The sequence below is a fragment of the Schistocerca americana genome, chromosome X (assembly GCF_021461395.2).
Source record: "Schistocerca americana isolate TAMUIC-IGC-003095 chromosome X, iqSchAmer2.1, whole genome shotgun sequence".
NCBI lineage: Eukaryota > Metazoa > Arthropoda > Insecta > Orthoptera > Acrididae > Schistocerca > Schistocerca americana.
Window position 1 is genome coordinate 848,444,246 of NC_060130.1, and position 226,320 is coordinate 848,670,565.

General features: G+C 40.5%; 2 protein-coding genes across 3 annotated transcripts; one reads left to right on the forward strand and one right to left on the reverse strand.

Moving 5' to 3' along the window:
* Positions 1–551: 551 nt before the first annotated feature.
* Positions 552–82,646, reverse strand: LOC124556713 (ER membrane protein complex subunit 7 homolog). 2 transcript variants are annotated; one of them, XM_047130700.1, is made up of 4 exons: positions 82,354–82,646; positions 62,763–63,021; positions 39,580–39,654; positions 552–868 (listed from the first exon to the last, which is right to left on the reverse strand). In XM_047130700.1, the coding sequence occupies exons 1-4, from the start codon at positions 82,554–82,556 to the stop codon at positions 740–742; spliced, it is 666 nt and encodes a 221-aa protein (XP_046986656.1). In that variant the 5' UTR covers positions 82,557–82,646; the 3' UTR covers positions 552–739. The 2 variants fall into 2 exon arrangements, with proteins under 2 accessions (XP_046986656.1, XP_046986655.1); XM_047130699.1 differs by lacking the exon at positions 552–868 and adding an exon at positions 36,196–39,083 and having other exon boundaries at positions 82,354–82,645.
* A 62-nt stretch (positions 82,647–82,708) lies between these two features.
* On the forward strand, positions 82,709–179,412 carry LOC124556712 (protein unc-50 homolog A). Its single transcript, XM_047130698.1, has 7 exons — positions 82,709–83,225; positions 83,331–83,482; positions 113,742–113,807; positions 120,251–120,371; positions 155,905–156,044; positions 170,223–170,324; positions 179,036–179,412. The coding sequence occupies exons 1-7, from the start codon at positions 83,119–83,121 to the stop codon at positions 179,170–179,172; spliced, it is 825 nt and encodes a 274-aa protein (XP_046986654.1). The 5' UTR covers positions 82,709–83,118; the 3' UTR covers positions 179,173–179,412.
* Positions 179,413–226,320: the final 46,908 nt, after the last annotated feature.

Genomic DNA, 226,320 nt, shown 5'->3' on the forward strand with positions numbered 1-226,320 from the left:
ACACAACAAATAACATTGTCATAGTTCACATTTCTGCATTTATCGCACGCACATTGGAGAGACCCAAATGTACACTAATCTCTTGCCAATATGTTGGTACTTACATTCCCACATCAGAGTCACACTATGTTGCATATATGCCGTAGCAACACCCTCAAATGGGAACTATTTGATTGATACTTAAATCTCAGCAGTGGCAAACTGCCTAAATCAGTGACCTTTTCAAATGACAGAACAAGATTCAGTGGAAAAACAGTAAAAGCACATTTTGTATGTGAATGATGTTGCCTGAAAAACTACTGTTTGATCTGTACATAAGCACATGATATCTTTACAAATTCAGAACATCGGATAGCACATCGCAAAGTCCAAAGATGAGATACAAACTTTGTAACATTTGTTTAACTATTCCAAAAGTGTGTTCAGTAACTGAGAAGAAACAGAGTCTAAGGAAGGTGTGCTACAGAAGGCCCTTCCAAACTTAAGAAGGCCCTTCCAAGCTTACATTTTGTGTATAATATTAGGGCTTAGTCAAATGAAAACAAGACACGTGAAAAACTAAGTAAACTGTTTATTATTTCAAAAGTAATTGCCATAACTGTTAATACATTTATTTCACTGTAAGACAAGATGGTCAATTCCTTCTCGGAAAAATGTTGTGATTGTCGATGGAACTCTGATTTTACCCAGGAGTACACTTCTTTATCCAACACAAAGCGACGGCCATGAATGTGTTTCTTTAGGGCTCCAAAACCATGGAAATCATCTGAGGAGAGATTGGGACTGCACACAAGATGTGTAAGGTTTCCCAATGAAACATCTGCAGCATAGTCGAAACAGCCTTGGCAACATGTCGGGATGCATTGTCCTGCAACAGAATGATGCCGTCTGTCAACATGCTGCTCATTGACTTCCTGGAACATAGTTACAAAATCAAGAGGGACATAGGAGAATACGTATAGTTAGTTTCTCCATATTTCATCTCATAATGGAACTTGAAATTAAGCTACTGACACCACACAAACTCTGCTGCATACATTACTGAGATTTGCATGTTGAAGAATCTGCACAACCTGAGTAAAACCATGATAAACTTATTTATAAGTAATTCTGAAAAGCAATAAATAATTCAGGTCTCTTTTTCCATAAAGTATGTGTAATTATGTCTGTTTCTAGAAACTTCGTCCCATCTAGGGTATTGTGTCTTATCACGTTTGTAACTTCAGGATTTCTTGATAGTTTCTCTCTGAGAATTTAAGTTTAAATAAAGTAAATATTGAAGAATATCTCACTAGAGGCTTCTGATGTTTGAATAATGCACATTCAGTTTACAAAACTAATTTTTATTAATACTTTTGAATGATGTATGTCATCTGCCATAGTGATGCAGTTATGATCACTAGCTGGTGACATGCGAGACACAGGTTCGATTTTCACAACCTCTAATTATTTATCATATAATACTTGTAATTTCTAGAAGGTTCAGGAACTTCCTAAAATTGTATGAGAAGTCAGGATGTCATACACGAAATTCACAAAGTAGTTGAGGAAACAAAGTTCGACATTCTGTGCTTACAGGAACCACACAAAAGGTAGAAAAACCTCTGGACTGCCAGTTGCATCTCAAGCCATCGCATACGGTCCAAAACTGATGACAGCCATTGTCATATTTAATAAGACCATCAAGGTTCTCTACTACAGAGTGACAGCTATGTGAATGACGGTGTGTGAGGAAGAATCCAAGCAACCTGAATGCGATACAGAGGCATCAGTGGTGTTTTTATAGCTGAGATCTTCTTCTTCTCAGCACCTTCCCATTGGAGTGGGTTATGCTTTGTCCATATGATGTCCTCATACCATTGAAGTCTCCATCCTCGCATCTTCTTACTGACTGGAGCACTCCAGTTAGTTGTGGGGTCATTAGAATGCTATCCATCCAAAATCAGAGATACATCACACAATGGTTAGGCCAGTTGGATTATATAGAACAGTGAGTCACCCCATACCTAGATGTATTCAGACTCACTACATGTCATGGAAATGGAAATAATGAGCAAATCATTAGTCATTTCTCCGCTAGACCACATCAACAATACAATGATCCAACAACTAACTGGAGTGCTCCAATCAATGAGAAGATGCAAGGACAGAGACTTCAGTGGTATAAGGACATCATATGGGCAAAGCATGCCTCACTCCAATGAGAAGGTGCTGAGAAGAAGATCTCAGCTATAAAAATAGTGCAATACTATAATGAACACGTGACTTGCGTGGAGGTTCTGGTGGTCATGAGAAGTTTTATTTTTATGTCAATGTATTTCCAGTCCACTGATGTTATAGATCGTTATTTAGAACAATTTAAAGACATTAGTGACTTTGCCCAAAGGAGGCCACTAATCTATACTATGGACATGAATGCTAAATCACCTTTATGGCGAAGTTCAGTGCAGAATGAAAGAGACATAATACTACAGGAAACCATAATGGAATTAAATATGGAAGTGGCAAGCAAGTTGAAATCCACCTACATATGAATGTAGGCCTGGTGTGCAGTCAAATATAGACATTACAACAGTTAATGAAAATGCAGCCGGGACAATCACAACATGGAAAGATGAAAGAGGCCACACCATGAGTGACCACAACATTATCTTTATAGTTGACTACTGTAGAAATGAGCTCAGAGATGATTATACATTAAACACATTAAATACACATTATAACATTAAAAAAGCCAATTGGAACCATTTAAAGGAGCATTTTCCATTGTCCGGGCCTGGTGGAAGTTATGTTGTGGATACAGAAACTCGATGAATTTGTCACTGCATTACAAAAGAACATGAAAGGGGCAATGCCGGTCATTACATCAATGGATTGGAGTTCATAAGTACCAAGGAACAAGGGTCTCCAAAGACTGAGAACAGAAGTCAGAAGGGCTAGAAGATTCTACCAGAGAGACTGCACTGTGGAAGAAAGAGCTCACAGACTGAACAAATAAAGGGGCCTTAATCTGCAATTTAAAGACTACCTGCAGCAGGCAAGAATGGAGAACTGGAACAGATTCATGGCACAGAAACTGCATCTTGACCCACACAAAATCATCTGTCAAAAGATAAAGTCTTTGACAATGTTATCAATTCTCAAATCAGCAGAAGGTAGCATAGCAGAAAACTGGCAACAATCTGCACAATTACTGATGGAAACTCTGTATCCAGACGGCACTGGAGACGACAAATTTGATGATCACATTCAACTGTAGGACAAAAGTGGGGAAGTATATGATGGAGATGGGATAGTTTGTCATTTTCGGAAGAGGTGGCGAGGAAATAAATCCTGAAACTGTGAAGGTATAAATTATCTGGTCCTGATAGCATTCCTGCTGAAGTTTTACATGCACTTCATATGCATATTAGTTGATATCGGTGCCAGTCATATAATGTATGTTTTTTCACGATGAAGAATACCAGATATTTGAAAGAAAGCAAATGAGATTATTTTGGGACAGGCTGGAGACAAAGATCCCTCCGCTCCAAAGTCCTGTAGACTGATTTGCCTTCTCTATACCCTAGGGAAAGTGCTGGAGAAGCTGATATGTGGTAGACTACAGGAAAAAGGACTTTCTCATGGAATGATCTCCCAACAGTATGAATTCAGAAGTGGGAATTTAATAAAAGACACTGTAAATGAAGCAACAAGCCTTGCAAAAAACACTCTGCATAAATATGTTGTAGCCATAATGGTGGACATTGCTGGGGTTTTGATTACTTATTACTTATGGTGGGCACCACCTTTTGACCTCCTGAGGGATTCTGACTGTCCACAAGTATTATACAACAATTTTAAGAACTATTGGCAAAACAAAGAAGCGATTCTGCATGTCCAGGATATACCCTTACAAAAGAAATTTTGAAAGGTTGCCCACAGGGTTCTGTATGTGGCACTGTCTTCTGGGCTCTAGTACTTGATATAGTGTTAGGAAAGCTACAGGATAACAAAGCAGTCATACGTGTAGTGGTATATGCCAACAACCTGATGATCCTTGTAAAGGGAAGCTCCAGAAGCAGCCTGAAAGTTGGATCTAACATAGTCCAATAGTTACTTCAGTGGTACAAAGGAGTTAAAGTATATGTTGCACCTGAAAACACCATGCACATGTTGTTAAAAGGGAACTTTTTGAGAGACTCAATCATGAAATTAAGCAGCTGGTCCGTAAAGAAAAGTCAGTCACCATATATCTAGGCACCTTCTTGGATGAGCAACAAGATTATAAAGTACATATTGAAGAAATGAGCAAGACATGCAGGAACATGACGAACAAAATTAGTAATCTAGCTAGTAATAATTATAAACTACCAATGCTAACAATAAGACCCCATCATAATGCTAGTCTAACTGAGACCATGGGATACTGTGCGAGTTCTTTGGTGCACAGATATCAGCTCGTAACACCAGCACGGGTAATTTACAGGGTACAATGTGGAATACTTCTTTGGTTGCAAGAGCTTTTGGTACTGTGTCAAATGTGGTGTTGCAACTAATACTTTGGATAGAATGAGTTCGAGTCTTGGTCCGGCACACAGTTTTAATCTGCCAGGAAGATTCAATACTTTGGATACTTCCACTAGATTTCCAGGTACGAAGAAAAGTCATGCTGTATTGGCTGAAATAAGAGCATCATCATAAAGTACAGAATTTAATAAGAATACAGATCACAAGTATGCCACAAATTTACAAACACATCTACCTGTGGCACAAATGATGAGATGTTGCTCAAACAGTGAGACACATATGATTTTCTCCCTAAAACAGAGACTGGAAATGAGGCACCTGAACACTTCAAGAGACTTGACTTCTCGACAGGTCATGGGCTACATGCCATCTACTGGCACATAAATGGGAGAAGAAAAACTTCTGAATGTGTCTGTGGTGAAGAAGGTGTGCCAGAACATAGAAGATGTCTGCTGTATGCTGATGTTGCTGACACCGATCATCAGAAACTGAATTGGCGCAAAACACTCAATGTCAAGAAGATACTGCATTGCAAGACAAAATGGAGGATCCTAGAAAATATCACCAACACTATTTCAAGGACAGTTTGGGTAGTGCCCCAATAGTAGAATGAGGTGCAATTCAGTGAAGACAGCCGAGATCAACAGCTGCAGCAGACGAACAACCAACAGTGGATACATTGTGATCACCACCACAGAACCTGAGTGGAACCACAGCTATGGGTCATGTATAATCACCCAAAGAATTAGAGCCTGGGAGTCGTGTATTGACATGTACCTACAAACCGCACTGCCCCACTGGCAACAATGATGCTCCCTTGGAACAACGGAGCCAGCAGACAATGGAAGAGGCAATTCCCACCACAATACCTTCCACAACACCCAAAGAACTGGCAGGTTTGGTCTGTGGACTGAGTAGTGATGGAGTGCATTGTGGAATGTGGCAGACAAAAAAACTATTTGAATTACATATAGCATATACTACTGACAGATAAGACAGAAACAAGTAGTAGGACAATAATAGGGGTACATATAGTTATGTATGATAAAAAGTTTAGTGTTCACTGATAGTGGAAAAAGTTATGGTGATTGGAAGCAGTATTGTGCTAGCTTTAAAAGTGCATTTTGTATCTTTAGATGCTGATGTAAAGGAGGAAAGGGGGGGGGGGATGACTAGTTATAATAATAATTTAAATAGGAAAGAATCCAGCCTTTGTTTAAATTGTAGGTAATAGGCTACATTGTAATAAATAAATACTTCCTTGTGAATGAAATACAGGAATTATACACTCTTTTTGTGTGCACTGCTAAGGCAGGCACTTCATTTCTGTCTTTACTTGTGAACTTAACAAATGTGTTTTCATTGCAAAGTTTTAGTTCTTGTTGAGGTCCCTGGGACTTTATTCTGGATTCTAGAAGGCACCTGGCAACTGCAGATGACAACAACTGTACGATGGATATTGCTATACTTTGGTTGAGGTCCTTTCCAACACAATGCATTCTTACCTGCCACCATACTGAGGTTTCATCCAATTGCCCAGATGCCAAAATACAGATAACTAAATAATGTGGCTGTCTATGGAGATTAAGTTGCCGTCAACAAAAATCCTTTGTGGTCAACAGTTGCCAAGTTGTCAGAAAAATTATGAATCTTCCTAAACTGTCCTGATACTAGCCAATTCTGGAGTGCTGTTTTCTGCTTATAATTGTCAGATGAAGATGATTATATTCTGAGATTCATAGGCTATTGTACTGAAGCTTGCAAGTGGAAAATAAATCTAGCCAACAGCAGGGGCACAACTACAGTCACTTAGCCCCTCTGTGATTGTTGGAAGTCAGCTGACTTCATGCTGCTCTGGAATGTTTACGCTTGTTGACAACCTTAACCTACATAATAGTATTGTGTGCCTTAACAATAAGTAGCCGTATGAATATTATGTTGATCCGTGTGTGCTGTTGTGCATAGTGACTGTTAATACTACTAACAAAAATGAGCAAGAGGCTGTACTTGGTCCTTTTAGTGACTCATCATCAACTTTGGTGTCACTTCTGCAATGCATTAACCCATTACATGTTTATTTCTTTCATAAACTATAAGCTGTCTACTCAGGGAGGAGGAGAGGGGGCTTGTCACAGCAGCCAGTGTGCTATGAGCCGACTGCAAGCTTCTCCTCCCAACAGCCTCTGCTCAGGGGCCAAGTAAAAGTGTGCAATCAGTATGTGAAGTGCAGTCCCCCTTCCTCTTCCTCCTCCTTCTCCTCCAAAATTAAAACTTTTTCAAAGGTAGTCTACCTTTGTCTTTAGCAGCTCCATAACGTGAAAAATAATCTTACCAATATTTCTAGTGTATATCAATATTTGAAGTAACTATTAGTCCCTATATCATATCACATAAAACATACTGTACATTACCAAAGGTGAGTTTTAATGAAATGAAACATTTTTTTGTGAAAACCTGCATTGAAGTAATCAGATAACCTTCTTTACAAGACAATCCTCTTCCATCCAAAACAAAAACATTACAAATTAATTAATTAAAACACAGACTATTGACACAAGAAATTAAATACTATCTAACACAATACTGTAAAACAAAATGTAAATGAAAAGTCGACTGAAAAATGAAATACATAAATATGAATATGTGTGTTAAAATATATGGAAAATTGTCCATTATTTTATGAAAATTAACATTCCATGATCTTTCATAAGTTAGTCATAGTGTTGACAGAGGAGAAAACTGTTCTTGATTCATTGTAGAAAGCAGTACTTTTTGTTACTTTTAGCTTGCAAAAATAACATTCAGGTTTTGCAACAGTCACAGGTGGTGGTGGTGGTGGTGGTTACTTGGGTTGACGGGGTGCTTGACATCATGGTCATCAGCGCCCTGATGAAAAGTCAACATGCAAATCTCACGGGTGGGGACGAAGGCTATCCCCACATGCGGAGCAATTTATAACGTATTAAAGTCTGACGCCCTTCCCCACCAATATAGTCACAAGTAATGTTGAGTAGGACAGCCGATCATAAGTCAAGGGGACTTCATACGTTTTACTATTAACAGGTCTGCTGCATTTTGTGCACCAGGCTGTTTAGATTTTGTATTTTAGATGAAGTTCTCACTACCATAACCTCTCAAGGCAGCAGAGGAGAAATGTCAAGGGAAAATGTCCTCAGTAATGTCATTTTTAACATCTTTGTCACATGTGGTACATAGGGTCTATTGTTTTTACGCATCAGTAACTTGTTTCATTCCATTAAGCCAGATAGAGTACAGGAATGAAGTTGTGCAAGGAGGAAATATTACTCCATATTGCATAGGTTGATACCAATGTGCTTCCCTCAAGAAAAGTGATTTTTGTATCTGTTAGATTACAGAAGTGGTTTGTTGGAATTCGGTTTTCAGTGAGCTGGAACATGCATTACTTATAAAATAGCACTTCACTATTACACAAAAGGCACACTCATTTGGCAGGTGATGCATAACTTTTTGTTGCATGCATATAGGACCAAAAAGATAGAAAATCACGTGAGACTTTATTTGGTATCAAAAAAATAATTTGATTCTGAATTTTGGGATTTAGGTACTTTAGGCTGCAATGTGTGTTACGTTGCAGCTATATTTTTTATATCTCAATAATATTGATCCAATGAAGGCAATGCTGAATTGCATCACAAGGAAAATTTAACACATAATCGTGATATATACAAAAATAGTATGCACTAAAAATGATTGCTAGCCTCTTTACAGATTTACTGTCCTGCAGTGCAAGTATAAATAGTAAAACAATTGAAGAGTTCATTGATGATGCTTTTACTTTTTAATTGTTTAACCCACTGGCATGTACATTCGGCTGCAGGTTTCAAGCCCGTTATTACATTGCAGGCTGTGAGATGGGCTGAGCAGCTACAGCTGCTTCTTGGTGTTTCTTCTTCTCTCTTAACAGATGGCATAAAATGTTACATACCATTGGAAAGCTGAGAAATCGATATATTTAGTGGTGTATAGCAGACTCAATTTCTTTTGATATTTTGTCATATAAGCAGTTGTTTTCAGGTATTGTTAGGATTACAGCCACTGCTGCCGCGGCTAGTGCCAGAACACAAATCCAAACGTCTCTGTTTCAATCCGCAGATTTTTATGTCACTTATCACTTCCTCCACTTTTGGCAATGATTGTTGGTGTGAAAAATGCTGAGTTACACTGATCCAAATTAACATGTAGGTCCCCATATCGTATAAGGGGCTGGGCAAGTCAGTTCAAAGATTGCTCTCCCCCCTTGGCCAGAGCATATCACTTCCAATGGGACCATGCCTAGTCAAGCATTGTAGTGTTTAAACCAATCTTTCAATTGGTAACAACTTTACGTACCCCTTCTTGTACAAGTTCACGTTACCAGCAATTTAGCACATTTCCTCATTTTGCAGTACAATCATCATGGAATGGGAAAAAAGCAAACTGTGGACTTTTGCCATAAAAGTGCCAGGAAGCAAAGCAAAGTATTATGTCTCAGTCATTCAGTCAGAGGATAGTCTACAACAAATTTGAAAAAATAGTCCACAACAAATTTGAAAAAATATTTACTAAAAAAGACTGACCACCCTATGGAAGTTTACTTCTATCAGAGCTGCAACCTCTACCAGTTTCTACATTACCACTACAAGCAGCACTCTTTGTTGCATCCAAGCTATGATAAAAGACCTACCCATAACGGCACTTAACTTTCACAACTATGATATCAAATCTGACATCAAAAATAACTAAGGGTGAGAGAAGGGTCAGCAATGAAATACAACACTTTGGACAGAAAGTTTGTGTACTACAAACACCATTGTACAGCCGGAATAGAACTGATCATCTGGTTGCAGAATGAAGCTACTTATACAGACATTGAATACTGTAGAATACACAAACATAAGACATTTCAAGAACCTTCCAAAAATGGTAAGTACTATGTAACAAATAATTGCTCAAGGTCGGGTTTGAACGTTCGACTTGCAGCAAGCCATCCAGTGACGCTACCCACTGTATACACTACATCTCACAGCATTGTGCGCTCTCTCTCTCTCTCTCTCTCTCTCTCTCTCTCTCTCTCTCTCTGTCTTTCATACAGAGGACACCGATGACATTCCTGCACTTTTGCCTTCTTGATGAAGGATTATAATCCTTAACATCATATTTGATGTCCAAAAAGCAATGACAGACACAATATGGCCCAAAGTAGCACTCGGCTGACTTTTCCTATAGTCCCACTTTCCACACATATGTAAAAATCAATACCAAATCTCCTGAACCATATCTCACTGGCTAGTGCTTGGCATTGCAGAGGTCTACGTCTTTCTCCTGGGTATCCAGAGTCCATATGAATGCCAGCTGCCTTGCTTTATCAGACCCGGTGAGGAGGTGTTTCACATAGTTATCCTGAGTATCGACCAGCTGTAATGCGAACGGCTTATCCAATGTCATTTAAGCCTTGCAACTGTGGAACAGAAAAAAAAGGTTTTGATGTTGTATGCAAATGTCATGACAGGCATCTGTATCCCAATCTTTCTGTTTGACATCAAAGGACAATGAGAAATTATCTGTCAACATCTTTTTAAAGCTTTCTGTTAGGCCATTTGTCTGTGGATGGTAGGCAGTCATCATCCTGTGGAGAAGTTACCTCTGATACTAATCTCAAATGGAAAACTTTTTCAAAAACAAAAATCATCTCAAGTGTTGGTTGTGCTCCAAAATGGGGTCTTCTATAAGGAACTACTTAATTTTTGGAGCTTCAGCAGTTAGCACAGCTTTGGTGACAGCATAGCAGATGTGGTAGTCAGTGTAAGCTATTAGCCATAGATTCCTGTTTGCCTACTATGGGAAGGTCGATTTCAAATTGATGGAATGGCGCTGCTGCAGGTGGGATTGGTACCAGATGCTCTGGAGGCAATAGCAACATGTGATTCCTTTTTTGGCATTCCTTACAGTGGCTCACATGGTGTCTAACAAATCAGTAGAAACCTAGCCAGTGGTACACAATCTGATTCTGTTTAGAGTCTCCACAAATCCGAAGTGACCAAATGTTGTAGAGTTGTGGAAACACTTGAAGACAGCTTGCCACAGATGATGTGGGATTATGGGCAACCATTCCGCCCCATTGGCTCATACACTGAAGAGTCAAAGAAACTGGTACACCTGCCTAATATTGTGTAGGGCACCCGCAAGCATGCAGAAACACTGCAACACGATGCGGCATGGACTCGACTAATGTCCAAAGTACTGCTGGACAGAATCAACAGCACAAATCCTACAGGGCTGTCCATAAATCCTTAAGATTACAAGGGGGTGGAGATCTCTTCTGAGCAGCATGTTTCAAGGCATCACAGATATCCTCAATAATGTTCATGTCTGGGGAATTTGGTGGCCAGCGGAAGTGTTTAAACTCAGAAGAGTGTTCCTGGAGCCACACTCTAGCAATTCTGGATGTGCGGGGTGTCACATTGTCATGCTGCAATTGCCCAAGTCCGTTGAAATGCACAATGGACATGACTGAATGCAGGTGACCAGACAGGATGCTTATGTACGTGTCACCTGTCAGAGTCATATCTAGACTATTCAGGGGTCCCGCATCACTCTAACTGCACACACCGCACACCATTACAGAGCCTCCACCATCTTGAGCAGTCCCCTGCTGACATGCAGGGTCCATGGATTCATGAGGTTGTCTCCATACCTGTACATGTCCATCTGCTAAATACAATTTGAAACAAGACTCATCTGACCAGGCAACATGTTTCCAATCATCAACAATCAAATGTTGGTGTTGACGGGAGCAGGTGAGGCGTAAAGCATAGTCGTGCAGTCATCAAGGGTACATGAGTGGGCCTTCAGCTCCAAAAGCCCATATCGAAGTGTTTCCTTGAATGGTTCGTTCACTGACACTTGTTGATGGCCCAGCATTCAAATCTGCAGCAATTTGCAGAAGGGTTACACTTCTGTCACTCTGAACGACTCTTCAGTCATTGCCGGTCCTGTTCTTGCAGGATTTTTATCTGGCTGCATCAGTATCAGAGCTTTGATGTTTCACCAGATTCCTGACATTCACGGTACACTTGTGAAATGGCCGTACAGGAAAATCCTCACTTCATCACTACCTCGGAGATGCTGTGCCCCATTGCTCGTGTGCTGACTATAACACCACATTCAAACTCAAATCTTGATAACCTGCCATTGTGGCCACAGTAACCAATCTAACAACTGTGCCAGACCCTTGTCTTACACAGGTGTTGCCGACCGCAGTGCCGTATTCTACCTGTTTACATATCTCTGTAATTGAATACAGATGACTATATCAGTTTCTTTGGCACTTTAGTGTAGTTTCTCTTCTGCAATGCTAAATTTATTACTTATTATTCTTTTTGTTCAGTTCCTCCTCATCCAAGGCTTCTACACTTTTCGGCAGTGGTCACAGAAATGTCATTTAATGCAGTGATGACTCTGATTTTATCAACACAGCAGTGTTCTGTCAAAAGATTGCTTGAAAGGCAGTCAGCATCTTAGTGTGTGTGTCTACTTTTGTATACCAAAGTGATGTCCCATTCCTAAAGCCTCAGTGCCCATCCCACCGGTTGACCCAACAGGTCCTACAGGTTTGTCAGCCAGCAGAGGAAATTGTGGTCCATCACAACAGTAATTGGTTTGCTAAATAATTGCAGCCTGAATTTGTTGATGGCCTGAACAACTGCATGGCACTCTTTCTCAGTTCATCTCAGACTACGAGGGTACACTGGAAGAACAAACTAACATCTTTTCAGTGTCTTCCTGAATTTCCACTAGTACCGCCAGTATCCCATAATTCCTAGTGTCAGTGTGAAGGTCTATCTAGGCATTCTTGTCATACAATACTATGATTGGAGATGTTAGCACCTCCTTAAGAACAAGGAAAGACCCTTCTTTCATCTCGTTCTGGGAATATATAATGTCTTCCTTCAGTAGTTCTTGCAAGGGTCATGCAAAGAAAGCCTTTATCAATCATGGCTGGTATATAGGAGTACATTACAAGAAGAAGCACATCACAAATATGCCGAGAGTCAGAAAATGTGTGTCTGCTCGTATTTTCTCTGCATCATGGCAGACTCAACTGCCATTCACAAGATGACCAAAGACTTATCTTGGGCAGTGTAGAGGCACTTATTGGGATTCAGTTGGAGGCCTGCCATATGGACACATTTCCACCCAGTAGTCATGCAACTTAGATGTTCTTCAAATGTGTTTGAAAAACAACACTGTTATCCAGAAAACAAAGAGAAGTTGGACATTTAAGATGTTGAAAAGAATGTCCCATCATACACTCAAACATGGATCAACCATAACGCAGTCACAACAGCATAACTTGAACTCAATAAGACTGTCAGGAGTTATGAAGGCACTCTTTTTCCAGTCAGCCTCAACAACCTTAATTTACCAGTCCCCTGTCTGCATATCCACAGCCGAGACATACATACTTCTTTTCAATCAGTCTAGTATGTCACCAAGTTGTGGCCATGAGTAGAAATCTTTTTTGTGATTTTGTTCAGTAGCTGATGTAGGAACACTATGTGCCATCATCCTGCTTCACAAGGACACTCTGAAGACTCAATGATGTCAACCTGCAGATCATCTCCACTTCCTCCTGTATTATCAGTCATTCAGGTGGTGACACCTTATATGAGTGCTGGCTAATTGGTGGATGATCCCTACTGTTGATTTCCCATGGACCCCTTAGTCTGTCTTCTTCCACTCCTGATTTGAAAGCATCCGAAAAATGACACAGAATGGCTAACTCTCACTGACGTTGTACCTATCTCAGGCCAGATCTACTTGTGATGCCTGCAAGGAGTCCCCTCCAAGCATAATCTTACGACTACAATCTGTCAGAACAACAAACTCGAAGGACTGTGTTCAGTCATTGATAGTTATACCTGCAATACACAATCCTGTCAGTTGGAGTATTTCCTATTTTTTACCTTCAACATGATTGCTGTCATACCAAAGAACTTAGTCTTTAGCTGGTGATGATAAGACTTCATCATCACAGAAGAAGTGGTCCCCGAGTTGACTAGTGCCGGAGAGATTGGCCGTCTATGACGACATGGATGAGATTCCATCATCTTGGTAAATGCCATCCATGGAGGATTTTCGCCTGTGGCGAACTCACCTCCACTGGTCGTTGACTGACTAAGTTTTCCTAAATTCACTGACTAGATGAATGGTTGGTACCTCTGTATTGTGTGTTGGGGAATGACTTTGTCCAGAGTACTGCAATAGCCTTCGCCCCACAAGTTGGCTATAATCGTCTGCAAACGACTAGAGCAAATAGGACTGTGGTGATGGTTGACATCTAGCGGTGTAACAGTCTTATTTCTCTGCAGTCGTGTACAATGTGTCCAGGGTGTCCACAGTGAAAATAGACCACCATCTTGTCCTCAGACTTACAAATGTCTATTCTTCTGTGGGGCATTATACTTGGCAGAGAAGCTGGTTGTGTCTGCATTGGTTTGATGCTGGGTTGTCGTTCGACAGTTGTGGCATTGCCCCAATTGATCCAGGCTCATTATGTCCCTGGTTGACAACAGCCTGTATTGAGAGGATAACTATCAATTATAAACAACAGTCCTTCAAACTTGCCATTTAAACAGAATGAAGACATAATGTTATCACTGAATGTGACTTCTTGCAGGCATCTCGAGCAGACAGACAGTGGAAGACAGGAGCTCCAGGGACATTTATCTACCAATAAAGAGAGATTTTCCCACCATCACTGAGATAACTTCTAGACAACAGTCTTGACACTCAGTTAAAACACTGACTACCAAAAGGCTGCTTTGTTAAACTGTGAAGCTCCAGTCACGTGCAAAAAAAGTCAAAAGCATTCTATAGGCTAGTACATTTGTAGACATCACAAGTGGGCGAGGAGAGCTCTGAATATTCAATTGCCATGAACAGCCACAATTCATATATAGCAGCATGTGCATATGGACAGCTGAACCACTTCAGAAGGGTCATATCACGGTCTTCCATGGAGAATCATGTGATGCTACCACCACACACTACTGATTATCCACTGAGGAATCAATTACCCAGCCACAAATAGAGCCTGGATTCACTAACGAAGGTTGGTGAATGTCATCCATTCTACATCAACTTTTGTGAAACTTATAACCCAGAAAGGAGACAAGGCACGCCAAGTGACCCTATGTGAAACACCATATCAACACTGGGGGTCATCTCTCAATCAGCCTGAAATTATATGAGGAGAGTCTAGCTGAATGACAGACAATTCAGCAGTGGAGAAGATACTGCAAGACATCATCATTCAACTGTCAAAAATCTGTGCTGATTACTGCTGGTTGAACCAAACCATCATAAAAGATTTATACCCATTGCCAAAAACCGATGAAACTTTGGACTGCCTGAAGGGAGCAAAGTATTCTCCACTATGCACCTGCAGACTGACTACTAGCAGATAGAGACTGACACCGCTGACTAGGAAAAAGGCTACTTTCATAACACTTCTGGCCTCTAAGACTATAAAGCTTTGCCATTTGGCCTGTGCAATGCTCTAACCATCTTTCAACGCATGATGATCAACCTCCTTCAATATCTTAAATGAAAGACGTGTCCTTGTTATCTGGATAACATTGTTTCTTCAAAGATACATGGAGAGCATCTAAGCTGCTTCACAACTGTGCTGAAGTGCATCCACGATTCAGGTATTCATCTGAATCCGAGAAAGTGGCTCTTTGTTATCCAAGAACATTGAAGCAACTAGTCATTGAATATGGAGTCAGTCCTGATCTAGAAAAAGTAAGAGATATAATAGATTTTCCAACTTCTCAGTACATTCATCATGTGAGAAGCACCTTCAGAATGTTTTGATCCTAAACACAATTCATACACACGGTCTAGTCACATTAATGTGATCACTGGGAGGGGACACAGAAAACAGTGCACTTGTCATTATTGTGCGAAAATGGAGTGATGTATCTGATGTCCAAAAAAGCATGATCATTGGCTTTCGGGTCAGTGGTGGAAGCATTTCCAAAAGGCTAAGTTTGTAAAACTGTTCATGTGCCACTGTGGTTAAGGTATACCGTGCATGGCAAAATAGCACTATCCAAAATGCTGCTGAGGTAACTGTGGTGCACCATGGGCTACAGATGACAGTGCATGCCAGTACCACAACTGGATGTCCATTGAATGGTGATGGGTGGCCTTTTCAGATGAATCACATTTTATGCTCCATCAGAAAAATGGCTGTAGGCATGTAAAGTATGAAATGTTTGACATCGAACACCCTGCAACAATTGTCAGAAGTGTCCATGCTGCAGGAGAGCTTTATGGTCTGAGGAATGTTTTCATGGCATTCCCCGAGTAATCTCATTATTCTGGAAGGCACAATGGCTAGACACTAGTATGCATCTATCCTTGCGGACCATGCCCACCCCTCTATGCAGTTTGTTTTTCATTGGCACAATGGCTTCTACCAGCATCACAATGCAACAAGTCACACTCCTTGCTATGTACATGGTTTGAAGAGCACCAAAATGAGTTTATCGTACTCCCCTAGCCATCAAACTTCCTGGATTTAAAGAGAATCTGTGAGATCACCTGTATAGGGCTGTACAAGCCATGGATCCTCAACTGAGAAACCTAGAGCAGCTGGCCAGGCACTGGAGTTGGCATGGCTCCATCCCTGTTGGTACCTTCCAGACCCTCAATGACAACCTTCCTGCATATCTCATAGTGGACTGCACCGCAAAAGGTGTTACATAAGTGTGACAGGAGGCAGTGTAGGATTTAAGTTGCAAGGCACAGCCATTACAAATACTGCTGCAGTGGGATGTTTTTGGAGGAAAGATATGTCCGTATCTTTAAGGAGGTGCTGTCATCTTCACTAGTCCTGGAACATTTTGTTGAGAGTGACCAGACAGAACTACACACTTATGCTGCTGGTTATGGGACAGGTGCAGCTCAAGTGTAAATCCAGGAAGCCACAGAAAGATAGATGGTTGGTTGATTGGGTTGGGGGATTAAGGGACTAAATGGCAAGGTCATCTGTTCCTCAATCCAAGCATGATGCATCCAGATGTAGAGTCATAAAATGAGAATGTGACCTGATCTGGTTGGGAGATGCATAATGGTAAAACAGAATGGTAAAACCCAACGGTGAGGTCATCAGCGCCCTTACACTTATAAAAACAAACAAATGTGGAGATGAACTAAAAGTGTTGTACGTGCCTGCACTCAAAATGACCACACAGTCACTCTGTATCACATACACTCTCACATGCACTAAAATCAATTAGGAGGGAAGAGAGCTAATCGAGAAATTAAAACACAAAGAAAAGCAAAACACAGAAGAACTAAAAGAAAAGCACAGGGAAATGTGACTGGCTGACCACTTACAAAAATTTAGGGTGAACCAGCCACCTTTGACACATTATGAACATCTCCCTAAAATCTTGTTAAAGCGTTGAACAATTCACAAAACTTTAAAACCCTAACCACATTCGTTTCATCATTACATAAAATAGATGGCAGATCCACCAACCAATCCACTGCAGTGTGCTGGTTAGCAAATAAAATGCAATCCAATACAATGTGGGGCACTATGATCTGCACGCCACAAGAACCACACATTGGAGGGTCCTCTTGCCGGTGTAACAATCCATCTGTCATTGGGCTGTGGCCTATGAAAAGATGAGTAAGAATGACCTTGTCCCATCGACATGGCTGGAAGGAAGTGCTCCATGGCCGAGTTCTGGGCTTGATGACATGGAGCTTGTTATTGGTCACTGCCAGCCACTCGTCTTCCCATTGACACACAACTTTGTACCTCAGCAGCAAGGTGATAGCATGCAGGGGGATAGCACATCGAAATACCAGAGGATCAAGACATGCCTCCTTGGCTGCTCAATCCACCCTTTCATTCCCTGAAACTCCAATGTGACCAGGTACCCAGCAGAAAGACACCTCCTTCCTCAGTCATCGTAGTGTAGGAAGGCATCCTGAATATTCTGCGTTACTGTATCTGCTGGGTACAAACGTTAGAGAGAGTAAAGGGCACACACAGATTCTGAGCAGATGAGAAACCTAACACTGGGAGAACATCTCATCTGTTCCGGTGCTCGCAAGATTTCATATAATTCTGCGTTGAAGACGGTAAATTCTGGAGGCAGTCTGACCTTGAAGACACGATCTGGGAAAATGATAGAGCAACCAACAGAGTGCCCTTGCTTAGACCCATCCGTGAAAACAGCAACATGGTCGTGGTACTCAGATAAAATATCAGAGAATATCACATTAAAAATGGAAGCAGGAGTGCTATCTCTCCTGTATCACACCAAATCTAAAACCACTCTGGACTTCTCCAGTGACCAGGGTGACAGGCAGTTAAAACCTTGGATTTGAGGACTCCACGCTAAGTGACTCCAGCACATGTTGCACACAAATCCTGAGTGGCATTGTGGTTCGTGGACAGTTGGACGAAAGGCGTTCTAGAGGTGGACGAGCAACAGTATGGTGTGCAGGTGAAGTTGGATCTGCAAGGAACTTACACGCCTAATGCACCATGAGGAGCTGGCGCCGGATGGTAAGTGCTGCTTTCTCTGCCTCAGCACACATGCTAGGCATGGGACTGGTCCGATTAGCACCCGTGAACAGGTGAATCCCCTCATGATGGACAGCATCAATGACACACAACTAAGAGGGTCTCAATGACCCATACACCGTGAAACCATAGTCCGACCGCGAACGCACAAAAGCCTGATAAAATTGAAGGAGACGCACCCTGTCCACTCCCCAAGACCTGTGGCTAAGGCACTTTATGATGTTCAGTGCCTTCAGGGTTCTGGCTTTCAGGGATCGCAGGAGTGGTAACCACGACAATCTGGAGTCAAAAATGAGGCCCACAAACCACACTGTGTCTCTAAAATGTAGGATAGTATCCCCCATATTCAAGGCATGCAAATTAAAAAGACAATGAGAAGGATTAAAATGAACACACACACACTTATCTGCAGAAAACTGAAAACCCATCTTTGCAGCACATTCCTCTAACCACTGCACTGTAAGTTGCAACTGACAGCTTGCTATTGCAACCCTGGAGGAGGAACAGAAAACAGCAAAATCGTATACAAATAAGGAGCACTGTACAGGACTCCTTACTATAGACATGATACTGTTGATGGCTATGGCAAAGAGAGTAACACTTGAAGCACTGCCCTGAGGAACATCATTCTCCTGCTCAATTTGATCAGACAGTGTGTCACCAACTCGGGACCTAAAAGACCGCCGAGACAGGAAAGACCGTATGAAGATGGGGAGGTGGCCTCGAAAACCCCACTGATTCAGTTGTACAAAAATACAGTGTATCCAAGTAGTATTGTATGCCTTACTTGTATTGAAGAATATGCTGATACAGTGATGCTTACGGAGGAAAGCCTGTTGAATAGCTGCCTCTGGGAGACACACATTGTCAACAGTGGACAGAAATCTTCGAAATCCACACTGAGAACGGCTAAGGAATTGCCTGGTCTTTAACAGCCACACCAGATGACAGTTAACCATTCACTCCAGGGTCTTTCCTACACAGCTCTTTAAGGCACTACTCTGATAACTACAGTCCGATAACAGTCTTTTACTGGTTTGAGGAGAGGGATCAGAATTGCCTTTCTCCACGAGTTGGGGAAGTTGCCTGTCTGCCACATTAGATTAAAACATTTGAATAGGATTTCCTTTGATGCTGCTGGCAAATGTCGAAGCAGTACCAGATTTGGTCATGACCGGGTGCAGAGTCACGAATCTCAGTCAATGTCGATTCGAGCTCCCACATGGAGAAAGGAACTGTTGGACCCGAAGTCCAACTTTTCCCTATCCACAGTCGCATGATAGCAACGAAATGCCAGATCCTGGCTTGCATTGGCAGCCAGTGCCTGAGCAATGTCTCTGGGGTTGTTTGGAGGCACCCCTGTTTCAGTATTGCTGCTATTGGTAAATGGCTCTGTTTACCAGAAATCCTCCGGATGGCTTCCCATACTTTTATAGAAGAAATGGAACAATTGATGGAGTCCAGGAATGCTTGCCATAACCTTTTCTTACTCTCCCTAATGATGCATCGAGCCTTCGCCCTTGAGACTCAAAAGGCCCTAAGATTGTCTGCTGTCTGTCGACATTTAAAATTTTGAAAACTCACACGCCTCTCATGGATCGTGGAATGGCACTAATCTGTCCACCAAGGTAGTGGTCGCCACCTAAGATGACGCTAGGACTGTGGGATGGAGAAGTCAGTGGCACGATGGACCACTCTTATGATGTGTTCCAACCATCCTTGGACACTGTCGCAGTGATCAAACACAGCCAGCTGGCTGAGACGCGTCCAGTTAGCCCTGCTGGCCATCCATTTTGAGAGCTTAACTTGAGGTGGTGAGCCTTTTAGTAGGTGAAGACGGATTGGGAAGTGGTCACTGGAATGAAGGTCGTCAGTGACCTCCCACTGAACAGAATCAGCGAGGGTGGGAGAACAGAGAGGTCGATGGCTGAGAATGACCCAGTAGCAGTAGAGAATTGTGTGTGAGGATGCACAGCTCGTGAGATGACATGAGGCCCTCCAAAACCTGACCCTGAGGGCAAGTATTGGTTGAGCCCCACAGGACACGATGCGCATTGAAGTCTCCCAGGAGGAGGGATGGCCATGCGAGTTGTGCAATAAGATCCGTGAGAGCCTCAGAGTCTAGTGCATCTTGCGGAGGTAAATACAGTGAGCAAACAGTGATCCTTCGACACACATGAACTTGAACTACAACTACTTGCAGGTCAGTAGCCAAGGGAAGAGCAGAGGAGTGACGCACAGTAGTGACATACACTGCGACACCTCCCTTGGCCCTTTCCCCTGATAGGTCATCCTTGCGCTATAGCGTATGTGGCTGTAGCACACGGACATCTGTATCTTTAAAATGTGTTTCTTGTAAACAAAAGTACAACGGACATGCCTGTACTAGAAGTTTCAGTTCCTCCACACGAGTCCTGAACACATTCATGTTCCAACTGTAGTATGGAAGCCACGTCATCGGTGCAGTGTTAATTTACCCCTACCTTTGGGCTGGGGAGGTGAAGCACTTTAACGAGGTGAAGGGGCTGCCTGGATCTAAGACATCTAACTCCATGATAGCCTCGTCATCAGTTAGATAGGAAAGAATGACATCTGACGGCACTTGAGGCAGCTTTCGACCCGAACGTTCCTTTGTCCCTTTGAGGATGAGGGCGAAAAGGGGTGTTGAGAGGCACTCTGCTTCACTTGTACCTTCTGGATGCTCCTGCAGAACTGTTATTGGTTGTTACTGGTGCAGCTGCCAAAGTGTCCACCTTGGGAATAGGTTTCAGCAGCATGGAAGAATATGAGTGGCAAAGACAGAGGGTTTCGTCGCCCCCCCCCCCCCCCCCCTTTTTTTTTGGCTTTGGCATAGGGAATCCGCTTGGTCACTCATCTTATGTATTTTGAGTTCTTCAGAAAAATACAGGGCAGTCTCAGCTCCAGACTGGGTGGTTTCCAGAGCAACTGATGCAGATCATCGGAGCTGGGCAGTCAGTCCCAGCACCATGAGCGGCTTTTCCGCAGATTGCTTCACCTCCACAACTCATGGTTGTATGGCCCAAACACTGGCATTCATAGCATCACATAGGGTTTGGAATGAAAGGCGGATCATTAACTCAAAGGAACCCCGCCAGAAGACGTTCAGACAGTGTCAGAGAATTGAATGTGACAGTGAAAGTGGCAGTCTTTTCAGTTGCTTCATCATTCCTGCGTGTTCACTGCTCCACATCGACTATTCCCTGGGATGCCCATTCTTGCTTCAGTTCTGCTAAGTCCATGTCCATGATATCTCAGCACGTGACAACACTCATACTGGAGTTGAGAGAGGTGTGCATTTCAACAGTGATAGCATAGTCACCCAGTTTCTGCGATTTCTTAAGATCTACCTGCTTTGACATGTTAGTTTTGACCAACAATGAGACATTACACAATCATTTTATAGATTTTAATGTTCCAGCAAGGCCTTCCAAACCCTAATGGATATAAAAGGCGGACACTTTTTCAAATGTCCCCTCCTTCCTCTTCATCATCAGAAACACATTGTTATTCACGATTCCATGAGCCCTGTTACTGCAGTCCAAAGTATTCTTATTATCAGCAGGACTAGTCTCTCAGTCTTTTGGATAAATGGGTGTGAATACTCCCAGTCAGTCGGTACACCCTTCCCGTTGGGAGGAGAAGAAGATGGTTTCGAGGGTTCCATCTCGGTCCCACAAGCAGCTAGGGAAATACGGGTCCACTCCGACAGAGCCCTGTGTGCCTGAGTAAGCCTTATACAACAGAGGTGCAGTGGCAGGTAACCCAGAGGTTGCCCGCTAATGACTGTTCCACCTCAACAGCCATGCATCCCATCAGCGTGCAGCACACCTTGAGAGTGAGATTTTTTTTTTTTTTTTTTATATAGAGGTTTATCCCATCCTCATGATCTGGGCGGTCAAGCCAAGATCCACATTCCCTGAGACACACAACATTTCACCGCTGCACCATGTGCTGGTCACTGAAGCATGCACAGATCTTACAGTGATGGGACTGCCGACACTTACCAGTCCCCAGCTCAGGAACTCCGGAGTCGCCAAGCCCATACCCAGAAAATCAATGCTGAGTCCCTGAGGGCAGCAAGATGAAAGAAACAGGAGGGTAATAAGAGCAGCATCCCTGGGGCTCTGTATGTGACACGAAATATCGTACCCACAGCTGTCCCACCCCTGGTCCAAGAGTCACGAGCAGCCACAATTCGACAGTGTGACACACAGAATGGAAAACTGGGCAGAAAGGGGGCAAACCGAATCCAAAAGCAATTGAAACAGAGTAAAAGAGAGATTAAAGAGTTGTCTGACTAATGAGGTAGGGTCGGGAAACCCCTGACCCAGCATAGAGTGGGAGACGCCACAGCGACAGCACCAGACCCAGTGGTAGAATAAAATCATATAAAAACCACTTTATCGGAGAAAACTGGGAATCAGCTCAACGATCCATGAATCGCCTGCCAATAGTAGGGGCAATGAGTACAGAATTCCATATTTAGCAGGGTAAGACTCCACAACCACAATGTGGGTATGGTGCATTAAAAAAAACAACTAAGTGTTAACCTGATATGCTTGATGTAGAAATGACATAGGACTGTGGATTCTTTGTGGGAGAAACTGAAGATAGAGCCCCATGCTGCAGCAGTCTCCTTGGATTGTGTGGAGTTTATTAGATGAGACACTAGCCCACCAGATGTCGTTCAATTTCTGAGTGAGCAAAGATCTTATGTGCTCCCACAAATCTGCACGTGGGATCGTAAAAGCAAATGGAGAGAGAATGAGTGTTCTGCTAGCCAAATGATTGGAAAGTTTATTCCTCAGGATACCCACATGACTTAGGACCCAGAGAAAGACAACTGAGCTGGCAGCATAACAAAGGTCAGTGAGGTGGTCATGGATAGTGGAGACCAAAGGATGGCAAAAACAGACTGCTTGTTGAATCAGTATCTATTAATACATGATTAAGGGAGCCCAGTTTAATAAAATGGAGGGTCCTACCAACGGCTGTCAGCTCTGCTGTCAACATACTACATGTATCTGGCAGTGTATGGTGTTCCATACTGGCAGGAAATGAGTAAGCATATCTTGTATGATCCAAAGTTTTAGAGCTGTCACTGTGTAGCATCCTGGTTGGTTCTAATCCATGGCCAGGGCACCACCCAAGCAGGAGTGTGTGAGAAAACACAGGGAGCACAATACATAGAGGGAACATGAAGATCTTGGTAGAGGGAAGAGAAGCACGTTCCAGCTGGTAATCCCACCTGAGGGTGGGTATCAGGAGGACAACACCCCTTGTATGCAATGCTAATGGGATACATGAGACAAGCAGGGAATTTTCAGACAGAGACTGCAGAGACAAGCAGGGAATTTTCAGACAGAGACTGCAGAGCAGACCAAGGCTGGTACCATCGAATCTGAAGAGGGAAGCTCCCCACTTCAGCAAGGAGACTGTCTACTGGACTTTCCTGGAAGGCACAACTGATGAGAGGCATGTGACGACAATGGACCAGATCTAAGTTTCAAAGCTGAAGGGGTCACTGAGCAATAAACCTGGCATCGTAGTCTGCTCAGGATGAAACCAGGACCTGGTAAAAACAGGTAAGACTAGCACAATCCACACTCCAAAATTTGTGGGCAACGAAGCAAGGAGCATTAAACTTCTACCTTCAGCTAGTCTTCAGTAAATGAATATGGGGCAGCAAAGTCAGCTTTTTATCAAAAAGGAAGCCCATGAAACAGGGCCATGCTACAATGTCCCACTGCTGGGTACCTGAGTATAGTTCAGGGTCAGGATGGAGCACAGTAAGACGACAGGAATGTATGACCTGCATTTTTTGCAGGAGAGAACTGGAAACCATGGGAAAGAGCGATGTAGAGGCCTGACAGATGGCACCTTGGAGCCGGCATTTAACACTGGCTACCAAGTGGGAGATGTACCAAATGAAAAATTGTCAACATGGAACACAGGGGTAACCAGCAGCCCAACAGACGTCATTAGCCCACTAATGGAGATGAGAAAGGGGGTGAATCAAAAACACAGAGTCAAACTCTGAACAACCAGTGGGATATAAACTTATGAATAAAAATCGATAGGGAACCCTGAAAGCCCCAATTATGGATGGTAAGTAAAATGTGATGATGCCAAGTGGTATCGTACAGCTTATGTAGGTCAAAAAAGACTGCAACAAGGTGTCTACATTTAGAAAAAGTCTGCCGGATAGCTGTTTCCAACTTACACAAGTGGTCAGGTGGAGATTGTCCCTCCCAGAAACCACATTGGTAGGTGAACGAAAGGCCCCAAGATATGAGAACCCAGCATAATCTACGGGCAAGCATCCTTTCATGCAGCTTACAGGGTATATTGGTCAGACTAATTGGCTGTTAGCTGTCGAGAGACGTTGCTTTCTTGCCTGGCTTAAGGATTTGGACAACTATGCCATCTTGTCACTGCGAGGGGAAGATACCTCAGAGCCATGTAAAGCTGAAAAACCTGAGTACATGTTGGCTTTGGAGAGCATTCAGGTGTCTGCCTTGAATCATGGCCTGGAGCTGTCTTGTGGGACAACCTAAGAGCATGAAGCAGTTCCCAGTCAGTAACGGGTTCATTATAGGATTCAGCTTGGTGGGGAGTGAAACGGGGATGCATTCAACTTCTGTAGTAGAAAGGTAGCCAGATAGGAAGAGGTGGCCGATGCTGTCACAAAGTGGGTTGCAAGGTGTTCGGCAAGAACCGATGAATTGGTACAAAGATTGCCCCCACAGCACACATCCCAGAACAGCTGTTGATCATTGGTAGCCTAGAAGACAACAGGGCTCGGCCCACACCTGAGATGAAGAGACATATCATTCCCAGCAAGCCTTAGCATGAAATAGCTTTGAAAGTGGTAGGGTTGGTCTGCAATGGATGTCATTCAAATCTTTGCAGGGCTCACCAATGATCCTGAACAGCAACTGCAATCTCTGGTCCACCATGGCACCAGCCGACAGTGGGGGGTAACTGATGCAAGGGGGATAGCAGTAGCATGGATGATCACATCTGAGACGCCTTCCACAACTTCATTAATACAATCCAACAGAGACGGTGAATGTAATGGCAGAGATGTACAAATGCCAGTAGGCTCTGAAGTGCCCAACATAGTAGTCATTCTGTTTAGCGACATCAAGGAAGTGAGAGGACCATCAAAATGTGGTCATTGTCACAAAGGCCATAGTGTAGTGACCACAGTAATGCAACCACAAGATTCAAAGAGAAGAGACCGTTATATTGATGGCTGGAAAGGTGCCATAGATGGCACTGAAGTGCGTAGAACCATCATTGAGGCGGCACAGATCATGGTCTGCAAGGAGCTGGTACCCCTACCATACAAAGTGGAACTCCCCCACAAGGGGTTGTGTCTGTTGAAGTCACCAGGTAGGAGAAAACTGGAAAGTTTTTGGATTAAGGTGGTCAGTTCAACATAAGTAAGTGGCCTGCCTGAGGGTAGGTCCATGTTGCAAATGGTGATCGCTGAGGCCGTTTGCACCTGCACTGCTATTGCTTCCAGTGTGGTACAAGTGGGAATCTATTCGCTGGTGACACCTGTGCAAACCAATGTACAGACCTCTCCAGATGCCCTGTAGGGGCTAGTTTAGTCCCAAAAAACACATGATAACCACGGAGCATTGGAGAACAGTCATCAGTGAAGTCCATTTCTTGGAGAGCAATACAAACCACCGTAGAGCAGGAAATAAGGTGGTGTATTTCCGGCAGGCGGCAGTAATACCCATTATAATTCCACTTCGTGATCACGTGACTGGTGACCATATTACGCATGAGGGAGCCAGGAGGAGCAGTCATGGTACAGGATCACTGCCTGTCACCAGTGGCAATGGAATTACATCCACATACAGCGGCTGAGAATCCGACTGTATAGGAGGGGCTCTGGCGCCTATGGGGGCACTGAAGGAGCCTTGTCCTAATTCTGATTTTCCTCCGTAACCTTTGGTGGGCAAGGTTCATTCAAGGGGCTATCCGCAGTGAGCACGGGGACAGATGAAGAGTACGCAGCCCTATTTGGCAACGGGCCTTCGGTCTGGGGGTTACCAGAAAGAGGTCCTGAAAGTCAGCCTGCCACTGGTAGACACTGAAGAAGGGGAATGCTGCTCCAGCCAGATGCGGGAAGTGGTTCCTGAAGAAGGTACTGTGGGAACCGTAGGAGAGGAGGGTGATGGGAGATCTGGTCTGGGTAAGGTTGAGGTGGGTGGGGCAATTCTTATGATTTTTGTGTAATAGAAAGTCATTCACAGGATGTAGGAATTCATATATCTCCTGTGCTCAGTATACAATAGGCAATCATGAGATTTGTATTCCTGGAACTTCTGTTCTTTCTTAAAAACTTGACAAATTGGCAAACATTGAGCTGACATACAATGGAAGATGTTCACAAGGAGTATCTCCGTGGAGTGATCACCCACAGTTGCCATATTTTGGGTCTGCCATATGCCCAAAGCATAAACATCTGAAGCACTGCATAGGTGGTGGGACGTACGGTTCCACATCACACCTGTACACCATAACCGTAACATTCCCTTCAAAGGTTAAAGTCTAAGCATCTGTGTCCATACAATTATCCTTGGGCCTTTATGTACACATCTAACAGAGGCATCGCCCCTTGAGATTAGCCTGGAATTCTTCATCTGTTTAGAGCATAAGGTCTCCATGGAGGATGTTTCCTTGGACCATGTTCAACATTTTGTGTGGAGTAATAGTCACAGGTATGTCATCTAGTTGATCATATGCATGAGGAGCTGTAGACTGGGCAGCAGAGGAAGTTATAATTAATAACAAACTGTCTCACATTTATCCCAAAGACTCAACTTCACCAAAACTGTCCTCAATTTTTTCAACAAAATATAATGGTTTCGTTGAGTAAAAGTATACCCATCAGTCCCAGTACATACCAAGTACTGGGCGAAGTGTTTCACTCGTAGACATCTGGCTTGTACTTCTTTCCACAGAGTAGCTAGGGAAGGAACCATGGGTTCATCTCTCTCTGAATTATAATAATCTTTCCTATCTAAAGAGCACACTGGGGCCTTGCGGCCACCAGCAGAAGAAAGTCTGAGTTGCTTCATGGTATTCCTGCAAGCAGCTACAGATGGAATGTCCACCCAGACAGCCACAGATATATAGAAGTTTTAACCATCTTCACAATCTGGGCGGCTAAGCCAATATACCCATTTACTGAGAACACAATGTTCCACCACTGTACGTGTGGTGGTTGCTGAAGCATGCCCAGGGCTTATGGTTACAAAGGACTGGTGGCACCCTCCATCCCCCCCCCCCCTCCCCCAGCTCAAGAGATCCAAGTGTCCAAAAACTGAAAACCAAATCTAAGCAGGGTTGACATCAGAAAGACCATCCAATGAAAAGGCAGAGAGGAAAAAAGTAATAGAATGAACTTGCAGTATGGAAACGGAAGTAGTGCTGCAAAGTGCACAGGCTGGGGCCCCATACTAGCTAAACTCGAACTCACGAAAACGAAAGCAATGTGGCGGACCCCCCTCCCCTCCTAGGGCAGGGGTGGGGGTTGCATTTGTGATTGGGGGTGCGGGTGGAGCACAAAGAGTGAGTGCTTATCCCTCCAGAATACACTCTTAAGTCTGAGAAGAGCTACTCTGTGACCAAGAAAGAGTGACTTGCAGTTTTGACAATCAGAAAGTTCTGACCCTACTTATACAGAAGAGTATTCACTGCAGTGACTGAGCAGCATACTTTTGACAGCTGACAAGCCTGAAAAATCTATCTGGACAATTTGCAAGATAAGCATTGGACCTTTATTATGTAAGAGTAGTGGACAGAATTAGCCACAAACACAAGGATGCCAACTGCCTTTTTACTGTAAGAACATTATAATACTGCTGATACCTCACTCACTGCAGCACAAACAAACTGCAGCTGAACCAAGGAATGATCCAGAATTAATGAAGACCAGAGATGTCTCATAGAAAGATGAAACTGTCACATAGGAATTAAGACTAATAGCTGGAACATTATATACAAGGAACTTTAACCCAATGGGACAGCAATGGTTTCTCATCATTCTAGCATCCAGGCAGTCATACTGAAGATTGACACTTTGCCTTCAAATCCTCAAGAATTTGGAAAGACCACTGCTACAATCAGAAACAAGTATCAGTGTCCTTGTGTCTAACAATCTGTCAGACATTATGTAAGCCACTGCAGGGCATGATAGTGATAGAAATAAGTGCCTCAGTTACCCCAGAATGTTGGGTTCCATTTCCTCTCACAGTTGCTCCATTTCACTACATTGAAATCAACCACTTGCATACTTTTTTCGATTTGAGAAATGGATAACAGCATACACAGACTGCCGCACTTGCTAAGCTGTCACCAAGGCTGTTCCCAAAGCCAAAGTTCATTAATGTGCCAGGTTTCTTGTAAAAGATATAATTTTTAAGCACAAAGCATCCGTTGTAATGATTTATAGTTGTGGAAAACACACACACGACGACAACTTCCTACCATTCATGGATGAATAGCCTCGCAGAGCATTTTAATAAGACACTGGCAGATATGCTGTCAATTTATGTTGGTTTTAAACAGAGAGACTGGGATACAATAATGTTGGTCATGACATTTATGCACAACGCAGCAAAGCATGACAGTACAAGTTTTATACCTTTTGATCCTGACCCACAGTCAAGAGGCGGAAATGACAATGGATATTTTATTTCTGTTTCAAAATGATAATACTGAGGGTGATTAGATCAAACAGCTCATCACCACAACTAAAACAACAAGATAGCTGGCATAAATATGTACTTTGGCTGGGCAAGGGTAAGGACCATGAAAGTACAAACGTCAAAAATAAACCCAAAAGCTACAGCTCAGGTGACCTAAGGATTATTATATTTTTTTGTAAGTTCTAACTACTAGGAAACTTATAAGAGCACTACTTTGGCCTACAGTGAATCCTGCATCACTCTTCACATTTTAACTATGATGTCAATTATAATCCTTCACCGAGTGGACAAAAAGTGCAGACACTTCATCTGTGTCCTCTGCACAAGGTTCTAACAGACCTATGGCATGGTTCAATAATACAGCTTTCCAATAAAAGAAACACACAGAACTTCCCAACAACACAATGCCTCACTGGAATTAACTCCATCTCAGTGTCCAGAGACCATAAGCACATGATGATACGACTACAGCATGAGGGTCCAGCATCACCACTATACACTTAGGATCACTGACTAGTTCCATATCCATGAATCTATAGCCCATTCTGAAACAGCAGGTCGGCATATTGTCAGGAGCATGCTGTATGTCACAGTGTAGGAGTTATGGAGGCTAGTTGGTGATGTGACAGTTACAGGTTTGATTTTTTGCAGTTATTTGTAATTTCTGGGACTAATTAATAGTGTGGTTCCAGGTGTTCTGCAGAGTTGTTTCAGAGACGACTACTCAGCAGAACACCTGGAAGCACTCTATTAAACACGCCAAGAAAATCAGAGACTATTTATGGGATATTTGAATTACTTAACATTTTCTGTACATGTGAACAAGAGCACACACTACCAAGGCAGGTAGTTTTTCTCTATACTTTCTTCTGTGTTTAATAAACGCACATTCAGTGTAATGAGTTAAGTTCTTGCTGGCATCCCCCTCTTAACTGGTGCCTGATATTGGATTCTAGGTGCCAAAACGGTCACATATCACATCTTGTGTACCTGATAACAATTCGGATTTTCCGCCAGGCTTAGTATCGATTTGGAATTGGAGACTTTGCAGCTGGCAAGTAGTAACAGTTCCTTGCAAACTGCTACAACATATGCTGTGAGTATAATGGGTGCAACCTCTGGCAGAGTTCTGTGCTTAAATGTGCACAAATGGTCATGTACTGGCAACTGCTTGCTATCAGCTGAAGCCTTCAGAGCACACCATTTGATACAGTGACTAGCTATTGCTTGTTTCACTGCTCTCTCTCTTTTAATTGTCACTCTGGCATGATCTTGCACACCTACAATGACTTTGCTGTGTTTTGGGATACATTTCTAGTTAGGTGTTCATTATGTCAACTTAGTTTTTGGCAACCGTTCAGAACTGTCACTTGTTTTATGAATCACCATGCCAAGTAATACTGAACTTTTGCTAAATACACCAAGCAGGATAATGAATACTGAAGTGAGGATGAGGAAGTAACTAACTGTGCAATCACCGATCCGGAGTTTCGAAGTAGTGACAACAGCCAGTGGAGCTATAACAGCAGCACATGGAACTATAACACTCTCTGTATCTTTGTTACACATGCACAGAAAAAACTTTTTGGTTCACTGTCATTTTGTCCCACAGTGAATGACAGTTCATGAAAATATTTTCGACACATCACTGTCCACAACCCTCAGAAAAGTCAGGCTGGATAAATCATGTACAGACTGTGGCAGCAGAAACCAGTTAAGTCACTGGCCATCCTGTGATGCCAGTTGTTTTGCCTGGGCGTTTTCCACAACCAGAAATGAAAAACACATTGCTACATACCATGCATTTAATTCTCTTGCAGGGCCAAACAACAGTCTCTGCTAAGTATACGAAGGTAGCTAGACAAATAAGATCTTAAGTAGTGAATTTCTGTATGGCAAGTAACATTTTTGGGCTGGCTGTATTCACAGTTTTTTGTTTCTGGGTTGAAGACAAAGTTAACATAGTCTCTCACACAAACTCATTCAAGGAACTTGATTCATTACATATGCAGTACAAACAGCTTTTTGAACCTACCTTATGGCACACTGTGAATCTTGAGATGCCCATTTCATTAAAACTATCAGCAGTATCTAAGTTGTGCAGAGCAAACCTTTTGTAATTTGTTAAGCACATGCAAGTTATGGCAAACGCAGATGGGTGGCAAAGTCAGTGGTTCATTTCATCTGTATCCTCAAATCAATGGCCAGCACCGTCGGTAGTTGTTAATAATCCAAACTTGGCAATCAAATTGTGAGATAATTTCAAAGTTCCAGCAAATGCTCAGTCATATACTGAACTATATCTGGTTGTTAGACCAGAGGACTTGCCAGTCAAATTGACAGGGTGCCATTTGTTTCCAATGAATCCTGGTCATTAAAGACCCTTTTGGCACAGTTTGATGCAACAGAGTTGTAACAACTCTCGCGATTGTTTCAGAAGTATCTCAGACAGTTAATTCTGGGCATACCAAACTCAACAAATTAATTGGATGATATAATCCTAATCTACATCTACATTCTACATTGATACTCCGCAAGCCACCCAACGGTGTGTGGCGGAGGGCACTAATAAGGGCTACAACCAGGGAGCAACATTTACAATACTTGTAGGCATCTTCCGAGCAGCTGTGAGCCCACAGAATTCAATGTTGGCTCGACAAGACTAAGTTTTTTAGAACAAGTGTTAAGTGAGCAAAAAGGGGCTAACTCCCATGCAAGATTACATAGAGGTCATAGATATGTTGCCCATCCTGGAGAACCTGAAAGTGTTGCAGTCGTTCCTTGGCAAAGTAAGTTATTAAGCAAAGTTCATGCCACAAGCAGCCCAGATTTGCACCAACTCAACCAGCTGCATAAGAAAGGGGTGAAATTAGTCTGGTTGAAAGGGTGCCACAAAGCATTTCTGAAAATAAAGAAGTGTCTTTGAACAATTCCCTATCTGGCTACATTTACTGCTGGTAAATGTCTTATTCTGATAATGGACACTTGAGATTATGGTATGTGTCATTTTATCACACAAGAATACTCACGGCACACAACGGCCGACTGAATTTGCTTCCAAAATACTGACGGCAGTGCAACACAATTACTCACAAATCACGAGGTGGTCTTGGGTGATTATTTGTAGAATAAAAAATTTGCAAATTTTTCTCTACAGGATCAAATTGCACCTTATCTCACATCGTACAAAACCCCAGATACCACTGTTTGGTCCACATTCCAAGGTCTTGGTTAAGAGGGCACAGTGGCTGCAATGATGAGATCTGTTTTTAAATAATTATACGTACCAGATTCAATTCAGGGCCCACCAAGCAGCACACCAATGCGGACTCTCTTTCCTGCCTGCTGTGCACGCTGGACACACACACTTCCACAAGCAAGAAGTGTGTTTTATGTTAGACATAAATCAAAGAAACATACTCAGTAAATCTGTGAATAAGGCTTGTGGACTCTTGAGTTAAGCCAACAGCAATCCATTGCTTCACAAGGTCTTGTCAACTGCACAACGGTGCTGGGCAACACATCTTGCAAGAACATGGACTCAGTATTGCAAACTTTTCATTGTAACACACTTCAATATAACACATTGTGTCCTCTCTTAGCTACTGACAAATGTGAATAGCTGCCCTTTTATTTAGACTATGCTCATCTCTGTATTCTTAATCTACTGAGGTACCTGTATATATATGATGATGACATTAGAGCAGGGCTACATTTATTGGCCTCGCACTGATGCCACCATGAAACATATAATCTGGAACTGTCATGTCTGCGGTCACAACCTACTGTCTCCAGCACAGTGTTTAAACCCATGGCCTCACACTTAGTACCCTTCGAAATAGTGCACATTGAATTCATCAAACTGTTCTAGGGAGAAATATGGTTGCTTGTCAGTGCCCTCTCTAACTTCTGGTATGTTGCATGAATGGCTACTACAACAATGTCCACTACCTACTGTGCCTTGTCTACTATTTTTGTCATAGAAGTTGCACCACAAACTGTCATCTCTGATGACTCATTTTAAGGAATCTGAGTTTCTGTATTTTTATCAACACAATGATAGTGAGCATCTTACCACAACTCTGTTTCACCAAGTGTCAAATTCAGAGGCAGATCAGCTGGTCATAACATTCACAATGCAGATGTACAAAACTGTGGTGACTGCTATTTCCAAGGAAGCATTCAACAAGTTATTTGTCAACTGTTGCTTTATTATACTAGCATGGTTACATATTGTCATTTGCTTTTTATCACTTGAGGCCTCCACAGAACGTCCAATCCGACAAAATGTTCAACTACTGCTCATTTTACAGTTTTCTCTCATTTAGTATCCACTTTGGACTGAGCTTGTACATATTCATATGACATTTGTGTGTTTTGGACTATGTTTTTAGCCATCTGTTTACTATGTAAGCTTAGTAGTTACCTACCACTCATAACTGCCATTTGTTCCATCAGTAACCATGCCTGTGAGCTGAGTGATACAGAACTTTTGCTACGTACACCGAGTAGGACAGTAACTAACACATTTCTGGATGCCACCATTATGAGGAGATGGCTATGGCTATTGTAAGAAAATCCATAACTAAGTTCACAGTATGCTGTAGAATCTAACAGATACAAAGTCCCCCCCACAATGTATCAGCATATGGTGGACAGTAGTTGAAAATAGATCCCCATCTATCAATTTATCATGCATCTGGCACAGAATACAAACACAAAACCATCATGCGTGAGAACTCTCCTTCCCCCGCCCCCCCCCCCCCCCCCCCCCCCCGACCCTTCCTCCTGCTACATCAAATAACTTACATGTGGTACTTGCTGAACAGCATGTCAATATCATATAAAATTGCAATTTGTGTTGTTATACAAATATATTTTTGAGAGCAGAATTTAAAACTTCCACTTTCTTTTACTACTTCCAGGCAAGTGAGTAATTTTTGGCAATTGATTAAAGATTTAAATTAATCAAACGAGGTGCCTTTTAAGCGAAGTTCTGTAGGTAGTGAGATGCCAGAATTAGAAGCGTGAGCTTCAATCCATTTTTTTTTAACTCTTCAGAGGTGTTTTTAGTTATTTAACTTTTGTGTATAACTTACCATGGAATATATATAAATTATTTTCAATTTTTTCCTAATGCTGTTATTGAACTATGTTATGTATTTCTAGCACCTTGTTATACTTTGTCCATTTCTTCTCAATACGTACTGAGTGCAATAAAGTGTGCTTAAGTTTAAACACAAAGCATTTAACCACAAAACAATGTTTGTAGAAAACTGTATACGCATTTCTCACTGTTTCACTTTGATTTTCTTGCACTACCAGGAAATATCATTCCAATATTTAATCGAGTTTGGACTCTAAACTGGTTTCATTATGCTGGCACATACATCCCATATCTTTTTCTTATTGTAATGTCTCAGATGCTTATATAAAGGTGGAGTGACTAACAAGAAGCTTTGAGTAGTCCATAGAAACTTAACTCACTTTATGCCCACCGTTTTGCAAGTTACTCCAAATCATCTTTAAGCGATGGGAGTAAATTGTCTTCTTGACCAAATGAATCCTGAACACACTAGTCCTAATACCTACACACTAGTCCTAATACCTTAAACGAAAAATATTCAGTACTTGGCCAACCACATGGTAACATTAATGTGATGTAACAAATTACAAATAATATAAAAGAAGTTACAGAAAATAATGTCAAATTTTAAATTTGCCCTTAACACTGTTTATTATGACTAAATGTAAAATAATTTTACTTAATTCTACAGTATGACAATTTTATGTGTAAGAAGAGCAGTGTGTGCTATAAAATCTTCTGGCCTTGAAATGATTAAACTAAAGCCTATTCACCTAATATAATAAAATCACTAGTGCAAGCAACATTTTTCTCAGAAAGTACAATAATTATCTCATTACAATAATTTCTTGACTGAAAAAATAATTCGGTCACATTCTGTGGAAACATCTTATCTTGTCTACAAAGATACTACGCACACAGCCAACTGCTATAGCACCAGACCTTTAGAAACAATTACAGTATTGTCAGGTCTAATAGATAAAAAATTATCTTCTGAACATGAAAAATCTTTGCAAAACCGATGAGAAATTGCCAAAAACCAGGCTAATCAGCTGATGTTTTGGCAGGAATATAACCTATGCAAGTGCTATTAGTTTCTGGATATCAATGACACACAACCATTTTCATTAGTAATAATTCAATGTGGTACAATGTTTGTAAGAGTGCACTGTTGACAATTGCCAAAGTTTTGAAGGAAATGTGTTGATTGCATTAACAGGATGTTAAACTTATGTGGGCAGAAAAGAACAAATATATATTGTTACATGATTTCCTTTTTTATTCTTGTTCAATAAATGTAACAAACTACTCAGACCATTGTAACAGTGTAAAAGTCATATTGCTTTTTGTTGGTGTTCAGTAGCACATCAGTCAAAGGCTTGAATACTCTATTGTGTATGGCTATGACAATGCTAGATGTGTAAATAAAAAAATAAAATAACTTACTGGATCAAGAGTGAACACTTTACCACTGGGTGAAATACACAGAGTCCCTTACATGTGTTATTAAGTGTAAAAAAAAAAAAAAAAAAAAAAAAAAAAAAAAAAAAACCACAACTGGCAATGTACTGCCTCCACCAAATCAGGTTTGACCCTATTGTAAACAATACGAGTCCTGTTATAACTTTCAGTCCAGCAAAACAAAACTGTTCATATAACTTTCAGTCCAGCAAAACAAAACTGTTCATATAACTTTTATTCCAAAAACTTACAAGCACAAATTTGTGGATACTTAAAAAAATTCTGCAACAGTGGCACTGCTGGTGACAATTTGTGCGGTAACTGCTACTATAAGCAAAAGGAGTGACTGAGTGAAGGTCTTTGTCCTGAAGTTTAATCTTGTGTGTGTGTGTGTGTGTGTGTGTGTGTGTGTGTGTACGCGCATGCAGTGGCGAACGCACGTGCATGTACACATTTACATTTTTTTAAGGGGTGGTGGCACAAAGAGAATAGAGGGTTAGGTTGGGTCAGAGTCAAATTAAAAGGGATTGCTTTGAAAAAATTATGGCTCTCAATTAATGGGGAATATGGTCTAAGGTAACAGTGTATTGACCCGCACTCATTGTTTTTGAGAATTTGTTTTTACAGACAGTATCCAAGAAGAAGCATTTTAATACAAACACAAAATTAGGAAGTATGGTATTGAAACAAAGATCATCTGAAAGTTTCCTCTTCATGCCTCACAATTCTCAAGAAAATGCAATTCTCAAAACTATTTACCCAGTGTAGCAATACATAATTCCTACATACTGCCCTTTTATTTCACAGGCCACAATTTACAATCAAAATTCACACACTATCACTGCACTAAAGACAATATGATATGCATATAACAAAATTGTTTTTATATTAGGAGTACAATAGATTCTACTACTATCAAAATACAATGATTGTAAGATAATGAAATTTTGATGTTTCAATTAGTTGTACCCAAACGAAATGGTCCTCTGGCTTCCCCCCCTCAGTAATCATATTTGTAAAGAATTATTTTGGATTTCATTATTAAAATGTACAATATATAGATCATAAACAAGGAGATGAAATAAGGCACACGTTTGCGTACTATGCAGTACCAGCTGCATATGATGTACTGCATTCACATCTGTTTCTCAAGAATGGTCAACTGTAGTAACAGGAATAGCTAAATGTTTGGGTTTTCCTTGCAGAAGCGTGACTTTGCTAAAACTTAAGACTTCTGCATAGAAAAATTTGTCCACAGCACTCACACGAACACAAATTTTTTTTAGACATTTCTGCTGAAAATTAAATCACTCGCAACATTTTCCATAAGTATAGAATGACTAGGACACACATTCATGTATTCCAGCTATAAATTTTCACTTAATATTTACAAATAAACATCAGCTGACTAACAGACAATAAAATTACTTTTAGTAGACTCAAGTATTAATGACAAATACTCCTAACAATGGCAATGTCTTTTCTCAGACTTCTTACTCAACATATTGTTTCTTTTACAGTCTAACAGTGAATTTTTTCCATTACGAATGTAATTGTCTTATTGTATCAAGAAAAATCTCCTCAGAAAATGAAATGACGTATGCATAAAAAACATATAAAAAACACTAAGATAGTTTGCAGAAAGCAGGGAAGCTGTATTACAAATGAGAGATGCAAGCACAGCCAGAGTGAGACCAAAGATAATGTTAATTCATTAACTGCAAGGTGAGACATTACAGGAAAGTCACTTACAGCACGAATAAAATAAGTTTGCAATTGAGAGATTGCTGTGGTTGTGGGTGAGGTGAGGTGTGTGTGTGTGTGTGTGTGTGTGTGTGTGTGTGATTTTTTTTTGGGGGGGGGGGGGGGGGGAGTTCTGCTAGCCTGCAAGCACGCACACTTGGCAAGACTCTGCAGGTACCTACAAAACAGGCAACACAGCAAATACACTGTGTTCTATAATTGGGTGGCAGCTGGCCCCAATACTTGACATCTATAACAATGTTACTTTAATCTAAGTATAGTGACCCATGAAGTCTAAATCAGACAATCTAGAGGAGAATTAGATTAGGAACAGACACATGGGATGTGGTACATGAGTTTTGATATTTGGACAGAAAAATTACTGCCAATGGCCAAAGTAAAGAGAATATAAAATGCAGGCTGGCAATAGCAAGAAAAGTGTTTCTCAAAAAGAAAAGCTGTTTGACATCAAATACAAATTTAAATGTTATGTTGTCTTTTCTGAAGGGATCTATCTGAATTATAGCCTTGTATGGAAGTGAAACACAGACAAACAATACAAACAGGAAGAAAATAGAAGCTTATGAAATATGGTGCTGCAGAAGAATCCTGATGATTATATGGGAAGAGAAGATAACTAATGAAAAGGTACTAAGCCAAATTGGAGAGTAAAGAAACTGGACTAAAAGAAAGGAACGGTTGGTAGAACTCATTCTGAGGCATTAAGGAACAGTCAGTCTGATAATAAAGGGAAGTGTGATGGTACAAATTTTAGAGGGAAAACAAGAATTGGGCAGAGTTCAAAGGGATGTAAGTTGGAATAGTTATTACAGAGATGAATAGGTTTGCACAGAATAGAAAATCTGCATCAAACCAGTCTTCTGACTGAAGAAAATAACAACAACTATTACTACAACTACTGTGATCCATTCCACTGCATGTGGAAATACATAACATAATAATGAATTTTTTATATAAACTAAAACAATGCTACAGTGGTAGCATAGATAAGCAGACAATAGATAAAACAAAAAGTTTCAGAGCATAACTAAGAGGTTAGAGCATAACTAAGAGAAGTTGTCTTCAGTTTTACCACAATAAGTGATATATCAGAGAAAAACTTTCTAACAGTAATAATTCACACTGAAAGTCAATAACAACCTTGTGCAAAAAGTTACTACCCGATTCCAATGCATGAATGTATCAAAATACTGCCAGCAAGAAGGAAACAAGAGGATTACTTTCCCACACCAGTATATTAGGTTTTTCTTTTTTTTTAGTCTTAAAGCAACAACCATTCATGATTCTTACAGAGCATCCTTTGGGCTGAAAAATAAATTCCAAACGGATCTTGTTCCCATATGTAATATCTATCATGTCTCTCAAAAGCACAAACACAAGCATATGACCCCACACACACACACACACACACACACACACACACACACACACACAAAGCAATTCTGAGCTATTCGTTTTCAGATCACCTTTCATGCATTAACCCTTTAGAGCACATTTTGTAAAATAAAAACTAAATCTTTAACAAACTGATGTTCGAGCCATGATCTATAAACAATTGTGAAAAATTTTCAGTAGTTTGCCAAATACTAATCACTAATAGATTTCCAACTGTGATTAAATCAGTTCACTGTGATGCTGTACTCCAAGATATAAATATCAAATAAAAACATGTAAAGCATGATAGAGTCTTAAATTCTTTATGAAAATGAAAATTTCACATTCCATTTTTATACATCATCTTCTTCTGTTACTGTCTCTTTTTGCTTGGTTTGACTGCTCTGGATTTCTGTTTTTCTCCACCAGCAAAAAATGAAGTCAGTACTTCTGACATTTCTGGCATATCATACTTAGTTAAATTATTGATCTGCTCCATCTCCTGTTACGAAAATATCAGCATATAATTAATATACTACAGAATAAGTGGTAAGAGTAACTAAAGGATGAAAAGAAATTTGGATGAACAATCAAGAGTACATATGCTGAATCTTGGAATGAAATCGATTTCACATATGCACTGATGATACACTGATGCACAACAACTAACACTTCCCTTAACAACGCATTTATTTATTACGAATGACAACCAAATGTTAAGGGATTATCGTACACCTGGCATGTGAAGACAACACAGAAAACGGCAGGAGTAGGGTAATTACGGCGTATGTAATAAATGAACTACATAAATTATGGTAAAAGCTACTGTTATTAATGATTAATGAGGCAACTTGATGTGCTGAGAATGACACACACTTAAAGACCTCTTCTATTAACAAAAATTGCAAAAACACAAAACTGTTATCACTGAATGTAATTTATCTCATTAGTTACTGGAAAAATAAAACAAATTAAAGTATTTAAATTGACAATATTACCTTTCTTGTTTCTGGATCATTCATCATTTTTGGGAGTACCATGATAAGTAACAATGGTAGTACCATCATAAGTACCTGAAATTAGTAAAGGGTGTATTTTAAACTTACCACATTACAGAAAACATTAGAAATTAAAAAGATTATGAACCAAAGAAATTAAACTAATTTGGTTTAGAAAGTCTTACAAAATTACTGCCTGCAGAAGAAATGGTAGTAATTATAACAGTTAAATAACATTTAGCTCTTAAAAGTAACACAAATGAAGACCTATACAGTAAAGAAGGAAATTAGACAATTAAAAGAGTGATAGAACTTTCTCAAAACTTTCGGAGTGACACACACAGGCCAACGATGTCAATAACAGGAAAACCTGGCTGATTTTGGGATGGGATTCGTGGCAGAATTGAAGCAAGGGTATTTATTTTACCTGGAGTAATTTACAATTACTTCAAATCACAAGAACACTGAATCGGCATCTCCAAATGAACCGATATTTAGTACTATATAAGGATGGTTCACATCCCAATGTCGTACGCTGTGTGTTTAAATACTGAACACCCATGTATAATGAATGTATAGATCCCACAAGAAGAGAAGAACCAAGAAAAATAGAAGGGTCAACCACCAGTCTCTGAATAATCTGGCAACAGGGAATGTATAAACAATGAGTGTATGACAACACAATTCATACAGCCTCTACATAAGTAAATTGTAATCTAGCATTAAATTTAAAAATCACCCAATTTTCTAGCTATGGATATATTATACTCCTTGAAATTGTACTTCAAACACTGCTTTATATATGTCTTAATCTCCCTAAAGAAGTCAATGGTGATTCTGGTACAAACAGCAGTTTTAGCACACTTCTAATTCATTTTTATTGAGTCACACAAGCACACCCCTTCTCACTTTGTAACCCTAGAAAAACCAAACATGGCTTTCAGCACACACATTCGGCTCCCTGTGCTCACTTTTCTGGCGTAAATTATTGTAAACAATGATGGTGCACTTTCTGCATAACCTTACAAGAATTTTCCTTCCTTTTCCGTAAATCTTGCAAAAGCACATATTGTTTAATAATAATAATAATAATAATAATAATAATAATAATAATCTTATAATGTACTGCACCTATTAGAGGAAAGTCCTGTCTACAATCACTACCAAATTGAACAAATTGTAGCATAGCCACGTACACCATCTGTATAAGATCTTACTTAGTTTCATATTTGCAATGAGTAATAGCTTCACCACGACAGAGGGTCTGGTGTGAACCAGCTGCAGCTTAAGCCACCACCATCCAAGCAACGAAATATTACTAGCATTATAATAAATTAAATTTGACCTCGGCCATACACCAAATGGAATAAAACTTTCTGTTATGTCAATAGCTAACAACAGTGTTAATTCCAGTGTTGTGTCTACAGTACTTTTAGAGATACACAAAATGCAGAATTTAGGACTTCCATGAGAAATTAACACCCTGTCAAGTCCATATGTATCAGTTAAAAGCAAATGATGTTTAATGACTTATCAAGCCATCCAATAACATAAAAATCACATAATTAGAAAAACAAATCAATTTTACATAATTTTATATTCTAATTACATCATGATTTATGTTAAGTATTGCCAATTTGATTTGTTTTATTGCTTGAGCAGAAAGGAAGGAGTAAGTGTGATATGTGTATGACACGAAAATCTTTCCAACTGTAACTGAGCATATACAAGTGTGGGAACCTGAATGTGACACACTGATTGTTAGCTATGTATGTAGGGGGCGATGTGAATTGTGAAGCAGCCACTTTAAGGTGCTATGGAATAATAATACCTCCTACAGTTCTTCACACAATTGATGAAAAAGTTAATATGATATGTTTTTTGTGGTGCTTATTATTCAATAATTCTGTCTAAAGTAACTTCAGTATGGGATTGGTTCAAGGCAGAGAACATGGGGATTCCATGGATCTAAATATATAAAACTGATTGGCTAAATTCCAACTGAGCCAATCAAAGCAAGACAGTCCATTAGGGCTAGGAGCGAAGTTTGGTGTATGGGTCTGGAGGAGTCAGTGCCCAACTGAGCTGGGTAAAAATGTTTAATTTTGAGTAAATGTTGGATTTAAATGATTGTGGAGTATCAGGAAGTGTTACCTAATGAACTACAATGACGATTGTGTGAATTTTGTATCTTTTATGTATAAACTCTCCAGGTTGTGCAGTTGTAACTGAGAACTTTTAGTTCAAAGTAAACATTCACAAAGTATTGTGTGAGCAGTCGAACTATACAGAAATCCATATGTATTTTCGGTATCAAGTCAGGGTTGAGATCTTAAACTGGCTACTAAGAGTGACTGTGGTAGACGAGTGAAAGTCGAATTGGAAACTGTAACAACTGCGGGCTCGGTAAATTAAAACTGTACAAATTGTGACAATACACTGGAGTTTTCATTCTACAGCTCTCTCATTTTGTCGTTAGCGACCCCTGGAACTTAATTTTTGCTCCTTGTCAACACATTTAGAGTGGCTAGTTCCTATTACAGCTTTTCTAGCTGAGAAACATTATACATCATCATGTCAGGCCAGATGTGTTACAGAAGGTCAGCTAAAGATGGCTGGAGCATTCTTGTATACACACAATGAAATGTGCCACCACAAAATGCTTCAAAAGCAGTTTCAATGGACACTTCCTTCTCACTGACCTGATATCTTGTTGATCAAAAGTTTGTGCAAGGCCCAGAAATCATCCTACTATTCTCATGACAGACTTCTTCAAATATTTTCAGTTATGAATATCATTCAGTCTTGCTTCAACTGTGACTGAAAAATATGAAGACCTACATAAAGCTTCGATAAAATTATTACTGGCAAGTTGTCTGCCTCCCAAGTTTTGCCACTTACATCTTTCTTTATGTTGATTTTTGTAAAGCTAAAATTTCTTCAAAATCTGTAAAAGATATAGAAGTGGATCAGTTCTTTTACCCCTCTTGCATAAAGGAGTCACCTGCACTTTTTCCCAGTTGCTTGGGACATTGCACTGGTCAAGAGATTCATGATAAATTCAAGCAAAGTAAGGGGTCAATCCCATAGAATACTCTTTGTAAATCCTAGCTGGTATTCCATCAGGGCCTGGTGACTTACTTGTTTCACACTCTTTCAGTTTATTCTATATGCCACAGATGCCTGCTGCTATGTTCTCAGTACAGGAATCTGTGCAATGATCATACAACGATGTTTGGTACAATCCTCCTGCATGAACAATTTCTTTAATGTGAAATTTAATACTTCAGCTTTCCTTTTGCTATCTTCCACTGCCACATCAGATTGGTCAATGAGTGTCTGGGTAGAAGCCTCCAACCTGGTTAGCAATTTTACATAAGACCAGAATTTTCTTGGGTTCTCAACTAGATCCTTTGCTAAGGTATGACAGTGGTAGTTGTTTCATGCTTCACGCATTGATGTTTTCAGAGACACACGAATCTCAAAATTAATTTTTTCCTGTTATCATTTGCGCATTCTCTTTTAAGCTGATAGTGTAACAGTACAAGAAGATGAAAACAACTGGACTAAAAAATAACCTAAATATTGGCACCCTTAATATATTAACCCTGCTCTTTCTAGAAAAAATACTCCCCTTATTATAAGGGTGGTTTGAAAAGTTCTCTGAACAGAATAGAAAAAAAGTACTTACATCACTGAAACTTTTTTTTTTTTTTTTCAATTTAGTCTCCTTGTAGATTAATGCACTTGGTCCAACTATGTCCCAGTTCCTTGATCCCATCTCGAAAATGAGTTTTCTCCAGGCCTGCAAGAGTGTTATCAACTCCAGATATCAATTCTTCGTTTGAAGTCAATCTTCATCCACCAAAAAAATTTTTAGTTTCGAGAAGAGATGGAAGTCTGACGGAGGCATATCAGGTGAATAAGGTGGGTGTGGCAACAATTCCAACCACAGTTTGTGTAATTTTGCCATGGCGACAGCACGTGTGTAGGCGCATTGTCTTGATGGAAGATGACTTTCTTCCTTGCTAAACCTGCCTTTTTTCACGTGTATTTTGTTGCAATTTGTCCAGGAGGTTAACATGGTGTTCTCCAGTATTGTTTGCCCAGTGGTGAGATAATCTACAAACATAATTCCCTTCCCATCCTAGAACACTGATGCCATGACCTTTCACACCGAAGGAATTGTCTTTGCTTTCTTTGGTGGTGGAGAATCAGCATGTTTCCACCGTTTTGACTGTTGTTTTGTCTCTGGGTATAGTAGTGCGCCTAAGTTTCATCTATGGTCAAAAAACAGAACAAAAAAATCTTGTTTGTTTCTCCTAAAACGGGCCAAATATTGTTCCGATATGTCCATTCTCATGCGTTTTTGATCCAGCGGCAGGAGTCACAGCACCCATATTGCAGATAATTTTTTCATTTCCAATTTTGCAGTTAAAATGTGATATACCCTTTCAGATGATACCTGGCAAGTGCAAGCAATTTCATGCACTTTCAATCAGCAATCCTCCATGACCATTTTGTGCACTTTTGCAATGATTTCTGGAGTAATAACACATCTTGGCCCACCACTGTGTGGAAAATCACCTAAGTTCTCCTGACCACATTTAAATTCATTTTTCCACTTGGAAAGTTGAATATGAAGGCGCAGAGCCCCCAGTGCATTCCGGAAATCGGCTTTCATACCTTTCTTTATGAAGTACTTGATCATGGCTCAGACCTCTTTTTCCCATCTCCACAAATCACTATGTGGGAACAATAGAGCCACATCACCACCACAGCTCTCTTCCAAGAGTGCTGACATGGCACGTGTTTATAGGCAATAGTCCAATGAATATCATGTGAACAATTCATTGCGCTAAAGCTGACCTCTCGCGGGGATTCCGAGAACTTTTCAAACCACTCTTGTAACTTTTAGTAAACATTGTCACTATAGATACATCTTTATCGCTAATCCCTGTCTCTATACTGACACCACTGATAAGCTGAGGCCTGTTTGTCGCTACAAGGTCTAAAATATTTCCGCTGCATGTGGGCTGTTGAACTAGCTGCTCAAGACAGTTTTCAGAGACCTGTGTTCAAAAGTACTTTGCAAGACTGCCTGTCCATAACTCCAGCACTGAATCCATAGATGTCCCAGTCTGTACTCGGTAGGTTAAAGTTGCCTCCAACTAGTATTGCATAATCTGGGCATTCCTGTGTTACTAAGTGTACACTTACTTTGAATGATGCTCAAACTGTAACAGTGTAATCTGGCAGCCGTTAAAAACATCCAACAAATAACTTCATTTCACCTAGAGCTGTCATATGCATCCAGGTAACTTCACAGTCAAACTCAAATTTTACCTTGATAGAGAGAATATTTTTGTTGACTGCAATGAACACTCCACCCCCTACAGCATCTAATCTGTCTTACTCATATATGTTCCATGACTCGGTAAATATTTTGGAGCTTTCTACTTCAGGTTTCAGCTAGCTCTTGGCCCTGAGAATAACAGGCTGTGTACCAAACCTCATGGAGGGCAATAAATTCGGAAACTCTAATGGGTACTGCGACAATTAACTTATAAAATATCGCCAGTCAAAGTGTCTTTAGTCTGTACCTGGTCTGATTTTGCTGTCTGTGTGTCAACTGCAGAGAGTTTATCAGAGTACCTTAAGCTACCACCTAGCATAAAAAACCTCATTTACCCTCCACGAGTAATCTGCTATCCTAGTTGCGATTTCCTTTGTGTAATGCACTCCTGGCCTATCAACTGACATGCTAGTAGTCTCCATCTGATAATGTAGATCCAGAAATACACAGCCAAGACCATCACAGAGTTGATGAAGTCTTTGCCCAAGACCCTCCACTCAGCTCCAAACCAAAGGACCCCAATCAACTGCGAGCTCTGACTGCACCCCAGAGCACAAGGCCAGCAGCCTTCGCTACTTCTGCCAGCCACCTGTATGAACCGAGAAAGGCCTCAGAACCCAAGCGACAGGCATCATTGGTGCCGATGTGAGCCACAACTTTCGGGCATTTGCACCTTGCATTCTTGATAGCCGAGGCAAGGCCACCTCCACATCTCTGACGAGGCCGCCCATCAGACAGGCTGAGTGCACATTGGCTTTCTTTCTGTCTCTGAGCAGTATTTCCCTGAGAGGTTCCATAACTTGTCTAACATTGGAGCTCCCAATGACAAGCAAATCTGTCCCCCCCCCCCCCCCCCCCCCCCCCATGTGCCTGCTCAGGCCCTGCTGAAGAAGCAGCCACCTGTACACTAATCAGGTGAGTAAGCAAGGCCAGATAGCCAGCCTTCACATTGGTCCTCTGCCTTGGGGTATGTGAATGCGTTACTACCTGCCACTCATCCTGTAATGAGGTCAGATGACCCACTTGGGTTCCACTGGAATATGCATTGGCAGCAGAGCTTCAGAGTGAAACACGTGACAATTGATGTATCCCATGCAATGGGACAAATGTTCCGCCACCACGACACTCTGAGGCAGTAGCCTGAAGACAGCTGACCGTACCCAAAAGCACATTCAGCTGCTTACAAACTGGCCAGGTGCTGCTGTGTCCGCACACAGCACGCACACAACCTATCCATCCCAGCATAATAAGAAAACAGAGGAAGAACTAAATACATAACCTGCTGCTCTGCAGGTGTTTAATAGGTGACAGTCAAAAAGAATTCTTCCTGGTTCTTCAAAACAAACAAGTGAGTAATAACTGCACTAAAGACTGCCTTAATTTACACTTTTAAGTTACAAAATGTGAGATTACACCTCTTAAGTAGAAAAAGACACAACTTATTTAAGAGTTAAACTACTAAGAAAGCACAGAAATAACTAAATACCTAACTTGCTGCCCTACAAGTGTGTGGCAGGTGACAGTTGTAAACTCTCTCATACTCATGTATTGATTGAACCTACTGGTAACAAATTGTGGTAGACCAAGATTAATTGTAATTAGGCCAACTGAATCTTATGACACCATATGTGAAGAACATGATCCAATCTGTGTTATAAATTATGTGAAAGAATTTTTTTTGTAATACTGTGATACCCTGGAGTGTTTTTGAACTATAAATTTTCCATATTTATTTATTAACTTAAAAAACATTTTTGTGAGATATAATCTGAAACATCGCAACTGGAAAAGATAGTAATCCTACTGATTTCACTTTAAAAGTGAATGGAAACATTATTTTGAGGGAAATTTATATCTGTGGGGATGTAATGCGCCTTCATTTCAGTCATAAACAAATGCCACATATACTCACCAAATCTTCAAAATTTTATTTAAGTTGTACCAAACCATAATTTATTATCTCTCAGATAAACAGCCACCATTTTATCATGAAAATACAGTTAACTCCACTAGAAACAAACGCACTTGATACAAAAAACACAATATTTTCAAATGCAAACAACATTTTACACAGAGAATATTTTGGAAGTTTCAGTTTTTAATTCAGGAGAATTTCATATATCATTTATAACTATTTTGATTCTTGGATTTTTCTAATCACGAAGCTGTACTACTTTACCTAAATTTTCACTGTTATTAATACTGCATGTTACCATCATAATGAATCTGAAAAATTTCCAGGACATTTTGGTGCAAAATGTTAAGTTAAAAATGTGTCTCCAAATGTGAACCAAACAAGCTGTTTCATATTTGTACTGACACACATTATGGTTCGCACGCATCTGCAAGTAGTTCATAGTTAGTATGTCTTTTGTCCACCAAAAATGCTCCTTTGCTACAAATACAAACACTGTTGTCAAAGAGTTTTATGGTGTGAACTTCCTGTACTGCTGAGTGAAAACATGAATTTTCCTTTAATGTGACAATTTGTTGGGAAAATTCTTCAATTGCTCAAGTAAATGTGGAGTAGTGCAGACAACATTAATGACTGATGAGGCATAAAAATCAAATACTGAATAAACAATAAAACAGTGTTTTTTCTTGCAATAAAGACCCAAGTGACCTGCTAAACAGCCTAATCAATGAGAACCACGATTCAAGGAAGACCAGCCAACGATGAGTATTTTGATCCACCTGACAATAAAAACACTTCATTAGCAATATATCGGCTAGAAGTGTGTATCTAAATTCTGAACATTATTTGAACTTGTATATTTCAAAAGAGATTGATCAATTTTATGGTGAATGGGTACAGAGGGTAGTTTTAAGTGTTTGGCTCATCTGGATGTTATTTCTCTGATGAGTTTCAAAATCTAGCAGCATACCTCAGAGTTCCTTTGACAAACTCCTTTAATTCGACATGGTTAGGATTCCAAAACACTCTGGGAAGGGTCACTCTTGTCTTCTGTATACAGTCTCCTTTATAAATGAGCTACACTTCCTTAGAATTCTCCCAATGAACCAAAGTCAACTATTCGACTTCCCTATCACGAACCTTAAGTGCATTTTCCATCTCATGTTACTTTGCAGAATTACGCCTACAAATTTAATCGATGCAACTGTAAAGCATCACATGAATAACATTGTACTAGAACATTACATATTTATTTTCCTACTCATCTGCATTTTTGGCCTTTAGAATAAGCTGCCCTTTGATGCACCAAACAAATTTCATCTAAGGCATCCGTATCATCCTACAGTCACTCATCGATGACACTTTCCTGTACGTCATAGCATCTTCTGCAAACAGCTGCAGATTGCTGTTCACCCTATCTGTATTGCTGTTCACTCAACCTGTATTGCTGTTCACCCTATCTGTCGGATCATTTACGCATACAGAGAACGAGTATTCCTGTAACACTTCCAAGGGTCACTCCTGGTGATATCATTGTCTCAGATGATTGCACCAATAGCTCTACTGCAATCCTTCCCTTGTTCCAAGAAAGAACTCTGAATAGTTTCACTACAGCAGCAAGGATACTGTCACACCACCAAAAAATCATCTTTATAAGTCCCACTAGTATATCTCTAGAATGGATATTCAGTTGTAGCAACATGTTACAGAGAATACTGTTAGGGTGAGATTTGAGTTCTCCAGCTGACACAAGACAGGCACTAATTTCTACATGGAGAAGTGGCAGTTCTCTGTGTTAAGCAACTCTAAGCCCAGTCTTCTCACCTATCCAGTCTCCTAATGGTGTCGGAATATGGAATACTACCTGACACGAGATGATACAGTGTCAAATATTCCGTCATCGTCTACATAATAATACATGTTGGAATTGCTGGTCATTACTTACCTTCAGGAAATGAAGTGTATAGTACTGCCAATACACAAACATAAAAGGCTCATACCCCTGTTGCCGGAACGGAACAGTCAATAGGTATCAGAAAGTATTATCATTACCTCTTCTTACTTTCGTTAATCACTCAACAAGTCTATGCCTGCAGCTGACCATAAGGTTGCTAGTTTGTATCACCTAATATGGACCAGAAGTGATATTCATCTATCCTCACTGCCCGAGTGACATTTTTCATTTCACAACATAGCAGGTTGCTTATTATGTTCTGCTAAGTGTTTTCGAATTGATGTGTATGCAGCTTGGGAGAACCAGCCAGTTGTACAACATCCAAACTGCTTTGTTAAGCATCCATAATCACGCCATGTAAATAGACTGCTATCTGAGATGTGCAGGCAACAAATAAGTGGTCATTTGAATGGAGATTGGTACCAACTGCCCATTGGACTGTGTCTATAAGGACACAGAGCAAAAGAAAAAACTGATGGCAGAGAATGATACAGCTAATAAGTTCAAGCACATCAATTCTTTTCTGTTCAAAATACATATATCCTCTGGGTCCCTTAGGACTTAGTCTTCCTTAGGCAATTGAAGTCCTATAATTAACTCTCTGCAGGCCCCTATTAAGAGAGCTGAAATGGTTGGAGGGGCACCAAACACACATAATTGGAACACTTTCACTGAACTTGACACAAGCAACAGTATGAGCCCACTTAGCTTATCCTTATAAACATAACCAAAACAGACATGCTTTGCACAACTGATGCCTACATACATGCAAGTACATCCACAAGTATATTATTCATACTAGTTTTGTATCTGTGTTTATACAACCAACCGATGAAGTCTTGGAACATTTTTCACTTTCTATTTACTTTTCCTTAGTTGTTTGTGATACATACTCTTCGAAATGATGGGCTAAATAACCAACACTGGAACCTACTAAACACAAAAGGTGTGAAAAATTAATCTTCGGTCAGTTACTGAGCATATTATAGAAGAATAATGTCTTTAGCAAAAATAAATGAAAGGAAAAGGAGAGGGTGCTGACAGTTATGAGTGTGTGAAAGTTGAACATACAGATGTATTTTGTGATGCAGCAAAATCAGAAATTATTCACAGTAATTGTGTTGAATTCAGTGATGATTTATAGCTCACACACTAACAGCAATAAAAACTGGGTACGCTATGGAACAAAGAAACAACATTCATTGTCATCCATTTTCCAAACAAGAATGTTTACTTCTTCATCCTACAGCAATAAATCAATATATTTCTTTATGTTACTTTTTACATATGATTTGCTTCAGCTTGTAGCTAAGGAAACAATGCAAACAAAATATTTATCGGCAAAATAATATGGATTGGACTAGAATTTTTTACTGGAAACCTCAAAGCATAAATGAAGTACTTGTCTTGAGCCTTTCAATACACATGAATAATGTAAAACTCATTTGATTAAAAGACTACTGGAAGAAATATTTTCGAAAAATAGAGGAACCTGCATGAACATGAGCAAGGTGTTCATTACGTTTGTTAAAAATCCAGAGCTCAGAAACCATATGGTACAAGCTACAGTCTATCTTACATTATTTCAACAGCAAGATATATTCTTCAGGAAGAGATCTATCTTTACTATACCAATGACTGGCTGGTGAAGAAGACTGTAATTTAGGTGGTGTATATGAAACAAGGCATACCTGACCAAACAGCTGAGTGTGTTACTAGGTCCCTTCTGGGATTCTCAGAGGCAAGTCTACCTGGATTGAATCTGTCTTGCAGACTGACAATGAGGACTGGTGAGCCAGGAAACGTGGATGTAGTTTTTAGGCATCAGAAAGTATTATCATGACCTCCTCTTACTTTCTTTAATATGCCTGCAGCTGACCATAAGGGTGCTTGTTTGCATCACCTAATATGAACTAGAAGTGATATTCATCTCTCCTCAATGCCCGAGTGACATTTTTCATTTCACAACATAGCAGAGAGTTGAAATGGTTGGAGGGACATCCAGCTAGGTAACTACTGTGCTGGTATCTATGTCCCACCTCAGACACACATTAAGCAAACATTTAGAAAACATTCTCACATTTTAACACGACATTTACTCCAGATGCAGACATGGTGTACACAGACTCCATCCTGGGGGTAGTGGTGGTGTCAGCAAGGGCATCCCTCCACTAACTGCATTGACATTGCCAAAACCCACATCATATTGCTAACCCTGAAGAGAAATGGAAGAAGATGAAATGATGAAGAAAATGATGATGAAGAAGAAGATATTAATATGAAACAAAGAGTGTAATAATGCTATCACGATGAACATGAATGATATAAATGAGTGCAAAAGAATGCATGATGAAATGGGGGAGAAGATCATTCTGAAATTGTTGGAGGACAGCTGCATATTGGGCAACATGTTGTTGTTTTCAGTTCCAAGACTGGTTTGATGCAGTTCTCCGTGCCACCCTACCCTGTGCAAGCCTCTTCATTTTCGAATAACTACTGCAACCTACAGTCTTCTGAATCTTTTTAAGAATAGAAATCAGCCAGTCATCAGCTGCACAAATTTTTATTAAGTTAACTTCTCGACTACTTTCAGTAAATTAATTTGCCATCCTTAGAAGATCATACAATTACAGACTGTTGGTGCTAATCATATCATCATATGTCTTATGGTTTTTTAATATTTTACTTATGATGCCAAGTTTTCTTGGTCACCATATCTTCACATTTTTACATTACTTTTTAAACTGCTTGACAGCACTATATAACAAATTTAAACTAAGGGCTCCATCGTCCAGAGTTTGCTTGATAATTGCTTTCCAATGTAAGCTTAATTGTATGATCTTCTGAGGATGGCAAATTAATTTGCCAAAACCAGTCAAGAAATTAATTTAACAAAAATTTGTGCAGATGATGACCGATTATTTCTATTCTTAAAACATGCTTCACAGCTGCTGATTGACAGTCATGAATATAATTTTAAACCTTCTGAATCGGCTTACTGTATTCATCTCTTGGTATCCACTCTATGATTTTTACTCCCCAAACTTGCCTCAAATACTAGACTGATGATCCCTTGATGTCTCAGAATGTATCCTATTAACTGATCCCTTGTTGTCGTCAAGTTGTGTCACAAAATTATTGTCTCCTCGACTATATTCAGTACCTCTCATTAGTTCTGTGGCCTACCCATCTAATCCTCAGCATTCTTCCGTAGCACCACATTTCAAAAGCCTCTATACTCTTCTTGTTTAAACTGTTTATCCTCCTTGTTTCACTTCCATACATGGCTATACTCCATAAAAATATTTCCAAAAAAAGACTTCCTAACACTTAAATCAATTTTCAGTGTTAGCAAATTTCTCTTCTTCAAAAATGCTTTCCTTGTCATTGACAGTCTACATTTTATATCCTCCATAATTTGGCCATTGTCAGTTATTTCAGTGCCCAACTTGCATAACTCACCTACTACTATTAGTATCTTGTTTCCTAATCTAATTCCCTAAACATCAACCGATTTAATTTGACTGTATTCCATTTATCCTCATTTTGTTTTTGCTGTGTCTAACAGAATTACAATGCCATCAGCAAACCTAAAATATTTTATTTTTTCTCCCTGAATTTTAGTTTCTACTCCAAATTTTATTTGGTCTCCTTTACTGCTTGCTCAATGTACACAATGAATAACATCAGGGATAGGCTACAGCCCTGTCTCACTCCCTTCTCAATAAGTGCTTCCCTTTCATGCCCCTTAATTCATATAACTGCTGTATGGTTTCTGTACAAGTTGCATATAGCCTTTTTCTCCCTATATTTCACCACTTCTACAAGATGAATTTCGAAGAAAGTACTCCAGTCAGCATCATCAACAATTTGTTCTAAGTCTACAGATCCTGTAAACATAGGTTTGCCTTTCTTTGATCTCTCTTTTAAGTGAAGCATAAGGTCAGAGATGCCTTGCGTGTCCCAACAATACTCCGGAATCCAAGCTCATCTTCCTTGAGGTTGACTTCTAGTTTTTTTATTCTTCTGTAAGGAATTTGCATTAGTATTTTGGAACTATGACTTATTAAACTGAATAGTAATATTCACATCTGTTGGCATGTGATTTTTTTGGAATTGGAATTACTACATTCTTTTCAAAGGGTGAGGGTATTTTGCTTGCCTCAAATTTTGCACACCAAGCGGAATAGTTTAGTCATGAGTGGTTCTCCAAAGGCTATCAATAGTTCTGATGGAATGCTGTCTACTCCAGATGCCTTGTTTTTACTTAGGTCTTTCAGTGCTCTATCAAATTCTTCTTTCAGTATCATACCTCCCATCATATTTTTATGGTTAGTTATTACTTTAGTGTTGTGACTTTTGAAACTCTTGAATCTGAAAAAGTGTTGTACTGAGACACTACAGTTGAAGAGGAAGAACAGAATAGTAGAAGCTGTATTGGTAAAATTAAAAATATAAACACATAGGAAGCAAATGCAGACAAGGAAAGACCTTTGACCAAAAAATGATTATCTCAGCACCATGCCAGGCATTTCAGAGTAAGCTCGGAAACAAATTCAGAAGCACAAGAGAAAAACTATCAGACTATACTCAATATAAAATTCAACAAAATCTATTTCTCTCATAAAGTAATAGCTAAATATGTACATTTAATTGTAAACATTATGTCACCTGCAGCACAACATGCTAAGCACAAAGCAGAAGTAGGTTGGCTGAAACAGTAAATTAAATGTCTGCATTCCAAGAGGGACATGCTCACCCTTGACCTGTTCAAAATTCATCTTGAACTTGCAAATCATATAAAAATATCAGAAATATCTATTGATATCATGAATAGAGTCAAGAAACACACAAATTCTAATGGAAAGAAAGTGGGGCAAACATCAACAAAAATTACAAACACTTATAGAAACTAACACACCTGCTAACAATAGATAAACAAACCACACATTCCACATATAAATGGTCAATCTCATTGACATACAATTCACAAAACAAAAGCTAAACCTACTAGAATGAGGATCTCCGTACAATGTCAACACACTGGGTACACACAAGGCAATAGGGAACCTAACAACAGAAAGTTAATATAAAATAAAACAAGAGAAGAAGAACAGCTGTAATTTCACAGTGGGGCTAACAGGAGAGCTAACGGCAGAGGAAAACATATGCATAATATAGGAAAACAAAAATGAACACAGACAGCAACCAAAAATGAGGAAGAAAACAGATCCAGAAAAATAAGAAATAAGCTTAGAAGCAATGGAGCTCTATCATCATAAAATTGGACAAGAGCAAAACCATGGTAGCAAGAAAACAGGAGGAAAACAAAACTAAAACCCCAAAATTTACAGAAGAGAATAACATAATGAAACTAACCACTGATCCAATACAAAGATACCAGAAACACACACACACACACACACACACACACACACACACACACACACACACTGATCCAATACAAAGATACCAGAAACACACACACACACACACACACACACACACACACACACACACACACACACACCTCTCTAAAAACATCTCATATATACTCACAGAACAGAAAGTAATATGTCTCAAACAAAAGAACCTCAAGGAGTCCACATCAAACAGCCTAACAAATATCCACAAACTAGAGACACCAATACGCCCACATATAAATTACAGAAGTGCACCCACTTATCACCTAGCCAAAGAAAGGCACACATACTTACAGGAACATTTTACACACACACACACACGCGCACACACACACACACAAAAAAACAACTGAAGTATACACGACACTGAAGAGCTTATAGAAAAGATCAAACATCAACATAGCAACAACAGCCAAACTCACATCATTTGACATCACATCCATGTACACCAATATTCCCACCACAGAAACCATCAACATCATAAAACAAAAATTAGAACAACAAAAACACATTCCAAATCCCACATAAAAGAAATAACAAACATTCTAAAATTAAACACAGAACAAAACTATTTCACATCTGACAAACCACTTCTACTCACAATAGGATGTACTCCCCATGGGATCACCAATCACTGGAATCCTAGCCAACATCTTCCTAAATCACATTGAAAACAAAATATTTGAAACCATAGTGAAACCCAAACAATACAGAATAACATATCGTTATGTGGATGATATTGTATGGTTTCTAGATGAAACATCCGACTGCATACAACTACTCCACAATGAAATAAGTACAGTTCACCCATAGATAAAATTCCCCTTAGAATCAAACAAGGAAAAAAATCTAAATTTCTTAGACATCACAATACACAGACACAATAACTGACAGCAATTTTCAATATTAAGAAAACCCACAAGCACCAGCACAACCACAGATCAACACTCAAACCACCCCATTACCCAAAAGGATGCTGGGTTGCAACACATGGTACACATATAGAATCAAACTGCCCTCAATGGTGGAGGACAACTACAAAAATGAGGTACAAATAATCGAACAAACAGCAGTTGAAAATGGATGCAAAACAAACATGATAGGCGAACTAATCCAAAAAATTAAAACGAAAACAAAAATTGCATCCAACACACAGAAGCAAAGAGATTGACACCAATGCACAACCACAGGCACACAGAACACAAACACACAGAAAAAAAAAAAGCATCCACAAGGACAAATGGCACACACTTACCTACAACAACAGAACAGCTCACAGAATATGCAATATATTCAATAAACAAGGACCGAAAATTGCCTAAAGAACAAACAACTCTATACAAAAGAAACTGAGGGCAACTAACACAACACATCTGGGATCTACCAACTCATGGATCAAAACTGCAACTTAGTTTTACTGGACAAACGAGTAGAAATTTCAACGTCACATACACTGAACAAACAAGGGCACTTACGAGTAACAGCAGTAATTCCACATTAACATGTCACCTCACAGACAAACAGACATAAACATAGACTTAAAAGTTCTTAAATGTGGGAAAATCACTCCACAGAAAATTATAACAATCAAAGACACCCTCCACTCCCCCTTCCCCAGCCCAGTGTCACTGCAAAACTCAAAGTTCCCACCCAGAACAAGTAAACATCACACAAGCAGTGAAACAGTGTTTGTTATGAAGCTCCACTCAAACACCCGGTAGAAGCACGAAAACATTAAAAAAGTAAGTACACACATTTACATACATAGTCTACTCCCTCTCCGCAATCAACTTTTCATGAAGCCAAACAGCATACATTTCAACACATTTTTCAAGAATTAGTACTATAACCTAAAAAATGTTAGTCACGTAGTAAAATAGCAAACCTTCATTTAAGAAACAATATAATGACAGTATTACTCCAGGGAGGAAAAGAATCAACATCATATTAGGCCTAAAATTTTGAGAAATTGGGCAATAAAACATTGATAACCACATATTAATCACAGATGACATACTGGAAGGCAATCATTATAGCTGTGCTGCAAACACCAGAGAGATTTGTGAACACCAATATGTAATAATTAGGTATTTATTTATACTTCATGTTAATATTTCTGTCAATACTTGTACTAATGTAAACACTATAATCTCAAAAATTGGTAACTATCTTAATGCATAAATTCTTTGTATATTGTTCAACAGATAATAAATAAAACCCACTGAATATGGAGGAACACCTCTGAAACTTGTGTGGGTAGTAAAACAAGCAAGATTGTATTTAGAATGAGATTTTCACTCTGCAGCGGAGTGTGCGCTGATATGAAACTTCCTGGCAGATTAAAACTGTGTGCCCGACCGAGACTCGAACTCGGGACCTTTGCCTTTCGCGGGCGAGTGCTCTACCAACTGAGCTACCGAAGCACGACTCACGCCCGGTACTCACAGCTTTACTTCTGCCAGTATCTCATCTCCTACCTTCCAAACTTTACAGAAGTTCTCCTGCGAACCTTGCAGAACTAGCACTCCTGAAAGAAAGGATATAGCGGAGACATGGCTTAGCCACAGCCTGGGGGATGTTTCCAGAATGAGATATTCACTCTGCAGCGGAGTGTGCGCTGATATGAGTTCGAGTCTCGGTCGGGCACACAGTTTTAATCTGCCAGGAAGTTTCATATCAGCGCACACTCCGCTGCAGAGTGAAAATCTCATTCTGGAAACATCCCCCAGGCTGTGGCTAAGCCATGTCTCCGCTATATCCTTTCTTTCAGGAGTACTAGTTCTGCAAGGTTCGCAGGAGAACTTCTGTAAAGTTTGGAAGGTAGGAGACGAGATACTGGCAGAAGTAAAGCTGTGAGTACCGGGCGTGAGTCGTGCTTCGGTAGCTCAGTTGGTAGAGCACTCACCCGCGAAAGGCAAAGGTCCCGAGTTCGAGTCTCGGTCGGGCACACAGTTTTAATCTGCCAGGAAGTTTCAAGATTGTATTTGTTCAAGGCAGAACCACATTTCCTTATTACATAAAGAAAACACTATTTATCAGTATTTGTACGGATTGATTCTTTTTAATTGGAAGGACAGATGAGAGCTTTGTACCATTTCTAAAGATATGTAAATATGTGTCAAATACATGCCATAAAGTAACTTCAAAAACTGTCAATTGACAAATATAATATATTTAAGTCCTGCACTGATAGGTAGCAGATGTAATATCAATATTTATGAGAATGAAGACCATATGTCGGCACAAAAACCGTTTTTTTTTTTTTTGTGTATAAATAACATGCTACCCCTCATTACATCTGCAGTACATAATGGGGAAATAAAATAACACTGAATGAATGCAGCTCAAAGATAATAATTTGTGTGTAAATTGAAGGGGGTTTACTGCTACCAGCTGCAGTGAGACATTAAATGGAATTGGTGGCGATGAGTGGAAATGTCCCTTCAATTTATATATAGTGCTCCACAGCTGCAGGATCAGCATGGTGCTGTTGTTTCAATGGAACAAACACTACACATTCTCACTAAAGGAAAGTCCAAGAAGTATCAGAAAGATATTGAAATGAAAAGCGCTCTCTCTCTCTCTCTCTCTCTCTCTCTCTCTCTCTCTCTCTCTCTCTCTCTCTGTGTGTGTGTGTGTGTGTGTGTGTGTGTGTGTGTGTGTGTGTGTGTTACCCTTACCTGTAGGATGATCTGCCTTTCTCAGTTGGACGTATTGAGCAAAATGTGCCAGAAAACAATAGGTTCAAAAAGCATTTTTGTGCAGCTATAGTCATAAAATGGCAGCCAATCAATGGCAAGCTAAAACCCACACCTGTTCTGGTATCCAACTCCACAGAAGTTAAATGCTCCCCAGAGGAAATGGACCCACATGGTCGTCAGAGGGCACAGTCTCACCACAGTGCTGCACTCACAGCATAAGCATACCACTTGTCCTGCCACATGAATATGCCAGCCAATAGTGCTCCTCACAGCCAATATAAATACAACCACCCAGTGAATGGTCAGTCAGTTCTGTACTATACTAACATCTGGAAACTATCATCACAGCACTACAGGCTATTCAATGACTACCTCACTTGGCACTTGGTCTTTCTCTCTGGTTGCAATTTGGATTGTATTTCTATTTGCTCTTTGTCTGTTGATACTGATGTGGCAGAGGTTTCTGCTTTGCTTTTCATTGTTTACATATGTTGCTTTGGTCTTATCCTTTCCTGTGTCCTGTCCACTGTCAATCGGCTGTGTTTAGCTTAGGTACAGCTTCCTATTGTGTTCTCTTCTGCAGGCAGTCCACCTTGCAGCTTCATGTGTTTCTGTTCTGGGTTCTGAGCATGCACTGATATCCCGCTACTCGCAGATATAGCACCCATGAAGAACTTGGAAGCAAGAATTTTGAGCCCACAGGGGTCCATCAATAATGTCAACTTTGTAGTGACGTTGGAAGTGGAAATTTTAAGCATTGACGGTAAAAACTGTTATTTGAGAAGAAAAAAATTTTAAAATTTAATTTCAGTTTTCTTTTTCACTATAGTCTTAGTTCACACATGCTAATCTACAGTACCTTTTAGAATAAGAGTTCATCCATGCTGTCTGTGCTGCAGCAAAAATTAAAACACACAATGTTTAGATTTAATTATTAATAACATTACAACTTACAGAAACACATGTCGACTATCTCGCCATGCCACAGTGCTGTCATGCAGTATAGCTCATTTTCTAACCAAATAAATGGCAGTATGGTAGTTTTACCATAGCTGATTTAGTAGTCAAGCTTTATCCAGCAAACATCACAGAAAATTTGTCTCTGTAACTTGTCACGGACAATAATTTAAAGTTTTCTTAGTTTTAACTGCTTAGCTGAAACCATTACCTTCAAATGGTTTAATTAGTGGGTGCACAATTTAATGCAACATGTATTAGTTGAGGCAAGTTAGTTGGGGCCACTCCTGTTCCTTATTTCCATAAATGATATGCCCTCTAGTATTATGGGTAACCTTAAAATATTTCTGTTTGCTGATGACACTAGCTCGGTAGTAAAGGATGTTGTGTGCAACATTGGCTTAGTATCAAATAGTGCAGTCCTTGACATAAGTTCATGGCTTATGGAAAAAAGTTCATGGTTTATAGAAAATAAACTAACACTAAATCACAGTAAGACTCAGTTTTTACAGTTCCTAAGACACAATTCAATAAAACCCGATGTTTTAATTTCATAGAACGGGCATATGACTAGTGAAACTGAACAGTTCAAATTTCTAGGTGTTCAGATATACAAGGTGTCCCAAAAAAAAATGACCCGATTTTAACTTATAATAATATTGAGGCAAATGTCACTAGGTAACTGAAACAGTGCTAGATGTAATTGGCACGGTCTAGAGTTTCAGAAAAAATCCGCTAGACGTCGCTACCAGTGCTGATCTGGAGCGTGCAGCCAGTCTCGCACAATACGGCGTTCACGCAACAGAAGGCGTATTATGATATTGAATTTAGTCATACTCAATCATTGATTGCAGTTCAGTGGGGCTTTTCATAATTGATTTTGTGCTGTCGTGCTAGCTAAAAACGTATGTTACTGCGCATGACAGTGTGGCGTGTGTAACAGTGTCGTTTAGGTCTCAAACCATACTGATTACAGCCTCGTACAAGCTCTTCGAGATACTGACAAAGTGAAGCGAGTAGACTTTAGCAATGCTATTCTAGAGGACATGGAAGATGACACTTTTATGTCGCAGTTGATATTCAGTGATGAGGAAACTTTCCACATTAGTGGTAAGGTTCACCGTCATAATGTACGTATATGGGGGCTCGAAAATCCTCATGAAACAATTGAACACGAATGTGATTAGCCAAAAGTGAATTTTTTTTGTGCTGTTTTGCAAAGCAAGGTTTATGGACCTTACTTTTTTGAGGAAGAAACTGTAACACGACAATTATATCTTGCAATGCTACGGAACTGGTTATTCTCACAACTTGACTGACAATTTCATCTAGCAGCAAAATGGAGCACCACCGCACTGTCACAATAACGCACACAGTTCCCTCAATGCCAACGTGCCTCAACGTTGGATAGGGTGTACAGGACCGAGAGACCAGGCTTTGCACTCTTTGCCTTCTAGGTTCCCTGACTTAACACCATCTGATTTCTTCCTGCGGGGATATGTTAAACAATGAGTTTACGTTCCTCCCTTACCTCATGACACTGATGAACTAAAAGCCAGAATATCAGCTGCTGTAGCTTCAGTGACAGAAGACACCTTACACCCAGTTTGGGACAAATTCGGCTATTGGCTAGATGTCGCCCGTGCAGCCAATGGAGGGCATACTGAACATTTATGATGGATTTTTATAAACTTCTGACTTTTCTGAGTAATTTAGTATGCAATTCTTTCTAATAAATAATTCTATTTAAAATCGGGTCACTCTTTTTGGGACACCATGTACAGTAAACTGTCGTGGAAAGCCCACATTCAGGATCTTGTTCAAAGACTTAATGCTGCCATTTTTACTATTCGAACGTTATCTGAAGTAAGTGATTGTTCCACACGAAAACTAGTCTACTTTGCCTATTTTTATTTGCTTTTGTCTTATGGTATTATATTTTGGGGTAACTCTTCCCATTCCAAAAGGATATTTTTGGTTAAGAAATGGGGGGTTCAGCCAATAAGTTGTGTAAGTTCGTGAACCTCTTGTCGACCCCTGTGCGCGCGCGCCCACACACACACACACACACACACACACACACACACACACACACACACACACACACACACACTCTCTCTCTCTCTCTCTCTCTCTCTCTCTCTCTCTCTCTCTCTTCTTTACTGTCATTTCTTAACAATATCAGCTTATTCGCAAGAATAAGCAGTTTTGACTCAGTTAATACTCGGCATAAATCCAACCTGCATTTGGATCAGACTTCCGTAACCCTTGTGCAGAAAGGCGTGTAGTATACTGCTGCATGCATTTTTAATAAGTTACCACAAGAATTTAAAAATCTTTCACGTAATAGACACACTTTCAAATCGAAACTGAAGAGTTTCCTCATGGATCACTCCTTCTATTCTGTTGATGGAGTTCCTTGAAAAATTAAGCTGATTCTTATGTTATATTGTTAACTGTGTTTACTTAAACTTATGGCTTCACTTTTCTCAGTTCATAAACATTTTATTTTTATCTGTTATTACTTTTATGTTTTAATTTATGTACTGACATGTTCCATGACCTTGGAGATTTGCTCCTCAATTCGGTCCTACGGAACTTGACATGTAAAAAAAGTGATTTCCATTAAACATCCTGCTCTTACTGACAAATAATGTGATTCTGTACAAGTTTTTTACCATTTCACAGTAATATAAAACCGCTGAAAAATAGTATTCTTAAAATGTTACGCACAAATTATCATAAGAAATATTTGTGATAAAAATTACACTTATACTTTCAGGAGGAGTATGAAAAGTTTAATCCACGATGCTTCATGAAGTAATTTGCACTTATTTAAACAAATCACCAACCATCGGGAGCTGTAATGTGTTAAAATGCAGTGTATGCCTAGACTAGCTTAAAACACAAGAAACTGAAAAGAAATAATAAATTGCAATTATTTGATATTATAGCACTACAATAATTTCCTATTGATAAAGAATACTGTGTATATTGTTGAGTGTAACATGGAAAGTGCTACACATTTGCTGTCAATCTGGTTCTAAAAATATGGGATGAAAACCAAAACCTACCACATCTCAAAGTAAGTGAAAGCAAACTGTCACATTCATGCAAGTCACATAAGTAACAGAGTTCAAATAAACAGTAAGGCTTTACAGTGATCTACTACATGAAAGGATGGGAAAGTGTATGGAAGAGAGAAACAAAACTTTTTGACAAGTGATTCTTTTTCTTTTCTTTACTACCACAGTGTACTGTCTGCACAACTTTACCACTAAAAACATGAGAATGACTGCTTCAGCTGGAGAGCCAACACTCAGTCAGGAGATTTCACATAAACTACTTGTATAGCAATGGACCAGTGGCTAGTAATGACTGAATTAAATGCAGAAGAACCCATGAAACAATTTAATGTAACGACCTCAGTCAATCAAAGAAAATTTTGTTAGCTAACAGCAGCAAAAATATTTAAATGAAGTTGTAAGAATTAGTTCTAGTAACGTATCTCTCTCTTCATCAGACAGTATGTTGGCAAACTACTAATAAGAAGCAGACGTCTCACTGGTGGCAGAGGAAACAAAGGTTGAGGCCACAGCAGCAGCAGAAAGTTTGATTAATTTATATACCATACAAAAAGCTGTTCAATGAACTATAAGTAACATAAATAAAATTGGATTATGCTAACAAGCACAAAATACTAAAAATCTGTCTTGGACATGTTTAAGTAATTTTACTAAGTTACAGATCAGTTTTCAGACATTACTTTAGTTCCCTCGGGAAGACTACTAAAACTATAGGATCCACAGTGTTTCAACAGTATTTTGCCTCACTGAAATTTTAAGACAATATACAATACTACACAATATATACTCACCATAGGACTGAACAGGAAATCTGTGATTCTCCATTGCTCTCTTGCCTGGAAATACCTTAAGCGAGACAGAGCCTTCAGTTTTAAAGGGTATGTCACTGGTATTACTTGAGATGTCTGTATATAATTTACTTTTCTTGCTCTATATTTGCCTTTAGAATTTATTTCCACTCTCACAGGTTCATAGGCATAATCCGGATTGACTACTTCTAGTACATATGATCCTGAAGGCACATTATGTATGGTGAAAGTACCGTCCTCTCTGTAAAAGTATGCACATAATTTATTTCAGAAACACACACACACACACACACACACACACACACACACACACACACACACACACAAATAATTACTTCATTTATAAATTAAAATCAGATCAAATATATAACTTGAAATTTTCATGTAAAGCTGTAGTCTTTCTCAGTCAAGTACCAAATTTACAACTATTAATCACTCTCATATCCTCAGTCATGCTGCACTTCTTATTTTACAATTTCATTGAAAATGGCTTCCTTATTGCACTTTCTGGGAGACAGTATAACGCTAATGTACAGTATCTTAGTACTTGTCACCAATTAATGAGGTTCTTAAGAAGACTACTGTTTACAAGTTAAGGATAGTAAAGAAATGAGAGCAAATTTTGTGATCAAGGTATTGGGAAGTTTACAGCAAACAACACTTTTAGCATAAAACAGTCTCCACAAAAACAATTACAAATTTCTCAAAATGAAAATATACATTTTAAAAATCAATAACAAAATCAGAAAATCCCGTCCTCAACAAAACAGTTCATAAGCAACATGATTACTTATAGCTGCCTCAATTTTGGCAGCAATGTGGCATGGTTCCTATGAGGTCATCCAAGAAGTTATTGGTATTGGAAAGTTGATTTAGTGGAGTGGTACCTGAAATGCCAAAATTTGTGTACCCAACACAGCCCATGCATGCTCTTACCAGCTCTTGCATTGAATGTCTTCACCTGTGAGAAATTCATCAGTCACCATACCTTGATAAGAAAAGAAGTGAATATCCATGAAGATGTCTGGATAAATGGCCTCTCCGGCAAGTTGCACATGTGGTCGACATATCGCATCACTGTGTATCAAGACGTTAACAGCATCTCTCTCCTCGTCAATGAATATATGAGGCCCCGTACGCCCCTACAACATGCAATCTCCCCACATCAGAAATCCATCACCCCCAAATTGATCTCTTTACATGAGGTTTCTTGACTGTACTAGCTAACTACCACCTCCCCATCAGACATAAGAGCAATAAAAAGTATTTTGAAAAGAGAGGCACGATTTGTGTGTGATAAAACACTTTCCTTGTCCAACTTCAATGTAGTTAACTTCAGAGGAAATCTTTGTGCTCTGATATGATTAACATTGGACAGATTTTTTCCCGGCCTCTAGAAACCATAATCAGCATTTTCAGATTACACTTTGTGGTGTCCAACATTTACAGTCTGTATCTGAACTTCAAGGAATTAAAGCCTACAGTGAAAAACTGGATCAAAATGGAGTCTTCTGTAGCACTGGATGGCAAATTTCACCAACAGTCTACACACTGCTCACAACAAAATGGAAATGCACCAGCACATTATAGTACCACTGCATTTACTTTCATTATCTTCGAATCCTGTGCCCATTTGGCACATGGTGTACTATTTTATCACACAGATAAAACAATTCCAGTTTGTGAGTAAATGTTGATCAGTTACTGAGGTTGTTCACAGCTTCTTTTTTCATTTCACTTTTCTACAACTGGACACTACTGCAGCATGTTGACAGCAGTGCTAATAAAAATTATGACACACATAGATGGTATAAATACAGAAATATCCATAACACAAAGAATGAAACACCAGTATTAGGAGGCATATCGAATTCTGCCAAGAGCACTGACACAACTCAAAAATGCAATACTCTGGAAAACTCCACCTAAAGAATTAATTCTATGAAACATATACTGAAATAGTAAAAGCGCCTTCAAACTAAAAGTAAGTATTGTTGGCACTACTTTTCTTGCTGGAGTGTGACTTGGAGAGTTAAATGCCATCCTTTGCAATTGTATAACAGGACAGTAACAAGGAAAGTGTCTTACCTTTTGTCTCCCATGGTCTAAGAATTTCTGAACATAAACACTGGGAAAAACTGAAAGAGAACAGTGAACTACATCTACAACAGTTGTGTGAAATTAAAATTAAAATATTTTGACATTTCTAACACTGTGCGCCTCAAAAATCACTGATGAAATTACCAACTAAGCAAAGTTGTTTGCACTGAAAGTCTTTAATTATCACCTTAGCAACATTTGGGAAAGTCTACAGATGAAGGGTAAATTGGGTGCTATTGTACACAGAATGAAAAAATCATCCTAAGAAATGATAAGCTTTTGCATGTGCAAGCTAGTGGTATTGTTCACAGGACTGAAAACAAAATAATTCATAAAACAGGTAGTAAAGTAGCTGTACACTTGATGTCCCTCCTAAGAGTTGTCAGGTACATTTTCTATGAGGTTTTGACAGATATTTGCAATTTCATTTTTTCAATGAGTAGCTGCAGTCAGCTAGTCATGTCTTTCACATGATGCCCAGTGTCAATGGAAAGTGTCAGTTTGCTTCCACTTTGATGGAGAAGCACTCCCAAAATAGTTTAGTGCAATATCTGTGTTACTTATATGTGTAAAAAGGGGGAAGTAAAACACAAAGAATAGCCAGTATCGTCCCAGTGACAGAGCAATGCTGCTGTGTGGTAGTAGCAGTCAGCGTGGGCCAGGGTGGTGCTGTTGCTGCTGGTGCACTGGTTATTCTTCACCTTCTATAACTTTTACTGTCTCCATTAACACACATTGTTAAAACAAATATGGCACTTGATTAATGTGGGTCCACTCTATTCAATGGGCAGATAAAATTCATAGCAACTAAGGCATTGGAGTTTCATTTAGGAGCAGTGAGTTTCAGGTTCCAATACAGCAATCCACATTTAGGTTTTCTGTTTCATTAAATCAGTTCAGGTCTTTCCCTATATTTATATCCAACTGGGAACGGGGACCTACAGCTTAACGTGGAATTTGAACCACATTTCATTTATGGTGATGTGCACGTCATTGAGAGATGAATGACAGTTTAAAAGTCAGAGCGAAAAATGAGTGGGTTACACGGAATTTGAGTCTGCAACATTTCAGTTTCCAGGCATGTACTTTACCGGTAGACCACCAGGCCAGAAACAGGTTTAGATTAAGCTTCGCTGCCCTCTCAAGTTGTGGTGGCAGAACTCCTAGATGGCAACGGCATCATATTCACAGTCCAGGAGAATAATTCATCACAGTTCTGCCAATTTCCACAAAATATTTGCAAATGATGTACACAAATCTCAGCCAAAACCGGACCAAATATACAGGCAGAAAGCATGCCATGGGACTTCAATTTATGGATGTACGGAAGATAGAAGATTGATAGATGTAAACAACTCATTTTTCAGATACACTTTTCTTACTGTTTCAGACTATATTTTATATCCTCTCCCGGTCAGCCCTCATCAGTTATTTTGCTCCCAAAATATCAACTTATATACTACTTTTACTGTGTCATTTCCTTATTTAATTCCCTTAGCATAGCCTGATTTAACTTGATAACATTCAATTAACCCTTTTTCCTTGTGTTTTATTAATCTTATATCCTCTTTCCAAGGGGGAGGGAGGGGGAGAGGAGTGCCCCACCAACTCCTTGGTTTCTTTTACTAATTGCGCAATGCAGAGATTGTGTAACATTTAGGATAGACAGACCTCTAAAACATGACATTTAAAGAAAAAGTAAAGCAGGGAAGGCTAGAGGGGAATGTGAAGCTGTACAAGCATGAAGGAAGAGGGGGATGAAAGATGGTGTGCATGGGAAAATTAAACAAACCTTTGGAAGAAAGAGAAGCAGCTAGTGAATAGCACGAGCTCAGATGGTACGCCATTACCATGCAAAGAAGGAAATGCTGAATGGTGGAAGGAATGTACAGAAGGGCTATACAAAGGAAAGAAACATGAAAACAATATTACAAAAAGGAAACTTGACAAGGCACTAAATGGCTTAAGTTGAAACATGGCATATGGAACACATGACATTCTGTGAAAATTACTGAGATCCTTGGGAGGACTAGTCATAAAAACAACACTATTCAATCTAGTATGCAAGATACACAGGATAGGTGAAATAGCATCAGACACCAAGAACAATCTAATAATCCTAATTCCAATGAAAGCATGTGGTAACAGGTAATAAATATTACCGGACCATCAGCTTAATAAGTCATGGTTGGAAAATACTAACAAATTATTTACACAAGAATGGAAAGACTGGTAGAACTCAGCTTCAAAAATTAGTTTGGGCTCCAGAAAAAATGTAGAAACATGTGAAGCAATACTGATCCTGCAACTTGTCTGAGAAGATAGAACAAAGAAAAGAAATCCTGCATTTGTAGACTTAGGGAAAAACATTTGACAATGTTGACTGGAATACACTTTCTGAAATTCTTAAGGTAACAGGGATAAAACACAAGGAGAAAACATTTTCTACAATTTGTACAGAAATCAGACTGCAGCTTAAGAGAAACGAGATAGAAGGGAAGCAGGTGGTGGTGGTGGTGGTGGTGGTGGTGGGGGGGGGGGGGGATGGGGGGAGGGAGGGGGAGAGGGGGCAGGGAGTTGCAACCTATCCCCAAAATTATGCAGCCTATACATTGAGAAAACAGAACTTTCAAAACAAAATTAAAGTTCAGGGAGATAAAGAAAAATTTTGAGGTTTGCTGGTGACATTGTAATTCTGTCACAGACAGCAAAAGAACTTTGAATATAAGCTGAAGAGAATGAATGATGTCTTGGAAAGATGATGATGATGACTGGTTTGTAGGACGCTCAACTGCGTGGTCATCAGCGCTCAAAAAGTCCCAATTTTTTTCCAGTAAATTATTATTATTTTTTTTTTTTCCCCACAGTCCAATCTAGCCACTGTCACAAATGGTGAGGAGGGTGACGAAATGATGAGGACAACACAAACACCCAGTCCCCAAGCAGAGAAAATCTCCAACCCAGCCGGGAATGTCTTGGAAAGAGAATATAAAGTGAATATCAACAAAAGTAAAACAATGATAATGGAACACAGTAGAATTAATTCATGCAATGTGGAGGGAATTATATAAGGAAACGAGACACTAAGGATAGTAGGCGACTTTTGCTATTTGCACAGCAAAATAAGTAATGACGGCCAAAGCAGAGACAATATAAAATTCTGAGCAGCAATAACAATAGAAGAGTTTCTGAGAAAGAGAAGTGAAAATGGCTAGTATGAAACAAATTTAAATGTTAGACAGACTTCTCTGAAGGTATTTGTCTATAGTACAGCTTCATACAGAAGTGGAACGCAGACAAACAGTACAGACAAGAAGAGAATAGAAGAGTGTGGAATATTAAATGCCTTAAACTGGGTGGGGGGTGGCGGGGGGGGGGGGGGGGGGGGAAGTGGGTGGGTAAGTAGGTAGGTTAGAGAGCTTGAAAAAAAGCAACTGAAATGTTGGATTCAGATGTAGGGGTAAGAAGAACGGGACTTCAACATTTGGGTACTGTAGTAATGCAGGAATAGGTTTAACAATGAATAATACGGTAGGGATGTGGGTAAGCTAACTCAAACATTTTATCATACGGACAATAGACATACAGCCAACAACCACCACAGTTGGACAAGTTTTTATGACTATTAGCTACACAGATGATCAAATGATTTAAAGAATACATGATGGAGAAAAGAATTTATTCTGACAGTTAAGGGAGAAAAAAAATTTAATTGTGACTAAAGACTTGAATTTTATAGTAGGAAGAGGAAGAGAAGGAAAAATAATAGGAGAACATGGGCTGCAAGAATGAAATGTCAGGGGAAGCTGCCTGGCAGAATTCTGTACACAACACAATTTAATCATTGTTAACACTTTGTTTAAAAATCATGATAGAAGGTTGTACATGTGACAGAGACCTTGAGACACCAGAAGGTTTGAGACAGATTATATAGAGGTAACACAGAAATTAAAAACATGATTTTATGCAAAACATTTCAGGGGACAGATGTGAACTCTGACCATAATTTATTCTTATGAACAGCAAATATAAAAACTGAATTAATTGTAGAAAGGGAGGAAATATAGATGGAACACAGATAACACACATAGAGAGAGAGAGAGAGAGAGAGAGAGAGAGAGAGAGAGAGAGAGAGAGAGAGAGAGATTCTTGAGGGCTTCAAAGGGAGAATTGTGTAATGGCTGACTGAAACAGAGGAATGGAATACAAAAGAAGATGAATGTGTAGTTTTGAGAGACTGAATAGAAAAAGGCAACAGAGGAACAAAATAGCATAAAGACAAGGCCCCATAGAATCCATCGGATGACACACCAGATATTGAATTTATCAAAGCTGGGCATACTTGTCACTCAGTTACCGGTGATCCGTATTTGTAGAAAACATACTTATTTTCCATCTGCTGAGCACTGTTATTATTATTATTATTATTATTATTAGTATTACAATCTGACCAGTTTCGGACAGTGTTGCCCATCTTCAGATCTGTGAAACGATCTCTATTACTAAATAGCTAACCAGGAATATGGCTCCAGTTGCAGGTTGCCTAACAGCTTCCAGGGCTATAAAAACTATTTTCAATACTTCATAAAGTATTGACCAAATTTAATAATTTAGAATGATGTAATAATCTACTCATTAAGAACCATAATCTTATGTTAATGGTTTAACACAAGTCATGTATTACAGCTGGACACTTTATGCCCTGAGATAGCATAACTCAAAGCATGCAAATTAGCCAGACTGCATACATCCAGTACTTGAGAAAGAATGATTAGTGACTTCCAGCAAACTTTACACACAATTTCAAACCATTTTCCGCTTACATTCTTCATGACAAATATTTGAATGTATTAACTCATTTCTAAAGTAATCAAATATATGAAACTGTTTAATACATAGGAGTTAAATTCCTTAAAGAATCGAGTTTGAGGGGTTTACTGGTATAAGAATAAATAACAATTGTGTTTTAGTACCATGGTTAGAACATTACAGAGCTAGTTTTTTTTATGCCATTAGAATATAAACACTGTATAACATTATTTTCCATAGTTACAGAGTAACCAGTCTTATCAGACCTATCAATTTTACTGTAATATATTAAAGCCAAACTAGTATGCTTTTCGTTTGTATTATGATTTTAAAAGAAATCTGATTGATGTAAAAACCCTGGAGTGTTAATAAGTGCCCTCCATAGTCACTAGCAGCTTTAAAAATACCATCTTGAAATAATTTACAATATAAAATATTCCAAAGCATTAAAAACAAAAACATTATAGTGGATTTCCTAGATTGACAAAAATATTTTATTAAAAAGAAAAAGTTAAACTTTAAAGGATATGCCCCACCTTCTTTTTTGTCAAACTATCATCAGCTGAGCTGCATAAGTGCAAAGCTGAAAGTAGTGCTATGGTAGCGTTTCTCTTCATCATGTCAATCCTGGCACAGGTAGTGTGCTGTGGGCCGCATAGCAGATGGGTTGTAAAGCGTTCCATCATATCCCAATAGGATAGACTGATGAAGGTTAGAACAGGTCTTTAAAAATTTCATAATATTTACAAATGTGCAAAATGACTTTGTTCAATAGTTCTGTTGGAGTTTTTAGCTGGTGGGCATATATCTCAAGTTGTTATAGCACACTTGAATAAAAACTCTTTGAATCTTTGATCAGTATTTTCATCTGTTCCCCTACTGTACAAAGTTCATGTTAACAGGATTTTTGTGTGCCCAAAATGCTGTCCTATTTGTGTTGACAATGTTCTTTATAACAGATCTAAAAAATTCAGCCTATTTATCACACAACATTTATTACATGTTACACATTTGACATTATACACCCCAGAATTATTGTATTGGTTCTTTTTTGCCATGTTGAGTTTATGCCTGAATCTGTGTACAATTTATCCTTCATTCCAATACACTACAGCTAAGTTGTCTGGAAAAAAAATGTAGCAATTCTTTCTGTGATTCATCCTCTGCATCAAAGCGACAAATATTTTCTTAACTTTCACTTTCTTACTTTCAGTATTTCTGTTTGCAATTTCATTTATTTATTTTTAAACATGCACGATATCCTGTCAGCTATATCAATTCTCTGTTGCTACTTGTTTAATAACCCTAATTCTCTTTGCAATTTGTCTTCCATGAATGTCAGTCTGAGGGCTCTGTACCACATAGCATAAAAGTATGCTCTCTTATGTTGAGCTGGGTAGCACAGCACCTCTCTTACAATATTATATAATCATGTATCCTTTCTAAAGAAGTTGGAAATGTGCCTCCTCCTCTTCCCTTTGATGTCCAGCTCTACAAAGTTAATTGTTACATTCTTTTCCAGTTCTAGTATGAAGATTTTCAGATGCTGGTTGTTTTAACATTTCCATCAGTCCTATTACATCATTTTTCTTCCCTTTGCACAACACAGTGGATTCAATGACATACTGTATGCAACAAAATCATCATCTCTCTAATTCCTGGGAAAGGGCCGAAAAAATTATTCTTTAGGCTGTTCCCAAATATTTTTGCCAACATGCCTATTAGGCAATTGTCCATGGCTAAACTACTGGAAATACTACACACAGCTTCAAAGGGTTTTTATCTGAATGTGCTAGAACTTGAGATTTATGCCCAGCAATTAACGACTCTACAAGAACTGTTGAACAAACAAAGTGCTTTTGCACATCATAATTATCATCAAAATTTTAAAGACATGCTTTAGTCTTGATCAATGCATTGTGCTTGAATAGGACGGGATGTTTTAACATGCACCTACTATGGTGGTGATATGCCATGCATTGGCAGCATCAAGTTCGACACCCTGAAGGAAGCCTCCATATGGCACTACTTTCAGCCTAGGATGCTTTAATGGCATAGAATATAGGATAAATATAAGCTTTTTAACTATTTCCCTTTAGTATAATATTGTTGTCACCATAGGAAGACCTCTGTGATGTTTTATGTTTAATGCTCTGGTATAATGTGTGTGTAAATTATTAAAAGATTGTATTTTTAAATCCACTATGTCACAGACATCCTGCATCTTCAGGTGTTCCGTCTTGTGTAACAGTACTGTGGTGCCATATTTCAACAGAAAACTGCTCGTCTACACATGGCACATATCTCTTAGAACTGTCTGCATGATGTTGAGGTACCCTCGTTGCCAGCAAGATCCCCTGATCTTTCCCCGATAGAGCACGTTTGGGACCACTCGGACATCAATACTGTCTCAATGGCAGTATATGGTACACCAAGATACAGTTATAACAGCTGTGATCTAGCTTCCCTCAGGAGACAATACAACACTTTATGACACTCTTCCCAACTGAATTAGTGCACGCATCCAGGCCAGAGCAGATACAATGTCATAGTGAAGCTTGGGTAAGGTTTGTTAATACTTGCTTTACGACTAGTGATTTCATGGTGGGATTTCAAGATTATGTGTGGGGTACTGTCTTTTCAAGAGTAGATATAACTGAAGAGAGAATTGCTGAATCGAGTTAACGTAGTGCAAGAATAGTATTTATGCTCATCTGAAACTTTATAAGGAATTTGGTATCTGAAACTTTGTAGGGAATTTGGTATATCTTAAAGATATGCATTTTGATTCTTGATTTTAATGATGTGGAAGCATCATCATAACCAAACCCAACACAGCTGCAACAAATTAATGAGCAATAAATGAAATATTTGAAAGCATTTTCGAATGGTTCTTCGTAAATGGTCCATCACTTAACTTAGGAGGAAAAAAAGTTCAACTTGCGGCCTCGTTTTGTAAAAAAAGGGTTATTCACTTGAAAGTAAGCAGGATAATTAGGAAAGAATAATTAGCGATTAGAGGGAAAATTATACAATGAATTTCAGTTCGAGATTTCACAGGCAAAAAAAATGTGAAAAACTGACAAATTGATATCAAATAGGACATCATGAGAACTAATTTTGGAAAAAAAAAGTAATACCTTTAAAATAATCATGGCAATAAAGAAAACTTCATTAGTTATTTGAGAGAAAAGTGAAATAGTTCACAAACAGCTGCTATTAGTTACATAAATGAAGTGTCAAAAAGTTCATCTCTTCAAGGTCTAACTAGTTTGCATCTAAAAAGTTACTTTGGTGTGATATTTAACTGTCAAAATGGTTTCTTCGAATAAACTACTAAATTCGGAACATTTTGAGGCCAGAAGACATTAGGAAAGCAAATGAGGTGTCAATAAGATTAATGAACAAAACAAACATTGAATACAACTGGGGCACATAATATTTGAGAAAGTGGTATTTCTTATTCAAGAAACAAATGTAACAATAGTAGACTCAAATATCCACAACTTAATACTACTCTTTCACAGAAAGGACCAAAGTACTTGACAACCTCTCTTGTTATTTAAAGGTGTTGTTAGTTAAAGAAATTGGGATCATTTCTCACTGATAATTCCCTCTGTTCCATAGATGATTTTCTAGGTAGTGTTGATGTGGTTTTGTTGAAGATGAAAAAAAAAAAAAAAAATTCAGTTAAACATATGACCATCATGGAGCCATGTTCTTCAAAGAGTAAATGTATTTATGAACCTACTGACACATTCCACATTATGGTGAGTTTTCATGAATATGAGCCACAGAACATGCAAAAAGAAGTGTGAAACAATCAGTAGCTATGGCAAACCAAAGTGAAATGTATTAAGACAGGTTCCATTTTTAGATTTAAAGTTATTAACTTTTTAAAGAAACCATAATTATTCATATCATTACAGAAAGTACTCTAAGTGAGAACCTGTGGCTTGACTAATAGAATATCATACTGTTTCCACAACAAATGAATAAGTCGTGCAGAACCTTCTGGCCTACACATTATCCAGACTTAAATCATTAGGTCTGTATTTTGTATTTTAGTAGCTCTCTGAAAGGAATTGTTTGTTCAGAGCTCTTGACTGAAACAACCCTACAAGCTCCTTATACTTTCGAAACCTCCAACATTCAATTGGTGTCAGAAAACAAGAATCTAGACACAACGTGTTATATCAAAATGTGCTTGTGCAGCTGAAGGACGGACATCCAAATCAGATGAGGAAGATGGTCGGGCCATAACCATGAAACAAAGAGAAGGAATATAAATTTTAGATATGACCATGATAAACTAGCAATGAGTTGTGTAAATTACTTGCAGACAGAACCATTCAAATGAAGTGTAGAGCAGACACTTTTCAAATTCATGGTAAAACTTTATGGTTGTTGTGTTAATATACCATGATTTTTGACTAGTTCACACACATCATTGTTCATGGAAGACAGATGTTGATGAGTATAACACTTGTCAAAACATTGTTGTACTTATGCGCTGCAACTCTACTGGAAACCCGAAAGCTCTTTATCTACAGTATAGATAGGGAAAAATCAAATGTTCTTACACTCAGCAAATCTTTTACACTCCCAGAAGTAATAAAATTTTTAGCTTTGGATGTTTTCTATTTACCTTTGTCCATGGTCTTCCTATGTTTTATAAATGCTGTCACTTATAGTTTGGAAATGAAGCACATTTCAAACAAGTAGTATTTAGTTTGGTGCTTTGGTTCCACTGGTGCAATAAGTCTTACATATTAAGGATTATTGTATAATGTGCAAACATTTATAGAAGCTAGGAGGACATCGCAGGTTTGGCTCAAGTCTAGATCAGGGCCAGAAGCAGTCACAGCTGCGCTTATCTGCTATTCATTGGTTGGCAATGCGCCAGTTTTGTGTAGCCAGGGGGATGATTCTTTAGCATAACCAATGCGAGGTGAGAACAGAGGCAATGTATTTCTAGTGCTGAAATTGAAACCATTGTCTTGTTTGCTGTTCTTCAGTGTATTAGTTAGTTTTGAGAGAAATATCTTGTGATTATGGCAGTGGGTGCTATAAAGTGGACTGATTTAAGTAATTTAGGTCTGCATGGTGATGCCGTATGTTGGTGCATGTCTTATGGATTAATTGCAGAGACATAAATATATCAAAAGTAGTGGTGAAATTGCTCTTGAAGGTTTGTGTGGATGGATAATCTGGAATTGCGACAAAAGCCACTACTTTGAGTAGTGGATCAATGTGTAGAGCAGACACTTTTCAAATTCATGGTAAAACTTTATGGTTGTTGTGTTAATATACCATGATTTTTGACTAGTTCACACACATCATTGTTCATGGAAGACAGATGTTGATGAGTATAACACTTGTCAAAACATTGTTGTACTTATGCGCTGCAACTCTACTGGATCAATGTTTTTTTTTTTTTAAATTCAATCACAGGAGAAGAAAGGCAGATCAGTGTTATCAATAATAAAGTCACATTTTCAATATATTAATAAACACTGATCCACATACCTTCTTCCATAATTTAATTAAAATAATTGACCAACTTATTTGGTGTGCTCGAGCAGATCAATTGCATAGCAACATAGAACACAGCTATATTTAACTTCTTTTTGAAATATATCACAGATTGAGACACTGTCCTTGGTTTGCAGATACCAGCCCAGTGTACATAGCTGTGATTCAAACAAGGAGCAATTAAATTTATAATCCTCACTTACAGCAATTTTTCACCCTTTCTTCTGAATGTATTATTTCAAAACACGTCATCTGCCTGCTGCTCTCTCATTGGCTGCATAACACAAACAGCTACATCATCTTTTGTTCCCATCATACCGCACAATAAGTGCTGACAACATTCTTGCACGAAACACACAAGTCCACCACTGGCCCTATTCTAGACTTTTACAAGCAGTGTTGGCTCTATCAAAAAGAGAGTTCTGTAATATTGTTTTATGAAATTCACACAAATGTGTACATAAAAAAAATTGCAGTCAAGACCATAATTATAGGTCTAGCATTAATGGAAATTAATTTATATATTTCTGAGACCTCTGGGAGAAGTGTTAACAGTGCCATAACATGATTTTGGGCACAAAAGCTATTAAAGAAAACGTTGGTAATATTTTCTATTGTAATGGAAGAGGGCTCTAACACCACGGAAGAGTCTACTGAAAATATAATAATCACATTTGTGACATTCTGATGGCATGTGAACAGTAAAAATTTTTGTAACATTTCACACATATAATTTGCATATGTATGTAGTATACATTACTTAGGATCTAAATATTGTTACAATATAGTGTATATGGAGGGCGGGGGGGGGGGGGGGGGGGGAGAGGGAGATAAAGCAAATATTACATTACCAGTCAAGTAATCGCCTTCTCTTAATGTAACAGTCCAACTGCAATGGAGGGCAACTTACTGAACAAAAAGTCACAAAGTTCGAAAAACATCGGGCAGTATGAGTGCCTTTAACGTTTTGTCAAGACAGTAAACATACTTTGTAGCACATAAATATCAGCAACATTTAGTAATGCTGTACGTATGTTTTATTTATTTAATCCGAGGATTAAATCACATTGATATACACAAAAATAAAATTGTTTAGCATTATTTTGTCTTGCAAGCTCCTTATCTTGGACATAGAGCAATCACAACTCTTGTTTCGGCACTTAACCCATTCTCAAGTGTGCATTCATTAGTAACCACAAGCGTCATTTTCTAAGCCCATGACTCTGCTCTAGGTATGAAAGTAACTAGTTTTACCATTATACAAAAATGGAGATATACTGTGCTCTAGCAACTACATATCATTTAGCCTACTGCCAATTAAAAACTTACTGAAAACAAATATACATTAGATTTATGTCACATTTTGAAATAAATGACACCATAAATGGTAGATTATTTGGAATCCAGAAAGGAAAATCAAGTTTCAGCATCAATTGCGTGTACAAGTATAACGTCACATATTTTAGATCACAGCCAAAATTCTTTTTATGTACTCTGTGACTTATCAAAAAATTTCGATGTAACTGACCTTGATATTTTATTAAGGAAACACAATCACTATGGGATTTGAAGAACAGCTTTTATTAGCATTAAATTCTACTTATAACTTATAGAGTGCAGCAGTCAGTCATCCTTTTTTCGATTTTTTTTACACAAATCCAGATTTCAGCTAGTGGCTAACCATTCTCAATGCACAATTTTTGCATAAAAAAATCTAAAAAAGGATGACTGATTGCTGCACTCTATAAGTTATAAGCCACATAATAGTTACTGAGAATTTTTACGGGTTGTAGGGCCATGGTCCATGAAACTCTTCAATCCCTGATGTTTCGTCCAAGGCTACGTTGGACATCTTCAGAGGTGCCCCTGGTTGTGCTGAGTTTTGTCAACTCGGCAAGACTCAGCACAACCAGGAGCACCTCCAGAGGTGAGTTCCACAGACCACGGCCATACAACCCAGAAAAATTCTCAGCAGCTGAAACATCCAGTTGTGAAAGCCTTCATTGTATCACATAACAGGTGCTGAGTACACCCAGGTAACTTGATTAAATCCTACATTCAAAAAAGGAAAGAAGCAGTAGAAATACAATTTGAATGAAAGAAACATTATCAGAATTTCAACAAATAAATCATAGTGTAACACAAAGTAGCACATTAGGACCACTATTGTTTCTGCTATACAGGGTGTCTCAGAAATGTTACGACAAACTTTGAGGAGTTATAGAGGGTGTCTTGATGAACAAATCAAGGATAGGAACCCATGTCCACAAACTTCGTCCAACTATACTACTGAGCACTGATGTGGTGGTGCCTACCACTAGGTCATCCCTTTGGCATCAAACATGGCTTTGTATGCTGATGGACTGCAGGCAGAATGTCTTGCAATGTTTGCTATTGATTGTCACAATCGCCAATGGAGAAGCTGAAGCTAGCTGCTGCATAGACAGGCCTTGTCTCCTAGGAACATGATGCTCTGTTGCCTTAATGGATACCAGTTTCAGACATTGGTCTCCATCTGCAATATATTTTTCTCCTGTATACTGAAAAAGACTGGAGATTTTCGAGGATTCGAGAAGAAAACTAAACTTTGGCTGAAAACGTGCCCGAAACTGTCATCCCCCCAAGGCAACAGAGCTTCGAATTCATATGAGACGAGGCTCTCTATAAAGCAGCCAGCTCCACCTTCTCCATTAGTGAATGGAGGCAATCAGTAGAAGTCACTGAGCAACTTTGTGAGACTTTCGAATCGAGCTGTAAGAAGTAACCATCAGTATAATGGCTAATGTAATAAGAAGAAACAGCTGTAGGGCCCTATTCAAAAAACTTAAATTTTAACTTTTCATCCTTTTGTGTGTGCGTGTGTGTGTGTGTGTGGGGGGGGGGGGGGGGTGCACACACAACAAAGCACACAGCTAACCTAGAAAGAAGTACGGCTTATATGGCAATAAAACTCTACAACTTTTTACCATTTCTTATTTTAAAAATTAACTTTAAAGCTAAATTTAAGCAGACAATAAAATTATTGCTTAAAGAAAGTCCTTTCTAGTCAGTCAATGAATATACACCAAATGCAGAATATTTGAAACAGACTTACAGTGTAATGGAATTGAAACCCGTGTAGACAGGTATGCAGGCTAGTAAACCAAAAGATGTTTCTTATGTATGGTAAAATAGAAATAAACTGTGTGTAGATAGACTTCAGTAGATATAAAATGTGTACTTATGTACGACGCTACTGTACGATATTCCTTGATAAGTAGTGTATGTGATCATTATTGTGTCTGACACTGAAAATATGTACTTGGATCTGATCCATGTACGTACATTCAAAGATGCTAAATAGAGGTACACTTTCACATATATGTGACTCATGCTGTGCTAACAAATGAATGATCACTTGGGAAAGGCACGGATGCCAAAACAAGAATAAGACATAGGTTTTTAAATGGCAATGACAAGAAATTCATTTTTATTCAACTGTTTAGTGAAATAGACACTATCAAGAGCACTTAATGTTGTTATGATAAAGATCCAAAGATTGATTTATTATCACAGTACTTTACTAGGATTAACACTACTGGGGGCTGTATGGCAAGCTGTTTACTGCAGATCCACCTTGTGAAATAGCACACTACGAGTATATAGAACAATCTTCACACAAATAGCATCTAATCTTGGCCACGTGACATGGAAAAGAAAGTGTCATATGAAACATCATCACTGGGATTTTTTAAATCCAAGATTTGTGCACATGGCCACCAAATGGTAGAACAGAAAATCCACATCCTTCATTGAAATGGTGCCTCACACCATCAGGCTAGGTTCCCGTATCTAATGGAAACTCGCACATGCATAACATCACTACCAGATTTATTCCCTCCATACTTTCTCCATCTAAGGATCTGAAAACTTCACTTAGGATACCTGAGAATAGTTTTGATGAATAGATTGAAGATTTCAATATTAGATGTAAACTCTGACCCACAATGTAATAATGTTTTGACATCATATGACTAGAAACAGGACATAATGCAAACAATTTTTATTTACTTTATTAACATTGCAGGCGGTGACAGACTGATACATAGTATAGTAAGAAATCCAAGTTAGGTTGGAACTGACTGGCTGTGAGTTATGGGAAGTTGAAGAATGTAAATATGAAACCTTAATTGTGACACATTGATCTGTAGTACATCCTTAAGTAGCAAGGTAACAGTATGGCTGTAAGTTGGTGAAGTATTTTATGAAAACTGGATTTTTATGAGCTTTCTTGTGAATGACGAAACCATTTTTAAAAAAAACTGCCATAGGCTGTCAATCCTATTATGCAAGATGATGTTTATCACATCATGTATGATGATGATGTTTGGTTTGTGGGGCACTCAACTGTGCATGTCATCAGCGCTTGTACAAGGTCCCAATTTTTACACAGCCCAATTTTTTACACAGTTCAATCGAGCCATTGTCACGAGTGACGAGGATGAAATAATGAGGACAACACAAACCCCCAGTCTTCAACCAGGCTGTGAATCGAACCCAGGACCCCATGATCCAGAGACAGCAATGCTAACCACTACACCATTAGCTGCGGACAATGTTGGCAGACAGTGTTACTTTGATTCTAGTTGCATATAAAATTATTTTTAAAGCAGAATTTTACATGCCCATCCAACAGAGTGGTCCCAGATTAGTCTAGTGCAACTTTTGTTTTACCAATGCGTACTAACAGCGAGAGTAAAACATACAAAAACCAGTACTCCAGCAATTACTGAGCAGTGCTGCTGCACTGCAGTAGGAGTCAGTGGAGGAAAGTGTGGTGCTGACGCTGATGAAGTGCTACAGGTGCCTTGTTTCAACTTTTTCAATGCTTTGTCAAGTTGTTCTCATAGTATCACATTTCCCATCTCATCTTTTTCCTCAGCTTTTCATAATATTTTATTCAAGTTTATTTACTTTGTAAACCCCTTCTATATATCTTGCCAGCCTTCACTTCTTTACTTAGTAGTGACTTTCAGTCTGAGCACCTTATGTTCATACAGTTGCCCCAGATTTCTCCAAAGGTTTCTTCAGTTTTCTTAAATGCAGCTTTTACATTCTTCATATATATGCAAGCTTTGCATTTCTCCTCTGGCCATTCCTGCAGAGCAATTCTGCACTTCCTGCCAATCTTTTTTACACATCTGTATTATTTTTGTCTATTTCCTCTTATTTTTTTATTTTCTTTCATAAATTAAATTCAGTGAGTCTGTTATCCAAGAATTCATATTGGACCTTGTTATTTACCTGCAGACTCCACTATTTCATCTCTAAAAGTTACTCATTCATCATCTACGGTAACGCTTCCACTTATTTCAATCAGTTGTTGCCTAATGCCCTCTTTAACAGTCTCACCAAGCTATGGTTGCTTCAAGTTGTTCAAGTGCAACCTTTTTGTAATTTCTTCCACTTTTCCCCATACTTATATATATATATATATATATATATATATATATATATATATATATATATATGTCACTATTTTTAAGCCAAATATTAGCAATAACTGAACTGCATTCCACTCAAAATTCTACTAGGTGACTGCTCCTCTCATTCATTTCTCTCAGCCCATCTCATCCCTTATTCTCTTCATTTTTGTAAGACTGAAATGCAGTCCCCCAGAGGATGTTAGCTTTGTATCTATCATGGCTCCAATGTGTTGGCCTATGTTGTTCATAGCAACTTATCACATTCCTATTGTATTCTTCTTTATTAGAACTAGTGATGCATTATCCCTATTTAATTTTGTGACAAGCCTATTAACTTACAAGACCACAAATTTTATTCTTCCTGCCACCTCACATCACCAGTTCCACTACATCCACACATTTAAATTTTCTCAGCTTTTAATGAATCTAATACTACACACACTGACTTGTCAGATTTGTTTATATACTTCCCCCTAAGTGTTTTCCACTTGGAGACCTGAAAGGACTACTACTTTACCATACTGTACAGCTGCATGTCATCCACCAATATAACAGTTTTAGCTTTAAGCTGTGTAAAGTACCAGCATAGCAGGGCAATGTTGTGTAATGTCATAAGACCAGATCAGTCAAGTCATCCAAAATGTTACACCTTTTTTTTCAATAGCTCAAAACCTTATCATTACCTTCAAACCTAACACAGATATTGCATTACAATGCAAATGAGTGACATCAATGCTTTTTTCTACAGAATGAGTCAAAAGGGTATAACAAATCAACTGGCTACACTATTTCACACATTTTAAACCATATACACTGCCACTTCCATTAGAAAGTGTTGCCAACATTCCTTCTGTCTGGACATATTCAGAGTGTCCTTCGCTTTATCACAATGACTCAACTGCAGCTTCAACACCAAAAGAGCCACAATATATACTTATATGACAATGTAGAATGAATGAGTTGTTTAAGTTGGCTACTCTATGTAAACTGCCGGTTTTCCTCTTCATTTTCAACTATTAAACCATAAAAAATAGAAAATAAAAAACCTCATGTGGGAACATATTGGAAAGTATATCAGCAATGTAGACAACATTTGACTTAAACACTATGTAACTTAGGGAAGTTGCTTCACTATTAAATGTAGTCAAGGTCGGGAAGCAAAGAGATGTGATCCTCAAATGGAAGCCATAAGCCACAGCAGTCCTCAAACATTTCTCACAGGTCATAATGGAAGTTACATTAAGTGTTAACATATAATCATTGTAGCTATCTAATATTTACGTAACAATCGAGCTTTTTGTTAATATCACACTCGCAAGTTATTCCCTGTCATGGTGTGACGGGATCCAACCCTGCGGAAACAAATTAGGATATGACAGATTCTTCTATAGAAGCCTTAACCACTTTGACAAAGACGAAATGGCATATTTTGACGCCAATATTCCACTGTAGTTAACAGCGTAATTGTTTTAAATTTACAAAATAAACACTGATATTTACAGCAGAGCAATTATTGCGACACTGTCAAATGAGGACATTATCACATTCAAAGACGTGAGAGGAGTAGATACTAAGATATACACGAAATTATAATTAAATATAGAATTAATTGTATAACGTTAATTCTACAACCATTAAAAACGATTCTTTCGTTGACCACTTACTTCAAAAAGCCTATAAACTCACCACCATTAACAAGCACTTTAGTTACAACTTGCCAGTTACTCAACACTTGTGCCTCAGGGGGATATATTTTCCCTTCTATATCATACAGTTCTGATAACGAATTCGAATCGGCACTTATGTGTGAAAACGACCTCCCGATCACATTTATTAAAAAAATAAGTACTACTATATCACAATACATTTCGTCAACTCAGCATTCCACACAGCACACACCATAATACCAGACCCTATCGTCTGCAAGATACACTTCTCTCGTGAAGAATAGACACAGACCAAAGATCTTCACATTGTGTCGAAGATGTGTGTAGTTTCAATAAGTAAACAGAAACACAAGTAATGTATTTATAGAACGCGTGATAAATATTTATGTTTATGTTTACAAAACTGTTTCGTTCAAAACGTTTAGCGAGCATATAATGCCACTCCAATAACTGCGACTAAAGTGAAGGTAACAGAGGTAACTATATCGTTTACTTAATGAGAACGCAGAAACAGATGAAGATTGAGGTACGCAATTTGAGTGACGTTTGAGGATGTGTTGATGTTGTGGTGGAATGAGACGTTTGTCTCTTTGGCTGTGGAACGATTTAGCTATTAATGTTCCTTTCCCATATTTCATACACATATTTGAAGAAATTTTACGTTCGTGGTATCCTCATGTCAAAATAAAAACGTAGTTCAAATCACTCCTCTGATGTTCGTCAGTTTGTGTAAATGTAACATCAGAGGTGCAGTTTCATATCATGCCGGGCAATAGATATCAGTCTTCTCCTTTGCCCAGCAGAAGCTCTTCTTCGTTAAGCAATAATATTAGGCCAGGCTCACCATTGCCCGTACCAGTGGGATATAGGTATGTCAACTTCCAGAAGATGTAAAAATGAGCTACAAAGTGTGTTGTGTCTGTTGACACCTATATTGTAAAAACATTTCGACGTTTTTTTTCGCGTTGTTTCAGATTGGACTGTATGAGTGCTGCAGCGAAACGATACAAATACCTAAGGAGACTCGTGAAGTTCCATCAGATGGACTTCGAGTTCGCAGCATGGCAGATGATATACCTATTCGTTTCGCCCCAACGAGTTTATAGGAATTTTCACTACCGAAAACGTAAGTGTCGATATGACTAGTGAACACCTTGTGTCTAAAAATGTGCAAACGGATAGTATATTGTTATTCAGGTCGAGTAGTAAAATTTTGATCGAGGGAAAAATATTTGAAGAGGGACATTTAACAGTGCTATCATTTCTCTGTGAGGTGTGTATGTTAATGGAATTGAAAATATGGCAAATTAGTGTTTCATTAAACTGCAGATTTGTTTTGTATTTCGTTGGTATGTGAACTTTTAGGGCTAATTGATTTTGCTGTTAACTGTTCAGTGTGTGTGGTAAAAGGAAATTATCAGATTGTGTGCACTTGACGAATGTAGCATTCTAGATAGCTACAGTTGGAAGCACCTTTTGTGAAAGATTTTAAATGCACATAATACGTTGGTTTTCCACAAGACCTGCCCATGGCCAATTAGGCGAATGTGGTTCATGTTTTAAGATTTAGTAAGGAGTCAGGGCTGCTTCCCAACATATTGGATGTGCAATTTGTGTATGTTGCAGAGTTGCTTCATCACCTATCATTTCTAAGTAGTCAGCTTGCCACAGTAATCTGGCCCATTGAAAATGCATCTGAACTGGTATTTTATACTTGATTTTATCAAATGATTGTGTTGTGTTTATCTGCATTTATTGGATGGTCTTATGTGTATCTCCCAATGTTATTGTTTGTTAAATTCGATTTTGTTGATACAGTTTTGTTTCAGACTTTGTTACTTTGTAATAGATTTTAACAGCCCTCGTCTCTGTTTCAAGTAAGGGCACTGATTTCATTGTCATTTAATACCATAAAACAGTAATCACGTAACTATTGTGCAACATGGAGTGAAATATTACTTCTTAAACAGAACAAGTGTATAACTGTCTATTCAGTAAGTATACTTCATCAAATTTAAGCAGCTGTTGAATCAAAAACTTTCATTAAAGGTATAAAAGTGTAAAAGACCAAAATGCAATGTCAGCAATTGTGTAACACTTGTACAGTGCCATTTCTAGTTGAAATCAAAAGACTTTATGGAACAGGCTCCAAAACATTTTAGTTCCAGTAGTCTTTTGTGGGTTAGATTTGAAAATATGTTGCATTACGCTTGGCTCTGTTGGTTAAGAGTATCAACAGAATATCTTACTTATGAGGTTCTACAAATAAAGAAAAAATATGGAGTAACTGCAGAACGAAATTTTATCATGAAGTTTGAAATATTATCAAGTTATTAATAACTTCTACTTCAATATAATCATTACGTACTACAAAATGATATTGTTTTTGTGATCTGCATATCAATATACAGAGATGCAGATCGCAAACACTATTATGCCTCAGGCTATGTTACAGATCATCGCAACGGGTAATGTTGCTGTTATGCTCTTCAGTCCAAAGACTAGTTTGATGCAACTTTCCACACTATCTAGGGCAAGCTTTACCTCGGAATAACTACTGCAGCTGACATCCATTTGCACCCGCTGACTGTCCATGACTCCTCGTTTCCCTTTATTTTTATGCCCCACACTTCCCTCCAACACTAAATTGATGATTCCTTGATATCTCATAGTGTGTCCTGTCAACCAGCCCCTTCTTTCCCCCTACGTGTCTAATTCTATTCGGTACTTCCTGGTAAGTCACACGATCTGTCGATCTAATCTTCAGCCTTCTTCTGTAGCACCACATATCAGTTCCTTCTATTCTCTTCTTATCTGAACTGCTCACGGACCATGTTTCACTTCATTACATGGCTACACTCCAGACAAATACCTCCAGAAAGACTTCCTAATGCTTACATTAGATGTTAAAAAATTTCTCTTACTGAGAAATGCTTTTCTTGCAATAGCCACCCTTCATTTTACATCCTCTCTAATTTAGCCATCATCAATTATTTTCCTGCCCAAGTAGCAAAACCTGTGTACTACATTTAGTGTCTCATTCCCTAATATAATTCCCTCATCACCACCTACATACATACTCCACAAGCCACCACATGGTTCAAGGTGGAGGGTACCTTGTATAACTACTAGACATTTCCTTTCTTGTTCTATTCACAAACGAGGGAAAAGTGACTGTCTGAATGCCTCTGTAGGATCCCTAATTTCTGGCATTTCATCTTCGTGGTCCTTAAACAAAGTGTACCTTGGCCTCAGCAGAATTGTTGTGCAGTCTAATTCCAGTGCTGGTTCTCTTAATTTTCTCAATAGTTTTTCATGGGGGAAAAAAAAGTTGTCTTCCCTCCAGGGAATCCCATTTGCATTCATGGAGCATCTCCATAACACTTGCATTTTGATTGAACATACTGGTAACAAATTTGGCAGTGTTCATTTTAATTGTGTTAATGTCTTCCTTTAATCTGACTTGGTGTGTCTCCCAAACATAAAAGCAGTACTGAAGAATCTATTGCATAAATGTTCTGTGTGTGCTCAGCCTCCGTAGATGCGCAACACCTGCCTGAAACTCTTCCAATTAACCAAAATGGACTTTTCGCCTTCCCTACTACCATCCTTACGTGCTCATTCCATTTCATATTGCTTCGGACCGTTACCTCTAGATATTTAATCAATGTGACTGAATCAAACAGCACATTACTAATGCTGTATTCGAACATAATGGGAGTATTTTTTCTACTCATTTGCATTAACTTAAATTTTTTGTACATCTACAGCCATACTCTGCAGACCACCATGAAGTGCCTGGCAAGGGTGTGTCCTGTTGTACCACTTCCTTCCCATTTCATTGACATATGGACTGCAGGAAGAATGATTGAATGCCTCTGTGCATGCTGTAATTATTGGAATCTTGCTGACGATCCTCATATGAGAGATATATAGGGGCTTGTAGTATAGTTCTAGAGCCATCATTTAAATCTGGTTTTTGAAACTTTGTTTGTAGACTTTCTTGCAATAGTTTATGTTTGTCTTCAAGAGTCTACCAGTTTAGTTTCTTCAGCATCTCTGTGACACTCTCTCACCTGTGACAATTTGTTCTGCCCTTCTCTGTATACATTCAATAACCTCCATTAGTCCTATTTGATCAGAGTGCCACACATTTGAGCAATATTCTAGAGTGGGTCGCACAAGTGATTCATAAGCAATCTTATTTGTAGATTGATTGTGTTTCCCAGTATTCTACCAATGAACTCAAGTCTACCACTTACTTTACACGCAACAAGGCCTATGTGATCATTCTGTTTCATATCCCTACAAAGTGGTACAACCAGGTATTTGTATGATTGGCTGATTGCAACTGTGACTCATTGATATTATAGAATAGAATTTTTTGTTAAGTGAACAGTTTTACAGTACTGAACATTTAAAGCAAGTTGGCAACCTTTGCACCACTTTGAAATCTTGTCAAGATTTGATTGAATGTTTAGCATGTTCTTTCATACAGCACTTAGTTATAGATAACTGTATCATCTGCAAGAAGTCAGAAATTAACATTGATATTGTCTGCAAGGCCATTATTTTAGAATGTGAACAGCAGAGGTCCCAACACATTTTCCTGGGACACTTGCAAAGTTACTTCTTCATCTGATGGTGACTCTCCATTCAAGATAACATGCTGTGTCCTCCCTACCAAAATGTCCTCAATCCAGTCACAAATTTCGCTTGATACACCATATAATCGACCTTTTGACAATAAGCGTAGGTGTGGTTCTTAGTCAAATTCATTTCAGAAACCAAAAAATACTGCATCTGCCTGACCTCCTTGATCCATGTGAGAAATGACTGAGTTGGGTTTCACATGATCGATGCTTTTGGAATGTGTGCTGGTTGGCATTGAGGAGGTCATTCTGTTCAAGATACCTCATTATGTCTGAGCTCAGAATGTATTCCAAAATTCTGCAATAAATTGATGTCAGGGACATTAGATAGCAGTTTCATGATCACTTTCACTACCGTTCTTATAGACGGGTGTGACCTGTGCTTTCTTCCAACTACTGGGCACAATATTTTGTTTGAGGTATCTATGATAAATTATAGTTAGAAGAGGGGCTAACTCAGCTGCAAATTGAGTATAGAATTTGATAGGGATTCTATTGGGCCCTGAAGCTTTGTTCAGTTTTAATGATTTCAGCTGTTTCTTGACACTACTGACACTCATACTGATTTCACTCATCTTTTCAGTGGCATAGGGATTAAACGGGGGCAAGTCACCTGGCTTTTCCTTTATAAAGGAACATTTGAAAATGGAGTGAAGCATTTCAGCTTTTACTTCACTACTCTGTTTCAGTTCCTGTCTCATCCGCTAGGGACTGGACAATGACTTTGGTGCCACTAATAGCCTTTACATACTACCAGAATTTCATTGAGTTTTGTGAAATATAATTTGCCAATGTTCTGCTGTGGTAGTTATTAAAGGCTTCACGCATTGGTTTCTTGACAGCCAAATGTGTTGCACTCAGAATCACACTATCTATAGTCCTATGCTTTGTTCACACCTTTGATTTAGTAGTCTCTGTTTCTTCAGAAGTTTCCTTACAGTGGATGCAGTTTAGAAAAACTGGTGTTGGTGGAAAGGATCCAGTTGCCACAGGCTGTGAAATAGTCATGGAAATGAAGAATGTTGTGTTGGGCAGCATGCTTAGCAGTGGGATGTTCCAACTGTGTCTTTGCTACAATTTATCAATGGCCATTCATGCGGACAGACAGCTTCTTCGTTGTTATGCCCACATGGAATGCAGCACAGTGGTTGCAGCTTAGCTTGTAGATAACATGTTTGGTTTAACAGGTAGCCCTGCCTTTGAGCAGGCTGGGGTGGCCGAGCGGTTCTAGGCGCTACAGTCTGGAACCGCGCGACCACCATGGTCGCAGGTTCGAATCCTTCCTCGGGCATGGATGTGTGTGACGTCCTTAGGCTAGTTAGGTTTAAGTAGTTCTAAGTTCTAGGGGACTGATGACCTGAGAAGTTAAGTCCCATAGTGCTCAGAGCCATTTCAACCTGCCTTTGATGGGGTAGATGATGCTTCTGAGCAGACTGGAATAGGTGGTGGTAGGAAGATGTATGGGATAGGTCTTGCATCTGGATCTATTACAGATATATGAGCCATCAAGCAAGGGGTTGGGAGCAAGGGTTGCTTGGGGTTGGGCAAGGAGATTGTGTAGATTCGGTGGGCAGAAGAATACCACTGTAGTATTGGTGGGAAGGATAGTGAGTAGGATACTCTTCATTTCAGGACACGATGAGAGGTGGTTGAAACCCTGGCAGAGAATATGATTCAGTTGCTCCAGTCCTGGGTGGTACTGAGTCACAGGGGAATGCTCCTCTGTGGCCAGACGTCAGGACTTTATGGGGTGGTGGGTGAAAGAAGAGATAAGGTGCAGGATATCTGTTTTTGTGTGAGGTTGGGAGGGTAATTACGGTCTGTGAAGGCCTCAGTGAGACCCTCGGTATATTTTGAGAGGGACCGATTGTCACTACGGATTTGACGGCCACGGGTGCTTAGACTATGTAGAAGGGACTTCTTGGTATGGAATGGGCGAAAAGTTGGAGGGTCAGTACTGCCTCACATGTTCCTACATGTCTCCTCAACTATGAATAATTAAAGTAATAGTTCGACAATTTTCACACCTGTTGGCACCTGATTTCTTTGGAATTGGAATTATTACATGCTTTTTGAAGCCTGTGGATACTTTTCCTGTCTCGTCCATGTTGCACACCAGGTAGAAATTTTTGACATGACTGGCCCCCCCACGGCTATCATTAGTTCTGACTGAATGTTGTCTACTCCAGGGGCACTCTCTTCACTTAGATCTTTCAGTGCTTTGTCAAAGTCTTCTTGCAGTGTTACATCTCCCATCTCATTGTTATATTCCGCTCCCCTTTGTATAATATTGCCTTCAGATTCGTTTCCTTGTCCTTCTATATACCCCTCCACCTCTCAGCTTTCTCTCCTTTGCTTAGTACTGGGTTCCCATCAGAGTTCCTGATATTCACAAAGATCTTACTCTTTTCTTCAAAGGTCTCTTTTAATTTTCCTGTGGGCAGTACCAAAAGAGAGTAGGAAGAAGAGAGTCCTGCTGCTAGGTATTAGCCAAGGGAGGGGTTAGGCCAGACGGTACAGGACAGATTAGGAACAGGGTGCCAGGTCACAAATATTGTGAAGCCAAATGCCTTAGCCAGGTGATAGAGGACAGGGAATTTGTGCAAGGATTTTGGCAAAGAGGATTAGATTTTTGTAATAGGTGGAGCGGAGGACAGCTAAGGACAGTAATAACAGCATTAGGTGTGGCCTGGGTGAAATAGGAGTAGCAACTACTCTCACATGTGTGGGTTTTATGGAGGTCCTTCAGCACCATGACCAGCCCTGGGTTAACATGGCTGTGAGCCATGTGAACACGGAGTTAAGTAAGCTGCTGCTGACTGAAATGAAATCACATGTGGGTGCAGTGCCTGTTCTACAATTGGGAGATGGTGTTATACTAGATATGGCCTATACCTGAATTGGAGAGGGAAAGGCAGGTTGGCTAAGTTTCTTGCAGGTATTGTACAGGGGATCAGTGTCACACAAAGCACGATCCTTTTGATTAGTGGTGTCAGGGAAATATCTTTTTGGATTAGAATCAGGATTCAGGCACCCCGAATTAAAAGTAGTCAAAATAACAGAAGAGCCCCACAAAATGCCTAAGAATACACAGGAAAGCCATAAGGTAGAAGAGCTTCTTGTCTGTTTGAAAAATTTAGAGAGCTCTGAAAAGACAGACATCCTCTACGCATCTGAGTGTCACTTAACCACAGGGTTAGATATTTTACAAATAAAAGATACACTCAAGCAGTTTGTGCAGAACTAATATGGGAAAAGGAGGAGCGTAACAGAACCCAAGTACAAAAACCTTGAGACAAGTAGATTTTGTAATGATCAGCACATAGATGTGTGTACTTGTGAATTAATACTGGAAATTAGTTAGTTGTTAATTGTAACTTTATACAGATCTGTTTGAGCAATCTGGATTCCTTACTTTGCTATCTGTTAGACAGCGGCATGCAGTTGATAATCTGTGGTGACTTCATTGTAGATTTTTTAAAGGATTCTGATAGGAAAAAATGATTTAGTAACCTTATTTGCATCCTACAATTTGATCTCGGTAACTGACTTTCCAATACGGTGGATAAAGGCACTAGGCCCCTAATTGATGATTTCTTTGGTGAAACTCAGAGAAAGAAAATACTGTTTATCCAGTAACACATGCTGTCTCTGATGATGGACAGTTGGGATAAATAACATAATACCTTACAGTTAGGATAAACCTCACTGGAAATCAGTAAGAACAATTAATGACTCCAGGGCTAATGTTTTAAGAATAGTTTACAGGAGATGGTGTGGGTAAAAATTTATAATGGCCCAGACACTAACGTAAAATTTAATATATTCCATGATACATTCTTACTATTATTTAAAGCTAATCAGAAGCTAACCAGAAAGGGCATTAAACAGATATTTAAAAACCAATGGACCACTAGAGGGATTAAAGTGTCTTGTGAAAAGAAGCGGGAAGTGTATCTGTTGGCAAGAACAGTTGCACACAGTGTCAGAAATTAGTAATTCAGACAACAGACGTAGCGCTACATGGAATGTAGTGAAATGTGAGACAGGACAACCAGCCACAGAGCAGGATAACATCACTAGTGAACTAAAATGGAAGGGCTATAAATGATGAGTCAAAGGTAACAAATATATTTGGTAATCATTTCTTAAATATAGTAGAAAGTATAGGGACAAACAGTTCAAGAGTAAATTCACAACAGTATGTTGAAAAAGTAATTTTCATAAAATTCAATCATATGGACGTATCACCGACTTCTCCTTCTGAACATAAGAAAATTATAAATTTGCTCAAAGTAAAAGCTAATATGTTTTGATCATGTTTTCAATTTGTTCCCATATAATAAGCCCAGTCTTATCTGAAATGTATAGTAAATGACTAAAGGCAGTTTTCCAGAAAGGCAGAAATATGCCATTGTCAAACCTGTATTTAAGAAAGGTGATAGGAGAGATGTCAGTAACTACTGACTTGTCTCACTGCTGCTATCATTTTCCATAATTTTTGAGGTCGTAATTTGTTCTAGAGTAGTATCACCTCTAAGCAACAATAACATCCTCAGCAAACCACAGTTTTGATTGGACAAGAGTTGCATTACCAAGAATGCCATTTCCCTATTCGCTCACAAAATATTACAAGCATTAAACAATAAAATAGCCCCAGTTGGTATTTTCTGTGACTTGATGAAGGCATTTGACTGTGTGAACCACAGTATTCTCCAAAGTAAATGGTTTCATCTGTTTCTCAACACCACTGACACTAGTTCTTGTTTCATTCATCTTTTCAGTGGTATGAGGATTAAATTGGGGAAATTCTCCTGGGTTTTCCAGTGTAAAGGAACATTTGAAAATGGAATTACGCATTTCAGCTTTTACTTTGCTACCCTCAGTTTCGGTTCCTGTCTCATTTGCTAGGGTCTGGACACTAACTTTGATGCCGCTACAGCCTTTACGTACTGCCAGAATTTCTTTGGGTTTCGTGAAATATTGTTTGACAATATTCTGATATGGTAGCCATTGAAGGCATCACACATTGTTCTCTTGATGTCCAAACATGTTTCATTCAGCACCTCTCTCTCTATAGCCCTATGCTTGGTTTTACACCTGTTATGCAGTAATCTGTTTTTTTACAAGTTTCTTTTCAGTGACTGTATACCACGGAGCTTCCCTCCCATTATGAACTGCATTATGGGTACATATCTATCCATTAAACTTGAGCAATATTTCTTTTGCATGCTCCTGCTGTGTGCTGAAAGTTTTGAGTTCCCATTGAGATATGACACTACTGAATTTTGTATTTAGTCTACTGTAAGTATGTATCTTTCTGCTTGTTTAATTGTCCTTTGTACTTTGGTAATTATGGTTGCCACAACCGCATCATGTTCACTGATACCAGTTTCAATGTGGATGTCCTCAAAGAGGTCAGGTCTATTTGTTACAATTAGATTCAATATATTTTCTTCATGAGTGGGGTTCCCAACTATATGTTCTAGTTAGTTTTCAGAGAAGGCATTTAGTAATGTCCTATCATAACCACCACTAATAAAACTGTAATTTTCCCAACCAATTGCAGGATGATTAAAGTCTCCAATGGTTGCAGTACAGTTGGAGAAAAGGGAAGATGGAAAAATGGCACATAATGACAAGGAAAATGCCGAAATCATAGCAAAAGCATTTAGTAAACTATTGAATTGTGAAGAACTCCAGGAACTTTTAGCAATTAACACACACACACACACACACACCCATCAAGACTCCACCTGATCTCATGAATTCTCCAACAATCCAAGAGGTGGAAATGGCACTCAGAGAGATGAAAAATATAAGGCATGCGGAGAAGACCAAGTTTTTGCAGAAATGTGGAAATATTCCAGTGATACAGTTCGAACATTCTTACACATAGCCCTAACAAAAATCTGGCTAACAGAAAAGTTTCCCTAACATTGGACCACAGCCATAATCCCACCACTCCACAAAAAAGGAGATAAAAGCAACCCAGATAATTACAGAGGTATCTCTCTCTTAGACTGCACATACCAGAGTTTCTCCAGACTCCTATACAAGAGGATCAAAGAGCAACTAGAGGAAGAATTAGCTGAACACCAAGGAGGCTTCAAACCTTGGAGAAGCTGTGCAGAGCAGATAATCACTTTAAAATTAGCCATAGCATATTACAAGAAACGAAATAAACCTCTTGTAATAACCTCCGTGGACTTTAAAAAAGCATATGACTGTATCCATAGACCTTCAATGTTAAAAATCTTAAGAAATTTTGGGCTCCATACAAAATTAATCAAATTGATAGAACTCACCTTAACCAACACTGTATCAAAAGTCAAGTTCAGGGGGCAACTCTCTGAGTCATTCATCATAAAAACAGGTTTATGACAATGAGGTTGCTTGGCACCCCTGCTGTTCAAATGTGCTTTAGAATACATAATGAGGAAATGGTACAAGACTAACTCAAAGAACATCCAAACTGGAACACGCAAAGACAATATAAGTTTAAATTGTCTAGGATTATCTGATGACCTTGCTCTCTTGTCCAACAGTATTCAGGAAACCAAACAAGAAGTTATCTCACTACAGGAAGCAGCACAGAAAATTGGTCTTGGAATATCCTTTAAAAAAAAAACAGTCATCATGTTAACTGACCCACCACTCATAAACAAAATTGCCATAGGAAACCAAGAAATCAAAATTGTAGATAAATTTAAATATCTGGGAGAAATCGTAACATATAACCTCAATGAAAAGCCAACATGGCCTAAAAGAATAAACAAATTGACTAGAGCACAATGTATCACCAAGAACACCTACAACAAAAAGAGCCTGTCAATAGCAACAAAATTAAAACACTACAAACAGCCACTCAACCAGAAATAACATACGCAAGTGAAACCATCTTCAAAACAACTAACACTGCACAAATAGACAAAAATACTCAAAATAGAGAGAAGAATCGTCAGAACGTGCATCAACAAATCGTACCAGAAAGATGGACACTGGAGAGTAGCTACAAATGAAACAGTCTACAAGGAAATAGAACCGGTAATGAATACAATCAGGAAGAAACAAATTTCATTTTTCAGACATCTAATCAGAATGCCAGGAACATCAGGAGACTAATAGAAAAATTGTAGAATAGTAAGTGCAACATTAAGTGGATTACAGAAATCACGGAAGATATGGATGAGCTAGAGATTACATTGGAAGACCTAAGAAACAAAACTGACAAAATTGGGAAACTCGCAGACAAACAAACCAGACTGCAAACGAGAATCAACAAACAGACAATAGGAAGATTGATTTCCACTGAAGAAAGAAAGATGAGATCCGAGAGAATGAAGAAGTACTGGGCTGACAGGAAACTGAAAAATTCTTTGTATAAAGTTGGCTAGGGTGGTACAATGAAGGCCATAAAATGTAAATAATAACAGTAATAATAATAATTGGAGAACTTAAGTGCAAGTGAACTGAGATTTTCTCTAAAGTTTTCGGTTACATCAGGAGATCAGGCTGGTGGGTGATAGAAGGATCCAATTTTCATTTTATGCCCACCTCTGATACTGAGTCTTGCCCAACCAGTCTCACGTGCAGCTTTAATCTCGGTGGATTAGAGTTTCTTGTCTACTGCGACAAATACACCACTTGCATTTCCCATTTGCCTATCCTTTCGATATACTCACAGATTTTCCACAAAAATCTCACTGCTATCAATTTCAGGTTTCAACCAGTTTTCTGTACCTATCATTAAGTGAGCTTCACTGCTTTTCAGAAGCACTTCAAATTCTGGCACTTTGTTGCAAATGCTTCGGCAGTTAACCATTAGAATTTTAGTACTTTCACATGTGGGAGGCATTTACTTCGATCTTATACTGATACTTGTAGATTTCCTACAGCTATCATTATCTAACTTGAATGGAGAGATGCCTAAAAAAAAAAAAAAAAAAAAAAAAAAAAAAAAAAAAAAAAAAAAAAAAAAAAAAAAACCACCTTGCGTGCACCACACACACTGTCAGCTACCTGAGGCAACCTCTGATGTGTAGTGCACACGTGACCCACTTAGGGGGTCCCTACAGTTCCCAACTCTTATGGTACAAGTGCAGGAAGTTGCAGCCTAGCTTGTCACAGAACCTTCGTAATCTCTGGTTCAGTACTTCCACTCAACTAAGAACCAAAGGGCCATGATGAGTTCTGGGGGCAGTGCTGCAAATCGTAAACTTCATTGAAACTCCATGCACATGGCTGGTCATCTCAACCTCTGCCATTCACTGGAACAACTGAGCCCAGATGACAAGCATCATTTCTTCCAACGTGTGCCACTATCTGCAGTTGATTGCACCCTGTTTCCTCAGTGGATGCTGCAATAGCCTCTTTAACGTGTTGAATGAGAACCCCAGGCATACACACTTAGTGCATCTGGTGTCCTCTCGTGCCCTTTGCTCCATTTCCGAAGGGGTACCATCATTTGTTGTACATTTGAACTGCTGATGGTTAACAGGCCCCTACCATTTTGTGTTTGCCTCCTCTTCATGCTGAACAAAACAGGTTTGCCCAAAACAGGTGAAGTGAGTGCCACTGGCTCAGTTTCATTTTCAGTGATACACAACACCTCAAACTTAGGGGGATTGGTACAACACCCTGGGTCCTCTCTGGTCCCCTTCCACTCTGTGCAGGATGCCTGGATCTACCAATGACACACGCCTCACAGTCAAGTGGACAAGTAATGACAGATTCTGTACTTTTTGCAGAGGAGAAAGGATCCACAGGAGAGGATAGAACAAGATATCTCTGGTACTGGTGTCACAGCTACGCAACTCTCAGGAGCTCTTCCAACATACTGATTTGCACCAGCTGCCAATCGTTTGGCAATAGTCAGGGTGATTTCCAGCTGCTTACGAATGTCAAGCATCTCATCCCATGTTCGAGAACAGCATTTACAGTGGGACTGCATTTTAGCTGATGTGCTGAATTACAGGGCAGTGAACAAATAATTTTAAATTAAGCCTGCTTGATTATCTTTTAATCTATTTAACTAAAAAGTTGCTAATTCCCTATAAGAATTGGAGCAAATACACAAAATGAGATTTTTCTTAAGCCAACACAAAAGCCTGTGGTAAAAATTACTAGCTTCCTAAAATGCTTTGAGGTTAATTACAGTTGTTAGTTAACTCAAAACCAGAGTAAATTGACTATTAATGTAGATACTGTATAGGGCTTCTCCTCTTTAACGGAAAACTAAATGTTACACAATATGTTAGTTAGAATATCTGCTACAGTAATTAAATCACTGCCTATTACTTGTAGATTATGCAAAGGACAGTGGTAGCTTCTGAAAATTCTCAAAAGCGTATGTTTATGTGCGTTCATAGACAATGAAATTCAGGGATGATGTATTCTTTGGCAGCAACTGTGAACCACAAATACTGATTTGCTATGCAAGTAGTTACGTATCAAAAACACTTGTACCAGTAAATTATGAAAATATTGTTTTGTAAGTGTCCAAAAATTCTCAGAAATAAGTAAAAAAATTTTAAAGAGCACAATTAAGCTTAAGCCTACAATTGATGGTAACCGTACTCCCAAATGTTTGAAATTTCACAATATATCGCAGTACGAACAGGTATTGATACAAGCAATGAAAGATTATACAGAAGCAACGCGAACAGTAAAATATTTGAATTTAGGACTTGAAATCGGCATACGAATATTTTATACACAGTCTCACTTAAGGAAAAATTTGGAAGTCATCTTTTATGTATAGATCAACGTTCGTATTGCATGGATTTTTCACTTAGCTATTTCTATACACACTTCTACACCTTCATGCCAAAGAAGAGCACTGCAGCATGAGTTTATCTCTGTCACAATCGCTGAAATATGCAGCACCAGCAAAGCATGTCTTCTGCGTGTTGCAGCTAACAGTGTTCACATTTGTAGGGATATGAGGCTGTATGTACACATAGCCTCACTGACAGGTAAAGATGGTGGCAGATTTTGATTCACTTGTAGAATACTATGGAAATGCAATCACTCTACAAAGGGGACTCGTACAACACAGTTGGGTGACCCATTCTAGAGTACAGCTGAAGTGACTGGAACCTGTACCAAATAGGACTAAAAGGGGATATTGAAGGGATACGAAGAAGGGTGGTAATAATGGTCACAGGTTTGTTTGACCCATGGGAGATGCTGAAAGAACTGAACTGGTTGACACTTTATGATAGATGTAAACTGTGCTATGTGATCAAAAGTATCTGGACACCTGGCTGAAAAAATTTAAAAGTTCATGGTGCCCTCCATCGGTAATGCTGGAATTCTATAAGGTGTTGGTCTACCCTTAGCCTTGATGACAGCTTCCACTCTCGCAGGCATACATTCAGTCATATGCTAGAAGGTTGCATGGGGAATGGCAGCCCATTCTTCACGGAGTGCTGCACTGAGGAGAGATATCGATGTCGCTCGATGAGGCCTCGCGCGAAGTCAGCATTCCAAAACAGCCCAAAGGTGTTCTATAGGATTCAGGTGAGGACTCTGTGCAGGCCAGTCCATTACAGGGATATTATCATCGCGTAATCACTCGGCCAAAGGCTGTGTGTTATGAACAGGTGCTCGATCATGTTGAAAGGTGCAATCGCCATCCTCAAATTTCTCTTAAACAGTGGGAACCAAGAAAGTGCTTAAAACATCAATGTAGGCCTGTGCTGTGATAGTGCCACACAAAACAATAAGGGCTGCAAACCCCCTCCATGAAAAACATGACTATACCATTACACCACAGCCTCCGAAATTTACCCCCTGGGGGTCCAGGGGGTAGAAGAGGCTCAAGGTAATCCTGCCTGTAGTAAGAGGCAACTAAAAGAAGTCTCACAGTTTTCGGCTCTATGAGCTCAGGTCCCATTTTATGGTTTGACCTGCCACTTTCAAAACTGTACAGAAGTGCAGGCCTTATGGGGAAGGATGCCTTACGTGGTGCGCAAGTGCCCTTAGATTTGATTTCCTGAATCTCTTGTCATGGCTTTGCATCTTCACCTGTGATTCAGCTGTTTGGACAAGGATACTTTCCAGGGTATGCCATCTTCTTCCATTGTCTCCTTTCCTCTTTCACCCCTATGACAATATTGAATTTCTCTGCATCCAATATCCAGCACAGTAGCCAGCCCATTGTGGTGGGGCCATCATGTACCCATTTGGTGGTAACCCCTGACAACACAGGGATCTCACTGTTGATGCTGAGTAGATGCTCGTCTTCCTGGGGCATCAGCACTCCCAGCAACAGGCATCATGACAGTTGGCCTTTGCTGTGGCTGGGTGGTGCCTTTGGGGAGAGCCCCTGACCGGGCGGATGACTCACAATGAAACGGACTAAGTCATCCCTTGCTTGTAACCGTACTGTGCCAGCAGTCCCTAAGAAGGGCAAGATAGAGTACAATGCCGACAGGTATGACCCTAAATCGATTACCTCCCTTGCTACATCATGGGAGGAACGTACAGTTACAGAACGGAGAGAGCCATATTAGCCTCAGTTTTTAGTCTGTAGCAGAACCGATGGGAACTCTTTTCTACCGACAAAGCCTCAATTTTTCGTTGAACAGCTTGAGGATAAGTTTGGAGAAGTGATGGCACTGTCCAAGATGCGAAACAGCGCAGTCTTGATTCAGACAGCATCCCCAGTCCAATCCAGAGGTGATATTCCTGTTTCCATCATTCCCCACAAAAGCCTCAACATAGTCCAGGGGATTATTTTCCATTGTGACCTCCTGTTGCAGTCTGACGATGAGCTATGCGCCAATTTAGAACGGATGGGTGTTCGTTTCTTCCGTCGTGTATATAGGGGACCCAAAGACAACAGGGTTGCTACCGGTGCCTTCATCTTGGGCTTTGAGGGTGATTCATTGCCTGAAAAGTCAAGGTGATGGTTTACTGTTGTGACGTTAAACCATACGTCCTGCCCCCTATGCGGTGCTTTAAGTGCTGGAAGTTTGGGCACATTATTCCCACTGCACTTCCAGTGACACATGTCGAGACAGCGGATGTCCACTGCATCAAGATACTCCATGTGCGCCACCTCCCACTTGCATCAGCTGTGGAGACCACCACTCCCCTTGCTCGCCAGACTGCCCAGTACTCCAAAAGGAACGGAAAATTATGGAGCACAAGACCCTGGAGAGGTTGATTTACACAGAAGCTAAACGTAAATTTGAAAGATTACAGCCTATTCGGTTGATGTCGACATACACTGCAGCTACATTACCATCGCCATCTGAAGTGCCAGTGGCTCCCTCACTCTGTGCCACAAACAGTGGACCCTCCAGGCCACCAGAATACATACACCTCCTTGGTGGTAGGGGGCAAATCTTCCTCCGTTGCTCCCAGAGCACGTACTTCGGGAGCAAGGCCCCCCCCCCCCCCCCCCCAAACACATTGGACATCAGTCCCCTCCCCCCTGCTGGACAAGCAACAGCCACCTCCGGCTCCTCTCGTGCGGAAGGGATCCCTTGGGTTCCTCTCTTCCAAGGTATTCACTAATGCCACAGTGGACACTTGCCAGTGGCTCAAGGAGCCAAAAGCTGTTGGACAAAGAGCTTCATGGTCTTCCTCAATGGCTGAAGCTGCTTCGGAGAAATCTTCCCAGCAAGAGAAGCGAGAGAGCAAGCAAACAAAGAAGTCTGCTAAGAAACAGGACCCTCTGGCGGCCCTAACACCACCACCACTCCCTATCAATTCCGTATCTGAGGATGCAGTGGAGATCTTAGCGTCCCGTGCGGACCTGGATCTCACTGATGCCTCATCCACCATAGAAATGCCTACAAATACTCAGTTGGAGGCAGCAGGTGACCCTGAGACCCTGAGACATAACCTGCCTCCTTGTGCCCTTCATGCCTTCCCAGCCTCATGATAAAGTCATCCTCCAGTGGAATTGTGGCGGTTTTTTCCACCACCTGGCTGAGCTACGGCAACTGTTAAGCTTTACACCTGCTTTCTGCGTTGCCCTCTAGGGAACCTAGTTCCTGGCAATGCGGGCTCCTGCCCTCCATGGCTATAAGGGATATTGCAGGAACCATAGCAACTATAATAGTGTGTTAGGTGGAGTTTGCGTCTATGTCCTGAACTCAGTATGCAGTGAACCTGTGCCCCTTCAAACCCCTCTTTAAGCTGTGGCTGTCAGGATAAGGATGATGCAGGAAATAACTGTCTGCAATGTATATCTTCCTCCAGATGGTACAATACCCCTGAACGCATTGGCTGCACTGATCGATCAACTCCCTAAACCATTCCTACTTTTGGGAGATTTTAATGCCCATAACCCCTTGTGGGGTGGCACCGCTCTTGCTGGTCGAGGCAGAGATGTCGAAACATCAGTTCGATCTCTGCCTCTTAAATACTGGGGCTGTCACGCATTTCAGTGTGGCTCATGGTACATATTCAGCCATTGATCTCTCGGTTTGCAATCCTGGCTTTCTCCCACCTGTCCACTGGAGAGCACATGATGGCCTGTGTGGTAGTGACCACTCCTGCATCTTCCTGCCACTGCCCCAGTGTCAGGCCCATGCACACCTGCCCGGATGGGCTGAAAACAAGGCAGACTAGGAAGCTTTCAATTCTGCTGTCACTGTTGATTCTCCCCCACATGGTAACATCAATGTGGTGGTTGAGCAGGTAACTACAACGATCATTTCTGCAGCATAAAACACGGTCCCTCATTCTTTAGGGTGCCCCGGCAAAAGACAGCCCCTTGGTGGTCGCCAGAAGTTGCTGAGGCAATTAAGGAGCATCAGCAAGCTCTACAGTGGCATAAGTGGCACCCTTCCCTGGAGCACCTCATAGCCATTAAACGGCTCCGTGCCTGCATTCGCCAGCTTATCAAAAGATGGAAACAGGAGTGTTGGGAGAGGTACGTGTTGGCCATTGGGTGCCATACGTCATCTTCTCAAGTCTGGGCAAAGATCAAACCCCAAGAGGTGTTCCTGGTGTTAACATAGATGGCGTGTTGTCTACCGATGCACACACTATTGCCGAGCACTTTGCTGAGCACTATGCTTGTGCCTCTGCATCGGAGAATTACCCCCCTGCCTTTTGCCGTCTCAAATGGTGGATGGAAGAGAAAGTCCTCTCATTCACTACACGCCACACTGAGCCTTATAATTCCCCATTTACAGTGTGGGAACTCCTCTGAGCCCTTGCATATTACCCCGACTCAGATCCTGGGGCAGATCGGATCCACAGTTAGATGATTAAACATCTCTCATTTGCCTACAAGCAACATCTCCTCGTCATCTTCAACTGGATCTGGTGCGATGGCATTTTTCCATCGCACTGGTGGGAGAGCACCATCATACCAGTGCTCAAATCCGGTAAAAACCAGCTTGATGTGGATAGCTATCGGCCCATCAGCCTCACCAACATTCTTTGTAAGCTGCTGGAACGTATGGTGTGTCGGTGGTTGGGTTGGGTCCTGGAGTCATGTGGCCTACTGGCTCTGTGTCAGGGCAGCTTCCACCTGGGTCACTCTACCACTGATAATATTGCATCCCTCGAGTCTGCCATCCGAACAGCCTTTTCCAGATGCCAACACCTTGTTGCCATCTTTTGCAGGAGAATGGTGTCCCACAGGGGTCTGTATTGAGTGTATCTCTATTTCTAGTGGCCATTAATGATCTTGCAGCAGCTGTAGGGTCGTCCGTCTCACCCTCTCTGTATGAAGACGACTTTTGCATTTCGTACTGCTTCACCAGTACTGGTGTTGGTGAGCGGCACCTACAGGGAGCCATCGACAATGCACAGTCATGGGCTCTAGCCCATGGCTTTCATCTTTTGGCCGCAAAGTCGTGTATTATGCACTTCTGTTGGCGCCGTACCATTCATCCGAAACCAGAACTTTACCTTATTGATGATCCCCTCACTGTAGTGGAGACGTATTAATTTTTATGACTGGTTTTCGACGCCTGATTGAGTCGGCTTCCTCACCTTTGTCAGCTTAAGCAGAAGTGCTGGCAGCACCTCAGTGCCTTCTGCTGCCTGAGCAACACCAACTGGGGTGCAGATCGCTCTACGCTGCAGCAGCTATACAGAGCCCTTTTTCAATCTCAGGACTATGGGAGTGTGGTTTATGGTTTGGCGGCGCCCTCAGCATTGCGTTTACTCGACCCAGTGTACCACTGTGGCATTCAGCTAGCGACAGGAGCTTTTACGACAAGACTGGCGGCCAGCATCCTTGTGGAGGCTTGAGTTCGTCCATTGCACATCAGGCGTGCACAACTGCTCACCAGTTGTGTTGCACATGTTCGTAGTTCTCCTGTGCATCCAAATTACCGTCTCCTTTTCCCATCCATGGCAGTTCATATCCCACATTGGCGGCCCAGGTCAAAGCTTGCAATTGCAGTTCGCTTCCGATCCCTACTATCTGAAGTGGAGTCATTGCTTTTACCACCTGTATTTGAGGTCCAATCACATACACCTCCATGGTGTACTCCTAGCCCACGGCTTCGCCTGGACCTTTCACATGGCCCAAAGGACTCAGTTCACCCCTATGCTCTCCACTGTCACTTCATCTTGATTCTTGACATGTACTGAGGCCATGAAGTGATTTACACCGAAGACTCGATGGCTGATGGTCATGTCGGCTTCGCATATGTCCATGGAGGACATATTGAACAGCAGTCCTTGCCCGATGGCTGCAGAGTTCTCTCTGCAGAGCTGGTGGCTGTATCTCGTGCTCTTGAGCACATCCGTTCATGCCCTGGGCAGTCGTTTCTTCTGTGTACTGACTCCTTGAGCATCCTACAAACTATCGACCAGTGCTACCCTCGTCATCCTTTGGTAGCGACCAACCAGGAGTTCATCTATGCCCTGGAATGGTCTGGTCATTCAGTGGTGTTTGTGTGGACCCCAGGATATGTCAGAATCCCAGGAAATGAACTTGCCGACAGGCTGGCCAAAAGGGCTACACGGAAACCACTTATGGAGATTGGCATTCCAATAACTGACCTGCATTCGTTTTTACGTCACCAGGTTTTTTGGCTTTGGGAGACAGAGTGGCATAGTCTCAGTACACACAGCAAACTGCGTGCCATTAAGGAGACTACGAATGTGTGGCAGTCCTCCATGCGAGCCTCTCACTGGCACTCTGTGGGTCTCTGCTGGCTCCGCATTGGCCACGCTTGGGTGACCCACGGTTACCTTCTGCACCATGGAGACCCGCCTCAGTGTCGGTGCAGCACCTGGTTGACAGTGGCCCATATTCTGGTGCACTGTCCCACTTTGACTGCCGTGCAACGAAATCTTCGGTTACTGGACTCGTTGCCGCTAATTTTATCTGACAATGCTTCATCAGCTGATTTAGTTTTACGTTTTATTCATGAGGGTGGTTTTTATCATGTCATCTAAATTTCAGCACATGTCCTTTGTCCCTCTGTGTCCTCAACCCTAGTGCTTTTAGGTTGGAGGTTTTAATGTGTTGTAGAGTGGCTGGCTTCTCCTTTTTATTCTCTATGTTCAGCCAGCCATGGTAATCTGTTTTGCCATTTTAATCTCTTGTACCTGTTTCTTGCGTTTCTGTGGTTTTCTTCTCCCCTTTTTTCCATTAAGTGTTTGTTGCCCTTCGGTCGTTCTTGTGGTTTTTCCTTTCTCTCCATTGTGTGTTGTCAGTCTTGCTTGTTTTATTCTCACCCTCGTGGCATTGTTTTATTCGGAACAAGGGACCGATGACCTAGCTGTTTGATCCCTTCCTCCCTATTTTAAACCAACCTACCTACCTACCTACCTCTAAAATTTACTGTTGGCACTACATACGGTGGCTGATGACGTTCACCAGGTATTCGCCATACCCACACCCTGGTATCAGATTGCCACATTGTGTACCATGATTCGTCACTCTACACAACAGTTTTTCCACTGTTCAGTCATCCAATATTTACGCTCCTTACACCTAGCGAGGCGTTGTTTGGCATTTGCTAGTGTGATGTGTGGGTTATGAGCAGCCGCTCGACCATGAAATCCAAGTTTTCTCACCTCCCACCTAACTGTCATAGTACTTGCAGTGGATCCTGATGCAGTTTGGAATTCCTGTGTGATGGTATGGATAGATGTCTGCCTATTACACGTAATGACTCTCTTCAACTGTCGGTGATCTTAGTCAGTCAATAGACAAGGTCGGCCTCTATGCTTCTGTGCTGTATGTGTCCCTTCACATTTCCACTTCACTATCACATCAGAAACAATGGACCTAGGGATGTTTAGGAGTGTGGAAATCTCACATACAGATGTATGAAACAAGTGACACCCAATCACCTGACCATGTTCGAAGTCCGCGAGTTCCACGGAGCTCTCCATTCTGCTCTCTCACAATGTCTAATGACTACTGAGGTCAATGATATGGAATACCTGGCAGTAGGTGGCAGCACAATGCACCTAATATGAAAAATATATGTTTTGGTGGTGTCCGTACACTTTTGATCACATAGTGTGTCTTGTGAAAACATACTTACAAAGAACCCCTTGAGTGCGAGATCCCAATTTCAATCTTTAGTAAGGCTCACTTGAATATGTTGGGTTAACAGCTATGACAGTAAAAGTATTTGCTGCTGATGGCTCACTGTCTGCATCAGGAGAGTGAATGACTGGCAGGTGCAGATATCAACCTTCTGTGGGATGTTATGTATAACATTTCACAAAATGGACATTGTCAACATTCAAGAAATTTTCAAAGCAAACTATTAACTTGCACCATGAGTACTGAATGAGAAATGGTGCGCCTCAGTGATCACAGAGGTTTTTACCATCGAGGTTGAAGACGAACTTCTGAAGAGTTGCAAACCATGCAGGAGGTTCAGCCAGATATCCACTCTTATAGAATACATTCAGAATGTGATGGCATGCAACCAAATGCGGAAGTCTGTCATGGAGCTTATCATGAAACTGACTGCAGATTGTGTGATAATGTTTTATACGCATGGGAAAACAAACATCCAGAGGCTGAATTTGTTGAGTGGTTCAATGACACTTACTTTTCAGGAGGTATGGTTTGCTCTAAAGGAGTATGATTTTTATACACAGACCAAGAATAAAGCAAAAGCAATTTACTCTGACCAGCTGTCACCAAAAGCAGTGCTTGTAACATAGTTGTAATTCTCTCACACCCATTTTCGCACTCTTGTTTACTGCAAAGTAAATATTCCCTACTGCCCTTGCAAGATCACACACATGAAAAGAATTGTAAGGGGGCGCATCACCTCCAACTTCTTGCGGTGCAGTAAATAACTTTCCAGTTAATTTACCATCCAGATTAACAGTCAGCATAATTGTATACAAATGCGTTAATGCATTTATGTTAGGTGATTTTGATGCACCTCTCTTGGTAACTGTAATAACCAGGGTTACCCTCTGCGGGTTCGGGGGTAAGAATAGGCCCGCGGTATTCCTGCCTGTCGTAAGAGGCGACAAAAAGGAGTCTCAAATGTTTCGGCCTTATGTGATGGTCCCCTGTCGGGTTTGACCTCCATATCTCAAAATTTTTTCGAAGAGCGAGCCGATTGGGGAACGGCGCCTTACTTGGTGCATTGTGTCCATCTTACGTTGATAACTTTAGCCAGCTTATTCGTCGTTGCGTTGCAGTCCTGCTCGCTCTACATCTCTTGGGCATGGATACGCTCCTGCGTGCACTTTCTGCCAAGCAATGTGCAGGGCCACTTTCTGCACTGACGGCGACCATGGACCACATGTCACCTAACATCCAGCACGGTAGCCAGTCCGTTGTGGTGGGGCCGCCATGTACCCTGTTGGTTGTAACCCCCTGACAACACAGGGATCACTCTACTGATGCCTGCGCCGTTAACTCCCCACGTATGCCAAGGAGTAGATGCCCATCTCCCTGGGGCATCGGGACTCCCGGCAATGGTCATCCTGCCAGGTGGCCTTTGCTGTGGCTGGGTGGCGCCCATGGGGAGGGCCCTTGGTCGGAGTAGGTGGCATCAGGGTGGATGACACGCAATGAAGCGTGGAACATCTTTTCTTGCTGGTGGCCAGCCACCAGCAGTCTCTAAGTGTTTGAGGGCCCATTTTAAAGGTAACATTTATGACCCCAAATCATTTCTCTCCCTCGCCACACCATGGGAGGAACGAAAGGCTATGAATGAGAGCGACAGGTATTCACCCAGGTATCTCGTCTGTACCAGAGCTGATGGGGAATCGTTTGTGTCTGTGAAGCCTCAGTTCTTTGTTGAACATTTAGAGGACAAGTTCGGGGAGGTGGAGGCCTTGTCCAAGATGCGGTCAGGGTCAGTCTTAATAAAAACAGCATCCTCTGCCCAGTCACGAGCCTTGCTCGCTTGCACGAAGCTGGGGAATGTTTCTGTTACTATCACCCCACATAAAAGCTTAAATATGGTCCAGGGAATTATTTTTCACCGAGATCTCCTTTTACAGTCCAACGACGAGCTGCGCACCAACTTAGAGCGACGAGGGGTCCATTTCGTCCGGCGCGTCCACCGGGGTCCGAGGGATCACCAAGTTGCAACCGGTGCCTTCATCTTGGCCTTCGAGGGTGACACGTTACCTGAGAAGGTCAAGGTGATGGTATACCGTTGTGGTGTCAAGCCCTATATCCCTCCCCCGATGCGGTGCTTCAAGTGTTGGAAGTTCGGCCATATGTCTTCTCGCTGTGCTTCCAGCCTCATTTGTCGTGATTGTGGTCGATCGTCCCATCCTGATACTCCATGTGCTCCGCCTCCCATCTGTGTCAACTGCGGGGAGCACCATCCCCCTTGCTCGCCGGACTGTAAGATTCTCCAGAAGGAGCGGAAAATAATGGAATACAAGACCCTGGATAGGCTGACCTACACTGAGGCTAAGCGTAAGTTTGAACGACTGCATTCAGTACGAATGACGTCCACTTATGCCGCCACTGTCGCTCCTGTTACAGTTCCTATAGCTGCACCACACACCGTTAGCTCTCAGAGCCAGAGAACCACACCTGCCCCCTTGATGGTGGGGGGCACTACACTCCATGTTACTCCTGCTCCATCTACTTCAGGAGCAACGCCCCCCCAACCATCGGGGACATCAGTTCCCCCTTCCCAGCCGGAGAAGTGTAAGACTTCTTTGGCTCCTCTCGCCAGGGAGGGGTCCCTTGGGGACCTCCCTTCGCAAGTTCCGACCGGTACCAAAGCCGACAGCCGCAAGTGGCTCAAACAACCGCCGGTCCCTGGTCGTAGGGACACACGGTCGTCGTCTGTCCCTGAGACTGACCCAGTGACGCCCTCCCAGCCTGAACCACCGAAGGCACAGCGAGAGAAGCAGAAGAAGAAGAAGAAGAAAGTCCCCAAGGGTAACGACATTGCGGTGGCACCCATCCCACCGCTTCCTACAAGCTCTGCATCTGAGGATGAGTGGAGATTCTGGCGTCTGCTGAGGACCTTGATCTCGCCAGTCCCTCCAACGCCATGGAAAGCACTAGCACAGGTGCTCAATCGGAGGCAGCAGGTGACCCAGCGGCATAATCTGCCTTCCCAGTCCTGTCACGCCTTTCTCAGCCATGGCCAATACCATCCTCCAGTGGAACTGCAGCGGTTTCTTCCATCATCTAGCTGAGCTCCGACAACTTATCAGCCTTCACCCTTTGTTCTGCATTGCTCTTCAGGAAACTTGGTTTCCAGCAATGCGAACCCCCGCCCACTGTGGCTATCAGGGGTATTATAAGAACCAAGCAGCTTATGAAAGGGTGTCTGGTGGCGTCTGCATCTATGTCCTTAACTCTCTTCACAGCGAGTCTGTCCCTCTACAAACAGCTTTAGAGGCTGTCGCTGTTAGGGTGTGGACACCACAGGCTATTACCGTCTGCAGTCTTTACCTTCCACCGGATGGTGATGTCGCGCTGCATGTCCTGGCTGCACTGATAGCCCAATTGCTGCCACCTTTCTTGTTTCTGGGCGATTTCAATGCCCACAACCCTCTATGGGGTGGGACTGTCTCCGATGACCGCGGTCATGCCGTGGAGCATGTGTTGGCTCAGCTCAATCTTAGCCTCTTGAATACCGGTGCTCCCACGCATTTCAGTGTGGCCCATGGCTCGTTCTCGGCCATCGATCTGTCTCTTTGCAGCCCCGGACTTGTCCCATCCCTCCACTGGAGAGTGCATCCTGACCTGTGTGGTAGTGACCATTTTCCCATCTATTTGTCACTGCCCCAGTCCCGCTGGGCTCTCCACAGGGCTGACTGGCCGGCTTTTACTTCCGCTGCAACCATTGAGTCTCCCCCACAGGGTGACATTGACAAGGCGGTCCGTGTCTTAACCACGTCAATCATTTCGGCGGCTGAGGCTGCCATCCCCCTCTCTTCTGGACTCCCTCGGAGGAAGACTGTACCCTGGTGGTCGCCGGAGATTGCTGAGGCTATTTGCGACCGTAGGCGGGCTCTCCAGCGTCATAGGCGGCACCCGTCTCTAGGGACCCTCATCGTCTTTAAGAGTCTCCGTGCCTTGGCCCGTCGTCTTATTGCAGGGCGTAAGCAGGAGTGCTGGGAGAGGTATGTCTCATCCTTGGGCTCCCGTGTCTCCCCGTCGCTCGTGTGGTCCCGGATCCGGCGGATTTATGGATACCAGACCCCTATGGGTGTCCCTGGGATTTCCTTGGACGCCGCTGTCTGCACGGACGCTGCCGCGATTGCTGAACACCTTGCCGCGCACTTTGCTAAGAGCTCTGCGACTGCAGCTTACCCCCCCCCCCCCCCCCCCCCCTCCCGCCTTTCGCTCTCTAAAGGAGCGAGCTGAGCAGACGCCGTTATCATTCCACACCCCCACACGCGTCGTTCTGAAAAATACAATGCTCCTTTCAGCGAGAGGGAATTCCTCGCTGCCCTCGCCGATTGCCCTGATACAGCACCAGGACCAGACTGCATCCACGCGCAGATGCTGAAGCATCTCTCCAGGGACTGCCAGAAACACATCCTCATCATCTTTAACCGCATTTGGAGCGAGGGCGTGTTCCCGTCGCAATGGCGAGAGGGTGTTATTGTCCCCATCTTGAAGCCCAGTGCGGACCCACTGGCGGTGGACAGCTATCGTCCCATTACCCTCACCAACGTTTTGTGCAAATTGCTCGAACGTATGGTGGGGCGCGTTTGTGTTGGGTCCTTGAGTCACGCGGTCTCCTCGCTCCATCCTAGGGTGTCTTCCGTTGGGGCCGGTCTGCTGCGGACAATTTGGTGCGGCTGGAATTTGCTATCTGTACGGCCTTTACCCGACGTCAGCATCTCGTTGCTGTATTTTTTGATCTGCGGAAGGCGTACGACACAACATGGAGGCATCACATCCTTGCTACGTTGCGTGGTCGGCTCCCGGCTTTTCTTCAAACCTTTTTATTGCGCCGCTCTTTCTGGGTGCAAGTCGGTGCCGCCTCTAGTTCATCTTATATACAGGAAAATGGGGTCCCGCAGGGCTCGGTGTTGAGCGTCTCCTTATTTCTAGTGGCCATTAATGGTCTGGCTGCAGCCGTGGGGTCGTCGGTGTCTCCTTCTTTGTATGCCGACGACTTCTGCATCTCTTTTACCTCAACGACTACGGGCGTCGCCGAACGCAGGCTGCAAGTCGCTGTTCGCAAGGCAGCATCATGGGCTCTGACTCATGGTTTTCAGTTCTCTGCAGCTAAGACTCGAGTTATGCACTTCTGCAGGTGTCGGATGGTCCACCCTCATCCTGAACTTTACCTCGACGGCCACCTCCTTGAAGTGGTGGACACTAGCTGCTTCTTAGGACTCGTCTTTGATGCCTGGCTCACATGGGTTCCTCATCTTACTCAGCTGAAGCAAAAGTGCTTGCGGCATCTCAACGCCCTCCGCTGCCTGAGCCTCACGTCTTGGGGTGCAGATCGCTGCACGCTGTTGCAATTGTACAGAGCCCTTGTGCGGTCCAGGCTTGATTATGGGAGCCTGGCCTATGGGTCTGCATCACCCTCAGTGTTGACGTTGTTGGACCCTATACACCACTGTGGGGTTCGGCTTGCAACTGGCACTTTCCGTATGAGCCCCGTGGATAGTCTACTGGTGGAGGCCGGGGTTCCCCCGCTGCAGATTCGCCGCCATCGATTGCTCACTGACTATGCTGTCCACGTGCATTGCTCGCCGGGCCATCCCAATCATCGCCTGCTTTTCCCTGCCATGGTCCTCCATCTGCCCGAACGGCGACCTCGGTCTGGGCTTTCCATAGCTGTCCGCGTCCAGTCCCTGCTGTCAGAACTGGGTTCATTCCCTCTTCTGCCTCCCTTCCAGGTCCGTGCACCTACGCCTCCCTGGTGTTTGCCCCGGCCGTCCGTCCATCTGGACCTGGCACAGGGACCCAAGGACTCGGTTCCGCCTGTGACCCTCCGTCGCCGTTTTCTTGCGCTCCTCGCCTCATTTTCGGACTGTGAGACTGTCTACACTGATGGTTCCCTGGTTGATGGTCGCACTGCCTACGCTTTTGCTCATGCTGCAAATGTTGAACAACGCTCCTTGCCGGCTGGCTGCAGTATTTTTACTGCAGAGCTGGTGGCCGTATTGCGTGCTCTTGAGCATAGGCGTTCCTGCTCAGGTACATCCATCGGCATCTGCAGTGACTCCCTGAGCAGCCTCCAGGCCATCGACCACTGCTATCCCTCTTCTCCTCTGGCATCCTCTATTCGGGAGTCTGTTTCCGCCATTACCCACTCTGGTCATTCGGTGGTCTTTGTTTGGATGCCAGGTCATGTTGGCATCCCGGGGAACGAACATGTCGACAGGCTGGCCAAAGGGGCGATTGACGCCCCAGCTTTGGAGATCGGCCTCCCGGCTCGTGATCAGCAGTTGGTGTTGCGCCGTAAGGTGCTTGGGATGTCGGCTGATGAGTGGCGTGGCCTGACATCCCCGAATAAACTGCGGGCTGTTAAGGAGACGACCGATGTGCGGCGGTCCTCCCTGCGGGCTTCTCGCAGGGACTCTGTCATCCTGTGTCGGCTCCGCATCGGCCATACCTACCTGACGCACGGCCATCTTTTGCGTGAGGAGGATCCCCCCCTATGTCGGTGTGGGTCCCGGCTGACGGTCGCCCACATTTTGTTGGAGTGTCCCCGACTGCGCACCCTCCGGCAGTCTTTTAATCTCCCGGGCACTTTGCCTTTGGTTTTATGCGACGATGCCTCCATGGCTGACGACGTTTTAAATTTTATCCGTGATAGTCCTTTTTATGGTTCCATTTAGGGAGGTCCTGCACCTTTCCCTTTCTGTGTCTCTTGTCCTCGAGTCTCTCATATTTGGTTGCAGATTTTAGTGTGTAGTCGGATGGTTGACTCTTTCCCTTTTTTTGTTCTCGTGGTCAGTCAACCAGTCTCTGGCCATCTTCTTTTCTTCTGTTTCTTTCTGTCTGGTGTTCATCTGTACTCTTCTTGTCTGTAGTGTTCGTTGCCGCATTTGTGTTCTTTCAGTGCCTGGGGGGGGGGGGGGGGGAGTCTCCTTCCCCTTGGGGTTTTACCTGCTCCGCAAATTTATGTCTCGCCTGTTTTTGGAATGGGGGACTGATGACCTTAGCTGTTTAGTCCCCCTTAAACATCCCAACAACCACCACCTAACCAGGGTTTCTTTCACATGTGTTTCCTTTTCAAAACCTGACTGGCTGGAGTTGGAAACAAATTTCTTAGAGAGTTATAAGATAGTTTATCTAATTTACAAATTTATGGACTAATTCTGCTGTTTGCTGTGCATCATCAAGTTGACTCCATTGCTTGCCTTGAAAGTATGAAGTTATTTTGTCTACTCATATGAGAAAACTGGACAGTATATGCTAGGGAAGTACAGCCTCTCTCTAAACTTAAAAGCAAGTAGGGTTTTGGTGGGGTGTTTCCTTTCCTGGAAGAATGCTACAGCTTTTGTACAGGATGACAAAGAATCAGTTTCCCTCTAGCAGTGTAGAATAATATGCAGAAACTTGCATAGAATCTGTCCATATGCATTTATTATGTTGGCATTATTAGTAATTCATATCTGTATTCAGTGTAGTGTAAATGCACTTTGTGGAAAATAAACACCCCAGGGCATATCTGTATACTGCATCACCAGTGATTCATAAGGCAAGTTGCGGAAGGCTTGGCGTAACTTTGTGACTTTTGTGATGTAGTGGGTTAGTGTGTGGGGACTCACCTGCTCGCTCTTCAGTTCACAGATCTACAGAGGAGGGTATTGCATGACCACAGCCTTCCCTCATGCATCTACCTTTCAGCCACCACCCTATGCCTCCTCCATCCAACTTGTCACACAGCCAGAATATAGGTTCTCCCTTAATAGGTTCTGATGCACTTAGATGTTTCACACACATTTAGTGTTTGTTTACCTGTTTTACTTATCAATAAACATTAAATTAAACCATTAAAACACTTTTTAATAATCTGCAATTTTCCCATCCCCTGTAATGTGGGAACTATTACTCCTAGAGAAAAAATGAATAGAAACCTTTTTGTGGAAAATTTAATGTACTTTAAATTTGTTATGGGAACATTTTTGCTGGAAGTGCAGATTTTGAGATATTCAAGAAAAACTTATGCTGACCCCCCCCCCCCCCCTGCCGCCCCCCTCTTCCCCCCACACGAATGGTTGTTAGGAATGGTGTCATGACCAGTAAACATGGACTACTGATGAATGATATTGCATTGTGCTCGGCAATGAATATTTTGGTTCTGCACCAACACAGATCACCATGGTTAGCATGTGTGACAGTGACCTGGATAGAGTTCCCATTCTTCCAACATTTTGAAGAGGCACTGCGGTAATACTCCTGGCATCATGGTGTGTGGAGCTGTAGGATATGACTTCAGGTCATGGCTGGTAGTGATTGAGGGAACTGTGACAGCACAGTGATATGTCATGGATATCCTCAGTCCTCGTGTGTTACCTCTGGTGTGACAGTATTGTGGTGACATTTTTCAACAGGATGATGTTCATGCACACAAAGTACATGTCAGTATGAACTGTCTGTGTGCTCTTGAGGTACTCCGTTGGCCAGCGAGATCCTCTGATCTGTCCCCAGTGCAATACATGTGGGACGATGTCCCAGAGCCCGTATCCAGGATATGAAGGACAAATTACAGCAGTTGTTGACCAGATTGCCTCAGATGAGAATTCAACATCTTTGTGACACCCTTTCCAACTCAATCAGTGCATTCATTCAGCCCTGGTGTTGGGGTTGGGGGGGGGGGGGGGGGAGGGGGGGGTTTGCAACATTTTAACATTTTGTACTAAGTGGTCTCATACTGCCAAGTTATTTGTAAATTTGAGTCATTATTCTAGTTGTTGAAATAACATCATATGCCCTTTCAACATATAAGGTTTCACTTTGTTTCTTCTTCCCCCTTTTGGGTGCTTCATGTTTTAATTTGCAGCATTTCCACCAAGAAACAGAATGAAAGTCCAGGTAATTGTGCACAGAGACATAGGCTCAAATCCAATGTGAACTACTTGACCTTTGCTTGCTTCTGATAATGTTATTACTTAATTATTGTTGACATAATCAAAATTTTAGTTCCTGAAAATTTAACAATGTGACTGACTTTTGTGGAATTTGAAGAGTGGCTTCTGATGAAAATGTGAAGCATATTAATTGTTGTGGTGACTTCAATCTTTCTTCTCACTGGTAATCATTATGATGGAAGTGAGAAAATATTTTTGATTTATTTGACTGTTGTGAATATTCTTGGGATCTTTATTACTATTTATTAATTTAGGCATTTATCATTTCAGAAACAAAATCACAGTTTGCAAGGGATGATCCAGCATTTCTTGTTCTCCTGATGTTTTGGTTGTGTGGTATGTACTCTTGAATCTTAAGAAAATCTAATATAACAGAAATATTTTAGAGGTAACATTTTACGCTGAGGTTTTTTCCATGTAAATGCATTATATTTCAGAATGGGTGGCATTCACAACAATCTTGTGTTAATGCAGTTTAATAAATGTAAATGTGTTGTGTGTCCCACAAAGACAGACTGGCAGCTAAATAACAAAATTCGGCTGCTGTGAACGTATCTTTACATATATATGTAGCACGATTCATGTGTCTCACCAAACTCGCTGGACCCTTGCATGATAAGGTGCGTTGGGTAGAATTGTTCTAGGCCTTACTGCCATATGTGAACTCATGGGATGTCAGTATTCTTACCTGGGTGAAAGACTATTGGGCATAGTAAACTTGGACAATGGCTTTAGTCCATAGGCCACACCAGATATTTCTGCACCAGTTTTGGCTAAATGAAGCACTGCATAACCCTTAGACACAAAACTGCTTTTATGACCTCTTATTCAGGGACGACAAATTGTGGAACTTTGGGATCTGAAGATAGGTCGGTGGTGTTGAAAGAAGAGTTACATAGCATCAAATGAGATATGTTAAGGTCATCAGGAAAGCAGTGGTATAATGAAGATGAAATCAAATTAAAAACAGAAAATGTTTTGCTATACTGAGAAACAGAACATGTCTGAAATCCAGAGTTAGTGTTATTTGTAAATGATAAAATAAAAGAAACAGTTTTATTGATATTGAAGGAATCCGAGAGAGAATGGCAAAGCTCTTTTTAAAGTAAATAAGGTATTCCAAGAAAATCATGTCAGTCTATACACCAGCATGCTCAAATTCTTATGAGGGGTCAAGAGTTAAAAAAACTGTTAAACTATGGCAAATCCCAGTAGGAGATAATGGTGGGGGATTTTATCACACATGTAAAACCAAAAAAACTGAAGAATGATTCTTTAATGAGAAACTTTATATGTCATTGCGGAAGTCATTGAGGCCATATATTATTTACATTTATAAAGAAAGATGTCTTTTATTAACACATTGTTCTGGTTGAATACAAATAGTGAAAGCAATTGACAATGATCAAATGGGCAAAACATGAAATTACAGCTTTTTATGTGACAGCAAAGAAATTAATAAAAAACTTAATAATAAAATGTCTGCTGTCTTTAAATAGCATCTTTTAATTGTCATTGTTCACTTTGAGGACCAGGTTCATCTTTAGGGCTTTAGTTGTCTACTGAGGGACCTAAATTGTGATGTCAGTGTGACAGAAACCTGTATTTTCTAAAAGAAATTACCAAAGTTATTGTAGAACATACACAATATTATGGTTGAAAATGAGCAGGTTTTTACTAGAAACATGTAATTTATGTATGAACTGTGAATCTTTCTGTTGCATATAACATCACAGTGAAGTAGCTTCCTCATGGATAAAATTCAAAATCAGTTCCTTGTATTAAAAAAAAAGTGTGTTTGAAATCAACACTTACACAAAGTACAGTTCAAATTAAGTTTTAGGCTCCACAGACTGCTGTATGGACAATCTACTAATATGATTGAAAAAGTGCAAGATATTCGATCAGTTGACAACTAATAATGTGAATAATCTCCAGGAGCTCACACAATAGGAAGGAAAGTGTAGGACAAAGTGAAAACAAAATTTTATCCAGTAGTTAACATCACAGACATTCACATCATCAACCAAGAGTTAGCTTAGCAAAGGCCTCAAACACAATATATAACATTCATCTTCCAAACGAACTGCTCACATGCTTATTACTGATGTAACTGTAATTACTTCTTTTGCTGTATCTGATTAAATTTGTAGCACAATTGCAACACACAAAATTCAGGAAGCAGTTCAGAAAGAAATACAAAAATCACAAGTATCTTTTAACATATTGCAATATGGTATGTGAAGCTGCCTGCAGGAGGGGCAGTGCATCGGGCTCTAAGGCACCTCTGATGTAGTGGTTGCTGTTCAGATTGCCCTTAGTACGTCGGAAGTGGGATCACATGTTGTAGCCAGTGGTACTCCAAACCGCCACATTTGTCATTTGTCAATTATACCACTCAGCAGTGCAGTCTGCCAGATATGTGGCACCATGATAACATCTACACACATGCTACCACCACTGTGGGACAAGTTAAAGTGGAACACATTCGAAAACGCTAAATTTTCGTACTCAACATGCCAGTGATGGCGTTTACATGTGCTTAGCAGACAAATGAATTGGTGGTTTCGGAACATTGGAAGCTAATGCAATGGCATGTGTGTCACCAGTCAAGTCCTCAGCAGAAGGCATTGAACCATAAATGCAGACATGTCGACACCTATTGCAGCACTCCATGTCAAGTCAGTGCTATGGATGAAGCTGTTTCATCAGTTAGCGTCATGTGGACAAGATGGCTGTCGTCCTGAGCTGTAGTCACATTACATGATCGAGTACCCGCTCGTCGCTGAGTTCGACCTTCCTCTGTCCACTGGTTTCACACAAGCATTACTGTCACAGCAACATGCCCTGTGTGAGCCATAATGTCACAGTATGGCAAGCTCATTTCCAGGAGACCAATCATTCTGCCCCGTTTGAACTCTCACACGTGCTCGTATTGCACCCTTTTATATTGATGAGCATACCAGATCTTCCTTGCACACCAGATCTTCCTTGCACATTTCCACTTTGTTGAAAGTTTTATACAAGCTGAGTACGGGGTAACACTGACGTGTCTGGATGTACAAAAGGGGCATTTCTGACCCTACGTGCCACTAGAGTGTAACAATTTTATGTTGACTCTATAAGAAATGGTCTTGTAGTGATGTGAACCCACAAGCATCAGTATTCAGATCACAGCCCACAATTCACAATGCTAACACACTTATTAGACCAATTGTAAATTCACAGGGTGAAGCTGCATTTAAAGTTAGCAAGAAAAGATTAAAAACATCATAGAAAAATCATATGTTTTTTAAAGAAACTCTTTGATTAAGAGCAACATTGAATTAAAAAAGTTCACCCCAGACCCATACCAAGTAACTGCATAGTAGCCTTTTTAGCTATAGGAAACATACTCCAAAATGTAAAGGTGGACCCAAATAATAAAAGATAATCTATACAAACACAAAGTATGTAAATACTGCTGTTTCCAAACTCTTGGATTTATTAAAATTAGTACCAGATCATAATTACCTGAAATTTACTGGTAGAATATAAATAAGCCAATGAATTTGCTGTGGGCAGTAGCTTACCTATCTTCTATAATGGAGGGTGAAGCATTGACGATTACAGCTATTCATGCTGGCAAAATGTCAGAATAATCATCAGATGAATGTTGGCCAAAGAATCCAAGACAGAAACCAACAAACAATTTAATGTACAATAAGCAGTTCACTAACTGTGATGCTATAGAAGAATACTGTAGATTAAAATGGGTAAATTGGACAGCTAATGAAAAGGTCCTGAATTGAATGTTGAGAAAAAGAAAATTTGTTGTACAACTTGACTAAAAATAGATCAGTTGATCGAACACATTCTGGGGCATTGAGAAATAGTCAAATTGTTGATGGAGACCAACTGTTGAGTACAGTTCATAGGGATAAAGTTTGCAGGAATTATGATGGAGCTTACATAGGATAAAATACCGTGGAAAGCTGCATGAAATCAACCAGTCTTCAGACTGAAGATTAAAACTGTGTGCCGGACTAACACCTGAAAGCCCAAGTGAGCTTTCCAGGCACTACTCGTGACTGCTGTCACATCTTTACTTGTGCTATAACCTCTCTTCCCCTTTCCAGACTTCCAGGAGTTCTCTTGCACACCAAGTGGGACTAGAATTTTTTGAAGAGAGGATATTGCAGAGAAATAGCTTAGCCACAGATGAGGGGTCTGTCTTGAGAATCAGTCTTTTACTCTGGAAGAGTGTGTGTGCTGTTTGGAACCTTCCTGGCAGTGGAAAACTGTGTGATAGACTTGGACTCGAATCCAGATGGTTGCCTTTTGCACACAATGCTTTTGCCAACTGTGGTACCAAGGCCTAATGCACAACCCATTCTCATAGCTTCAGTTTTGTCAATAGTGCACATTCTGCTGCTTGGTCAAAATTTCGTTCTAAACTCATGAATTTAAACGGCCAAGAAAATGTGTAGCTGTCAAATTTTTGACCTAATGGCCTCTGCTGTGCATGCCATTGTTATGCAGTTGAGGTAGACTGTATAATATTGAAAATAATGTATCAGTTAAAAGTGGAGTCACAAGAAACAAAGGACAATAACCTAGAAGATATTAAAAAAAAAAAAAACTCATGCAATTTCACAACACTATATTTCCTACATGAATAAGGTTAGAAGCTAGGGGTAGATTTTTGCGTATGCATTGAAACTAAAAGTTTGCTGTGACACCAGTTGTAAGCTTCTGGTTCATGTGGTTGCCAGTAGGGTTCAACCTGGTGCTGATTGCTCACTCCCCTGCTTGCTAATTCATTACCCATTTGCAGTGAGTCAAGATGGCTATAACACAGCAACAAAAGGTGTTTTATATTTTCCGTTTAAAGTGAAGTTCAATTACAACTAAGTGGTGTGATTCTCTTTGAGAGTACAGGCTCAACAGGTGATCAGCTAAAGGCATTACACCAATGGCCTATAAGGTTGCCTGTGGAAGTTACACTTCAGCTGTGTGCTTCCCTTTCAACAACTTTGGGTGAGCTATGATGACCACATAGCAACAGGAGTGAATGCAATAACTCCAGGCATGCTCGAAAAAGTATAAGATTAGTTTGACCATCATTTGAATGAAAAGTTTGATCCCAAATGTAATTTTAAGAAGTTTCCCAATGTTGCATGTGCTTTTACATGTATGTAAAAGATATATCTTTGTAAAATCATATGGTTCTTTTGAAAATAAAAATTATGTATTTCTATGTGTAAATTAAATTTTATTCCAGGTTTCTATCTTCAGCCATGTAGAAGTTGTATTCTTTTCAAATCAGACATTTCTTTTTAAAACACTGTAAATTTCATGAAATCTACTATTGGAGCTTTTAGACACACTGATGAGATTAATTCAGTCTAAACTTGAGTAGATGATGACCCCATGAAGTGTGTATGTTATTAATGTAATAGGATATGCCAGTATGGCAAACCCTGAAAGATGTCTACATTATCTTCTTGATTTTTTGAACATCTCCAAAATGTCCATATGTTTAAAGAAATGAGGACTATTAGCAAGATGATCTGTGACTGTAATAAATATACATAAGACAGTTTGATGAAGTGGGCTGTGCAGTTTTTACACTGTTCTTGCCACATGGGGCATTGTTGTATTATATTAGGCATTGTGAACACTGTGGATGTTGGCATCGTGCAAGGATCTGCTGTGAAACACTAAAATTTAATTTGTATTGTCCAGTTTGCAGTGTTCAATTAGTAATTTTTCCTACCTTTCATACAGTAGGGTTGCAATACATCTTGGCAAATATTGTTTGAAAATGAATACACTGTAATATGTAACATAATTATTCCTCAGATGGAGAGGGAGTTTTGCTTGATTCACATCACCATCACACTATTAAGTAAAGTGGTCATGATTATCGTATACCATATTGTGTTGTTAACAACACACATCTGATGTCCGGTCACTTACAAATCACACCTTCTAAACTAATTACCTGTTAACATACATAGTATTTGTATTGCTGTTGCCAATGTGCAACAAGGCCATCCAACACCTTGATTAAAAGGAACTTTTGCACAGATGGATGTAGCAGGTGTGAATGTTCTTCTGTAGCATCTTACATGTCAAACTGTAGTCACCTGTAGTTGCTTGTGAAACTGTAGTCCTAGGATGTTTTTTATGTAGCAGAAGTTGTTGTTTTGAATTGGAAGGAAACTGATATTTTAAGCAGAACTTATCTTCATAACACTAAGATATTTTCTCGTTGATATTAAATGACATTAAGCCAATGCTGTGACTGCATGAATAAATTTTTACAAGCTTCTAATTGTTAGTCAGTATTGTATAGTTTACTGTCAAATTTGTAACTAACATTGATGCTGTACTGGTGTAGGTGTAAAAACATAACAGTAATATACTTTGCAATATAGAACATTGTTACACATGCTGGATACATTTAAGTATTTCTTCAAGAGAAAACTATATTAGTTTGTTAAGGGCCAAAAATGTGTGTACTGCTTAAAATTATATACTGTGTGAAGAAAGAGATTGACCTGTGGCTATCATAGATGAATAGAAGATGAAATTAGACAGATGAAACTTTGTGCAAGTTGAATGCTGTTTGGTTCAGAGAATAGTTTTATCTGTATTCGGAGTCTGTTGCCAGAAAATGTTTCAGTTATATTGATATTACATACCTGATACACCAGTGTTGAAAGTGTATTCATATATACAATTATTGCTAGTATTTTGGATTCAGCTGTGTAACTTAACATTCTTTATTTCAGCATCATCTGTTGGATTTGCCATTCTTCTGCACTTGTCATTCTGGGAGTATTTCAAATTCCTGCTCTATGTGGTATTTGTAGACTGTATTGGAGTTGGTCTCCTAATAGCTACTTTTCTGTGGTAAGTAGATAAATTTTATATAATCTTTCTGCATATTTTGTATCAGAAAAGCAATTGTTTACAATATTTGTGCACTAGAAAATAGTAACAGTTTTAAGAGTGTAAAATCATAGACAAGATATCATGTGTGGATTGTGGGCTGGTCTTCTGGTGCTGGTGCATGGTCATTGCTTCCACAAGCAAAGTAATGAAGGCTAAAAGTTTTCTTTGTTTAAGAACACATTATAATATCTAATCACTTCATTAATGCCGTTATAAGGAAGGCCTCTGCCACTCTGTCACATTCAAAAGGCTAGTTTCCTTACGTATGGAAGAGATTAATACATGACTGACATAATGATAGCAAACTATGGAAACTCCAGGTAGGAATATCAACAATGTAGAAAAAGTTATATTGCTACTTACTGCAAAGAAGACACATCAAGTTGCAGACAGGCATGCTTAAGACACTTATACAAGGTTTTTGGCCATAGCCTTCAACAGTGAAGGAAACACACACCATTCATGCACACAAGCAAGCACACCTCACGTACACAAGACTGCAAACTCCAGCACCTCTGGTTGGAATGCAAGTATCACATGTGATGCAAGCAGCAATCTGGAGAGGGCATGGAAGTGGAAAGGATAGTAATCTGGAGAGGGCATGGAAGAGGAAAGGATAGTAGTGTATGGGTGGGGAGAGAGAACAGTGTCTGGTGGAGTGTACAGGGACTAGACTGCCAAAAGGTGCAACATCAGGAGGTAGAGGGGCAGGGAGGTGTGGGGAAAAAATGACAAAAAAAGGAGAAGAGTAGCAAAAGATAGGCGGATATGTTGGCAGAGGGCTGAAAATAAACAGGCTGGGAGATGAGAATGGGGAGGATATGAGAGGACAGAGGGGGTGGAAACTTTTGGGTGGTCAATTTGGGGACAGTATATTACCTTAGACTGAGGCCGGGATAATTATGGGAGCAGAGAATGTATTGTAAGGATGAATTCCATTTGCAAAGTTCAGAAAAGCTGGTAGTGGAGGGAAGGATCCAGATGGCTCAGGTAGTGAAGCAGCCATTGAAATAAACTGTCTTATGTTCAACTGCATGTTGAACCACAGTGTGGTCTACTTTGCTCTTGGTCACAGCTTGGCAGTGGGCATTCATCCTGGTGGACAGCTGGTTGGTAGTCATACCAATATAAAAAGCTGAGCAGTAATTGCAGCAGAGCTGGTAAATGACATCGCTCCTTTCACAGGTGTCCTGGCACCTGATGGGGTAGGATAAACCTGTGACAGGACTGGAGGAGGGTGCTGGGTGGGTAGATTGGGGAGGTTTTGTACCTAGGTCTTCCACAGGGATATGATCCTTGTGGCAAGGGGTTGGGTTAGGAGTGAGATAGGGATGGACTAGGATGTTGTGGAGGTTGGGTGGGTAACGGAGAACTGCTTTAGGAGGGGTGGGAAGTATCTCGGGTAAGATGTCCCTCATTTCTGGGCATAACGATAGGTAATCAAAGCTCTGGCGAAGGATGTGGTTCAGTTGTTCCAGCCAGGGCTGGTAGTGGGTGATGAAGGGGACACTTCTTTGTGGCTGGCTCTTGAGCATGGAGGGAGGATTGGGGGTGTGAGGGGGAATGGCACAGGAGATCTGTTTGCTGTTTAGGTCTGGGCATGGTGCCTATCTGTGAGGGCCTTGATGAAACCCTCAGAATACTGTGCAAGGGGGTTTCTGTCACTGCAGATACGCCATCCCTAGGTAGCCAGGCTGTATGGGCAAGATTTGCTGGTGTGAAAGAGATGAGTGCTGTCAAAATGCAGGTACTGTTGGTCATTGGTGGATTTAATGTGAACAGAGGTGTAGATGGAGCCATTAGAGAGGTGGATGTCAACATCTAGGCATGTGGCATGCTGGGTTGAGGAGGACAGCTGTTATCCCTTCACACCAAAATCTCTCCAATACAGCCTGGCCACCTAGGGATGATGTATCTGTAGTGACAAAAACTCCCTTGCTCAGTATGCTGAGGGTTTAATCATGGCCTTCACAGGCAGGCACCATACCCAAACCTAGTCTGCAAACATCTCCTGTGCCATTTCCCCTCACATCCCCAATCCTCCCACCACCTCTAAGAACCAGCCCCAAAGGAGTGTTCCCTTTATCACCCAGTACCACCCCGGACTGGGACGACTGAACCACATTTTTAGCCAGGGCTTTGATTACCTATCATCATGCCCTGAAATGAGGGACATCCTACTCGAAATACTGCCCACCCAACCTCAACAACACCCTAGTCCATCCCTATGCCACTCCCAATCCTAACTTCTTGCCACAAGGATCATATCCCTGTGGAAGACCCAGTTGCAAAATCTGCTCCATCCACCCACCCAGCACTTACTACTCCAGTCCTGTTACAGGTTTATCCTACCCCATTAGGTGCCTGGCCATCTGTGAAAGCAGGCATGTCATTTACCAGCTCTGCTGCAATCACTGCTCAGCTTTTTATATTGGTATGACTACCAACCAGCTGTCCACCAGGATGAATGCCCACTGCCAAGCTGTGGCCAAGAGAAAGTAGACCACACTGTGGCACAACATGAAGTTGAACATAAGACAGTTTATTTCAATGGCTGCTTCACTTCCCGAGCAATCTGGATTCTTTCCTCCACCTCCAGCTTTTCTGAACTGTGCAGATTGGATTCATCCTTACAACACATTCTGTGCTCCTGTAATTATCCTGGCCTCAAACTACAGTAACATACTGTTCGCACACCTTCCCTCCAACAGTTTCCACCCCCTCTGTCCTACCATCTTCTCCCCATTCTTATCTCTCACCCTGTTTATTTGCAGCCCCCTGCCAACACATTCACCTGCCTTTCACTGATCCTCTCCTTTTTTGCTCTCTTTTTTGTTTTTCCCCTCCATCTCCCTGCCCCTTGACCTCATAATGTGCCTGTTGGCAGTCTAGTCCCTGCACACTCCACCAGACAGTGTTCGCCTCTCGCCCCACTTGTACATTACTATCCTTTCCCGTTCCCAGCCCCCCTCCAGATTGCTGGTTGCACCCCCACTTGATGGTTGCAGTCCAACCCAAGATGCTGCAGTCCAACCCAAGATGCTGGAGTTGACTGTGTGTGTGTGTGTGTGTGTGTGTGTGTGTGTGTGTGTGTGTGTGTTTTACTTGTGAAGACACTGGCTGAAACCATTATGAAAGTGTCTTTTAATTGTGCCTGTCTGCAACTTGATGTATCTTCTATATGGTAAGTAGCAATCTGTCTTTTCCTACATTATTGACATAATGATATATAAGAAGTCATGAGTAAATTAATATTCTGATGAAGAAAGGAGAGCTGCAACATTTTAGAATAAGAAAAACAATTTGAGCACAAGAGTAGATCTGGGGTTACATCTTGTTGGCAAGAAACATACATCTTTGTTTTTATGTTTACTGAGTACTATGTTGTCACGATATTCTCATTCTTGGTATCTTGTTAATTATATATTTACATACAGTTTCATACACTTGGTTATATCAGTAGGCCTGTAATAATGCTACTAGTAGTAAGAGTAGAAGAAAGGGTTACAGGAGAATGTGAGCTTGGTACTAGGAATGAGAGAGGAGAAAGACCAATTAGATTCTGCAGTAAAATTCAGATGGTAATAGTCAATGCTCTGTTCATGAATCACAAGAGAAGTAGGTATACTTGGAAAAGACTTGGAGATATGATATGATTTCAGTTATATTAAATCAAGGTGAGGCAGAGATTCTGAAATCAAATATGGGTTTATAAGGCTGGCCCAGGGGCATATATAGACTCAGATCTCAATTTGCTAATGATGAAGAGTAAGCTGAAGTTTAAGAGACTAGTCAGCAATAATTGGTGTGCAAAGAAGTGGGATAAGGAAGTGCTAAGGAATGAAGAGAGATGGTTGAAGTTCTCTGAGGGCTATAGATACTGTGACAATGAATAACAATTGTGATAACGAATAGCTCAATAGGCAGTTCAATTGAAGAGGAATGGGCATCTCTAAAAAGAGCAATCAGAGAAGTTGAAGAGAAAAACATAGGTACAAGAAAGATATTGTGAAGAAACCGTTGGTAACAGAAAAAATACTTCAATTGATTGATGAAAGAAGGAAATACAAAAATTTTCAGGGAAATACAGAAATAAATGTCACTCAGGAATGGAATAAATAGGAAGTGCAAGGAGGCTAAAGTGAAATGGCTACATGAAATATGTGAAGAAATCTAAAAAGAAATGATTATAAGGAGGACTGACTTGGCGTATAAAAAAGTCAAAACAACCTTTAGGGAAGTTAAAATCAAGGGCAGTAACATTAAGAGTGCTATGGGGATTCCACTGTTAAATGCAGAGGAGAGAGCAGTTAGGTGGAGAGAGTACATTGAGGGACTGTATGAGGGGGAGGACTTACCTGATGATGTGACAGAGCAAAAAACAGGAGTCAAGATGGAAGAGGTAGGGGATCCAGTATTAGAATCAGAATTTAGTAGAGCTTTGGAAGACTTAAAATCAAATAAGGCAGAAGGGATGGATACCATTCCATTGGAATTTCTAAAATCATGGGGGGAGTGATCAAAAAGTAGATGAAGGACATAAAAAATAGATTAGAATTGGTAAAACAGCATTCCTGGCCAAGAGAATTCTATTAGTCTCAAAAAAAGGGCTTAATTTGAGGAAGAAATTTCTGTGCATGTACATTTGTAGCACAGTATTGTATGGCAGTGAGGCATGGACTGTGGGGAAACCAGAACACAAGAGAATAGAAGCATTTGAGATGTGTGCTACAGAAGAATGTTGAAAATCAGGTGGACTGAGAAGGTAAGGAATGAGGAGGTGCACCGCAAAATCGCTGAGGAAAGGAATGTATGGAAAACACTGACAAGAAGAAGGGACAGGATGACAGGACATCTCTTAAGACATCGGGGAATGAATATCTTATGGTACTGTAGCTGTGGAGGGTAAAAACTGTAGAGGAAGACAGAGATTGGGATACATCCAGCAAATAGAGGATGTAGGCTGCAAGTGCTTCTCTGAGATGAAAAGGTTGGCACAGGAGAGGAATTCATGGAAGGACCCCATCAAACCGGTCAGAAGATTGGTGACTCAAAAAAACTTAGTAACAATAATGGGTTACCTGAAGCCTTCGGTACTGCCAGTCAGGTTTGACCAGTGACAACATCAAAATGTCAGATGTAGACTCATCGAAATTTAAATGTAGCATACAGAGCGTAACAAGAATTATACTTATTTTCATTAAATGACATTTGTCAATTTAGTCATCTCTCAACCAAACTGTCAATTTTCAATGTAACCTTGATATCAGGCTATGCAAAATATCAGTATTTCACCACAGCCTACATTCCAATAAAATATTACAAACAAAAAGCAAAAATTGTCTTTGTTGTGTTATCTTTCTATTTGTGCACATATGACATCGAAAGCCACATCATTATGTAACAGATCAAAGGTGATGCCTGTTATTGGTAACCCATAATCATTTATTAATCCAGGGATACATTTTTTGCAGTACATAAGATCAGTTTAATATGAGGAAAAACATAATTCACATATACGGACATATAAATGTATGCAGATTAGTTCAACAAGGATAGGACAAAAGATGCCTAGGTTTTATATGATGCTGCAGTAATAGCTGAGAGCAAGAAACAAACTTATAAATATAACATTCCAAATTTTTGTAATTTTCTTGAACCGCTGTGAACAATTAATATATGCTCCAATTTTGTGGATAAAACTTCTTGTCCATTAATGGTATATCAATCAGGCGTTCATATTGAGAAAACAACAAATGCTACAGGCAAATGATTTTAACACTTCTATTAAACCTTTAACTGCTCTGGACGTGTTAACGCGCGCGCCTTTGTACCTGTCCCTGTGTGCTCTGAATGTGTTTATGTGCGCCACCAGTCTACATGTAGGCACATTCAGAGTACCAAGTAGAAGGACTGGTGGCCTGTGTAAACACGTTCAGAGCCCACAGGAACAGGTACAAAGGCACACACGTTAACATGTCCAGAGCAGTTAAAGGGTTAAATGTTTTCATATTCATATGTGAATTAGTGTCAAGTTCACTGTAAAAATCAAATTTTAAGATGCAAGCAACTTTGCAATATGTGGAATTGAGGCTAGATGCTGTTTTTTCTCAGACTTCCTTTATATAGTAAATATTCCCAACACACTATACTTGAAATACTGATACATATTAGGGAAATCAGTGCAGTTCAGTCACTGACAACTCACAAAATTATATTGTGCAGAATAATGTGGCACAGTTGTAAAGACACTAGACTTTTGTTTTTGGCCAAAGCCATGGCGAGTTTCCTTCTCAAAGATTATGCTCTATCTCAGATGACCTCTACGTTGATGGAATGTGAAACTCCAATAAGTGTTTTTCTTTATATGTTCATTATTGTTACCAGTTCATAGAATACTGCTATTGAATGCTCAGCTCTAATGATCTCTTTGTCAACACCGGACCTCAAACATTACACTCCCTTTTAATGTTGCAGGTGGGTGTAAAATTTTAGATCACAATAAGGGACACTGTAATAGTACCCTTCAACACAGATGTATGTGTACTCCACTAAAAAGAATCCTTCCATGTAGTCAAACTCTTAAAATAGTCTTTCAGTTTAGCCAGATGATGTCTTCACAAGCTAGACTTATGATGAAAAATGTGTTCATTCCTTGAGAATCTTATTATCTCCCATATCTACTTCATTTGGTTCTCCACTGCTTACCAAGCCATCTACCTTGATATTTACTGCAATCTCTCAAATGGTTCCTTAAGAATCCCTGACCACATTAAAAGCAACAAAGGTCAACAGTAATTGCTCTTAACAGCTTAACTCTTTCCACACCAAATTATTTATGTCATGTAGTCTAGCTGCACAGGTATTCAGTCACAAGCAGTTCATCTCCAAATATGTAAAATAATATCCCTATCTAGACTATTAAAATATTAGTTGACAATATATGTATCACTAGCAGCCATTGAAAAAGTAGCAGTCTCCTCATCACACATTAATTTTTGAACTCAAACATCCATTTCTTGAACTCTAAACACCTTTTGTAGTGCACTGAAATGATGTATTGCATACTGAAGATTCTAGTTGCAACATGCTCCATAGTGAAATATCAGTGTTACAGTGTACAGTCCAGAAGAGACCCCAGTCGTACTAAATACCTGCAACTCACTGTGGAGAAAATAATGCCTTAAATGAAAATTTAATTGGTTGTGATGGTAACTGTAACACTGAAATACATTAGATGGAAAACTAAAATGGACTGGCACATTATATTACTGAATAAGAAACTGTCACTTCTTTAAAGTACAGAAATCTACCAGTTAGATAGTGGGGAAATGATCATTTTTATTCCCTTGACAGAATCTCAGCCCAATAAGCAATGCATAACTCAAAAATTACAAAAACGAGCATGGTCCACCTTTTTACTTGGGTATCCAAAATGTTTGGATTTATTTGATACACTACAGATGACCTGATTAATTTTGTAGTTTCCTAAGGGTTTTATTTTTTTAATTAATGTCTGTTGGTGGTGCATGCTGTGTTTACGGAAGTTGTCTGCAGCAACAGCTTTTGCTTGCTAACTTCACTCAGTCCACATGCCTGAAGGCTATCTTTCATGATGGAATTTACAGAATACAGTTTTTGAATGAATGAATGCTGGAGAAGATTGGACTTTCACTAATGGTATGCACTTATATCTGTACAACACGAACAATGTTACTATTTCCGTGAGCTGGTTGTTTCTGTGTTCAACGACACTTACAGGTGCATGTTTGCTAAGTCACCTTTCAGAGGGGAGAGGGACTTTGACTTTCGATGCTGTCTCTACTATGTGTGATGTGGCATACATTTCTGAAGTTACTTGTGTGGTGGTTGTTGTTCAAAAATTAGCAAACAAGTGAAATATACTGAATAAAATGTTTCAGGTTTCCAGCTGTGTAAAGTTGTTGGAAAGCCATGACCTTTTGAGCAAGCCATCCGTGGCCATTGTCAAGTAGAATGACTACTGAGGGCTACTGGTATACCCTTATGGACTCTAGCTGCCAGCCATGATACCACTGGTGCTCACAGCATCATTATATATGAGCATATGTTTAATTCGTGTTCAATGTGCCAGCTTCAACATCATAATCACTTATCTTACACCATGATGAACTGCAGGCTGTGTCTATTAAGAGCGTTATCGGTGATTTTTATTGCAGTGGCCTCTTTAATTACATAATAAGCTGTTATCGTGAGCAACAACAGAGGTTTTCATCAAATTTGATTCAGTGACCATTTTCTATACTATGCTCAGGTAAAGCAGATTTTTCATGATAGCTTAATCGATAAAACCTCTTGTGCTCCTTCCTGCGTTCATCTACAGTGCACACTATTTGTCCAGCCTAAGGTTGGCCTCATTCACATGGTATTTTGTAAACTATAGGTGCTCTGAGACCTCTGCATCTTTAACTGATTTCAATAATTGCTAAATTTTTTTGTGAGAATGCTAAGACTGATTTGGTTTTGTGTATTTCAGCAGGTAACTTATCTTGCCCTACACAGAGCCACAGATGGACAAAAAAGCAAGTTTTTTTCCTGCTCTACATCCATGATCTTACTGTGATTCTTGCTTGAGGTCACTTCATTTCTTTGGCGAACATAGTAGCCGTTGTTCTGGGAGACCTTGCATGGGTGACTCAGCTCATGCAGCAGGTTATCAACATCTGGTATCATTCTTACACGATGCACGAATGGTTGAAACACGATGTGCGTCTGTGCCAGTTAGTTGGTGATGACTGATATTGTGCAAGAACAGATCGATGTGCATACATTTTCTGTAAATGCTGTGGCCGAGGCATCCTTTTCATTTGTGGTGGATGAACTTTAGCTCAGCATGCTCTAAAAATGATCAATGGATCAAATTTGATGAAATCTGTGTTGTGGGTCACACTAATTGCTTCTGGGATTGTGTAATTAAAGAAGCTGTGGAAATAAAAATGACTGATAACATCTTTAATAGAGACAGTGGCCAGCAGCTCAGCATGGTGTCGGATATAGCAGTCAGGAGGTTGAAGCAGGTGCAGTGAACACAGAGTCAACGTGCCCTCACACCGAGCACCAGTGATGTGACTGCTAGTAGCTGTAGTTGATAAGGGCATACTAGCATCCCATCAGCAGTTGTTCCACTTAATGACCAAGGATTGCTCGGTCAAAAGCTCATGGAATTTTAACCACTTGATGTGGCTGGAGACCTGAGTACATTTTATTCAATGTTACTGCCACAATACTCTGCATTTTTACAGGTGGCATACACTGTTTGATTTTATAATTAGAACTATTGATGCTACTCATTGATTACAAGGAATAGGTTATAAAATTCATTGAGCATTCAGTGCATCACTCTTTGTTTCTACAGCATCTTTGAGACTAAATGAAATAGAGCAAGTGAGATGGCTTCTGAAACACCACTATGGGCATGGGAGAGATAGACTAACAGTCTCCCAGGGTTTAGAGAAAGCATATAACACTATATCCAGAAGTAGATTTTGGAGTCACTATGAATGAAAATGGGTGAGAAATAGACTGTACTAGTAAGTGTAATTGTGTGAGAATGGGTGGAGAGAGAACAGGGCAGCTGAAGCAGTAAAACTGTCTGAAAGAAGAAAGCACACTATGACTTTTTATGGTGGTGATTGATGACATAACAACACTAATCACAAGAGGGAGAGGAGACTGGTTGAAAGCAATATTGTTTGTTGACAGTTTAATGCTGTTGGGGATCTGCGAGGATGGTGTCCTGAGGAAGGTAGTTGCTTGTGAAAAAGCTATGCTAGGGAATGATCTAAAATTTAATTCAAAGAAATGTGAGTTAGTGCTCACAAAAAGAAAAAAAGCAGATGTTGTAGTAAACATGGCACTGGGTGGAGAACGGCTGAAAATGGAGTAGTACAGCTCACAAAAATGGAAGAAATGGCCGTGAGGTAAGTGAATGTACAAGATAAGCTAATAACTTCATGAGAAGAGCGAAAGGAATAGTGTGAGAAAAGGAGTTCCCCAGAAAGGTAAGAAGGTGATACAAAAACATATTATGTACAAATCTTTTGTATGTTGTAGAAACCTCAGTCTTGAAGGCAAAGAAAAAAAGTAAGTTGCAAGCTGATGGAATAAAGTTGTTGAGAAGTCAAGAGAGGTGTAACAAAATTGGAAAAGATGAGAAATGAAAGTGTCAAGGAGACAACACATGAGAAATGCTTGCAGAAGAAAATGGAAGGGAAAAGATTAAAATGTTTTGGGCATGTGAAGATAATGGATGGAAAAAGGATGCTTAGGAAGACATTAAAGATGACGATGGAAGACAAGAAACCAATGGGAAAACCAAAGACACATTACTAATAAGAGTGTAAGAAAGCATGGGAAGACGGGTTAAGACTGGGTCAGAGTATTGATATAGAGGTAGTACGAAGAACGGAGGAGATGGAGAGGCTCGTGTTCCAAGCATACCCTGCCAGTGGCAGGAAAATTGCACAAGATGAGAATGACAACAGTGGCAATGTCGGCTTACATTGTGATATGACCCCTGAATTTATGCACTCATCTTAGCTCTTGACGCTCTGTTCCATCTTAAACTGGACTAGTAGATCACAAATGCTAGAAGTAATCTGAAGTTCCTGCAGGGCAGGGCAGCCAACCTAGTGCTGTGTGGAGATGGTGCTTACAGCAGCAGAGGTGCTTGTCGGCTGCCAGTGTAAGTGCCTAACCCAGTTGTGATTGCAGAAACATGCAGAACATAATTGCAGCATATAGTGTCTGCAAGAAAGTGATAATGCTGATGAATCAGTGTCTGATGTCATTTATAATAAATGATACTGGGTGGTACTTCAACCAGTGCTGCACCTGTGATCAATTGAGACCACGCAGTCAGTGGGTCATCAAACTTAATTACTATTATTATGTCTTATAGTATGTTGTTTAACCACTGTAATACTTTCTTTACAAGTTCCTCATTGGGAGTGAACTTCTTGAAGTAATGAGTCTGCATAAGACTGTGTGCACTTTGGGTTTTCGTGCATTTGTATAACCGTTTGTGGCTAAGATAGGTAGTGGTATTGTCGGAACAGTGATCTTATTGACACGTTGAGGTTGTAAAAGTATTTGGTGGGCCCCAACACATGCCGGGAGGTCAATCAGTTGCGAAGGTGAATGCAGAAATCTCAAACATTTGAGATGCCGTTTGAGGCAAACCTACTTGTGAAAGCAGCCATATCTCTACTAACTTATTGCAACCAGTGCACAGCATTCTGTGTCAGTATGATGATACACGGACTCAAGTGACGAGTCTGTATCGGTTTTGATAGCTAAGATGACTGCCAGGATGGTTGTGGATTTATGTCAGATCCGTGTTCGAAAGATTTTTTTTATGCAGAAGGTGTCATTGTTGGCAGCTGATACCTGCACCCACAAATAATGGAAGTGTGTCTTATTTGAGTGTGTTTTGTGAAAGAGACATTGACTGTAAATAAATCAAAGTGAGCATTTAAAGTTTTTAGTGTGATTGGCCACTGCCAGCATGATGGAATCCTCACCCTTCCTTTGGGGCAGAGTGTGACTTAGTATTCGTGCTATATCGGTGTGCTATGCATTGTCAGATGAGGAGGAGACTGTGGATGACAGCACTGTGTCAGGTGCTTGCTGCCAGCTGCTGTGCCGTCCCAGGCTATTACAGCCGATGCAAAGTCAGACACCTGGCACTTATGTCACTACTTCTGGTGACTCATTGAATGATCCCATATAGAAGGCAGCTGAGCAGTTTAACATGAAGAGGCCATGCACCACTGCAAGTTTGTCATCAAATGGGAAAACTGATGTAACCAGGATGGCTACCTGCATAGGAACAACAGCAACTGGCTTGGCTAATTAAAACAATAATGCTGAAGAGAAAACGGCGACAATTTGAGAAGCAGCGGATGTGAAACAAGGTATGAAGACTTGATAGTAACGGGTGGCTCATAGTAGAGAGGCAGCCAAAACAGCTCCAGATGCTATCATTGCAGCTGTGCAAACAACACAACAAACTCCTTTGTTCATAAAATCAAGACCAAATGAAGAGGCAAAGGTAGTGCAACAAAAACTAATGATCTTAATAAACTCCACCAAAGAGAAATTGTCCATAAAGATCAAGGAAACTAATAATGTAATTCCCTGGAAACATCTACACAAAGCGATATGGAAAAGACAATGAACAACAAACAGATGAAGAGACACTGATGTGTGAACAGCCTAGGAAAAAAAAAGAGACTTTTGATGAGGTTGTAAAAGAGAACACAGATGCAAAGACGCTAAAACAGACAATATATATGCATAACCTTGAAGATGAACTGACCAAGGAAACCTTCAAAAGTGCCATTACAGTAAAATTTGCGATAGGATCAGTAGGAAGAAAAGTGGTCCACCAAGTTATTGAAGTGAGCTCTGAGGTTAGAACAGCTCTCAAGCAGTGACATAGTATATCTCAGATTTCATTTAGCTTTAGGGAAAGACTACCTAGTAGTGAAGCAGTGCATGCAATGCCAAGACCTTGCTCATGTGGCAAAACATTGTGATAAACAACAAGTAATTTGTGGAAACTGTGGGGGAGGAAGCCATACCAGAAGAGACTGCAGTAAAAGCAGACAATTGGCAGCACATGTGCTATGTAAATATAGGGGTAAAAAGGCACAGGTAGCCAAGATTATTGTTAAGAGTATTAAACCCTGCTAAGCTAGCAGATTTTTAAGAACAGATTATGGGTAGGTGTCTCATACCAATAGAAATCAATGAAGGTTCTAATGACATCATTAAGTGCCATCTAAATAAAAAACCTAAATCACCGTCTGGGAGGGTAAGGATGTTGAAGAGCAAGGAATTTCTGCCAAAAAGTGAACTGTGACTGCCATAGAAAAGATTATGCAACACAAGCCTGGAGTAGAGCTTCATGCACCTATGAAAAAGCAGAAAAGAAGTTTTTGGTAAAAATTCAGAACTTTGCAGTATAACAGAGAAGCAAGGTCATAGATGGAAGCAGGAGTTACATATGATGCAGCTGAGTAGGAGTTGGTGACAGAAATTTGGCAGCTGTACGTAGAATGCAACAGCGCACAGCCAGAGCTGTCACTGCAGGATATAAATCTGCAATTGAAATAGTATGAGACAGAGTCAGTTCTTGTTGGAAACAAGGACTTTTTACAGAGACATAGCCAATAGGACAAAGTCCAGAGCAGATCAACAACAGATTTATAAAGCATAGAGAATGTGATGCAACTCATTAGGCTGGAAGAGCTGACAGCACTTTCTACATTGTTAAGACATCAGGTAAGGAATATGCACCCAGAAGGATAGTATACTACTTCTTTTCCTGTAAATGACGTGTTAGATAGAATCCATCTCAAAGTGAACAATCCGCCATCAGAAGTGGAAAAACTGAAGAATTTATTGAAACAGGTTTCTGCCAAAAGGATTGAATTATTTTTCTTAGAGGCATTACACAAGCACTTTGTGATATGGCATGGTCATGTAGCATGATACAGTCACGAATGGCCAGATTATTTAATATATTTATCAATAATTCCCAATGGAGATAAAAATAGGACAGTTTAATACCATGAGCAGTGTCAGTGTATTACACAAGGCTAGAAAACTGGGAGAAGAGTTGTACTTAGATGTAGTGTCTCTCCAAGAACCATATACTAAGGGAGGAAAGATCCCCAGTACTAGGTGCTCATCCAAGGGCACTGTCCTCTGACAGCAATAATAGGGCAGTGTCCTCTGACAGCAATAATAGGGCAGTGTCCTCTGACAGCAATAATAGCATTTAACAAGGCCATTACAGTGACAAGAATATCACAGTACTGTTCAGAAAATGTAATCTATGTGGAATTGCCAACGGGAAAGTAGAATTGAATCCTGGTCCCCATGTATTTTCATTTTAGTTATAAGATCAAGAGTATCTACCATGGCTAAAATATATTAGAATAATGTGTGTTTTACACTGTAGTCGCATTTTCTACCACTGTTGGCAAGCAGTAGCATGCAGTTGTCATACATGCTTCCCAAGTACATGTGTCAAAGTTGTATGTATATGACACACCTATTTGGGACGCAAGCATGTTGACTCCATGACAGGAACTGGCCTGAAGATGATACTGTGTACGAAAACCGGTTATCAATAGACAAAATTAAAAATTGCAACTATAGATTAAAATATATACTTATCTGATTGTGTTGGTCGCTGTTCCAAATGTTGGAAATATGTAAAGGATATTAGTCACTTAGGACAAATTAAGCCTCTTTTGTACACACCAATGGTGCATCCACGAAGTCAGTATTGTGGTTGATGACTGTAGAAGACAACTAGAAGCAGCCATCATGGAACTCAGCAGACAGGTGTTGAATACAACTTGCAATCCACCAACCAGCAAAGGTAGGGTTGGAGCAACTTCAGACAAATGATACTAATAAATATGCCAGCAGTGCGCCATGTGAAAGCCTGGAAGGTTGAAAGTGGAATGACATCGAGTGATTGCTGTATTGTACACTGTACCATCACTGGAAGGGAAATCAAAGACACTACAGAAAACATGTACATAAGACCAAAATACATATTCAAGGAGGTTAACTGGGAAGAACTGAGAAGGGTGTTCCAGTGTCCGGAAAGTTCATCATTGCATGATGATGTGGATGCTAAAGGACAATGGCCATATATAGGAAAATGAACATGTCTATACCTATGAGGAGAGGTCCTAGAGGGATACCTTGCATCTGGACCACTGTAGAAATTAAGATGTGAAACAAGAAGAGCCAGGAAGCTATACCAGAACAACACGATCCAAAAATAAAGAATCCTAAGGCTGCATAGATACATGCATGTCAAACAAAATTTTAAGCAAGAGTTATGGAAAACAAACATACATGGTGTACATGAAGTCTGGGAACACTTTGAATTATTTATTGCACAAGAACCAAACACTGTACAGACATCATACATATGTCATTTTGAAGAGAAACCTTGAAAGTTTTTTTCATGTATACCGCCACGACATAATTTGGTAATTTGCCGATAGTCAGCGCTAGTCAGAAACATTGCGAGTTCAGATGTGGTGTGAGCTTTCTGTGTGTTGGAGTTCGACAAAAACAAGTGTGCTACAGCTGTGCAACAGATGTGTAGAACCAATTACGGTAAGAAGCCACCAACAAGGAAGGCCATTTACCATGGACACAACGAATTTGTTAGGATGGGTTGCTTGTGTCTGGCAAAGAGAAGTGGACATCCCAGTGTGCGTGAAGTGAGAGAGCACTGTCATTGGCTATTCCTACTTGGACATGTTGTAGCAATGCCTGATGCGTCAAATTCAATCGGACTCTCCGTTCATCTGTCAGCAGGATGGTGTAACTCTACGCTACTGCGCACAATACTTATTAAAGCCTGTACTATGGTAAGTTGACGGGCTTCACCTTATAAGAAAGGATTTTGGTATATATGTTGACCGCGTCTACCTGAATGGAGGCAAAATCAGACTTTCACCCACTCAGTAACAACAATGATACGTCAAACAAGTCTGAACTGCAACTACACGTTAGGACGAACAAGAAACAACACAGCAGATGCTACCAAATTGTTAATAATACGGTCGCCAGCCTAATTAGACATTAACTGAGTTTCTTCCCAGTACAAGTTGATGTACGTTCATACAAAACAACACGTAATGACACTGCATAATATGGTAAATTTTAGAACCTGAAAATCTACTGAACTAATAATTTCACTTTCTGTACTAATATGAACAAGCCATAAATACACAACAATACACTATAATGTTTACTACAAACTTCGTACTGTCTACTGATCTGATTAAAATCGGGCATAGGTTACCCTAGAAATACTTCTTTCGAAATGTACATACAATGTCAATTTTGAAAAAGGTAAAACACTAATAAATTTTGGTTTTATATTGACTTTAGCTTTGCTGGTCAAATCAGTTCAGTACACTTCAGAATTTAAATGAATAGAAAAGAAAAAGGGGGGGGGGGGGACCCTGAAACTGTTATGATCACTGTACTGAAATTTTTGATTATCGAAATCGTTAAGCACTCAAGATTTCCAATATATGAGCTACTACTCTTTTTGTCTTATTTCTTGCTCATTTAACTACCATTATTTTTGTCTCAAATTAACTAAACTTCATTACTAAACCAATTTCAACATTATCTTCCAACTTTGTCAGACCTTTGTTCTTTACTTATTGATTCATTAACAGCAAAGTTCTTTAAACATCATTCTAACATAGATAGGTCTGCAGGTAATTATTATTAACATAAACTTTAAATCTTCATTTCGGGACACTCGGATTGCACAACATGTGGAAAGGACCCTGTCTAGGTTAGTGATGAGGATAATTAAATGATAGGACAGTTCTGGTAAAAGTTAAGTTGTTATTGAACAGTCAGAAACAAAAGTAACACTGGTCCACACGAATACAGTACTAAAAGTTTCAACCTGTTCGTATCGATGCGGCAGTTGGCGGGCGGCGAGATGGCGAGGCGCAGAGCACACATACAATCACAGCTATGGCTCTTGATGTATCAGCACTTTACTTCTTCTTAGCGTCGCAATATTTTTCCATTTAGTGCCTATGGAATATTGCCATGCTGTATAGGCGTCGGAAACGGCACATCCGAGGCTCAACGAAATCACGTTTTCCAGGAGAGCCTCCTCGATCCAGAACATAGTTACTCAGACCAATGCCCAATTCAGACTACTACTGCTGAGCCCATTATGCCGTGCCGCGCCCGTGTGCATTTTCCCGCGCTCGCCTGCCATCCATCTTTTACCGCTCCCCTACAGACAGGGTATTCACCCGAGGTTTTGCATTCTACATATCCTAATACATTGCCTACGTATGGACCACACGCACAATTACAACTTTAACATCTTACAACAGTTTCAACATTTCTTACATTTCCATTTTGTTATAATATTGCTTGCAATTTGACATAAACATTAATATTCACATCAAAAATTGTTTACAGTTTCTTTAACATAATGACATGAAAAGAAAAAAGAAATGAAATCAGAACATTGCTTACACTAATTTATCGAAAATCAGAAGAAAAAATTATTATATGTACAATAGTATAACGTTGTTGTTGTTACAATGGGACTCCACCCCGTTTTCATACTGAAGTTCGTGAGTACCTGAACACAGAGCAGCTACATTGATGGATCAGCTGTGCTACAGAACAGGACAGTTGTTTCATGAAATGGCCTTCCCGGTCACCAGATCTCACTCCGTGTGACTTTTTTCTGTGGGGACACATTAAAGATCTGGTGTATGTACCACCTCTACCACATGACGTAACAGAGCTCCGGGAGAGAATACAGGAAGTGCCTGCTACAGTCAACGATGCCATGTTGGGATCGGTATGGCAGGAATTTGATTACCGCATTGACGTCTGCCAGGTTACTCATGGTTCACATATCGAATCTTTGTAAAAAAAACTTTAGAGTTTTTCTTCAAAATGCAATATGTATGACATCTGTACAATGTTTAGTTCTTGTGCAATAAATGATTGAAAGTGTTCCCAGACTTTACGAACACCTTGTAGAATGACGGAAACAATTCTTGGAGGCTAACTTAGAAACCAATCCCCGGAGAATACCATACAGAGTAGTTTGTGAGAAAATATGATCACCAGTAATCTTATCCACTCTCAAAAGAAATGATGGGACAGTGACAGAAAATTGTAAACAGCCAGCTGACCTGCTAATGGAAACACTGCTTCCTGATGATGATGATGATGATGATGATGATGATGAAGAAGGACAACCAGTACAGAACAGTGTTATAGGAAGACTATGGAAACAATAAGCTTGTGAACTCCTTCAGACAAGATGAAATTAGGCAAGACTTAACAGAAAAAATCTCCAGGACTGGGTAGAAGCCCTACTGAAATAATAAGCCTTATTTGACCACTTGGATGTCTACTTGAATGAACTGTAAGATCATCTCTTCCAGGGAAGGATCCCTTCCTTGTCAAAGAATGGTGATTATTAGTAAAGGGCAAGCCAAGGATTCCCAAATGAGGCAGACCAATTTGTCTTCTTAAATACTGATAAGATATTTGGAAAACTACTATGCAAAAGATTACAAGATCATAGATTGCTTCACAGGATGAGCCCTCACCATTATGAGTTGGGAAAGCAAACCAACATAGTACTCAATTAATAAGGCAATATCACTAGCAACAGACACTCATTTTAGATACATGATAGTGATGATGATTGATGTTACTAGCACTTTTGATACTCTGTGATGACCATCATTCTTTGGTTGCCTTAGAGAATTGGTATGTCAAGAAATGCTGTGCAACTGTCTTGTCTTGGAGCCCATACTACAGAAGTTACATGATAGCAGTAATGTAAGTTAAGTGGTACCATTTGCAGACGACTTGTTGTTTGTCGTAAACGATGTCTCCAGAAGACTTATAGAAGACTTGAAGGAGGTGTTTTAAGTGTTACATCGTCAGTAGCACCCCACAAAACTATCTACCTCTTGCTAAAAGGAACCTAGCAGGAAATCCTAAAATAAAACCAAACAATGTATCTGTTAGAAGCAGCATAGTAATGAGGTATCTGGAGGTATTTCTGGACAAATGTTGTAATTTTGCACATCATTTAGAGGAGGCAGGCAGAACAGGTACAAACATAATGCAGAAATAAGCCACCTTCATCAGCCGTAAGAGTTCAAAGAAAAGTGTTACTAAGATTAATGGGCAGCTACTGCACTGCCCCAAATGATGCATTGTTTATAGTTCTAGCAACACACCCTTTGGACTTAGAAATCAGGAAAAGGGAAGCCCTTTATTGGTTAAAGAAAAGCAATCAAATAGAAGTATGGAGGGTACTTGGAACTTAGGTGAATACTAAAAATCTAAAACAAGATTGCATACCACAACTGTGGCAGAAATTTGGCACTTCAGTCTCAGGTGGAGAACATAAGAATTTCTCCCTAATGTCAGCAAGAGAATAAAAATGAGATTTATTCACCCATTAAGTGGGCTGATACATTCATTACCTGACCAATCATGGCCTGTATGCAAGTATCTGTACAAAATCAAAAGACAGGTGAAGATATTTGTGCCGGTAATAGAGTGGGCACTCCAGAGCACACATTATGTGACTTCGGAGTCTACAAAGGTGCAGCAGCTAATGGTCTAAGGATTCAGGATGTGAAAGCAGCACTGAGAAACAAGTCAGTCTGGCACATCTTGGATGATACTGCAGCCATAGTATTCAAGGAGGCCAAGGAAGAATTTATGAGGCATTCAACTTGTTGAACACAGGTGGTGCGTTGCCTGTTGTCAGTGACTCAGCCCAATCGCAGAAGGATGCAGCGGCATGCATCCCTGCAGCCTGGCGTTGCTGTGAACATCTGTCAGACTCTCGGTGCTCTCACTGAGTGAAGCTTCTCTTAGGCTCAGCCCCAGAAATCTGCATGCCCCTATTGTCAGTTGTCGAGATGGCATGTAGGTGGAAGACCCAGCTGCAACATGAAGGACAGCCTGAATGGCGGTCCCTGTGTACAGCCAGTAAGTTGGTACTTGTACTGCCCTAGTAGCAATGACACAGAGCCCAAGTTGAACAGCTTGCAGATGGGCACATTGGTTCTTCATCCACAGAAGATCACTCTGCCCTCTATACTCAGTCAGTTGCCATTGTGATCAGCAGTACTGCAGCTTACACATCAGAAGTTCCCTCCACGGCCTGACGGTTGTAGATTTGCAGCAGTGGACTCCAAGCTGGTGGCAGCTTGTTGACACTTGTTGAATTCAGTAAAGTGTCCTGCAACTTAAGAGAACTGGTCTACCATCGATGTACTTTGTGCAGATGGAAAGGCCTCACTATGTGAATAATTGTGAGGAGGGCGGAGGCTTTATAGCAGCCAATGACGTGACCAGTGGTGACCAAATGTGCTCGCATTTTCCGAGCCTGTCAGTGCTTTCGGCTGCTCTAGTATTTAACTTTAGGGTTTCAGAGTGTTCCTTTATATGAAGCTTGCATCCTAAAAGGTTTTCTTATGACATCTCTAAGTGAAGTTACTACATTTAGCTTTGTGACAATAGCACATTCTGTCTGTTCACCATTGTTGTCGAAGTGCTGAATCAGTTTCTCCTGGCTTCCCTCTCACAAAGTCTGATGAAATGAGCTCATAGCTTATTTAGCTTATTTGTACTTCAGACCCCCCATGTTGTCATTCAGTTAAAACACCATTGCGTACCCAACAGGTCCGCCCCACATAGTCATCTCCATTCGTTCTTTACAAAGATTTACTCCTGTACTTACTATTCTACTATGCAATTTTGTGAAAATAGAACTTTTTACATTTTTGCAACAGAAGAGAGATTGGTTGATAGAACCTAATGGCAGTTTGTGCATCTGTAACAAGGGATGTCTGTGTAGCCTGCAATAATTTCCACAGTCAGATCTTTGTTAAGAATTTTACGAAAGTAATAGGAAGTTCCAGAGGTATGTAAAGTTGGTGAATGGTTAAAAATCACCCATTGTATCTTTCTCGATTTATTCTGATGTTGAAACTAAAAACAACAGACAGAAAGCTGACATTTAAATTCCATTTTAAAACCATTTTCATATATGACAATACTGTCTTACCAATATTTGACTGCCTTTCTCACATGTGGTTGGCAGTAAAATGAGATTAACAATTAAAACCATTCAAAGTGAACAAAGTACAAGACCCTGGTTGACTTCCTATTAGATATTGTATTGAATACACAGTAGAATTGGCCCTTTTCCTGGCTTGTATTGATCAGAATCCTATTGTGCTGCAAATAGGACTTTCTGGTTGGAAAACAGTACCATTCATTCTTGTGCAAAAAGATGTTTTAAAGAATAGATGCACAGAATTACAGACTATTATCCCTAACATCCTTCTGATGTTGGAGCCAAGAGCATTTTTCTAAACTGAAATATTATGGGAAGGAAAGGATCTTCTCACAAAAAGTTTGCATAAGTTCAGGAAACATACTGTACTTCTTTTGAAAACAGTAAATACAGATGAAAAGGTTGAATCCATCGTCCTACATTTCAGAAAAGCATTATGCAATGTGCTACCTTGTTAAATGATAACCAGATTATAATCATATGAAGTAGCTTTAATAATATGTGAGTGGCTCAAAGACTTTTTGAGTAATTAAACCAGAATCAAGGTGGTAGGAAGTCCGAGTGAACCCACCTACTTTCAGGTTACATTTCCTTACAATCACTGAGCAACAATACTTACCTGTTGACAACTGAACCATCAGTGAACAATTTGGGAGTGCTGCTGACAATCTGATAAATTGTTTGCTTGGGACACAGTCAACATTGCTTTTGTTTCTTTTGAATATTCGCCATCCAGTATAATAAGGCCTTATTATACTGGATGGCGAATATTCAAAAGAAACAAAAGCAATGTTGACTGTGTCCCAAGCAAACAATTTATCAGATTGTCAGCAGCACTCCCAAATTGTTCACTGATGGTTCAGTTGTCAACAGGTAAGTATTGTTGCTCAGTGATTGTAAGGAAATGCAGAATGAGTTTGAGTTGGACAGCATTTCCACTTGTTATCTAGAATTTCAGTTGTCTTTAAATGTGGAAAAATGCAAGATGATTCCAGGAACAGAGGGAAAGAACATGAAACTATCATATGAAAACATTAGTGGTAAACCTCTAAAGCAAGTTGTATGTTCTACAGTATGATCTACAGCTAATACTAAGAAGTGATATGAAATTGAGCACACACATGAATTCAGTAGTAGGGAAGACATATTTAAGATTTTAACTTGTTGGACATTTTTACTTATTTTGTGACACAGATTCAAGCAATTCAGCCTTCTTAAAATGTTCTTTGAGATCCACATCCCATCCTCTGAGTGACAGAAAAATTTTGTCATTACTTGTTTTTGTAGTTATTCTTCTCATGAACAACAAAATTATACCAATTGTTGTCCAAAGCAATGATAAATGGCCTTGTGAGATTTGCCTTTAGTGAAGTTTTGAACTTTTTCTGAAAAATCACTCTATTCATCTCTTCTTGATAATTACTTGTCTTTTTGAATGAAACATTATCAGACAATTTTGCACGAAACCGTCTGATGTACCTGCGTGTGAAACAATAATTCACCCTCCTTTTCCAGAAGGCACTGTCATTATCCCCTCCAGGGTTCCATCACTCCAACTACTACTTAATAAATGACTTCCATTAACCGAAGTATCCTTGGGCTACAAAGAAGTCTTGTGTTCAGTCTACATCATGCCAGTCTTTTTTTAATTTTGTAAGTTTTCAAATATCCTCTGCAGTGTGCCTTGTCACATTAATTGGGTGAAGCAATAGCCAGTTAGCAATTGTAGCACAGAATTGATGACTCAACAGAATTTTGCATCTGAGGTGCATTTCATATTCTCATGTCATCTGTATTTCAACGTAAGGTGCATGAACAGCTTTCTGTAAATGACATAAGTATACCACATACTTCAGTGTATTGGAATTAGAGAGTTGTATTCAGTGGTACCCTTCTGAAATTGATGCTCATGGGGAATCATGTAAACCAGTACTATGATATCCAGTAACCAGCCTGTCTGTTCACATCTTTGACAACAATTGTCCACAATGTAGAATCCTGAACCTGACTCCCCCTCATTGGTTCACAACTCTTTTGTGAGTATATGTCGGCTACCAAGGAGGTAGCATTACTTACTTTCTGTGCAGCATTCCTGTACTTCCTCTATCCCTTTCCCCCCTCTGCCTCTCCATCAGATGGTTTTCTTGACACCGACCCTGCTTGGACGTGGTTTATGATTAGACCTCGAGGTTCCACTTCCGATGTATTCTCCAACTTTTCATTAAATACACACATGGTCCCTATTGTTTGGTTTGACCTGCCACCAGATTTCAAAATTCCCCAGAAGTGCGGGTCGTGCAGGGAAGATCACACAATGCTGTGCATGCTCTGTCTTTGTGCCTTTCCACCTGTGCACCCTTCCCTTTAATATAGTAATACATCCAAAACCCAGCATGGTAGCCATCCCATTGTGGGGGTGGGGGTGTCAAGTACCTGCACAGTGGTTGCCCCCTGACCATGCAGGGATCATACTGTTGGCGCCTGAGCTGAAAATTCCCCATGTATGCCAAGGACTATGTGCCCATTGTGACTGGGGCATGGAGACTTCGAGCAATTGGTTACTGGCCAGGGAGCTGTTGCTGAGGCCCATGGGGAGAACTCCCGTTGGAGTGGGTGATGCTGTGATGGATCAGCTGCACATGAAACTGATGAACGGATCTTCCACTGGTGACCATACGGTTGCAGCAGTCACTATGAATGGACAGTCCTCTTTCAATACAGAGAGATACGGCCCTAAAATGTTTCCTTCCTGCACTATGCCATGGGAGGAATGTGGGGCTAAGCAGCAAGCAGAGCAATATTTGGTTTGTACTAGGACTGCTGGTGATTTCTTCTTGGCCACAAAGCTCATGTTCTTTGTGGAGAACTTAGAAGACAAATTTTGGGAAGTGGCAGTCATCTATAAAATGAAAATTGTGTCAGTTTTGATGAAAACGGCATCTGGTATCTGGTCACGGGCACTGCTCACTTGTAACAAGTTGGGTGACTGTTACTCCCCATAACAGTCTAAATTTAGTTCAGGACATCATTTTCCTGCTCTTACAATCTCATAAGGAGCTACTCACCAACTTGCAGCAGTGGGGTGTACACATTGTCCATCATTTACTTAGGGGCCAAAGGACAATATAGTTGCTATTGGTGTCTTCATCCTGGAATTTGAGAGTAATTCATTGCCTGAAGAGGTCAAGGTGATGGTATACCTATGTGATATGGAACTGTATGCCCCCCTCCACATGCAGTGCTTAGAGTGCTTGAAATTTGGGCATATGTCTTCGCATTGCAACGCTAGCCCCATCTGTAGAGATTGTGGATGAGCGCTACTTCTGAACACCTCCTGCGGAGCTGCCCCCATCTATGTCAACTGTGGAAAGCACCATTCTCCCTGCTGCCCCCCCCCCCCCCCCCCCCCCTCCGTTTGCCACAGTAAATCCGTTTATTATTCAGAAAGGCTTTGATGCAATTGCTCCCCCTGTGAAATCCTGCTCTCATTTACAGAATGGCACTTTGCTTTTGGAGACTAATTCTGATTCTCAAGCACTACAACTGCTTGCCACCTCACTTCATGGCTACCCTGTTTGTGTCGAGGCCCATAGAACTTTGAATTCTTCCGGTGGTGTTATTTACACCAGGCTGCTCAACGGTCTGAGCTCAAAATCCAATCTTACCTCTCTCATCAGGGTGTCATATCTGTCCATTGTGTAATGAAAAAGGTAGATTCCTCCTTAGTGCTCACCCGCACTCTGTCTCTCACCTTTTATAGAGTGGTGCTTATGTCCAAGATCAAAGCAGGCTGTGAAATTATCACAATCCGGCCATACATTCCAAACACGATATTTTGCTACCAGTGTCATAACCACACTGGAAAGTCTTATCCACACCCAACCAAAGGTGTAACCTGTGCTAGGGATGCACACAAGGGCGATTGTCTGCCTCCTCCTCCCCGCTGTATCAACTGCAATGGCAACCATGCCGCCTCCTCTCAGGATTGTCCTGTGTATCTTGATGAGCGGACTGTTAAAGAGATCTGGGTAAAGTAAAAAGTGCCTTACCCAGTTGCTCGCAAGTTATTGGCTATTCACAAACCCTGCATTCTCCCATCTGGCACCTATAGTTCTGTTCTTGTTATCCTTGCTTCATGCAGGACATGGCCACACAGACATGCAACCTCCAATTCAGCTCTGAGGTTATGCAATTGGGTCAGTGTTAAGGTAGCATCGCCATTTCCTGTCCAGCTTTGCAGCAAACCATCAAACTCTTGCCTCAAGTGGCGAAGCCACCAGCTACACAACCAGTAGGCCGGAAAGGACAGGAGGAGTACTGCCGTGAAAACTTCTTATGTCCCTCAAGTCAAACAACACCCGAGTCTCCCTCTAACTGGAAAGGCTCAAAAAAGTCCACCAATGTCAAACGGTCTTCTCCTTTGCCGACTCGAATATCCTCTTCGAAGGTGCAGCCACCTGATATCTTAGCCCGGCCGGCCTCCGTGTCGCCAGTGCACACCACCAACCGTTTTTCAGTGTTGGAGTCCACAGACTGACTGCACAAGCTGATGCTTCTATGGACTGCATGGGCCAAGATCCTCCTGCTTCTGTGCCCTGTAATAGTGACTCTTCATAGGCTGTTACTCGGCAGCTGCCGAAGTGACACCCCTACGTCTCTTCCTCATCGTGACTCTCCTCCAATGGAACATTCATGGCCTTTGATTCCACAAAGAGGATGTAGCATCACAGTATCCCCTTGTACTCTGCCCTCTGGAAACGAAATTGCGCTCTCATGACTGCTGTGAGCTTTCGAATTTCTTATTGATTCATTTTGACCTTCTCCCTGAGGTCAGCATTCCATCTCATGGGGTGGTCATGCTGCTCATACAGGATGACATTCATAGTCAGCCCATCTCCCTGACTACCCATCTTCAAGCTGTTGCAGTTCGCCTTTTCCTTCCTCACCTGACTTTTTCCCTCTGTGCCATTTATGTCCCTCCATCATTCAGTGTCACCAGGGCAGACTCCTTCAGCTTATTGGGCAGCTACCTCCCCCATTTTTTCTACTCGGTGACTTTAAAGTGCATCATCCCCTTTGGGGTTCTCCCAGGACTTGTCAGAGAAGTGCCCTCTTGGCTGACTTTCATAACCTCTTCTGCCTTAACACTTTCCTGTCCGACTCCTCGCACACCTATTCCCATTTGGACCTATCCTTCTGCACTGCCCAGCTTGCCCATCCTCTTTAGTGGTCCGTTCTTTCTGACACCTACTCGAGTGACCATTTCCCGTGTGCTGTCTGTTTGCTGAATCCTACCCCATCCGCGTGCGCACCCAAATGACAGCTTACTAAGGCTGACTGGCATCTTTAGTCCTCCTTGTCGACCTTCGAAGAACAATATTTCCCCAGTTGTGATGACCAGGTGGAATATCTCACAAATGTTATCCTTAAGAACGTTCCATTCCTCGCACTTCCTCTTTACCACATTGTGTCCCAGTCGTGAGGCATGCTGCGACACAATTCATGCACAGAGACTTGCTCTCCGCATTTTTAACAGTCATCGTACGGTGGCAAACTGCATTCATTGTAAATAGTTGCGTGCAAAGTGTTGTCGCGTTCTTCGGGATAGCAAACAAGCTAGCTGTATTTCATTCACTAGTTCTTTTAACAGTTCCACACCTTCCTCTGTCATGTGGGCCAACCTCAGACGGCTCTCTGGGGCCAAGATCCATTCCCCCATTGCCAGTCTCACAGTAGCAGACGATGTTATTACTATCTCCAACATCTTGGGCCACCATTTTCCAGAAGTTTCAAGCTCTTCCCACTATCACTTCCTTCATTGGAAACAAGCGGAGGAGGCTTGGGCGATACTCTTCTCTTCTTTTCCTAATCGTGAGTTCTACAATGCCACCTTTACTAAGAGAGAGGTAGAGCATGCTCTCAGTTCAACCCAATACTCCACCTCAGGGCCAGATGCTATCCACATTCAGATGTTGCAGCACCTTTCTCTTGTGGGCAAGCACTTTGTGCTTAACATGTACAACCGCATCTGAGCAGAGGGCACATTTCCCGGATGATGGCGTGAAGCCATCATCATGCCCATACCTAAGCCCGGTAAGGACAAAAATCTTCCGTCTAGCTACTGCCCCATCTCTCTTACCAGCTGCAGTTACAAGGTGATGGAATGTATGATTCATGCCCGGCTGGTATGGTGGCTCAAAACTCACAGTTTACTGATGAATGAAGAGTGTGAATTTAGAGCGCGGTGTTCTGCAGTTGACCATCTTGTTACTTTGTCCACCCATGTCATGAATGGTTTTCTGCGGAAATCCCAGACTGTGGCTGTGTTTTTGGATTTGGGGAAGGTGTATGACACCTGCTGTAGAACTGGCATCCTCCGTACTCTTTACATGTGGGGCTTCTGTGGGTGCCTGCCCCGTTTCCTTCAGGCATTTTTAAAAGACTGAGTTTTCAAGGTGCATGTGGGTTCTGCCTTGTTGGACACCTTTATCCAGAAAATGCTGTGCTTCAGGGTTCTGTCCTGAGCGTCGTCGTCTTTGCTATCGCCACTAACCTTATAATGGCCTGTCTCCTGCCAGGCATCTCCAGCTCTCTTTTTATTGACAATTTTGCCATCTCTTGCAGTTCTCCACAGACCTGTCTCACTGAGTGGGGTCTTCAGCGATGTCTTTACTCCTGGAGCATCGACAATGGCTTTCACTTTTCCACTGACAAAACAGTCTGTATGAATTTCTGACGATGCAATTGATTTCTCCCACCATCTTTACATCTTGGGCCTGTTGCCATTCCATTAATTGAAAGTACGAAATTCCTGGGCTCATGCTTGATAGGAAACTCTCTTGGTCCTCCCATGTGTCTTACCTGGCAGCCCACTGTACGTGGTTCCTCAATGGTATTTCCTAGGGTGACGATCAAACCACACTCCTCCATTTGTACTGGTCCCTTGTTTGTTCGAAACTCGACTATGGGTGCTTTGTTTCTGTGTCTGCAAGTCCATCCTTCTTATGCCATCTCAACACTATCTACCATTGTGGCATTCATTTGGCCACTGGCATCTTTTACACTAGCCCAGTTGAGAGCTGAACTACCAGTGCCTCCCACCGTGACTTTCTCCTCGGCAGGTATGCATGCCGTTTGTCTGCGATGTGTGGCCACCCATCCTATGCCTCCTTCTTTGATGATTCCTTTGTTTGCCAGTATGGGGCACATCCCTCTTCTCTGTTACCTCCTGGAATCCGCTTTCAGCACTTGCTTCAGCGGCTTAACTTCACACTACCTGCAACTTTCCTGGTTAGTGTGAACCCTTCACCACCTTGGTTTCATGAAGTGGCCCATGTTATCCTTGGCCTTCATTTGCTTCCAAAGGACACTTCTCCAGCCTTGCTTTACTGCCTTCATTTTCACGACCTTCGCATGGAACTTTGCGTTAGTACCTTTGTATACACTGATGGCTCTCAGACTGACCGCGGGGTCGGGTGTGCCTTTGTCATTGGCATTGGCATCTATATCGGCTTCCAGCACACTGCTAATTATTTACAGCTGAGCTCTTCGCCCTGTATCAGGTCATGGAGTAAATCTAGCGACACAACGTTTTCAATTGTGTCCTGTACTCAGACTCATTCAGCACCCTTCAAAATCTATGTGCACTGAACATCACCCATCCCTTAGTGCAGCGGGTTCAGGAGAACTGTCACTTGCTCCCTCTAGGTGGGTCCAGTGTGATGTTTCTGTGGGTTCCTGGTCATATCAGTCTGCCAATAAAGGACGCTGCTGATGCTCAGACCGTGCGTGTGCCTCTGATGATCTCTGTGTCGCCGTCTGTCAGGAGGTGGTGTCCCTTTGGCATCGCCAGTAGTCCTCCCTTCATGGGAATAAGCTCTGGCTAATTAAGCCTCTCCCAGTGGCTTGGACTACCACCTCTCAGCCCTCCCACCAGGAGGAGGGCATTTTAACTAGGCTGCATATTGGGCACTGTCGTTTTAGCCATTGTCATTTGATAAGTGGCATTACCCCAGCACTTTGTACACATTGTGCCCAAGTTTTAACTGTCAGCCACTTCCTGATGGAATGCCCATTTTTTAACTGTTTACGTTCTTGCTTGGGTTTGCTGTCTGAGTTATCAGCTGTTTTAGCAAATGACGCGGGAGGTGTTGACCGTGTTTTACTTTTTATCCTCCAAAGCAATATGGCGAAGGCCATTTCATTTTTAGTATTGGTCCTCCGTTTCTGTATGGTCTCTCTTTTAGCCCTTTTTTCACATGCCTGTTCTTAGCAGCCTTCTGTTATGTCAATAGGGGCTGATGTATAATCATTTTTATCGCCTCTGTGTCTTTGTATTCTATAGTTTTTACTTGGGCGCATATGACCCCAGTTGTTTTTTGTGCCCTAAAGCAAACCAAAACCAAAACCAAAACCAATCCCTGCTGATCAGATTAAACTGTTTTCCAGAGAGGAAGGAAAATACAAGAATACAACGCTCTGGACAACTCGGTTACCAAGAGGCCAAGTAGTAGTTCGAGCAGTTACACCCAGCATGTCAAACAATGTTGTATGCTGCAGCTACGATGACGTCGCCCCATTTGGCAAAGGTATTCCCACCTGTTACACCTCCTGCAGTGGGCCCTCAGGGGTGCTCAACCCTGCCTGCCCCCGTAATGGTTGGGAGCTACCCTCTTACTGCTCCCCCACACCTGCTTTGGGTTCCGTGGCTTCCCACCCACCAGAGACGTTCGTACCCACCTCCCAGCCAGAGAGAAATCACCTTCCTCCAGCTCCTCTCACCAGGAAGGGCTCGATACACTTTCTTCAAAGGTCTCCACCGGCCTACAACCAGGCACAAGCCAGTGGCTGAAGGAGCTACAGACTGCTGCTCGCAGAGCTCCATGATCATCACCTTTACCTGAAACTGATTCAGGGAAGCTCTCGTGATTGTTGAAATCTTCTAAGGAGAGGAAAGACAAGAAGTAGTCCTCCAATAAGGACGACCAACCAATGCCCCCATGCCATCAGATCCCACCTGTACCACTCATGTGGCCGAGTCAGAGATTCCGGCAGCCCCTGAGGCCCCAGTTCGCACCACACAATGGAAGCTGAAACCTATATATATTGATGCCAGAACCCCTCAACCAGTGGTGGCAGGTGACCCAAAGGCATAACCTGCCTCCATGGTCTCTTCATGGCCTCACTGTACATCAACATCATCATTCTCCAGTGGAATTGTAGCAGTTTTTTCTATGATGTGGCTGAGCTAAATCTTCTTTTAAGCACTTCACCTGCCTTCTGTATTGCACTTCTGGAGACATGGTTTCTAATAACGCACATCCCAGCTCTCTATGGATACCAGGGATGTAATAAGGATCATGCTGCCTATGACAGAGTGTCGGGTGGAGTTTGCACGTACAGACAATGTATATAGTGAACTCTTGCCTCTTAATACACTTTTGGAGACTGTGGCTGTTCGGGTTAGGGGATTTCAGGATATTACCATCTGAAATGTTTACCTCCCTCCCGATGGTGAAGTGTCTCAGAACATACTGTTTGCATTCGTTTTTCAGCTCCCCCCACCTTTCCTAATCTAGGGTGATTTCAACACCCATAGCCTTTTTGTGGGGTGGAACCATGGTCACTGGCCATGGTAAAGACCCCGAAAATTTACTGGCAGAACTTGACCTTTGCCTCTTGTGTACTGGTACCCCCACACACTCGGCCACTGACCTTTCCATTTGCAGCCCTTGTCTTCTCCCATCCATCTACTGGAGGGTCCATGCTGAGCTGTGTGGTAGTGACCATTTCCTGATCTTCCTGTCCCTCCCTCAGTGTCACTCCCCTGGTCACGTGCCCAGGTGGGCTCTCAAGACGTGACCTTGGCTCTCCCCCATATGGAGATTTCGATGAGGCAGTCCAGAACACAACTACGGCCATTCTTTTTGCAACTGATTTAGCAATCCCCTGTTCCTCGAGCCTGTCCAAACACAAGACGTGATCTTGGTAGTTCACGGAAATTGCAGAGGCATTAGAGATCATAGGCAGACTTTCCAACACCACAAGTGGTACCCATCGTTGGAGCACCTCATTGCCTTTAAGCGGCTCCATGCCCGGGTTCGCCACTAATAAAAAGATGAAAGCTAGAATGCTATGTTTCAACCATTGGACCACATGCCTCTCCTTTACAGGTTTAGGCTAAGATCAGACGTCTCTGTGGATATCAGACACCTGCAGGTGTACCTGGCATTATCTTGAGTGGCACTGTCTGTACTGGCCCATATGCCATGAACGAAGATTTTGATCTGCACTATACTCAAGCCTCAGCGTCTGAGAATTATCAACCTGCCTTTCATGTTGTAAACCAGTGGGTGGAGCGAAAGCAATTACTTTGTGCTACACACCACCTCGAGCCATATAATGCTCCATTCAATGAGTGGAAATTAGTCAATGTCCTAACCCAGTGGCCTGATACAGCCCCAGAGCCAGACAGCATTCATAACCAAATGACCAAACACCTACTGGTGGATTGTCTGCATCATATCCTTGCCATCTTTAACCGCATACGGAGCGAGGGCGAGTTCCCATTGCAGTCGTGAGAGAGCATCGTTGTCCCAGTACTGAAACCGAGTAAGCACCATCTAGAGATGGACAGTTATTGCCCTATAAGTCTCACCAATGTTCTCTGTAAGTTGTGTGAATGCATGGTGAGCTGGCAGCTGTGTTGGCTCCTTGAGTCTCGGGGACTTCTGGCTCTGTCCCAGGGTGGTTTTCACCAAGGCTGTTCCACTGCTGATAACCCCCTCTCCTCCTCCCCCACCATATCCAAGAGAATGGGTGCCCGCATTGCTCTGTACTGAGTGTGCCTATCTTTCTGGTAGCCATCAGTGGTCTAGCAGCAGCTGCTAGGTCCTCAGTACTGCCCTTCTTTTATGCTGACGACTTTTGCCACTACTATTGCTCCTCTGGTGTGGGTGTCACTGAACGTCGACTGCAAGGCTCTATACAAAACATTCAGTCATGGGGTGTCACCCATGGCTTTAGATTTTCCACTGCCAAGACTCACGTCATGCACTTCTGTCAATGTACAATTCACTTACAACCAGAACTTTACCTCGACGACCAGCTACTCAGTGTGGTGAAGACACACAGCTTTTTAGGACTGGTCTTCAATTTTCAGTTGACATGGATTCCCCATCTTTGCCATCTTAAGCAAAAGTGCTGGCTGCACCTTAATACAATTTGCTGCCTTAGTAACACCAGTTGGGGTGCAAATCACTCTACCCTTCTGCAGCTGTACAAAGCCCTGGTACAATCTCACCTTGATTATGGGTGTCTGGCATACAGTTTGACATCGCCCTCAGCATTGCAGATATTGGATCCAACATTCCACTGTGGGGTTCGACTTGCGGCAGGAACCTTTGGAACTAGATCTGTGAACAGCTTCCTAATGGAAGCTGGGTCCCTCCCATTGCAGATCAGGCATCAACAACAGCTGGCCAGTTACAGTACTCTCATTCACTGCTCCACTAAGCATCTGAATTACTGTCTTCTCTTTCCAAACACTGTAATCAGTCTCCTGCAATGACAGTCTCAATCAGGGATTACAGTTGCACTCTGCATCCAGTTTATCCTCTCTGCACTTCAGTTGTTTCCTCTTTCGCATCTCCTCTAGACCCACTGCCATATACCCCCATGGAGCATCCCTCAGCCATAGCTTCGTCTTGACCTATCACAAGGTCCGAAAGACTTGGTTCATCGCAAGGCCCTGCGCCACCAGTTTTTCTCCGTCCTTGGCACATCCCAAGATCCAGAAGTTGTCTACCCTGATGGCTCGATGGTTGCTGATCATCTAGACTTTGCTTATACTCATGTAGGACATACTGAACTACTCTCCTTGCCAGATGGCTGCAGTGTTGTCACTGCGGAGGTGGTAGCCATCTCTTGTGCTCTTGAACATATCCATTCCTGCACTGGTGTGTCCTTTCTCATCTACAGCGACTTGAACAGTTTGCAAAATCTTGACCAGTGCTACCATCACCATCCCTTGGTCATTGTTATTCAGGATTCCCTGTATGTCTTTGAACAGTGTGGATGCTCAGTGACCTTCATCTGGACCCTGGGCCATGTCAGGATCCCAGGGAATGAACTTGCTGATAGTCTGGCCAAACTGGCTACCAGTAAACTGACTCTTGAGATTGGAATTCTGGAAACAGACCTCCAATTGGTATTACGCTGACAAGTTTTAGGTGCCTGGAATATGGAATGCTCACACTGACTTTACCATACTAACTACAGGTGATAAAGGAGACTACGAATCTGTGGAGTTCCTCCTGCTGGGCTCTCGCAAGGACTCCACTGTCCTTTACCAGCTCTGCATTGGCCATACTTGGCTGCCTCATGGTCATCTCCTCCGTAGTGAGGACCCACCCCACTGTCATGGTTCTTGTTTGACGGAAGTCTGCATTTTGCTGGGCTGTCCCAACCTAGCGACCCTACAGAAGACTCTTAATGTCCCTGATTCCCTACCACTAGTGTTAGGAGATGATGCCCCACAGCTGACTTAGGTTTTTAGGTTTTATTTATGACACGTTCTTTTACCACGCTCTTTAAGGGAGGGCTGCTTAGCCTTATCAGCCCATTGAGGGATTGGCAGAACACTCATATGCGCCTCTTCCCAAACTGGGCTGCAGCCTTCTGGGCTTGATAGTCCATCCTGACCCTCTCATTACCTGCTCTTTTACTCTTCTCCCCCCTCCCCCTCCCCCCTCCCCTTCATGTGGTGTGTTAAGACTTGTTCATCTTTTGTTTCTCCAAGGTAATCTCAGAGTAAAGTACCTCTGTTAAATGGCAGGGGCTGGGGGGTGTATGTCCCCTCATTGCACTCTGCTATCAGGGGCTTCCGGCTGCTCCCTAGATGAGGCACCTTCCTTCCCTTTCTTCCTTTGCCTCCTTGTCTTCTTTTTGTCCTTTACCTCAACTTTGCTGATGTTAGTAAATCTCGGTTTTCTCTTCCCCTGAGTTTTGTGCAGTAGGCTACCTCTGATCTACAGTCATACAGACCTGTTTGTTCGAAGGCAAAGGGACTGGTGACCTAGTAGTTTGGTCCTTTAAACCATCAAGCCAAACAACCAAGCTGAAGCTCTCTGCAATTGCAGAGGGTTCTGAACAAATATGGGACCTACACGCAGAAATAACAGCTAAACGTTACTGTCCCTGGTTCCATAAAAACCATTCTCTTTTTAAAATGATACTATCCAGACATAGCTCCAGCAGATTGAGTAATGAACACTGCTATCCTCCCATGTTCTTATAACATTGGTGCCAGAAGAAGAAGATATGGATACAGCAGTTGTCTGTGATAGTTTAAGCCATGCCATCTTGTATGAGTCATTGGGAACATTCCACTGTGATAGCTCTAAGAGATACCAGTGAGAAATCCTGTGCCGTAAACTGAACAGATTAGTCAGGAAGTAGCAGATATTATGTAATTATAAAATCCACCTTTGGTATCATGATGATAATGAAAGCAGCTAATGATGTATAACGCTGAAAGCTATATTTTATCAGTTTGACCATTTTCCCTTTTCACATATTCAGTTTTGCTAGGGGAAAAAAAGTAATGCAGGACAGGCCCTGTCACCCCAATAACAATTCTGACATGCATGCTGTGGCAATGACTTGACAAGACACATGATCCATGCATTCTCAGTAGCTCTTAGCAGATCAGTTTTTGCAGTCCAAGATGTGAACATTCCAGTTGTTTACAGTAGCATGATGAAAGTATCTGTTTTTTCATATCTCAAACAGGTTGCTGAGGTGGACAATCTGGTTCTCATGCTGTGCCAGCAGATGTCTGTATCATTTCCTTGTGATTGGTAGTAACAAACATATCAGGCATCCCATTCATCCCATGTAAAAATTTCCACCACCACTGGCCTGAACTGTACCAAACTGAAAAGACAGGTGCATCACCATACATATTTTTCAATGCGCTTGTCCCCCGTCATTAACCTGTACTAAGATTTACCACAACTCAAAAGCCAGGTGGTTTGTTTACCTTTTTATAAAATATTCTGTGATGGTTTTTTTGTGATCATGCCAAGCACTGTGGTCTTTTATATATATGTATCAGAGTTATTCAAGTGTGCTGCTGGTTCCTGCAACCCATAACGAGTATAGATTGTTCTAAATTGTATGGCTGCTCACATGCAGCTTCTTACAGCATCGAATTGGCTAATAATCTGCTACACTGTGGCCTGTCATATCTGCAATTAAAATCCAGTACAACAAAAGGCAGTGTATGAAATTTCTACTATTCGTGGTACTTGTAGTGACCATAGACAAGGTAGACTGTGGAAAAATCATTCCCTCCTGGATTTCATAGGTGGCATACCCTGTCATCCATAGCTATTCCACAGCTAGAAACACTGTTTACTGCCAAAACAGTTGTAAGTATCGTGTGCGTATGTCAGATGTACAGTATCACATCTGAGAGACTTGCAAAGGAAAGCAGTGTGTCTAACTGGCTCCTATCATACCACAGGTCTTCTAAATATGGTCTGTTGCTTGCCGATTGGTTGTTCATCTTTTTTGCTTTCAAATGAAAAAGTTAGTGACCAGTGATAGTAATTGTGTTTGTAATTATAAGTTCACATTTCAAACTGTTTGTAGAATTGATCAAATGTTTTAAAAATGTAAATAAACTACATTAAACACATTTTCTTTTTGCAAATGTCTTAGAATGTTGGTTTCAACTTTGTAAATTGTAGGGTAATAGCAGACTGTAAGTACAAAATCGTAATTTCTTTTTTTTAGGTTTGTTACTAACAGATACATGATAAAACCGTCATGTCGAGATCAGGATGTTGAGTGGGGTTATGCATTTGATGTTCATCTCAATGCTTTCTTTCCTGTCCTGATTATTCTACATGTGTTCCAACTGTTTTTCTATAGAGGTAAGTTCACAGGAATTACCTTATTTCTACTATTGATTAGTTACAGCCTACACCGTAGTTTTATCAGGTCCTTTAGCTTAGGCAGTTATGTAGTTTGCCCTGCAATTGTATTGTGTTATCAATTTTCATCTCTTTTTATTTTGTTTATGGATGGCTAACAATCGAGTACATTGTGTACTAACCTATTTATTCATTGATTCTGTTATACGTATCAGTGAATGCTAGAATAAGCTGTTTAACATTGTTGGTATAAGTTTCTAGCTTCATCTGGCATGAATGTCCATGGATCAGTGTATTGTACACGAGGGATATACAACTACCAGCACAATATCTGGCACTTTTTGGCATTTAGTTCATGACTAAGATTGTGATGGTTTTTACATCTCACTAGTATGTGACACAGTGGGATGTTGGTGTAAATAAGTGAAATTCTTAAGTTGAGATGAATTAAAGAGAAACATAACAAATGAAATTAAGGTGTTTTGCAAACAGTAGCTAATAAATGAATTGGAACATAATTGTTCATCAAGGCTTACATTTTTGTCCCAAAGTGTGAACATTCTTGTTCAGTGCCAGATTGCATCTGTGCTCCAGGATGCCACAACTCAAGACTGGTGTGATCATATTATGTTTACTGCTTTATAAATGGGGAAGTATTTTTCACACAAAGCTTTAACTCATACCAGAAAGTTCAAAATTCTTTTCTCTGTAGAAATATTGCAGTGTATGTTGTCCCATTTAATGTAAAGAGATTAAGAACTTGACTTGAAAAGGAATCCCGTCTCTAATGACCTTGTTGTCGACGGGACATTAAACACTAATCTCCTCCTCCTCCTCCTCCTCCTCAAAAAGGAATCCTAAATGGTGAACTACAAAACAGTGTTGCTATGCAGGTGTTTCATAGGCATGAACATATTGTTTGAATGTATCCTGTGTTAACAGTTCACAGGGAGCACCTGGGCTCAAATCAGCAATAACTACTATTCTGATATGTTACAATTCTATGCAGTTTCTGTGGTTTCATGTTCGAAAGGATGTACATCATTGTATTCTGATGACATTTTCAATTAGTTATGTTGATTGTAGTGTGTGTTGACTCTTAACATGAGCTTTTTTGTGTGGGTGTCTCAGAGGTTATATTTAGCAACAACATATGGGTATGGAAAGGTGCCACATAAAGGACAGAATTTCATGCTCATAACTGCTGTGTTTAATATCTCAAGCTGCAAAGCTGCTGGAGTCATTGCTGTGACATCACTCTCAATGTAAATTTTCTCTTGTATCACTTTCTATTGACAGTTACATCATCTTTCCTGGTCTAGAAAAAGACTCAGTTAGTATCACCTTGGTCACATTCTCCTTTAGCCTTTTTTGCCTCATCCACCTGGTTAGCTGAGTGCATTAACAAACTGCTTCTGGGATTCGGGGAAATAAGCCTGATCTGGATCATATTTGCTTCACAGATTAACTGTGAGGTCTGGTGAACTGGCCAGCCTGCACATGATTTTTACCTCTTTTCCCATATCCCAGTGGGTAAATATTGGACTGATACCCACATTCCGCTTCAGATACCTGCTATAAAAACATTTCGAAAATGTTTTCACACTTGCACCTAGGATTAACTGTAGATGCAGACAGATGGGGCACATAGATTCTTCTGGGGCGGGGGAGGGGAGAGGGTAAATAAGAGGCTGGTGATGGTAGAAGTTTAATCTCTTCAGCCCTTAAGCAGCAGCAGCAGCAACAGCCTTTGTTACATCTGCTTCTGTCATGTAAAAAAGATGCAAGTATTACTTCTGTTTTCATCTTTTATAATTACTGATAACACTTCAACTACTGCTTCTATTACAACAGCAAAAAAAGATAAATCCTAGATATTAATAACCATTCTGAGCAATGAATTGTTTTATCACAGTAGTATTGTTATGTACATGCTTTTTGCTATGAAAAGCAAATACATCATTTTTCAGAGATGACAACATTCTATTTGTCTCGCACTAGATCGGCCATACTGCACTTCTTCAGAGGGGCACTTCTTCAGAGGGGCACTTCTTCAGAGGGGTAAAAATGCTTTGCTAGTGGCTACCTGACGTGTGGTCCTGTATTTAACTGCTGTGTAACTCCCGTTACTAGACCTGTTTCCTGAATTGTGTAACACGGTTTATCAGTAAATAAAGGAAATCATACTTTCCTTATATCTTCATACTATACTATTTCCAAGCACTGCAAAATATTCAGTTGTATTTTTGTCATATTTTTTGAAGACCAGGGCTTGAGATTTTTATTTATTACATCGTAGCATGTTACTTAAAATTTAAACACGGCCTGTATTCACTCATTCACATATTATAACTACCAACAGCAATGTTCTCTCTATACTTCAGAAACTAATTATACAATATGTATTATTACATCCAAACAACACTGCTTCTCATTTCCATAGCAATTTCTACTATTGATAAATAAAACCTACACCTACTATCAAATCTGTCTACCACTATTATAACAAAAACAGTGCTTATCTACCACATTCCACAATGCACTCCACTGCTCCCCAGTTCGTAGGCACATCCTGCCGGTTCCTTAGTTGCAGGGAACAGCTTCCCGGTGTGGAGGGAGTTGCCAGTGAGGATTATAGTCACTCCAGATCTGTTTCCTTGGGTGATGAGACACTGCCTACAGGTACACTTACAGTGCAGTGGTGTTGTTCAGATTGCTATCCATGCTATGTTAGCTGTTCATCTGCCACAACTGTTGACCTCAACTGTCTTCACTGTGTTGCTTCTCAATCTTCTGTCACAACCTACTGCAGTGCACTAGATGGGGGTTGATTGGTAATGTAAGATGCTACCCCAGCCTTTCTTGAAATAGCATCAACAGTATTGTCCAGCCTCTGCCTTTCTGCCTCGCAGAGGAGTGTCTTGTTGGCACCAAGTCTTCTGTGCCGGTTCAGCTGCTGCTGATTAGTATCAGCAAAATTGGCATCCTGTGGACATCCCCAGTGAGTATGTTCAGGCATGCCCACTTAACTGCAGGTACATTTAGAAACCTCTAAATGTACCTGCAGTTAAGTGGATAGTAGGTGGCGCAAGGCCCATAACCCATCAAGAAGTGTGTCAAGCCTCTTGAGGGATTCTGGTGCCTCATTCCCTGTGTGTGTGTGTGTGTGTGTGTGTGTGTGTGATTGTTTTATTTTTACATTTGAGACAAAACCATAGATGTGTCACAGGTGGAGGGTCAGATTGTGAATTTGCTGCTTGCTTGCAGCCCGCTTTCCTTATAATTTTGTGATTTATGGTATTTTTGTTTCTTCGGCCAATACATTGCCACTTTCTTCTGTATCTGGAGGTCCGAGTGGACGTATTCGAGGTATTACTTGCAATGCCTCAGTTGACACTGTACGAAAAGCTCTCATCAGCTGAAGTAGTTTTCTGAAATTTGTTCACCAAAGAAGACAAAGTAAACATTCAAAAACTTGAAGTAAGAATAGCTACTGACATGACATGACATGACTAACTGAGAAGCAGATATCCTTGGTGTACTGACGCAGCTTAAATTATTTAATAAAGCCAAGTCTTACAGTCCAGATTGTATAGCAGTTGGGTTCCATTCAGAGTACACTGATGTAATAGCTCCATACTTAGCAATCATATAAAACTGCTTGCTCTATGAAAAATTAGTACCTAAAGGCTAGATAGTTTTGCAGGTCAGACCAATATTCAGGAAAGGAAATAGAAGTATCTGCTGAGCTACAGACCCATATCATTGATGTTGATTTGCAGGAGGATTGTGGAAAATACACTGTTTTCGAACATTATGAATTACCTCAAAGAAAACAATCTATTGACACATAATCAGCGTGGATTCAGAAAATATTGCTCTTATGTAACAAAACTAGTTCTTTATCCTTATGAATTAAGGAGTGCTACCTACAGGGGAACACACGTTGATTCCATATTTATGAATTTACAGAAGACTAATGACACTGCTCCTCACAAGTAGTTTCTAATCAAATTGTGCGACTTTGCACTATTGTCTCAGTTGTGTTACTGGATTTGTGGTTTCTTGTCAGAAAGTCACAATTTATACTAACTGATATCTGAACAGCTGTTTGCAGATGATACTCTCATTTACTGTATAGTAACGTCATCAGAAGATCAAAACCATTTGCAAAATGATTTATACAAGACAGTGTTAAAAATGGCCGACTCTAAATAATGACAAGTATGAGATAATCCACACGAGTTCTCGAAGTAGTCCGTTAAATGTTGGTTACATGGTAAATCACACAAATTTAAAGGTTGTCAGTTCAACTAAATATCTGGAAATTACAATTACAGATAAAAAATTAGAACAATCAAATAGATAATGTTGTAGGGAAGATGAACCAAAGATTTACTTTTATTGGCAAAACACTTAAAAAGATGCAACAGGTCTACCATAGTGACTGCTTACACTAAGCTTTTCCGTCATCTGCTACAGTACTGCTGTATGGTATGGAATCCTTACCAGTCGGGATTGATGGAGGACATCAAAAAATTTCAGAGAATGGCAGCTCATTGTGTTCTATCATGAAATGGATATGATGTACAAGTTGGGATGGCAATCATTAAAACAAAAGTAATTTTCGTTGCAGGAATATCTTTTCACAACATTTCAATCACCAAATTTCTCCTCCAAATGTGAAAATATTCTGTTGACACCCACCTACATAGGGAGAAATGATCGTCGTAATAAAATAAATCAGAGTTTGCGTAGAAAAATTTAAGTGCTCCTTTTTTCCCCATTTGATGTTCAAGGGAACAGTAGAGAAATAGTGTGAAAGAAGATTGAACCCATTGTCAGACATTTATATGTGGAACGCAATGTAGTCATGTAGATGTGGAAGCATTCCATTTTGCACCCTGTTAACTACCTTTGCTGGTGTTAAGAGTAGTAGTCTGTGGACCCAAGAACTTGCACAATATCCAATTATTGCAGTTAGGTTAGCATTACAACATGTTCTTATTGTTTGCAATGGTATTTAAATCATAACTGACTAGACTAATAATTTTGTTCATCATGTTCCTGCATCTGTTGCTCATTTCTTCAATATATGCACTATAATATTGTCACTTGGCTAAGAAATTGCCTACTTATATGGTGACTGCTTTTCTTTTTGTGGACCTGTTGCTTAATTTCATGACTTTGCCTCTTAAAAGTTTCCATTTATCAACACGTACAAGGTCTTTTCAGGCTCAAAAGGCAATTTAACTCCTTGGTAACACTAAGGTAATTGTTGAAGGACTATGTTCCATCAAACTTCCAGGTTGCCTCTGGAACTTCCCTTCACAAGGATCATCAGGTCATTGACATGTACCTGGGTATGGCAGAGTTGTTTCTCTGTTTTGAAAATAGTTCGTAACAGTTGTGTAATGCTTATGGGCAGTCAAAGTCCATCAGGCGCTTATAAAGTGCTGGCCACCATAAGTGATCGAAAGCTTCGGCGATGTTCACCATTACGGCTACAACATATTTATTCTTAGCTTTTTTTTTTGCAGGTCTTTATCACTTCATTTACTTCATCTTCCGTTGATTTCCTGTTTGCATGCTACACACATTGGACCTACACCTGGAGTTATGGTCTGGGGTGCAATTTCGTATGACAGCAGGAGCACTCTCATGGTTATCCCACACGCCCTGACTGCTAAATTGTGTGTGTCCTGTGATTTGACATGTTGTGCTGTCATTCATGAATGGCTTTCCAGTATGGCTTACGGTAATCAGCAGTGCTGCTATTGACAACATCTCTATGGACTCATCGAGTAAATTGTCTAAATATTTTCAATTAAATTATAAGACTAATGAATAAAAAGAAATTGAGAACTAATAAACATAAAATGAATTGCATTAGCACACTGGAGTGATGTACTCAACCCATTTGAAATCAGTGAAAAATTTAATATATTCTGCAAAGTAACTTACAGTTCCTAAGGAAAGAATTCAAAACAAATTTAATAAATTATCATTATCATAAAAAAAAAAATTGTTTTGCAAGTATTCTTGAAGATACCTAAATCAGCTGCAACTGCCAGTAAATGTCGCAGAACTTCTCGACACAGATACGTTGGTAATACTGATTGAAATTTCTTGGCAAATCTCTTGTCTAGGGTTTCAAGGCGAGAAACTGATTATAGGCAGTATCACATTCAATGGATCGCTGCTTGTGTGGGGCCCTTAACAGGTTGCAGAAAAATATTGTGAATGGTGATTTTAGAAGCATTACTTTCAAAGTAAATTTCCATTTATGCAAGATGTGAGATGAATTTCTTAAAACACCCCTATCAAACACTTTGAAGGTCAACCACATAGAAAAATTTTGGACTCTGAAGACCAGCCATTTATGCCATTGTTTAAAATTTGACTGACATATTTGTGTTGTGTTTCTTGTAGCTGTACTGTATGTGTATTAATTTAAACCATTAACTTTTCCTAGTTGTGTGTTTGCGCTACTTAACAGTGATGTTGCTATTGGCTGACTACATCACATGTCCTATGGCCTGAATATCTGCTGTCATTGGCTGGCGAGATCAAATGACATGAGCTATGATTGGCAGACAAAGCACATTGCAATCTGGATTTCAGTGCTTCAGAAGCTACCTAGCTGTATTTAGTGGAATTCATATTTCTATTTTCAAAATATGAAAATGTGCAATGTAAACATTGCCACGTATCAAAGATCTTTCCGAAACACATTTTTTTTTTTTTTTTTTTTTGCTGGGTTTCATTTCCTAAAGTGTTGGAAGTTCTATGCTGGTGTATAAAACCTTTAGCATTCAAAGGACTGATACGCTTTACCCTCCAAGGAAGAGTAGATTGTCATTTAACATGGAAAAAACTTGCTTTCACTCAGGAAAGTGTGTTTTAATCGAGAACTCAGGGAAAAATCCAGGAACTTTTTTTTTTTTGTCCGTGTACGCACCCTGAATAATGTTGAATAGTGAGTGTACTGTGCTAAGAAATTAAGAGGTCAGTGTGCCCATGCAACATAACACCTCCTTGTCCAATAATACCTGGACCACTGAAATGATCATGTTCGACAATGTTCCAGGGTGTATTACATGTTCCCACTCCTCGCCACGTGAGGGTATATCCAACATTGTCAAACAGGATCGTTCTGGTGGTTCAGATGTTGTGGTGTATGGAGGCACAATGTTGCATAGGTGTACCAACATCCTAGTCTGTGAACGCAGCACCCTCACTGGCCAGTGTTATTTTGACACTGTACTCCTTCTCTGCATATATCTTCAAAGGGGTTGCATTCGACTATTTGACTGTGATTTAATTTTTAAGGGTGACAATGCATGACCACATCTACTGGAGGAGCTCTATGAATGAGTGGATATTCAGCAAACAGACTGGTCTGCCAGTCCCTCCCACCCCGAATTAAGTATCATGGAGCACTTGTTGGGAAAGACATTTTGGAGCATGTCCACATGCACCGATGACCATCCAGCAGTTGTAAACTGCACTGTTGGAGGAATGGGATGTCCTATAACAAGAACTCCTTACGAATATTGTTGCCATTGTGAGATCACACACCCTATTAAAAACCATATCCAATTGTTGTGATGCCCAGGGGATCATCATGAATCATCGAGGCTTTAGTTTAATTATTGTCTTTGAATAAAAGTGTCACATCTATTCATCTCATTCCTTATTTCTTTCAGTTACCTTCTGTACTATACTGTAGCAGTTCTTTCAATGTATAATCCAAATTTCATCGAACTGTGTTATGTAGCAGTGACACATCAGGCGGAAGTTACTTTTGTCCATCGGTTTTGCACATCAGTGTACATTCATTAGACCACCAGTAAACCCTCAGAACTGTTGGACATTTTCTGGAATACAATTTGATAGGCTATAGTTTACCTTTTCCACTATCCCTTCATCCAACACATTTTTACTTCTTTTCATGTACATAGTTGTAACTTAAATTGGGTTTCGCTCAACTGTTTTTTGCAGCTTTATTTTCTTTGTATTTTCCCTTCCCTTTCCCTCCCTTCCTTTCAGCCATTTCCTATCTCACATTTTGAGAAGCCCATGTATATCACTTTTATTTTTCAGTTTTTCTACTCCCACCTTTCCATTTTTTATGTATCATTCCCACATATACATTGGCATTATTTCTTTCCAGATGGGATGGGAGTGTACACTGCTCATTATTTAAAAAAAAAAATTAAAATAAAATTGTCTTATTTAGCTAATGTACGGAGGGGGGGGGGGGGGGGGGAGGGGGGGGAGGGACTCTCTCTCTCTCTCTCTCTCTCTCTCTCTGTCTCTCTGTGTGTGTGTGTGTGTGTGTGTGTGTGTGTGTTTTGTTGCCTGTAGCCATTGGCTGTGGTGAATCAGGTCATAGGCAAGGCTAAGCGATTCAGTATTGAATGGTGCTTGTTGTGAGTGAGTCAGTTGCTGTTCAGTAAATATTAGCAGTCATTCTGATGATGACTAATTGTTGCTTTTAGTTGCACTCTCTTTGAGAAAACAAAGAATGTGATCATACCATATTAATAAAAATCTTTGGAAGGAACTATGGTCATGTGAACACAGTTTTCTTAGTTGTTTTCGTATTTCTTGTGAACAATTTGAAATATTACGCAAACTCATTGAACTGGAAATCTTTACTAGCTCCAGTTTTTGCACCATTAATCACCTAGTCAAAAAGTAGATATCTAAGAATAGAATCGTTAGCTCTAAGTTCACACAAGCATATTATAATAGCAATTGAACTATGTCTTGCACAACAATATTCATTTTACAGTATACAATTACAAGTACCAGTATGCATCTGTTTATAAATTTGTTGTTGTTGTTATTGTTGTTATTGTTGCTGCTGTTGTCTTCAGTCCAAAGACTGGTTTAATGCAGCTCTCCATGCTACTCTATCCTGTGCAAGCATCTTCATCCCCGAGTAAGTGCTGCAACCTACATCCTTTTGAATCTGTTTAGTGTATTCATCTCCTGGTCTCCCTCTACAATTTTTGCCCTCCACACTTCCTTCCAATACTGAATTGGTGATCCTTTGATGCATCAGAAAGAACATGTCCTACCAACCGATCCCTTCTTCTAGTCAAGTTGTGCCAAAATTCCTCTTCTCCCCAGTTCTAATCAGTACCTCCTCATTAGTTATGTGATCTACCCATCTAATCTTCAGCATTCTTCTGTAGTGCCACATTTCAAAAGCTTCTATTCTCTTCCTGTCTAAACTATTTATCGTCCATGTTTCACTTCTATGCAAGGCCACACTCCGTACAAATACCTTCAGAAAAGACTTCCTGACACTTAAATCTATACTCGATGATAACAAATTTCTCTTCTTTATAAATGCTTTCCTTGCCATTGTCAGTCTACATTTTATATCCTCTTTGCTTTGACCGTCATCAGTTATTTTGCTTTCCAAATAGCAAAACTCCTTTACTACTTTAAGTGTCTCATTTCCTAATCTAATTCCTTCAGCATCACCCAACTTAATTCGACTACATTCCATTATCCTTGTTTTGCTTTTGTTAATGTTCATTTTATATTCTCGTTTCAAGACACTGTCTATTATATTCAACTGCTCTTCCAAGTCCTTCATTGTCTCTGACAGAATTACAATGTCATCAGCAAAGTCAAGGTTTTTATTTCTTCTCCCTGGATTTTAATTCCTACTCCAAATTTTTCTTTTCTTTCCTTTACTGCTTGCTTAATATTCAGATTGAATGACATTGGTGATAGGCTAAAACCCTGTCTCACTCCCTTCCCAACCACCGCTTTTCTTTCATGCCCATCGACTCTTATAACTGCCATTGGTTTCTTTACAAATTGTAAATAGCCTTTTGCTCTCTGTATTATATCCCTGCCACATTCAGATTTTGAAAGAGAGTATTCCAGTCAACATTGTCAAAAGCTTTCTCTATGTCAACAAATGCTATTAACGTTGGTTTGCCTTTCCTTATACACACGTCAAAAAAAGTTTATCACCCCGGTTCCCAGAACTCCTGAAGATAGATGTTGACTGTGGGGATATTGTATCACAGGCCCAGTCCCTTTGACTGTTCAGAGATGCCACTAAACCTGCCCAAAGATGTAAACAACAATGCATGAGCAGTGCCTATTAGACTAAGGGGGTCCGACAGCCGATCAGTTCCAGTCATTCCATCAGGAAGGAGGTACACGGCTCATGTTGTCTGTAGTTCAACCATGCTTAGACGGTCAGTCCTGCGGTTCAATCGTGTCCGCATTGTTACTTTGTGCCAGGAAGGGCGCTCATCTCCGAGTGAACCAAAGCGATGTTGTTCTGATATGTAGGAGATACAGAGAGATAGGAACTGTCGATGACATGCCTTGCTCAGGCTGCTCAAAGGCTATTGCTGCAGTGGATGACCACTACCTACAGCTTATGGCTCGGAGGAACCCCGAAAGCAATATCGTGTGGAATAATGCTTTTCGTGCAGACACAGGACATCGTGTTATGACTAAAACAGGGCACAATATGCTGCATGATGCGCAACTTCACTCCCGACGTCCATGGCGAGGTCCATCTTTGCAACCATGACACCATGTAGCATAGTACAGATGGGCCCAACAACATGCTGAATGGACCTCTCAGGATTGGCATGATGTTCTCTTCACTGATGAGTGTCGCATATGCCTTCAACCAGACAATCGTCAGACGTGTTTGGAGGCAACCTGATCAGGCTGAATGCCTTAGACACACTGTCCAGCGAGTGCAGCAAGGTGGAGGTTCCCTGCTGTTTTGGGGTGACATTATGTGGGGCTGACTTACTCCACTGGTCAACTAGAGTGTGCAGCATGTTCTCCAGACACGAACCCTATTGAACATGCCTGGGATAGATTGAAAAGGGCTGTTTATGGACAATGTGACCTACCAACCACACTGCGGGATCTACGCTGAATTGCCATCGAGGATTGGGACAATCTGGACCAACTGTGCCTTGATGAACTTGTGGATAGTACGCCATGACAAATACAGGCATGCACCCTTGTAAGAGGACATTCTACTGGGTATTATAGATATTGGTGTGTACAGCAATCTGGACCACCAGCTCTGAAGGTCTCGCTGTATGGTGATACACCATGCAATGTGTGGTTTTCATGAGCAACAAAAAGGGCAGAAATAATGTTTATGGTCATCTGTATTCCAGTTTTCTATACAGGTTCAAGAAATCTTGGAACCAAGGTGATGCAAACCTTTTTTTGATGTGTGTATTCTAAGATAAATCATAGGGTCAGTATTGCCTCGCTTGTTCCTACATTTATACATAATCCAAACTGATCTTCCCCAAGGTCAGCTTCTACCAATTTTTCCATTTGTCTCTAAAGAATTTGTTAGTATTTTGCACCTATGACTTATTAAACTGATAGTTTGGTAATTTTCACACTTGTCAGCGCCTGCTTTCTTTGGAATTGGAATTATAATATTCTTCATGAAGTCTGAGGGTATTTCACCTGCCTCATACATTTTGCTCCAGATGGAAGAGTTTTGCCATGGTTGGCTCTCCCAAGGCTTCCAGTAGTTCTAATGGAATGTTGTCTACTCCCAGGGCCTTGTTTTGACTTAGATCTTTCAGTGTTCTGTCAAATTCTTCATGCTGTATCATGTCTTCCATCTTATCCTCGTCTACATCCTCTTCCATTTCCATAATATTGCCCTAAAGTATATCACCCTTGTATAGATCCTGTGTGTACTCCTTCAACCTTCCTCCTTTCCCGTTTAGGACTGGTTTTCCATCTGAGCTCTTGATATTCGTACAGGATGTTCTCTTTTCTCCAAAGGTCTCTGTAAGTTTCCTTTAGATTCATCTATCTTACCCCCTAGTGATAACATGCTTAAATTACATCCTTACATTTGCCCTCTAGCCATTCCTGCTTAGCCATTTTGCACTTCCCGTCAATCTCATTTTTGATATGTTTGTATTCCTTTTCACCTGTTTCATTTGCTTCGTTTTTATGTTTTCTCATTTCTTTGATTAAATTCAATATCTCTTGTGTTACCCAAGGATTTCTACTAGCCCTAGTCTTTTTATGTTTTATCCTCTGCTGCCTTCACTATTTCATCTCTCAGAGCCACCCATTCTTCTTCTTCTGTATTCCTTTCCCCTTTTCTTGTCGAACATTCCGTAATGCTCCCTCTAAAACTCTCAACAACTGCTAGTTCATTCAGTTCCCACCTCCTTACCGTTTTGCAGTTTCTTCAGTTTTAATCTACAGTTCATAACCATTAAGTTGTGATCAGAGTCCATATCTGGGCCTGGGAATTTGAGACCTAGTTTCTAAATCTCTGTCGTACCATTATATAATCAGACTGAAACCTTCTGGTGTCTCCAGCTCTCTTCCACATATACAGCCTTCTTTCATGATTCTTAAATATATGAAATATATTAATACCTGTTTGATTCAGACTTGGAGCCACTTCCCTCAGTGTTTCCACATTTTTGTCATTGGTATGGCAAGTATCGTACAAAAACATTGCATGCACCAAATCAATTAACCATTTGGGTTCTTATCACATTTCTCCCATTTGCACACTGTAGTCTCTTTAAAAAAAAATCAAGCTGCCTGCTTTGGGCAAGAGCAACACAGCGCAGGTGTCCATCCACTTTCTATTTCACCAAGACAATGTCATAGTGTGTAACATACCACTGTGGGCTGCAGGCACTGCTCGTTCTCTGTTATCACTTGGGACTGCTGTTAGCAATTTGTAATTGTCCTTTCCTACATGCTTGTTCATTGCTCGGCATGTCCTCTATTTGGTAGTGATCTGTCGCCATATGTTTAATTTCCATCCTGCGTTTTCCCTCAGTTTAATAAAAAAAGTTTGGGTTAGAATAAAGTCACGTAAGAGACGCTTAGAACCTGTAATGAACAAGTTAACTCTGTAACTGGATCAAAATAACAAATTGATTCCAACAGGAGAATTTCTGAGCATGGAAAAGGATGATGCTGGTTCAACAGACCCAAGTGTTCAGTATGGCTGCAGCAGCAACAGCTGTGTGTTTCATACCAGATAAGCTGATACGCTGTCTATTAATGTGCATCATTGCCCTTTGCAGTCACAAAATAACCTTTTCACTTTTCTGCATACCTTCACTCTTAGCATGCTACACAGAGCAACAAAATGCTAACTACACAAAAAACCTTGTCACTTTTCCGTGTACCTTCTGTGTTAAGCATGCTACACAGAGCAACAAAATGCGCAATAAAATTGAATCACAACATTTGCATTACTGTTCACAAGCATTGTCTGCTGCTGTTTCTGAAATGAAAACTATGAACAGAAAAGAACACACTACCAAACCATGCTCGGTTTGATTGTTGCTGTGGTAACTGTCCTGTACACTAATAGTTGTCAGTCGCTTTGTTATTGTGATCCAGGAATTAGTGAAAGACTCGCTGTTAGTTATGGTGCTAAACATCACACTCAGTTTAAATACTGGAAGATGTGTGAAGGGCAAGGAAGAGATTGTGAGGCGGAACAGGTCATAAGCCCTAATCCTGGGTGGCAGAAGAAGAAGATTTTTAAAACAAAGAAATGTACATTTCTGTTGGCCATTGTTCCTGACATAGTTACTTTCTACCATGGGAAAGACTGCCCATTCTTTGAACTCGTGTATTTCTAAGCTGAGGAGAAGACTCATACATATCTTATCTGTGATTAATGTAGACTATGTCTCCTGTGTTTTAACTGTTCATGTTTTGTCATGTCTTAATGCAAATAAGAGTAGAAAACCTTCAGACACAACTAAATGTGTATGACAGATCGTCCATCTCTAATATGACTTGTAGATTCTCTATATCTATCAAGGTAATCATCTACATGTTGCACAGTATGAGGAAATTAGTTTGCATAATTACTTTTTAAAAATGTCAGTGACAATTTGATTATACCTAATTCCAATTGAAGACCCTTGATACTTTTTTGCATGTTCAGGAATTTCATTGTGAAAATAAATGAGGGTAGTTAATCATCATACACTGAATCTTTAAAATTTTTGTGAAGCACTGATACATTGTATCGAATGTATTACTTTGTAATAGACTTATTTTCAGAATATTCTCATGAGATGATTTAATAACATTTCTGTGATGGAATACATATATAATATATATATTAAATGCTTGTTGTTTCCTTTCCAGCTTTTCTGTATCAACCCTGGTTCATGGCCAGATTATTTGGAAATACCCTGTGGCTGATTGCCCTTGGCTATTACATCTATATCACATTTTTAGGCTACAGTTGTAAGTATTTGGATATCACTGTCTGTGTGTGTGTGTGTGTGTGTGTGTGTGTGTGTGTGGTTCTTTTTTTAAGGAACAAAAGTACATTAAAAGGTCTTTTGTTTATAATCATTTGTATAAGTGTACATTACATTGGAGTGATGCATTTTATTTATTAATACCAGTTGTTCATGATACGTGTCATAGTTTGTGTGGTCCTCTCCTTCCCCAAATATGACTCCGTAATGCAGATGCTATGAGCATTTTAATGGTACAAGTGTACAGTTTTTATATACTAGAGTCTCTTTTACTGTGAAACTTTTTAAAGTAGAGTAATTCATTGTAGGTACTTGTTAGCAAAAATTTTGTCTTTGCTATCTTGAAATTACATGTTGAGATACATATTTGTAATTGATCAGTTTTTTCTGACAAAAATTGTATTGAATAGTTCAGTGTCAAAGTTAGTTCTTTGATGGTCCATCATTTTAGTAATTTTAGTATAAAGGAAACACAGACCTCAACCTGAATTAACTGACTTAGTCAGTGAGTTATGGAAGGACCTACTGTTTAATATGGATTCAAAAACATGATTTAACTTGGAATTTTTGGATACACTATCTGATAAAATCTATCCAGACATCTATTAGGAGACGTTAATATGCAGTGTGTCCACCTTCATCTTTGACAGCTTGAACCCTACTAGGGAGCCCTTCAATGAGGTGTCTGAATGTCTGTAGAGGCATGGCAGCCCATTCTTCCTCGAGATCCAAAGCCAGAAGAGGTAGTGATTTTTTTACCCCAGGTTCTGGTGTGAAGTTAAAGTTCTAACCTATCCCGAAAGTGTTTCAATGGATTCAACTTGGAACTCTGGGCAGGATTTCCATTTCCGGAACATTTTGTCCACAAACCATCACCTCATTTACACTGCTTTATGACAGGGTGCATTGTCATTCTAGTATGAGTTCTCATCACCAAACTGTTCCTCTACTGTATGCAATACACAATGCTTTAAAATGTATTCATATCCTTTCGCATTTAGCATTTTCTTACGAACAATAAGGGGACCACAACCTAACCATGGAAAACTCTGCCATACCATAAGTTGACCTTTTTTTGTGCTTCACTGTTGGCACTACACATGATGGCATGTAGCATTCTCCAAGCATTCACCAACCCCAAACCCTTCCATCAAATCATCACTGCAAATCACCAGTCAACCACTGTTCAGTTGTGTTGCTTGTTACACCACCTGAAGCATCAATTAACGTTGACTATAGAAATGTGTGGCTTATGAGGACCATTGTACCTCATCCTTTTTAACGCCCTATACACGGTCATTATGCTACCTGGACTGCTGGTAGCATTTTGGAACTCACAAGTGATTCATTTTGCTGACTTCATGTGTTTTTTTTACATGGATGAATTGTACTCTGCTTGGGTACTCTTGATAAATCATAAGCTTACCCATTCATGAGTTTTCTGTGGCAATTATTAATCAAAGTACTGTCTTTTAATAAAGGCTACTGTTTTCATAAGATTAATCCTCCATCATGAAAATAAGGGCCAGTCGTACAAAACTGGGGTCCTGTAACATAAGACGTATTAAGGGGCAAATTTGATTCACTGTTCCCCCTCCCCCCCCCCCCCCCCTCGGCATTTCTGTTCTCCACAGATAGATTTAAATGCGCTAAAATGGCTCAACTGAAGGATGGCAGCTGTACCAGATGAGGCAGCCTTATGATTCTGTAAAGAGTAAGCGAAAGAACTTGCTCCCCTTCTAACAGTAGTTGGGCATATCTTGAAAAGCGACAAACCCTCCCGAGTGGTTTTTTTTATTGTGAGGGTGATTGGGGGGGGGGGGGGGGGGGGGGGTGTTGAACCCACAGGTCATTTCCATTTCCAAGAATTATTTTCGGACTGTAGCATATAAGTACAGGTCTATATTGCTGATTTCACTCTGCTTTATAACTATGGAACATATTTTATGCTTGTTAATCATTACCATTTTGGAGACTGAAAAGCTCCTGTTTAGGATTCAACAGAGATTCATCATACAATTATTTTATGCAACTCTGATCACTTTGTTCATCCAGATAGGTAGTTTAATGTGGAAATATTGTGAGATAGAAAGGTAGCTTTGGGCATACCCTTAGGGAGTGTTGTACATCTGATACTTTTCACAACATATACAAATTGGGTAGTTGGTAAGTTACAAGTGGTGGTTTGTAAATCATACTATTGCATATAGGGATTTTGTAACACACAGGATTATTTCAGAAAGGAGGAAGCCTTCTAGAATATCTACCCTGGGTCCAGGGATTGACAATTGACACTCATCATAAACAAATTTTATTTGTTATGTATAAGTAGGGGGAAACGCCCATTTCTTTAATTACACACATCAAAAAAAGGTTTGCATCACTTCGGTACCGAGAGTTCTGGGACGTGTACAGAAAATTGGAATAGAGATCAACATAAACATCACTTCCACCCTTTTAATTGCTCATGAAAACCACACATTGCATGTTGTACCACATACAGCGAGACCTTCAGAGGTGGTGGTCCAGATTACTATACACACTGGAAACTCTAATACCGAGTAGCACGTCCTCTTACATTGATGCATGCTTGTATTCGTCATGGCATACTATCCACAAGTTCATCAAGATACTGTTGGTACAGATTGTTCCATTCCGTAATGGTGATTCGGCATAGATCCCTCAGAGTGGTTGGTGGGTCACGTTGTCCATAAACAGCCCTTTTTAATCTGTACCAGGTATGTTCGATAGGGTTCATGTCTGGAGAACATGCTGGCCACTCTAGTCGAGCGATGATGTTATCCTGAAGGAAGTCATTCACAAAATGTGCATGTGGGGGCTCGAATTGTTGTCCATGAAGACGAATACCTCACCAATATGCTGCCGATATGGTTGCACTTCCATTTGTAGGATGGCATTCACGTATTGTACAGCCATTACGGCGCATTCCATGACCACCAGTGGCGTATGTCCACCCTAAAACAACAGGTAACCTCCACCTTGCTGCACTCGCTGGACAGTGTGTCTAATGCGTTCAGCCTGATCGGGTTGCCTCCAAACACGTCTCCGACGATTGTCTGGTTGAACGCGTATGCGACACTCATCGGTAAGAGAACGTGATGCGAATCCTGAGCAGTCCATTTGGCATGTTGTTGGACCCAACTTGACTGCACTGCATGGTGTTGTGGTTGCAAAGATGGGCCTTGTAATGGATGTTGGTAATGAAGTTGCACATCATGCAGCCTATTGCACACAGTTTGAGTCCTAACACGACGTCCTGTGGGTGCACAAAAAGCATTATTCAACATGATGGTGTTGCTTTCAGGGTTCCTCCTAGCCATAATCCGTAGGTAGCAGTCATCCACTGCAGTAGTAGCCCTTGCGCAGCCCAAGCAAGACATGTCATCGACAGTTACTGCCTCTGTGTCTCCTCCATATCCAAACAACGTAGCTTTGATTCACTCCGAGACGCCGGGACACTTCCCTTGTTGAGAGCCCTTCCTGGCACAAAGCAACAATGCGAATGCAGTCGAACTGTGGGATTGACCGTCTAAGCATGGTTGAACTACAGACAACATGAGCCGTGTACTACTTCCTAGTGGAATGACCTTGTACTCATCGGCATTCGGACCCCCTCTGTCTAATAGGCACTGCTCATGCAGGTTTGTTTACATCTTTGGGCGGGTTTAGTGACATCTCTGGACAGTCAAAGGGACTGTGTCTGTGATACAATATCCACAGTCACTGTCTATCTTCAGGAGTTCTGGGAACTGGGGTGATGCAAAACTTTTTTTGATGTGTGTATTTATTCATTCATCAGATTCTGTTTGTCCATGCAAGCCAAAGCTACCTGCTTATGGAAAAAGTCAGCACAGAGTTCACAAATTAATGCTAAGAAAACTTATAAACAAAAGAGACAAAAAATTTATAAACACCAAAACATCAGAGAATAAATAATACATTACAGAGAAAAGTTCTCAACTACTGCAAGGAACTAATGTGCAAACCTTTCAGCTTAGATCTGAAGATTTGTCAGTTATACAACTGGCCCTCAATCACTGGGAACAGTTACCAACGGTTAAATATCTAGTCATAGTAAAGAGAAAAGCCTCAGATAGATGCTGATTTAACTCCAATAGCAGACTGTAAAAGAATTGTTGTACTTGATTGACATATTTACTATTGTGTGTACATTCCAAGGAGAGTTAATGCACATAATACCTCCTCCCATGTAACCTAACAAAATGCCTATGATGGTTAGTACCGCATTTTTAAAATGTGACCGCGCCTATTCAGGCTGTTTTAGTTTTATTTCTAGACCATGCCCTCTTAGACAAATTAGATTCAGGTATATCTTCTGAAGAAGGCTCAATTATTTGGGCTGAAACCTTGGTAAAGGTTGGCTTCATTAGTGCAGTCGAGACGGATAGTTTCTTATATATTAGAGAAATTTGAGCTAATTTGGAAGTTTACCAAGGATCATCATTCCTGCACAAGATCTTTAAATGAAACAAGGAAGTTAGGTAAGCTGACATAAAGTTTTACATTCGGGAACTAAACGGGCCAGTTGGCCCAACCAACTGCCGTGTCATCCTCTGCCAATAGTGTTATTGGATGCGGTATTAAGGGGCATGTGGTCAACACACTGCTCTCCCAATCATTGCCAGGTTTCTTGACCTTTGAACCACTACTAATCGGTTGAGTAGTTTCTCAGTTGGCCTCCCGAGGCTAAGTGCACCTCCTACCAGTCCTCTCACCAAGGGAATATCCTTGCCAGTACCAGAAATTGAACCTGGGTCCTCCACATAGCAATAGGCATGCAGACCACCCAGCTTTTGTGTCTTTTCCTGTCTTAATATGCATTTCTTTGCATTTATGTATGTTAAGGATCAGCACCAAGGATTAATTTCCTTCTAATCTTCTTGCATTTTGTAACAGTTTTCTTATGATATGAACTCTCCTTACAAATACGTGTCATCTGCAAACAGTCTCAGATAGTAAGAAGTGTTTCTGGTATATTGTTTATATATCACCAACAATGACAGTTCTATCAAACATCCTTTTTGTACACCGGATGCTACTTTGATTTATTATGTTGCCACCCTGCTATTAGAAAGTAACCTCCCATTCACATATCTGTTACAGTGTACCATAAGTATGTAATTTTGCCTGCTAGATGATGGTACAGAACTGAATTGAAGGTTTCCTGAATTCAAGAAACATGGAATTAATTTGAGCTCCACAACATAGCCCCGGTACCTCTTCAGTCAACGAGACAAACTGAGTTTCACAAAACTGGTGTTTGCCGAGTTCATGTTGTTTCCTACACAATAGTTTTTCAGTTTCCAGAAAAGCTGTGAAACATGAGAATAAAATATGTTCTATTATTTTGAAACAATTTGACATCAATGAGATAGTTCTCTAGTTCTGTGCACCTGTTCTGTGACTCTTCTTGAAGACTGAAATCACATATGCCATTTTCCAAGGGCACTTCATCAATCCAGCCACCAGGATCAGCCAATTCTCATGCATAATTAGCATAAAATCTAATGGTACTGCACTAGGTGCAGTGGGCTTTTCTCTATCAAAAGTATTCATTTATGTTTTATTTCGAATTTGACTCATTTCTGTCTGTCACTTCTGCATCCATGCAGTGGTCACAAATAGGAAATGTATTGTGATCTTCTATGGTAAAGGACTTTCAAAATATAATCTTTTTTTAATCCAACATGGTAAATGAACATCTAAACAGGTAACTTTGATCCATTAAATGGATTTATGGAGGACCTTTTAAGAATTTTTCCAAAATTCCATAGGCTAGATCTTTCTTTTGAATTCAGTGAATCCTTCAGGGTTAACAGACCTTATGTGTATTTTTAGTTTCTTCTGCATTTGTTTCTTGCCAAGGAGCTGGCTGAATTTGAAACAGCTATGTAGCTCTTTGTGCCATCATGGTAACTTTCTAGTATTGTTTTTGAGTGTTGAGTGTCTCCTAGCCCTGACACTCTCTTCCATAGTATAAATGTGCCTAGCACATGGCCTATAATAATTCTGAATTTGGGCAGTAATGTTCTTCTTCATGGAACTGAATGTTTTCTGTTGACTGTTCATGTTGTTTCTCATCATCTTATGGTCACACATTTTAATCAGAAATATCTTCCCACTTTTCTGTTCTTGTTCAGGTCTAGTGATCGGTGATGTTGTAATAACCTTGTGCATGCTTATTCTTGCCTGGCAAGTGGAAAATTAAGCCAAGGGTGAATAAATGGTGCATATGAGAGTGGGGGGATCACACAAGTAGTGACACAGGTGCGTAGTGAGTAAGAGGTGAGGCTGGGTAGGTGAACAGTGCTATCAGAGGCAGAAACTGAACTAGCAGTGTAATAAAATGGCATGTTGAAACAAAGATGTGTGCGAGTAAAGTGCACCGGGATAACCAACCGTAGGCACTGTCACAGGGTAGTGTATAATTGGTCTGCGAAACATCTTAATAGCAAAAAATTGCGAATGTAATTAATACCTTAGAAAAACATTTGTGGATCTTTGGACACTTCTAGAAATGCTAAACCTCAAGCTCAATGAATATTTGAGGGTCCAGAACAAGCTCAAATATAAATAAAAATGCAGTTCTGTTTCTTATTGTTATCAACTTCCTATATTATAACACTGCCAACTGAGGGCATCATTAAGCTTGCAGTAGGCCTACTTGAAAGGTATAATTTTTGTGGTATATAAAGTATGTATATTTAAATTGCAACAGACAGACAATTTTCAAAACAGCAAACACTTGTCCATTGTCTAAATGGGCTACACAATGAGTGAGTACTATGATCAGAATAGAGCAAATCTCCCCCCCCCCCCCCCCCCCCCCGCACCACACACACACACACACACACACACACACACTAGTTTTTAAGTAACAGCAAACATATAGATATTAAATTAATAGCAATTCTTGTCAGAGAACATAATGGCTACTTCTATTTGTGTTTTACTAATTATTCTAAAAGATGTCACTATTGACTTCTGGGGCATAAAATTTATTGGCACTGTCTTTGTGCCACAGTGCAGATATTTTCTGACTTTGTGATTTGTCAATAGACCTGCTCCTACATTTGGACATACAGTTTTACCACATCCTTTGCCATGATGTGCAGGTGTCATTGATATTCTGCCGCAGGTCCACATCTTGCTTCATTCAAGCTCCAACTTGCTGTGTATTTAATGTGTCTGCACTAACTGTATCTTAGCCTTTGAAGTATTTTTCTTCCATTGACTCATTTTTAATAGTTAGCTGAGGATCCTTGGGCTTCTATGTGCAAGACTCATTGTTGGAAATATTGGGAATACTGGTTTTTTGCTTTTTATCTGATTCATAGTAGTAGTAATACTTAGCAGAAAGTGGTTCCCAGTAATCACTTGACTACTATTCTGTGTTCTGTCAACAGAGCTTGTGTAAAAGATGTCTTTAGCCTTCAACAAGTTGAGGACAAGAATGTTTGGCTGCATCTCAATTAACCAGATGTTACTCTGCTTGGTTTTAATCATCTTGTGGTGTTGCAGCTCTTCTTATGTCCATGCTTGATATGAAAATAGGACGAGGAATTCTGCCTTATGTAAGACACCTTTTCAGTTTCGTTTTGCCCAGACATGTTTCAGCACTTTTTGTGCTATCTTCAGTGTTTTATTTTATTTTCTTACTGTAAAATTGTTGTCACATATTAACATTTAGAGAAATTTTTGGTACAAAATATTTACCCAGCCTCTGTCACAGTTGTAAATATTTTGTACCAAAAGTTTCTATAAATTTTAATATGTAACAACAATTTTATAGCAAGAAAATAAGATAACCCACTGAAGATAGTACAAAAAGTGCTGAAACATGTCTGGGTAAAACAAAACTGAAAAGGCATAAGGCAGCATTCCACATCCTATCTGCTTGGTTTTATTTACTTCTTTAACCAGAGTTTAAAAAATGGACTCAGTCATTTGAAATGTAACACTGTCGAAGTATATTTTAAAAAAATACGAATACTGAACGTGATAAGAGTTAGATTTTCACATGGGAAGCAAGAGTAAAATGTGGTGCAGATGTTGACAATTCATATTACACTCTGATTAAAATTACTTTGTGATTGATGTTTCAGTGAGCTGAGTGATAGGGGTCTCGTGCCAGCTAATCGCAATTGGTGTAGTTAAGTGCAAAGTCATCTGGCTGTGGTATGCATTCATTTCAAAAGTTGGACTACAAAGTAAACATTTACCTTTTCTGTAATGCTGAAGGTCATTTGTGAATATTAAATCAGTGCGTTTATATTTCATTTGGGGTCCGAAGGAAATTTTTATCTCCTTGAACAATAAATCACTTAGTACTCTAAAAATGTGCAACTAATTCCACTTACACTTAACTTTGTAATTTCTCTTCGTTACTGGTTGTGTAAATGTAGAGAAACTTTTTATCAAAGTGAGTTGGAAACATTTTTATCTTATTTCTTTACTACATTTTTACAAGTGTAAGAAATTGTTGCTGTGATCAGTGCTGTAATTATCTGTTCATGATTGTCGGTAACTTGGAGACTATAAACTGAGGGTTTTGTGGCTGCAGATAGTCTTACCTGTAGGAACATCTTTTCTTAAATTGTTTCATATTTTTGTATCTCCACCAAAATTTTTCTTCTTCTTTTCCTGTTGCAGGTTTGCAAATTCTGCAGAGAACTCATATACTTCTTTATCCACTGACAGTGTTGCTGGCATTATATGTTATAACATTGATGTCTGGTTGGAATATATCCCAAGATATGATGAACTTTTATGAAAGAAGAGTAACGTAACTGAAGACGTGAATCAGTGAAGTGTTGAATATGTATAACATGTATTATAACAAAGTATCAGAGTGGTAACAAAGGAGATGTTGTAATGTGACAGTATTGTCATAAACAGTGTTCGTGACATTAACTTTTTGTACCCAAGGCAGTGAAAAAAAATAATAATTTGCCTTATTTTCGGTAATGTAAATTAGTTAAATTGTTTCTTTTAATATGTGATTGTAAATATATATTTCAGAGTTTTGATATTTGTTGTTACAGTATAGTGAAAAGTTTTTGCTTTCCCTGAATTAGGTCTTTCACACAAATGTATGCAGTCTTCCAGTTTTGTTACTATCACTTACAGGTAAGTTTATTAGATACATGGTGTTTGAAGTGATCAGATTATCACAAAATGTATAATTACAAGAAGCAATTACATTTTTAACCAGAAATCAAAATAATTTATTGTACAAACATTGCCATGACTTTTTATTGCTAATGAAAACTAGACAAACAGGTAAGAAATAACCTGTAGTAGCAGTAATTAAGATTATCAAACAGGCATGTAATCTTTGAGAGATCTGGAAATGTGTCTCATCATTGGAAACACTTCAGGGGAAAAAAAGGACCTCTGTATGTTGTATCATTGTTGACAAGCTGAAATTTATTAATACATATTTGACAGTAAAAAACACACCTGTGCTTACTGCGTCCTATTGCAGTTCCACGGTAGTGTGTTTCTCATTCTCAAATATTTCTATAACTACTTACCAGCTGTTTAACAGTGACCATTGCCACATTTGAGCCTACATATTGTAATGGTATATCAATTGAAGGCATCTTTCAGTATAAATTATACCTCTTTAACACAGATTGACCATATTATAATAGTATGGAAGATTTTGGCAAAAACCTAAGTCTTAGATTGCTTCAGAAATTACAGTGTCATTTTTACATACAACTCCCCCCCTATAAATACGTATTACTTTATGTGATACTGAAATGTGTTTCCAAAAGTGGACTCAAAAGTAAGATGGAACTTTCAGTATCCTGTAAAAAGCAATGTTTTTATCGTACTGCTATATCCTTGGGACAGCTTTGTACTGGATTATAGAAGATTTGTAGAGATATATGAGAAAACAAATTGTGTTAAATTTGAAGGATTGCCTTTTGAAAGGATTCTATAAAGATTCCTTCAGTCAGAAATACTATTGTTTGATTTCATGTGTAATTTTATTACAGAACGAATTGTTGTTGACAAACCACATACAACTGTTTCAGATGTTTTATCACGTGTATCAAACATTATTTACGTACTCAGGAAACATGGTGTCTCTCTAACTTTTTGTGATTTATAAGCACAGTACAAAGTACCTCAAATAATGCCACTGTGTAGTTTTTAGTGAAAGAGAGGAACTCAAGGTGCCTTTCTTACATCTTTTTATTAATTTGAAATAGCAATTTTAGTTGTAGTTGTACAGTCTTCATTTAAGTGTGGACTACCTTGGAGGGCATTCTACTTTTATTTGCATTTTCACTAATAACATGTATCAATACATGCGAGGTGTTATCAATATGAAGCGTACCTTTATATAAAGTAAATTATTTTATAGCATTATAGCACAATATATATGCATGTTTTTATTAAAAGTTTCTAAAACACCATTATGCCTAAACATGTTTATTCCTTAAGAGACTGCAGTTTTAGTTTTCAGCTTTAGGTAAACTTACAAATAAGCAATGACTTATTTAGTTCTTTGATCTTTCTCTCTGTCTTTTCATTTTATTTGCTAATGAGTTTTTATAACTGAATCTCATCTTGAAGCTGTGCGCCAATGTGTCATTGAAGATAGTCATATTTTTTTTAAAAACTTGACATTACATTTCTATAGTTGGTACTTGGATTTACTTTGTGTGTTATTCTCAATGTCTTCTGTAAAATAAAAATATTGTGTTTTATGTACCTCCCTACCCTACAATAATGCATCATGTGAAAGAAATCCGTGTGAGCAAAATATTCCATCTGTAAGATTTGGTATCGCCTACTTGTATTCAACTTTCATCTTTTTATCTGTTCTTTCTTCCATTTCATATGATAATACTCTAATCATTGTGAATCCTTCCATTGGCATATTTTCAACAGACAATAGATGCCACATTCTCTAAAACATACCAGCTCTCGTCCTCAGGGGCTCAGCATTTGTCTGCTGGGTGTGGGCTTGGTGATGCTGGGGTTCCTGAGCTGGAGACTTGTAAGTGCTGCCAGTATTCTGTCATTGTAAGTTGTAGGCATGCTTCAGGGACCACCGTATGGCACAGCAGTGGTACATTGTGTGTGCTATAGGAAATGGGATCTTGGCTTGACCACCTGGATTGCAAGGATATAAAAATGTTTATGAAAAGTACCCTCAATCTCAAGGTGTGCCGCACACCGATGTGATGAATGGCTGTTTAGGTGCAACAGTTGTTAGTGGGCAACCTCTGGGGAAACTGCTATACCTCTGTTGTATAAGGCTTACTCAGCAAGTGGGCTTTGTCTGAGTGGGCCCTTATTGCCCTAGCTGTTCTTCGAACCAAGATGGATCCCTCGAAATTTTCTCATCCATCTCCCAGTGGAATGGGTGGGCTTCTGGGAGGTAACAACATCCAGTCTCTCAAAAGGTGTCATATGACGAGTCCTCCAGATTCTAGTTCAGGGTAGTTCAGTCTTTTGTAAAAGAACACATGCTGTGGGTCAGAATGTTTTTCTCATAGTTAAACAAAGGAACGAAATGTTTGAGAAAGTTTCCCCTTTCTACATTCAAAAGGGTTTAGAGGGCATAGAAGGTATATTCAAATCCATCAAGTGTGTGCACACTGCAATGTTGTTGGTTGAAATATGTAGTTCCCAACATGCAACAAACCTCAGAATGTGAAACCTCGGGGAATATTCCTTTGAAACTGAGCTACACACCACCATGAATTACAGCAGAGGTGCTGCATCATGCAGGGATCTGGTGGACATTGCCAAAGAACAGAAAACTGAGTGGCCCATAGAAGGCATTGTTGAGATGCTGAACTTGTGAAAAGCGTGAATGCTGATCGGGCCAAATCTGACTTGTTCATTCTCCCTTTCAGTAGCACAAATCTACCAGAGTATGTGAAGGTAGGTTTTCATCATTTAAATATGTGGCCTTATGTCCTGTTTTAAGTGCCAGCACTTTGGGCACACTACTCTTGGGTGTAAGGGAGAAGCTACTTGTGATAAGTGTGTTAACACCACCCGTGAAGGAGTTGTTTGTTCAACTTAGAAATGTGTGAATTGCTCTGGGGATCACCCTGTCTGGAATAGGGACTACAGTGTATATCTTGAAGAATGGAAGATAAAAGAGCTTTAAACTAGGAAGTGCATCCCGTATGGTGAGGCCAAAAAGATGTGTAAGGCCAAGCTGCCACCCTCCCCTCTGCCCCCACATTCACTACCTCCTTTGCTTCACTTTGTAAAAAGCCTTCTGCCCTCCCCTCTGCCTGCACATTCACTCCCTCCTTTGCTTCACTTTGTAAAAAGCCTTTTCAGAAAACTGCTACTGTTACACAAACAGAGGATGTTAGTATCAGCTCTAGTACTTGCATTTATCAATGCATTTGTGCTGCTGCAGTTATTTCAACCCCCCACCCTCCAGAACATCAGGAAAGGCCATGTTTGCTGACAATGCGGAGCTCCCCGCCCTCGAAAGATTCAATCCAGTCCAAAGTCCAGTGCTGCCACTACCAGTGCTGCAGTTGTGGTTCCAAAGCAAAATAAAAGTCAAAGCATCAGTCACTGATGGAAATGGCAGGTAAACAGTCCGATATCGACATCCTTCTATCTGACGCCTTCTGAGCTGATGGAACGTGATGTTGTGCGGGGCCACTCATCGTGCTGCAAGTCAGAGCCTCCACACATTGTGGGCACATCTCCCCAGTGGAGAGACCGAGTGAAAGTGCAACACCCATGATAAATGGCTCCCATACTACACTGGAACATTAATGGGTTCAGAACACGTGAAGGAACTATCTGATGCCCTCATACTATGGGGCTATACCAGCCATTGCAAGGATGACCTGACTGGAGAAAGTACCAGGGGAGGTGTCTCTGTGTTTGTTTATGATGTGCACCACTTCCCTGCTCTCCCCCATGCTACTGACCTGGGAGAAATTGCAGCTGAAAATCGTGTGTCATAGAGGTTCATTGTTTGCTCATTATATTTACCTCCACAAGATGAAATAGACTCTTAAGAATCTCATTGATCTTATAGAACAACTCCCCCAACCATTTCTCCCACTGAGAGACTTCAATGTCCATCATGTATTGTGGGACTCAGCCTCTGCTTGCCTCATGACGTCTCACAAGCTATGCATCCTCAGCACAGGCACTCCCACTCATTTCTGTGCTGCTGCTAGGTCGTCCTCAGGATTTACCTACTGGATGGAGCTCCCTCTTAATAGAAGCAATCACACTGGATGATCAGAAGAGCCAACTGGATGCTGTTCAGCTAGGTGACATGACAGCGTCCAGGGCCATATCACCTGAGTCATCCAGCATCCTTCTGACTTCTCCATCCGAAAGTTCTCATGTTATCTTAGGAGGCGACCTGGCCCTTGGTTGACTGGTGAGTGCCATTTAGTAATCTGGGTCAGGCGTGCAGTTCTGCGACAGTCTAAGTGCCTCCCAGTGGCATAAAACCTTAAGCCCTTCAATAACCAAGGGCCAAGGCTTGACGCATCATCAAGGAGAGCAAGAGAAGGTAATGGCAAGCATTCCTGAACTCACTAAACTGCTTCACTTGTTCTACAACAGTATGGGAAGCCATCAGTAGGATTTTCAGTAAAGGCATTTGGTTACTTACAGTAACATTGAAACAGGTGTCTCCAAACAACACCTGGAGACATTGTGCAGACAGTGGCAGAGCATTTTACACTGACTACTGCCAATGCCAGCCAGAGTCCAGTGTTATGTCATTACCATGAAGAAGGTTGAGTTGGACTTCCACCAATTTGGAATCCTACAATTGTCCGTACTTCATGTGGGAGCTGGATTTATGATGTGGCAAATTAGGTACAACATGCTGCAGCATTTGCAAACAGTGTCATAGGAAATCTTCTTACAGTGTTTTAATTTAGTATGACTGACAGGCCATTTTCCTGACTCATGGTGATATCTCTCTGCAAACCAGGATAGGACCAAATGTGTCCTTATAGTTACCAGTGAATTGCCTTAACGAGCTGTGTAGGGAAGATCCTAGGGTGCTTGATCAACCATTGTCTAGTTTTGATATTAGAGATCAGGCAGCTCCTTAGCTGATTTCAGTGTTGATTTGGGAGGCATCAATCAACTGTTGACAACCTGACCCTGTTAGAGGCGGAAATCCAGCAAGCTGTTGTATGTAAAGAGCATTGCTTAGGGGTATTTTTTGAGATCAGTGAGGCGTATGATACTACTTGTAGGCACAATATTCTTAGACAACTACACCAAAGGGGCTTTTATATCCACCTCCCTATCTTCATTCAGTCCTTCCTCTCTAGATGCCTTTTTAGGTACAGAGTTGGTGATGGTCCGTCACATGGTTTTATGCAGTGGAATGCTGTTCCCTAGGGCAGTGTTCTAAGTGTCACCGTCTTTGCTGTAACTATTAACGGTATAACATGCACAGTAAGGAGTCCTGTCAAACACTCCTTATTTGTGGACGATTTTACAATCTTCTGGTCTTCCTTCAGTATTGCAACAGGGACTTGTCAGTTGCAGTTTATGATGAAGAGGTTGGAGGAGTGGGCCACAAAGACTAGTTTCACATTTTATGCATGTTCATTTTAATCATTGTCTTTTTATGTCACATGAATTGCATATGTGGGGCACCTTTTTCCCTTTTAAAGTCTGTGTGAGGTTTCTGGGCCTCGTTTTTGGCTCCAAACTGCCTCGGTTACCACACTTGAAGGACCTGAAGGTAAGGGTGCAGAAAGCACTGAATGTCTTGAAGTGTCTTAGCCACAGGTTTGGGGAGTGGGCAGGGCGTGTCTGCTCCAGTTTTAGAGAGCCTTTGTGTGATCACGGCTGGACTATAGGTGCACTTTGTACTGGTCAGTGAGGCCTTCTTACTTGCAGATCATTGACACTGTACACCAAGAGGGGATCAGGCTAGCCACGGGCACATACAGGACCAGTCCCATACCTAGTCCTGCACTGCGGCTGGTGAACTGCCACTCACAATCTGGCAGCAACTCTTAATGGTGTGTCAGGTGTGTAAGTTCCTCACTACTCCCCATTCACCATCATACCATAGCGTTGCTCGTCCTGCCATGTAATTCCTCTATACCAATTATCCACAGGCAACTAAGGCATTTGTGATCCAGGAAACAAGGTCATTTGAGATCAGCAGGAAGTGTGTGCTGGAGTCCCTTGGTGTGAATCATGTGATACCTCAAATACAGTGATTTAACTGCCTGCCAGCCTGGTTACTGCAGAGGCCCAGAGTAATTTTGGATTTATGGCATGCTGGGGAAGTCGCACACGTGTTTGTGTGTGTGTGTGTGTGTGTGTGTGTGTTTTCTACTACATTATTTTATGACTTTTAACTGAGTGCCACACCCCTGTAGCATTATTTATGGATGGTTCTAAACATGCAGAATCGGTTGGTTGCTCATTTTCTCCCTGATCGTGTCTTTGAGATCCTACTGGGGCAGATGCGAGATGTTCTGAGTGATCAATTCCTTGTCTGTCCACATTCCCTGTGTGACCTCCTGTGGTGTCACCGCCAGACACCACACTTGCTAGGTGGTAGCTTTAAATCGGCCGCGGTCCATTAGTACATGTCGGACCCGCGTGTCGCCACTGTGTGATCGCAGACCGAGCGCCACCACAAGGCAGGTCTCGAGATACGGACTAGACTCGCCCCAGTTGTATGGACGACGTAGCTAGCGACTATGTGCACGAAGCATTGCTCATTAGCCGAGCCCATAGTTAGAATAGCCTTCAGCTAAGTCAATGGCTACGACCTAGCAAGGCGCCATTAGTAACATTGCATGTATCTAAAGAGTCTCACTTGTATCGCCACAATCTCCAGATGTACCAAAAGGATGGATTGAAGTTAAGTATTCCAGAAGCTACGTACTTTTCTTTATAGCATTCATTACGTATCCTGTTTCAGACCTCACGCCCATCTGCGTGAGCGTAGCGCATGCCTTTCGGCTTCCTCTCATTGTGTCTAGGCTGTCTTGTCTAGTAACAACACCTTCACTCTCTACAATGCTTGTATCCAGGAGATAAAGTAGTCCAGAATATCCAGTATGCCTTCATCCAATCACAAAGGCTGAAGAAGAAGGTGTCTTTCAGCTGGGTATCAGGGCACATGGATATTGTGTGATGCTATCGCTTCTTTGTTGAGGTTCAGAGTTATGCGTAGGTGAGAAGAAGAGTGGCTGACAGTGATAGACAATAAGCAGTGTCTGGTAAAGCCCACAATCTGGGCATGTGGGCATGGTGTACCTTCTTCCAACCAAACAGACAAGATGAAGTTCTTCTCACTTGTCTTTGAGTGGGGCACAGCCCTTTGACGCATGGTTTCTTGCTCCAGTGAGGGGACCCTTTGATGTTGGGTGCTTGTGGCATACAGATTACTGTGTGCCATGTTTTACTAGACTGTTTTATTTTCAGACCATTGGTCAGCAGCATATCTGCTGACAGATCTGCCCTCTATTTTAAGAGACATCCAAACGAATGTGGTTAGTTTTGAGGTTTTATGAAATGTCCAGCTTGTTTCCTAAAATTCTGGGGAGATGTTCTTAACCCCTTAACTTAAAACACTGAGTTATCTCATTTTTATTATTTTGGCAGAAACTTAAAATCCCAAGTATACTCAGGCAACTTAAGAACAGACCGAAAAAATAAAACCCCACTTATAACCATTTCAGCACTGATGGTTAAGTGTTTGGCTGATAGAAAGCATCTGGTAATACATTTGTAGCCTGGTTGACATGTTTTGGTTGAGATGGTTGACTGTAGATGTCGTCTTTACTGTCTGCAGCTTTGGATACTCAGCAACAAAATGTGCACTGCCAGACTCTATCCTGTATTGTTTAGGCAGTGCTTTCAAAAAATGATGGGTATAGTGATCCTGAGTTTGACATTGAATTTGGTGGCTCAGAAAGTGAAGAAAAATGTGATGTTACTTCATTAGGGACTGAAAGTGACGGCAGCTTGTCAGCTGAATAACAAGTGCTCACCAGCGGTAGAAGATTAATACATCCACTGTGCTCCAACCAATTTCTCCAAGATTTATGTTCACAGGGAACCATTATGACTTACATGGTTAGACTTCATAGCTTAAAGTTTCAGGATATTTGATTCAAGTCCAGTGCATGAATATAATCAGGATTATGTTATCTGTAATGTTCAAAATTTTGTAACTCATTATTTTGAGCTTTAAAAGCTATCTAGATTTACTGTCACAGTGTACGAGTATAATGGGATTTTATTATTAGTGATCTTCAAAATTTTGTATCTCATTACTTTGAGCTTTGAAAACTTTAAAAGCTGCTGTTATGTGTGTACAGGTAATGTCCTTCATTATAGGATGTTTTTTTATTAATAAAGAAATATTAATAGAACAAAAAAACAGTCCAAAGTTGCAAATTTCAGTTTTTTTATTCACTTGCTGATTAATTTCAGGCCAGGACACTTTTCAAAACATTGTCACATAGTCAGAAATTATATTTCCAAAAATTCAACTGTTCGTTTGCATGTTTTTGACATGGTTTTTGCATTTTTGGAAATACCATTTTTGACTGTGTTACAAAGGTTTGAAAAGAATCCTGGCCGGAAACTAGTCATCGGGTGAATAAAAAAAAATGAAACTTACAACTGTGGACTGGTAATTTCATGGTACTGATTAACAGAAGTTGCTGACTCACAACTATTCCAGTTAAAAAAATGTGTTAACATGGTGACTGGCTGACCCATCAGCTGGTGACATTTTCCTATGCTGCTGTTTTAGCTCTTCACTCATATTTCTTGTTTTACTTTCAGTTTTCACATCTTTACAGAATGGCTCATCCTTGTTTTTTGTAGGTGTTTAGCCAATTACATTTCCCTGTGATGTTATTTTAGCTCCTCTGTCATTTTACTTATGTTTTAAACCCAGGTATAGCAGCTTTTACCCTTTCTTCACTGTCTCACAACATGTGGGCTAGAGTGACTGCATGGATCAACGCAAATAGGGTGAGAGCGAAGCTCTCCTAATCAGGTATCATCATCTGCATGATTACACACCCAAAATAATTTCTCTGTGAATTCCAATTCCCACATTGATTTTAATTCCACGTCTTAATTTTCATTTAAAATATCTTGGTCTCCATCAAAGATTTTACCAAATTCTTATCGTAACTACCATTTATTTCTTTCCTCTCTGTATCTTTGCTATAATTTGCTGCATGGTGAAAGCATCAGTGTTGTTTGTTTACATCTGAATCCAAACTGAAATAAGTGTTATGAAAGTGTTTACTAAATTTTCTCCCACATTTTTCTTTTTAGAAACCACTATAGTATTTTGAAAACCCAAAAGACCTTAGAGATTCTAAAATTATTCTCCTCTTTGATATCTCTTTGCTATTATACTGCTAGCTATTAAAATTGCAACACCATGAAGACATCATGCGCCCAATATCTAATTGGTAGGAAGATACAGTTACGCAGAATGCTGCTGCTGCTTTTGGAAATTTTTTCTGGAAATAGACAGCATCATGTGTACTATTAATTTGCTGAAATTTCTTCCAGTAGCTCAAGACTAGGTTCTCTATTATTTAAGTTCTCTGAAGAACAAATATTGAGATTTTTAAATCATAAACTCACAAAAACTACTGCAAAATCAGTACTGTAACTGCAAGTATGAGTTTCTGAGGTACTGCTCATGAAATACAAGTTAATATTCAGCTATTAATTCACTCTTCAGTTCATTTGTTTGACACTTACACTAACAGTTGTTATCTATATTGAACCCACAAAATTCTGTTTAGAAATCACGACAAGCTTAGTAAATGAACAGTCTAAATTTCATGTGGTATCTTGTAGTTTGTTCTTGTCAAAATACTACACTGCTTTTTACTTAGTATCTATCTGATATGCCTAAGCAAGATCTGTGTTTGATATGCCATGTAGTGACATGACACTTTGTCAGGAAGACCAAGTTTCAGTTCATCAAAGTAAATTCTTAGAAGCATCATACAAATTGTATGTCACTGCACGTGTCGATTTCATACTATCTGCAGTTGCGTTGTTCCTCAGAAGAAACATTTTTCTACGTGTTTCTAAAATTATCAGAATCGTTACAGACGCATCCTTAGTACACTCCTGGAAATTGAAATAAGAACACCGTGAATTCATTGTCCCAGGAAGGGGAAACTTTATTGACACATTCCTGGGGTCAGATACATCACATGATCACACTGACAGAACCACAGGCACATAGACACAGGCAACAGAGCATGCACAATGTCAGCACTAGTACAGTGTATGTCCACCTTTCGCAGCAATGCAGGCTGCTATTCTCCCATGGAGACGATCGTAGAGATGCTGGATGTAGTCCTGTGGAACGGCTTGCCATGCCATTTCCACCTGGCGCCTCAGTTGGACCAGCGTTCGTGCTGGACGTGCAGACCGGGTGAGACGACGCTTCATCCAGTCCCAAACATGCTCAATGGGGGACAGATCCGGAGATCTTGCTGGCCAGGGTAGTTGACTTACACCTTCTAGAGCACGTTGGGTGGCATGGGATACATGCGGACGTGCATTGTCCTGTTGGAACAGCAAGTTCCCTTGCCGGTCTAGGAATGGTGGAACGATGGGTTCGATGACGGTTTGGATGTACCGTGCACTATTCAGTGTCCCCTCGACGATCACCAGTGGTGTACGGCCAGTGTAGGAGATCGCTCCCCACACCATGATGCCGGGTGTTGGCCCTGTGTGCCTCGGTCGTATGCAGTCCTGATTGTGGCGCTCACCTGCATGGCGCCAAACACGCATACGACCATCATTGGCGCCAAGGCAGAAGCGACTCTCATCGCTGAAGACGACACGTCTCCATTCGTCCCTCCATTCACGCCTGTCGCGACACCACTGAGGCGGGCTGCACGATGTTGGGGTGTGAGTGGAAGACGGCCTAACGGTGTGCGGGACCGTAGCCCAGCTTCATGGAGACAGTTGCGAATGGTCCTCGCCGATACCCCAGGAGCAACAGTGTCCCTAATTTGCTGGGAAGTGGCGGTGCGGTCCCCTACGCCACTGCGTAGGATCCTACGGTCTTGGCGTGCATCCGTGCGTCGCTGCGGTCCGGTCCCAGGTCGACGGGCACGTGCACCTTCTGCCGACCACTGGCGACAACATCGATGTACTGTGGAGACCTCACGCCCCACGTGTTGAGCAATTCGGCGGTACGTCCACCCGGCCTCCCGCATGCCCACTATACGCCCTCGCTCAAAGTCCGTCAACTGCACATACGGTTCACGTCCACGCTGTCGCGGCATGCTACCAGTGTTAAAGACTGCAATGGAGCTCCGTATGCCACGGCAAACTGGCTGACACTGACGGCGGCGGTGCACAAATGCTGCGCAGCTAGCGCCATTCGACGGCCAACACCGCGGTTCCTGGTGTGTCCGCTGTGCCGTGCGTGTGATCATTGCTTGTACAGCCCTCTCGCAGTGTCCGGCGCAAGTATGGTGGGTCTGACACACCGGTGTCAATGTGTTCTTTTTTCCATTTCCAGGAGTGTATCTGATAACTAACCTACAACTCCTGGATACCTTAGGCTATGCAGTGTATCTCCCAGCTCTAGAACATGGGAACACAATCTCCTTGTATTGGCTGATCAATGCTATGGCAAATGAGTGCTGTTTCTCTTGTCATATAACTCTGTATGACCGGTCATAAGCCTTAAATTAAATACAGATCCATTGGCTACATATTGTCTTAAAACTGCCAAATGAACTTTTAACCACAATCTTATTTATTTTTATTTATGTATTTATTTATATACTTGTTCCATAGATCTGTACATGTGAGGAAGTCACTCAGATGTGGAACGTGTCAATGTACATAATAAAATACATAGAACAAAGACATTGTTATAGTATTAATAACAGTGCACAAAAGTCATACTTATTAGCTTAAAAACTAGTCAACATAAATGTGAAGTTAGCAGTTTCATATTTAGGGCATTATTGCATCTATTTTAACCTTGAACAGTAATCAAAACTTCCACTTTGGGTTTAAAAGTGACCCAAAAATGGAAATGAGAAAAACAGGAATTTTTACATTAGGGCATCATTACATTAGTTTAACAGTAAACAGTGTCAAAAAATTTAAAAACATCTTTCCAATCTGGGTTTTACTTATTTCTCTGAAAGAATTCCTCTAGTGAATAAAGTGAGGTCTCAAGTAAATAATTTTTCAAGCTACGTTTAAATACTGATGTACTACTCCTTATACTTTTGATGCTGTTGGGTAGGGAATTGAAAATTTTCGTTCCATCGTACTTTACCCCTTTCTGAATAAGTGTCAAGTTCTTTAACTCACAGTGGAAATCCTCTTTTCTTCTGGTGTTATGTTCATGATGTAGGCAATTCGTTTCATACAGAGTGGGGTTATTTATTATGAAGCACATCAGTGAATATATGTACTGAGATGTTGCTGTCAGTATTTCAAGTCGTTTAAAAAGATTTCGACATGAGGTTCGTGGGGGTACACCAAAAATGATTCTTATTGCTCTTTTTTGTGCTGTGAGGATTTTCTTCGCGGCAGGTGTATTGCCCCAGAAGATGATGCCATAACACATGACTGAATGAAAATAGCCAAAGTAAGCTGACTTTGAGATGGTAATGTCATTGAAGCGTGACAAAATTCGTAAAGCAAATGTTGCCGACGTCAGCCGTTTTAGTGTTTGTAGAACGTGATGTTCCCAGTTCAGCTTACTGTCCACGTATATGCCTAGGAATTTTGATAAGTACACTTGCTTTATCATCTGATCATTCTGTTTGATAACTATTTCTTTTGGGTTTTTGTGGGTTGTCTGGAACTGGATAAAATTGTTTTTTTTTTCAGGTTTATTGAAAGGGAGTTAATACTAAACCAACCCAGAACTTCTTTAAGGATATCATTGACCTCGGATTCTAAGTCAGTAGTTGACACATTATCCACCGCAATGCTCGTATCATCAGCGAACATTGTAAATTTACACTGCTTATTGATGGATAAAGGCAGGTCATTAACATATATGAGGAACAGCAAGGGCCCAAGCACTGATCCCTGTGGCACTCCATGCTGCACAATTCCCCACTCAGAGTCCACTATATATTGTGATACACTATCTGAAACATCTAGAATAATCTTCTGCTTCCTATTTTCGAGGTACGATTTTAACCAGTTCCCTACAGGTCCTGTAATTCCATAATGACAGGCCTTCTTGAAGAGTATCTGGTGATCTGCACAGTCGAACGCCTTTGATTGGTCGCATAAGACACCAATTGGCAGCCTCTTGCTGTTTATAGACTCTAGAACATCATTTGTGAATGAGAAAATTGCGTTATCTATTGAAACTCCCTTTTGATAACCAAACTGCTGACTGTTAATGATGTTCAGGTCACCAAGGTGTGCCACAATCCTGTTGTACAGAGCTTTTTCTAGGACTTTTGAAAATGTTGTTAATAGAGAGATAGGGCAATAGTTTGACACATTTGTAGCATCCCCTGCTTTGTACAGGGGCCTGACAACAGAGTATTTCATTCTGTCTGGAAACACTCCTTGTTACATGGATGTGTTGCAGATGTGAGACAAAACTTCGGTCACTTCACTACAGCAAGCCTTCAACAGCTTGCTTGAAATATCGTCGATACCAGCAAAATGTTTATTTTTCAAAGACTGTATGATTTTTTTTATTTCATTGGCAGTAATGGGAAGCACACTTATTTGACTGAAAGGTTCTGGAAAATTATTTTTCATTATACAGGCAGCTTTATCTACAGAACCATGGCAACCTATTTGTGTTGGGACAGTTAAAAAATGTTGGTTAAAGATTTCAGCAATTTCCTCACTATTAGTTATCTCTGAGTTGTCAACAGTTAAAACAATATTTTTGTCTTTGGTGTAGTTTACAGTCCCTGTTTCTCTCTTTATCACATTCCAGATTGTTTTAATTTTATTTTCAGAATTAGTAATTTCAGATGCTATACACATACTTTTAGAGTTTTTAATTACTTTGGCAAGAATTTTACTGTAGAGTTTATAATGTTTTAGTTGAGCAGGGTTGTTAGAAGTCTTTGATGCTATGTAGAGTTGTCTTTTTCTCTGACAGGAAGCTATGATGCCCTTAGTGAGCCATGGTTTTTTTGCAGACCTAGCAGGTTGGACACTGTATGACTTTTTTGGAAATACACTTTCAAAGGTACCTGCTATCTCATTTGTGAATAAATTGTATTTTGAATTAGCAGTTTCTGCTAGATAAACTCACATGTCTTAAGGACAGGAACAAAGATATTATTTCTCTGATATAAGTAACTGCAGCTTTCACATTATACTTTCCACTCGGTGTACAATTTACAGTCCTTGCACAACATTGCATACACTCAGACGTTCTTAATCCCTCACAAATTCAAAAGTAATTCTTTGTGTGCACTTCTCATTCCCTTCACACGTGTTCTAATCACAGGTAAACAGATTGTTATTTACTACAGAAAACTTTGGACTTCAAAAAATTTTCTGTAGCATATAAACTATTAAATACTTTGAAACAAATTGAAATGTAAACTATTATTGCTTTTTAACACTGTTGTGCACAGTTTTATTAATAATAATCCATTGAAACTGACAGAAGTAGAATCACAGTTTGGTGTATTATTTAGTGTCTCAGGTCATGCTCACAAGCCACATTATGCCAGCTGACACATATATAGAGCATGGGAACAGGCCACATGAGTATGCCTCCGCGGAGCACCTGCACAGGCACTCAGTACTGCATCTGGAGACTGAATACATATTGCATGACTAGCCAAAGTATTAGGATTTTGGTACAATCAGACAAAATAGGTAAGGGTAGCACCGTCTCATTCTGTATGTATGGAAAGATTACATAGGATGTTTCTCATTCAGAAATTGCTTTTGAATGTTGGTTGGTTGTGAGAAGGTCGTGTAGTGCCTCTTGCAAGAAGGATAAATGCCAACCAACATGTGCTGGATTTCATCATCAGCAGGACTTGTGACCTATTGACACTATTGTTTATCATCCAGCAATAGTGCTGCTTGTGTTGGCTGGGATCCCATGACTGTGTTGTAAATATGGAGTCAGTTGGTTTAGGAGGACCATATTTAAAGGATCTACCTGACTAACTCCCAAGAGAATAGTCATTGTCTGCTCAGCCATTCAGGACTGTGTAGGCGTGTCACATATATTGAGTCAGGAAATCAGCTTTTTGCGGCATGATCAGTACAGTGCAACGAAGCCTGGAGCACTGCAGAGGGTCAGCATGGCAATCCTCCTTGCAGCTTCCCTTGACATGAAAGCAGAGAGGGCTTGTGGACAGTTGTACACTCAGTGACAACACTGGACTTAGGAGTTGCACAACATCATGTTTTCAGAGGAGTCCTGGTTCGGCATGCAGCATCGCGATGGAGGTATTGATGTACAGAAGCTCTGAGGAGAACAGACGTCAGATTGCATTTGTTGTCATACGGCTCCAGCACCTGGTGAGGATGGTATGGTGTGCCATTGGGTACACAACACAATCACCTCTGGCAGTTCTTATGTGTTAAGGCTAGTGACTGTCTTTTCCTTTGTGTTAAGGCTAGTGACTGTCTTGTCTTTGAGATTTCCATTACATTACCTTTCAGCAGAATCATGCACCTCAGCATGTTGCCCGTGCTTTCCTGAGCTACCTCAATACAAACAGTTTCTCATGCTTTGAAAACATCTTGTCGTAGGCTGCCAAGAGACTGGCATGCCACCAACCACCAGCGTCTATGATTGATGAACTCCGGCTTAGATTTGAAGAAACAATGAATAACAAATCTGTGTCTCTCATCCCAACCTCACTTTGACTTGATGCCTATCTGGTTTAGAGCCATTGTTGCTGGCAGAGATAGCAGGTCTATGTATATTTGCCATTTCAGTTTAATTAGTTGGAAACACCCATTCTTTAACACTTAGTGAGTTTCCATCAGTTGTATTTTCCATTTGTTTTGTTAAAGTTACCCCATTTATATTTTTAATGATTGCTTTTTTAATGTCAATTGTTCTATTGCTCACTCTTGATTTTCGTATCTTTCAACTCCCCATACTTTAATTATCTCTCTGTTTTTGGACCTGTTGAATTCTCTCTTTCCCAAATTCGTGCTGTCGCACCCACATAATCTCTATTGACCACTTATTTCAATGTAACTGTAATGTACTTAAAATTTTTGGACTGATTTCTTTCACTCTTATACACTGAATTTCAGATTTTTGCCTTTCATCCCAGGTTTCATTTGTACTTCGTTTTGTGTTTGTGTGTGTGTGTGTGGGGGGGGGGGGGGGGGGGGAGTATTTTTCCAATTATTAGATCATCTGTTTTCCAAAATTCCTTGCGTACTTGAGCAATCCACTTAATTCAAGATCAACTAAAACTGTACAAAATGAACTTTCTCATTGTATATCTGTCATTCTTGAAGTCAGCAGACGGTTAAATACTTTTGCTAGGTTGATCATTTATTATTTTATTGTTAACTTGTGCTATTTTTGTATGATGTAGCACAAATTTCCCATTTAATAGTACTTCTCCAGCAGCTAAAAATGTATAAGTTCTCAGGTTACACCCAAACCTTCACAATACCCCATATCCAGATCCATGTTATTGATTATAGAGACTGTGGGAACACATGTTCCAGGAGGCATTTTAAATTTTTTGCCACACGCTTTTTATTCACTCATACATAGTGATGTAGGCCGAGCAAATGCCCAATGGGTAGGACATTTATAAATGGGCATTTGCCCATGAATTTGCGTAAAGCAGTTTTAAATGACCAAAATATGGACATTTATAAGAAAAAGGTGCTTTATAAAGTTTTTACTGCTAGAATGTTTAATTTACCAATTAAAATAAGGGAGTGGAACAATACTCCCATTATAATAAGTTGCTAAATGTTTACACTTGCCTTTCTTTATTAGAAAGAACAAAAGGAAAGAAGAGAGTAGCATGATTTTTTATTAGAATTCCAATGTGCTGTACGAAGGAAGGGTGCTTGTTACTGACATCTGCTTATTATTTATAATGTCCTTTTTATTTTTACCAGTTGTACTCTCTCTCTCTCTCTCTCTCTCTCTCTCTCTCTCTCTCTCTCTCTCTCTCTCTCATACACACACACACACACACACACACACAGTGTTGAATAACTGTAGCGATATGCCGGTATAAAAAACATTGTCCTTAAGTCATCGCTTTATAATGTAACACACTTTATAATTCCTGTCAAATCTCTGAAGAATGATTATTGATAGCAAAATTGTTACTGAAATTTTTTTTTGTTAAACAGCTGTCATATGTTTCTTGATGATAAATGTATTTTTAAATGTTAAACTGTTTTCAGTGAAAAAATAAAAACAAAAAAAATAGTTTGTCAGATGTACTGACATTTGAGACTGACCATAGTTTTCTATTCTGCTCCTTTCTATTTACTTTTGAATGACTGCACATTTGTGAAGACAAAATGAGAACACTGACATAAAAGATTTAATAACAAAGAATCGATTCCCAAGATGCTGGAATAGTTTGATTCCGATTCTAGCCGATACCTAGAGAATCTGATGTTCTTGGAATTGTGGGATTGAAATAAGTATGTGACACATCTGATGTGGTTGGGTAAGATGCAACATAACCTCATTGTTGTGTTATTTACAGTGTTGGAGGCAATAGGCTACTGAGCACATGCAAGATGGTTAAGAAAAAAGGTCCTGAAACTTCCTGGCAGATTAAAACTGTGTGCCGGACTGAGACTCGAACTCAGGACCTTTGCCTTTCGCGGGCAAGTGCTCTACCAACTGAGCTACCCATGCACGACTCACGCCCCGTCCTCACAGCTTAACTTCTGCCAGTACCTCGTCTCCTGTTTGGAACTTACCCAATTTAGAAAGAAAATGAGTATCGTGTAAATATTGTTTTAAGGGATACAAACACACAGTCCAACAAAATGGTAAAGCATATCAAAAAGTGTTTAAAGTGCCCTCAGGATTTGAAAAAAGTGCTTGAATTAGGTACAGTGATTTTTAACATTTTGCAGTAGTGTACTATAATTAAAAATACTACCTACAAGCTAGCTATTTAATATAAACTATACATTATTTCAAAAATTATTTTAAATGTGAGTGGATTTTTTTAAGTTTTGTTTTTCAATTATGTAATACCCCAAGAACTGACCTCATTAAAGAGTTTAAAAGCCATGTTTACAGTCCAATTTATTCCCCTAATAACCCTCCCCTACCTCTCAAGCAGCTTTTTCAGCTTGGTTACCCAACCACAGTGTGCTCCCTGCCGCCGTTGGATAAGCAGCTGAGCAGCAAGTCGTATACTCCTAGCTCACTCATTTGTTACATAGTTTAATTCTTAATTTCTTTGCGTGTTTTTGGTACTTGCATTGTTTAATTCATAAATTTCGAGCGTATTATAGTATTTGAGAGTTGTAGCATCGCGTTTTAGTACCTGAATAGTGTAAATTCGCGTAGTCGTTTGTCTACTGTTTTGTTTTGAACGGCCAGTGTCGGTTGGTCACAGTCAGTGTGCTCCCTGCCGCCGTTGGATAAGCAGCTGCAGCAGCAAGTCGTATACTCCTAGCTCACTCATTTGTTACATAGTTTAATTCTTAATTTCTTTGCGTGTTTTTGGTACTTGCATTGTTTAATTCATAAATTTCGAGCGTATTATAGTATTTGAGAGTTGTAGCATCGCGTTTTAGTACCTGAATAGTGTAAATTCGCGTAGTCGTTTGTCTACTGTTTTGTTTTGAAAGGCCAGTGTCGGTTGGTCGCAGTCAGTGTGCTCCCTGCCGCCGTTGGATAAGCAGCTGAGCAGCAAGTCGTATACTCCTAGCTCACTCATTTGTTACATAGTTTAATTCTTAATTTCTTTGCGTGTTTTTGGTTCTTGCATTGTTTAATTCATAAATTTCGGGCGTATTATAGTATTTGAGAGTGTAGCATCGTGTTTTAGTACCTGAATAGTGTAATTTCGCTTAGTCTCCTTCCGCCGCAGAGCAGTGTCAGCAGTGCGCAAGTAGCAGCATTACTGCATTTACTAGGCAATCTTGTATTTTAATAACCGTTTAAATTTTGTCGATTTGTTTACGCTCTCTGTAGATTAGTTCAGACGTTCTTAGCAAAACAGTTTTTAGCATGGATAGGGACTGCAACTGCTGTGTTCGGATGCAGGCTGAGTTGGCATCCCTTCGCTCCCAGCTTCAGGCAGTGTTGGCTTCGGTCACACAGCTTGAGGCTGTTGCCAATGGGCATCACTGTGGGGGTCGGGATGGGGGTTTGTCGGGGACGGCCAGCTCGTCCCACGCATCCCCTGATCGGACTACGACTGTGGTTGCCCGGGATACTGCCCGCATTGAGGCTGATCCCTCACCTGTGGTAGAGTGGGAGGTCGTTTCAAGGTGTGGCAGGCGGCGAAAGACATTCCGGAGGGCTGAACGGAAAGCCTCTCCAGTTTGTCTGACGAACCGGTTTCAGGCTCTGTCTCAGGCTGATACTGATCTTCGGCCTGACATGGCTGCTTGTCCTGTTCCAGAGGTTGCCCCTCAGTCTGCAAGATCCGGGCAGTCGCAGAGGGTGGGCTTACTGGTAGTTGGGAGCTCCAACGTCAGGCGCGTAATGGGGCCCCTTAGGGAAATGGCAGCAAGAGAGGGGAAGAAAACCAATGTGCACTCCGTATGCATACCGGGGGGAGTCATTCCAGATGTGGAAAGGGTCCTTCCGGATGCCATGAAGGGTACAGGGTGCACCCATCTGCAGGTGGTCGCTCATGTCGGCACCAATGATGTGTGTCGCTATGGATCGGAGGAAATCCTCTCTGGCTTCCGGCGGCTATCTGATTTGGTGAAGACTGCCAGTCTCGCTAGCGGGATGAAAGCAGAGCTCACCATCTGCAGCATCGTCGACAGGACTGACTGCGGACCTTTGGTACAGAGCCGAGTGGAGGGTCTGAATCAGAGGCTGAGACGGTTCTGCGACCGTGTGGGCTGCAGATTCCTCGACTTGCGCCATAGGGTGGTGGGGTTTCAGGTTCCGCTGGATAGGTCAGGAGTCCACTACACGCAACAAGCGGCTACACGGGTAGCAGGGGTTGTGTGGCGTGGGCTGGGCGGTTTTTTAGGTTAGATGGCCTTGGGCAAGTACAGAAAGGGCAACAGCCTCAACGGGTGCGGGGCAAAGTCAGGACATGCGGGGACCAAGCAGCAATCGGTATTGTAATTGTCAACTGTCGAAGCTGCGTTGGTAAAGTACCGGAACTTCAAGCGCTGATAGAAAGCACCGAAGCTGAAATCGTTATAGGTACAGAAAGCTGGCTTAAGCCAGAGATAAATTCTGCCGAAATTTTTACAAAGGTACAGACGGTGTTTAGAAAGGATAGATTGCATGCAACCGGTGGTGGAGTGTTCATCGCTGTTAGTAGTAGTTTATCCTGTAGTGAAGTAGAAGTGGATAGTTCCTGTGAACTATTATGGGTGGAGGTTACACTAAACAACCGAACTAGGTTAATAATTGGCTCCTTTTACCGACCTCCCGACTCAGCAGCATTAGTGGCAGAACAACTGAGAGAAAATTTGGAATACATTTCACATAAATTTTCTCAGCATGTTATAGTCTTAGGTGGAGATTTCAATTTACCAGATATAGACTGGGACACTCAGATGTTTAGGACGGGTGGTAGGGACAGAGCATCGAGTGACATTATACTGAGTGCACTATCCGAAAATTACCTCGAGCAATTAAACAGAGAACCGACTCGTGGAGATAACATATTGGACCTACTGATAACAAACAGACCCGAACTTTTCGAATCTGTATGTACAGAACAGGGAATCAGTGATCATAAGGCCGTTGCAGCATCCCTGAATATGGAAGTTAATAGGAATATAAAAAAAGGGAGGAAGGTTTATCTGTTTAGCAAGAGTAATAGAAGGCAGATTTCAGACTACCTAACAGATCAAAACGAAAATTTCTGTTCCGACACTGACAATGTTGAGTGTTTATGGAAAAAGTTCAAGGCAATCGTAAAATGCGTTTTAGACAGGTACGTGCCGAGTAAAACTGTGAGGGACGGGAAAAACCCACCGTGGTACAACAACAATGTTAGGAAACTACTGCGAAAGCAAAGAGAGCTCCACTCCAAGTTTAAACGCAGCCAAAACCTCTCAGACAAACAGAAGCTAAACGATGTCAAAGTTAGCGTAAGGAGGGCTATGCGTGAAGCGTTCTTTGAATTCGAAAGTAAAATTCTATGTACCGACTTGACAGAAAATCCTAGGAAGTTCTGGTCGTACGTTAAATCAGTAAGTGGCTCGAAACAGCATATCCAGACACTACGGGATGATGATGGCATTGAAACAGAGGATGACACGCGTAAAGCTGAAATACTAAGCACCTTTTTCCAAAGCTGTTTCACAGAGGAAGACCGCACTGCAGTTCCTTCTCTAAATCCTCGCACAAACGAAAAAATGGCTGACATCGAAATAAGTGTCCAAGGAATAGAAAAGCAACTGGAATCACTCAATAGAGGAAAGTCCACTGGACCTGACGGGATACCAATTCGATTCTACACAGAGTACGCGAAAGAACTTGCCCCCCCTTCTAACAGCCGTGTACCGCAAGTCTCTAGAGGAACGGAGGGTTCCAAATGATTGGAAAAGAGCACAGATAGTCCCAGTCTTCAAGAAGGGTCGTCGAGCAGATGCGCAAAACTATAGACCTATATCTCTTACGTCGATCTCTTGTAGAATTTTAGAACATGTTTTTTGCTCGTGTATCATGTCATTTCTGGAAACCCAGAATCTACTATGTAGGAATCAACATGGATTCCGGAAACAGCGATCGTGTGAGACCCAACTAGCCTTATTTGTTCATGAGACCCAGAAAATATTAGATACAGGCTCCCAGGTAGATGCTATTTTTCTTGACTTCCGGAAGGCGTTCGATACAGTTCCGCACTGTCGCCTGATAAACAAAGTAAGAGCCTACGGAATATCAGACCAGCTGTGAGGCTGGATTGAAGAGTTTTTAGCAAACAGAACACAGCATGTTGTTATCAATGGAGAGACGTCTACAGACGTTAAAGTAACCTCTGGCGTGCCACAGGGCAGTGTTATGGGACCATTGCTTTTCACAATATATATAAATGACTTAGTAGATAGTGTCGGAAGTTCCATGCGGCTTTTCGCGGATGATGCTGTAGTATACAGAGAAGTTGCTGCATTAGAAAATTGTAGCGAAATACAGGAAGATCTGCAGCGGATAGGCACTTGGTGCAGGGAGTGGCAACTGACCCTTAACATAGACAAATGTAATGTATTGCGAATACATAGAAAGAAGGATCCTTTATTGTATGATTATATGATAGCGGAACAAACACTGGTAGCAGTTACTTCTGTAAAATATCTGGGAGTATGCGTACGGAACGATTTGAAGTGGAATGATCATATAAAACTAATTGTTGGTAAGGCGGGTACCAGGTTGAGATTCATTGGGAGAGTGCTTAGAAAATGTAGTCCATCAACAAAGGAGGTGGCTTACAAAACACTTGTTCGACCTATACTTGAGTATTGCTCATCAGTGTGGGATCCGTACCAGGTCGGGTTGACGGAGGAGATAGAGAAGATCCAAAGAAGAGCGGCGCGTTTCGTCACTGGGTTATTTGGTAACCGTGATAGCGTTACGGAGATGTTTAATAAACTCAAGTGGCAGACTCTGCAAGAGAGGCGCTCTGCATCGCGGTGTAGCTTGCTCGCCAGGTTTCGAGAGGGTGCGTTTCTGGATTCGGTATCGAATATATTGCTTCCCCCTACTTATACTTCCCGAGGAGATCACGAATGTAAAATTAGAGAGATTAGAGCGCGCACGGAGGCTTTCAGACAGTCGTTCTTCCCGCGAACCATACGCGACTGGAGCAGGAAAGGGAGGTAATGACAGTGGCACGTAAAGTGCCCTCCGCCACACACCGTTGGGTGGCTTGCGGAGTATCAATGTAGATGTAGATGTAGATGTAGATGAGAAGCAGTATTGCAAAACACTTTTTCCAATACAAAATATCAGCTTAAAATTTTTTATAAGTGCCACTTATCAATTAATCTTTAAAATGCATAAATGCCTGTACATCCCATGATTTGCCCAGGCATTTATCCTGGGCATTTGTCCCAACTTATAAATGCCCAGGCAGTTTACACCACTACTCATACACCTCTACCACAAGCGTTTTGTAGGTCCCCACAACTGTACAGTTAGAAGTTGTACAGTGGTCTCCAGTGGCATTACATACACTGAGGTCACCATCACCAAAAAATAATTTAGCACAGGTCATTTGTGCAGAAAATCATTCACAGAGAGTGGAAGAAAGCACAATTCACACTCATCTACAAGAAATTACACTACATGATCAAAAGTATCCGGATGCCTGGCTGAAAATGACTTAAAAGTTCGTGGCACCCTCCATTGGTAATAGTGCAATTCAATATGGTGTTGATCTACTCTTAGCCTTGATAACAGCTTCCACTCTAACAGGCATATGTTCAATCAGGTGCTGGAAGGTTTCTTGGGGAGTGGCAGTCCATTCTTCACAGAGTGCTGCACTGAGGAGAGGTATCGATGTCGGTCGGTGAGGCCTGGCAGAAAGTCAGCGTTCCAAAACATCCCAAAGGTGTTCTGTAGGACTTGGGTCAGGACCCTGTGCAGGCCAGTCCTTACAGGGATGTTATTGTTGTGTAACCACTCTGCCACAGGCCATGCATTATGAGCAGGTGCTCGATCATGTTGAAAGATGCAATTGCCATCCCCAAATTGCTGTTCAACAGTGGGAAGCAAGAAGGTGCTTAAAACATCAGTGTAGGCCTGTGCAGTGACAGTGCCATGCAAAACATGGGATGCAAGCCCCCTCCATGAAAAACATGACCACACCATAACAACACTGCGTCCGAATTTTACTGTTGGCACTACACACACTGGCAGATGACGTTCACTGGGCAATCGTCGTACCCACACCCTGCCATCGCATCGCAACCTTGTGTACCACGATTCATCATTCACACAACATTTTTCCACTGTTCAATTGTCCAATGTTTATGCTCCTTACGTAAAGCAAGGCCTCGTTTGGCATTTACTGGCGTGACGTGTTGCTTATGAGCAGCTGCTCAACCCATGAAAGCCAAGTTTTCTCACTTCCCGCCTAACTGTCATAGTACTTGCAGTGGATCCTGATGCATTTTCGAATTCCTTTGTGATGGTCTGGATAGATGTCTGCATTATGACCCTCTTCAACTGTCGACAGTCTGTCAGTCAACAGATGAGGTCGACCTTTACACTTTTGTGCTGTACGTGTCCCTTCACATTTCCACTTCACTATCACATTGGAGACAGTGGACCTAGCGATGTTTGGGAGTGTGGAAATCTCACGTACAGATGTATGACACAAGGGACACCCAATCACCTGACCACGTTCAAAGTCCGTGAGTTCTGCAGAGTGCCGCATTCTGCTGTCTCATGCTGTCTAATGACTACTGAGGTTGCTGATGTGGAGTACCTGGCAGTAAGTGGCAGCATAATGCACCTAATATGAAAAATGTGTGTTTTTGGGGGTGTTTGGATACTTTTGATCACATAGTTCATATGCAAGAATTTAGTACTATGTTAGCAATAGCACTCTGCTGCAGAAGCCTGTGAAGTGCCTATATAGCAAATAAACAAGCTAAATAGATGTTATGTTTGGTAAGCAGGAGGTTCTGAAAATAATGCTCATGCAAATAGCCACTTAGCGATGTGGCACAGTAGTTTTCCATGATTTCCGTAAATTGCTGTAGAAAAATGCAGGGAGTATGAGTGGTTCCTCGGATAATGTCATTTACATAGCTTTATGTATCAGGTATGGCAGTATGAACAAACATTATACTGATAATCACTTAAAATCAGATGAAATAAATTGGCGGATGTTACTGGAGACTACCTTCTGTGCCACACCATACTTTGCAAATATGTTGGACTAGATCCAAATCATTTTATGAGTTATCAAGGAGGAAATATGAGTCACAGGTGCTGAATTACAGTAAACATCCACTGCTAACAGCAACATGGTACTTTTGAATAGTCAGTCATATCATATTTTATGTTAGTCTCACCTTCAGTTCTGTGCGTGTGTCCAGTCTTTCTGTAGCACTGGTAACTGAGTTTTCTGTTCTAAACTGAGTCCTAAATACACTCCTGGAAATTGAAATAAGAACACCGTGAATTCATTGTCCCAGGAAGGGGAAACTTTATTGACACATTCCTGGGGTCAGATACATCACATGATCACACTGACAGAACCACAGGCACATAGACACAGGCAACAGAGCATGCACAATGTCTGCACTAGTACAGTGTATATCCACCTTTCGCAGCAATGCAGGCTGCTATTCTCCCATGGAGACGATCGTAGAGATGCTGGATGTAGTCCTGTGGAACGGCTTGCCATGCCATTTCCACCTGGCGCCTCAGTTGGACCAGCGTTCGTGCTGGACGTGCAGACCGCGTGAGATGACGCTTCATCCAGTCCCAAACATGCTCAATGGGGGACAGATCCGGAGATCTTGCTGGCCAGGGTAGTTGACTTACACCTTCTAGAGCACGTTGGGTGGCACGGTATACATGCGGACGTGCATTGTCCTGTTGGAACAGCAAGTTCCCTTGCCGGTCTAGGAATGGTAGAACGATGGGTTCGATGACGGTTTGGATGTACCGTGCACTATTCAGTGTCCCCTCGACGATCACCAGTGGTGTACGGCCAGTGTAGGAGATCACTCCCCACACCATGATGCCGGGTGTTGGCCCTGTGTGCCACGGTCGTATGCAGTCCTGATTGTGGTGCTCACCTGCACAGCGCCAAACACGCATACGACCATCATTGGCACCAAGGCAGAAGCGACTCTCATCGCTGAAGACGACACGTCTCCATTCGTCCCTCCATTCATGCCTGTCGCGACACCACTGGAGGCGGGCTGCACGATGTTGGGGCGTGAGCGGAAGACGGCCTAACGGTGTGCGGGACCGTAGCCCAGCTTCATGGAGACAGTTGCGAATGGTCCTCGCCGATACACCAGGAGCAACGGTGTCCCTAATTTGCTGGGAAGTGGCGGTGCGATCCCCTACGGCACTGCGTAGGATCCTACAGTCTTGGCGTGCATCCGTGCGTCGCTGCGGTCCAGTCTCAGGTCGACGGGCACGTGCACCTTCTGCTGACCACTGGCGACAACATCGATGTACTGTGGAGACCTCACGCCCCACGTGTTGAGCAATTCGGCGGTACGTCCACCTGGCCTCCCGCATGCCCACTATACGCCCTCGCTCAAAGTCCGTCAACTGCACATACGGTTCACGTCCACGCTGTCGCGGCATGCTACCAGTGTTAAAGACTGCGATGGAGCTCCGTATGCCACGGCAAACTGGCTGACATTGACGGCGGCGGTGCACAAATGCTGCGCAGCTAGCGCCATTCGACGGCCAACACCGCGGTTCCTGGTGTGTCCGCTGTGCCGTGCGTGTGATCATTGCTTGTACAACCCTCTCACAGTGTCCGGAGCAAGTATGGTGGGTCTGACACACCGGTGTCAATGTGTTCTTTTTTCCATTTCCAGGAGTGTAGTCTGGTGTTCCTAAATGTGTAGCCTCAGATTCAAAGCACCACCTGTCACATTGCTAATTATGTTATCAATACATGCATCTAGTCTAGTGGGATTTTAAGTAAATTTCAATGACTTCAAAGTAATTATGGCAAGAATCTCATTTTTTCACTTGGCCCTTATACCTATGTTGGTATTGCCTGCACTTACAATTTTATGCTCTTCATATTGATAAATGCAATATTAATGTATGGAGTTATTCCAGAACTTGGAGTGGGATAAACTGAGATAGCAAATATATATTTGTACTAGGCCACCTACCATGCGTATAATATACATTCAGGGGACATTCTGCTGAGGTCTGTGACTGAATAACACAAAAGTAGGTTGTTTTTAATGCTGATTGATACCCCACAATGCATCATGCTTGTTTTACAGTAGCCAAAAAGAACGAAAAATGCACTGTTGACCATTAAAATTGCATTACTAGCAAGAGTAGTAAAAAATAAAACTTTCTTTATTGATATTGTCTTATACAGTAAGAATAAATGAATCTGTGGATTCCGAAACAGTCTATCATGTGAAACCCAACTTGCACTTACCCCACATGACTTCCTAAAAGCCATGGATAAAGACAGTCATGGGGATACAATATTTCATTGCTCTAAAGGCATTTGACTGAGTGCTACACCTACACTTATTATCAAAAGTTCGAGTGTTTGTAATGTGAAGCAAAATTTGTGACTGCATTGAAGATTTCTTGGCAGGGAAGACATAGCATGTTACCTTGGATGGTGAGTCGTTGACACATATAGAAGTAACTTCAGGTATGCTCCAGGTAAGTGGGTTGGGATCCTTGCTGTTCATGTTGTATATTAATGGCCTTGCCTACAGTAGTGGTAGTGACTTAAGCGTTTTTGATGAGGCAGTTATCTGTAATGAAGTACTGTCTGAATAAAAGCTGTGCAAGTATTGAGTCTGATCTTGATACAGTTTCAAAGTGTTGCAAAGATTGGCAACTTGCTTTAAACATTCATAAATGTAAACTTGTGCATTTCTCAAAACAAAACAAAATGTTGTATCTTATGACTACAATATCAACAAGCCACAATTGCAATTAGTCCATTCATATAAATAGCTGGCTGTAAAGAAATGGAATGATCACATAGGCGTCATTGCAGGTAAAGTAGGTGGCAGACTTATGTTGAAGGGTGGTTTTCTGACCCATAGAAGAGTGTCACAGAGATGGTGAACAAAGTGAACTGGCAGCCACTTGGAGCTTGGAGATAGACACAAACTATCCTGAGAAAGTCTACTTAGAAAGATTGTAAGAACCAACTGTAAGTGATGAATCAATTATTATAGTACAACGTCCAACATATTGCTTGTTGGGGGTCACAACGACAAGATTAGATTAATTACAGTGTGCACAGAGGCACTTAAACAATAATTCTTATGTTCCATATGCAAGTGGAACAGGAAGAATCCCTAATAACTCTTACAGTGGGAAATATCCTCTGCCATACACTTCACACAGTCCCCAATCTCTCCCCCCCCCCCCTCCCCCCGCCTCCCCCCCCCCCCCAACACCCCCACCATGAACCATGTACCTTGCCGTTGGTGGGGGAAGCAGGGTTCTTGATTGCCTCAGCGATACAGATTTCCATACCGTAGGTCAGATCATGGAATGTTAGATCCCTTAATGGGGCAGGTAGGTTAGAAAATTTAAAAAGGGAAATGGCTACTTTTAATTTATAGTGGAAATTACTTACATTCAGTGACAGGAGGAACAATACTCCTGGCCAGGTGAATACAGGATTATAAATACAAAATCAAGTAGGGTAATGCAAGTGAAGTATTGATAATAGGAACATGAGTAAGCTACCATGAACAGCATAGTGAACACATTATCATAGGCAAGATAGACATGAAGCTAACACCCACTGCAGTAGTAAAAGTTTATATGCTATGTAGCCCTGCAGATGATGAAGAGACTGAAGAAATGTGTTATGAGATAAAAGAAAATATTTAGATAGTTAAGGCAGATGAAAATTTAATTGTGATGAGTCAATGGAATTCGATAGCAGGAATTGGAAGAGAAGGAAAAATAGTATGTGAATAATGGACTGGGGGAAAGGAATGAGAGAGGAAGTTGCCTGGTAGAATTTTTCACCGATCATAATTTAATCATCACTAACAGCTGGTTTAAGAATTGTGAAAGAACATTATATATATGTGAAAGAGAACTGTGGGCACCAGAAGGTTTCATATCGATTATATAATGGTAAGAAAGAGATTTTGGAACCAGATTTTAAATTGCAGGGGTAGATTTGGACTCTGATCACAATTTATTGGTTATGAACTGTAGGCTAAAAATGAACAATTTACAAAAAGGTAAGAAATTAAAAAGATGGCACCAGGCTAAGTTGAATGTGCCAGAGGTTGTTGAGAGTTTTAGAGGGTGCATTACGCAACGGTTGACTAGAACAGGGGAAAGGAATACTGTAGAAGAAGAATGGATAGCTGTGAGAGAGGATTAAATGGGTAAAGAAATAAGACTTAGTAGAACTGCTTGGATATTACAGGACATATTGATTTTAACTGATGAAAGGAGAAAACATAAAAATGAAGCAGGCAAAAGGGAATACAAATGTCTAAAATATTAGATTGACAGGATGTGCAAAATGGCTAAGCAAGAATGGCAAGATGATGAATGAAAGAATTTATAAGCGTATTTTATTATGGGAAAGATAGGTACCACCTACAGGAAAACTGAAGAGGTCTTTGGAGAAAAGAGAAGCAACTGTGTGAATGTCAAGAGCTCAGATGGAAAACCAGTACTAAGCAAAGAAGAGAAGGCTGGGACGTAGAAGTATATAGAAGAGCTATACAAAGGAAATGAATTTGAAGGCAATATTATACCAAAGGAAGAGGAAGTAGATAAAAGTGAAATATGATACTGTGAGAATAATTTGACAGAACACAGAGTATCACAAGTGGAAACAAAACGCTTTGAGTAGACAACATTTTCTTAGAACTACTGATAATCTTGGGAGAGCTAGCCATGATACAAGTATTCCATTGGGTGTGCAAGATGTACAAGTCTGGCAAAATACCCTTTGACATTCATGAAGAACTTAATAATTCAAGTTCCAGAAAAAGCAAGTGCTGACAGATGTGAATATTACTGAACTATCAGTTTAGTAAGTCATGGTTGCAAATCACTGACAAACATTATTTACAGAAAATGGAAAAACTGGTATAAACCAACCTCAGGGAAGATCAGTCTGGGCTGTAGAGAAATGTAGGAACATGCAATGTAATACTGACCCTGCGACTTCTCTTAGATGTTAGGTTAAAGAAAATGTTTATATCATTCATAGACTTAGAGAAATCTCTTGACAATGTTTACTGGAATATACATTTCGAAATCCTGAAGGTATTGGAAGTAAAATGGAGGAAATGAAAGATTATCTACTACTTATACAGGAGCCAGACAGCAGTTACAAGAGTCGGAGGGTATGAAAGGGAATCAGTGGTTGAGAAGGGAGTGAAATAGGGTTGTAGCCTATCCCCTATGGTATTCAATTTGTATTTTGAGCAAGCAGTAAAGGAAGCCAAAGAAAAATTTGGAGTAGAAACTGAAGTTCAAGGAGAAAAAATAAACTATTTGAAGTTTGCTGATGACTGCAATTCTGTTAGACAGCAAAGGACTTGGAAGGGCAGTTGAATGGAATGGACAGATGAACATCAACTAAAGCAAAACACATGATAATGGAATGTAATAGAATTAAATTAGGTGATGCTAAGGGAATTAGATTAGGGAGTGAGACACAAAAAGTAGCAGATGTGTTCTGCTGTATGGGCAGGGAAATAACTGATGATGATGGAAGTAGAGAGGATATAAAATATAGACTGGCAATGGAAAGAAAAGTATTCCTGAAGAAGAGAAATTTTGACTTGGGAAGAGGCACATGTGGATTGTGGCATTCATTCTGCAACATTTATAAAGCATGTTTTGTCACTTTGATGTTTATTATGAAGATCATGTACTGTTAGTGATCCTCAGTAGGCCCGGCATGAAAATGAATAAGGTTTGAAAATAGTTGACTAATAAAAATACTGCAACTGTAAGGTTTGAAACTAGTTGCCTAATATAAATATTATAACTGTTGACAGAATTGTTAATAAATGCTGTAAGAAGTGCAGTATAATAAATTGCCTTAACATTTTGTGATATTATTCTATTACAGTGCCAATATTAATAATAATACAAGATAAAACATCAATTTTAAGAAATTTTGTGACGACACTATTCAATAGAGTAAAAGTAGTTGCTGTACCACAGTTCTTTCATTATGTTTTAAACTCCCCCATATTAACTATGAGACATTTCATGTGTTCTGGCTGGTTGTTGAATATCTGTGTATCCACATATCTGTCTCCTTTCCCTAGGCATATTTTCATGATCCCCTCTTCGTGTCTCTTCTTAGTCGCAATATTGGTTTGAGTGTTAATTACTGACCTTATTCACAATAAAAAGTGTATTGCTTGATGAACTATCATTGAAGTGCAATAATAATCCTGACACTTGTAAAAAGGAACTACTGTCATGAAATAATAACAACCAGTGAAATCATATTTTCTGATCCAAACAATTTTTTAATAAATTGCATAGTTTATTTAGCTTAAAAAAAGTATTAAATTTATGTTTTTCTGATATCATTACACAATTTTCTCTCATCACAAGATGTGCCACTAAATGTTCTGCGTGGCAATAATGAAGTTTTCTCATGCCTTTGTACACTAGAGATTAATCCCACCTTCTCTAAAACACATTTCCTCTACTGAGAGCCGAGCGAGGTGGCGCAGTGGTTAGACATTGGACTTGCATTCGGGAGGACGACGGTTCAATCCCGCATTCGGCCACCCTGATTTAGGTTTTCTGTGATTTCCCTAAATCGCTTCAGGCTAATGCCGGGATGGTTCCTTTCAAAGGGCACGGCCGACTTCCTTCCCCGTCCTTCCCTAAGCTGATGAGACTGATGACCTTGCTGTCTGGTCTCCTTCCCCAAAACAACCCCAACTCTACTGAGAAATACAGCTAGTTGCAGGATACATTCCTTGTATCACCAACAGTTCTTATGTAGGTGTGTCCCTAGACACTTGAGTTAACCTTGGTCCATCTTGCAGTGTATGTGAGGTTTAATTCCAGGCATTCGTAAAACAATTTTTGGATACTTTCTGTAAATCCAAGAATGGCAGTGAGGTACTGTCTTGCAGTAAACAATGATAGTTTATAATTTAACAGTTTCAAGAGGAGCTGTTTCATTCATGATTTTGCAAGACTTCAATTACTGAGCAAAAAAACTTTTTTTTCTCATCTGAATACAAACTTAAACATCTCCATACTTTGGTTACAGTATGGGCAAATGAAAATTCTTTTTGTAATTTGAGGGTAGGATTTGAAATTGTAGACAATTTATGCCTCAAGCATAAGTAAGGCACATTGTTATTGTTGTCTTCAGTGAAACGACTAGTTTGATGCAACTCTCCACACTATTCCCTCATGTACAAGTCCACTTTATCTCTGCATAACTACAGAAACCTGCATCCATATGAACCAGCTTGCAACATTTGAGCTCTGGTCTCCCTCTTTAATATTTGACCTTGTGCGTTTCCTACCATTACCTAACTGATCATTCCTTTATGCCTCAGGATGTGTCCTATCAACCAGTCTCATATCCACGTTGGTTATTTAATCTATCACCTAATCTTCAACATTCTTCAGTATCACCAAATTTCAAAAGATTATAGTTTTTCTCATTTGAACTGTTTATTATTCACATTCTTAGCCATACAAGACTACACTCCAAACTAATCCATTCAAAAAAGGCTTCGTAACATTTAAATTTACATTTGATGTTGCAAAGTTTTCTTTTTCAGAACTACTTTTTGTGTTGTTGCCAGCCTAAATTTTGTATCCTGTCTACTTTGCTTCTACCACTTTTAGAATCTTATTTCCCAATCTAATCTCCTTATAAATGTCTACATCTACATCTACATCTACATCCATACTCCGCAAGCCACCTGACGGTGTGTGGCGGAGGGTACCTTGAGTACCTCTATCGGTTCTCCCTTCTATTCCAGTCTCGTATTGTTCATGGAAAGAAGGATTGTCGGTATGCCTCTGTATGGGCTATAATCTCTCTGATTTTATCCTCATGGTCTCTTCGCGAGATATATGTAGGAGGGAGCAATATACTGCTTGACTCTTCGGTGAAGGTATGTTCTCGAAACTTTAACAAAAGCCCATACCGAGCTACTGAGCGGCTCTCCTGCAGAGTCTTCCACTGGAGTTTATCTATCATCTCCGTAACGCTTTCGCGATTACTAAATGATCCTGTAACGAAGCGCGCTGCTCTCTGTTGGATCTTCTCTATCTCTTCTATCAACCCTATCTGGTATGGATCCCACACTGCGGAGCACTATTCAAGCAGTGGGTGAACAAGCGTACTGTAACCTACTTCCTTTGTTTTCGGATTGCATTTCCTTAGGATTCTTCCAATGAATCTCAGTCTGGCATCTGCTTTACCAACGATCAACTTTATATGATCATTCCATTTTAAATCACTCCTAATGCATACTCCCAGATAATTTATGGAATTAACTGCTTCCAGTTGCTGACCTGCTATATTGTAGCTAAATGATAAGGGATCATTCTTTCTATGTATTCGCAGCACATTACAGTTGTCTACATTGAGATTCAATTGCCATTCCCTGCACCATGTGTCAATTCGCTGCAGATCCTCCTGAATTTCAGTACAATTTTTTGTTGTTACAACCTCTCGATATACCACAGCATCATCCGCAAAAAGCCTCAGTGAACTTCTGATGCCATCCACAATGTCATTTATTTATATTGTGAATAGCAACGGTCCTACGACACTCCCCTGCGGCACACCTGAAATCACTCTTACTTTGGAAGACTTCTCTCCATTGAGAATTACATGCTGCATTCTGTTAGCTAGGAACTCTTCAATCCAATCACACAATTGGTCTGATAGTCCATATGCTCTTACTTTGTTCATTAAATGACTGTTGGGAACTGTATCGAACGCCTTGCGGCAGTCAAGAAACACGGCATCTACCTGGGAACCTGTGTCTATGGCCCTCTGAGTCTCGTGGACGAATAGCGTGAGCTGGGTTTCACACAATCGTCTTTTTCAAAACCCATGCTGATTCCTACAGAGTAGATTTCTAGTCTCCAGAAAAGTCATTATACTCTAACATAATACGTGTTCCAAAATTCTACAACTGATAGACGTTAGAGATATAGGTCTATAGTTCTGCACATCTGTTCGATGTCCTTTCTTGAAAATAGGGATGATCTGTGCCCTTTTCCAATCCTTTGGAACACTACGCTCTTCTAGAGACCTATGGTACACCGCTGCAAGAAGGGGGGCAAGTTCCTTCACGTACTCTGTGTAAAATCGAACTGGTATCCCATCAGGTCCAGTGGCCTTTCCTCTTTTGAGTGATTTTAATTGTTTCTCCATCCCTCTGTCATCTATTTCAATATCTACCATTTTGTCATCTGTGCGATAATCTAGAGAAGGAACTACAGTGCAGTCTTCCTCTGTGAAACAGCTTTGGAAAAAGACATTTAGTATTTCGGCCTTTAGTCTATCATCCTCTGTTTCAGTACCATTTTGGTCACAGAGTGTCTGGACATTTGTTTTGAACCACCTACCGCTTTGACATAAGACCAAAATTTCTTAGGGTTTTCTGCCAAGTCAGTACATAGAACTTTACTTTCAAATTCATTGAACGCCTCTTGCGTAGCCCTCTTCACACTACATTTCGCTTCGCGTAATTTTTGTTTGTCTGCAAGGCTTTGGCTATGTTTGCTGTGAAGTTCCCTTTGCTTCCGCAGCAGTTTTCTAACTCGGTGGTTGTACCACAGTGGCTCTTTTCCATCTCTTACAATCTTGCTTGGCACATACTCATCTAACACATATTGTACGATGGTTTTGAACTTTGTCCACTGATCCTCAACACTATCTGTACTTGAGACAAAACTTTTGTGTTGAACCATCAGGTACTCTGAAATCTGCTTTTTGTCACTTTTGCTAAACAGAAAAATCTTCCTACCTTTTTTAATATTTCTATTTACGACTGAAATCATCGATGCAGTAACCGCTTTATGATCGCTGATTCCCTGTTGTGCGTTAACTGTTTCAAATAGTTCGGATCTGTTTGGCACCAGAAGGTCTAATATGCTATTGCCACAAGTTGGTTCTCTGTTTAACTGCTCTAGGTAGTTTTCAGATAAAGCACTTTAAAAAATTTCACTCGATTCTTTGTCCCTGCCACCCGTTATGAATGTTTGAGTCTCCCAGTCTATATCCGGCAAATTAAAATCTCCACCCAGAACTATAACATGGTGGGGAAATCTACTCGAAATATTTTCCAAATTATACTTCAGGTGCTCAGCCACAACAGCTGCTGAGCCAGGGGGCCTATAGAGACATCCAATTACCATGCCTGAGCCTGCTTTAACCGTGACCTTCACCCAAATTATTTCACATGTCCGATTTAATGTGACTACATTCCATTGCCATTGTTTTACTTTTGGTCATGTTCATCTTATAACCTCTCTTCAAGATCTATCAATTTCATTCAATTGCTCTTCCAAGCCCTTTGCTGTCTTGGACAGAATTAATGTTTCATAAGCAAACCTCAGATTTTTTTGATTTGTTCTCCTAGAACTTTAATTCTCCTTATAAATCTCTCCTTGGTTTCCCTTCGAATTTCTTGTTGGTTTCCTTCACAGCCCGCTCAATGTACAAACTGATTAACATTCAGGATAGGCCACACCTTGTTTTACTTCCTTCTCAACTGTTGCTTCCCTTCCAAATTGCAGCCTAATTTGTGTATAAATTTTACATAACATTCTACTCCTATTTTATCTCTAATACTTTAAGAATTTCAGACAGCAATTTCCAGTCAATGTTGTCAAAAGCTTTCTCTAAATCTACAAATGCTGTAATGTAGGTTTGCTTTTGTTTCACTTACCTTCTAAGGTAAGACTTGTGGTCAATATTACCTCACATGTTCATACATTTCTCTGGAATTGAACTAACCTTCCCTGAGATTAGCCTCTACCAGTTATCTCTTCCTCCGTAAATAACTCATGACAGTATTTTGCGACCATGACTTACGAAACTGAGTTCACTAATATTAACACCTGTCAGCATCTGCCTTTTATCAAATTGGAATTATTGCATTTTTCTTTAAGTCTGAGGGTACTTTGCCTGTCTCGTACCTTTTGCACACTAGGTGAACCAGTTATAACAGTCTTATGGCTGACTCTCCCGATGATTCTGAAGGAATATCATTTATCCCGGATGCCTTTTTCAACTTAGATCTTTCAGTGTGTGGTCAAATTATTCTCAGAGTATTATATCCCCCATCTCATCTTCATCTACTTCGACTGGATTTCCAAATGAGTTCTTGATATTCATTACAGCTGCTTCTCACTTCTCCAAAAAGTCTCTCTTATTTTGCTAAAGGTGGTATCTCTGTTGCCTTTAGTCATGCCATATTGTACTTCTTGTCAGTCTTATTGTCTGGGCTTGAGTATTACCTTTTCCTTGCTTCATTTACTGTATTTTTTAAAATTTTCTCCTATCATTAGTTAAATTCAATATCCCATGTGTTATCCAAAGGTTTTCATTGGACCTCATCGTTTTTACCCATTTGATCCTCTGCTGTCTTCATTATTTCATCTCCAAAAGCTACCCGTGTTGCATCAAAGAGCTGACAGATGTTGCTTTTGTCTCCAGCTTTTCCCCTGGAGGTTTCTGAAAACACCAACATATTGCATATTTGACAATTCTGTCTACAACTTCATCTTTAAAGGTAAGGCTAATAAGAATTGGATCATTATGTGTCAGTGAATTGAACAACAGAATGAACCTGAGAGCTGCCTTTGACAATGCATTTCATTGCCTTTAGTGTTTCAATTTCCATCCAATGGTTCATCCATTTCAGTAGTTCACCAAATTACTACAAAAATCTTTAGGTATTTGGAGCTGCACAAATATAACAGGCCACCAGTGCCTATAAAATTTGCCTTCAATATTAATCATTATAGCAGCTGCATATTGTTTTGGGAAGCTGTGCTCCAAGCATTTTAACTATTGTGGTGTATGTTAACTATGAGCGCTTTGTTATGCGTTCAAGAAGGCTGAAGCTACCTCCTATAGTACAAAAGGAAGCATTAAAACAGTAAAATATTCAAAACGCATTTTACTTTAAGATAGTTGTGACTGGAATTGTCTGAAGCAACCATATCTCCTTATAGAAGACTAATCTGTTGACTCTGTTGAGGCATGAGCTTTATAAGTGACCAACAGTTATCCGGACCAGTCACCAACATAATTCTGCAACCAGTTGCTCCAAAAGTGCTGGTGCAGCACCCTAACACAGCATTCTCTCATCAGTGGGTGACTGGTTTGCTACATGGTGTAGTACAATGTGGTATTTGCACAGCAGACTGTGTGACAGGAGCCTCCTTATCATAACACACCTGACAAGGAGGAGTATAAATGCTCCCAGGTAAGCTGGTAGCAGCATTCCTTCAGTGTCTTCCATTCGACTGGTGCAGTCTCCATGCCATTCATCAGTTTTATGTACAGTTTTAGTCACTACAACCTCACTGAGCAGTGTCAACAACTAAATGAAGCCACTGGTCTATGAACCTTCAGCCATCACCGATGATTCCAGGCTTCAAACTGCATCCATCAAGACAAGGCCACCCTGCGGATGCCATTGCCTGACACTGCAGCCAGTTTCTGAGGGTCTCAAGTTGTACTTGGGGCACTGGCACTTTTCTACTACAGGCAGCAGACACCTGCCACTGACTTGTTGTATCATGGAACTGAAACTTTCCTGGGTCGGCAAGAGCACCATCGCTGCCAGCTGCTGCTGGGCTACTGGGACTGATGACCTCAGAAGCTAAGTCCCATAGTGCTCAGAGCCATTTTTGCTGGGCTACTGCAGCATTCCGCTGGGTTCATCATGGGCTGCCTACTAACCACACCTCTCTTCTGGGCCACTGACATTAAAGCACTGTATGGAAGGCATTGAGTAATAAGGAATGTTCTTGTTGAGTAAACATTGTGAACTCTGCACTCATTGCAGTACTGGATAAGCCATCCTACATAATCTCACATACACATACAACTATGCAGCCAGAAATGGCCAGCCTGTAACATGGGAGTCAAGAGGTGCCCACACTACAGCAACTCTCTCCAACTCCTCATCATGCTAGTCTCAGCACTGCATAAGGTGATTGGACTGTTGTAGAAAAGAATTTGCACAGCTGTAAATGACATTTCCTTCATTACACTGCAATAAAAACTGCCTTGGGCATCACAATCCCAGTCAGTTTGTTTCACATCAAAGATATCTGCTGCAGAAGCATGAACAATTAACTCACTTACAGAAGACAGTAATAACTGGTGTTCTCATAGTGGATGCGAGTACTACATATGACACTTTGTTTTACATGAAATCTGCCAAAACTGTACTTGATGACTAGATTTGACTGTCCTCAATATGCTCCTACATCTACTGTGCAATTAACAACATGTCATTATACCTAAGATCAAGAAAACATAGTCCTGCCTCAAAGATGAAATATTTCAACTTTATCACATATTAGAATGAATAGTCTTTTAATAAGAAATTGGAAAAATGGTTAAGAAAATCGATTTTCATTTGGAAAGAATAAATCTTATCCATAGTTGATCTAACTTTCTAAATTAGATATGTTAGCATAAATCCTTTGAAAAAGGAAATTGTTGATTTGCTTCGACATTACTGTTGAATCAGACCTTGCGCTTTGTCTCTAATAATATTGTAGTTGGTAGTGTGTGAAACCTTAGTTTTCTTTCCTTTTAATTACCTACTCTACATCTACATCTACATTTATACTCCGCAAGCCACCCAACGGTGTGTGGTGCCACTGTCATTACCTCCCTTTCCTGTTCCACTCGCGTATGGTTCGCGGGAAGAACGACTGCCGGAAAGCCTCCGTGCACGCTCGAATCTCTCTAATTTTATATTTGTGATCTCCTCGGGAGGTATAAGTAGGGGGTCGCAATATATTCAATACCTCATCCAGAAACGCACTCTCTCAAAACCTGGACAGCAAGATACACCGCGATGCAGAGCGCCTCTCTTGCAGAGTCTGCCACTTGAGTTTGCTAAACATCTCCATAATGCTATCACGCTTACCAAATAACCCTGTGACGAAATGCGCCGCTCTTCTTTGGATCTTCTCTATCTCCTCTATCAACCCAACCTAGTACGGATTCCACACTGATGAGCAATACTCAAGTATAGGCCGAACGAGTGTTTTATAAGCCACCTCCTTTGTTGATGGACTACATTTTCTAAGGACTCTCCCAATGAATCTCAACCTGGCACCCGCCTTACCAACAATTAATTTTATATGATCATTCCACTTCAAATCATTCCGTACGCATACTCCCAGATATTTTACAGAAGTAACTGCTACCATTGTTTGTTCCGCTATCATATAATCATACAATAAAGGATTCTTCTTTTTATGTATTTGCAATACATTACATTTGTCTATGTTAAGGGTCAATTGCCACTCCCTGCACCAAGTGCAGATCTTCCTGCGTTTCGCTGCAATTTTCTAATGTTGTAACTTCTCTGTCCTCAAACTATCAACTAGAAGCTAACTAGTAAAGAGAAGCCCAAGAGGACCTCTCTGTTGGTGTAATAATAGACTAGGAAGACCACAGGTATTGGGCACAATTCTGAGTTGTCTCATAGTAATAACACTTTAATTGCCAGGCAGGATCAATTTGTTGCCATCTGTCCAACAGAGGCTGAAAACATGACCTTTAATTTGTATGTGGATCATCTGCAAATTAGGGGGTTCGGTCATGCACTGTTGTGTTAAGCCCTTATAGGAGTATCTATTATTCATATGGCATATTTAGCAGACATTCAGTCAAAATTTTATAAAACAACACAAGTAAATGAATGGATTAATAAATATAGGAGATAATAAAGGAATGATCCTTCAGGATAATGAAACAGAATTATAGTTCACTATCAATTTATTCAGATCAGTTGCAATGTTACTTTGAATTATGGTCTTACATAGTCTGATGTAAAGCAATAAGAGATCAATTAACTGATTTAGCGGTGCGTTTGCAGACAATAATGAATTTAAGCCAATCGAATTTTGAAGTGTGTCCAAGTCACTTGAACTGAATTACATAAAATAAATTGGAATCCATGGGATACTGATGGTGCACAGTGACCACTGAATATTCAAATGTAAATGAGGACAACAGTCAGTTACTGAAATTCATAATTTATTGCATATCTAGATATTGACTATAACATAGTCATCATCAGTGCATTACAAGAAGAACAGTACAGGCACAAACATGTCAGAGCATGGACTTGTGACAACTGATACAAACATTTACATGATTTCAATAGCTTCATTCAAGACTGTATATGAAAACCAATGTGCACGACAAAGTTCTGTCACTGATTGCTGTATCAGCGCTCACAGTCCAAATATTTTCTAAGTGCAATGCTGTTATACTGAGTCCAAAATAAGTACACATCAAAATAATTCTAATTAAGCAAACACCTTGGAGCTATACCATCATTCTAATGAGTATGTATTTTACAATCTATATATGTTCCAAACAAATATATACCTGTTTCAACCATTTGCTGATAGATATTACTTTATTACATGTTAACACGTTGGCTGCTGCACATAGTGATGGACGTTTCGCCACAAAGCCAGGCTGTGGTGTCAGGTGTGACACTCTGTTGTGGCTGCAAGCAGGCACACATCACCAGGCATAAGGCTCTGCTGTGGCCACCAGTAGCTTCATAGCAGTCAATGTGTTAAACGTCACAGAATAGTCAACTTTGAATTATATTCTATACATCATAAAATTGAATGGCAATAGCTGGTCAAATTTGTGTCTTTATTCAGCTTGATGTTGCCATACTAAGCTACTTGAACAGTTGTCTTACATATATTAATTTATTAAAATGCTTTAAACAAATGTTACGTGATGTGTCACTTCATTCATTATTGTTAGTAATGGAGGCACATAAACAGAATCTTTTATACACCTCCACAAGAAATAATAATGCTGATGCTAATATATAGAGTACCTGTGGAGAACTCTTTGTGTGGGACAAGTTTCATAAGTATTAAATATATTATTTATAACAATTAGTGTATATGTGATTTGCCTTTACAGAAACAACCTGTTTCTCAGAATTGTTCATGCCATCATCAAATGCTCTCTGCTGTAGGAGGATCCACATCATACCTAGTACAAAAATCATGCTGAATAGTTGTTACTGACCTGCACTGCGCAAGACTTAGAACACAAAATGCTTTCTGTTGTTTCAATGCCATTTTTATTAGAACTGAAGTGGGTGCATACTGATGCTGCTTAGCAGGAACCGTGTAAAACTCCAACAGTATGTTGTTCATGCACTTATCTCAAATAATATAATAGTTATGATTTTTTTAAAATCAGATGATTTGTTTTGATACTCCCTGTATAATGTATGTGTAGCTTTTTTTACTGTTGTTATCAACAATTTTACATATAAATGATAACTGTGTTAATATTTGCTGTATAAATATATTAATAATTTTACTGAATTGGTCTTTTTATTGTGCTGTATTTGAGTCAGATTTCACATAGTTCATGACTTTCATTTAAGCTCATATTTCTTCTTTTCTGTACAGGCATCAAGAGATCACCAGTTTAGTATTGGAGGGCAGCGCGGAGGTTAAAAATCGTAGAGGGAGACCAAGAGACGAATACACTAAACAGATTCAGAAGTATGTAGGTTGCAGTAGGTATCAGGAGATGAAGAAGCGTGCACAGGATAGAGCAGCATGGAGAGCTGCATCAAACCAGTCTCTGAACTGAAGACCACAACAACATACTTTCATTGCATTAAGTACTATCTTCACGAGGTTGCTGGGCATTGTTTGTTGGTATTTTCAGCTGGAGATCGCCAGTTTCTTGCACTGCAGTCTGTCCTCCATGAACACAGGCACAGACAGCAGTGTTGTACATCTATCACCATCACACCATCTATGAAATATACAATCAATCCCAAATAACTGATTGCTCAGATGAGCAGACTCATAGTTTCCCATGATCAGGCAACATGGACCTTTCCCAGGATCATGATGTATCCTCTGATCTTGGCTCTCAATTGAGACTTATTCAAGCAACAATTGCAATACATAAATATAAAATTAAAATATCTGAGTACTTTTATAATCTTCCACATGCTTCAAAGTAAAGTTTAAGTTTAACAAACATACTCACATCCCCAATTTACTCTTTTTCATGACTATAACAATGAATATACAAACCAAATCTCTGCTCATTCCTCAATAATCATGATTCATATCAGCATCCCCACTAACAATTCCATACCCGTGCACCAAACTTAACTTCCCAGTGCCATATTTTGGCGTTCATGTCCACATAAATATCAATAGTCATAAACCTCCAATTTACTTTCAGCTGACACACACAACATTAAGCAGGCTGAACAACCATTTTTCTCTACCCATATCAGTGTTTACTTCCCTCAAATCTTCACTTACACCTAGCATGCACATACTTCTATTGCATAAATTAAATCTTATTTCCCATATGCCTTCTTATACATATGTATTCTCACGAACAAACAAACATCCCTCAAAATTCTTCCAGCTACATACAGCATAATTTACATGCACACACTCTGATTCACACAGAATCATTCAACTCCCTTCTCTTTCCACTTTTATTCTGATAACTTCAGCTATCACTTCCATTCTATCTGTGTATGTAATCGCATAATACATTTTCACATAAACTCTCTTCCCAAAATTATGATCATTGCCAAACCAAGAATGACATAACTTGTTTTAGAACAATCCATCAGATTCAAATTCTATAAAAAATTCTTTCTCAGTTGGTTTGTTACATGCCCCAATTGCTTCTCTAATCTTAACACCAGTTACAGGCAATTCCACCAAACCTCCACACCTAATTTGCTGCCAAAATGACTCAGATACAGCTGACATACTATATCCAGAATCTATCAATGCAATATTCACTATTTTCTTCCATTTTACATTGATAATAAGATAAACTTTTATAGTTACCGACCTCTTCAGCTCCATTTCTTCCAACAAATCAGTCTCTATTTCTTCTCTACTTTCTTTGCCCATTACACATTACCTTTATGTACCTTTCCATCAAAAGGAACTTCAATGAAAAAAAATCAATTACATTTAGAAATAAGTGAGAGAGGTTTATTGGCCCTACAACTGCTGTATTTTGAGTAATAGTAACCTTAGCAATTTTTAAGTAGTGTTCTTGAAATATTTAATGATACTTTTGCACTTAAAACCACATGCAACATAATGACTAATAAACTTAAGTGGATGAACCGGGGTGTAAAAAGTTCTGGTGTCAGGAAGAGGAAATGAACTGAAATATAATGAAAACTGACATTTTATTGAGTATGTTCATCATTATAAAGCTATATTTTAAAAAGTTGTGAAGGCAGCCAAACAAATGGCAAAAACGAAGTCTATTGTACTTGTACAACATAAAATTAAAACAAGAGCAGTGTGGTCTTTTGTCAAATCCAGCTCAAATATCAGAGTTTTTAAATGAATTCTTCACAAAAGTGGCAAAGTCAGATGCTGATGTAGCAAAGTACCAGAGGAAAGTACATCCCTCTGGAATCCACTAAGAAGCTGGGTAGCTTATGGATTAAAAAAAAATCACAATAAAGAATGTGGAAAATGTTACATTATTATTTAAAAATAGAAACTCTGGATGAGTAGTGTGACAAAGCAAGCTGGGATATTTTTACTTCCCCTCTTGTTTTGCCATCTGCCTCCTCAAAATTCATTTTTTTTTTTCATTTTTGAACTAATTACCATTAACATACATGAGTATAATCAGCATTTTCATAAAAGAGAAAGGTTGGCCCTCAGTCTTAAAGAATACAACACCAGATCTAATTGTGTGCTTAGTTTTATGTATGTAATTGATTTGCTAATTTATTTTGACTATTCCTAGTTAGTATGTTTTGCTATAGGGTGAAATCAGTAATTGTTTCATAACTCAAATTCTGTTGTTGACATATAAACAAATATAAATTTTGTAATAATTATAAATGTTTGGAATATGAAACACTAGCAATTTAACTATATTTTAACTATTTGGCTCTCATAACTATATATGTTAATTTCATGATTTAAACAAATAATTTGGCTTAACTCTTGTAGTAGAAGAAACTGTTAAAAAGCCAGAATTTTTCAAAGTATTCAGTTAATTTAGTGAGTTAAGTTTTAATTGTAATTTCTGTAAATTTAACTTCGAACAATGTGTAGTTTCATCACCTATTATTGTGAGGATATATAAGGGCCTGATTTTTGGTCACGAGACAGTCAGTCCACCGCCGAGTTTGAGATGAGAAACCTGTGTTGATTAGAACAACAACAATGCTTCAAATTAACTGTGAAATAAGTGTTACACATTTAGGCTGTGTGTTAAAATAATGACAGTGTCTGCTCCATCGTACCTTTCTGTTCAAGAAATGTGAACTTTGTGGTTAGGTTTTTACTGCTCACAGATGTTCAACAGGAAACTATTGTCGCAGTATGTCGGTGTTTGCCTGAAAACTATTAATGAGGCTTATCGTAAGTTAAACAATAGTGCACTGGCCATATTAAATGTGTATATGGGTTGGGGGGGGGGGGGGGGGTATGAAACCTTTATTGTAAAGAATGATATTATTATAAGTAACCAATTTTAATTTCAACAAGGAAAAAACACTCTGGATGCAGTGAATAACTTTAATGAAAAGATAGGCAAATCACAGGAGAAAAGTTGCAGGTATCTTCTGTGATCTCACAAAAGCATTTGACTCCATGAACCATAACTTGCTTATCTACAAATTAGACAAATATGGGATTAAGAACAGTGCTCTAAATTGGCTAACATCACACTTACACAACAGAAAATAAATGGTAACTATCACCTCAGATGCCATGAATCATTATTCTAAATGGAGCACAGTATCCAAATGTGTCCTGTGAAGTTCCCTTTTTGGGGCCAATCCTGTTCCTATTCCATGTAAATAACTTATCCATAAGTATAAATTTTCCATCAGTTCTGTCTGCAGATGATACTTCTGTTTTAATTGAAGATGACTACGCAGAAAAAATTCTGAGCTCCATTGTAAGCACACTGGGTACCTTATAAAACTGGTTCAGTTAAATGGGTTGAAACTGAACATTGCAAAAACCCATCTGGTACATTTCAAAACCAAACATTCAAAATGTGTGGAACTTAAAATACAACATAGCAATCAACCTATGAAAGAAGTTGACATGGTCAAATTCCTGGTACTAAATGTGGACAAGAACATAAGCTAGAATACACATACTGACTTCCTATCAAATAAACTAAGCAGTTTTGCATTTGCAATGCAAATACTAGCAAATTGCACTGTTTTGAGTACATGAAAAATTGCTTATCATAGTTATTTTGAATCTGTCATTAGATATGGGATAATTTTCTGGGAAAGTTCAAGTAGTGTATCTTGACTACTGTAACTACAAAAGAAAATTGTAAAGTACATGCATAATACACAGCAAACAGAGTCTTATCACCCATTATTTCAGAAACTACAAATCCTAACTGTTTCCTCCATATATATATATTTATGAAATTATAATCTTCCTACACAGCAGACAAAAATTATTTTGAGGAGAATCATTTTAACCATACATGTAAAAGAAGAAATAAAAATAATTTTTACACACACACACACACACACACACACACACACCAGTTCAAATTACATGCATAGACTCCACAGTATATGGGGATGACAATACACAACCAGTTAATGGGCAAAAACATATTTAATATGAAACCAGAAATTTTAAAAATGCTACAATTCAATAGAAAAATTCATAGAGGATGAAATGATGATTTGAGCAATGGGTAATTAAGTGTTAGATTTTATTGTTTGTATGTATAAAAAATTGTGTTATTATTATTATGCTGTTTGTTAACATCAGCTGTACTTTGTTTATGGTGAACCACAATTTGACTTGTCTCCTGTACCTGTATGAAAAGATCTAGATTATGTGTGTTATGAGACAAATAGACCGCAACAACAACAACAACAACAACAACAGAAAGAGCAACATCATACAATACCTGCATGCACCTTAAACAAATCACTAAATATTTCTTCAGTATTCTACTCCTCACTCAGTTCCTCCAGCTTCCTGGAAACTTTAATTTATTCCATTCTTCAGGAATTAATATTTTATGCATCTCACTAGAGGACAGCCAGTCCTCCTACTCCATCCAGTCACTACTAATATTGTTATCCAGAAACATACAGTTTCCCTCCACAAAAACAAATACCTTCAACCCGCATTAACACCATTTTCATTATTGCAACTTACTCCTGCTTCACTCACCAGGTCATCATCAATTCCATTAGAATTACCATGTACACTTATTGGTACAGGCATATCATTAATATTTAGCTCTTCATGTACTGTACCATTATCATTAATATTATCCACTACAGTACATCCTCCGATCTGAACTTACTTCAAGACTTTCCCTCTTTATTCGCCTCTGCATCAATACACATTACTGCCTTGGAATCAGTTCCATTGCTATTAATTACCTCACCCCTATGTTTCATGTTAACATCTGTTTCCTTTTCTGACAGAACTGCTAATTCTGTCACAAACACCTCAGTGATTTTTATTGCAGCTACACTCATATTATTCTTATCATTTTCTAATTCACCCACCTCATTCCTTTCAGGTAAATCTCTTACATAGCCTTATAGCTCCCCTGCCCCCCTCACATCTCATTATCCAAAAATTCATACATTTTGCGTGTAACAATTTCCTTCCATTTCTTTCCATGGTCATTGTTCACCCTATTGAAATTCTGCCTGACCCTGTTCATTGCATTTTCACTAATGTCCTTGTGGACCTTAAGTGAGGCATCAGGTAGTTTCCCAGTTGTCTGTCTTGAAAATTTGCAGTTTGTGGGCATTCTGTCTACACCTTTCTCTTTTATTCTCTCTTCTCTGATCAAAATTCTCTCTCCTTCCCCCATAATTTCTGTTCT

Coding starts and splice junctions, on each gene's coding strand:
- LOC124556713 (XM_047130700.1), bottom strand. CDS start 82,556: ATGTATTGTGATATAGTAGTACTTATTTTTTTAATAAATGTGATCGGG. Junction 39,655..62,762: donor ATTTCCTGTTCAGTCCTATG/GTGAGTATATAT, acceptor TACTAATTTCAG/GTACTTATGATGGTACTACC. Junction 869..39,579: donor ATGATCCAGAAACAAGAAAG/GTAATATTGTCA, acceptor ATTCTGTTGCAG/GACAATGCATCCCGACATGT.
- LOC124556712 (XM_047130698.1), top strand. CDS start 83,119: ATGCCGGGCAATAGATATCAGTCTTCTCCTTTGCCCAGCAGAAGCTCT. Junction 83,226..83,330: donor CCCGTACCAGTGGGATATAG/GTATGTCAACTT, acceptor GCGTTGTTTCAG/ATTGGACTGTATGAGTGCTG. Junction 156,045..170,222: donor CCAACTGTTTTTCTATAGAG/GTAAGTTCACAG, acceptor TTTCCTTTCCAG/CTTTTCTGTATCAACCCTGG.